The 288,358-nt window shown below is 38.1% G+C and overlaps 3 protein-coding genes, 1 non-coding gene and 1 pseudogene across 8 annotated transcripts in view; 3 read left to right on the forward strand and 2 right to left on the reverse strand.

Moving 5' to 3' along the window:
• The window catches only part of DDX59 (DEAD-box helicase 59), a 19,218-nt gene extending 3,762 nt beyond the window's left edge, over positions 1–15,456 (reverse strand). The window contains exons 1-7 of one of the 2 annotated variants that reach the window (XM_004458084.5): positions 15,103–15,456; positions 12,977–13,791; positions 11,768–11,935; positions 8,933–9,022; positions 2,960–3,211; positions 2,133–2,285; positions 1,306–1,434 (exon numbers count right to left, since the gene is read on the reverse strand). In XM_004458084.5, coding sequence (XP_004458141.1) covers positions 1,306–1,434; positions 2,133–2,285; positions 2,960–3,211; positions 8,933–9,022; positions 11,768–11,935; positions 12,977–13,780 — 1,596 coding nt within the window. In that variant the 5' untranslated portion in view covers positions 13,781–13,791; positions 15,103–15,456. The remainder of the gene's footprint in view (positions 1–1,305; positions 1,435–2,132; positions 2,286–2,959; positions 3,212–8,932; positions 9,023–11,767; positions 11,936–12,976; positions 13,792–15,102) is intronic. The other variant, XM_004458085.5, reaches the window with a different exon arrangement.
• Positions 15,457–116,315: 100,859 nt separating this feature from the next.
• On the forward strand, positions 116,316–240,027 carry CAMSAP2 (calmodulin regulated spectrin associated protein family member 2). 4 transcript variants are annotated; one of them, XM_004478690.4, is made up of 18 exons: positions 116,316–117,446; positions 138,008–138,267; positions 189,253–189,414; positions 199,163–199,246; positions 211,177–211,209; positions 214,148–214,289; positions 214,672–214,811; positions 219,713–219,806; positions 221,550–221,643; positions 225,240–225,319; positions 225,610–225,679; positions 226,023–228,225; positions 231,694–231,830; positions 232,417–232,637; positions 233,566–233,638; positions 234,459–234,574; positions 236,308–236,426; positions 237,063–240,027. In XM_004478690.4, the coding sequence occupies exons 1-18, from the start codon at positions 117,308–117,310 to the stop codon at positions 237,366–237,368; spliced, it is 4,473 nt and encodes a 1,490-aa protein (XP_004478747.2). In that variant the 5' UTR covers positions 116,316–117,307; the 3' UTR covers positions 237,369–240,027. The 4 variants fall into 4 exon arrangements, with proteins under 4 accessions (XP_004478747.2, XP_023440481.2, XP_023440482.2 ...); XM_023584713.2 differs by having other exon boundaries at positions 116,338–117,446; positions 233,539–233,638; XM_023584714.2 differs by lacking the exon at positions 211,177–211,209 and having other exon boundaries at positions 116,338–117,446; positions 233,539–233,638.
• On the reverse strand, positions 213,110–213,208 carry LOC111760586 (U6 spliceosomal RNA; annotated as a pseudogene).
• LOC111760584 (U6 spliceosomal RNA) lies at positions 222,421–222,527 on the forward strand. The gene has a single exon (XR_002794234.1). It is a non-coding gene; the product is annotated as a U6 spliceosomal RNA (small nuclear RNA).
• Positions 240,028–253,575: 13,548 nt separating the features above from the next.
• On the forward strand, positions 253,576–255,675 carry GPR25 (G protein-coupled receptor 25). The gene has a single exon (XM_004478694.2). It carries the CDS (start codon positions 253,701–253,703, stop codon positions 254,838–254,840), a length of 1,140 nt encoding a protein of 379 aa, XP_004478751.1. The 5' UTR covers positions 253,576–253,700; the 3' UTR covers positions 254,841–255,675.
• Positions 255,676–288,358: the final 32,683 nt, after the last annotated feature.

The raw sequence follows: 288,358 nt of genomic DNA on the forward strand, positions 1-288,358 counted from the left end.
TGCCTGCTTCCCATGTACGAGGCCCTAGGTTCAATCCCCGGTACCTCCTTAAAAAAAAACAAACTATAAACAGTTGGTGTGATATGGTTCCATTTATGCAAAAAGTGTAAAAGGATGCAAACATACATGTGTGTATATATATATCTATATGCATTATAGTTTCTGCATAGTTAACTGTAGGAATGACAAGGCAGATGGGAAAAGAAAGACTTTTCATTTTATATCTTTTGTTATTGGTATTATTTGTTATTACACATACATGTACCTCAGTCATTCAAACAAACAAACATACAGACACCCAGCTACAGAGCTAGAAGAGCACAGGGCTGGGGCCGTTCTGGGTATCAACAATCCCTAAGGTCTCTACGGTCGACTGCTCTATGATAGCACAGTACTCTGTGAAGAACTGAGAGCCACAAAGTTGACTGGAGATATCAAGGAAAGGTTAAATCATTATAATCAGTACACTCATTTAAGAAGAGATTCTAAAATATCTTAGAAAGATTTCCATCCAAAATTACTAAAATGAAAGTTTGAAAATAAAATACACTTCAGCTTTTTGAACAATCAACTCCTGTGGAATACCTGATTCCCTGATGTGCAGTAAATGAAGCGATTTTTTTTAAAAAAAGGAACTAAGGTATTATTAAATCTAAGTAAAAATAAAAGCGACTGTGCATTAAAAGCACTAAAAGCATTTCAGTGGGTGATTCAAGGTGATTCTGCGAACATCAGAGAAAGGCTTCACTTGAAGAGTATGTAAGTGATGCCCAAAAAGGAAGACAGGTGGCTGTCAGAGAGATAACACAGGGGCACTAAGAGAAGGCTCCATTTCTGCTGGAAAGAAGAGCTATTGTCATCTTTGGCAGCAGGGGAAAGGAACAAAACTTTTAAAGGTGAAAGACTGGAATAAATAAGGGTATGGAGAGAAGAGAAAGATGAGATTCCTTTAAAAGCAAATATTAAAGGAACAATTTTAATTTGGCCAGATATATCAATTTAAAACAATCTTTTCTAAGTTTATTTTTTTCTGATTATAAATTGTAAAAGCCAGTAATATGCTCACTGAAGAAAATAAGAAAAAAATAAAAATAAAACAAAAATCTACAAACTAAATTTTTAAAAATTAACATTTTAGATTGCTTCCATTTTTCCATATAGTTTAGATATATACATATAGTCTTTAAGAACAGTCTAGTTTACACATTTTAAATGCAAAAATATATAAAGCTTTAGCTCTGCTTTTCTACTCTATATTGACAATGCCTTACCAAAATGGTGGTAACATAAAAAAGCCCTCTTTACCTGATGCACGTACTCATCCATACTTGAAGGCATATCAAAATTGACAACCAGCTTCACACTGATCAAATCTAGGCCTCGTCCCAGGACTCCAGTGCTCACGACAACTTCATAGTCACCTTCGAGTAATCCCTTTCCAAAAAAGGAGCAAAAGTTATTATTGTAGAATTTATTTTATGTAGTTTTATGTAGTTCAGATAGCTTTACCTTTTCTCAGTGCTTACCTCCATATTGTTGCAAGATCTTAGTAGATCTGAAAAATGTATGGAGCTCAAGTTCCCCAACCCCCACTGAATTTATTCTATTAATTTACTCAGGCAAGCCTTTTCCAAAGATGAATTGTTCTGCCCCAGCCAAGCTGACCTGATTTCAGAAATGGTGGATTCAGAATTAGTAATCGATTTACCATACACTCCCCAGAGAGCAAGGCTTATTGCTCTCAAAATACAGAAGATTGAGCAAGTCACAGTCACTGTCAAGTGCTTGCCTGAAGTTCTTAGAGCCATTAAAAAAAGGATCTGCTTTAAAAATCAGCAGGGTGAGCAGATGTAGTGGTTGAATGCCTGCTTCCCACATGAGGGTCCCAGGTTTGAGCCCCGGTGTCTATAAAAAACAAACAAAACCTGACTCTCATTGAGGAGCGGTTGTAGCTCAGTGGCTGAGCACCTGCTTCCCAAGTATGAGGTCCTGGGTTCAATCCCTGGTACCTCCTAACAAAAAAAGAAAGAAAGAATAAAAAAGAAAAAATAGCCAGCAATGTGATGTCTCATGAAAATGGGGCAAAACAGGTTTTCGAGGAAAGGAAGACTAGAGAATGCTCGGTGTCAAACCTTCAATATGTTTTTCCTTTCTATTTGTGATTTCTCCGAATGTATGGACGTGCTTTTTAAACCTGTGATCTTCTGAACTGCATCACTCAACAGATCTGCTCCTAGTTTGCAGTCTACAAATACTAATACTGGAGGCTTGAAGAGTTTCTTATCCTGAAAAGTATAAAACCTATATTTAAAATATTTTATGCAATATGATTTACAATGGAAAGTTTTCTAAAAGCATTAGTACAAGATGGTTATTGATAGTTTTATATATATTATTAAGACATAATCTGTCAAAACAAGCATTTTCTTTAAAATATGCACAAACAGAAGCCAGGCATTCTATTGCCCTTTATTTCATTAGTATTGCAAAAGTAATTCATAAATTTTAAGAGCCATTAGTACAATTTTAAATATTGTTCACAAGTCAGAAAAAAAATCACATTTAACTCCATACAGTACTTTTAAGTAACTATACAGTTCACATATCATTCACTTAACAAACACCTACTTAAGTTACAGTTTAAAAATTCTATTTCCCAAGAAATATTAAACTACTATAAATTTTTGAAGGAAAACTATTATCTAAGAATAATCTTATATTTAAATGTCTTTCTATAATAAGGTAATGAAAAACCAATCCTGCATGTATACAGAATTTTTAAGATTTCACAAATAAAATATATTTGGTCTTCACAGAATTCTGAGGTAAATAAAGCAATTTATTATTAAATAATACCTACATCAAATTTCCTAAAAGTTGTATCTAAAAATCTTTCTCTTAAGAGCTGCAAAAAAATGGAAGAAATCTACAAAATAGGGTTGACTTCTTTACTACTTACATTTAAGATTTCAAATAATTTTTTCTTTTTGGCTGGTTCTTCTACCCACAGAATAATCTGGCGTACATTGGAACAAGGCAGGTTCTTTTCTCCAGTGATAATTCTCACTGGATTATGCAGAAGCTGGCTTGCCAGTTGTTCTATGTTCGTTGGAATTGTGGCTGAAACCAAAATGGTCTGACAGTCGTTAGGAATGTTTTCCAAAATGTCAAGCACTTGTTGTTGAAAGCCCATCTTTAACATGGTGTCAGCCTGAAACACAGCCGTTTTAAAGTAAGTACTACTTGACATTAAAACCCAGAGGTGCCCGAAAAAAGACAATATAATTAAGGATATAAAAAATTAAAAACTTTTACACAGAAAAATAAAATACAATGTTAAAAGAAAAAGAACCAGTTGGGTAAAATGTGTATTTATGCAAAATTATATATTGTCTAACTGTTTATGTTTGTAAAAATACACAAAGATTTTTACTATGGAATGATGATTAGTGAAAAACCATACACATCATCAACAGGGGCTTGATAAATAAGATATGGTCTATCCATACAATGGAACACTATGTTGCCCTTTATTAAGTGATATGGAATGATTGCTACACTCATTGCTGAGAGAAAAAAAAGCAAGGTACAGAACACTTCGTATGGTATTACAAAATGTTATATGTGAATACAGTGAAGAAACTTAGTTGTTACCACTAGGGAGAAAGTCTGAGGCTGCCTTGGGAGAGGCAATTTCTTATTTCATTTTATAGCTGTATTGCAATTTGATTTTTTTTTACCATGAACATCTGCTATATTTATAATAAAATATTAAGTAGGAAACATTTAATGTTGGGAGGGCTGTCACTTCTGAATATACAGCACTTCTGTATTGTTCTGTTTTTAAACAATGAACATGTATTATTACTAAGCAAATAAACTTTTTATTTAAATTAGTGCCGCTTTAAAAAAAAATAAAAGGTTAAGGTTACCTTGATTTTCATGTAAAATCCTGGTGTCTATAGTTTGGAAATGATATCTAAATACTTTAAACTAATAAAGACAGTATATTTTATTTTATTTAAATTATTTATTATTTTTTTAGAAGATTTCGGGGATTGAACTGGGACCTTACATGGGAAGCAGGTGCTCAACCACTGATCTATATCCACTCCCTGAAACAGTGTATTTTAAATGTCCACTGTGTACTCTCATTTAGATTAAAATCTGAACACTTATAATGGTATTCACTCTATGGCATTTAAGACTATAAAATAATCGTGGCTATCTGAGTTTGAATCCTGGCACCATCTATGACCTTGAGCAAGTTAATTAATGGCTCTATGACCATAGTTATTATTTCCCCTTTGTATATGGTACTTTATGGGTTGTTATGAGGATTAATGAGATTAAGTATAAGCTAAATACAACACTTAAGACAGTGCCCACACCTAAGTCTCAGCCAACAGCTCAATTATGAGACACAGAAAACACATACATTCATTGTATCTTCTAAACCTTCCCCGATTTCCTAAAAAGCCCACCATGCCCCCACTCATCTCAGTAAGTGGCCTTACTTCTGGCTAGAAGAAATAAATTTCTTCAATTCCTCTTCTCATCCAGGCTTCCTCAGACAGTAGTCTAGATTTGCTGGCTCCATTCCTCCATTTCTTAGCCTCTGCTCACCCACCAGTCCTCACCTTCTCACCTTAAAGAACTATTCTCCTTCAGGCTGTCAAGGAGTTCCCAACTACCAAATTCAACAGCTATCTTACCTTTTTTAAAAGATATATTTTTCCCCCTAATAAGAGAAGTAATATATACTCAATGTAGAAAACTTGGTAAATACAGGAAAATAAAGAACTAAACTCACCTACTATCTCCCACCGGACATCACCACCCTTACTTTCAGTCTCCTAAACACATCTTCTAAATATGTCTCGGAATCTCTCCCCTCTGTCCTTCCACCACTGCGCTGGCTCAAATCCTCTCCTTCCTCCTGTGAACAAGCCCTCTGGCTTGCAGGCTATTCTGTACATCAGAACATAAATCTAATTATAACACATTTCTTCTAGAAATGCTTTGAAGTTCCTAACTATTCTACAGGGTAAGATACAAATGGTTAAGGCCATTAACAAACTACACCAGGAGAAAAATCTCTGAGAATTATGCTATTATGGTTTTTTCAAGGTGGTAGGAATACTGGGTTTTGTTTTTTTTTCTTTCCTATATTCTAAATTATCTTTAATGTGCATGGATTACTCATATAATTTAGCAATGCAGAATTCAAACAGCAGAATGGGCCATAAATGGCATTAAAATTAGGACAAATGAGATAGAATAAAAATGTATCACACTGAGGAGTGGATGGAGCTCAGTCATTGAGTGCCAGCTTTCCATTTATGAGGTCCTGGGTTCAATCCCCAGTACCTCCTAAAAAAAAATGAGAGACAAGTATGACATGTTACAAGGATAAATATTATAATATCATTTTATGAAACTTTAAAACTTTAAGGTACGAAGCACCTTTCCCAGCACTATACATGTCCTCTTATGATGCCAGTTTTACAGATGAGCAAACTGAGACCTATTCCACAGTTACTAAGTGGTGGAACTGGGACATGGACAATCTGGCCCCAGAATCTGTGGTCGTAAACGACAAGCTACTGCTGTGTGCTAGATCATCAAGACACATGAAGAGACCCTACCTTCAAAGAACTTATGGTCTATTAAGAAAACAGATGGGTAAGCTCAATTTTACAGTATTCATATGCTTAACATACTGTATATAAAATTATACCACATAACATAATTGATCACCACCTCCTTTAAAACCTTATTTTTCTTTCCTGGTATTTTTCTGTCATGATTTTTCTCCTCCCTCACTGGCCGCTTCCTTTTTCTTTTGCTCAAGCGTTGTATGTTGGAGAGCCCCAAGAACTGGGTCCTAGCCCTCTTCTGTTCCTGTCTATATTCTCTTCCCAGCTTAACAGATTCCGTCATTCTGAATATCATGTATATGTCAAAGACCCCCAAAATCTTTTCTCCAGTCACAACTGCATTCCTGAACTCAAATGCTGAATCCAACTGCCAACTTAACATCTCTACTTGGATCTAACAGGCCCTCCTAATTTAACATGCTCAAAACAGAATTTTTTATTCCCCCCCTTCAAACCCACTCCTATTCCAGTACATATCTCAGGAAATGGTACCATCAGAAAACCAGATATCATCCTCATTTCCTCTCCTCATCATCCCACCTCTAATCCATTATCAATTCTGTCAACACTAAGGCCCAAATCCAGCTGGCCGCCACCACCAGCTTACACCTGTGTGACTGCTCCATGCCTCTCACACTACCCTCACCCAACTCCATTCTCAAGCAGCCAGAGAGATCCTACTAGAATGTAAATCAGATCTTGTGACTTGCCTGCTTAAAGTGAACACAAAGTAAAATGCAACTCTTAACCATAGCCTAAAAGGCCTACAAAGTCTCATCCTTGCCCACTTCTGGCTCCCCTCACTCTCCACGACCCTACCAAAGATCCAGTCCCTTAAGCAACTGCCCTTTTTAAAAAATTAAAGGCACAACTATTCTTTAATTTATAAATCAGCTTTACCACCTTCTTCTTCATTTCTCATATCCAATTTTCACAAGACTCATAAATTATTTCGAGTAAGTCTCAGATTTAATCCTTCTCCTTGATGCCTACCATCCCTGCCCTGTCCCTGACCCTCTTCACTTCCTGTCTGGATTCTTTAATTTTTCTTGCACCGAACAGCAGAATAAACTACGACTGGCAACATGTTACACCCCACTCAATAATTTAGAAAGCCCCATTGTCTACCACATCAAATCCAAATTCCTCTGCCTCCTTTCAAGGCCGTCGTCCTCTATAATCTGACTCCACCCTAACCACCTAGCTTTACTTCCCATTGTTTCCCAGGAAGAACTCTTCAGGCTGACTGGTCTCTTTTCTGCCCCCTCCAAAAATACACTCCAACTTGCTGATTCTGCATATGTTAGTCTCTTCACTTACTTGATACATCCTCAGAAGTTTTCTAAATCCTTTCCTATCTTTCAAGGCCTAAGTCAAATCCCATTGCCTCTGAGAAACCATTTTTCACAGTGCTGGGAAATTCACTGCCTTACTTCTCTTTCTGACCTTATTTGTCCTAAACAATTAGCATATCTTATACAGTCCCTACTATTGTACCCATAGCCTACACCAGGTCGGCAAACCATGCTTTTGGGAAAAATTTGAACCTCTACCCAATTTTGTAAATAAAGTTTCATGGAAACACAGCCACACCCACTAATTTACATATTGACTATGGCTGTAATGAGCAGTTGCAAGGGAGACCACATGTCCCTCAAAGCTAAAAATACCTTGTCTTTTATAGGAAGAGTTTGCAAACCCTTGGCTATCTCACACATTTTAGTACTTTATCTCATAAATACGGTAATGTTTTTGCCTTTATTTCAAGATCATGTTCCTTTCTTCTTTAACAAGATTTTAGCAACTTGTAGACTTGAATACTATTTAAAACTTCTCTGTCACTCCATCCAAACTATCTAGAGTTGCTGGATCTGGATCTAAAGAGTTTACTTCACTCTCAGTACATAACCAATTGTCTTGTTTACTGGGTCATTTTCCCTTGAGACCACATGGAAGGAGCTGGGACAGAGGCTGCACACAACATACACTCAAAGCGTCTGCTGAATGAATGCCTCTTTTGAATCATAACACTGAGCACAACACTGAGGTGCTCTATGAAACCCTGTTAATGGAAGAAAATAAGAAAATAAAGATGCTGTGAAGAGAAGTGAGGGTGGACAGAACCTAACTTTAAATTCTATTACAAGAATCATCTGTCAGGCTCCTAGGATGGGGAGAACCTAAGAACATGAGTTTATCAGCAAAAGGAAGCCCAGTCTTACTTTCAGGGTGTCTATAAGTCTGATCATAATCTGACACAATCAGTCCCTCCAAAAGGCCATGTTAAGAAAAAGCTGATTTAGTTTCTTTTTCTGGAGGTACCAGAGATTGAACCCAGGACCTCATACATGAGAAGCAGGTGCTCAACCACTGAACTACACCCACTCCCCACATAATATTATTTTACATTTATATAAGACTTTTCAGTTTATTGGACATTCTCACCATCCTTACTTTATCCTCACTACAGCTCTGGGCGAGTAGACTTGCTGAAGGTCTCACAGTAGGTGGAAGAAAGGTTCTTCACTGTCTTGCAGGTCTTGGGCTTTCCATACTGCCTGGTATCCTAAAGCTATTTACTGGAGCCCAAAGAAGGCAGGCCAGGCTGCCACCATTGGTCAGCAGCAGGTAGCCCACATTTCACTTCTGGGTAACATCAGCCCCTGTTCTGTCACTGCTTATGGGATGGGTATGAAGGCAGACGGGCATTGCAGGCAGGAATGGCACATGCCCAGCCTGGGCTGGCACAGGGTTCCTGTTCTCAAGCTTGTACACGTGGCGGAATATCATGAAAAAAATAACACATTCACTCCATCTTATTAAGCAAACCAAAAGCACAAAAATGGCTATATTAATTCATCAATAGAAAATCTCAACCAAGATGCATATATCACAAAGAAAAAAGAAAAGTCACCCCACCAAGCTTTATTAACTTAGAAATTTTCCGTTGATAAACTCATTTTCCACTAATTCCTTAATTTTTGCAGACAAATGGTGGCAACCATTAAATATTTTTAAAAACTTGAGATGCAGTGTTTGTTGATAGTATGTTTTCTATAAATTGGGAAAAGGGTCAGTGTAGTAGCACTAGCTCTTACCTACAGCATTACACAGGAATCAGTTTAAGATCCCCTACTGCAATTTTTAAAACTTCCTGGATTTCCCCTTCAGGGAGAAAATGCCTGAATACACAATGACATTATATAACTATTACATAACTTTCATAAATGATAGAACACTAGTAACTAATGTTTTAAAAATATCATACTTACTTCATCTACTACTACAATTTTTATACCACAGAGTTCTACAGAGCTCTGTTTTATTATATCCAGAAGTCGCCCAGGGGTTGCTATGATAACCTGAATGAAAGAAAAAAAGAAAAAAAATTTTTTTAAGGTAATATTCATTTATTATATATTAATTGAGTGGCTAATATGTGTCAGTCACTGTGCTAAATACTCAGAACTCAATGATGAATAAGGCAGACATGGTCCCTGCTCTCAGGAAATTCATAAAGGAAGAGACAGATAAAACCAATAAATACTATCAATGTGCCTTCAATTTATGCCAGGGCCTCTTAACCAGGGGTACTGGGGGTCCGTGGAAAGATTTCAGGGGGTCCATGAGCTTGAACTGAAAAAAATCAACTTCTTATCTTTATTTTCTTTGATGGTGAGTGTCATAAAACTATCTGATATTACATTCTGAGAAGGGGTCTGTGGTTTTCATCTGACTGGCAAAGGGCTCAAAAAAAGGTTAAGAACCCCTGATCTGTGCCAATACGTTTCCAGCATTTGCCATGGCCTTGCTAGTACCCATTATGGAGAGACCTATCAAGTTCTATCTAACACTTAGGCAAAAACCCTAAAGGGTTAGTGGGAATAAGCAAGGTGAGGAGTGGTCTAGATCATTCTGAGGCTGGGAGGCCAGGGAAGCTGGCATGTAGAGAGGAGGGCACAGGGTGAGACTTGAGAGCTAAGCAGGCACCAGGCCAATAAGGGCCTGGCAGGCAGCCTGACACTATCTAGCTATTATTTCATTTTTAAGTCAAGAGGTCGAGTACCATGGTTTCTAAGAATTATCTAGGCTCTTAATAGTTTTGTATTATATTCGTTGTAGTAGTTAAATGTAGGGAATTTTGGTCAAACAAACCTGGGTGGGAATAATGGCTCTAGCATTTAATAATGGTGAGAGTCTCTGTCTTCTCATTCGTAATATGGAGATAATTACTGTGAGGATTTAACTGCTGTAAGGATTAAATTAGACAGTGCCTGGCATAAAATACAGTAGAGGTACAAATGATCTAATGAATTCAAATGTATTCCTCTTTCAAATACAAATAAAGAGGACAGCAGCTTCACTAAAAATGATAAAATTTCAGTTTTAAGGATTGGTATCCACAGAACTGTAGGGTACTTCAGAAACACCATAAACATTTAAATCAATTTTAATTATTGTGAATTGAGTTTACCCCTTCTATTCCATTTTTTCCCCCTCTGCTGAATTTGAGAAGTTATAAACTTTTTAATTCTATTAGTGCTTCCCCTTAAATTAAAAAAAAAAAAAAAAAAAGAAAAAAGAACAAAGGATCTCTTCTGTTATATTCCTGACAAAGATACATAACTTTGGGGGACATTTTTCAAAGTGAGCAGAGGTAATCCTCAAAAGCATCAAGATACTGGGGGAAAAAAAAAAAGGAAAGACTGAGTAAGGAACTGGTCCAAATTAAAAAAGATAAGACAACTAAATGCAATACAAGATTCTGCAGGGCCAATGTGTGAAAGGAGTGCCGTACCACGCACGTACCACATAGGGGAGCCCCACGTGCAAGGAGTGCTCCCCATAAGGAGAGTCGCCCAGCGCGAAAGGAAGTTCAGCCTGCCCAAGAATGGCTCCGCACACACGGAGATCTGACACAGCAAGATGATGCAACAAAAAGAAACACAGGGGAAACGGACTTGGCCCAATGGTTAGGGCGTCCGTCTACCACATGGGAGGTTCACAGTTCAAACCCCAGGCCTCCTTGACCCGTGTGGAGCTGGCCATGCGCAGTGCTGATGCGCGCAAGGAGTGCTGTGCCACGCAGGGGTGTCCCGGGCGTAGGGGAGCCCCACGCGCAAGGAGTGCGCCCTGTAAGGAGAGCCGCCCAGCATGAAAGAAAGTGCAGCCTGCCTAGGAATGGTGCTGCACACACTTCCCGTGCTGCTGACGATAACAGAAGCGGACAAAGAAACAAGACGCAGCAAATAGACACAGAGAACAGACAACGGAGGGAGGGGGGGAGTTAAATTAAATAAATAAATCTTTAAAAAAAAAAAAGAAAGAAAGAAACACAGATTCCCGTGCCACTGACAACAGAAGTGGACAAAGAAGTGCATGCAGCAAATGGACACAGAGAATAGACAACTGTGGGGGGAGAGGGGGAAGGGAAGAGAAATAAAAATAAATCTTAAAAAAAAAAAAGATTCTGCACTGGATCCTATTCCTATTTAAAAATAAAAAAGTTGATGGAACAATTAGCAAACCTGAACGAAAGCTGATAAGTAAATGACAGTAATATACCAATATTAATTTCTTGATTTTATAATTATATTATGTTTATGTAGGAGAACATCCTAGATTATAGGATTCACACTCTAAAGTATTTGGGGGAGATGGGACATCATGTCAGCAACATACTTTCAAAAGGCTCAGGAGAAAAAGAAAGCTCTCTATACTATGCTTGGAGCTTTTTTAAAGTTTGAGATTATTTTTAAAAATGTCTGAAAACACTGTATGTGCCACAGAGAGCTGGTGCAGCAAGATGACGCAACAAAGAGAGGTGGAGAGGAGAGACAGTGAAAGAAGGAGCAGCCCCAGAAGATGAAGTGGCGCAAGCAATTGAATGACTCTCTCCCACACCGGAGGTCCTGAGATCCATTCCTGTTACCTCCTAAAGAGAAAGATGAGAAGAAAAAGACAAGCAGACATGGAAGAACAGACGGCAAATGGACACAGAGAGCAGACAGCGAGCACAAAAAGAACAAGGGTGGGGGAGAATATAATAAAATAAAAATTCTAAAAAATATATATATATAAAGGCATTCTATCAAATTAGTGCTCACCTTAACGTGTTGTTGCAAACGATAAAGCTGTGGGGGTAAGGGTAAGCCCCCTACCAGGAGCACTGTTTTCATACGCGGCAGGCCACTCATCAGTTCTTTAGCTTGCCTCTCTATCTGAATGGCTAGTTCTCTTGTTGGGGTAAGAATAAGTGCAGACGGAGTTTTGCTCTGCAAAGACATGAAAAACAAATCTAAAAACACCAGCAGTTAGGTCCTGCTGATCTATAAACTAAATATCTACAGTGATTCCCATTTAATGGCTTCCTATCAGCCCAAATGGATCTGAGACCAGTTCTTACCCCTTCTACTCACTGCAGATTTTTTTCCTCCAAAATCATTGTAAACTGAGCCCATTTCTTACACAGCATAATGAAAGACCAAAATTGGAGCTGGGAGAACCTTTACTGGAAGGCATCCTCATTAACCAAGTGTTTGGAAAACTGAAACTTTGTTTCAAGTTAGTTGGACACAGCAAGGAACCTTGCCTCTTCCCTCTCAGCTCTCTTGTAGATTCACTCCTTTCTCCTTCAAAGAGTTTACTTTCCTATAGATTCCCTGCCCTGCAGCTCCACTTTGGTCCTCCAGTGAGTTTTACCTATATTTTGAACACCAGTGCTTTTATTTTACTTTTCCTCACATTATATTCCACTGCTCTTTAGTTTTCCAGCTTTTCCTCCTTTTCCTTTTTGCCCACAGTTTTCATTTGTTTCCCTCCTTGCCCAATTCATGCTTAACAAGCGCACCAGAGCTTGGCAAACAGTGTAAGTAAGCTAAGGTAGTATTATTTTAAGATGAACCAAGATCACATTTAAGGGTGTATTTTTAAACTCTATACTAGGGTTTCGACTTTGGTATAAATCAGTTTCTTCAAATAAATTGAGACAAAAATTGCACCTTATCTGATCAGCAGGATTTCTACCCCAAAATCAAATGGTGATTTCTTGAAACAAAATTCATATAAAAGAAAATGTCTTGTAAGGAAAGCATTCTTTTCAGACTTTCAATGAAGAGATCTTTGCTTTAATATGATAAAGGAAAAATTCCATAAAATTATGTTTCATACAAACTATCCAAAGCAAAAACTACCGAATGCATTAGTGATTTAAGTTCTGAATATTTAGCTTCAGTTTGCACTTTTAACATAGTTAAGGATGAAACTTAGTAAATGCCATGTTTGTTTCTGAGAATAAAACGTGAACTTTAACTTACCTCAAATAAAGCTCGGATGATAACAGGAAGAAGAAAAGCAGCCGTTTTTCCTGAGCCAGTGTCAGCACTGGCCAGAACGTCCCTGCCCAGAAGCCCAACAGGAATCATCTGCATTTGGATGGGGGTTGGAACTTCATAGCCGGATTTCTTCAAGTTGTCATTTAAGGCCTCAGGAAAGCCACAATGTTCAAAGTCGATAATGGGCCTGGTGACTTCTTGCCCTTGAACTAAAATTCCTAGCTGCCGTTTAAGATTTTCAACCTGGTCTTTTTGAAGATTCATAATAAAGGGGTGCTCTCTATACACATAAAAAGTGTTAAGTGGAGACTCTGGCTTAGAATCAGCTTTTTGTGGATTGCTGAGTTTTAACGTCTCCTCCTTTTCGTTAACTTGTAGCAGATGCTTCGCTTTACACTCCAAGCTACATACATCTTCATCCGTCTTATCACAGATATACTCTCCATAACGACCACACACAACACAGACAGGTTCCCCAGGATCTGCCCAGCGCTGGGTTTTGGAAAATGACTTAACAGGCTCCTCAGAGAGACTGCTGTCCTTCACGCCCTGCTCATGCCCTGTCACATAAGTCTCCGCCAGCTGGTCAGCTGGACTGGGGAAGGGGCATGATTCCGCCCCGTGCCTGTCTGGTGTTGTGGCTTCTTTTTCAACTAAAGCATCAACTAGAACATCTCTGCCTTCGTCCAGCTGCAGGTCTTCTGCTTGTTTCACTTTCTTAGCCACACAATTTTTGCTGTCATCATTAGCATTCCTCTTGATTTTCAGAGATCTTGGAACAAACATTTTTCAATATTCTGTTGAGGAAATAAGGTATTTGATTTATGTAACCCTCAACCAAGTTCACATCTAACATTAAAGTACCACATGGTTATCCTAGAGTCAGCCTAGTGTCCCGGGGCTGTGCCTCAGAGGAAGAGAGATCTTCTGACATACCCACACCAACCTTTTCTTCCATTCACCAATTTCCTCTAATGAAAAGACAGGCGATTTTTCAGACATACCAATGGTGAACCATTGCATACCGCTTATTTAACAGTCCTTTATATCCTCTACTTTCACTTTGAAATATCAGATAGTATAGGAATATGGCATAAATCCTTCAATATACATTTTCACAAGATAGGGGAGATACTTCATAATTAAAATTGTGAATTTTGAAAAAATCAAAACCACAAGTCAGAGAAAAATACGATTTCTGTGGAACTAAAATTTAACAGCGCTTATTAAGACATTCTAAGCACAGTGCTTTACATATATTAATCTAATCCTCCAAACAACCCTATAAAGTTAGTACCTACCCACCTTACATATCTATACACGCATACATATAGATCTTACTACTATGTTATATTATGTATATTACATTATAGATACATCTTACACATGAGGAAACAGAGCCAGAGATTAACTAGTCCAAGATCATATAATTGTTAGAGCGCAATTCAAGCTCTCAAATATAGCCCCAGCTATTCACACCAAAAAGAAGTCTTTTAACTTAATAGGTTCAATAAACTGCACTGAGAATTTTTTAAAGTCTTTGTAAAATGATAGTGGTTGATAAAGAAGGTTCTACCTAATTTTGAGACTATCAAATATACCAAAAAACACTTTTTTTTTCAAGAAAAAAATCTTCGGATAAACAGAGAGATTTCATTTTCCAAAACGATTCTAACAAAAACGCTCCTAAGGGTCTAGGATTACTATCCTCTCTCTGACAATGTCGTGGGGCGGGGAGGGGGGAAGGGGGGAAAGGCTCCACGCGTGCAGGGAAGAGGACTCGGAGTCCTCAAGAGCTGAAACCGAACCCGCACGCAGCTCGGGAGACAGCGGGCGCGGTCTCCAACCCTCTCCTCCGCCCCTCGCGCGCTCCCTCCCTCGGGCGCCCGCCCCAGCCCACCCCGGACCCCCGAGGCGCGTGCACGTCACGGCGCTGCTAGGAGACGGCCCGGCAGGCGGGCGCCGCGCCTAGCTCGGGATTGAGGGCCTAGACGGAGTACGGCGTGGGGGAGGGGTCGCGGTCGCGGCCTAGCGCCCAGGGTCCCGGAGGAGGACGAGCAGTGGGACGGGAAGGAGGCCCGCGCTGCCGGGGCTCGCGGCACGCTCACCCGCGCAGACCTGGGGCGGCGTCCGCTCCCGCTCGAGGCCGACTCCCCCTTCTAGGCTCCGAGCCGGGCTTCCTGCCGACAAGCCCCGTCAGGCCTTCTAGACTGCTGCCTGGGAGGGGCAGAACGGAGCGCGGGATCCACTTCTCCGGGTTTTGCGAGCGGGCCGCATCACGCCCCGTAGGCGGCGGGGGAGGCCGGGTAGAGCTGGGCGCTGGCCGGGGGCGGGGAGGAAGGAGGGCGGGCGGGCCCGGCCAGCCCCGCGTCTCCCGCGCCCTCTTCCCGGACTGTGGCTGAGGGTAAATCTTGGACCTGGGCATTCCGCTTCGTAAAACCCGCTTCTGTGTGCGCCTGGGCAAATTTTGTATTGAGGAGCAGGTTTGGGGCTCCACTTGGAAGATTTTACGTAACCGCGTGGGCGGGAACCTTGGGAAAGCGCCAGACCTCTGGGGCAGACAGCAGGGTGGCGGGGGGGCCTGGCGCAACTGTACGAAGTGGGGAGTTAGGAGGTGAGCGGTGAGGGATGGGCCCATTGGGCCTGGAAACCGTATTCTGCATTTAGCTGGGAGAATAACTCAAAAAGCAAAAATTCCCTTGAGTAAGCTTAATGTAGCATATTTGATAAACAGTCCCTACCACACAGCAACTAACACCAAAAAGAAAATAACGCAGGTCACCTTTCTTGGTGCCGTTTCTGTTTTGCCAGCCTCTGGAACCACCTACCCAAACAGCTTGTAGTTGAGAAGTGATGGGGGTGGTGAGAAAGCAAGGTTGAGAACCTTAAGGAATATTTTCAGGTGTCTTTTTGTTGTTGGATATACAATATTTTAAAGTCTAAATGATCATTTAACAAAAACTGGGACGCCACTGCATTATCAGTGTTTAGCATGTATTTTGCTAGTTTGCTGAGAAAATGTCCAAATCAGGGTATCATGAAGAGGATGTCTTCTGTGATGCTGAACTCCTCTGTCATGTAGCAAGGCACAAGATCTGCTGGACTCTCCATTTTCTTCTGGGTTTCCTTGCTTTCAGCTTTTGGCTTCTGTGGCTTGCTTTCTTCCCTCTCTGAATTCATCCTTTTATAAAGGAATCCAGCAAGAGCATGAGGATCCACTCTGCGCCCTAACTGAAGTAACCTAATCAAATTAACTGAAATAACTTAAAAGGCTCTACTTAAAATAGGCATGTATACCCATAAGAGTGTATTAGCTTTAAGAACATTTTTCTGGGGTAAATAAAAGCTTCAAACTATAACACTTGTCTACCTGAAGTCAGAAAGTTTTTTTTTCCGGATTTTTTTTTTTTTTTTTGAGAAGTTTAAAACTTTTACCCTTCACATTTAGATCAGTAGTTATGAAATTGGTTTTGGCCTGGTAGGAAGTTTCCTTGTTTTCCAAATTGCCAGTCAGTTCAAATACCATTTATTTATTGCATCCTCTCCAGAGATCTACAGCGCCATCTCTGATCATATCAAGGTTCCGTATACTCATTAAGTGTTTCTGGAGTAACTATTCTTTTCCATGTTGTCGGTCCCTCTGCCAGTACCATTCTCCCTTAATTACTAAAGCTTTGTAGTAAGTTTTGCTACCTGGTTGAGCAAGTTCCCCCACTTCAGTTTTCTTCAGGAGTGTATTGACTGTTCTGGGCCTTTGATCTTCCATATGCATTTTAGATTCAGCTTGTCAGTTTCCAAAAGAAAGGCTCTATGTGACTATGATTGGAAATGCATGCATTCGGTCAGTTTGGGGGGACAATTGACACGTTACAGTATTATTTCTATGTATCTTTAGGTTTGCTTTAAAGCTTTAAATATGTTATTCTCATTTTCTCCACATATGCTTACATGTCTGGTTAGATTTATTTCTGAATTTATTACAGTATATTATTATTATAAATTATCTTTTATTGATACATCTTAATAAAGCATACAATTCATCTAGAGCGTACAAACAGTGGTATTTGGTATAATCACATACTTGTGCATTTACCACTTCAATCATAATTATTTTCATTATTTCAATAATAATAAAAAACAAGAAAATACTTCATTTCTCAAGCTCTCTGTGCTTCCCCTGCTGTACATAGCTACTATTTCTGGCTATTCTTGCACAATTATTTATTAAGGAGTTTTACTGAGATGTAGTTACATACCATACAATCTAGCCAAAGTGGATAACCAATAGCTTTTAGTATAATCACAATGTTGTGCATTCATCACCACAAAAAAATTTAAAAACAATTTGATTACTCCAAGAAGGAAAACTCCACATCCCTTAGCTTTCCTTCCCCAGTCCTAAATAACCACTAATATAATTTCATCTTTATAAATTGATTTAAATTTGCATTTTATATAAATGGAATCATACAATATGTCATACTTTGTGTCTGGTTTCTTTTAGTTAGCATAATGGGTTTTTTTTGTTTAATATTAACATTAACATATTTGTTCAGTTCAAAGAAAAACATTCTTATATATGCAATTTTACCCATAGTCATACTTCATGTGTGGTTTTACTGTGCTATACAGTCCCGTGTTACATTTTTTAGCTTTCCTTTTAATAATATATATGCCCTTAGACTTTTCCCTTTAAACCCCTTTCATACCCCATGATAGTACTGCTAATAACAAACATTATGTTGGGCTTTCAACTTTTCATTCCTTTCCAAAGATTAACGTACATCCTTTTTACCAATTCTGCAGAAGTTAACCCTCAGCTTTCCATTCCCTAATCTCAATCTATTCTTGTTGACTCATATTCAAGTTATTAACTCCATGAGATTACAGAATATATTTAGTTCATAGTAGTGCACTCATACAGTATTTGTCCTTTTGTGTCTGGCTTACTTCACTCAACATAATGTCCCCCAGGTTCATCCATGCTGTCATGTGCTTTATGACTTCATTTCTTCCTACAGCTGCATAATTTTCCATCGTGTGAATGAATACACCACAGTTTATCCATTCATTGGTTGATGGACACCTGGGTTGTTTCCAGCTATTGACAATTGTGTATAATGCCACATTGAACACTGGTGTCCAGATGTCTGTTTGTGTCACTGCTCCCATTTCTTCTTGGTTATATACCCAGTAGTATTATCAGGTCATATGGCAAATCTATATTCAGCTTCTTTAGGAACTGCTGAACAGTGCTTCACAGCAGCTGTACGATTCTACATTCCTACCAACAGTGAATAAATGCTCTTATCTCTCCACATCCTCTCCAACACTTGTAGTCCTCTGTCTTTTTAATAGTGGCCAGTCTAATAGGTGTGAAATGATACCTCATTGTAGCTTTGATATACATTTCCATAATTACTAGTGATAGTGAACATTTTTTCTTTGACAAATGGCTATTCAAGTCTTTTGCCCTTTTTAAAATTTTATTTTATTTTTTAGGTATCAGGGCTGGGGATTGAACCCAGGACCTCATATGTGGGAAGCTGGTACCTAACCACTAAGCTACGTCGGCTTCCCTTGCCCATTTTTTAATTGCGTTGTCTTTTTATTGTTAGGTTGTATCATCTCTTTATATATCATGGATGTTAAACTTTTATCGGATATGTGATTTCCAAGTATTTTCTCCCATTGAGTAAACTGCTTTTCACCCTTTTGACAAAGCACTGTAAGGTGCAAAAGTGTTTAAAAAGTCCCATTTATCTATTTTTTTTTCTTTTGTTGCTTGTGCTTTGGGTGTAAGGTCCAAGAACCACCACCTACCACAAAGATCTTGAAGATGTTTCCCCACATTTTCTTCTAGTAGTTTTATGGTCCTGGCTTTTATATTTAGGCCTTTGATCCATTTTGAGTTGGTTCTTGTATAGGGAGTGGGATAGGTGTCCTCTTTCATTCTTTCAGTGGTGGATATCTAGTTCTCCCAGCACCATTTGTTGAAGAGACAATTTTGTCCTGTTAACATGGCTTTGGTAGGTTTGATGAAAACCATTTGACCATAAAAGTAAGGGTTTATTTCTGGACTCTCAATTCTATTCCACTGATCGATATGTCTATCTTTATGCCAGTACCATTCTGTTTGGACCACTGTAGCTTTGTAATATGTTTCAAAGTCTGGCAGTGAAATTCCTCCCACATCACTCTTCTTTTTTAGAATGCTTTTGGGCTATTCAGGTGCACCTTCCCTTCCAAATGAATTGGTAATTGCCTTTTCTAGTTCTATAGAGTAGGCTGCTGGAATTTTTATTGGTTTTGCATTGAATCTGTAAATCAGTTTGGATAGGATTGACATCTTCATGATATTTAGTCTTTCAATTCCCAAATGTGGAATGTCTTTCCATTTATTAAGGTCTTTGTTGATTTTTTTTATCCCTGTTTTGTAATTTTCTGCACATAGATCCTGTACTTCATCAATTAAATTGATTCTTAGGTATTTGAGGGTTTTTTTGTTGCTATTGTAAATGGAATTTTTTTCCTGATTTCCTCCTCTGATTGTTCACTTCTAGAATACAGAAACATTACTGAATTTGTGTGTTGATCTTGTACCCTGCCACTTTGATGAACTCGTTTATTAGCTCAAGTAGCTTTGTTTTAGACCTCTCAGAAATTTCTAAGTGTATGATTATGTCATCTGCAAATAGTGAGAGTTTTACTTCTTCTTTTCCTATTTGGATGACTTTTAAAAAAATTTCTTGTCTAATTGCTCTAGCTAGAACTTCTAGCACAATGTTGAATAACAGTGGTGGCAGTGGGCATCAGGAGTGATCTAAGATCATTCCTGATCTTACAGGGAAAGCTTTTGACCTTTCCCCATTAGTATGAGGTTGGCTCTGGGTTTTTCAAATATGCCTTTTACCATATTGAGGAATTTTCCTATTCTTATCTTTTGAAGTGTTTTCATGAAGAATGGATGCGGGATTAAGTTTGAATGTCTTTTCTGCATTAATCAAGATGATTATGTAGGTTTTTCCTTCAATTGGTTAATATGGCTTATTACAGTAGTTGATTTTTTTATGTTGAACCAGTCTTACATAGTGGGAATAAATCCCACTTGGTCATGATGTATAAATTGTTTGATATGCTGTTGGATTCTATTTGCAAGTATTTTGTTGAGAATTTTTGCATCAATAGTCAGTGGAGAGATTGATGTGTAATTTTCTTTTCATATAGTGTCTTTTTTTAAAAAGATTTATTTATTCCCCCTCCCCCCCCCCCCATTGTTTTTCGCACTCGATATCTGCTCTCTCTGTGCATTCGCAGTGTGTTCTTCTGTCTGCTTGTCTTCTCTTTAGGCAGCACCAGAAACCATCCTGGGATCTTCCAGAGTAGGAGAGAGGCACTCAATCTCTTGCATCACCTCAGCTCCCTGGCCTGCTGAGTCTCTTATTCTCTCTCCTCTGTGTCTTTTTTCGTTGTGTAATCTTGCTGCTCCAGCTCTTTGTGTGGGCCAGCACTCCTTCACAGGCCAGCTCGCCATTTGGGCCAGCTTGCCTTCACCAGGAGGCCCCAGGAATTGAACCCTGAACCTCCTATATAGTAGATGGGAGCCCAATCACTTGAGTCACATCCGCTTCCCTTCTTATAGTGTCTTTATCTGGCTTTGGTATTAGGATGATGTTAGCTTCACCCTAATGTGCTGGGGAATTATCCTTCCTCTTCCATTTTTTGGGATAGTTTAAACAGGATTGGTGTTAATTCATTTGGAAATGCTTGGTAGAATTCACCTGTGAAGCCATCTGGTCCTGGACTTTTCTTTTTTGGGAGATTTTTGATGATGGATTCAGTCTCTTTAAATGTGATTCATTTACCTGTAGCTTCAGTGTAGGTTGTTTGTGCATTCCTAGGAATTTGTCCATTTCAGCTAGGTTGTCTGGTTTGTTGGCATGCAGTTGCTTATAATACACTTTATGATTCTTTTTATTTCTGTGGGGTCAATTGTAACTTCTGCCCTTTCATTTCTTTTTTTTAAATATGTTTTTTTTTTTATTTTTAAAGGTACTTAGATTACATAAAATGTTACATTTAAAAAATAGAAGGGATTCCCATATGCCCCACTCCCGACACCTTCCACTTTCCCCACATTAACAACTTCTTTCATTAGTGTGGTACATTCATTGCAATCAATGGACACGTTTTGGAGCATTGGCACTAAGCATGTATTATTGTTTATGCTCTTTCCCATTCAATTCTTCAGGTTATGGCAGGATCCCCTTTCATTTATTATTTTATTTATTTGAATCTTCTCTCTTTTTTTCCTTTGTTAGTCCAGGTCGGGGCTTGTCAATGTTATCGATCTTCTCAAAGAACCAGCTTTTGGTTTTGTTGATTTTCTCTATAATTTTTTTGTTCTCAATTTCATTTATTTCTGCTCTAATTTTTTATTATTTCTTTCTTTTGTCTTCTTTGGGTGTCATTTGCTGTTTTATTTTCTGGTTTCTCTAGCTAGTTGTTCAGTTAGATCTTTGATTTTAGCTCTTTCTTCTTTTTTAATATAGGCATTTAGAGCTATAAGTTTCCCTCTCAGGGCTGCCTTTGCTATATCCCATAAGTTTTGGTAAATTGTATTCTCATTTTCATTTGTCTTATTATATTTACTAATTTCTCTTACAATTCCTTCTCTGACCCACTGATTATTTGGGAGTGTGTTGTTCAGCCTCCATACATTTGTGAATTTACTTCTTTTCTGTTATTGATTTCCAGTTTCATTCCATTATGATCTGAGAAGGTGCTTTGTAAAATTTCAATCTTTTTATATTTATTGAGACCTATCTTGTCCTCTGATGTGGTCTGTCCTGGAGATGGGTCCGTGAGCACTTGAGAAGAATGTATAACCCACTGAGTTTGGCTGTAATGTTCTGAATAGGTCTGTTGGATCTTGTTTATCATGTTCAACTTCTCTGTTTCCTTGTTGATCTTCTGTCTAGTTGTTCTAAGGATGTGAGTGGTATGTTGAAGTCTTCAGTGATTACTGTAGAGATGTCTATTTCTCCCTTCAATTTTGCCAGAGTTTGCCTCATATATTTTGGGGCACCCTGGTTAGGTGCATAGATATTTATGACTATTATACCTTCCTGTTAATAATTTTTTTTGCATTTAAAGTTTGTTTTGTCTGATTTTAGTATAGCTACCCCCCTTTTTAAATACTTTTTATAAAATTAAAGTTAATAGATCACAAAGAACGTTACATTAAAAAACATAAGAGTTTCCCATATAACCCACTCCCCATCCCCCCACCCCCATCATTTTTGTAAATTGTATTTTTTTGAATATATATACATCTCAAAAAAGGTTACATTAAAAAACATAAGAGGTTCCCGTATAACCCCCACCCCACTCCTCCCACACCAATAACCTCCTCTATCATTGTGGCACACTCATTGCACTCAGTGAACACATTTTGGAGCACTGGTGCATCACATGGATAATAGTTTACCCTGTAGTTCACACTCTCCCCCAGTACATTCAGTGGGTTATGGCAGGATATATAAAACCAGCATCTGACTCTGCAATATCATTTAGGACAACTCAAAGTCCCCAAAATGCCCCCACATCACATCTCTTCTTCCCTCTCCCTGATCTCAGTAACTACTATGGCCACTTTCTCCACCTCAGTGCTACAATTTCTTGTATTACTAGTCAGAATAGTTTTATAGTAGAATATCAGTAAGTCCACTCTAATCCATATTTTATTCCTCCGTACTGTGGGATGGTGATGTCCACTCCACCTGTAGATCAAGAGGAGGCTTAGATCCCACATGGATGATGGATGCAATTATTCTGCTTGTAGTAGTTGGCACTCTTGATTCCCTGATGTGGTGGTTGACCATCTTTACCTCCCTGTTAGCTGACCTGGTTAAGTCCAATGAACCAGAGAGTAAGAGTTGCAACTCTGCTGAGGCTCAGGGCCCAGATGTCACATGGGCAGTCCAGAGATTCAAGTCCCCTGAGTATATACCATCCCTAGCACCAACTACAGGTTCAGTAAAAGTGACAGAGCAGGCATGTGTAGAAAGGTCACATCTGAGTCTAGCTCCATCACATTCAGGAGCACAAATTCCAAAGTACGGCCTTCTGACATGGCACAGAATTCCAGATCCACCTGCCATGACCATAGGAGAACCAGTACCTAGGGTGTATCTACTTTGGCTTTTTCTGGGGTCCTGCTAAGGCGTGCATAAGCACGACCCCTCTAATGACCTCCCAACTCTTTTCTGAAGACTCTTAGCCATATAAACTCATTTGTCATTGCCATTTCCCACTTTTATTCAAGGGCAAAAAGTAGTTTTTAACATGATTCTACATGTAAACTGAGATATTCTGCTGGTCTGAGTTGACCTTTTTATTCAATGTCCCTTTCTAGTTGCATCACTAGCTAGTGATTTAGCTATCCCTTTTCGTTACTGTTTGTGTGGAGTATCTTTTTTCAGCCTTTCACTTTTAGCCAGTTTGTATCCCTGGGTCTAAGGTGAGTCTCTTGTGGGCAGCATATGGAGGGCTTATGGTTTTTTAAAATTTTTTTTATCTATTCTGTCAGCCTGTATCTTTTGATTGGGGAATTTAATCCAATCATATTCAGTGATATTACTGTAAATGTATTATTATTCCCACCATTTTATTCTTTGGTTTTCATATGTTATATCTTATATTCATTTGTCTTTTTACTGTTTTGGTTATCCTTTATGCTATTCTTTCTTCTGTACTCTCCTCCAGTCTCTTCTGTCTTTTTCTTTCAGGGTGTAAGGCTTCCTTTAATTTCCTGTAAAGGTGGGTTCTTTTTTATGAACTCTCTTAGTTTTTGTTTGTTTGTGAATATTGTAAACTCTCCTTCATATTTGAGTGACAGTTTTGCTGGATAAAGAATTCTTGGCTGAGGAATGGTTCCGCACGGAGAGCTGATGCAGCAAGATGACGTAACAAAAAGAGACAGATTCCCATGCCACTGACAACAACAGAAGCAGACAAAAGAACACGCAGCAAATGGACACAGAGAACAGACAACCTGGGCGTGGAGGGGGGTGAGGGGGAAGGGGAGAGAAATAAATAAAATAAAAAATCCAGTATCTATTTAAAAAAAAAGAAAAAGAATTCTCAGCTTGAAGTTCTTCTCTTTCAGTATCCTAATTGTATCATACCACTGTCTTCTCTCCTCCATGATTTCTGATGAGAATTCCTCACTAAGTCTTACCGGGAGTCCTTGTATGTCATAGTTTGCTTTTCCCTTGCTGCTCTCAGAATTTTCCCTTTATCTTTGATATTTGACATTCTGAGTGTTATGTCTTCAAGTAGGTCTATTTGGATTTATTCTGATTGGGGTATGCTGTGCTTCTTGGACATGTAAGTTCATTTCTTTCATGAGAATTGGGACATTTTCAGCTCTTATTTCCTCAAATACTCTTTCTGCCCCTTCCCCCTCCTCTTCTACTTCTGGAACTTCCACAGCACGTATGTTCTGTTTTGTGTTATCATCCAACTCCCTGAGCCCCTATTCAGTTTTTCCCACTCTCTTCTCTCTCTGTTCTTTTCTCCAATTTATGCTATTCTTGCTTCAGTATCACATATTCTTCTATCATTTTAAGTCTGCTGTTGTAAGTCTCCAATATGTTTTTATCTCACTTATCATGTCTTTCATTCCCATGGGCTCTGTTACTTCTCCATTCAGGTTTTCAAATTTTTCTTTTTGCTCACTCAGTGTCTTCTCCCCCTCACCCCCCCCCCACCGAAGATAACGTCTTTAATGCTTACCAATATAATTCTGTATCAAAAGATATTTGAAAAAGCAAAGGGCAACAGTATATATAATAATCTCCTATTTGCATAAAATAAGGAAGCTATATATTTTCTATGTGCAAATGAAATTACAAGGACACGAAATACTTCTAACCATGTTCGTAATGATGAGAAAACGAGACAATCTGGGATGGAAAAGAAAGTTAACTTTTTACTATATACTCTGGTACTGTTTGAATGTTTTTTTATGATGTTCATTTTACATTTTGTCATGTTAAAAAGAGATCTTTGATGCTGATTTATAAAAATTCTTATACTACTACTATAACAGGCTATACAATCTGTTTTTTACTTCAGCACTCAAAGAATTAAGGGTCCAACAATTGCATTTCAAACACAGAACTCCACCTTCCCAGAGTTCATCTGTTTCTTCCTCCAGGTAATGACATGATCCTATATTTAGAAAATTCTGAAATATCTACGACAAAATTACTTGAGCTAATAAAAGAGCTCAGTAAACTGCCAGGATACAAGATCAATCAGTAATGTTTCCAAATACTAGTACTGAAAAATCTGAGGAGGAAATCAGGAAAAAAATTCCATTTACAATAGCAACAAAAAGATGCCAATACCTTTCTATTAAAAAAAAATAAGATTCACATAAATGATTAATTAAAAATTTAATATACTAATTCTATCTTAAATCTAAAGTATACTCTCCAATTATATTTATAGTTGGAATAAACAAAAATGCTTTAATTGTTCTAGAGAGAGGTATTCTAACCCTGTATGTTATTTCCTTGGATTATGGAATTCAAGTGTAGATATTATTATTCAAGTTCTAAAAAGCCTCTAAAAACATCATCCAATTTACTCTCCTATAAATAACCAGTAAAAAATTTTAAGATTCACTGTCTTCTTGTTGTCCTTCACCTCTGTAGCCATATTGTCTTTCAACTCATTAATTTGATTTTGGAAATTTGTGCCGGAAAAACCTCTTATTTTCTTTTAATTTCCTCACATGTACTCCCTTAGTCGGCCAGCAGATGGCGCTCTTTGACAGCCCTCTCAGTTCAATGCCTGGTCAGAGTGTGTTTGCTACAACAGCAGAGTGAATCAGTGTGATAAAGGATCCTGCCTGGAGGCTACAAGCCTTGAAATTCAAACTTTCTCAGAGGCAGTTCTCCAACCTTTGCTGGCAGCCCCCTTCCTTTTCCCAGGTAGAGAATAATTCCACTCCTTCCTACATCTTCAACAAACAGTTCTGGTCAGTAGAGAGGGAGATTGAGAGGGTCGGATCTCTTCAGACCTTTGCCAGTTCCCAAGGGAGTCAACAGTGCAGCCCTACCCAGCCTGGAAGGGCTCCTGGGACACAGCAGACTAAATTTGTGGGTCAAAAACTGTGTCAGCCTTAGATTGTGTTCCCCTCTCCCCCCTTTCCTGGGGAGATGAGTCCCTGGAGCCTCCTTTGTCTGTAGCCATGGGCCCCGAGTACTGCCAGCTGTAGCAGCTGCAGCTTTTAAAACACTCAAAGTTTTGGGGTTGCCATTCTTTCCCTTTACCATTCATTCTTTGGGGCGACGTCCCACCTTTCCATGGTGTCCTAAATCCCAGAAGATTTTTTTCTAGGCTGTTTCTGCCTATTCTCTAGCTATTTTTTTGGGAGAGAAAAGATTCTTTGTCTTTTTTTTTTTTCTTTTTTTCTTTAAGGAAAGGCAACAATCCCCCAAGTGCATTCTTTTTTTTTTTTTTCCTTGTGTCTTTCTAGTTCACCATCTTCCTTAAATGATTTTTTTAAAAAATTCTGTTTTTTAATTGTTTGCAGGTTTGTAAAAATACAATTGATTTTTATATATTGATTTTATAGCCTCCTTGCTTATTGCTCTTGCTATTTTTAATTATTTCTAAATTATTTTTAGTTTTTTATCTAGACTGCCACATCTTAAATAATGACAGTTTTGTTTTTTCCTTTTTTTTTTTCTTATCTTATTATGCTGTCTAGACTTTCCAGTACAGTGCTGAATAAATGTGATGATGGCAGACATTTTTGTCTAGTTCCTGATTCTAAAAGACATTAATTCACATGTTTTCCTGTTAAGAATCATACTTGTTGCACAGATAACTTTTATTAAGAATCATACTTTTTATACAGATAACTTTTATTAAGAAAAGCAATTTCCCTTCCATTCTGAATTTGCTAATAGTTTTATCATGAATGAATATTAGATTTTATAATGTGCTTTTTTCTTTTTCTTCTGTTGAGATTAGCCAAAGCCTTTTTCTCCCTAATCTTTAATATAAAGAATTATGTTTATAGGTTTTTCTAATGTTAAACACCATTGCATTCCTGAGACAAACCCTGCTGGGACATGATATATTATCTTTTGTATATATTATGTTGTATGTTAATATTTTGCTTAGAATTTTAAAATTTAATGGCTTATGATTTTCCTTTCTCCTACTGCCTTTGGTAATACTGGTATCAAAGAATGAGTTAGGGAATTTTTTTTCTATTGTGAAATAATTTGTATAATGTTGAAATGATCTTCTTACTAAAGTTTGGCAGAACTCCCTGTAAAATTATCTGGGCCTAGGGAAGTGGATGTGGCTCAAGCAGTTGGGCACCCCGCTATCACATGGGAGGTCCCCTGTTCACTTCCTGGTGCCTCTTAAGGAAAATGAGCAAGACAGCAAGTGGATGCATTGGGCTGGTGCAGGGAGATGACACAACAAGATGACACAACGAGGAGACACAAAGAGGAAACATAGACACAACAAGTAGGGAGCAGACGTGGCTCAAGTGATTGGGCGCCTCCCTCCCACATGGGAGGGCCCGAGTTTGGTTCCTGGTGCCCCCTAAAAAGAAGACGAGTAGACACAGAGGGCACACAACCAACAGACACAGAGAGCAGACAGCAAGTGCAAACAACAAGGTGGGGCATGGAGAAATAATAAAATAAATTTTTAAAAAATTATCTGAGCCTGAGTTTCCTTTGTGGAAAGATTTTACCTTTAGCTTTATTGTCTTTAATAGTCACAGGACAAGTCAGATTTTCTCAAGAAATTTTTGAGTCAATTGTGCTAAGTTATGTTTTTGTAATGTCCTTTTCCTCTAAGCTTCCATATTAACATAAAGGTGTTTATTTTATCTTTTTTATAATCTCTGTTTTATCTGCAGTTATGCCCATTTTCCCCCCAATATTTATTTCACCCTTCTCTCATTTTTCTTAAATCTTAAATCAGTTTTAATCTCATAAGAAATGTGTCTAATGGGAAAACATTAAGAAATGTGGGGAAACGGACTTTGGCCCAGTGGTTAGGGCGTCCGTCTACCATATGGGAGGTCGGCGGTTCAAACCCCGGCCTCCTTGACCCGTGTGGAGCTGGCCATGCGCAGTGCTGATGCGCGCAAAGGAGTGCTGTGCCACGCAAGGGTGTCCCCCGCGTGGGGGAGCCCCACGCGCAAGGAGTGCGCCCGTGAGGAGAGCCGCCCAGCGCGAAAAGAAAGAGCAGCCTGCCCAGGAATGGCGCCGCCCACACTTCCTGTGCGGCTGACGACAACAGAAGCGGACAAAGAAACAAGACGCAGCAAACAGACACCAAGAACAGACAAAACGGGGGGGGGGAGGGGGGGAAGGAATTAAATAAATAAATAAATCTTTTAAAAAAAAAAAGAAATGTGTATTAGTGTTTTCCAGGAATGAACTTTGGCTTTGTTGATTGTATGTTTTCCATTTCATTGATTTGTTTGTTTTTATCCCTTCTACTTCCTTCAGATTTATTCTTTTGATAAACTCTATTAATTAATGATCTTAGCTTATTAATTTTCAACCTCCCTATTTTTGTAATATAAGCATTTAACGCTATAAGTTTCCCTCAAATAACTATTTTCTCTGCATCCCGTAAGTTTTGATACATAATCTTTTTATTTGTATTCAGTTCTGGTATTCAAATTTTTCCATTATTATTTCTAATTTAAAACATGAGATAAAGTATTTTTTTTTAATTTTTTAATTCATTTTTAAAAAATATTACATTCAAAAAATATGAGGTTCCCTTCAACCCCACCGCCCCCACCCCACCACTCCCCCCACAGCAACACTCTCTCCCATCATCATGACACATCCATTGCATTTGGTAAGGATATCTCTGGGCATCGCTGCACCTCATGGTCAATGGTCTACATCATAGCCCATACTCTCCCACGTTCCATCCAGTGGGCCCTGGGAGGATCTACAATGTCCGGTAATTGTCCCTGAAGCACCACCCAGGACAACTCCAAGTCCCGAAAATGCCTCCGCATCTCATCTCTTCCTCCCATTCCCCGCACCCAGCAGCCACCATGGCCACCTTTCCCACACCAATGCCACATTTTCTCTGTGGACCTTGGATTGGTTGTGTCCATTGCACATCTATGTCAAGAGGAGGCTTAGATTCCACATGGATACTGGATGCAATCCTCCTGCTTTCAGTTGTAGGCACTCTAGGCTCCATGGTGTGGTGGTTGACATTCTTCAACTCCATGTTAGCTCAGTGGGGTAAGTCCAATAAATCAGAGTGTAGGAGTTGAAGTCTGTTGAGGCTCAGGGCCTGGCTATCATATTGTCAGTCCAGAGATTCAAATCCCCTAGATATATCTTAAACCCCAGCACCAACTACAATTCCAGTAAAGTAGCATGAAAGTCTTGTGAAAAGAGATCCCATCTGTGTCCAGCTCCATCACGCAGAAACACCAGCTTCAAAGAAGGGCCAACTGACATGGCAGTGAACCCCATCTGCCATGACCATAGAACCTGTGGGTCTCTTTAGCCCTCAAAAGAACCAATACCTGGGGTTGTATCTACTTTATCTGTCTCTGAGACTTTGCTCAGGTGTGCATAAGGGCAATCCTTCTGACAACCTCCAGACTCTTTTTTAGAGACTCATAGCCATATAAACTCATTTCTCCTTTCCATTTCCCCCTTACATTAGGTCAAACAGTATTTTAAACTCCTGTTATTATATGTAGACAGGGATATTCTGCTGGTCCGCGTTGAACCTTTAATTCAAGGTCATTTTCTAGTTGCATCATCAGCTGGTACTTGGTAGTGATCCCTCAGTGCCAGGGAGGCTCATCCCCAGGTGTCATGTCCCACGCTGGGGGGAAGGCATTGCATTTACATGCTGAGTTTGGCTTCGAGACTGGCCACATTTGAGTAACATGAAGGCTGTCAGGAGGAAACTCCTAGGCACAGTGCTGCTCTAGGCCTTGTTCATATTTCAGGCGTATAGGCTCACAAGCAAGTCATTAGTATCAGGGGTTCACTGTTGGACCCTCATTCCTTCCTGGTCCTTACCGTTGCACCTGGGGGACTGCCGCTGCTCCCCTAGGGACCACGACAGAGCACCCCCGGCCAGGAACCCAGTAGCCCCCCAGCTGTTGTTTTTAATTGTTGCCACTATGAGTATATCCAAACATTACCATGCACCCTGGACATATGCCCTGTATAACTCCCTGTCAACCATATATCACCTGTCATTAACATCCTATACCAGTGTTCCTCCACTGCCATTGTTTTTTTTTTTTTTTTTTAAAGATTTATTTTTATTTATTTAATTCCCCTCCCCTCCCCCGGTTGTCTGTTTTCTGTGTCTTTTTGCTGCATTTTGTTTCTTTGAGCGCTTCTGTTGTCGTCAGCGGCACGGGAAGTGTGGGCTGCACCATTCCTCGGCAGGCTGCACTTTCTTTCACGCTGGGCGGCTCTCCTTACGGGCGCACTCCTTACACGTGGGGCTCCCCTACGCGGGGGACACCCCTGTGTGGCAGGGCACTCCTTGCGCGCATCAGCACTGCGCATGGGCCAGCTCCACACGGGTCAAGGAGGCCCGGGGTTTGAACCGTGGACCTCCCATGTGGTAGACGGATGCCCTAACCACTGGGCCAAAGTCCGTTTCCTCCACTGCTATTGTTGAACCACTCTGTGATCCAAAACTTCCTGAAAAGTGAAGCCCAATATAATGTCAGGATCCCTTACTAGTAAGATGGAATATAGCAATGGGTTTAAAGGTTAGATATAGAATACGTATTGATTTGGAAAAATTCTACATCCTATCATTTTCTTTTCTTTTTTCCTAATTATTGAGCTTCTCTTCACAAGAGCCTTAGATCACAGTAATTCATATATACAATATACAGTACTCCCACACATCCACCATAAAACCTTTTTCCCTTCCACAGCGATATTCTTATAACTTATTCATATCATATTTACTTAAACTGATGTACAAACTCTGAGACAATAGCTTTCAAACAAGGTGACATCTGTGCTTACATTGTGGTCCATACTTTAGGATATACAGTTTTCTAAATTTTTAGTTATCCTATGTTTTACATTATGGTTTACATTATTAGTCTGTCATCCCCTATATGTTTTTGGTGTATTATTACATGTTTTATATCCATCCTTGTGTACTCTCGCGAAACTCCTCTCTTACCCCCACATTTACCTTAGTTCCATCCATTCAACATCCATTTTCCCCTCCCATTGGGGCCCACAGCGACAGCCAATCTCCATTTCCCGAGGAGCCACGTCCAGAGATACTTGCAACAGTGTTCAGGGCCTGACTTGCTCAACTGCCCTAATGCCCTGGGAGCCACCCTTTCTCTCGAGAGATACAGTTCCCTCTTTTTTGATGGCATTAGTCTTCCCCAGGATGTGGGTCCACCCCCACTCTCACTACTTGGGTCTCTACCCAATGGTACAACCCACCCTGGCAAAATGAGCATTCAGACATTCCCCAGGAGTCCATCCCGCGTCAGACCATCCCCTTTGAGCATCCTAAACAGGTAACCCTCTTAATTATATTTTGATACGGTTTTCTCAGCATTTTACTCTCAACCAACAGTTGACACTCTCCTATGTTCGTATGTTGCCCCGCCCTCCCCCAATTTTTTGGGCACTATTACCCATCCGCCCATCCCCAGCCCCCCTCAAACGCGCAAAACCCCACCCAAAGGCAACCCCTTGCCCCCATTTTATCTCTTCTTTGTGCTCATACTTACCGCCAGCTCTTCATAGATTCCACCCCTGCAGACGTTGTCTCACATCTTTCCTCCACCCCCCCCCCCCCGATTTCCTGTAAGCCTATCTTCCAGTCTCTAGCTCTCTGAGGCAGCTTGCTTATTTCATATCATTGAGGTCATGTAGTATTTGTCCTTCAATGCCTGGGTTGCTTCACTCAACATAAGGTTCTCAAGATTCATCCATGTTATCCCATGTGTTTGTAGTGTATTTGTTCTTAAAGCCGAGTAGTATTCCATTGTATGTATATACCACGTTTTATTGATCCACTCATCTGATGGGCATTTGAGTTGATTCCAACTTTTGGCGATAGTGAACAATGCTGCTATGAACATTGGTGTGCATATATCGGTTTGTGTCCTTGTTTTCAGTTCTGCTGGGTATATACTGGTATTGCTGGGTGATATGGCAAATCTATGGTTAGTTTTTTGAGAAACTGCCAAACTGTCCTCCAGAATGGTTGTATCCTTCTGCATTCCCACCAGCAGTGGATGAGTGTTCCCATTTCTTCACATCCTCTCCAGCATTTGTATTCTGTTTTTTTCATAGCTGCCAATCTCATGGGAGTAAGATGGTATCTTGTTGTAGTTTTGATTTGCATTTCCCTGATAGCTAGAGATTTGGAGCATTTTTTCATGTGCTTTTTAGCCATTTGTATTTCTTCTTTGGAGAAGTGTCTGTTTAAATCTTTTTCCCATTTTTTAAATGGGTTGGAGATAAAGTATTTTTAAACTCAAAATGTATTTATCTTTTTGTGTTTTACTTACACATTTATTGCATTGTGACAAGAGAATAGATATGATTGTGATTCTTCAAAGTTTCTTAAGACTTCCTGTATGATCTAGTCCATGGTGAATTTTTATAAACGTTTTATGCCTGAAAAGAATGTTTATTTACTAATAGATAAATGCAGAAATATATGTCAAGCAAATCAAGCTTAATAGCTCACATTTTCTATATCTTTCCTAATGTTCATGTGTCTGATCAATAGGCCTCTATTACCCATGAACAGAACGGCCAGTCTCCCATTATGATGGTGGATTTGTCAAATGTTCCCTATAGTTCTAGCAATCTTCGTTTTATGAATTTGGGGGCCATTTTATTTTAGAAGCAATGTTTGTAAAGCATTTTAAGTATATCATAGAATCTTTAATTTGGGTGCATTCACCAGTGTCCAATTACCACCCATTCAGGAGAATTTGTTTTATATACCCTACTAGATGACCAACTGACTTATTGAACACTTTTAGGGGTAAGGAAATTCCAATCTTATAGGGCAGCCCTTCTCTTCATTGGTGTTCTCTACTTGATTATAATTACCATTTAATTATACCCTCTCTAAGGTCCTGCAGTATGTAAGCATTTGACAGACATCATGTTTAATTCTTACTATATTCTTGAAAAGTAGGTATTTTGTACCAACTGTACTAATGAAAAAAATGGGTTAGGGTAATTAAGCAACTTGCCCAAGGTCACACAGTGGCAGAACAGAAATTTAAGCCCAAGTTTGTCTCCTAAATCCACTAGCCGCACTAACTCCAAGTTCTTTATTTTAGGTATAAAATCATGCCCTTTTAACTTTCAATTAACAGTCCTGTTTCCAGCCACCATGCTCAGTGCTCCTAGCACTTCCCAATCCTTTGGAAATCTCAAAAATAACTCAAGTTAATATGTGTTTCCTAACCTGCCCCAACTCTTCTCCATTTTCTTGTAGAAGCTTTGAATCTTTGCCATATGCTTTCACATTTTCATTGTTACTTTCAGAAAAGTATTCAGTCTTGACATTCAGGATGGCTTGTTCTTCATGTACAGCCTAGTGAATTACAACACATTTCTGCATGAGTTAGGCGTGCTGGAGGAAGCCTAACATTTGACATCAAACACTTCAGCTTTCAGTGTTAGGTCAAACCTTGGAAGTACTCAGGTTTTACCTTTGATTCTACCCAACTATATGCTCTTTAATAAAGAGCTCAGATTTATATTTCCTCTGGAGTCTCCTCAGAGTACAGCCCAATTAATCTAAACTACCATTTTTTTTTTTTTTTACTTCTCATGTATTTATAGTGGTCTTTTAATTGTGGAGCCACAGAAAACTTTGCCTGTAGTAACTCACATGTAAATCACAGATGGTATTACTAATACATTCCTATTTTGCATTATGATTTATGACAGGGAGGGACAGAAAATATCCAGGGGTGACTCAGACAAAGATTGTGGAATGCATACATCCTACATACCCATTCTAAGAGTTTGCCTGAAGCTGTGTCTTAGAACAGGAAATGCAGTAATGTGAGGTGACCTGTATGTTAGTCTCAAGTGCTATGCTGTTGAGACACGTATAGAAATAATAATGCCTCTCATTCATCCCAGGATCCTTAATGTCTCACAACTCTTAGTTTATAGCTACCCCTTACTTTCTTAATCTGTGAGGCTTGGAAGGCCTGTATAAATTTACACCAAGGTAAAGACAGGAAAGTACAGATGGATAGCATTTGATTGATACTGGTATTTTTTCACTTATATCATGACACAGCATCAGACCAGAACTCGGGCCCTACCACTTTCTGCCTTTGGCACCTTTTCCTGATAAATAGCTTGACCAAGATTTCAATTTTATACATTAAATTATTTACTCATTCATAGATTTAGTAGGCATCTACCACGTGCCAGTCCCAGGAATATAAGAATCAGCAAGAAAGACTGTCTCTGCCCTCACTGAACTTACTGTAGAAAAGGGAGACAAACAATTACATAGAAATATTGATTATGTTTGTAAACTGGTCTTTTCCTCTGGGCGTATTAGAGTGTATTGGGTTCAGAGGTTTTACTTTTACTTGATGAAATAATGATTATGGCTTTGATTGGGCCATGTCAGTAGGATGCCCTTGGTGGGTGGGGACTCACAGAGAAACTGCACAGCAGCCAAGAGAGGTTGGAGTTGAGAGCTGCAGCCCAGGAAGTAAGCACACAGAGGAGCGGAGAAGCTGACTCTGGAGAGAATCAAGCCCTGGGAGAGAGACAGAGCTGGTCGCCTGAGAGTCTACAGTTGGCCTTGTGGAGAAAGCAGGACCTCTGAGTCCAGAAAGAAACAAGCCCCCGAAAGAGAGGAACCCAGAAAAAAAAAGCTGAACACTTGCAGATATGCCCGTCACCTTGCTCCATCACGTGGCCAATGACTCTATTAGTCAGCCACAGGGGTCCTGATGCAAAATATCATAAATTGGTTGTTTTTTTATAAAGGGTATTTATTTGGGGTAGGATCCTACAGATACCAGGCCATAAAGCATAAGTTACTTCCCTCACCAGAGTCTGTTTTCACTTGTTGGAGCAAGATGGCTGCCGACGGCTGTGAGGGCTCAGGCTTCCTGGATTCTTCCCTTCCCTTCCAGGATCTTGCTTCTCTCTGGATTCAAGGTTCCTTTCTTCCTGGGGCTGGCTTCTCTTTCCTCTGTGAGCTGACTACCCAGGGCTCCAGCTTAAGTCTTCAGCATCAGACTCCAACATCAGAAAACCCTAAACTCTGTTCTTCACCATGCCTTTTATCTGTGAGTCCCCACCCCTTGGTAGGTGGGAACTCCATGCCCTAATCATAACTCAATCATGCCCAGGTACAGATCAGATTACAAACATAATCCAATATCTATTTTTGGAATTCATAACCATATCAAACTGCTACAATGACTTTGGGTGAGAAAGTACCTCTTATAGTATCTTGTGTTGGACTCTTTAGGGCCTTGTTACTGTAAGCTTCTACCCTAAATAATTGCATCAGCACTTCTTTGACTAACTAATACACCTAGTAATTCCCATTCTAGGGTTTTTTTTTTCTTGTGAAATAAACACTGATATAAATAAAGTGGTGTTCATTACATTATTCAAAAATGTTTTTTCTGGGAGAGCTGGTATAGCTCAGGAGTTGATTGCCTGCTTCTCATGTAAGAGGTCCCAGTTTCGATCACTGGTACCTCCTTAAAAAAATGTATTTTTAAAAAATAGCCTAAATATTCAACAATAGAGGACTAGTTAAACTAATTGTTGGACATCTGTACAAGAGAAAATAATGTAGCCATTAAAAACCATGTTGAATATTTAATGATATTAAGGAAAATTAAGGAAAAAAATCAAGATTAAAAACTATATTTATGGGAGCCAATGTGGCTCAGTGGTTAGAAAGTCAGCTTCCCACATGCAGGTTCAATACCTGGACCCCAGTACCTCAAAAAATAAATAAACTGAGGGAAGCAGATGTGGCTCAAGCAATTGGGCTCCCATCTACCACATGGGAGGTCCCTGTTCGGTTCTTGGTGCCTCCTAAAGAAGACAGCAAACTGGTGCAACAGGCAGGTGCAGCAAGCTGATGCAACAAGACGATGCAAGAAGAGACACAAGAACATGACTGATGCAGCAAAGCAGGGAGCAGAGCTGGCTTAAGCAATTAGGCACCTTCCTCCTACATTGGAGTTCCCAGGTTTGGTTTCCAGAGCCTCCTAAAGAATCAAGGAAGGCAAACAGACATAGTAAGTGCAAATAACAAGGGGTGGGAAGAAATAAGTAAATAAAATAAATCTTTAGATAAAAAAGATGAGCAAGACAGCAAGCTGACACAATGGACTGGCATGGTGAGCTGACACATTGAGATGATGCAATGAGATAACTCAACAAGATGAGGCAATGAGGAGAAGAAATGAAAGACGCAACAAGCAGGAAGCAGGTGTGGCGCAAGTGATTGGATGCTTCCCTCCCACATGAGAGGCCCCAGGTGCAGTTCCCAGTGCCTTTTAAAAAGATGACAAACAGACACAGAGCACACAAAGAATAGACATGGAGAGCAGACAGCAAGCACAAACAATAAGGGGTGGGAGAGAAATAAGTCTTTAAACTATAATACATTTGCTATGAACCAATGGTTTAAGAAAAAAATGTGAATAAATGCAATATTCAGAAAAAAAACGATGATGAAAGAGCCATGACAAATGTTAACAGTAGTTGCATAAGGATAGACATAGATCAGTGGAATAGAATTGAAAGTCCAGAAATGAGCCCTTATATTTATGGTCAACTGATTTTCAACAAGGCTGCTGAGAAAATTTCAATGAAGGAGAGAACAGTTTTTTCAACAAATGTTTCTGAGACAACTGGATAGTCACATGCAAAAGAATGATAATTATACCACATATAAAAATTAACTCAAAATGGGGCATAGACCTAAATGTAAGAGCTAAAATTAGAAAACTCTTAAAAGAAAATACAGGAATAAATCTTCATGACTTTGGGTTAGGTAAGGGCTTCTTATGTATGACACCAAACAGAAAAGAGACAAAAGAAAAAACTAGTAAGTTGCCCTTTATCAAAATCAAAATTTTTTTTCTTCAAATGATACCATCAAGAAAGCTAAAAGCGCAACCCACAGAATGAGCAAAAAGATTTGAAAATTATCTGATAAGGGACTTGTATGCAGAATATAAAAATAACATTTCCACCTCAAAAAGACAAGTAACACAATTAGAAAATGGGTGAAAGATTTGCCCAGACATTTCTCCAAGAAGATACACAAATGGCCTATAAGCACATGAAAAGATACTCAACATCATTAGTCATTAGGGAAATGCAAATAAAAACCACAAAGAGATACTACTTCATGCCCATGAGTAAGTTATAATAAAGAACAGACAATAACTCGTGTTAGTGAGGATTTGGAGTAGTTGGAGTCTCAGACATTGCTGATGGAAATGTAAAATGGTGCAGCCACTTTGGAAAACTGGCAGTTCCTCTAAATGTTAAACACAAAGTAACCATATGATTCAGTAATTCCAACTCTAACTATGTAACAAAGAAAAATGAAAGCATATGTTCATACAAAAACATATACTACAAATGTTCATAGTAGGATTATTCATAATAGCCCCAAAATGGAAACAATCCAAATGTCTATCAAAAAAATGTCATATAACCATACAATGGAATATTATTGGGCAATAAAAAGAAATGAATTACTGATATATGCTACAGCATGGATGAATCTTGAAAACATTATGCTAAGTGAAAGACCGCATACCGTATGAGTCCATTTATATAAAATGTCTCAATGGCGATAAAAAGTAAACTAGTGGTTGCCTATGGCGTGGAGTGTTTGTGTAAGGAGGAATGGAGAGTAATTGCTAATAGACTTCTTTTTGGGGTGATGAAATGTTCTAAAATTAGGTTGTGGTAATGGTTGCATAATTCTGTGATTTCTAAAAACTATTAAGTTTACAGTCTAAATGGATGAAGTATATGGTGTGTGAATTATATCTCAAAATAACTTAAAATGTTACTCAATTACTTTTAAATTTACAGTGATTTTTATTTTTGCTTTTTGTTCACCTATATCTTCTACTGTGAATAGGTCTTATTAGTGTTATAAGAGAAAGAGAAACAAATTTATTGTTTGAAATGTTGTATCTCAATAAGGTAACTTCTTTAAGTATAAGAGCATTCTTAATTTAAATAAATAATTGCCCATTCTCTCATTTCATTTCCCACATCTTCTTATTGTTTTCTACTTTTAAAATAGAGGAAGTTTTTTTTTTCCTTAAATAATGAAATCAGTGGGTGTTTCTTTATTTCATTTTGTACGGTGATTCATTTCAGGCTGAAAGCCTTTCCATTTTTGACATTTTATTGTTTGCTGAATCACAAGAACCTTTTGCACTTTAAAATCTTAATTTGGATGGTAATACATTCAGTGTGCTTATACAAGTTAAGTTTAAATTTTAATCCAATTTAGCAGATTGTATTCCTGTTCTTTTTCCTCACTCCATGACCAGTTATCATTTAGTTACAATCCTTAGTAATGATAAATATAGACAGAAATTAATGCAGGTTGCATAAAAAATCTTAAATTTGACAGTATAATAATCTTTGAGAATTAAAATGATTGTATTAAAAGGGATCATAAACTGACAGATTATATATGTATTGTTTTAAAGATTTTTCTCTTTATTATAACATATGTTGAGAGATTCCTTTATTGCAAGTGGGGGGATCATTCAGTATCAGACTTTAAGGAAACTATCAATTTGTATTTGTTTAAAAGAGATATACTAGTTGCAAGGCAATACTACTTAAACATTAAAATAATCCATGAACATATTATTAAATCAAATTTTCCTCTTAGATATAAACCATGAAATTTAAAATGACTACATTAAAATGGGACAGGACACAGACCACAAAACTAACATAATCGATGGAAAAGCACTTCCAAAAGGTAATAATAAGATATTCTTTTTATAATCATATGAAGCAAAAAGATGATCTGCTCTTAGAGTATGAACAAGGTCTTGCCTATGTAGAACACAAGCAAGAAATTTTCAAGTTAAAGATTTTTAGTTTTGTTTTCATTTTTATCCTTGAAGTCAGTGTTCTTAAAAACTGCAGGGGTTCTACAGAGGTATCCAGGAATGGGTATAGCAGCCTTCAGTCTTATGTCAAGGGGGTGAGTTCATTTAAACACAGGGTTCTGGAGCTATGAAAAAAAAAAAGGAAAGAAAGAGTTTGAAAAATTTTTTCAATGCTATTTTTCAATGACCACTTATATGTATTCTTGAATCCTTTCAGTATTAATTGATCAATTGTGATCTGCATCTAAAGCTAAGGCCAATAAGGAAAACATTTATATGGTGAGGCCGGCAGGCCCACGGTGGGCTGGAAACCTCTCTGAGAAGTGTGTTAGTTTATAAAATAGCCAAAATGTGGGTTAAGAGCCAAGGATACAGTTGTGTTTGCATTCCTTGGAGATTATGCCTAAGCAAAAGGCCAGGGGAAAAAGCCCTTATGGTCAAATACAAGATAGGTTTTCTGTCAGTGTTATGATGATTATTTTGGGGAAAAAATAATCACACAGTGGCTTTATCAGATCTCTTTGCCAAGATCATCTGCTAATTTCCTTGTCTGCCTCACCACTCTACTATAAATTCCTTGAGTACAGAGACCATGGATTTTTTTTAACCTTTATCTCAACTCTGTCTTTTTTTTTTTTTATTATATATATTTTTTATTGACTTTGTAATAATATTACATTAAAAATATATATGTGAGGTCCCATTCAACCCCACCCCCCCACCCCACCTCTCCCCCCCCCCCCCCCAGCAACACTCATTCCCATCATCATGACACATCCACTGGATTTGGTAAGTACATCTTTGGGCACCTCTGCACCTCATAGTCAATGGTCTACATCATGGCCCATACTCTCCTCCATTCCATCCAGTGGGCCCTGTGAGGATTTACAATGTCCGGTGATTGCCTCTGAAGCACCATCCAGGGCAGCTCCATGTTCCAAAGACGCCTCCACCTCTCATCTCTTCCTGCCTTTCCCCATACCCATCAGCCACCATGTCCACTTTTCCCAATCCAATGCCACCTTTTCTATGTGGACATTGGATTGGTTGTGTCCATTGCACCTCTATGTCAAGAGGAGGCTCAGATTCCACATGGATGCTGGATGCAATCCTCCCACTTTCAGTTGTAATCACTCTAGGCTCCATGGTGTGGTGGTTGTCCTTCTTCAACTCCATCTTAGCTGTCAACTCTGTCTTGGTAGTATCTGGGCACATCAAAAATACTTGAATGAATTATAAGGATTTAATAATCTAGTAGGCTAGCAGTGAAATGATAGAAATTTATTTTCCAGTTTAAGGTAACTGATGGTTCTAAGAATAGAGGAAGCTGTCGATAAGTGTCGTTTGTAGACTCTTCTTTGGGTAATAATATAACCAAAGGGAGTGCCTGGCCCCTTTGATATTCTCCCTCTTAAATATTCTTATCCCTATACCCAGAGTTTCTGTACTTTTTATAAAGCTGTACTTTCTATAAAGCTTGCACTGGAACCCTGGATGGAGTGTTTCTCTGAAAGGTGATGGACGCACCATTGACAGTAGTCTTAATAACAGCTCAAAAATACCTTACAAATATTTGTGGATTAGGATTAGATTGTGAGAAATGTGAAGGTGTTGCATTTCCTGAGTCAAATAGAATCTTACTGCATATACGGTTGATATATCTTTGCCTTATTGCTTTCTATATATAGGCAAGTACCAATTTGCATGTCTGCATTTTCTTAATTTTATTTTTTCCATCTTTTTACTTAAAAAATCAGTATTTAGCTTATCTTTCAATTACTTTAAAAAATAACTGTAGTAAGTTAAATGTGTGTTATGCAGTAGAATGTAGAAATTGAAAAATAAGTCTAATAAGTAATTTCACCTAGACTTACTTATGTTCATTTTATGTGTAGGTAAATTTCACAGTGACAAAAAAAAAAAACACAAAACCCTCATGGATCATCTTTGAAGGGTGCTAGGGATTCAACTTATAATTCTAAACACAGATAAATAAAAGAAAAGAATCAAACAATTGCTCTATCTTTCGTGTAAAAATGTACTTTCAGAAAACCAGTTAGTTGATGAGGGTAAGTTTCCCTTTACAGAGTTATTCTAGCTCGTAAGTGAAGAAAGCATAATAGAAGTAGAATATCACAGTGCTGCAACCTCTAATGAAATAAGATGCAAGCAAAGATCATCAGTGGCTGCTTGTTTGGCCACAAAAGGCATGCTCAGGTCCTAAGCCCTGGTCCTATGGGGGTGAGCCCATTTGTAAATAGGACCTTTGAAGATGTTATTAATTAAAGTGTGCCCAAACTGGATGAGGGTATGTTTTAATCCAATATGGCTAAAGTCCTTTATAAGCAAAGTAAAAGTCAGAGGAAAAGAGAAACTATGGAAAGCAGCCAGAAACTAGAAGTCAACAGAACCTGGAGGAGAAAGGAGAACATATCACCATGTCCATTATCATGTGACAGAAATGCCAAGAAACCCCAGCCAGAAGATACTGATCCCAGGAGGAAGTCAGCCTTCTAGTATCTGGAACGGTGAGCCAATAAATTCCTGTTGTTAAGCCAACCATATGGCATTTGTTTTAGCAGATAGGAAACTAAAACTCTTCTAAAAACATTAGGTGAAACACTGGTGGAGAACATTATAGCATATGAATCAGACCGGCAATGCCTGAATCCACTGATCAATCTTTGCATCACAGAAAGGGACAACCAGATATTTTGTACCTCCTGATGTAAGTGCACCAAACCATTTAGATAGTATTCTTGCAGTCTTAGTTTGCCAGATCTGCTATAACAAATACTACAGACAGGTTGGCTTAAACAATCTGAATGTATTGTCTCATAGTTTTGGAGGTTAGAAGTCCAAAGTCTAAGGTGTCAGCAAGATCATGTTTTCTATGAAGTCTGTAGAATTCTAGTGGTGGCTTATTGGCAATTCATCATTCAGCCTCTACCTCCATCCCATGTCCATCCCTCTCTTCTGTCTTCTCCCAACTCCTACTTCTGTGGCCAAATTTCCTCTACTTATAAGGACTCTAGTCATATTGAGTAAGGCCCACTCTGATTCAATTTGGCCTCATCTTAATAGGATCTTAGAAGATCCTACTTACAAATGAGTTCACACCCACAAGACTTGAACGCATCCTTGTGAAGGACATGATTTAATCCACAACACTTGCCAAAACAATCAAACCTAATTCTGATTGAGCCTCTAGATATATCAACTTACAGAAAATAAAAGAGCAGGTGAATCTTTCAAACTCTATCGGTGGGATGTAATCAGAAAAATTCAGACTGTGGGAAACTATACAGGAAAATGATAGATTTCAAGGGAAAAAGAGAGACAGAAACAAAGGAGGAACCCATAGTTTAAAAGAGACCTATGAACTAAACTAAATATAATATGTGAACCTTATTTAGTTCTTGATTTAAACAACCTGATTGTGAAAAAAAAATTCAAATGCTGCCAAAAAGGCCTTTTCCTACAGTGATGGCTAGGTTAATATGTCAGTTTGGCCAGGTAACGGTGCCCAGTGTTTTGGTCAAGCAAACTCTGGGCTAATTGTAATACAAAGTCATTTCATGGACTTCAATTGCATCTGCTCCTCTAAGGAATGATCACAGCAGAATTACCCTAGAAACAAGGGCTAATCACATCTACAATGATTGCCATCATTAATGAGTGACATCTCATCCAGTTGAAGGCCTTAAAAGGAGAAGTGATTTCAGCATTTGGAGAGAGGAATTCCCACCTCTACTTTAGACAGACAGCCTCTCCTGGGAAACTTATCAAGGACATTTCATCAGTCCTGGCTTGCAGCCTGCGTATGGAATTTGGACTTGTGCAGTCCCATGGTTGCATGAGACAATTTTTCAAAATCTCATACTGTTTAGATCTCTCCTGTCAGTTCTGTTCCCTAGAGAACCCTGACTACTATACCTACCAAAAGCAAAAACTAGATCACAAACCCATCTCCCATTGGCTTTTGTTGGCACAAATCCTACAATTAGAGAGTTATACATTTTATTTAAACCTCCTTTTCCTGAACTGAACATTTCAAAACCCCAATACAAGTAATATATATGTGATGGGCATTAGTTGTTGACTGCTTGACATCTATTCCCCCTACTTACAGGAACACTTTCTGTTTTTCATTTGGAGATCCATCCTTCCTCATCTCAGTTCACGTGGTTCTGTGGCGGTACCTCCATTCTTGACTCCAGGGATGACTTGTGACCTAAATTAGCCAATCAGAACACATCCTCTAGGCAAGACTGGTTCAGGGATGGGCACAAGGGCCAAACCAGGTCTATCATGGAGTGCTAAAGCACTCATGTTCCATACTTCATTTTGATTACTGGAAAAGCTCTCTTAACCAATATAATTGAACCTCATTTTAGACTAGAATTCCTGCAGTCATTTTACCTAATAATAAAACCAGTATATTTTTTGAGCCCAGGACCCAGCCATGCTTGGACTTTATCCTACACTTGGGCTTCTTTGGTTCAAGATCCAGTAAATCCTTTCCTCCACTTTTATTTTTCCTTATCCTAGTTTGTGGTAGGTTTTCTGTAATTTGCAATAGAAAGAGTCCTGATTAATATATTTGTGACTCTTTCTAAATCTCCCAAATGTAGAAAGATACAACAAAGAATTAAAGTAATTTTAAACAATTGAGTAAAATAGCTGTTTGACTAGTTCATATGTCTAAATGAATAGGCTATTATAATATAGCAAAGAAATACAAAACATCATTGTTCTACCCTGTACTTCCAGAATTCAAAAGTCTGATCTGACTACAGGCTTCAAAATGTAGTTCAAGAATTCTTTTTCACACATTGCTAAGTACCTAATATTACTGTAGGTTCAAGAACTTAAGATATTTGGCGATTATCAAGAATTCAACCTTAAATTCTTTCTTGAATAAGGTAGGAGTATAAATAAATTTAAATGTTTTCAAGAAATTCTTGCCCACTAATAGCATCTTTTCTAAGTCAAACTCTCCTTTCCAGTAGACTCCATATCCTCATCCCGTGGTTCTAAAAAGGATAACAATGCTCTCTTCTTACCACTTAGAGTGAATAAATTATTCAGAGTAAGAGAATATCAAATGTAACATTGAACAAGCTTTTTCCAAGTCCTCTAAAAATGTATCTTCAAAAAATATTGACAATCTTATGGATCCCTGTATTGTTTCCAATAATTTTGACACAATACGAAACATTCATACTTCATGCTGTCTGGTTTGGAAAAGTCCCATTTGATCAATTTGATGCTATCCATTCAGGAATGGATACGAAGCCTAGACAGTCTGGGCTGTGTGCCAGATAATATACAGGCTGAAGGGAGCCTGGAGGTCTTCTAGCACACCTGCTCCTCTAAGGAATAATCACAGCAGAATTACCCTAAAAACAAGGGGACTTACTTTGCTTTAAAGACTGGCAGAGGAGAAAATTCCATTCCTTTCTTGGTAACCCATTTTCAACAGTTTTATCTAGATCCTTTGGACTAAAAAGTCTTGTTTTCAATAAAAATTTAAAAACTGCTGATTGTGATTAGTATGAGTGCCACTCATACATTTCGAGATGGTAATTAGAAGCTCTTCTTTCTTCTGAATATCGTAACTTCTTTAACCTAGCAGTTCACTAATAGCGGCATTTTTGGTCGTCATAACTGGGGGGCAGTTTCTACTGGTATCTAGTAGGTAGAAGATGCTGCTAAACATCCTAAAATGCACTAAACAGCCCTCTAACTACCCCTCCAACCTACCCCCCAACCCCATCTGCCCAGAACTTCCATTGATAAACTGTTATCTTCCCTCAAGGTCTTATTTTCCATACCTTTAACAATCATTTGAATTTTCTGTGAGTCTCTTCTTGAACTTACAATATCCCACTTAGATTTGGAGCTATGATTACACATGGGCTTGACCTTTACTAAAAACTATGGACAGATTGCTTCCTAATTCCTTCATTCTCTGACGTGTTAAAAATAACCTAAAGTGACATGTCCTGTGTGAACTGGGAGATATTAAGGTCATAGACAAATGTCTATAGGCTTTTGAATAGACTACTAGATTATACCCAAAGTTCTATCCAGATAAGATTATCAAAATATCTGACCTTGATAGAAGAGAGGAGGGTCTGGGGATGAGAAGAAGAAAAAGAGGAACAATCTGACCTCAGTCAGAGAACAAAAGAGTGATAAAAAGTGGGAAAGGGAATTTTCTCAAACCTTGCTCTTACAACCTGCAATGTAAGCAATTGGAGAAAGGGCACTTCCAACTTTTAAAAAATCCCCTGTTTCTCTGTAATGTAGAGCGGTTAAACCCTTAAAATGGAAAGGCTTTTGTGCCTGCTTCAAAAATAGGAGAAACATTCCCTTTTGAAATTAATCTTGGAAAAAAAGGATTCTGGAAGAAAAACTGGAATGGTCATAGCTAGGAAGGAAAGCAATCTGGGGAAGTCCCTGAGCTCTGCAAGAAGAAATTTGGGATGTACAAAAGACTAATGCTGGGGTTGGAAAAAGTGCTTCATGTCTTCAGAGATGGATGCTGAGTTCGGCTTTACATAGTGCCTCACTCATGAGAGGATATAATACAGGGCTTTCTGATTTTGATTAGCATTTTGCTCCTAACTACTGCTCTTAAATTCAAATTATAGCTTTCCAGAGAATAAAGAAGAAGAAGAAATATGCTTGAGGTTTGCAATAGAGATCAAATAACCATTTCATTCTAAAACCATAGAGTCTGTCGTTCCCTGAATTTTTTTTGCCAGGGTTGACATTTCTCGTGCTTATTGTCTACATGTAAATATTCATGCTTGAGTTTGACAAAATTCCTTTGGCTGGTTTGCACTCTGTAAGTAATATATAAAGCGTTCCTTAAATTATAGTTCCAAGTTTGCTTTTGGGTTTAGATGACTCATAAAGATTTTATTTGTGTGTGCATGCTATCCACTTGGCATGAGAGGTGACCAGATAATACGAAGAAATACTTAATTGTAAATGTATGTAAGCAGAAATGGCAGCTTAATATATCACACATTCCCTCTGCTTCTGACCCAACTCTATTAGCTGGGGTTAGTCAGTAGGCAGGAAGGACTGTGGGCTGGACAGGAGCTGGGGGTCAGGGTGGGTGGGCTAGTACAGGTGCAAAGACCTGAAAAAGATGGTTTGGGATAGTTGGACCCCCTAGTGTTCCATACTAGTTGATCTGCCAGCAGGTGGTTGATTTCTGCCCTGGATAAAAGTGGACATTCTCCCTGACTCCAAGGAGCTGGAAGGACCCACTCTAAGGCCAGGAGAACTCGAGAAGATAAGGGAGCAGAGGAGCTTCCCTTCTTCTTGAGTACCTGGCTGCCACTAAACCATCAGACAATCTGAAATCACTGTCCTTCCATCCTCTCGGGACTACTGCACTTAAGTAACTCCTAAGGAGCCCACAGTCAGAACGAGAAAAGAGCAAACCAAATAATGAGAATATATCACTTGTGAGATAGAATTTTTCAAAGAGAAAGATGACAACTTCTACAACAATGCAAAGAAATTAATAATAAGACCTCTCAGGAGATCTAAGTGCAGCATAGAGAGACCCTGGAGATAAATGAAATCATGATTTTCAGACTAAAATTTAATAACAAAACCAAGGCCATTGGTGAGACTCAGATTAGAAGACTGAAAAATCAAATGGAAGAAATATCTCAAATGAAAGAGCAAAAATACAAAGAGATAGAAATCATGACAAAAAAAGATAAGAGATTTGGAAGATAGATCCAGAAGGAAAATAGATCCTATTAGAAGAAAAAGGAGTAGTGAGAGGAGGGGATAATGATAGAAAAAAATATTTTGTGGGTTGAAGAAAGGTCTGAGTCTACAAATTCACAGACTCACTAAGTTCTAGGTACAATTAATGAGAGACACATCTAGGCATATACTGGTAAAATTCTTGAACTTTAAGATAAAGAGAAAATCTTACAAATTTTCAGGAAAGAAAAATGGGTACACTACAAAGTAAAGTACAGACAAGTGTCTATTCTTCAATGTAGGAGGCTGAAATAGTGGACCAATTTCTACAAATAACTGAGAGAAAAGAACTAAAACCCAAGGATTCTATATTAAGGCAAATTAGCAGTTACCTCTCTGTGTGAATGAAAGGTATTTGTGGATGTACAAGTGTTTGCAAAATATCTCATTTACATACCACCAGTTAAGGAAAATACTTAAGAAAGGATGCCAAACAAAAAATGCATCTGAAAAGAGCTTATGTGTGTTGGAGAAGTTATCAATCACTGTGCAACAAATTATCCCAAAGCTTAGTGACATGAAACAACAGAAATGTTTAATATTTCTCACTGTTCTTATGGGTCAGAAATTTGGGAGCAACTTGGCTAGGAGGCTCTGGCTAGGAGTTTTCAGTCAGAGTATCTCACAAAGATACACTCAAGGTGAGGGCCAGGGCTGCCGTCATTTGAAGGCTGTGGCTGAAGGATCTGCTTGCAAGGTGGTCACTCATATGGCTGGCACATTGGTTGGCTGTTAGTGGAAGGCTTCAGTGCCTCTGTACTTGGGGCCTCACCTAGGCCTGTGCGAGTCCCCATGAAATGGTATCTGCTTTCTCCCTCACCCCCTCCCCAAGATAGCTATTCACATGAAAGAGAGTCAGATGGAACCTCTTTTTTATGATGTAGCCTCAGACATCCCATAGCATCATTCTACTTATTAGAAGCAAATCATTAAATCCAGTATACATTCAAGGAGAGGTGAATTAGATTCCATCTTTTGAGGGAAGAAGTGTCAAAAAGCTGTGAACATATTTTATTTTAAAAGATTTATTTTCTTTATCTCCCTCCCCCCATTGTCTGCTCTCTCTGTCCATTTACTGTGTATTTTTCTGTGTATGCTTGTATTCTCATTAGGTGGCTCTGGGAATTGATCCTGGGACCTCCCGGAGTGGGAGAGAGGTGATTACTCTCTTGTGCCACCTCAACTCCCTGTTCTGCTACGTCTTCTTATTTCCTCTCTTCTGTTTCTCTTGTTGTGTCACCTTGCTGCGCCAGCTCTCAGCATTGGCCGGCACTCCTGCTCAGGGCAGCTTTCCTGCACTGGGCGGCATTCCTACACAGGGTGGCACTACTGCTCGGGGTGGCATTCCCGCATGGGTCAGCACTCTGCATGGGCCAGCTTGCCCTCACCAGGAGGCCCTGGGCATTGAACCCTGGACCTCCTATATGGTAGACGGGAGCCCAATTGCTTGAGCCACATTCTTTTCCCTGAACATATTTTAAAACCATTGCATAAATAAAGTAAAAACTAATATAAATGCAAGGAAAACAATACAAATTCAATTATCTTTGGGAATTTCAATATATCTTTTCCAGAATTGGGCAAATAAAGTAGACAAAGAGAAGTAAGGAACTATAGAGGAAATGAATCAATACACTAGATTTCATAAACATACGTAGAAACTGGAGTCTCTCACAGAGAGACTATACATTCTTTAATCCATGAAATAAATAATAAAAAGATGACCAATAGTAAAAACACCTAATAATATATTTGCTAGTATTTTTTGTAGCTCATTCTGTATGTCAGGTATTAAGTACTTTACATGTAATAATTAAATTTTCACAATAATCCTTGAATTAGGGTTATACGACTACATGGAAATGAAGAAACACACAAAGACACTCCTAGATTATCTTTGTTCAAAAAAAGAATAAAAACTGAACTTACAAATACTGGGTTATTTGGCTATACTGGGTTAATGGCTAACATCCATTCTGATCGGTGGGTGCCTGCATTAAATGCTGATTGCCAAAATTTTTGAATATCACCCCAGTATGAATAATCTAAAACATTTTGAAAAGAATGCTTCATAACAAAAGCTAAGGGATACAGCAAAATATGTACTCAGAGAAAAATTAAATGCCTTCACTATGACCAAAAAACAAAACTAAAGGAACATGATGTTTACAGAAATATAATAACAACTAAATAAACCAAAAGAAAGTTTTTTTAAAAATGGAGTTAATATAAAGATAAAAACTAAATTAGTGAAATAAGAAGCAAAAATAATGAAAAGGAAAAATAAATTCAAAAGCTGGTTTTTGAAAAGAAGAATAAAGCAAGTAAGTTCCTCATAGAGCCTTCTCTTTCTCATAGAGAAATGAGAAAGAAAATTTAACTACTGATAGAGAGATTAAAATAAATTTCAGATAACATTATCCAAATTAACCCTAGAAGACACTGAAACCTAGAACATCATAGTTACCATAGCAGATAGGAAATGTATTTTAAAGAACTGAGTTCTATAAATGTTAAACAGATAAATCCCTTATTATTTAAACAATTACAGACAATAAAAAAGATGAAAGTCTTCCCAATTTATTTTATAAAACTGGCATCAATTTAATACCAAACTTGGTGGATATATCGCAGTAAAGAAAACTACAGACCAATTTTTCTTATGAACACAGTGATTTTTGCCCAAGTAATAAGGGTGGTTCAGTTTGAGAAAGCTATCAATATAATTCCTTACATTCACAGCTGAAAGGAGAAAATACATATAACTAGTTGTTGAAAAGGCAGTTGATAAAATACAGCAGCTGTTTCTACTAAAGCTTTACAAATGATAAGACTAGAACAAAATGACTACATATCAAAGACTACCCCAAACTAGTAAATATTATTTAAAGTATGATATACTAAAACCATGTTGATTACAATCACAACCCAGACAGGGATGCCCACTGTTTCTAGTATTATTCAACATTCTTTGAAGTACTAGTCAATAGAAGAATTATTATAAACATTGCAGAAAACAAGGAAAAATATCTGGTGCTGATTTAATTGTAAACCTAAGAAACTCTAGTTTAACAAAAAAACTATTAAATGTAATAAGAGAATTTGGCAAGTTATTTTTAAAAACCAGTAATTTTTTTCAATATTTTCAATGAGTATAAAAAAGTGGAAATAGGGAAAAATTCCCTTCACAATAATTCCCATAAAATAACCAGTAATTAATTTTAAAGAAAGCCATGCCCCCTCTCAGCAACTCATAAAACTACTAGATAAAAAATCAGGAGTATACAGGTGATCTGAACAACACAATCAAGCAACAGGATCTAACATATGTAAAATATTTCACCCAATAACAGCAGAATGCAATTTTTTTTCAAGTACTCATGGAACAGTCCCCAAAATAGAACATATCCTGGACCATAAAACAAACCTTAACCAATTTAAAACAATTGAAAGCGTACAGTTTGTATCTTACCATCATGGAATCAAACTGAAAATCAGTAACAGAAAGACAACAGGAAAGCCTCTAAACATGTGGAAATTAAGCAATTTTTAAATAACCCATGGGATAGAGAGAGAGTCTCAAAGGGAATTTACATAAATATAAAATTGGACAACCAGCAAGATGGAGACAGAATAAGGAGCTCCTAGAGTCAGCTCATGCTACAGTGCAGTTAGTAATCACCCAGAGTATCTAAAGCACCTGGTTGGGGGCTCCAGGAGACCGGAAGAGCATACTGCAACATCCTTAAAAGAATAGAAGGAGGAGACTGCCCATCTGCAGAGAAGATTCATAAGTAGAGCACTCCACAACACAGGGGCCAGTGTCCATTCTCTACTGGCAGGACAATCTGCCTTTGGAGCTGGAATTGGAAACTTCACTTCCCAAAAACGGGTGAGGAAGAGACAGCTGGGCACCAACTTCAGCTACTGACTAGTAAATTTGGCAGACTAAAGTATAATCCTAATAACAGCTAAACTTGAAGCCTGTCCACATCAGAAAGTGGCCGGTAGCTGCCATCTTAACTCCATGCCCAGCACAGGGGAAGCATGGTGGTCTGAAAATCACAGTGCTTGTAGAGACCAGCTTCTTTCCATCCAGATCAGATTGTGGCTCTAGCCTAAGCCCCAGCCCCACCTCTGGCAGAGAGGAAGTCAGAGGTACCTGAGCCAGCCTCTCTGGGAAAATACAGGCCACGCCACAGAGGCCGGTGATCATCCTACTCTGGTGGTGCAAGCCACCCCAGGAGCTATTCTGTGGCTGGAGCTGAAGCTCCATTTCCCAAAAACAGGAGAGGGGAGACAGTTGGTCACCAACTTCAGCTACAGTAAATTCGACTGGCTAAAGTATAACCCTAAGAACAGCTAAACTTTGAACCTATCCAAGTTAGAAAGAGGCCAGTAGCCACTATTTTTACTCTACCCCGGAAATGATGGAAAGCCGGGCTGATTGAAAATCACAGTCATGGTAGGGACCAGCTTCTTTTACCAGATTGGACCGCAGCCCTCGCCTAGGTCTCAGCCCCACATCTATCAGGGATGAGGCAGACCCTGTACTAGCCTCTCTGGGTAACTGCAGGTAAATCTGGTTGGCACAGACAGAATAACTGTAAGTCTGCTGGGACAACTGTGGTCACCTTGGACCTGCACTGCATAGATTACTGCCCACACCTGCAGCTCCATCCCCACCCAAGGCAAGGGAGAATGGGGTGTGAAGCTTCATCAGTCTCTCTGGGCAACTGCAGTCTAGGCCTGCACTACTTGGATTATTGCATACAGCTGTGACTCTGTCCCTACCCCTGGCAAAGGAGAAAGTTGGAAGAAGCTTCATTGGTCCCTGGGGAATGAGGGCAGCTTGAGCCTCTACAGCTACAGCTTATAGTTCCAACTACATCCTTGGCTCCTACTCCACAACCAGCAAGGGAGAAAGGGCAAGAAAGCCCTAAACTAAGGAGAGAAACTGCACCCAGAATAAATATATCTAGTAAGCCAGACGCCAAGACACCAACAAAAATTAGAATTCGCACCAAGAAACAAGAAGATATGGCCCAGTTAAAGGAACAAGATAAGTCTCCAGATGATATAAAGGAGTTGAGACAACTAATCATAGATGTTCAAACAAATCTCCTTAATAAATTCAATGAGATGATAAAGAGTTAAGGATATTAAGAAGACACTGGATGAGCACAAAGAAGAATTTCAAAGCATACATAGAAAAATAGCAAATCTTATAGGAATGAAAGGCATAATAAATGAAATTAAAAATACATGGGGGGAAACGGACTTTGGCCCAGTGGTTAGGGCGTCCTTCTACCACATGGGAGGTCCGCAGTTCAAACCCCGGGCCTCCTTGACCCGTGTGGAGCTGGCCCATGCGCAGTGCTGATGCGCGCAAGGAGTGCCCTGCCACACAGGGGTGTCCCCCGCGTAGGGGAGCCCCACACGCAAGGAGTGCACCTGTAAGAAGAGCCGCCCAGCGCGAAAGAAAGTGCAGCCTGCCGGGGAATGGCGCCGCACACACTTCCCGTGCTGCTGACGACAACAGAAGCGGACAAAGAAACAAGATGCAGCAAAAAGACACAGAAAACAGACAACCGGGGGAGGGGAGGGGAATTAAATAAATAAAAATAAATCTTAAAAAAAAAAAAATACATGGGGGCGGCAGACTTGGCCCAGTAATTAGGGCGTCCATCTACCACATGGGAGGTCCATGGTTTAAACCCCGGGCCTCCTTGACCCATGTGGAGCTGGCCCATGTGCAGTGCTGATGCGTGCAGGGAGTGCCATGACACGTAGGGTGTCCCCCGCATAGGGGAGCCCCACGCGCAAGGAGTGTGCCCTGTAAGGAGAGCTGCCTAGCGTGAAGAAAATGCAGCCTGCCCAGGAATGGCACCGCCCATATGGAGAAGTGACACAACAAGATGATGCAACAAAAAGAAACACATATTCCTGTGCTGCTGACAACAGAAGTGGACAAAGAAGATGCAGCAAATAGACACAGAGAACAGACAACCGGGGTGGGGGGGGGAAGGGGAGAGAAATAAATAAATAAATAAAAATCTTTTTAAAAAAATACATGGGAGGGAAGCAGACTTGGCCCAGTGGTTAGGGTGTCCATCTACCACATGGGAGGTCCGCAGTTCAAACCCCAGGCCTCCTTGACCTGTGTGGAGCTGGCCCATGCGCAGTGCTGATGTGCACAAGGAGTGCCATGCCATGCAGAGGTGTCCCTGCATAGGGGAGCCCCACGCACAAGGAGTGCGCCCCATAAGGAGAGCCGCCCAGTGAGATAGAAAGTGCAGCCTGCCTAAGAATGGAGCCACCCACACGGAGAGCTGACACAACAAGATGATGCAACAAAAAGAAACACAGATTCCCGTGCCGCTGACAACAACAGAAGTGGACAAAGAAGAAGACTCAGCAAAGAGACACAAGAACAGACAACCGGGGCAGGGGGGAAGGGGAGAGAAATAAATAAATAAAATAAATCTTAAAAAAAAAAATACATGGGAATCATATAATAGCAGATTTGAGGAGGCAGAAGAAAGAATTGGTGAACTTAAAGAAATGGCCTCTGAAAGTGAACATACAAAAGAACAAATGAAGAAAAGAATGGGAAAAAATGAACAATGTCTCAGGGAACTAAATGACAGCAAGAGACGTGCAAACATATGTGTCTTGGGTGTCCCAGAAGGAGAAGAGAAGGGAAAAGAGGCAGAAGGAATATTCGAAGAAATGTTAGAAAATTTCCCAACCCTATTGAAGGACATGGATATCCATGTCCAAGAAGCACAATGTACTCCCATCTGAATAAAGCTGAATAGACCAACTCTGAGACACATACTAATCAGAATGTCAAATACCAAAAACAAAGATGGAATTCTGTGAGCAGCAAAAGAAAAGCAATGCATAACATATAAGGGATACCCTATATCAAAAACCATAGAGGCAAGAAAGACAATGGTGTGATATATTTTAAGATACTGCAAGAAAAAAATGCCAGTCAAGATTCTTATATTCAGTAAGATTGTCTTTCAAATGAGGATGAGTTTAGAATATTCACAGATAAACAGAAACTCAAAGACTTGTAACCAAGAGACCAGCTTTGCAGGAAATAGTAAAGGGTGTGCTACAGCCTGAAAAAAAAAAGACAGGAGCAAGAGCATTGGAAGAGAGTCTAGAAATGAAGATTGTATCAGTAAAAGTAACTAAAAGTCTCAAAAGAGTGGTGAAAATAAAATATGGCAGATAAAACCCAAAGGTCAAAATGGGTGAAATAAGAACTGCCTTTAAGTAATAACATTGAATGTTGATGGATTAAACTCCCCAATCAAAAGACACAGACTGGCAGAAAGGATAAGAAAATAAAGCCACCTATATGCTGTTTGCAAGAGACTCACCTTAGACCCAAGAATAGCAATAGTTTGAAAGTGAAAGGCTGGGAAAAGATATTCCATGCATGCAGTAACCAAAAAAAAAAAAAAAAAAAACACAACAAAACAGACTTTAATAGACACTAGTAATGGACAATCTGAGGAGGAAGTTGGGGGGGGGGTGGAATTCCATTTACAATAGCAATTTAAAGAATCAAATATTTAGGAATAAACCTAACCAATGATGTAAAGCACTTGTATTCGGAAAACTACAACTCATTGTTAAAAAGAAATTTAAAAAGACCTAAATAACTGGAAGAACATTCCATGCTCATGGATTGGAAAGCTAAATATTTAACATTAAGATGTCAATTCTACCCAAATTGATACACAAATTCAGTGCAATCCCAATAAAAATTCTACAAGCATTTTTTAAATAAATGGAAAACACAGTTATCAAATTTATTTCGAAGGGTAAGGGGTCCTGAATATCCAGAACCATCTTAAAAAGTAAAGCAAAGTTGGAGGACTCTCACTTCTGGACTTTAAGTCCTATTACCTAACTACAGTGGTAAAAACAGCATGGTTCTGGCATAAAAACAGACACATAGCCCAATGGAACCAAATTGATGGTTCAGAAACAGACCCTCACATCTATGGTCAAGTGAGTCTTGACAAGCCTGTCAAGCCCATCCAGCTTGGGCAGAAGAGTCCATTCAACAAATAGTGCTGAGAGAACTGGCTACCCATAAACAAAGGAAAGAAAGAGGATGCCTATCTCACACCTTACACAAAAATTAATTCAAAATGGATCAAAGACCTAAATATAAAAGAAAGAAACTTAAAGCTTCTAGAAGAAAATGTAGGTCTTGAATCTTCAAGGTTGAATCTGGTAGGTGGCCGATTCTTAGAGGAGATAAGAGGAGGATTGAGGTAGACTACTGATATTTAATATCTGTGGAAATTTTAATTAACTTTATTACAAAAGTGTGGAAATGTATAGAGTTGATGGTAACACATTATAGTTAATAACACTGGTTTATAGATCAAAATGTGGCTGAAAAGGGTAGTCTAGGCATGTAAATGCCAACTGAAAGAAAGCTGGAGAATAATCTAGGGACTGAATAATACAGTAAACGCAGAGGTGAATGAGAACTGTGGTTGATGGTACAGAGGCAAGAGTGTCCTTTGTGAGTTAGAGCAGATGTACATCACTATTGCAGGGTGGTGGGAATGTGGAGAAGCATGGAAAAAATACAACTGGAGTGACCTATGGACTGTGGTTAAGAGTTTTAATGTAATATTTATGCATCTATACCAAAGATGTACTGTGTTTATAATGGGGGAGTATGGAAAAAGTGTGTCAAATGTATACTATGGACCTGGTAATAGTCTGATGATATTATCTCATAATCTGTAACAAATATTCCTCCATGGTGTGGTATGTTAATAGAAGTGTGTTACAAGGGAATTCTGCACACGTGTAGATTGTTTTGTAAGTTTATAACTTCTGTCATAAAAATATATTTAAAAATAATAATAGGGTGGGTCTGGGGGAAAATACACCAAATGTAAGATAAGAGCAATAGTTATAGTAAGATTTTGGTGATATTCTTTCATAATTTGTAACAAATGTCTCACAACAATGCAAGGTGTTGATGGTTGAAGTATGGGACTCTCATATGATGTTATGCATGTTTGCTTTGTAAGTTCACAACTATTACTATATACTTATTATTTACGTAAGTTTATATATGAGTGATATAGTTCAATAATTTTTTAAAGTTAAAAAAATGCCAAATATATATATATACAATTGAAAGAAAATAAAAATACAACATATCAAAATTCATAGGGGAAGCAGACTTGGCCCAGTGGATAGGGCATCTGTCTACCACATGGGAGGTCTGTGGTTCAAACCCCGGGCCTCCACGACCCGTGTGGAGCTGGCCCATGCACAATGCTGATGTGCGCAAGGAGTGCCGTGCCACGCAGGGGTGTCCCCCGAGTAGCGGAGCCCCACATGCAAGGAGTGTGCCCCGTAAGGAGAGCTGCCCAGCGCGAAAGAAAGTGCAGCCTGCCCAAGAATGGCACCGCCCACACGGAGAGCTAATGCAACAAGATGACGCAACAAAAAGAGACACAGATTCCCAGGCTACTGACAACAACAGAAGCGGATGAAAGAACATGTAGCAAATAGACACAGAGAACAGACAACTGGGGCAGGGGTGGGGGGTGGGGAGGAAGGGGAGAGAAAAATAAAAAATAAAAAAAAAATTCATAGGATGTAGCTAATTCAGAGCTGAGAGGAAAATAAATGGTTTAAATGCTTACATTAGAAACAAAGAAAGGTCTTAAATCAGCCACCTAAGTTCCTATCACCAGATAATAGAAAAAGAAGAGCAAAATAAATTTAAACAAGCAGAAAGTAGGATTTTTTAAAAGATAAGAACAAAAACTGAAATTAGGGAAAACAATTGAGAAAATCAATTAAACATACAGCTGCTTCTTCAAAAAATCAATAAAATTGATAAAAAGGCAAAACTGACAGAGAAAACGAGAGAAGATACAAATCAGAATGTCAGGAATGAAACAGGGATACTACCATTGATCCTGAATGGAATACTACAAACAGCTTTAAGCTCAGAAATTTGACAATTTCTGAAGAAATAGATCAATTCGTCAAAAACCGGACCACCAAAACTCAATCACAGTGAAATAGACAACCTAAATAGTTCTATATCCATTAAGGAAATTGAGTTTGTAACTTTAAAGTGCCTGAAAAAGTAGTCCTTGGGCCCAGATGTCTTCACTGGATAATTTTATCTAACATTTTAGAAGAATTAACACCAATTTTACAGTCTCTTTCAGAAAATGGCAGAGGAGGGAATACTTCCCAACGCACATTATGAATCCAGGATAACCTTGAAATTAAAGCCAGGCAAAGACAACAAAACAAAACTACAGACCAATATCTCTTATTAACTTAGACACAAAAAATCCCAATAAAATATTTACAAAATGAATTCAACATTGTATTAGAAGAATTACATGACAAAGTAGAATTTATCCCATGTGTGCAAATTTGGTTCAGAATTTGAAAATCAATCAATGTAATCCATTTTATCAAAAGCTAAAGAAGAAAAATCAAAGGATCATATCAATTGACAAAGAAAAAGCATTTGACAATATCTAACAACTATTCATGATAAAAATTCTCAGGAAGATAAGAATAAAAGATAATCACCTCAACTTGATAAAGAACACCTACAAAAAAATTTAAAACTAACATGATACTTAATTGCTATCACCCTAAGATTGGGAACACCAATATAGTACTGGAAGTTCTAGGCACTGTTAAAGGGCAAGAAAAAGAAATAAAAGGCATAAAGATTGGAAAGAAAGAAATAAAACAGTCCCCATTTGAAGATGACTTAATTGTCTACATAGAATATTCCAAGGAATCTACATTTTAAAATCCCTTAGAACTGGGTGGTGCTGCAGAAAAAATAAAATAAATAAAATAAAATCCCTTAGAAGTAAGTGAGTTCAGCAGGTTGCATTTCTACATATAAAAAATGAACAGGTAGAAAACAAAATAAAAACACAATACCATTCAAAATCACTTCAAAAAATCTTACCAAATGATCTGAAACAAGATATGAACAAATGTATAGATTTACCACGTTCTTGGATGGGAAGACATTATAAGAATGGCAAATCACTCAAAATTAAAATACACATTTAATGCAATTCCAACTAGAATTCTAACCAGTTTTTTTTTTTTGAGGGTGACAATATTTTAAAGCTCATATGAAAGAATAAAGCCTAAGAATGTAAAAAGTATATAAAATAATACCAGTGACAGGGAATTTGCCTTACAATATTTCAGAACACAACCATAAGGCCACTGTAATCAAAGCTCTTTTGCATTGGTCTGAGACCAGATATTTGGGTCCGTGGAACACATCAGAGAGTCCAGAAACAGATCCCAGAACATGTGTGAACTTAATATAAGAAAATAGGATATTTCCATTTGGAAGAAAAGACTAGTTTATTAGCATATGGTGCTGGCATGACTGTTTATCCATCTGGAAAAAAATACAGTCAGGCCCTATGTCATACCATATAAATCATAAAACAACAAAAATTCTTACAGTAATAGCTAGGCAACAACATATGAACTTAGAGCAAAAGAGAACTTCTTAACTGAAATAAGAGATTCAGATGCTAGTTGTTATTTTTTAAGGCCGACTTGGCAATATAAAAATTAAAAACTATTCATTGGCAAACTGTTCTAAATACAAATCCAACAAACAAATGATGGAGTAGGAAAACATATTCGCAATGCTAATGACAAGAAAAGGGCAAATGTTTATAATATACAAAGAACTCTAACAAATTGATAAGAAATATCATTCACAGAAGTACAAATCCAAATGGCCAAGAAAGAAATGCAAAGATTTTCAGACTCACCAATGGTCAGGGAAATGCAAATTAAAAGAATGATGAAATATCCTTTTAATTGCCTATACTCTAAAGGAAGGAACTAGACACATCCATGCAAGACTTACTATGAGGTAGCCAAAATGACCCTTTGATAATCAGTACCGTCACCCTTTTCCCAACCTTTATAAGAAGATGAAATTTATTAACGAGATTCTTGGGTAGTAGAATTTGTGTGAGTAGAAAGCCTTGTAACATGCTTTCCTCTTCTACTTTCTTCTATTGATTGGTGCTACGAGCAAGAGGAGACACTGGTATCTCATTTTCCAACTGGAAGCTGAATGTCTTGCTACTGTAATAGAACCTTAGAAAAAATTGGGGGAGAAACTGTCCCCAGGAAATTGGGCCATACAGGATGAGTTAGAGACTGGTACCTAACTCTCCCCTGGAGGATTCATAGGGTGGGGAACCTAGCTAGATTTGTCCGTGGAGGCAGGGCAAGGAGAGAAGACAGCAGTGGGAGAAGTCTGCCGTTTCATTTGTTTCTAGAGTAAGGATGTTTCATGATTTCTATGGGCCAAGAGAACACTATGGAGAATAACTGGAAAAGAACTGCCTTGAGAGCACCCCACCAAGATACTTGTCTACCAGGTTTAGAAGATCCCAACAGGAAAAGGCTGTGGGTGACACATCAGAGGATGGAGTTAATGAAGACCAGGGAACAGTACTGTCTTTGGGTATCCAGTGGGAGTTCTAAAGATCTCACTAATGTGCTCTCTGAGAGAGCCAGCAAGTGGATGCCTGCCAAGCATTAAGTAGCCAAAAAACAACCACAAACATCAGTAGATGTAAGAAATAGCCTCTGCCCCTTTCTCTCACATCACTTCTCTGCTGCCACCCCCTCACTTAAAAAAGCCAGAGGCAGTGGTGGAGATGAGATGGGGCAAGAATTGACCAGGCTCCTCGCCACTGCTGGTTCCCAAACCATGGGTCTGTCCTGAGGTGAGGGCAAAAAAGAAACTCCAAAGTGGCTGAGGAACTGGAACGTTTATTTGGATTTAGTAAAATAATAATAATAATAACTAAAAACTAAAAATTGCCCTGAAAACAATGATCCCTGATCAAAAAGTTACTCAATGTGTAATAAAAAGAAATCCTATTTAAGGTGTGCTTGAAGGAAGCAATAGTAAATAACGTTATTTCCTAATGAAACTCCACCAAGTTTAGCCCATTCAATAGCCAGGTTATAGCTATGGAGTCCTATCTCCCTAACCAACACTCAGTACCCTCTATGACCCGTCCCTTACATACTCTTCAAATTTATTTCTCAACTACTTATCTCCTCCATTCCAACCAAACATTACATATGACTTCTCACACCCATGTCATCTCCTTCCTTTTGTTGGAAAGCCTTTCTTGCCTCCTTTCTGCTTGTCTGTGCTCCAGTGTTCTCCAAGGCTTTCCCTTCAAGCCCCACCTTCTCCACAAAGCCTAACAAATCAGCCCAGATTCTTAGGAACCATTCCTTCCTCTGAATTCCAATTGCTGATTGGCAATAAAAGAAATATGCCATTCTCATAAGAACCCTCAGGTGACAAAACCCAATTTTTCTTTGAAAAATGTGGTCACCCTTGCTACTTTATGTTATAATTTCCTTTCATGTTTATGCCCTACAGATCTCATTATTAGCTCCTTGAGGGCAATCCTCACCCTTTTTTCTTCTTTATTTTCTCATATTCTCAGGCTTAGCTGTAGTAGCTTCTGGGTAAATGGTTGTTGGTAGTGTTTATGTTGCTGATGATTTGGTGCTTGCCCACCTCCTTTTCTGCAGTCCTTTCCCACTTCCTGGGACAGCACCCAAGTACATTTTGTCCTCCAAGTTATTTTCTGGGCTGCCTGATCCTGGTATATTCCAAAGCTTACCAAAAACAAAGAATCAGTAACGTCACCACCAGAAAGCTAGAAGAGCTAGAATCTATTTTCAATGAAGAAATTTCCACACTGAATGCCGCAAATATTTCAACACAGAAGGAGAACTTGGAAATAGGAAAGAAGGCAGCAGGGCACTCCATGGGAGGTAGAGCAGACCAGCATATACCGTAGTGAACAGGGAATCAAAGAAAATTAGCTCACTTCCTGTTTGCCAATGGTCTGGGGCCAGGTTTCTTGGGGCTTTGTGCCACTTTCTCTATTTTTAAAATGGGAACAATATATTTTCCTCTGCCTAATCAGTGAGCACATTAGCAGAATCAAATGAGATGATGTGAACTGTAAATCTGTTTATCATTAGCCCTTTGCAAGATCATTTCTGCAGAGATACAGAAATAACTGATCTGAAAGGATACTGGCTTCTGAAATAAGGACTTTCTATTTTATACTCTTGTCAATTTAGAAATTGAGATTTCAGTCCTTCAGGAATAAAATAGCTGGGCCATGAATCAACTATGATTCATTTCAAGGATTTAAACAATCTAAAGAAAGTCTTAATTCAAAGGCTCCTTGGACTCTAAAGGTTGAAGATTATATTCTAATTTCTATTTTCTGTCTCTTTCTCAATTAGTCATAAGGACTCTACTGTGCCCTATTTCTGCACAAGGCAATTTAAGAACAAGATTGGTATTTGCTCCCCAAAGAAGCAAATAGTTGTATTTTATCTTGAGAAAGTACTACTATATGAGAAAAGTGAAAGATGATGAGATTGTCTCGTGAGTTAAGATCCTCATGTTAATTATCTAGATGATTTGGAAAAACAAGTCCAGAAGCAGAATATTCTGGATTAGCCATAATCATCTGAATCTAAATTTGCTTATTTCACAGATAAATCAACCAACCATACATTTGCTCCTTGCTTAGTTAGAACTAGTTTGGAGCATTTAGGGTAATGGATCTAAAGTTCAAGTTCTCCTGCTTGGTGGTGGAGGGCTTAGGGCACTGACTTCTGCTGGGTCCTCAAGGAAGCAAAGTCAGGCATTAAGAGTGGGCAGGACTGACTGGGGTGCAGGTGAAGAGCCATGGGGCCCCGAGGTCAGTGACCATGAAGGGGTCAAGAGAAGATCAAGGACACAGTCAAAAAGCATTAACTGGATTCCAAACAAAGGATTTGCAACAGTGCAACCAGGATGGACTGAACTGGTTGTGATTACAGAACCTGTAGTGGCACCTGACATCGTGGTAGGCAGATGGACATTTAACAGGTGCCTTTCGTATAGCATTGTTAGCTACTGTGAGTTAGATGGAGCATCCAAGACCTGCTGTCTTATCACCCAATGCCATACCAAGAGTAACTGAGATTGACTAGTGAACACTAAAGTACCACAGAGAATTCAATTAATAGAATCCTTGCTCTTTCACTCCTTCATTCACCCAACAAATTAATTAAGTCCTCTTATGTACCAGGGCCTGTTCTATGCTATTGGGATGTAGTAGTGAAAAAAATGTATGGAGTTTGGAGTCTAGTGGGGGAAGATAAACTATAAATAAAGCAAATAAATTAACTATATAGTATTTAATAGGGAAGTGGATGTCGCTCAAGTGACTGAGCCCCTGGCTAACACATGGGAGTTCACTAGTTCAATTTCCGATGCTTCCAAAAGAAAACAACAAGCTGGCACAACGGGCAGGTGTGACAAGCTGACACAACAAGAAACACAAGAAGAAAAAAAGCACAATGAGAGACACAACAAAGCAGGGAACGGAGGTGGCTCAAGTAATCAGGCACCTCCCTCCCAAATCAGAGGCCCTGGGTTCGGTTTCCGAGCCTCCTAAAGGAAAAAGGAAGACCAACAGGCACAGCAAGTACAATCAAGGAGGGGGTGGCGAGAAATAAATAAAATAATTCTTAAAATAAAATGAACTATATAGTATTTAATAAGGTGCTAAGTGCTATGGAAAAAGTGCAGTAGGGGATTAAATCATGGCCCCCACAAAAGACCTGTTCAGGTCCCAACCCTTGGTCTTCCCTGGGATTGTGAACCCGTTTGTAAATAGGACCCTTGACGACGGCATTAGTTGAGGGGTGCCCAAGCTGAATGAGGGTAGGCATTAATGCAATGTGACTGAAGGCCCTATAAGCAAAGGAAACTGGATACAGAAAGAGAAGCCACAGGAGAAACAAGAAGCTGGAAGTCAACAGAACCCAGAAAAGAAAGGAGAAGATTGTGATGGAAAAGCCAAGGGCCAAGGTCGCCGGCAGCCAGCCCAGAACAACGCCAGTCTTCAGGGAGAGGCATCGCCTTGCTGACACCGCGACTCCGGACTTCTAGCCTCAAAACCCTGAGCCGACAGATTGCTGCTGTTTAAGCCAACCCGAGACAGGGTTAGTTTTAACAGCTAGGAAACGAATACTTTAGGGTAGGGGGTATAGAGGGTGCCAAGAGAAGAAGGAACATGCCATTTTAAGTAGAGGACTCACTGAGAAGGTAACACTTGAGCCAAGACTTGAGGGAGGGAAAGGAGGTAGCCACGTGGAAGTGTAAGGGTAGAGTGTTCCAGGCAAAGAAAACAACCAGTGCAAAGGCCCTGAGTCAGGGACAGGCCTGGTATGTTGGAAGGACAACAAGGAGGCCAGGGTGACTGGAGGTGAAGGCGAGAGAGGGAGGAGATAAGGAGGAGGGTTGTGGACACGGAGGGTCCTCTGGGCCTTTAGAAAGATTTCGGGTTTTGATCTACATGAAATGGGGCAGAGGAATGATGCGATCAGATTTAGTCATTTTAAAGGATTCATTTGGAAACTGTATTAAGAAGAGACTGCAGGGGGGTGGGGGGGTGGGGTTGAATGGACCTCACATATATATTTTTAATGTAATATTATTACAAAGTCAATAAAAAATAAAAAAATTAAAAAAAAAAAAAAAAAAAAAAAAAGAAGAGACTGCAGGAGAGCAAGGGTGGAAGCAGAGACGGCTTAGGAGGCTGTTGCAGCAATCTGGAGGGAGAGGGATGTTATTAGGACAAGTGAGGAGTGAACTTTGCTCTACTGTCTCTCTGTGAGCAATACATTTGGATATTGTATCTATATTGATTCTTTCTGTTGATATGTTTATGTAACAATTACCATATGCAGGGGACACCCACCGAAATGTCCAAAGGACACAATTGCTTTTCACATGCTTTTGATATACCAGAAACTCTAATGAGACAAGCAGTCCCACAGTTTCTTGCACACAGTGCCATTTCATTCCTCTCTGTTACAGTGATTTGCCAAGTTTATGACTCAATATGTTTTAATGCTTCTGTCTTTGTCATTTCTTTCATATAAATAAATTTAATAAATCAGAAAAAATATTTGTCATAGAAAGTTTTTGATTTGGTATTTTTAAAAATGTGGTCAGAATAGTCACTGGAAAAAGATATGTTTGTTTGTTTGTTTTAATTTCTATGTAACTAACCCCTTTGAGTGAGTCTTCACTTCCTTTTCTAAAGGACTCTCTGCCCATGTTGTGTCCCTGTTCCCAAACCCCATGGAGCTGTGTGATATAATAGAAGCACACAGATGTAGAGTCAGGCCTCCCAGCTTGTCTTTCAGTAACTATGTGGTCTTGGACAAGTCACATCTCCTTTTGTTTTCAGGCAATTAACAATATTCATAGAGATGGGCCCTGGAGATGTGCCAGGTTAAGGATTTAATGGTGAATGGCTATTAGAGAGTTTCATGGGAATCTAAACATTTAACAAAATATTCAGATGAATTAAGAATGTATTTCTAAGTGTCTTATCTGTATTTACTTACATACTTTTGTTGGGGAGTTCCTACTTCTTTCTATTATCATTTTACTAGTAGAGAAGATATATTTTTCTCTGGGGTATTGTATCACTAAATTATTCTGAACCTAAAGTACCCATATAATGGACAGTGTGGCAGTTTGAGATTATTTTATGAATCCCAAAAAGAGAAAGATTATGTTTGTAAACTACTTTAAGTATGATACCCTTTGATTACATTAGATTCAGTTGAGAGGCTCTTGATTAAATTACCTGTTAAAATTAGGGCTTTGATTTGACCACATCTGTGAGGCATGACTCAGATTAAGTCCCTGCCCTTGGTGGGCCTGTATAAATGGACACTCACTCAAGAAGGCATAATGGGAAGAGAGAGAGTTCCATAAATGCCAGAGGAGAGACCTTTGTCATGTGACAGACAGGAGGAGGCTCACACAGCTAAAGCCCCAGGGAGAGATGAGCCACCTGCCTGAGAACCTACGAGGAGAGACGGGGCCGAGATCAGAGACCATCTTGCTTCAACACGTGGCAACTGACTTTGATAAATAAGCAACCTTGAGTTGGACTCTTTATGGCCTTGTAACTATAAGATTTTACCCCAAATAAATACCCTTTATAAAAGCCAACAGATTTCTGGTACTTTGCATCAGCACCCCTTTGGCTGACTAATACATTGGTAAGTCTGGGGCAGAGGTGGTCTTGTGCCTACTGCCTACCTGTATTCCAGGCTTCAGAGCTGCTGAATCCACCCCGGCCAGCTGATTGCAGGATCCATCTGATGGTAGGTGGAAAGCACAAGGCAGGGAAACTCTGAAGTTGGACCCAGACACCAACTGTAGAAAACAGACCACCGTAAATGGTTCCAGGAAGGTACAGATGTGGAGTGATCTGGGCAGCAAGAGCGGTCTGCTCTGAAATGCCAGGGCTGGTGTGAACAGCACATGTGTCTTCTCAGATGTGCTGCTGTAGAATCAACAGTTCCCATGGTGGTAGTGCTGAGGATGATTTATTGTTGGAAGATAGTGAGGGCTCAGTTTCTAATGAAGTGAATGCCAGTGATGAAGAAACTCCTCTGGATACCACTTGTGACAAAGGGTTTTCATCATCTGGAGTCAATGATTTTCTTGGTTTTGAGGATGAAGATTAATATCCTTTATTAATACTTGGATGTTTTTGTGGCTTGTTTTACTACTCGTACTGAAGTACCAGTTTCTGTTGAATTCCATAGTTCCCCTTTTTGCTCGCTATATGCTAATAAACAGTGAACTATCTGTTACATGAATGAACATCACAATGTAGAAGTCTTTTCAAAGGCATTGTGTTTCTCTCTGATTTGTGATTGTTCCTTACCATGACATTCATTAATCTACATGTACTGAGCTCTCTTAATTGTGGTTATTTAGTTTCAAATATCAGAAACTGATTAGGATCCTGAATTTATTGGAAAGTTATTGGAGCTCATGGAATCAACTTTCTCGTTTTAAGCTTAAGACCCAGCTTTGGAACCAGTCAGCTAAAAACGTCAGTTTCTGAGGGCTAGGAGGTGGTTTCACAGTAGGAACTGTCTTATCCTTTAGCAGGGACAGGAATTTGCAGGTTTATGTGGCAATTAAACTGGAAACACCTAACAAACGTAAAATGACAGGCAGCTATTTATCTCACATATGCTTACGATTTCTACATTTAAGTCCTATTTCTGAAATATCCAAGCAGCACTATGTGATCTAAGCAAATTGTCTAAATAAATTCCAAATAATACCTGTGTTAGAGACACCTATTGTTCCCTGACACCAGTGTCTCCCATTTCTGAGCTGCACCTTCCTTCCCACTCCATGTTCATTGCTGATATGATGTGCAGTGAGATTTTTCTCTTTCAGAAATTTGGAACTGTGACACCAGTCAACCTCTGTCAGGCACTTACAATGAAAAGTGATTTAAAGCTAGGGGTAGGGAGGGAATATTTGGCCATGAGTACAGTAAAGCAAAGGAAATTGATCTGTAGAGAGAGAAATGAATCCCGCACACAGAAAAAAGCTGACAGAAGAGGCCATATGTCCCTGAGTGTGAAGTAAAAGGCTGGGTTTCTCATTTCTGTTTTTAATTCTTCAAGTTGCCCCATTTTTGGAGTTTCTTGTGATCCAATTACTTATAATAAATTCCTTTTATAATATATTTTCCTAACTAGCTTGATTAGGTTTCTATTATTCAAAACAAAAGCAGATTTAATTAAGAAAATCTGTCATGTTACTGTATCTGAGTAGTCAGAAGTTGGTTTCAACCAAGAATCATCTTGAAAGGCTTATATTGTAAATATAATATTTGTAGTCTTTATTGTTACTGTACATGCACTCAGGCTTTCTCAAGGTTTTTTGTAGGCAAAGTTGTTGTATCTAAGTACAAATATTAGAAATTGATTAGTAAAAGAATGATTTTAATTTTAGATATCTTATTAGAAACATACAAAACACTTTTTGCAAAATATCTTATGCATTATGCTGTTAATTTTTCCATAGAAATTAATTCCTATGAATATTGAATATGGTAGTTCTTCCAAATTTCCTTTAAAAGACAATCTTAGAAAATAGGTGAAATAATTGCCATTGATATATATATTTTTAACGTGATAGTGACTTCAGGGTTTTTAAATTTAATTTATTGAAATATATCACTCATACATAAACATACATAAACAATAAGTGTATAATAGTTGTGAACTTACAAAACAAACATATATAACATCAAACAAACATATATAACATCTCACCCTACCACCAATTACTTGCTTTATTTTTAAACCTTTTTAATTAATAATTAAAGAGCATTGTCAAAATATTACTACTAAAGTATTTTTCCCCTAACAAATCCTATTATTATCTTTATATCATTTGTATATGAACATACATAAATAACTAAGTGTATATGATAAAATCATATAAGGGTCTCATACATCAACCCTCCACCAACACCTTGCATGTCATGAGACATTTCTTACAAATTATGAAAGAATATTGTCAAAATCTTACTACTAATTATAGTCCTTAGCTTACATTTGGTTTGTTTTTCTCCCAACCAACCCTATTATTTTTTAAATATTTTTTTATGACAGAAGTTGTAAACGTATAAAACAATCATGCACATGTGCAGAATTCCCAAACAACACCCCTCCATCAACACACCACAATGTGGTATGTCATTTGCTACAGATAAAAAAATATCATCTGATTGTTACCATGTCCATAGTGTACATCTGGCTCACAGTTTCCATACTGCCTCAGTATCAACACAGTGTATCTTTCCCATAGATGCAAGAATATTATATTATTACTACTAACCACAGTCGATAGGTCACTCCAGCTGTATTTTTCCCATGCTTCTCCACATTCCCAATACCCTGCAGTGGTGAAATACATTTGTTCTAGCTAACAAAGGACACTCTTGCATCTGTACCATCAACCACAATTCTCATCCACCTCTTGGTTTATTGTGCTATCCACTTCCTAGATTATTCTCTAGCATTCTGTCAATTGGCATTTACATAACTCTACTACCATTTTCAGTCATATCCCCATTTATAAACTAGCTGTTACTCACTGTGTATTACCATCCATTCTATACATTTCCATACCTTTACAGTAAAGCTAATTAAAACTTCTACATATATTAAACATAAGTAGTCCACTCAGTCCTTCTCTTATCTCCTTTAAGAATCCACCATCTACCACCAGGTCTCGAAGATATTTTCCTACAATTTCTTCTAGAAGTTGTATGGTTCTTGCTTTTATTTTCAGTTTTTTTTTTTTTTAATCCATTTTGAGTTAATTTTTGGATAAGGTATGAGATAGGGGTCCTCTTTCCTTCTTTCAGCTATGGATGTCCAATTCTTTCAGCACCTTTGTTGAATGGATTGTTCTGCCCAAGCTGTGTGACTTTGACAGGCTAGTCAAAAATCACTTGACCATACCTCTGAGGGTCTGTTTCTGAACCATAAATTTGGTTCCATTGGTCTATTGAGTCTGTCTTTAAGCTAGTACCATGCTGTTTTGACCACTATAGCTAGGTAATATGATTTAAAGTCTGCAGATGAGGGTTCACTTTTCCTTTTTATGATGTTTCTGGATATTCAGGACTCCTTACCCTTTCAAATAAATTTAATGATCGTGCCTTCAATTTTTTCTTTAATGCTGGTGGAATTTTTATCAGGATTGTATTAAATCTGAATATCAATTTGAGTAGAATTGACATCTTGATGATATTTAGTCTTCCAATCCATGAGCATGGAATGTTCTTCCAGTTATTTAGGGCTTTTTTGATTTGTCTTAACATTGAGTTGTAGTTTTCTGAATACAAGTGATGAATACAATACATCATTGGTTAAGTTTATACCTGACAATTTGAGTTTTATCTGTCATATTTTATTGTCACCACTCTTTTGACACTTTTAGTTACTTTTATGGATATAGTCTTCATTTCTAGACTCTCTTCCAGGCCTCTCTCTCCTGTCTTTTCTTTTTAGCCTCTACCATACCCTTTAGTATTTCCTGAAAATCTGGACTTTTGCTTAGAAATTCTCTCAGTTTCTGTTTATCTGTGAATATTCTAATTTCACCCTCATTTTTGAAAGACAGTCTTGTTGGATATAAGATTTTTGGCTGGAAGTTTTTCTCTTGTAGTATCTTAAATGTATCAGACCACTGTCTTCTTGCCTCCATGTGTTCTGGTGAGAAATCAGCTCTTAATCTTATTGGATATCCCTTATTTGTTATGCATTGCTTTTCTCTTGCCATTCTTAGAATTCTCTTTGTATTTGGCCTTTGACATTCTGATGAGTATGTGTATTGGAGTTGGTCTATTTAGATTTTTTCGGATGGAAGTACATTGTGCTTCTTGGACATGGATATCTATATCCTTCAATAGGGTTGGGAAATTTTCTAACATTATTTCTTCAAATATTCCTTCTGCCCCTTTTCTCTTCTCTTCTCCTTCTGGGACATCCATGACACATATGTTTGCATGCCTTTTGCTGTCATTTAGTTCCCTGAGACCTTGTTCAATTTTTTCCATTCTTCTCTTCATCTGTTCTTTTGTATGTTCACTTTCAGAGGCCATTTCTTCAAGCTCATCAGTCCTTTCTTCTGCCTCCTCAAATCTGTGATTATATGATTCCAATGTTTTTTAAATTTCATTTATTGCACCTTTCATTCCCATAAGGTCTGCTATTTTTCTTTGTTTGCTTTCAAGTTCTTCTCTGCTCATCTAATGTCTTCTTAATATCTTTAATCTCTTTAGCCATCTCATTGAATTTATTAAGGAGATTTGTTTGAACATCTATAATTAGTTGTCTCAACTCCTTTATGTCATCTGGAGGCTTATCTTGTTTCTTTAACTGGGCCATAGTTCTCTGTTTCTTGGTGTGGATTGTAATTTTTGGTTGGTATCTTCGCATCTGCCTTACTAGAGTTTTTATTCTGGGTGCAGTTTTTCTCTTTAGTTTAGGGCTTCCTATCTTTTCTCCCTTGCTGGTTGTGCAGTAGGAGCCAAGCATGTAGAGGGTGCTATAAGCTGTGGAGGCTCAAGCTGCCCTCATTGCACCAGGGAACAATGAAGCTTCTTCCAACTTTCTCCTTTGCCAGGGATAGGGACAGATTCACAGCTATGTGGAATAATTCAAGTGCAGGCCTAGACTGTAGCTGCCCAGAGAGACTGAGGAAGCTTCACATCCCTTTCTCCCCTGCCTGGGGCAGGGATGGAGCTGCAGGTGTGGGCAGCAATCTATGTAGTGCAGGTCCAAGATGACTGCAGTTGCCCTGGTAGACTTCTGATTTTCAGTCTATTCCAGCCAAAATTACCTGCAGTTACCTGCATAGGCTGGTGCAGGGCTTGAAGCCTAGGCTAGGGCTGCAGGCTGATCTGCAAGAAAGAAACTGGTTCCTGACGATACAGAGAGTTTCAGTCAGCCCAGCTTCCCCTCAGGCTGGGGGAGGAGTCAGAATGGCAGCTACTGGCCTCTTTCTGCCTTGGGATGGTTCACACCCCAGCTGTTACCAGGGTTATATCTTAGCCAGCCGAGTCTACCAATCAGTAGCCGAAATCGGCAGCCAATTGTCTCCTCCTCCTTTGTTTCTGGGAGCTTCCAATTCCAGCCACAGAGTAGCTCCTGGGGAGGCTCATGCTGCCAGAGTAGGACAGTCACTGGCCTCCGCGGCTTGGCTGGTAATTTCCTGGAGAGTCTGGCACAGGTCCCTGCAGCTTCATCCCTGCTGGAGGTGGCACTGGGGCCTAGGCTAGAGCTGCAATATCATCTGGATGGAAAGAAGCCGGTCCCCACCAGCAGTGGGATCCTCAGTGTGCCCCGCTTCCCCTCGTGCCGGGCGCCGAGTTAAGATGGCGGCTCCCGGCCTCTTTCTGACTGGGACAGGCTCAAACTTTAGTTGTTCTCAGGATTATACGGTAGCCGCTGAATTTCCTCATCATAGCTGAAATTGGTGCCCAACCATTTCTTCCTCCCCTGTTTTGGGGAAGTGGAGCTTTCGATTCCAGCTGCGGAAGAGCTCCTGTGGCTGCTTGTGCCTCCAGTGGAGGATGGGCACCAACCTCTGGGCTGTAGAACGCTCTTCTTAAGAGTCTTTTCTGCAGATGGGCAGTCTCCTCCTTCCACTCCTTCAAGAACGTTGCAGGGTGCTCTTCTGGTCACGTGGAGCCCCCACACAGGTGCTTCAGCTAGCTCCAGAGAGCTCTGGGTGTTTGCTAACTGCCCGTAGGAGGAGCTGACTCTAGGAACTCCTTATTCCGCCGCCATCTTGCTGGTTCTCCCATTGATATTTAATTTTTAAGAATGAGTCAAAATCTCTACTAGGACAATTTTCCTCCATCTACCTTGTTCCATGCAAAATGAAAACCTTCTTCTGACTAGTACTAGAGTATTGAATGATTAATACTTCATGTAATAGTTCCTTATTACATGTTCAAATTTCCATACCAAACTTAATTGATGTTTAAGTAAATATTTTCTGATAAGTTCTCTAAACTTAAATAAACATGAAGTAATTTATTTACCTTACTTCTAACTGCTTATATTGAAGGGTTTTTTTTTTTCCTCCCCCAGCCCCTTTACAGGTGAGTTATGCATCATGCCTAAGTAAACATGTTTATAAAAACTACCAGGAAATTTTATAAAAGTTTTGCCAATTTCTAGTTATTTCTAATTATGGAAAGTCATGCTGCTCAAGTAGGTAAAGTGAGCACTGGAAGGCAGAATCTTCTCATGTTGACAAAAGTTTAACAGTAATAAGGGTTTGGTATGCCAATATCTAAAAATAGGAATCATTTCAACATACTCCGGATGATAGTGGTGTTTAAAAAAGGGACATCGTTTAACTAGTCAAAATTAATCTTTCTGTTGTTTTAGCTTATTAGAAAATAAATCGGTGAATCTCGTACATTTGCTCTTTTTGTTTCTTTAAATAAAGCATGAATCTGGAAAAGTGTACAAGTTAAATATGCAGTTCAATAAATTTTCACCAGGAAAATTGTCATAGCTATGCGCACATACCTCACAGGCCTCTAATGACACAAACAAGCACATTTGACAAGGACCCCAGCTGGTGTGTTTGAACTGAGACCCTGTTTTTTTCAGGCTTCTCCTAGTCAATGACTGAACACAGCAAAGACACTAAGGCAGGTCCATTCCATGGAGACTCAGGACTCTCTTGGTCCCCAACAGCAAGCCGAATCTTCCTTGGACTGTACAGCAATTCAAGCTGCTTCCACTCAACTTATCTTCCCTCTTTCCTTTACTCGTGGCAGACTTGCATTTCAGTCTGATGACTCTCCCAGTCTTCCGGGTCCCCTTTTCCCCAATTTTCTCTCACAAGCATTTCCATCATAAAATTCTTGTGTTTAATTCTGACTTGGTGTCTGTTACTTAGAGGACCTGCACTGATACATAAACCCAACCTTTGAACTAGCCCCACATCAAGAGCAACTCTTCATATGTTAACTAGTCATCCGAATAGTCTCTTTTCCCATTTATCCATTTATGTTTTCTGCCTTTTCTGATAGATTTGTAGTTCTAGATACAAACCTTTGTCAGATATATACATTGCAAGTAACTTCTCCCGCTCTGTGATTTGCCATTCCTCTGTCTTTATGGTGCCTTTTTATCATAGAAGTTCATGCTTAATTTTAATTTCATTTGTAATTTTTTCCCTTTACTGTCAGCACTTTTTATGTTCTGTTTAAGAAATCATTGTCTACCCACGGTCAAGAACTTTTATTGTTTTATACCTCACATTTAAAGCTATAATCCATCTGGAATTGCTTTTCACATATGGTACTAAGAAGATGTTAAAATTTATACTTTTTCAAGTGAATAAACAATTGCTCCAGTTGTTCAGGATCACCTTCACTGAAATTCAGTGGCATGTATTTGGATCTGTTTTGAACTCTATTTTGTTCCATTGGTCCATCTGTTGCTTGTGCCAATATCACATTGTGTGAATTACCATAGTTTTGTAAGTCTTGATATTCATCCCATGGTTCAAGTCCACCAGAATTGTTCTTTCCCTTCAAGACTGTCTTAATTTGTTTCTGCCCTGTGCATTTCCATATAAATGTTAGAATCAGCTTGTCAAAGTCACCTTAAATATACTGAGATTTTGATTGCATTTAATTTATAGATTGATTTGGAGATAGTTGATATTTTTACACTTTTGCGGTTCCAATCCATGAAGACCATGGCATGTATCAGTTAGCTTTTATTTTTCTGCTGCAGAAAGCTTCATTGTTTATACTTGGTTCATGGTTTGTTAGGGGGCTGCAAGATGGCTGGTTAAAAAGATGCCTCCTGGCTGGAAGAAAGGGCTCAGGAAGAAGCCTGGCTGTCAGGAGAATGCAGAGGGGACCACCTAAGGAGGCCTTGGTCCTGCTGAAGTTGAGAGCTTTGAAGAAATACTCACCCAGTCCGGTCTGTCGGTTAGCCAGGAAGCCACAGAGATGTGACCTGTGTTGGCAGAACCCAGGGCATGCAGATCCAAAAGTATCTGGTGCCCCTTGGGCTCTTCTTCACCACTCATGGAAGAAGCGGTCCACACCCTTCAGGGCCACGTCATTGTCACAGTAGAAATAAAAGCCCAGGGAGAGGTAGGTGTGGCAGGTCTGCAGGTGCAGTTTGACAGATAGTTGATTGAGGCCTCCACTTCGGTGGAAAAATTCTGATGGCTCTGGCAGCTCATAGTTGGTTGACAATGAGGAGCGTATCACAAAAATGGTGTTAGCTGGTCCTGGAAGCAGGGGATGGCTGAGAAGATGGTTCCAGAGGTTGTAACTGGAGAGGAAGTTGGAAGATGGTCCAAGGCTGAGAGAGAATAGACCCTGTGTTCGTCTGTCCAAACACTACTGAAACAAGAGACATATTCGTGGGAACATGAGCATGCTGTGTATCAGCTAGCTTTTGCTGAATAACAAATCACTCCAAGTATTATTGAATTATAACAGCAACCATTTATTTATCTCAAGTTTTTATGGGGCAGTGGGTAGTTCTTCTGATCTTGATCATCTCGGCTGAATTCTGTTGGACTTACCTATCTGTGCTCATCTGGCAGGTGAGCTAGATAATTAAGGATAGCCTCACTCACATGCCTGGCAGTTGACAGGCTATCAGCTGGGATGACAAGAATAAGCGGGATACATGTTTTTCATCAACCAGTGGGCTGGTCCAGACTTACTTACTTGATGGGGTTGCAAGGTTCCCAAGAGTAACAAGAGACAGGAAGTCCAAGTGTCTACTTACATCAGGTTTACTTTGTCCCAGTGGATAAAGCAAGTCACAGGCCAAGCCTAGTGTTAGTGTGGAAGGGAACAACCCAAGGGCATGGAAACAGGATAAACAAATCTGGGGCTGGTACCTTAACTATCTACTACATGATATAGGCTTCCATTTATATATGTCATTAATTTCTTTCATTAATGCTTTGTAGAGGTCCTGTATATCTTTTGTTAAATTTATTCCTAGGCCTTTGGCATTTGAAGCTACTATTAAAGGTATTTTTAAAATGCATTTTCTAACTGTTGCTAGTATATAGAAATACAATTAAGGTTAATATACAATTGATTTTTGCTTAATTCATGTTTAAATTCTAATAGCTTAACTGTGGATTCTTTTGCATTTTCTACCTAGTAAGTACTGTCATGTGCTAATAACAACAGATTTATCTTTTCCTTTCCAATCTTTATACTTTTTCTTTTCTTATTTTACCTTATTGTATTGGCTAGACCCACCATTTAAAAAAAAAAAGAACAGTTTTATAAAAAGGTCATGAGAGCTTTTCTAAAAATCTAAAATTCTACTGTTGAATTTTTTTTAAAAAGTTTGAATATGTTAAAAAATGTTGAATATAGGTGGTGAGAATGGATATCTTTGTCTTATTCCTGATCTCAGAAGGAAAGCCTTCAATAAAGTATGATATTTGCTCTTGGCTTTTTGTAAAATTCCTTTTATTGGACTAAGTAAGTTTTCCTTTGTTCCTAGTTGTCTAAGAGCTTCATCTGAATGAATGATGAATTTTACTAAATGCTATTACTGCATCTTTTGAGAGGATCAAATTACTTTTCTCCATTATTCTGGTACTGTGGTGAATTACATTGATTTCCAAATAGTAAATCAACCTTTTATTTTTTATGTAAACTTCACCTGGTCATGATGTATTATCATATTTTTTTTTTCTAGATTCAACTTCTTAAGATTTTCTGAAGACTTGGAGCTTCTATGTTCATGAGAAAGAGTAGCCTAAGATTTTTCTTTCTTATAATGTCCTTGTCAAGTTTTGGTATGTAAGTTTTCTCAACTTCATGAAATGAGTTAGGATGCACTTCTTCTATTTCTAATCTCTGGAAAGTTTGTATACAAATGGTGGTGTTTTTTTTTTTAAATGTTTAGAGGCATTCACTTAGTAAGCTGCTGGGCCTATTTCCTTGTGGGAATTTTTTTATCATTAAAATGAAATTATTTAAAATTTTTTCTTTATTAGAGAAGTTGTGGGTTTACAGAACAATCATGCATAAAATACAGGATTCCCATATACCACTCTACCACCAACACCTTACACTGGTATGGAATATTTGTTACAATTGATGACAGCACATTTTTATAATTGTACTACTAATTAAAGTCCATAGTTTAATTTAGGTTCACTTTTTATGTAGTGTAATTGATGAATTTTTAAAAAATTTATTTTGTTACCATATATACAATCTAATATTTCTCCTTTTAATCATATTCAGATACAGATTTCAGTGCTGTTAATTGTGTTCACAATGTTGTGCTACTATCACCACCATCTATTATAAAAACATTTCCATCCTTCCAAATAGGAACCTTGTACATTTTAAGCCTTAGCGTTCCCATCGCTAGCCCCACCCTATGCCCTGGTAACCTATATTCTAGATTCTGACTCTATGAGTTTGCTTGTTCAAATTGTTTTAAATCAATGAGATCATACAATATTCATCCTTTTGTGTCTGGCTAATTTCACTCAACATGATGTCTTCAAGATTCATCCATCTTGTCACATGATCAGGACTCAGGTTGTTCCCATCTTTTGGCAATTGTGAATAATGCTGCTATGAACATTGGTGTGCAGATATCTATTTAAGCCCTTTCTTTCAATTCTTTTGGGTATATACCTAGAAGTGGGATTGCTGGGTCATATGGTAGCTCCAATGCTTAGCTTTCTGAAGAACTGTCACACTGTCTTCCACGGCAGCTGCACCATTTTACATTGCCACCAGCAGTGAATGAATGTTCCTATTCCTCTGCATCCTCTCCAACACCCAATGTTTTCCTTTTTTTTAAATGCAGCCGTTATGGGTATGAAATGTTATCTTATTGTGGTTCCCCTCCCCCACCGAGATGGCTCCTTATCTGTTTGTTTGTTGTTTTTGCTCATTGTTTATGCTTGTTGTCTGCTTATTTTTGCTCATTATCTTTCTGCTCATTGTCTTCTTGTTGCCTTTTTTTTTTTAATTGAGGAGGCACCAGGAACGGAACCTGGGACCTCCCATGTGGGAGGCCGACATTCAACTGCTTGAGCCACATCTGCTCCCTGCTCATTTAGTTTTTGCTCATTATCTGCTCATTTTCTGCTTGTTTGTTTGTCTTTTTAGGAGGCATGGGGAACTAAACCTGAGACCTTCCGTGTGGGTGGCATGTGCTCAACTGCTTGAGCCACATCTATTCCCTCTCACTGTGGTTTTGATTTGCAGTTCCTTAACGTCTAATGAAGTTGAGCATCTTTCACATGCTTTCTGACCATTTATATTTCTTTGGAGAGATGTCTGTTTGAGTCTTTTGCCCATTTTTAAATAGGGTTGTTTGTCTTTTTGTGGTTAAATTGAAGACTTTTTAAAAAAATTCTGGGTATTAATCCTTTATCAAATATGTGGTTTCCAAATATTTTCTCCCATTTAAATTACTTTAATGAATATCAAAGTATTCATATTTCTTCTTGGATCAGATTCGCTGCATTGTGTTTTCTAGGAATTTGTGTAAATTGTTGAACTTTCAGTTGGCATAAAGGTATTCACAATATCATCTGTGATCTTTTTAATGTTTGTAGAAGTAGAAATATTATTTCCTTTCTTAATTCCTTTTATGAATAATTTGTGCTTTCTCTCTTTTTTCTTGCTTGGTATATAGCCAAGGGCTTATCAATTTTATTACACTTTCAAAGAACCAGCTTTTGGCTTTGTTGATTTTCTCTGTCATATTTTTGTTTTCTATTTGATTAAGTTCTGATCTTCTTTCTACTATTCCTAACTGCTACTTTCTTTGCATTTAATTTGCTCTTCTCTGACTATTTTATATAAATACTTAAATTATAGATTCTTAGCCTTTCTCCTCTCCTATATAAAAATTTTAGGTTATTAATTTAGTTAGCAAAGCTTTGTTTGCATCTCACAAGTTTTGGAATATTTTAATTTCATTATCATTGAGCTCAAAATATTGCCTAAATTTTCACTTCATTTCTTTTTTTTTTTAAGATTTATTTATTTACGTCTCTCCCCTTCCCCATCCCAGTTGTCTGTTCTTGTGTCTATTTGCTGCGTCTTCTTCTTTGTCTGCTTCTATAGTCAGCAGCACAGGAATCTATGTTCTTTTTGTTGCACCATCTTGTTGTGCCAGCTCTCCATGCAGATGGCGCCATTCTTAGGCAGGCTGCACTTTTTTTCACGCTGGGCGGCTCTCCTTACAGGGCGCACTCCTTGCGCGTGGGCCTCCCCTGCGCAGGGACACCCCTGCGTGGCACAGCACTCCTTGCGCGCATCAGCACTGTGCATGGGTCAGCTCCACATGGGTCAAGGAGGCCACGGGTTTGAACTGCGGACCTCCCATGTGGTAGACGGACGCCCTAACCACTGGGCCAAGTCTGCTTCCCTACTTCATTTCTTATTTGACTCATGAATTATTTAGAAATACACTGTTAAATTTCCAACACAAGTATCTAGTTATCTTTTTCTATTGATTTCTAGTTCAATCCATTATAATCAGAGAATATACTTTGTGTTATTTAAATTCTTTGAAAGTTGAGACTTGCTTCATGGCCCAGTACATAATAAATTTTGGTATCTGTTCCATGGTGTTTTTTAAACGACATTGTACATTGGCAAGGAACTTTCTTATTTCTTCCTCAGTGTATACATCCTTTTTTTTTTTTTCTAATTTTTAAATTTTGTCTTCAAAAAAGTTTTAGATCACAGTAATTCACATACATAATATAGGGGACCCCCATATACCCAACATCAAACCCTTTTCCCCTTTCCCCAGCAATGATCTTTTTACATATTCATGTTATATTTGCTGCAGCTCATGTACAGATTTTGAAACATAGCTATCAAACATGGTTCCATTTTGGTTTACATTATGGTTTATATTTTAGACTGTGCAAATTTCTAAATTTTTAGTTTTCATATGTTTTACATTATGGTTTACATTTTAGCTTATAGACTTTTATATACTTTTGGTGTACGTTAACATGTCCTATATCCATCATTGTATGATCTAGTGGAGCACTTCCATTGCCCCCTAGTTGTCCTGCTTCCATCTATACTATACCTCTCTCCCCCTCCCCTCAGGGCCCACAGTGACAATCAGTCTTCACTACTTGAGGGACCAGATTTACAGATACTTGCAACAATGCTGAGGGCTTGACATATTAGACTGCCCTAACCCACTGGGAGCTATCGATTCTCTTGAGGGACACAATTCTCTCTGTTTGAGAACATCAGGTCTCCCCAGGATGTGGGCACACCTTCACACTCATTGTATGGGTCTCCATCCAATGATATAACACACTATGACAAAATGAGCACTCACACACACCCTAGAAGCTTGTCCTTGTACCAGATGCCCCCTTAAGCACCTTAAACATGTAATCCTTCCTTATTATATTTTCTAGAGTTTTCTCAACATTATAGCTTCAAACATATACCTGTCATTCTCCCATATTCAACAGTTCCCCCAGTCCACCCCACCCCTCAATTCCTTGGGCCATCTACTCATCCTCCCAACCCTAGTGCCCCCTCAAGCCCACAAAGCCCCATCCAAATGTGGAGTTCTGTGCCATGTCAGAAGGCCCTACTTTGGAATTTGTGCCTCTGAGTGTGATGGAGCTGGACTCAGATGTGACCTTCCTACACATGCCTCTTCTGTCACTTTTAGTGAACTTGTGGTTGGTGCTAGGAATGGTGCACACTCAGGGAACTTGAATCTCTGGACTGCCATGTGCCAGCTGGGCCCTGAGCCTCAGCAGAGTTGCAACTCCTACTCTCTTGTTCATTGGACTCAACCAGGTCAGCTAACAGGGAGGTGAAGATGGTCAACCACCACATCAGGGAATCAAGAGTGCCAACTACTACAAGCAGAGGAATTACATCCATCATCCACGTGGAATCTAAGCCCTTCTTGATCTAGAGATGGAGTGGACATCATCACATCCCAGGGTCCACAGAATTGAGGAATAAAATATGGATTAGAGTGGACTTACTGATATTCTACTATAAAACTATTGTGACTAGTAATAGAAGAAATTTTAGCATTGAGGTGGAGAAAGTGGCCACAGTAGTTGCTGAGGGCAGGAAGAGGGAAGAAGAGATGTGATGTGGGGCCATTTTTGGGACTTTGAGTTATCCTAAATGATATTGCAGAGTCAGATGCTGGACTTTATATATCCTGCCATAACCCACTGAATGCACTGGGGAAGAGTGTGAACTACAGGGTACACTATTATCTATGTGGTGCAGCAGTGCTCCAAAATGTGTTCACCAAGTGTGATGAGTGTGCCACAATGATGGAGGAGGTTGTTGGTGTGGGAGGAGTGCGGTGGGGGGATGGGGGGCATACGGGAACCTCTTATATTTTTTAATGTAACCTTTTTTTGGTAATGTATATATCTTCCAAAAAATACAATTTACAAAAATGATGGGGTGGGGGGTGGGGAGTGGGGTATATGGGAGCGTCTTATGTTTTTTAATATAACGTTCTTTGTGATTTATTAAGTTTAATTAAAAAAGTGTAAAAAATTATATTATTAATGTTGGCAATATTATATAAAATTATATTTATTATATATAAAGTCACTATTTTTAATCAGATTGTTCAGATATTTAATAATTTTACTGATTTTTTAAATCTGTTGGTCTATAAGAGTCTCATATGAAGATTGTAGATTTCTCTCTTTATCCTTTTAGTTCTGTTTCATATATTTTGAGGTTATGCTGCTAAGTATATGTGAATTTAAAATGGCTACATCTTTCTGGGAATCTTTTATCATTATGAAATTCTCTGTCTTTGGTATTACATTTGCCTTAAAGGTCTATCTTCTCTGATATTTGAATAATTACAATAACTTTCTTTTGGTTAGTTTTTTTCCTTCTATATCTTTTTTTTTCTCTTCATATTTCAACTTTCAACTTTCTGTGTCCTTATTTTTAAAGTATGTATCTTTTAAGCTCAAAAAGTTGAGTTTTTCAAAATCCAGTTTGACTATCTTTGTCTTTTAATTAGCATATTTAGAAAATTTTCATTTAATGTAATAACTACTGTGCCTGAATATATCTACCAGCTTTCTATTTCTTTTCTGTTTGTCCACTCCTCCCATTCTATTTTCTTTTACTCTGCTTTCTTTTGGATTAATTATTTTTTATTATTCCCTTTCCCTTGCCCATTAGCTTGGCAGTTATTATACATTTATTTACTATTCTTTTAGTGGTTACCCTAGGTGTTATACATGCTCATTGTTTATTGCATTCTAATACAAAGTATTACTTTAACTCTCATCACCTTCCTTTTGCCTTTGTAATATTTTTGTCATGCATTTAATTCCATAAATACAGTTTAACTCCACAAGACATTATGGTATGAATAGTCAATATTCATTTACACTTACATATTTACTCTTTCTGTTGCTTTTCATTCTTTCCTGGATTTCTGGGTTTCTATTTGTGATCATTTCCTGTGACCAATATTTTTCCTTTAGTACATGGCTACTAGCAATATGTTCTCTATTTTTGTTTGTTTGGAAATGTTTTTATTTTGCCTTTACTCTTGAAGGACATTTTCACTCGTATAGAATTCTAAGTTAGCAGTTATGTTGGTGGCTCTTTAACTTTCATCTGCCACCCCATGAGCTCCACATTCCCATTTGGATTGTAGCACTGTAGCACTGTAGATGCTTCCTAGACATCTACATCTAGAGGTCCCTCAAACACCTCAAACTCAATATGCCAAAAACTGATTTAATCTCCTTATCTCCAGTGTTCCAAACCTTCATGTATTTCCATAGCCAAGGGAGAAACATAGAAATTAGGACAGGGTGCTTTTCATTGTCGTTTTAAGAGGGTGTTGTAATGCTCACCAAGCCCAGAAGGATGGTGGGGTGAGACAGGTGGTCTTCAAGTTGTTTTAGTGGTGGAAAAATTCCTTGTAGACTGCATGAGAGATTTTAGCACAAGAAGCATCTTCAAGATAAGTTTTGAGCTATTTAGAGAAAAAGCATATTACAATCTCAGTCATCTCTCCTGCCCCAGAACATGTCAGCTAAAGCTTATTCTCTTCCCTGGACCCGACAGCAGAATCCAGACAGAGGAGAAGCAGTCTCTGACTTAGAGCTGAGGGTAAAGCTCTGCAATTTACTAACACTTGAGGGGACTTGAATTCTGAGAGTGGTGCACCTTCTGGAAAACTGGAAGGAGGTGAAGATATCAGGAGGGGGAAGAGTTAAAAGAGAGAGGGAATGTGGGAAGAAGGGAGCAGGGTAGACATGGGGAAGGTAGGTGTCTTCCATCAGGGACACCTTGATGATCTGAAAAGTGAAGCTCCCATTTCCTGAAAGGGGCTGAATGAAATGGGTCAGGGAAGGAAATAGGCCAGGAGCACAATGCCTGTTTTTCTACACTCGGGCCCTCTATCATTTGGGTTTATTATTGGTGGCTTTGCCTAAAGGATGACTTCAGCATTCTTCAGGGTTCAGCATTTGGCTACTTCAGGAAACAATTTTCCAAAGCAGTATTCGAAATAAGGGAAGGAAATCTCCCCCTTTCTTTTCAGCTAGCAGCAGAGGTGTTTTCCATGAAGCTAATGGAGCTTCGCTTCAGGGATACTCACCTGCATGAACTCTTTCCAAGGCCCTTGGAGAAGCACTGTGTGCACTTCGTCAAATGTTGCTTGTAAAATCGGAATAAAGTATTTTTGTATACTTTTTCAAAGAAGTTTCCCAATCTTTATCCCATACAAAATTGTTTAATTTTCAAACTTCATAAAACCTGATTTGATCCCCCAAACCAACAGACTTTGGAAACACCTGTGTCATGGACTATGGAATGGTGAAGAAATAACAACTCAGCTGGAGAAGCAGTTAAGTTAATCTCTAACAACATTCCCCTTCTGAAGGAATGGCTTACAGGCACATCTCGTTGGGTCAAACACACAGAGACACACCACCACCAACAGAAAATAAAATCCCCCCAAGCCCTCCTTATCATATGATTCACTGATACTGTCTGGTTAATGATACCACCACCTAACCAATCTCCCCATAGGCATTTTTCCTCTCCCCACCCCCATCCAATTGTTGAGTCATCAATTCTACTCTCAAAATTTGTTCCTTCTCCTCCATCTCCAACAGCCCTACAACAGTCAGAGCTAAAATAAGTGCTCGTCAGTTTTACCTGTTTCATTACATTGACCTTTTTTTAAAACGCATCTTTTTGCTTTCAGAATCAATACCTCAGGAGTCTGTGCTCCATACTACCTCTAATATGATATTTTCAGAAGAAATGTCTGATTATATTATCCTCTTGCCTAAATAAGTTCACTGCTCCCGTTACCCTCAGGTCATCCTCATCAGCCGTCTTCCAAAGGGTGCTGTGCTTCGCTCGTAGCAGGGCTTCCCAAGTGTGGGGCATGTAGAGGACATGAGCTATTTCAGTTAGTTGTCACATGGATGAATGATTTCATTTTAATAATCATGTTAGTGTGTTAGGAAAAAAATAAAGTTACCATACAAAACCATGATTTTATGGCTATTATTACAATGAGACAAAAGCAGGCAGCTCCATGGTAACCTGCCATCACAGACATCATAAATTACAGGCTTGGTCCTCAGGCACCAAGCGTTGAAGATTTTACACTAGAGGAAAAGTATGTTCTTACTGTTTTATACACAGAAATGCACTTACTATCCTGCAAGATGTGCGTGACAACTTAAGAGGAGTATATAACGAGGCTGTTCAAACTGTCAGTAACATTAAGAGATAATGGCTGATAAGTGTCACTACTTAATAATGGAATACATGAACCATCAGATTTGAGTATCACAAGGAGTTCAAAGAAGGTTAAATACAAATCTACATAGACACGGGGTAGTGTAATTGCAGCACATCATAGACAAAGAAAAGTTGTTCAAAGCAAGTCAAAGGAAAAGAGAAGCTACTATATACAAGGATAATAACTAGATAAACAGCAAACTTCTCAATAAAAACAGAAGCCATAATGCAAAGGAATAATATTTTTGAGCTGCTCTAAATAATAGTTGACCTAAAATTCTCTGTTAAGGTAACTATTACTTGAGAGTGAGGGGAAAATAAATAATTTTTTTTACCAGGCAAACAAAGACAGAGAGGACTTATCATTTCCAGACAAAGCTTTCCTACGGGATGTCCTTCGGCCAAGGGAAAATAATCCACAAAAGACCTAGGATGCAAGAAAGAATGGTGACTAAATACACTGGTAAACAAGTAGGTAAGTCTAAACAAACTGATTTACAAAAACAACAGCAATAATAAGAATAATAACAAATTTGTTAGAACAAAGCAACATGTAAGATGGGAGAGAATAATCATAGTTAAAAGGTTCTAATGATACCCAAGAGGATACGGGAGATATGGAATACACTTTGACTTTATTAGGTAAAGTCTGTAACTATAACCACTAAAATGAAAGAAATAGAATGTATGCTACAAAATAGTAGAAAAGGAAAAGGAAGTAATGGCAATTTAATAAATTCAAAATATAACATAAAAATAGATATCTATTATAATAAAAAAATGAAAACAAGTTTTAGCAAGGATGTAGAGAAATTGGAACACTTGTGCATTGCTGGTAGGAATATAAAATGTTACAACCACTGTGGAAAACAGTGAGTCCTTAAAAAGTTAAACATAGAATTACCATATGACCCAGCAATTCTACTTCTTAGTATAAGGATACTTGTATACCAATGAGCATAGCAGCATTTTTCACCATAGTCAAAAGGTGGAAACCACCTAAGTGCCCATCAACAGAGGAATGGATAAGCAAATTATGATGTATACAGGAAATGGAATACTATTCATCCACAAAAGGAAATGAAGTTCTGGTACATGCCACAACATGTGAGAACACAATGCCAAGTGAAATAAGCCAGACACAGAAGGATATATATTGTATCATTCCACTTATATGTGGTATCTAGAATAAGTAAATTCGAAGAGACAGAAAATAGAATAGAGGTTCCTGGCCTAGGGGGGCAGAGGAGTGGTGAGTTATTGCTTAGCCAGTACAGTTTTGTTTGGAATGATGGAAAATTTCTGGAAGTAGTGATGGTTTCACAACATTAAATGTACTTAATGCCATTGAATTGCACATTTAATGGTTAAAATGGTAACTTTTACCACAATAAAAATATTTAAATAAAACCAAAAACACAAAAATATGGAAAAAGTATAGAAAAAGCAGAGTACATGTGATGTAGCTAAAAGTACTGTTTATTAAAGAAACAGAGGCAGAGATCAAGCGAGTGTACATGATCTTCCCACCTCTCATCATCCCACAGAGAGATGTGCATAGGTAGAACATCACAAAATGTATCACTTAAAGGGCTCAAAGAGAGGGAAGCCCTCTTTATCATTCTACATATTTCCAGGGACGTTTGGAGGATAGACAGGTAATATCTAGTTGACTATATTATGATGGGAGCTTCTGGACTGAGGAAATGGGCTTTTTAGAAAGGATGGGCTGGCATTACTTAGGCGCTGGTATCAGGCCGTCCTCCCATGGAGCTAGTTCATAACTGTTGAGCTAGCTTCTTGTTAAGCTACCAGATTTGGGGAGGGAGTCATCTTCTAGACCAATCAATCTGTCTCTCATCAATAAGTAAGAAACTTACCATAGAAGTCACAAAATAATTGACCACGCAAGGATATTTGGAATGCTAACAAAAAGAAATCTCCCCCATAAGGCAAAAACATTATTAGGGGTATAAAAGGCAATTATGTAATGATAAAAAGAGACAATTTTCCAGAAAGATATAACAATTCTAAATTTTTATGCATCTAATAACATAGCCTCAGAAAATACAAAGCCAAAATTGTCAAAATTACAAGAAAAAACTGACAAATGAACAAGCATGACAGACATTCTTCTACTCCTTTCTCATTAATGATATATAAAGCAGGCAAAAATTAGATAAAATATGGAAGTTTGAAAAACACTATTAACAAGCTTAATCTAAGAGACATATACTGAACATTGCAACCAATAACTGGAGGAATTCTATTCTTTCCAAGCACATATGGAACATTTACAAAATAGATCATTTAAGAGGTTAAAATAAAAATCTCATCAGATATCAGAGACTTAATATCTAACATTCAGTGCTCTTTGAACATAACGTGATTAAGTTAGACATCATTATTAAAACCCATACATTTGAAAATTTAAAACACACATCTATGAATTTGGAAAATTTTTTATGATTGTCGACTCTGTATTATGGGTAAATGTATATCCATTGCATATGTTTGAAATTTTTTATAATAAAAACACAAAAACAAAACAAAATAAGTAAATATTCTTTTAAAAAACTATAAAGCAAATTAGGCAGTTCTTATAACTGAAAAATAATAAAATACTGTTTATCAAAATTAGTGAGCTGAATCCTATGGAGCTCCTAGAGAGAAATTTATAGCCTTAAATACATTAAAAAGAAGTGAAAAATCAGTGGGGTAGCATTAACTCACCAAGTAATAAAGAGAACAGTATAAACTCAAAGAAAGCAGAAGGAAGGATTAACAATTAGAAAATAAAGACAGAATAGATCAATAAAATAACAGTTTTTTAAAAATTAACGAGAGACAAACTTCTGGCTAAACTAATCAGAAAATAAGAGAAAAGGCACAAAAAAACAATATTGGGAATGAGATGAGAGACTTACACACAGATAAAGCAGAAATGGGAATAACAATGACAGAAAGCTATGAACAAGTCTATGTCAACAAATTTGAAAACATAGATGAAATGGAAAATTTTCCTTGAAAAATGAGTTGATGCAAAGGTTAAAATTCTTTCCACTCAAATACTGTTAAGCCTAGATGGTTTCACAGGCAAGTTTTATCAAGCATTTGATGAAAAGACAATTCTATTTTATATAATCTGTTGCAGATAATAGAAAAAGAGAAAATACTTTCCAATTCAATTTATGAAGCTAGTATAACCTTTATCCCACAATTAGACAAGGAATTGTGGAAATTTAGAGGTAATATCAATTATGAGCATAATCTTAGGATGAAAAATGCAGAGATATATACTGTTGTTCACACTACAATTGATAATATTCATTAATGATTAAAATAAAATAGAGCAAAAAAGCCCAAGACCAAAACAAAAACAAACAAACAACAACAAAAATCCCAAAAAGCTCTTGGAATAGAAGAGACCATCCTAGAAAGTGGCCATGATGGCTGCTGGGGGTAGGGAATGGGAGGAAGAGATGAGATGTGGGGGCTTTTTCGGGACTTGGAGGTGTCCTGGGTGGTGCTGCAGGGACAGTTACTGGACACTGTATGTCCTCCCATGGCCCACTGAGTGGAATGTGGGAGAGTGTGGGCTCTGATGTGGACCATTGACCATGAGGTGCAGCGGTGCTCAGAGATGTATTCACCAAATGCAATGAATGTCTCATGATGATGGAGGAGAATGTTGCTATGGGGGGAGGAGTGGGGTGAGGGGGGTGGGGGGTATATGGGGACCTCATATTTTTTAAATGTAATATTAAAAAAATAAAGACAAGAAAAAAAAAGAGACCGTCCTCAAACTGATAAAGTCTACTTACTAAACCTCTATGCAAACAGCATTCTTAATTGTGAATTATTATACGTTTTATTTTTATTTTTTTAAAAGATTTATTTTTTAAATTTGTTTGCTCTCTGTGTCCATTGTTGTTTGCTCTCTGTGTCCATTCACTGTGTGTTCCTCTGTGTTTGCTTATATTCTTGTCAGTGGCACCAGGAATCTGTATCTCTTTTTGTTGTGTCAGCTCTCCGTGTGTGTGGTTCCACTCCTGGGCAGGCTGCACATTTTTCGTGCTGGGCGGCTTTCCTTACAGGGCACACTCCTTGCGCGTGGGGGTCCCCTACACGCGGGACACCCCTGTGTGGCATGGCACTCCTTGCGCACATCAGCACTGCATGTGGGCCAGCTCATCACACGGGTCAGGAGGCCATGGGTTTGAACCCTGGACCTCCCATGTGGTAGGTGGATGCTCTATCCATTGAGCCAAATCCACTTCCCAGAAGTATTATTTTAAAAGTAAGGAACAAACCTTACATTCATCATTGTGCTGGAAGTTCAAACTGCTGTATAACACATGAAAAACAATAAGAAATGGGTAAATATTGCAAAGAAATTAATGAAACTATTATAATTCACAGATGGCTCATTCTCAGAGAAAATCCAGACTGTAAATAAATGATTAGAACTAACAAGTTTTTTAAAAAAATGAATTACATTTCTACACACCATCAACTTAATAGTAGCAAAAGTCATAAGCTTCTTAAGAATGACTCTAACAAAACAGGGATATTTCAGAAAAAATTTCTGAAACTGATGGAAAGAAATGAAAGGAGAACTAAAAAACACAGAGATATACATTATCAATTAAAAGATTCAATATTGTAAAGATGTATATTCTCCCCCAATTAATCTCTGAACTCACTGTAATTCTAATCAAAATCTCTATAGGATTTTGGCAAGTGAATTCTAAAATTTACATGGAAAGATGCTTTTTAAGAAAAAGAACGAGGAAGCAGATTTGGCTCAACAGATACAGTGTCCACCTACCACATGGGCGGTCCAGGGTTCAAACCCAGGACCTCCTGACCCATGTGATGAGCTGGCCCTCACGCAGTGCTGATGCATGCAAGGAGTGCCGTTCCATGCAGAAGTGTCCCCCGTGTAGGGGAGCCCCACACACAAGGTGTGAACCCTGTAAAGAGAGGCGCCCAGTGTGAAAAAGTGCAGCCTGCCCAGGAGTGGCACCACACACACACAGAGCTGACACAGGAAGATGACGCATCAAAAAGAGACACAGATTCCCGGTGCCACTGACAAGAATATAAGCAGACATGGAAGAACACACAGCGAATGGACACAGAAAGCAGACAACTGTGGTGGGAGGGGGGCGGAGTTGGGGAAGGGGAGAGAAATAAAATAAAAATAAATAAATCTTTAAAAAAAAAGAAAAGGAAGAGGGTAAAGGTATTTGTCCTACCATATAAGAAAGTTAATTGTAAAGTTATGATAAGCAAGACTGTGGTATTGGTATAGGGACAGGAAAATAGCTCAGTAGCACCAAATAAAGACTTGCAAAACAGAGTTATTCATGCATAGAAACTTTATACGGCATTACAAATCAGTGGGGAGAGAATCTACTCTGCAATATTTTGTGACAGAAAAACTGATTAGCCATATCAAAAAATAAAATAAAATTAGATGGTGACCTTACATAATCCACAAAGGAAAATTCTATGCAGAATAAAGACAATTCAAAGCAAAATGAGCAAAGGATATGAACAGGCAAGTTGCAGAAGAAGAAACCCAATTAACATGAATAAAAAAATTACTCAAGCTCTCTTGTCATCAGAGAAATGCAGATTATAATCACAATGAGCTACCATTTCACATTCTATCATATTAGAAAAAATGTGAAAAAGCCTGATGATGTCAAGTGCTGGCATGAATATGGACCAAGAGAAACTCAGACACTTCTGGTGGGAGCTTAAATTGCTACAACCACTTTTGAGAGCGATTTAGAAAGATATAATTAAGTTGAATACGAGTATCTTCATAACTCTCAGCAACTCTCACTCATGTGCCCAAGAAAATATGTACAAGAATATTTACTTTAGTACTGTTTATATTAGTGAACAATTAGAAACCGCCTAAATATCCATTAATAGGAAAATGGATAAATTGTGGTATATTCATAAAAGAACACTATACAGCAATCAAAATGAAATCAATATGGATAAATCTCAAAAACGTAACATTGATTTAAAATGTTATGTAAAATTTAAAAACATATGTCAGTGCAGTATTTTATTAATAATACAGACATATGTAATAAAAGAGTTAAAAAATACAAGGGAAAAAAACCCAACCGAATACAGGACTGAAGGGGCATGTACAGCAGAGGGTGGGGAAGAGAACATAAAAGATTTCAATTGCTTTGGTTGCTTTTTTTAAAATATTGAGACAAATATAGTAAAATACTCACATATGACAAAAAATAGGATATTATTTCCTGTTCCTTTTTGTGAGCTTGAAGTATCTCAAAATTAAAAATTAAAAATAGTAAAGCCGATCCTGCCTGATTTATACCTTTAAATAATTGTATTAGTTGTTTAATATAGTAACCACATATTGCATGATGCCAGAAATATTTTTCCAATAATTTGGAGTAAGGACATATTGTGAAAAATTAATTTAATAAGAGCGTCTTTTACTTATAACACAATAAAAGCAGGAATCATTTAAAATTAAGCTGTGTTTTCTGAAATTGCTTCACTGACAAAGGAGTGAAGACAGCAGTATTCAGTGAAAATGAGGGAATAATGCAGAAAAAGGAGAGAAAGACAAAAGAAGCTAGAAATGGAGCATAGGGATAGGGAAAAAGAAAAGAGCTAAAAAGGATGCATGCACAAGACTCACAATAAAGGCAATAAATTGAAAACTAATGGAGCGGGTAATTCTTTATGCAAATGTAGAAATTACCTTAAACGACTTAGGTGCCTAATGTGGTTTAATTTAACTTAGGTGATAACATTTTAGGCCTTTGTCAACACCCTTATTTCAGAAAGGGGAAACTGAGGCCCAAAGAGGTTAAGTGACTGGCCCTGTGGTCAGTGCAGAGCTGGAAGCAGAGCTCACACCCCCTGGGGGCACCTCGATGGTGTGAATCTTCCACTTCACTGCCCTGCTTCACAGTGCCTGGGTTTCCACAGGCCCGGAGAGAGTGGGGAGGAGAGGGGTTGAGAGGGCAGGGGGAAAAAAAAAGTGACAATAGCGTGACATAAACAGTGAGTTTACCTTTTATGCCTGGGGGGGGTGTCTTCCTCCCGTGTTTTACCTTCAGAAAAAGACTTGTGCCGCATGCTTCTTCAATAGACAGCTGTTTGGGGGAATTAAAGATGGGGAGTTGAAATAAAAAATATTGAGAACTGCTGTTTTAATTGATTTTTATACTATTTTAATTTCTGATTTTCCAGCAGAACATTCTCTGTAACATATTCATTGAAATCCAGCAGAGAAAGAATCAAAGAGGAATCTTCTCTAATTATGCCATAAAATAAATTTGAAACACATAAAGGAGAAGCTGGTCTATAAACAATTCCATTATGATTACTGTGATTTCCCTTAAAACAAATCAAAAAAAAAAGGGAAAAATTTCAAATTGAAACAGCAAATTCTGGTTTTTAATGTTCGTTTGAGTTTTCTAGTTTGGGGGTGGTTATGTGTTTTAAGATAGAATTAAATTAAAGAAAACAAACAATAAACAAATTGGTTGTATTGTAGTTGAACTTAAAGTTTCTTAGTTTTGTTAAATTGTACAGGCATATTATTACTTAATGAAATACATGTGCAAAATAATATTTGGTCTACTAGAAATCCAACCCATAGAAAGATGCCATGTATATTTTTACGTTTCTTTCCATGCCCTTAAGTTTTCCTAATACACTTCTCTAAAAGCTCTAGCAACCTTATGTTTAATTGGTGACAGATTCGGGCATTAAGTAGCTAACTAGACTCATGAATGCATCTTTGTTAGTGCAGAGAAGTTGTGCTATAGAAAGGCCACCGTCCTGCCCAGCACCTGCCACTTAAACCTCCTTTTGCTGAGATTTATAACTTGACTGAAACACTTTATTCATCATGCAGCAGGCTTGAGTCTGAGAAGTACTTTTTGCTAATTCTGAAAACCTACACACAGAGTAAAACTAAACCTAAAATTTTGTAGAGAGACTGACTTTTTCCCTTCACAAGCTGTGCACACTTTTTAATTTTAAAAGTTTGGGGGAAAGGATGCAATTAGGAAAGCAGTATTTTTGATAAAACCTTTGATCAAAAACCAATCAGGGAAGTGGATTTGGCTCAACAGATAGAGCATCCGCCTATCACATGGGAGGTCCAGGGTTCAAACCCAGGGTCTCCTGACCTGTATGGCGAGTTGGGCCATGCACAGTGCTGATGTGCGCAAGGAGTGCCATGCCATGTAGGGGTGTCCCCCACGTAGGGAAGCCCCACGCACAAGGAGTACACCCTGCAAGGAGACCCACCCCATGCGAAAAAAGTGCAGCCAGCCTAGGAGTGGCGCCGCACACATGGAGAGCTGATGCAACAAGATGAAGCAACAACAACAACAAAGAGACACAGATTCCCAGTGCCGCTGACAAGTATCCAAGCAGACACAGAGGGGCAAGTGCAGCGGACAGACACAGAGCGCAGACAACAGAGGGGTAAGGGAGAGAAATAAATTTTTTTTTAAAATCTTAAAAAAAAAACACCAACCATACTCTCTTGGCAAGCACCTGTTACATAATGTAGTTTAATTCCATTTGCAGTCTAGAAAGAACAAAGGCATTCATTTGGAAAAAGTGTGTGGTAATTTGTTTGCTTTTAGAGAATTTCCTCTAAGAAAAAGAATGTGGGATCCTCCTGAATCAGTTAAAAAAAAAGGTACACCATAGTAAAAACCACTTAATGTTGCTCTAATTAATCACAATAATTAATACTTTAAAAAAAGAGTGCAAGATTTTTTTTCATAAAGTTCCATCAAACTATGAGTAACCATTTAAGTGTTGCAGAACTCAAAGGTAGACAAAGCCTCTGAGGTCACTGGTCCATCTTTCTGCAAGACAGAACTGTCCACTTCAGCATTTTCTCCAGTCCACTTGGAATGTCTAAATCAACACAATAAAGTGCTTTGAATTACAATTGTTTTTCATAGCAGTTCATCAACTGGAGCAAGCCTCGGTAGAAATGGTTTTTTTAACTGAACGACACTTCTAATGTTCATTAGGAGATTTAAAAGTAAGGCAGTGATATTTTTTAAAAAATTGTTTGGTGCCTACTACAAAATTTGGAGACTCTTATTTTAAATTTTTGTTATAGTTAGCTATTATGTTTCAGAAGATATAGTGCTGTTTAAAGTTATACAATGATGATGTCCTATTTTAATACAAAATATTTGAGCTTTTATCGCTTTATTACATACATTTATTTCATAAATGAAAAAATTCCATATTTTATAAATATTATGAATTTAGAGACTTATTTGGAAGTGTCTGATGAAAACAGATAATTGAGGGAAAGAAGTTCTCAAGACACAAAGCTTATTATAGATGATGGACCCTAAAGTGTAAAAAATATTTGCCAGGAGATCCTTTTCTTAAAAATTAATTTATTGAAATATATCACCCACACACAAACATACATAAACAATAAGTGTATAGTAATAGTTGTGAACTTACAAAACGAACATACATAACATCATACAGGGCTCTCATAACGCACCCTACCACCAACAGCTTACATTGCTGTTAAGCCTTTTTAACTAATGATTAAAGAGCATTGTCAAAACATTACTAATAAACAAAGTATTTTCCCCCAACCCTCCCTTTTATTATTATCTTTGTCATTTTTATATGAGCATACATAAACAATTAAGTGTATAGTAAAAGTTGTGAACTTACAAAGCAAACATACATAACATCATACAGGGGTCCCATACATCAACCCTCCACCAACACCTTGCATTGTCGTGAGACATTTGTTATAAATTATGGAAGAATATTGTCAAAATCTTATGACTAATTATAGTCCTTAGCTTACATTTGGTGTGTTTTTCCCCCAACCCACCCTATTATTATTTTTTAAAATATATTTTTTGTGACAGAAGTTGTAAACTTATAGAACAATCATGCACATGTGCAGAATTCCCAAGTAACACCCCTCTATCAACACACCACGCTGTGGTGGAACATTTGTTACAGATAAGATAATATCATCTAATTGTTACCATGTCCGTAGTATATATTTGGCTCACATTTTCCATACTGCCCCATTACCAACACAGTGCATCTTTGGCATAGATGCAAGAATATTATGTTATTACTGCTAACCACAGTTCATAGGTCATTCTGGTTCTTTTTTTCCCATGTGTTCCCAACATCCTGCAGTAGTGATATACATCTGCTCTAGCTCACAAAGGACACTCTTGCATCTGTACCATCAACCACAATTCTCACACATCTCTTGGTTTACTGTGCTATTCAGTTACTAGATTATTCTCTAGCATTCTGTCAATTGGCATTTACATCCCTAGACTACCATTTTTAGCCATATCCCCATTTATAAATTAGCTATTACTCACTACTTGTTACCATTCATTCATACATTTCCAAACATTTACAGTAGAGCTAATTATAATTTCTACATACCTTAAACATCAGTAGTCCATCTTAGTCCTTCTCTTATCTCCATTAAGAATCCATCACCTACCACCAGGTCTTGAAGCTATTTTCCTACAATTTCTTCTGGAAGTTTTATAGTTCTTGCTTTTATTTTTAGGTTTTTGATTCATGTGAGTTAATTTTTGGATAAGGTGTGAGATAGAGTCCTTTGTCCTTCTTTTGGCTATAGATATTCAGTTCTTTCAGCACCATTTTGCTGAAAGAATTGTTCTGCCCGAGCTTTGTGGATTTGACAGGCTAGTCAAAAATCACTTGACCATTGGGAAGTGGATTTGGCTCAATGGATAGAGCATCCACCTACCATATGGGAGGTCCAGGGTTCAAACTCAGGGCCTCCTGACCCATGTGGTGAGCTGTCAATGCACAGTGCACGCAAGGAGTGCCATGCCACGGAGGGGTGTCCCCCATGTAGGGGAGCCCCACACACAAGGAGTGCGCCCCATAAGGAGAGCCACCCAGTGCAAAAAAAGCGCAGCCTGCTCAGGAGTGTCGCCACACACATGGAGAGCTGACACAGCAAGATGATGCAACAAAAAGAGACAGATTCCTGGTGCTGCTGACAAGAATACACGTGGACACAGAAGAACACACAGTGAATGGACACAGAGAGCAGACAACTGGGCGGCAGGCAGGGAAGGAGAGAGAAATAAATAAATAAATAAATCTTTTGAAAAAAATCACTTGACCATACATGTGAGGGTTTGTTTCTGAACCATCGATTTGGTTGCATTGGTATATGCATCTGTCTTTATGCTAGTACCATGCTGTTTTTACCACTATAGCTTGGTAGTATGATTTAAAGTCCAGAGATGAGGGTTCTCTTTTCCTTTTACGATGTTTCCGTTTATTCAGGACCCCTTACCCTTCCAAGTAAATTTGATGATTGTGTTTTCAATTTTTTTTAATGCTGATGGAATTTTTATCAGGGTTGCATTGAATCTGTATATCAATTTGAGTAGAATTGACATCTTAATGATATTTAGTCTTCCAATCCATGAACATGGAATGTTCTTCCAGTTATTTAAGCCTTTTTTATTTCTTTCAACATTGAGTTGCAGTTGTCTGAATACAAGGGCTTTCCATTGTTGGTTAAGTTTATTCCTATTTGAGTTTTATCTGTCATATTTTATTTTCACCACTCTTTTGACACTTTTAGTTATTTTTATGGATATAATCTTCATTTCTAGACTCTCTTCCAGACCTCTCTCTCCTGTCTTTTCTTTTCAGGCTCTAGCACGCCTTTTAATATTTCCGAAATTCTGTCTCTTCCTTAGAAATTCTTTCAGTTTCTGTTTATCTGTGAATAGTCTAATCTTGCCCTCGTTTTTGAAAGAGAGTCCTGCTCCATATAAAATTCTTTGCTGGAAGTTTTTCTCTCGTAGTATCTTAAATATATCAGACCACTGTCTTCTTGCCTCCATGGTTTCTGGTGAGAAATCAGCGCTTAATCTTATTGGATATCCCCTATATGTTATGCATTGCTTTTCTCATGCTGTTGTCAGAATTCTCTCTTTGTCTTTGGCATTTGACATTCTGATGAGTTTGTGTCTTGGAGTTGGTCTATTTGGATTTTATTGGATGGGAGTATATTTTGCTTCTTGGACATGCATATCTATGTCCTTCAATAGGGTTGGAAAATTTCTAACATTATTTCTTTAAATATTCCTTCTGCTCCTTTTCCCTTCACTTCTCCTTCTGGGACACCCATGACATGTATGTTTGCACATCTCTGGCTGTCATTTAGTTCCCTGAGACCTTGTTCAATTTTTTCCATTCTTCTCTTCATCTGTTCTTTTGTATGTTCACTTTCAGAGACCATTTTTTTAAGCTTACCAATCCTTTCTTCTGCCTCCTCAAATCTGCTGTTATATGATTCCAATGTTTTTTAAAATTTCATTTATTGCACCTTTCATTCCCATAAGGTCTGCTATTTTTCAATTTGCTTTCAAATTCTTCTTTGTGCTCATCCAGTGTCTTCTATAATACCATTAATCTCTTTAGCCATCTCATTGAATTTATTAAGGAGATTTGTTTGAACATCTATGATTAGTTGTCTCAACTCTTTTATGTCATCTGGAGGCTTATCTTGTTCCTTTAATTGGGCCATGCTTCCTGTTTCTTGGTGTGGATTGTAATTTTTGGTTGGTGTCTTGATATCTGGATTACTAGAGTCTTTATTCTGGGGGCAGTTTTTCTCTTTAGTTTAGGGCTTTCTACCCTTTTTCCCTTGCTGGTTGTGCAGTAGGAGTCAAGGATGTAATTGGTGCTATAAACTGTGGATGCTCAAGCTGCCCCATTGCCCCAGGGACTGATGAAGCTTCTCCCAACTTCTCCTTTCCCATTGAAGGGACAGAGTCACAGTTGTGTGGAATAATCCAAGTCATGCAGGCCTAGAATGTAGTTGCCCAGAGAGCCTGATGAAGCTGCGTGCCCCTTTCTCCCCTGCCTGGGGTGTGGATGGAGCTGCAGGTGTGGGCAGTAATGTATGCAGTTCAGGTCCAATATGATCACCGTTGCCCCAGTAGACTTCCAGCTATTCAGTTTGTGTCAGACAAAGGTACACTCATTTATCTGGATAGACCAGTGCAGAGCTAGCCAGCCTATTCCCTGCCAGAGGTGGGACTGAAGCCTAGGCTAGGGCTGCAGGCTGATCTGGGTGAAAGAAACCGGTTCCTCCCATCACTGTGATATTTGGTCAGCCTGGCTTCCCCTCAGGCTGGGGGTAGAGTCAAAATGGCGGCCACTGGCCTCTTTCTGACTTGGACAAATTCAAACCCCAGCTATTCCTAGGGTTGCTCCTTAGCCATCCGAGTCTACCAATCAGTAGCTGAAATCAGCAGCCATCCATCTTCTCCTCCCCTGTTTTTGGGTAATGGAGCTTCCAATTCCAGTCACACAGTGGCTCCTGGAGCGGCTTGCACCACCAGAGTAGGACAATCACCAACCTCCGTGGTTTGGCCGGCAATCTCAGAGAGGCTGATGCAGGTCCCTGCAGCTTCCTCCCTGTTGGAGGTGGCACTGGGTCTTAGGTTAGACCTGCAATCTGATCTGGATGAAAAGAAGCTGGTCCCCACCAGCACTGTGATTTTCAGTCCACCCCGCTTCCCCTCATGCCAGGCGAGGAGTGAAGATGGTGGCTACCGGCCTCTTTCTGACTTGGACAGGCTCAAACTTTAGCTATTCTCAGGATTTTACTTTAGCCTGCTGAGTTTTACTCATCAGTAGCTGAAGTTGGTGCCCAACTGTCTCTTCCTCCCCCACTTTTGGGGAGTGGAGCTTTCAGTTCCAGCCGCAGAACAGCTCCTGAGATGGTTTGTGCCTCCAGTAGAGGATGGGCATTGGCCTCCGGGGTGTGGAGCCTCCTCCTCTGCAGATGGGCAGCCTCCTTCTTCCCGTTCTTCAAGAATGTTGCAGGATGCTCTTCTGACCTCCTGAAGCCCCCAAACAGGTGCTACAGCTAGCTGAGATAGCTCTGGGTGTCTACTAACTGTCCTGTGGCAAGAGCTGATTCTAGGAGCTCCTTTTACTCTGCCGCCATCTTGCTCCATTTCATCCAAGAGATCCATTTTTAAAAAATAGGAGGCAATTAAAACACTTTATGTGAGTGACAGAAGTAAATAAACCAATTGAAAATCTAGTTATTACATAAATTACAAACAAGTTCCCTATCTTTTATAAATATGCAGGTTCTAAGTTGAATGGCCAATTCTTTAAGCAACTTCACTATGCCAAATCCAACTAAAATTTTGTCTTTTGAAAAGCAGTATAGATACTCTTCTGTATCTTCAAATGTTTATCCCATCTCTGTCAGCAAATTTTCTTCTTGGCAAAAGACATTTAGATCCATTCTTTTTCTTCTGTACATCAATAAAAATCAAGTATCTAATTGGATATTTAAGACAATACCTTTTTAATATAGACACTTTTAAAGTTCTCTGAAATTTGACTATAAAATAGCATTTCCCAAACAGTTCATTTATAATCCTTGTGTGCCCACTCACAATGGTCAAGAAATGAGTAAACCAACCACTAGAAGTTCAAGAGGAAGACTAGGGTATCTGTCTATCAGATGCAAATCTGCACAATGGAAGTGAGTTTTATTTTCGAGTAGTATATAATCATGGAAAGTGTTTTCTTCCTACTAAAAATCCAGATGCTTTATACAGCCCTTCCAATTAGGAGAGGAAAGATAGAGTGGTGAGGGAAGAATGATAAGAATAGGAAGGAAGATAGGTGAGGTGAGAAGGGGTAGATAGCGGGGTAGAGAAGAAATATAGACTGGGGCATTTGCTAGGGCATCACGGATGGGGAGCAAACCACTGCCCAGATGCCATCTCTAGTAAGGCTTTTCTGATCAGCCCCCAACTCACTGTCAGATACCCTTTATCAGGTATATACTGCTGCAAAACATATGAATCCCAAACTATCTCACAGTTTCTGAGGGTAGGAATCCAGGAGCAGTTTAACTGGGTTGTGGATCAGCCTCATGTGAGGCTGTTGGCTGGGCTGCAGTTTTTTGAAGGCTTGACAGGGGCTGGAGGATCAGTTCAAAGATGCCTTGCTCTCTTGGCTATTATCAAGCAGCTTCAGGTCTTCACACCAAGTGGGTGTCTTCAAAGACTGTTTGAGTGTCCTCACAACATGTGAGTGCTCTCAGAAAATGAGTGAGAATGCACCCATAGGCACACAAGCAAGCAGGGGCTGCCAAGCCCTTTATGGCCCAACACCAATGACTAGGTTATGGGCATTGTCCATTACGCTTTTTTCCTAGTCTTCAAATCTGAGTTCCTTAGTTCAGCCATCACTCAAGGAGAGAGGAACCATGTCCCACCCTTTGAAGGGAATGGCTAAGAATTTGTGGATATATTTAAACCACCACACTGCCTACTCTCCCTGGGCTGGCAAAGGGGTCCTGCTCTCACTTCCCTTGTTAATATATTATTTCATTTGCAATATCAGTTTATAAGACTATCAGTTCTTTATCTAAATCATATGAAAATTACCGGTAGAAATAACTGGCACAAAAGTTTAAAAGACGGTAACCCAAAATAACCGGCAAGTAGGTGGTGTAGTAAGGAGCTCCTAGAGTCAGCTCCTGCTACAGGGCAGTTAGCAAACACCCAGAGCTCTCTGGAGCTAGCTGAAGTACCTGTTTGAGGACTCCAGGGGACCAGAAGAGCATCCTGCAACATCCCTGAAGGAAAGCAAAGAGACTGCCCATTGCAGAGAAGATTTGTGAGTAGAGTGCTCCACGCCGTGGAGGCTGCTGCCTATCCTCCACTGGAGGCTCAAGCTGCCTTAGGAGCTGTTCTGTGGCTGGAATTAAAAGCTCCACTTCCTCAAAACGGGGGAGGAAGAGACGGTTGGGCACCAACTTCAGCTATTGATGAGTAAATTCGGTGGACTAAAGCATAATCCTGAGAACAGCTAAAGTTTGAGCCTGTGCAAGTCAGAAAAAGGCTTGTAGCTGCCATCTTAACTCTGCACCTGGCATGAGGGGAAGCAAGGCGGACTGAATATTACAGTGATGTGGAAACCGACTTCTTTCCATCCAGATCATATTGCAGCTCTAGCCTAGGCCCCAGTCCCACTTCTGACAGGGAAGAAGCTGGGGAACCTGCTCCAGCCTTGCTGGGAAATTACTGGCCAAGCCGTCGAGGCCAGTGATTATCCTGCTTTGGCAGTGCAAGCCGCCCCAGGAGCTATTCTGTGGCTGGCATATGAAACTCCATTTCCCAAAAACAGGGGAGAAGGAGACAGATGGTCACTGATTTCAGCTAAGGATTAGTAAATTCAGCTGGCTAAATTATAATCCTAAAAACAGCTAAAGTATGAACCTGTCCAAGTCAGAAAGAGGCCAGTGGCTGCCATTTTGACTCCGCCACCAGCATGAGGGGAAGCTGAGGTGACTGAAAATAATAGTGAAGGTAAGAACCAGTTTCATTCACCCAGATCAGCCTGAAGTCCTAGGCTAGGCTTCAGCCCCACCTCTCACAGGGAAAAGGCTGGTGGGCTCTGCACCAGCCTATCCAGGTAAGTGCAGGTACATCTGGCAGGTGCAGACTGGATAATCAGAAGTCTATCAGGGCAGCTGCGGTCATCTTGGACTCACACTGCATAGATTGTTGCCCACACCTGCGGCTCCATCCCTGCCCCAGGCAGGGGAGAAAGGGCTATGAAGCGTCATCAGTCTCTCTGGGCAACTACAGCCTAGGCCTGCATGACTTGGATTATTCCACACAACTGTGACTCTGTCTTTACCCTGGCAAGGGAGAAAGTTGGAAGAAGCTTCATTGGTCTCTGGGGCATATAGGGCAGCTTGAGCATCTACAGCTTATAGCACCAACTACATCCTTGGTTCCTACTGCACAACCAACAAGGGAGAAATGGCAGGAAGCCCTAAATTAAAGAGAAAAACTGTACCCAGAATAAATACTCTAGTAAACCAGCTATCAAGACACCAACCAAAAATTACAATCCACACCAAGCATCAGGAAGCTATAGCCCAGTTAAAGGAACAAGATAAGCCTCCAGATGACATAAAAGAGTTGAGACAACTAATCATAGATGTTCAAACAAATCTCCTTAAGAAATTCAATGAGATGGCTAAAGAGATTAAGGATCTTAAGAAGACACTGATGAGCACAAAGAAGAATTTGAAAGCATACATAGAAAAATAGCAGATCTTATGGGAATGAAAGGTGCAATAAATGAAATTTAAAAAACATTGGAAGCATGTAATAGCAGATTTGAGGAGGCAGAAGAAAGGATTGATGAACTTGAAGAAATGGCTTCTGAAAGTAAGCATATGAAAAAACAGAAGAAGAAAAGAATGGAAAAAATTGACAAGGTCTCAGGGAACTAAATGACAGCAAAAGACATGCAAACATATGTGTCATGGGTGTTCCAGAAGGAAAAGTGAAGGGAAAAGGGGCAGAAGGAATATTTAAAGAAATAATGTTAGAAAATTTCCCAACCCTATTGAAGGACATAGATATCCATGTCCAAGAAGCACAATGTATACTCCCATCCAAAAAAACCCTAATAGACCAACTCTGAGACACAAACTCATCAGAATGTCAAATGCCAAAGACAAAGAGAGAATTCCGAGAGCAGCAAGAGAAAAGCAATGCATAACATATAAGGGATATCCAATAAGATTAAACGCTGAATTCTCACCAGAAAGCATGAATGCAAGAAAACAGTGGTATGATATATTTAAGACACTACAAGAGAAAAACTTCCAGCCAATAATCTTATATCTGGCGAGATTATCTTTCAAAAACCAGGTGAGTTTAGAATATTCACAGATAAATAGAAACAGAGAATTTCTAAGCAAGAAACCAGATTTTCAGGAAATTCTCAAAGAATTTTAAGAGCCTGAAAAGAAAAGATGAGAGAGAGGCCTAGAAGAGAGTCTAGAAATGAAGACTCTATCAATAAAAGTAACTAACAGTGTTAAGAGTGGTGAAAATAAAATGTGACAGATAAAACTCAAATTGTCAGGAATAAACTTAACCAACAATGTAAAGCACCTGTATTCAGAAAACTGCAACTTAATGTATAAAGAAATTTTAAAAGGCCTAAATAACTGGAAGAACATTCCATGCTCACAGATTGGAAGACTAAATATTAAGATGTCAGTTCTATTCAAATTGATATACAGAGTCAATGCAATCCCAATAAAAATTCCACCAGCATTTTTTAAATTGAAAACATGATTATCAAATTTATTTGGAAATGTAAGGGGTCCTGAATAGTCAGAATCATCTTAAAAAGTAACAGTGAACTCTCATCTCTAGACTTTAAATTATATTATCTAGCAATTGTGGTAAAAACTGCATGATACTGGCATAAAGACAGACACATACCAATGGAACCAAACTGATAATTCAGAAACAGACCCTCACATGTATGGTTGAGTGATTTTTTTACTAGACCATCAAACCCACACAGTTCGGGCAGAACAGTCTATTCAACAAATGGTTCTGAAAGAACTGGATACTCATCGCCAAAAGAAGGAAAGAGGACCCCTGTCTCACACCTTATCCAAAAGTTAAGTCAAAATGGATAAAAAACCTAAAAATAAAGGCAATAACCATAAAGTTTCTAGAAGAAATTGTAGGAAAATAGCTTCAAGACCTGGTGGTGGGTGGTGGATTCTTAAAGGAGATAAGAGGAGGACTGGGACGGACTACTGATGTTTAAGGTATGTAGAAGTTATAATTAGCTTTACTGTAAAAGTGTGGAAATGTATAGAATGAATGGTAACAAGCAGTGAGTAATAGGTAGTTTATAAACGGGGTTGTAGCTAAAAATGGTAGTCTAGGGATGTAAATGCCAATTGACAGAATGCTAGAGAATAATCTAGGAATTGAATACCACAGTAAACCAAGAGATGGATGAGAATTGTGATTGATGGTACAGATACAAGAGTGTTCTTTGTTAGCTAGAGCAAATTTACATTACTATTGCAGGGTATGGGGAAGCATGGAAAAGACACAACCAAATGACTTATGGACTGTGGTTAGCAGTAATAATATCCTACATCTATGCCAAAGATGTACTGTGTTGATAATGGGGCAGTCTGGAAAAGGTGTGCCAAATGTACACTATGGACATGGTAACAATCAGGTGATATTTTATATTTGTAATAAATATTGTACCACAGTGTTGATAGAGGGGAATTCCATGCATGTGCATGATTGTTTTATAAGTTTACAACTTCTGTCATAAAAATATATTTAAAAAATAATAATAGGGTGGCTTGGGGGAAAATACATCAACTGTAATTAAGGACTATAATTAGTTTCTTTCATAATTTTTAACAAATGTCTCATGACAATGCAAGGTGTTGGTGGAGGGTTAATGTATGGTACTCCTGTATGATGTTATGCATGTTTGCTTTGTAAGTTCATAACTTTCACTATACACTTATTGTTTATGTACATTCATATATAAATGATATAAAAATAATAATAATAGGGCGGGTTGGGGGAAAATACTTTGGTTAGTAGTAATATTTTGACTATGCTCTTTAATCATTAGTTTAAAATGCTTAAGAACAATGTAAGGTATTGGTGGTAGGGTGAGGTACAAGAGTTCTGTATGATGCTACCTATGTTTGTTTTGTAAGTTCACAACTATTACTATACACTTATTGTTTATGTATGTTTATGTATGAGTAATATACCTCAATAAATTTTTTTTAAAAAGACAGTCGTCCAAACTGAATATAGTACAGGTTATAATAAGTTAAAGTAGTTGGAGAATCACATCTTTTTAACAAAATCAGAGCTGTAAAAATAAAACTCAGGTAAATTGAACTGGTTAAATGTAATGACCACAAAAAAGACCTTAAAAAGGCAGAAATGGTTGCTGTTAGAATTTGAGATGGATTAAAAAGTAGAAGTTATAATCTTGCTTATAAATTTACATGGAAAAGAACTAAGTCCAATAAAAATAATCTCAATGAAACTAGAAGAGAAAATGAAAAAAAAAAAGGGGGAGAGGGAGTAGTTTAACGTCAGAGTAAGGAAATTGATCAAAGAATTAAATTAGTCTAATGGCGCTCAGAAAACACAATCAACACTGTTGGTATACTTCTGATTAACATGCCTGTGCTAGTACTCAGAGTAAAAATGTTCTTGTGATCAAAACAGTAGTGTCTAAATATCTCTGGGGACACAATGTCTGTAGAGGAAAGTTCTTTGTTTTTTGTTTTGTTTTGTTTTTTTAAAGCTTACAGCTAAGGCAGAAACTCTAAAAGAGAAGATTGATAGACTTGACCACAGAGAAAGACACATACACCCAAAGATGTTATAATTAAAAGTAAAGGAGAAATAATAATCTTGGAAAAATGTCTGTATTTAAGATCAGAGTTAATATCTGTAATATATATTTTAACTCTCACAAATCAATATGAATATATAAATACTTTAAAGGAGAAAATAGGAAACTGGACCTATAAGAGTATAAAATGGCCAATAAAATTATGAAGTGATGTTTGACAAAGCTAGTTAATAATTAAAGAGATACAAATTAAAACAACAATATATACTTTTACACATTGCTAGTGTGTGTGTAAATTGACACAACCTATCTGGTGGACAGTATAGTATATGAATTAAGAGATTTACTAGAGTGACTCAGGATGCACATTTAAGAATTTATCCACATCTAAGGGGTATGCAAAGATGTATGTTCAGGGCATTATTTATAATAACAAAAATATCCTTATACCAAGGGGTGCATGTAATGATGCATTTACTTGAAGACATTATGCTAAGTGAAATAAGCCAGACATAAAAGGAGAAATATTGCATGCTCTCACTAATATGAACCAAATACGAAGAATAAAGGCATGGAGCTAAAACCTAGAATATGGGATATTAGGAGATAAGAGGAGGGCTGAGAAGGACTACTGATGCTTAATGTATGTAGAAATTTTAATTAACTTGACTGTAAAAGTGTGCAAATGAATAGAGTTGATGGTAACACATAATAGTGGATAGCACCTGGAATTATGGCTGAAAAGTATAGTTTAGGGATGTAAATGTCAGTTTATAGGAACCTAGCGCATAATTAGGGACCGAAAAACAGTGAACCCAGAGGTGGATGAGAATTGTGGTTGATGGTACAGATGCAAAAGTGTCCTTCGTGAACTAGAATGGATGTGTGTCACTATTGCAGAGTGGTGGGAATGTAGAGAAACATTGGAAAAAATGCAATTGGTGTGACCCATGGACTGTGGTTAACAGCAATGCTTATATTCTTGCATCAGTGCCAAGGATGTACTGTGTTGATAATGGGGGATATGAAAAAAGTGTGCCAAATATATGCTGTGGACTATTGTTGGAGGTAGTGGTCTGATGATGCTATCTCATAACCTGTAACAAATGTTCCACCACAGTGTGGTGTGTTGGTGGAGGGGCGTGTGTGCATGAGTATTTTGTAAGCTCACAACTTCTGTAATAAAAAATATATATATAAAAAATAATAGAGTGGGTTGGGGGAAAATACACCAAATGTAAGATATGGACTCTAGTTAGTAGTAATATTTTGATGGCATTCTTTTATAACTTGTAACAAATGTTTCACAACAATACAAGGTGTTGGTGGTAGGGTGATGTATGGGACCCCTGTATGATGTTATGCATGTTTGTATTTTAAATTCACAACTTTTACTCCACACTTATTGTTTATGCATGTTCATGTATGACTGATATACTTCAATAAAATTTTTAAAAAAGATGCACCCATATGATGAAATTCTATTATGTATTAAATTGATATTCTTGGTGTATATTTATTGATTTGAAAAGATATTGATAATATTTTTATGTGTAAAAGAGACAAGTTACAAATCAGATGTCCACTGTGATACTATGTGATACTATTTTGGTACAAAATGAGTGGGAAGATATACAAAAGATATCTTTAGGAGGTAGAATTGTAGGCGTTTATAGTTGTTTGCCATGAGAAAAAATTCTAATTTTTAAGTATAAAAAATACTCAATTGTGATTAAAAGGATGTGTTATAAATCTTTTTAAAGAATTTTTTTTAAAGTTCCCCAAGTTATTTATACTGTTTGTCCCTCTCTCCTTGGTAGAGAAAAAGAATCCTTTTTTTTTTTTTTTTTTGAGAAAACAAAAGAGAGCTGGCTAAGATTTGGAAATAGGTTATAGCTATAACCACCATCCACTACACATACCCATACCTCCACTCCCACCCCATTATCACTCTAAAATGTTAACCAGACTAAATCAGTTAAAAATATGTATTGGTGGATGATCTGCCTCACTCAACTCCTCTATGTTAATATTAAGATAGACATACAAGACTTGGAGGGGAGAAAATGGTTTCCTATTTGCACATATCCATGTAGTTCTTAACATTTCCAGTTACATTCCTTAACTTTATTTACAAATGGTTGTGGGTTTTTTTCTGAATTTTGTTCACTAATTTGATGTAACAAAAAATTAAAATAGAAAAATAACTTGAAGCAGAATTTTAAATGGATTAATAAAAACAGTATTTCTGTCATTTTTAAAGAAACCACAGTTACTTTGAAATTGTGAAAGACTATCTCAGCACATTTTTAACCCACTAGGCCTTTTGTTGCTTTTCATTCCTTTCCAATTCTAGCTTTTGTTTTGAATAACCTAAAAGTAAAGAGTTTCTCACATGGCAAAAATACCATTCTCAGTTACCTAGGTTCCACAAAGAATATCATTTTGGATACCACAAGATTTGGCCTTCTCGAATTCTCAACATCAAGCTGTAATTTTCCTTTTCTAGCTTCATCCAGACTTTAAATTAACAACATAAGAAACTAAACAAGAACTTAACATTTTTCTCATCTAGAAAATTAGGAAGATGAGGAACAGATGAGAAAACCAAATCAAGAGAAGGAAGCCACTATATTTTGTTTATGCTAATCAAAATCTTGTACTTTTATAACAAATACCATTGATTGCATGCTTTGGATGAATTGTATGCTTTATTAATATGTATCAATAAAATTGATTTGTTAAAAAAATAAAAAAATAACAACAATAGCAACAACCAAATGTTGTGAGTGGATGTAGCTCAGTCTGCTTCCCACGTTCGAGTTCATGGTTCTGATCACTGGTACCTTCTAAAAAAAAAAAATCTTGTACTCAAAATCTTCCTAGTATCCTGACTAAAAAGATCAAACATTGAAAAAAGTGCAATATGTTTTTCCAGCTGTCTATAGGTCATTAGGAAAAGAATAAAATGAACATTTCCTATGATACACTGATAGTTCAAATCAATTTTAAAAGTAGTCCACAAAAATTTAAGCTTAGCTCCTAACGAGTACTTTTAAGGAAGATTTGATTTTTAAGTTTAAAGACTAAAGAAGGGAAATTTAGCCCATATGCCATGACTTTTTCAAATAACAACTTATTCGAAATATAACAATGACTGGTTTCCAAAGCAAATATGATAAACAAGAAAGATTTTTGCTTTGTTTTTCTGAGTACTATTAGGAGCTGGGTGTTTTTCATTTTAATTTGTTTGTTTTTAAGGAGGTACTGGTGATTGAACCTTCTGCACGGGAAGAAGGCGCTCAACCACTTGAGCTACATCTGCTCCCCTGGAGTTGGTTTTATTTAAGAAGCTAATCAGGACTTAGATCAGTTAATTAGAACAGTGGCTCCCAGAATTTGGGATTTCACAAAGTTGCCAAGATTCCTGAAGGAATGAAGGAATGAAGAAAGAAATGGTGTTTTTTTTTTTGCGGGGGGAGGGATGGGTATTAGTTGACTGGCTGCTGAAACAAATACCATCCAATGAATTGGTTTAATAACAAGAATTTATTGGCTCACGGTTTCAGAGACTAGAAGGCTTGCTTCCTTCTGAGCTTTGTATCTGTAGTCTTTGGGGTTCCTGGCTTTTCAGTCACATGGCAATGTGCATGGCAATATCATCTTCTTCTTGCAGATTCCTTTGACTTCTGGCTTCTGACCTCTCCCCATGGCTTCTGTCTTTTTGTCCAATATCCTTTGCTTACAAGGACTTCAGCCATATTGGATTAAGGTCCACCCTCATTCAGCTTGGGCACACTTTAACTAATAACATCTTCAAAGGTCCCGTTTACAAATGGGTTCACCCACAGAACCTGGTGTTAGGACCTGAACATGCCTTTTGTGGGGGACATGATACAATCCCTTGGGGAGTGTAATAGCATTATCAAATTTTCATTTCACCAACTGCGGATACACAAAAGCTTAACCATCATTTACAATTGCTGTCAATCATTTCATAGGAGAAAGAAAATTTCAATAGGAAAAAAAAAACAGAATGGGAATAATTTCAGAATAAAAATACTCCTTCAGAGGAAAAAGTTTAATTTTATGAAAAACTCACTCTATTTTTTTAGTGGAAATTCTGATAAACAGAAGACTAGTATTTAGGAACCACATAGTATAGTATAAAGGAGATCAACTTCCCATTTTTATTCCCACAGGCTACTTAAGATATATTGCTGTTTTGTGGACCTGAGATGTGTGTAAATGCATTTTTTTCTTTTTGTCACCTATTAATTCACCGATTCATCTATTCAACAAATACTTCCTGTGGTCTATTATATGAAAAGCTTTGCATTAGGCACTGCTGGAGATTATAAAGGTGATAAGATTGTCTCTTCTCTCAAGAAGCACAGAAAGAATTATAATTCAAGGCAAAATATACCATAAGTTAGCACAAATAGATCTAAGAAGCCTATGCTGGGCTGGGAAAGCCTCATGGAAGCAGTTGCATTTGAGGTGGGTTTTGAAAGATGAGAATATTTCAATATTTCATGTTGGGCAGGTGGAGGACATGATAAGGGGAGACTAACAAAATTAGTCCAGCGAATACTCCTTGGAAAGAATTAAATATGTTCAAGGTCCTGAGAGTTTGGCTTGATATGAATAGGAGGGTACTGAGGAAATATGACTATAAAGATAGGCAGAGGCCATTGTATAGGAGTTTTTCAAAGTCAGGGCAAAGGTTTAGACTATGTGGTAAGGAATGCATAGCCACCAAACAGGTGGATGGAAAGATTCCCAAACTTGAAATCAGGAGCCAGGAGTTTGAATGTCAACTCTGCTCTTCCCACCATTAAACCTTGAGGAATTCACTTAATCTCCCTCTGCTTCCATTTTCCATTTGTAAAATGAGGCTGATGCCTATATCACATATGACTTTTATGATTAAATTAAATACATCTATGAAAAGCCTAGTACAATATCTAACACACCATCTAAAATCACTGAAGTTCACTGACTGTGGATATTTGTTGAATCATCACCATTCAGGTTTAGGAAGATTACTGTGTTAATCCATGGTTTCAAAAAGAGAAAAACTGGGTAGGGGTGAGTGAGAGGAAATGAAGACTTTACGGGCATGTTGAAGAGTGAATGGGGGTAAGTGGACTTGGCCCAGTGGTTAGGGCTTCCGTTTACCACATGGGAGGTCCGCGGTTCAAACCCCGGGCCTCCTTGACCCGTGTGGAGCTGGCCCATGTGCAGTGCTGATGCGTGCAAGGAGTGCCCTGCCACGCAGGGTGTCCCCCGCGTAGGGGAGCCCCACGCGCAAGGGTGCGCCCCGTAAGGAGAGCTGTCCGGCGCAAAAGAAAGTGCAGCCTGTCCAGGAATGGTGCCACACACATGGAGAGCTGACACAACAAGATGACGCAACAAAAAGAAACACACATTCCTGTGCCGCTGACAACAACAGAAGCGGACAAAGAACAGACAGCAAATAGACACAGAGAACAGACAACTGGGGCACGGGGGAGAAGAGGAGAGAAATAAATAAATAAATCTTTTAAAAAAAAAGAGTGAATGGGGAGTGGATGTAGCTCAGTGGTTGAGTACATGCTTCCCATGCTACAAGGTCTTGGGTTCAATGCCTGGTACCTCCTAAAAAAATAAATAACTAAAAGATTTACTGTAACTCCTTAAATTATAAGAGCTGTTGAACTTTAAACTGCTTCTTTAAAAAGCATTTCAGTATAGAATATAAACTATTTTGTCAAATATAGAATACAATTTTTTTAGAAAGTGGATCGAAGTGGGAAATATTTGAACTGATTGAATACAGTGGGATGAGAGAGGGGTATACCCAAGATTGACACAATGTAAGCAGAGAATGGTGTCATTAGCAGAATTTGGGACACTGGGACTAGAAATCAAGTGACAGGGAAATCTCATGAGTTCGTTTTGGATCATGTTGATTTTGAAACACTAGGACTCTTTTGGGTGAAGATGTTGTTCAGACTTTTGGAAGTTACTCAGGAGCTGAGATACAGGTTAGGGAATAAGCCATAAAGAGATCATTGTGGGGAAGCAGATTTGGCTCAACAGATAGAATGTCTGCCTACCACATGGGAGGTCCAGGGTTCAAACCCAGGGCCTTCTGACCTGTGTGATGACCTGGCCCACGCACAGTGCTGATGCGTGCAAGGAGTGCTGTGCCATGTGGGAGTGTCCGCATGTAGGGGAGTCCCATGTGCAAGGAGTGCGCCCCATAAGGAGACCCACCCAGCACGAAAAAAGTGCAGCCTGCCCAGGAGTGGCGCCGCAAACACAGAAAGCTGATGCAGCAAGACGACGCAACAAAAAGAGACACAGTTTCCCAGTGTCGCTGATAAGAATACAAGCGGACACGGAAGAACACACAGTGAGTGGACACAGGGAGCAGACAACTGGGGGTGGGGAAGGAAGGGAAGAGAAATAAATAAAAAATAAATCTAAAAAAAAAAAAGAGAGATCATTGCGAAGCCAATTCTTAACCAGGGGTCCACGGAACCCCAAGGGATATGTGGAAAGATTTCAGGGCATCCATGAGCTTGAATTGAAAATTCTAAGAAACATTTTTCTTTTGGGGATATGTTGGTGTGGATATGGTATATTTATTAAATAATACACAGTATAATGTGCACTTAGTATGATTTTTATTTTGATGTAGCATGTTCTGAATGCAGTGGATAATTGCCTGCAAAAAGGCTGCTAAGGATGGCGGAGATGGTTTTATGATGCTTCGGAAAAACTCGAATTTAGAAACGTTTGACGAAAATGACCATTTGAACAGGTGTTGAACTGTGTTAGGTTATCAGGTATTGAAATTATGGGAAAATTGTAAAATGTAATTTTGAATAATCCCAAAATCTAATTTAAAGACATGTGAATGTTGAGCGTCATAAAACTGTTTGCTGCTACATTCTGAGAACGGATTATATAACTGGAAAAGGGGTCTAGTAGAACAAAAAAGATTAAGAACCCCTGGTGTAGAGGAAGGAGAGAACCAGGACTGAGTCTTGAGTAGATCCTCTACTGAGCAGGCAAGCAAACAGAGAGTCAGAAGAGCAGCTGAGAACGGATTTGAAAAATAAGGAAGTACTAGGTCCTTACAGGAGGGCTGTGGAATCTGAAAGAGAAAGAGTTTTACAAACAAAGGAGTTTTCATAAATACCACATGCACAGAGGCCAATGGAACAACAGCAAAAGTGTCATTACAAATAGTTCATTAATGATTTGTGACCACAGTCTCAGTAATGTGGTGGGAGCAGAAGTTACGATGTTTGGGGAGTTTACATTAAGAAGTTGCCAAAAATAATAAAATCTTCCTGGTTGTCTAGATGACTTTTTAGACCTTGTTGACTCAGGTGGTGGGCTACTATATTTATCAACAAACCGCTGTGTCTACTCCTCTCATTCTAGAGTCCCTTTTTTGATCTGATCCTACCTTTGCTGGAAGGTCCCATTTCTGCTCAGTAACCTCTAGCCTTTCTGCATAATCCTATCATAATGCTTTATGGAAATAAAAAAAAAGTGACTCCTGGCTCTGAAGGAGCAACTGACTGATTCAACCTTCAGTTATAATCTGGAAAAGTATATAGATGTCATCTTTCCATTGTAGACTGTCGGTATTGACAGTACATTAGAAGACACCTAGTTACTCCCCTTGGTTTTACAGCAATAGAAACCCAAGAGCAGAGATGTGATATGAATTCCCCCAAAGCACATGGTGGAAAAGAACAGTACTGAAACCCAGAGTCCTTTCTCCCAGCCAAGTGCTCTTTCTTTTACCTCCCAAACCCTGACCTGTCTACAATGGTATTAAAAACCAGGGAGCTTTTTGAGTAGAGAAGAAATAAAGAAACTGTGTCTTAGGGATCTGGGAAAATAAGGTGCTGTACCTGGGAACCTGAGGACCAGGTTTTTATTTTCAATTCAGACTCTGACTCACAGTGCAACTCTGGGAAGTTATCCGGCTTCCCCGTGTTTCATATGCTCCAGCCACACACTTGGCATCACAGCACACAGGCTTCGCTGGAATTGTTGTGAAGGTTGATGAAGTAATCCTTATAAAATTCTCTTAGCTATTTAGATGAAAGCCACGACTGTGTCTAGAAATGATAGAATGGCATGTATATACCACAGACTCATGTAGCCCATATGGGTTTATTAAATGCTGCTATTCTTCAGCCAACTAAACAACTTATCGTCATCAGTTAGCTAAACATTCTTTCCTCTCTCTCTCTCTCTCACTTGCGTGTGTGCACACGTTTTGTCATTCTTAATCTGGTGGATTCGAAGTTAACTTATTCTAGTTCCTTGAGTTTCAAAATAATCTAAGGTCTTCACTACTTACTTAAGTCCTCTATGCTTTGGTTTCTCCACCCACGAAATGAGGATAAGAGGTCCAAATAGCATTAACTGCTATTGGTGTAAGTAATTGAAAATGGATGATGGTATATGTATATTGCTTTATTTAAAAAAATAAGAGGAGGTTTTACTGCACTGCTCAATGGTTTAATGTCTGTTTCTAAGAGCACATGTTGAACATTTCTATTGGTGAATTAACAGAGTTTATAGTCTGTGGAGATACAAATATGATAATGAAGAAAGCTGGGCTGCTCAGACGCTCAAACCTCCAATTTTCTCTCTAAAAATTTGGTTCCTTAGTTACTATGGATTGAATTGTGTATCCCAGTTTAGACATGTTATTGGTCTTGGTTCACAGTCCAGTGGTATAAGATCTCCTCCAGATGTTACTTAAGATGTGGCCCAATTGACTCTAGATTACTGGAGACCTTTGTAAGCAGAGTGGAAGTCAGATGGAGAGGGAAACCATGGGGAGCAGCCAGAAGTTGGAAGTCAACAAAACGCAGAAGACAAAGAGGAGACACCACCATGTGCATTGCCATGTGACAGCAAAACCAAGGACCAAGGAATGGCAGCTGCCAGCCCCATCGTGCTACACTCATTGGGGAGAAAGCATTGCTTTCCTGATGCCTCAGTTTTGGACTTCTAGACTCAAAACCGTGTACATGGTTAAACCAACCCACTGTATGATAATTGTTTAAGCAGCTGGAAAACTCAAATGGTTGTCTTGTTCATCATTGCAGTCTCAGCACCCAGGCGCTTAATCAATATTTGTTGATGAATGCAGGAATAAATAAATAAATAATGAATTTATGAATCTACCCCAACACAGAGAAATGGAGGATAGCCATTAGAAAGGAAGTTTGGCTGGCATTTTGGACTTTCCAGAAGAAAGGAGGGAAATACTTTTAAAATAGAGAGAAGGAGGAGTGTAAAAGTGAGAATAAGTGTAACTGTTGCCTGATTAATTGAGACCCTAGACCTGGATGTAAAAATAGAGGCAGAGCTGTGCAATTGGACAAGCAGGCCCAAAGAATTATTGACTTTTTTGTTTTTATTTTGTTTTGAAGGGAGAGAGTTATCTTAAGGAGGCAGTGGAGAGCATTTCTTTCTTTCCTTCTTTTTTTTTTTTTAAAGATTTACTTATTTATTTCTCTTCCATTGCTGCCCCCGCCCCCCCCCCCTTATTGTCTGTTCTCCGTGTCCATTCACTCTGTATTCTTCTGTGCCCACTTGTATTCTTGTCAGCAGCACCTGGAATCTGTGTCTCTTTTTTGTTGTTGTTGCATGATCTTGCTGCGTCAGCTCTTTGTGTGTGTGGTGCCATTCCTGGGAGGGCTGCACTTTTTTTGTGCTGGGTGGCTCTCCTTATGGGGTGCACTCCTTGTGTGTGGGGCTCCCCTATGTGGGGGACACCCCTGTGTGGCACAGTACTCCTTGTGCACATCAGCATTGTGTGTGGGCCAGCTCATCACATGGGTCAGGAGGCCCTGGGTTTGAACCTTGGACCTCCCATGTGGTAGGTGGATGCCCTATTCATTGGGGCAAATCTGCTTCCCTAGTACTTCTTTTTGACAGTGGTTTTCAGCAGAGATTTCCATTCTGAAGGTGTCACAAAGAACACCCTATTAGAGCATCTATCTCCCTGAAAATGAATCCTTCTTCTTTGTACTCAGCATGTTTCTCTGTTAATAATAGCCTCCTATTATGACCCCAAGTTGTTTCAGAGCCTCCCTGAATGCAAAAGCTACTCATTGTGTAGGCATGTTTTTATTTCCCCATTCCTAAACACACTCCTCCCACTTGGGGTCAACATAATGCCATCTCTATTAAATGCATCACCATTGAATCAAGGGACAAGTCAGAGCAAATGTTTCCTCTTGTCTTCTCCTCATTTATTTAAGTTGAAATAGTTTTCAGTGAAAGTCAACAAGCATTGTGAGCAAAGCGCTGTGCTAGTTGCATGCAACATAAAGATCATTAGGCCTGGTGTCTGGACTTGAGAATCTTGTATTGACTTGCAGATTATTATACTGATGGGCAAAACATTTCAGTATTTCTCTTCAATCTTTCAGGCTACAGATTTTTCTTAATTTGGTTTTGTGTCCTCTAGAATTTAGATGAAGGTTAGTTTGAGCCCATTAGTTTTATTGGAAGTCTCCATTAAACCTTGCTGATACCCCCACCTAGATGTTCTCTGCACTTGACCTGTATGTTTCTTCCAGCACCTAACACTTCTACTTCGTATTATATTTGTTTATGTACATGTCAGCCTCCATAATCTGGGGAGGGAGCCAGCACAGGGAAGGGTACCTTGAGGAGAGGAGCCAGAAGATTGAGACCGGGCTCAGAGATTAATAAGTGACAAAATCTTGACCATGCCACTTACTGTCTTCAATCCTGCATCCAAAATTAGAAGATAATGATGCCTATTTCACAGAATGGATGTGAGAATTAAAGTGGTTATCCTAGGACCTTGTACATGGGAAGCAAGAGATCAAGTGCTAAAGTACATCGGCTCCCCTATCATTGTTCTTATTGAAAAATTAGGTTTGTACAGGGCTAGTCTTGGAGCAGGATTTTAAAGTAGGAGGCCAAAATAATAAAGGGAAAAAATGAAAAATAAATAAATAAATAAAGTGGTTATTCCTACGAACGCGCTTTTGTGAACTGTACCCATATGTTAATTTTATGATCCCCTTTGTGGTCTAGCAAAAGGGTTTGCCCATGAGAAATACTTTATAAATATTCATTAAGTTACTGAAAAAAAATTACATCAACTGTCCTGTGGTACATTAGTCTTCCCACTCACTTTTTTTTTTTCCCCACATTGTTGGCAAGGCTTAGTGGTAGGGACCCCACTAGTTACAGAGAGGAGTGTATGTAGGGATTAAACAGGATCAGAGGCAACTGCTTGTTCATGGAGCTGCCCTTTTAGATAGCAGGGTCCAAAGCTCCTCCATGCTTTGTATGTCTTGTTTCTAACTAAAGGGCTCTAACAATAGGGAGGGCCTAGTAATTCCAAGACTGGCCTTTGGAGTAAGACAGTCCTGGACTCAAATTTTGGCTCTGCTATTTACTAGTTGCATGGCATAGAGAAATTTAAAATTTTTACTGAGACTTAGTTTTCTCATCTATAAAATACGGGTAACACAAGATTTTACAATGATTAAAATTAGATAATGTGTTAAAATAATTTATTAAAATCAGAGGATTAAGTAAGTTAAATAACATCAATAAGCATTAACTACAACAATTGTCATCCTTAGACCCTAAACATTAATTGTACAACTACTACAGACTGTACACTACAAAGTGTATAGGCAGACAGTGGGACAGACAGACAATAATGGACGACTGCCATACAGTGGGACAAGTGCTATGACAGATAAGACCAGGGCACTCTGGAAACTGTGAGAGAGGCACCTGTGTGACAAACCTATCTGGAGATGGTCAGGAGCTGTCTGGGAAGGCTTCCCGCTGGAAAGAGTACTGTGAAGACATGTGAACGTCAGTAAGCCAGGTGGACAGCAAGAACACTGAGCAAGAATGCAGATCTGCGAAAGCTTGCCCCTTTGGAGGAAGAGAAAAGTTTCTGACATATAAGAAGCTACCAAGGTTTGTAGAGGCCAGATTCATGGAGGATGCTGTTTGCTTTGTGAAAAAAAAAATTTTTTTTTTCCCTGAGAACAGGGAGGCATTGATGCACGTGTCCCCCTTGGAGAAAGTTCGAGTGGAGAGCATCGAGTTAAGAAAGTAACTTGATGTAATGGAATTAGTAAAGATTTGGAGCCTCATTCCTGGTTCAGTTCCATGTGTGACGTAAGCAAATCACTTTGCCTCTTTATAGCTTCATGACCAACTTGAGATAATACTCCCCCTTTGTTGGATAACGCAAGCACTAAACGGGATTATACCGTCAAGTTCCCGACACAAAGCGTGTGCCACATAACAAGCATTTTAATAAATATGAGTTCTTTTTGCTTAACAAGCAAAAATATGTGCAACTGACTATGAAGGCTGCTGCTAGGCCTCTCCTCCCTTCCTTCCCTTTCCTCTTTCGGCAGTGTAGGCAGCATCAGTCAGAACTCAAGGACGTGGAGGATGTCCACTCAAGCGAGCACTTCTGAGAGCTAATTAAACAAAAGCCGTAAGGAACCCGGGCCAGAGCCGGGGCAGCGAGGCTGAGCGGCGAGGCTGGGCATGCTCAGTGCGCACGACCGCGGGCGAGGACCTGGGGGGCGGCCTGGAAGCCGGGCGGGGGCGGGGAGGCGGCGGCGGGCCCGAGCCGCGGGAGGGCGCATGCTCAGTCCCCGCATCTGCTCTCTCCATCCAGTGCCGCAGCCGGAAAACCGCAGCGGCGGCGGCGGCTGAGGGGGGGAAGGCCGGCGGGCAACGGGGAAAAAAAACTAACAAGCAGAGGAAAAAGCAAGGGCAAACTGATACCGAGGAACCAAGGGTGTGGGATTCGCGGCCTCTCGCGGGCCACCGCCTTCGCCGTCAGCAGGACGGGGGGAAAACCCGGGAGGCTGCGGCAGCGCCGGCGGCTGGAGGCGGCGGCGACGGAGACGGGAGGGGATCGCTGAGGAGGGACGGCCGGGGAGCCGCAGTGATTTTGACGTTTTCCGCTGCTCCGTGTGCAGCCGCGCTCGGCCCGGCAGCGCCGGGTGGACCTCCCCCGCCCCGCGCGTCGCTGCTCGCCTCGTTCCTCCGCCCGCCCGGGGACCTGAGGGGTCTCGGCTCCGAGGGCAGGGCGGGGAAGGGAAGAGGGAGGCGGGGGCGTGCGGGCATCGCGACGGCGGGGACGTTTTCCACCACTGGATTGTGAAAGGTTCCATTCCCCCTCCCTCAAAATCCCGGGCCCTTCCAGCCTCCACCCTCCCCCAAGCCTGTGTGACTAAACGGAGACAAAGGGGAGGCGGCCTCGCTCACACGCGCGCTCGCGGGGCGGGTGGCTCCGAGGGGCGCCGGCGCGGGGCGGACACTCGTACGCACGGACGGACGGACGGACGGACGCGGCGCCGCCACATTCCTATGCCCGGGAGGAGCGGCCGAGGCTCGGGCGGGAGGCGGCTGCGCTGCTGCGCGCACAGCTGAGCGTCTCGCGGTCGCCGCCCGGGCGGGCCTCGCCCCGGCCCCGATGGTTTGAGCTCGGCTCTCCTCCGCTGACCCCGAGGCGGCGAGGCCACACCATGTGAAGGGTAGGGCCCGAGCGCCCCGAGGAGCCGGCGAAAGATGGGGGATGCTGCGGACCCCAGGGAGACGAGAAGGACCTTCATTGTTCCAGCCATCAAGCCCTTTGACCACTATGATTTCTCCAGGGCCAAAATCGCCTGCAATCTGGCCTGGTTGGTGGCCAAAGCCTTTGGGACAGGTAAGTGGCGTCTTCCCTCCTCCTCCTCGCTAGGTTCCCATCTCGGTTTTTGTTTCCGACCATCGAATCCCGCCCCCCCCCTCCCCTCCATGTCTTCTCTTACAGGTTCAGGGAGATGATGGGAGATTCTAGGAAGAGGAGAAAGAAAGGAGAAATAGAGAAACCAGGCTTGGTTTTAAACGAAGGGCCTTTGAATGGTCAGGTGGGGTTTGCCTGACTTCTTTTGTTGGATAGTCATAGCCTAGCAAGTGTCCTCTTCAGTGAGCAATTTTGACATATTTTTACGCACCACGGTTTTAATTTGCGGTATTTTCCTCATTGCGCTGCATACATTTCCCCTCCAGTCATAATTGTGATCACACCACCCAGAGATCCGAGTTGTCTTCTTTATTATTGGAAGAAAGTGGGTGGTACATAGTAGTATGTTGATTCTGAATTTATGATTATGGCTGCTCTTAAGGACCCATAGAATGTAGGGTGGCCTGTGTCACAGTGTGCAATATCAATTTTTGTTGTCATTCTTTAAGCCTGTATATCTCTTCACATACATTTCAGGCTCTGTTAAACCAGTTGTTTAAAATCAGTATTTAGCTTGTTGATTGTACGGTGCTGTCTTCATTTCAGATAATCAGTGGTGCATATTTCTTTTTCTAAACGTGTTTTGACTTCATAAATTAAGAGGAACAAAGTTCCTACTTTGAAAAAAATATTTAAATAAGAGTTTTTTTTGAGGGTATGTGCTGTTAACACAAATTGTAAAATACAGTTACAATTAAACTCTCCGTGCCCTCCGTTACCCAGCCTTTGCAAAATAACAGGAAAAGGCCCTCCTGTTGTAATTCCTTAGCTGTTACTTTAGGAGCCCATGTTGTGGAACGCTAAAAATTAAAGAGCTGCTTTTCATTTAAAGATGCCTCTGTAAGAAAATTTTGACTGATAACTTTTTAGAGAAATTTTGCACGATGTCTTATCTTCTAGCTAATGAATTTTGAGTATGTAAAATATTTGTTTGAAAGTTCTTAGTATTTACAAACTTTCTTAAGATGTTAAATATGATTTGTTTGTTTTTGGAGGTGGATTGTCTCCAATTTTAGGAGTCTGAGAGTATGTGGGTAAATGGTTTAGTTCAGTCTGGCTTTTAAACTTATGTACAATACAACTGAGCATTTTCAGGGATTGCCCGTTTTAATTAAATAGTCGATAAATTTCAGTTTTTCAGTGTTTGGAAAATTATTTGAATTAGTATTTGGAGACTCACAAGGGCATGTTTTGTTTATGACAGCCTTAGTTTTATTTCAGTTCTCATGCTTTGGTATTTGAAGTAGAAAGATGTTACAGATTTTACAACTGGCATCAGGAATAAATATAATAAAACATGATTTTGAAATTTAATTTAAATTTTAAAGATTTCTTTGGAGCTAAATGTCTAGAGTAGGGGTTCTTAACCTTTTTGTTCCACATACCCCTTTGCCAGTCAGGTAAAAACCATGGACCCCTTACTAAGTCCACACTGTGCTGTGTCTTATTTAATAAATATATCACACCTGCACCAACAAATCACCACAAGAATAATGTTGTTTTTTTTGTTTGTTTATTTAAGTTCAAGCTCATGGATGCCTTGTTAAGAATCCCTGGTCTAGAGTAGCACATAGAAGGCAGCACAAAGTGTTACTGTTTTTTTTTTTTTTTAAATTTCTGGCACCATTGACATAAGCAGTGAGAATAACAGATGCATTTTTGGTTTTAACTTAAGCAGCATACTGAAGCTACTGTACTCATTCAGAGAGGAAATGAAGGCTATTTAATAAAGGCTGTTTAGAAGACATGGAAAGAGGAAAATTTACCTAGTAACCTATGTAGGAAACGAACATGTACAAAATGGAAAGTAGAGAGAATAACAAAAATATTTTCTTTCCTTCTGAAACTGAGAGGATACTTTTAATACAAGATGTCAAAAATTTTCCCTGAATTCATAAAAGCTACTAACCAGAAAGTGGCCTACTTTCTGGATATGTGTCAGTCAAGTTACTAGATTTAGGACCATTTGAACAGATATTGAACACACTTAAAGAAGAAAGGAACTGATAAAAGATAGTATTGATGGGATCTGTGACTCTGTTATGTGCAGGCACTGTGCAGATGCTTTGCATTAAATTGTACATTCAGAATTCTCAATGACTCTGATACAGGTATTGTGTTCCCCATTTGGAAAAAAAAGTGAGGAAGCCATTACACAGAGAGGTTCTACTATCACACTGTTAGTAAGTAGCAGAGATGAGTTTTGATAAGAAGTCCACCGGACTGCAAAGGGTAAGGTATTGGTGGAGGCAGGGCAGGCCTCTTATATATACCCTACACTTTAAGTAAATGACTTAATTTATTCCTGCAGCAACCCTGCAGACAGATAGTACTCTCATTTTGCAAATGAGGGAACGGGCTCAGAGAGATTAGTTTGCTCAAGATTAAACATCTGGCAAGGGGTGGATTCTGCATGAAGTCTTTGCTTTTTACACTGTGCTACTCTGCAGAGTAATCCTTTTATCTGCAAGTGTAAAAAGTGTGCAAATAGTGCACGTTAAAGTCGTTTTCTTTTCTTTAAATAGTGGCAGATACACTTTTCCATGGTGTTGAATATTGTTGATACTTAGTTACATTTGCCTTAGCAGCAGTTGGAATGAATAAAAGACCGTATGAAAAACAAGTTTAGAAGACTAAGAGTGATTTAGTAACAAGAAAGTAATACGTTATTAAGAATGCTGTGTTTGTGTATTTTGTTTATTCTTTATCATCAGTCTTTCAAAGTGTAAATTTATATGGTGTGAATAGAGAAAAAGAGTAAGCGTTCCAATTCTTTTCATGTAAATATTCTTCATTTTCTGCATTGTTATGCAGCGAACATTAATAGGCAATATATTTCAAAGGTATTATCTAATGTTTTTCAGTTAATTATTCAAAAATTAGCCCTACTTTAAGTACAATTTATTAAAATCACTCTTGACAATAACATAGGGTCATAGGGTCTTCAGGCACAGCTTTAGTCTTTTTCTGCCAGAAACTTTTTAACTTGTGACATATTAAAAAGTAGTTGATTTTAGAACTGTATGTTGGAAAAGTCATTTAAAGATAGCTAGAAATCATTTGTGAACACAGGAAGTAGATGGACCATAAAAAATAAATAAAGCATCAACATTTTAAAACCTAGAACGAATTTTTGAGCCATTTTCTTCTGTCTACCCTAAAAATATTCCACACACCCTAAATAGCCCAAATCTCAGTATTTTACTTTCTGGAAGGTTGTGAATATAGTTATATTAAAATAAGAATACATTTGTGTAGATGAATTTGAAACAATACAGATAAATTAATTACTTTCACAAATTATAAAAGAGGAGCAAGTTAAAGGTGTTTGTGCTGTCTCTACTACATTTGAACAGCTTAACCCATTTAAGCAACAGTATTACTTAGTTTGCTTTAAATGTTCTGCTGCCTTAAATCCTTTGTAGAAATGGAGGGTACGAAACCTCTTGTGACACTCTTCCTTACTAAATTCTTGAATTTGGAGTTCTTAATACGGAATTTAAGGCCCACTTCCTAGTCTCAACTTACTTCAACCTTACACTATCATTCTCCTTTTCATCCCATTTAGTTTAGTGATATAAAATCATTTGCTATTATAAATATACCTTGTTGTATTTCTTTGTATATCCCAACATTTTATTGTCAGAATCCTATATATGATTTGATTCTTATGCATATATGAAGATTATGAAAGCAAAGGTAACATTGTGATAAAGAGAGATGTAACAAATCAATTGTGTGATTTGAGGTCAGAGAAAATAAAGATAATAAGTTGATTTGTTAACTTTTTGAAGCTATTTCAAGAGTTCAGGCAAGAGATGATGAAGGCTTGAAATGTGGAAATGATAAAGCTGCTAATAATTTATTGAACACTTACTCCATAATAAGCCTCATAACAGCCCTGTGAGGTAGAAACTATTATCAGTTTTACTGATGAGGAATGTGAGGCCTGGAGGTTTAGGAACTCATCCAGAGCCACCCACTAATGGAGCTGGGATTTGGACCTGGGGAATCTGACTTAAGTCTGTTGTTCTATACCACTGTGCTGTATGGGCGGAAGTCAAAAGAATGGGAAGAAGAAAAAGTTAGAAAAATGTAATCCCTAGTATTTTTAAATGACTGAATTTGGAGTGCATGGGGAGTGGTTTAGATGAAAAGAGAATGCATGAGATACATGAAAATAGATACAGGTAGTGACTGGGAGGATGACCTGTGATGCCATTAACTGAGATAGAGTAGCAAGTTGGAATGGAAAGACAGCTTTGATTTTGGGAACCTTGAACGTGATGTGTTGCCAGATATCTTGTCTGAGAAACAGGCAGCTAGAAATTTAGGTCTGAAGTATGAGAGAGAAGTTGACACTAGAAGTAACAGTTTGGGAATCTTCTGTGCCTAGCAGTGTAGTTGAAATTGGACGTACATGAGATTATAGGGGGAGAGAAGAAATCTGAGACAAAAATCTTATGTCATAAACATTTAGAATGGGAGGAAAGGGCACTGAGGAAAATGAGGCAGAATTAAAGCACTCAGAGAGTTGGGAAGAGAATTAAGAAAGTATGTTATCATTGAAACCTGGGGAAGAGAAACTTAGGGGGTGATCTGATTCGCAGTGTCATTTGCTACAGGTTTGAATAAACAATGCCTTTCTTCTAAGACCAGGGTTCTTAACCAGATTTCAATCTTTCCTGGAAACACTGAAAAAAAAATCAACTTATTATCTTTATTTTCTCTGACCTCTAACTGAAATCTAGCATTTCCTTTATTTAAGAATGCATGCAATAAATAAATTACAGTAGTATGCGTTTCACTTGACTGGCAAAGGGGTGCATGGAACAAAAAAGGTTAAGAACCCCCTGTTCTAAGAGGTAATGATATAACAAATATATATGTACAGTTGAGTTTAGGAAAGAGTATAGTGACTGTGGAGGGAGAGTAGGGTAAGGAGAGGTCACTTTCAGCCTCAGAGATGTGCGAAGGAAAGCATCTATAGTGCAGGTGATATTTAAGCTAGACTCTGAGGGAGTCAGGTTGAATGGAAAAATAGGCATTGTGTATAGGTATGGAGTTGTAAAAGCTCCAGAGTAGTAGTAGTGAAACATACTTTGATGGGAGTAGGTTTATGTAATAATGGGAGCTACAGCTGATTGTAAATTGGGTCCTGATAAGGAATTTGGCATTCATTTAGTAGATAAAAAAAAATTGTGCTAAACACATTGGATAAAAAAACACAAAAACTATTATTACTACTGTACTGAACACCTCTTGAGCTAAATTACTATTCTGAGAATTTTACGTGCTTCCCTCCCACACCAGAACAACCTTATTAAGTAGATATTATTATTGTATTTCCTCTTCTAAGACTTGAAGGTAGGGTTTTTTTGGCTGCAGAACTACTGGCGTTTGGATCAGCTGCCCTGTACATTGGTGGACTTTAGCAGCATCCCTGGTCTCTATGCACTAGGTGCTAGTAGTATTCTACCCCCTTTGAGTTGGGACAGCCAAAAATGTCTCTAGACTGCCAAATGTCATCTGGGGGGCAAAATCACTCCCAGTTGAGAACAACTTGCTGTAATGATTGTAAGGTACAGCACTGATTTTATAAGACTTTCGTATATTAAAAGTACAAATTAATTATAAGATATTCTGATTTCATAGATATTCAATCAGAGAAGGTTTACAAATTTAGAAGATATGCTAGTATATCCTTTTTATAAATGAGGAAGCAGGTTTAGAGGGGTAAAATAGCTTGCCCTTGGTCATCTAGCTGGTAAATGGTGAAACCAAAATTAGAGTTTAAACCTTCATAATACTAAAATTTGTATTTTAACCTCTTGTGTTATACTCATCCTATAATACATTCAATTTTTTTAAAAGATTTGTTTTATTTATTTATCCCCCCCTTTGCTGCTTGCTCACTGTTTTCTGTGTCCTTCTTGTGTTCTTCTGTGTCTGCTTGTCTCCCTTTGTTGCGTCATCTTCCTGCCCAGCTCTCTGTGCTCCCCAGGTGTGGGCTCTCAGCTCTCTGCGGGCACGGGCCAGCTTGCCTTCACAAGGAGGCCCCGGGTTGCGAACGCAGGGCCTCCCATATGGTAGGTAGATGGGAGCCCAATCGATTGAGCCACATGCGCTTCCCAGTACATTCAGTTTTATAGTACAGTACTGAAAGTGAAGGAATAAAGTATGAAAACCTGTTAAATCTAAGTAAAATTTTTTTTTGCAAGATGTGAAAGTTTGTTTAGTTTCTCTTTGACAAACATTTATATTTAGTTAGTGCAGAAATGAGAAATTTGTTCAGCACTGGTCTGTGATGTCAGGATTTCCCCTTCCCCCAGTGAATCTAGTTTTCTATGTGTAGTGGTTTATGAGTCCTTTCTATTAGCAAATGGCAAATAATTGTATTTAAATGAAATATAATGAAATGAATTAATTATAAGCTTGATGCTCAGCTGTGAGAATAATTGTTTCATTTACCACATTTAAACATTGTCTCTTTATTAACAAATCATTTTAGATAAAAGACCATTTCCTAGTTCTCCATTTTACCCCCTTCTTTCCTGGGGCATTTTCTCCTAAAATATTCTTTGCCTAAAAGTTACCCTACTTGCTAAATAATCATGATTATAAATATTTGTGCATCATTTTGAGTTCTTTAGAAGAAAAAATTATGATTGCAAAGTGTTAGAATTTAACAGTCTCACACTTAGGCTATCTTCAGATATCCTACTTTCCATTGTGTAATGGGACTATATTTCATATAATAATTTCAAATTCTTCTATTTATTAAAAATATTTTTTTCATTACAAATGAGGAAAGCTTAAGTAGAGGTGAGACTACAGCAGTAGAGGGGAGCCTAAACTCCTTCTGTAACCCTCAGTGTTAAACTTTGCAGTATTATACCTACTAATTCCCTCTCTTCTTGAGATAGAGAAATGGAAACAGTTAACTGAAATAAATGTTCATCTCTCCACTCCATATTTCACATCCATAGGTTCCTAGGGATATATGTGTATGATCTTAAGTTGTTTTAAAACTGCCATGTTCCCGATTTCCAGACCTCCCTTCCCCAAAACACTATTTTCTATCTCTAAAATGGGAATTGGATGAAAATTTTAAGTACTTTAGGTCCTTGGAATAAGGGACATTTGAAATGTTTGCAACATTTTAAAGACATTTGTCTTCGACAAAGGAAAGTTTTAAAGTAGATGATTTCATTTTTTTCTGATGACATTCTATTAGTTCTCTCAAGATTATCTTTTTATATCACCTCACTCTTCATCTTCTCTTTAATGGCATTCGAATAGTTTGCTGATCATGTAAATTTGTTTTCTAATTTGTATGTTCTGTAGAAATTTGAATGTGACATTAACTACTACCCTCCTTTAATATAGATGGTAGAAGTCTTGATTATGGAATCTTGAAAATTTATTTTTTGACACCTTAAAATATTTTTTGAATAGGTGAAACAGGCACAGAGTTCAAAAAAAGGATAGATTTAGTGAAAAGTCTCCCTTTCATCTGGATTCCCAGCCACTCGGTTTCACCAGCAAGATGACATCATTGGAAATCTGTTTTTCAGATGATCTCTTGAAAACAGTAGGAATGATTTAGAGAGTGCCTAAGAGTTATGAAGGAAGAAACCAACTGGGAAGTTATTATGTCCCAGGTGTTAGATGGATGGCAGTTTGAATTTGTATGGTAGCAGTGGATATGGACATAAGTGGATGAAGGTAAAAATAAGACTTGGTGATTGATTGGATATATGGGAAGAAAGATGAACTTGTGGGAATTGTTAAGATACATTCTATTTAGTGTGAAAAGGAATAGGGAAAGAGGGCCAGGTTGTGTGTGTGTGCGTGTGTGTGTGAGAGAGAGGTTGGGAGAGAATAGTGTTGAGTTTGTGGAACATCTAATTTAGTGATGTGTGCTTTAGGCTATTGGAAAGTCATGCATGGAGCCTGAGACGATCTCAAGGTTGAGAGATACAGGTGGTAATTAAATTCAAGGGAGTGGGTAACTGCTAGTCACTTTAAGGGAGAGTATGGAGAGAGGACCTAAGAGAGCCTGGAAGAACATATTATTAGGCTTGCTGAAGTAATGAAAGTTAGCCAAGGAGCTGAACATAGACTAGTCAGAACTAACCAGTTCTCCACTCTTCTTTTGCTTTTTCTTTCTCCTTAAACGAACAAGCAAACAAAACCATTTGATTATGTAAAATCTGAAATTTATACAATAACAACATACTTATCTTTCACTATCATCAATTCACAGCAATCTTGTTTTGTTTGGCCCCCCACCTCCCCATTATTTGAAGCAAATCTCTTGACAACATATTCCATCTGTAGTAACTTTCAGTCTGTATCTCTAAATGTCAAGGACTCCCTTTTAAAACATACCTGTGGCACTGCCATCATCGCCACACAGCATTGTTGTCTTCATACCACTTCATATCAGTGTTATTGTCAGTGTTAATCAGTTTCTCCGATTATCTCAAAAGTATTTCTGTTTTTGTTTTTTGTTTTACAATTTGTTCTAGTCAGAATCCAAATAAAGGCTCAACTTTGCAATGGGTTGATATGCCTTAAGTTTTTTAAATATATGGGCTCTCTCATATTTCATTTTTCTCCCTTGCTCTTTATTTGTTTAAGAAACCAGAGTATTTGTTCTGTAGTATTTCCCATAGTCTGGATTTCCTTGATATTGTCCCTTGTATTTCTCTTAAATTGGTAGTTAGATTTAAAGGAATTCTTTGATTCAGGATTAATTTTTTTTTTTTGCATACTTTATAGATGGTGTGTACTTCTACCAGGAGCCCCTTAATGTTTAGTTATCTTTCTGTGATGTTAGTTGGCCATTGGTTATCGCTATCTAGATACTGTCTAATTCTATCATGACTTCTTTTTTTTTTTTAAGATTTATTTTTAATTTATTTCTTTCTCCTTCCCCACCCCCCAGTTGTCTGCTCTCTTGTGTCCATTCGCTATGTGTTCTTCTGTGTCTACTTGTATTCTTGTCAGTGGCACCTGGAATCTGTGTCTCGTTTTTGTTGCATCATCTTGCTGTGTCAGCTCTCCGTGTGTGCGGTGTCATTCCTGGGCAGGCTGCGCTTTTTTCGCGCTGGGCGGCTCTCCTTATGGGGTGCACTCCTTGTGCGTGGGGCTCCCCTACGCGGGAGACACCCCTCCGTGGCACAGCACTCCTTGCGCATACCAGCACTGCGTGTGGGCCAGCTCATCACATGGGTTGGGAGGCCCTAGGTTTGAACCTTGGACTTCTCATGTGGTAGGCAGATGCCCTATCTGTTGGGCCAACTCCACTTCCCAATCTATCATGACTTCTTTATTAATTAGAACACTCCTTTAAGAAGAAACTTCTGGGAAGCGGATTTGGCTCAACTGATAGAGCATCTGCCTACCACGTGAGAGGTCCAGGGTTTGATCCCCAGGGCCTCCTGAACCGTGTGGTGAGCTGGCCCAAGTGCAATGCTGATGCGCTCAAGAAGTGCCGTGCCACGTAGGGGTGTCCCCTGTGTAGGGAAGCCCCACGCGCAAGGAGTGCACCCCATGAGGAGAGCTGCCCTGTAGATTCCTGGTGCCACTGACAAGAATACAAGCGGAAACAGAAGAACACACAGCAAATGGACACAGAGAGCAGACAACTGTGGGGGAGAGGGGAAAGAAATAAAAAATAAATCTTTAAAAAAACCTAAAACTTCCCTATATTAAAGTATTTGGTTACCCTGAGTGTCATGTGGGAAGTTACCTTGATGCAATGATAGTACACTTCCAGGCAGTCTTTCCCAGACAGAGGTCATGGGGAAAAAAAGTTCACAGACCAAATTAACATGCTCAAATCACATGGTCTCTTCAATCAGTTTACATTGAGAAACACAGGGAATGAGATGGGATTAACTAAAACAAGATTCGGCTGCAAGTGGGGAGGAAAGACCACACTGCCTGAATCCTGTGTTATACAATGTGTTCATATTGTATATTTCTGCCATATTAACCTTTCCTACTGTGATGGTATGTGGTTATAAGGACCAGGGTTGAGGTTTGAACAAGGAGCCCACACTGGCACACAGTCATAAGGACAAGTATGTCTGCCACAGCTGTAGTTTGCCAATACGCTGATGAACAGCCATGGGTTTTATCTTTATTCTTTGGGCAGAGGACTCATGGGCTAGAATGGGTGTCACCAATGGGTGGCTGAATTTAGGACGCATGAGCATTAAGTGCTCATGCATATTTGGTGCTTATTGCCTGTGTGTTTAATCTTGTGCCTATTTAGTATATCGTGAATATTTAGTCCCTTGTAAATGTGTATCATGTATATTTAGTACCTAGATACCTCAAGAATATTTGTTATCTTTTGTTTTTTTCTGTTTACCTTACATGTAGTAATAACTGCTTATCTTAAAAATTTTTTTTTCTTTATCAGAGAAGTTGTGGGTTTAACAGTCATGCATACAATACTAGTTCCCCATATTACCACCCCATTATTAACACCTTGCATTGGTGTAGAACATTTGCTATAGTTGATGAAAGCACATCTTTATAATTGTACCATTAACTGTAATTCATGGTTCAACTTAGATTTCATTGTTTGTGTAGTCTGCTTATCTTTATGTAACACATTCTTTGAATTCTGTTCTAAAATTTTTTTTGCTTACTAGCTGCTTTTCTATACTTAAAATATTTTCAGAGGCTTCCTGTATTTTACAAACTTATTCATCTTCTTATATTTTATAAACTACAAACTTATTCATCATTGTAAAAGAATTTAATGATCTCTAAAGTAAAAGTATATTACACTGAGGTGACTGGAAGGCAGTTATATTGGTCAAGGTTCTCTAATGTTTTATTCTTTCCCTTTATTGGGAAGAAAATGGACCAAACTAAATGGACCATGGGCCCACGAGAATTTGAAAGGGTGGTAAAGAGAAGGTGAAAAGAACATTCTGGACAGTGTGACCAGAAGGTACAAAGGCTTTGCAGGGAAGAAGAGCATAATATAAGATAAAGTTGGAGATGGGCTGGGACAGCTCATGCCTATCTTGTAGGCCAGGAGAAGGATTTGGGGCTTTAATCTTTAGAGAAAGAGAAGTTCATTAAAAACTCTTAAAGGGAGGTGGTGTGTGTCTGACATGATCACATTTACTTAGGGAAAAGAAGTTCTGGCTACCAGAGAGAACAGTTTGGAGTGGAGTCAAGAGTGGACTGGGTTCCATCATTGATTTTATTTTGGGACTTGAGGGAAAGCGAAGTATTAAGGATGACTCCTCGGTTTCTGGCTTGTGCAACTAGATGGATAGTGGTGTAGTTCATTGATACAGGGAACACTGGAAGATGATCATGTTTGGTGAAAAGATGAGTTTTGGGCATTTTGAGGTTTTATAACTTTCTAAAATATAATTTCAAACATGCAAGAATTTACCCAGATTCATCAATTGTTAATGTTTTGTCCCATTTGTTTTACCATTCTCTCCATCTCTCTACCTTTCTGGCTCTCCCTCTTGTACAGACACATTTGTGTGTGTATGTATAGATATGTATACAATATATTCTATATACATATTTTTTGAATCATTTGAGACATGGTGCCTTTCTTACCTCTAAATACTTTAATGTGCATCTCCTAAAAAAAAAAAAAGACATTCCTCTTATGTAATCCCAGTTAAAATGATAAAAATCAAGAAATTTAACCTTGATATGATACTATTATCTAGTCCCCAGCCTATATTCAATATTGCTAGCTATTTTAATGTCCATTATTGCTATTTTTTCCTCCTTCGAGGAGATAGTTCAGGAGCATGTATTGCATTTATTTGCCATGTCTATTTAGTCTCCTTTAACCTAAAGGCATTCTTCATTCAGTCTTTGTTTTTCATGACATTGACACTTTTGAAGGCTGAGCAAGCCTTTTCTTCATGTACTATCCTTTTCTTTTTTTTAAGATTTATTTTTATTTAATCTCCCCCCCCCATTGTCTGTTTTCTTGTGTCCATTCGCTGTGTGTTCTTCTGTGTCCACTGGCATTCTTGGTGGCACTGGCAATATGTCTCTTTTTTGTTGTGTCATCTTGCTGTGTCAGCTCTTGGTGTGTGTGTCGCCACTCCTGGGCAGGCTGCACTTTTTTTGCGTGGGGCTGCTCTCCTTACGGGGTGCACTCCTTGTGCATGGGGCTCCCCTATGCGGGGGACACCCCTGCATGGCATGGCACTCCTTGTGTGCATCAGCACAGCACGTGGGCCAGCTCACCACATGGGTCAGGAGGCCCTGGGTTTGAACCTTGGACCTCCCATGTGGTAGGTGGATGCTCTGTCGGTTGAACCGAATCTGCTTGCCTGTGTATTATCTTAATTATTCCCAAACTTTATTCACCCTGTGTGCAGGTGCAAACAGCCAGTTTTCTAACCTGCTCTGGAGTGCTGGGCCCACATTCATCAGATGACCTCCACCTTTGGTCTGAATGACTAGGATAGTATTGAGATCTTGGCATGGGTGCTGGCAGTGTCCCAACAGGAATACATAGACAATATGATGAAATACAAAGTGTACAGAGACCTGCTGCCAAATAAGAGTTCATGGTAATTCAAGAACTGGAGACCATTTTCCAACCCCTCCCCCTCCTTCTGTTTCTTACTTCAGGTATCTCATCTTCATTGGCTTACTTCTTTCTTGTCCCATTCCCTTCTACACTCTCTTTTTCCCTTCATTTCACATCTCTCCACTCCTTCTCTTTCTGATCCTCCTCTGTGTCAGCTGAAGTGCTCTTCCCTCCCCAACCTCCTGCCACAGTACCATCCTGGTATTCTACAAGGGACCAGGGCAAGGCTGCTTGAGAAATACCCAGAGACAATCCAACTGGCAGCTACTTCATCCCATAGGAGAGAAATTCCCATTGAGAAAAGTCTTCCTATCCCCCCCTCACCCCTACCATTCCTCCCAAGATCAAAACAACATGATACCCTCTCCCATTCCATTCCTCCATAGTGATGGAAGAGGTGATCAGGGGTCATGAGAAATGTGAAATCCCTCTTTTCAGTAGGCCATTTATTTTAAAGAAGATTCCTCTTTTTGAATTTACTTTGTGTTTGCTCACTATTAGATTGAAGTTATGCAAGTCTGGCAGGGATACCACAAGAGATATATCCTCAATATATAGTATCAACATGTTTATTGTGTTATTAGTGGTGGTGACTTTAATCATTTGGTTTAGGTGGTATCTGCCTGTTTTCTCAACTATATTAAAGTTACTATTTTTCCAGTTTTAATTATTAAGTAATTTTGGGGGAGATAATTTGAAATATCCTGTTCATTAACTTTACCATCTCAGCATTCAATGATGATTGTTGCATGAGTCATTTATTACTATTCCAAAAATTTCCTCCATTTATTAGTTGGCATTGTACTATGAGGAAGACTTTTCCTTTCTTTCTCTTTTACTTATTTATTCATTTATTTATATTAGGATGGAATCATCGATTCTTGTTTTATCCTCTGTTATCGTTATTCTGGTGCTTAGATTGTTCCAGATTTGGCCAATGGGCATTATCCTCTGTTATCGTTATTCTGGTGCTTAGATTGTTCCAGATTTGGCCAATGGGCACCCCTTCCATGCTGGACCCAGTGTCCTTTTGATATGGCCTCATGGTTAGCATTTCCTTTCCATCAGGCACAAAGATGTTCTGAGCTCGTTTTGTATTTTTCATTCTTGCCCCATTGGAAATACAGCCATGGTTCTTCGAGGTTAAGAAACCGGGATCTAGGCACTAAGCTTATTGCTCCTGGGGTGAGCATATAGAGCAAGGAAACACAAACACATGTGTGTGTTCATAATGTATATCTACATCTATTTCCTTGTGGATCTATATAGAGATATATAGGCATATATTTAAAAACTCTGTTCACATCGTTACTTCCAACTGCAATCCAGGAACACAAAGTTCATTCTAGTCTTCCTCTTTTCCATATTGTAATTTCCCATTGACACTGAGAAATCTGGCTCCCGTTTTGAGTTTGAGGTTTCTTTGAGTAATCAAAGTGAAAAGTGGAGTAGGCTGGTGGCTTTCAAGGATCTGGACTCAGATGCTTTGGTCTCGTAGGGTAGTGGGAGGAATGGCATTCATTCATATTTTAAGCTCAAGAATGCTGTACAACACCTCATCTGGTAATGAGGAAGAGGGAAGGATGTAGCTAATTTTTAATAGGTTCCTTCTGTGAAGTCAAGACTGTATTTGTTGAGGTACTTTACATTCTTTTAGTAAATATTTGAATGCCCATTGTGTTCCAGGCACTCTTTCAGGTGCTGGTGACACAAGGTAGAGAAGTATCCTACTTTCATTGAGTTTATGTTCTAGTGGGAGGAAGCAGAAATAAACATGGTTATTGTGAGGAAGTAATAACTGCTATATAGAGAATTAAAATATGATGATGGATTGGGTGGTGAGGGAAGATAGATCTGAGGAGATAAGTGAGGCCTGAATGGAAGCAGCCAGCCATGCAGAGGTTAGGGGGAGAGGAGCATTACAGGCAGAGGGGACAGCTAGTTTACAGGCCAGAAGGCAGGAACTTGGCATTTTCTAGCAACAGAAAGGCTTGGTGCCTGGAGCATCGTGGAAAGGGTGGTGGTAGAAGAAGTTGAGGTCAGATTAGTAGTAGGTCAAGGACTTCTTTGTAATCTGGGGAAATGAGAACTCAGAGAAGTTAATTCTGTGATCAAGATCTTGCATCTAGTAAATGGTAAAATTAGGACATGATCAAGTCTTATTTAATCCAAAGCCTGTACTTTTCCAAAGCCTGAATTTTCTCTACTATATTATGCTGCCTTTTAATGTAGTGAATGCAGGTTGTCTGATATAAGGATTATTTGAGAGAGAATACTATTACAGAAGTGAAGAATAGGCCTAGAACAGGGGTTCTTAACCTTTTTTGTTCCACAGAGCCCTTTGCCAGTCATGTGAAAACACACAGACCCCTTACTAAGTCCACACTATACGTGTATTATTTAATAAATATGTCACACCTGCACCAACACATCCCCACAAAAATTATGTGTTTGTTTTTTTTTTAATTCAAGCTCACAGATCCCTTGTTAAGAACTCCTGACCTAGAAGGAAAAACCTAAAAGTTTTTCAAAGGAGGTATAAGGAGTGAATGATTGTTAATAGCCCAGAATCTGGGAGTTATTGGGGAAAGAGGGAGTTGAGATCTGGGAGTTACTTCAGAACAAGGAATTTTTAAAAAATTGAGTACTTACCATATACCAGGCACTGCATTAGGTACTAGGGATTTATATCATGCTGAGTAACAGACATGGCCCATGATCTCTGGTTATATGTATCAGGGTATCCATTTCAGTACATCAGCAGGGTTTCTAAAAAAAAAATTGCCATTTCGATAGGCAAAATGTACCTTATTCTAGTTTTTTTAAAATTTGATTATTGATAACTGAACTTTTTTCATGTTATTGGCCCATTTTGTTTTTTGGTTAATTTCAAGTTCAAGGTTTGTGGCTTATTTTTGATGGAAGTTTTTGAAACTCAGTGATATTTTAGTAGTTGTTTTAGAAATAATTTTTAGATTTGGTAAATGGGTAATGCTTCTATGATTAGTGTGGTGATATTTCTAAAATGTATTCCCCTACGTATCCCCCTCCCCTTCATTGTTTTAAAGAAATCTGTATCACTTGCTGGAATATGGATACAAATAGTAGCTAACCCAGCTTTATAGAACATTGCCTTGTGCAATACTGTCTCTACTCCCTCTACTGGTACTTCAGGCATTTCAGGTGAATGTTAATTTCAAAACCTAGACCTAGTCCACGTCTATAACAACATGATTAAGGTAAGTTCTGCTTAAGTCCTGGTGCACAAGAAAAACTTGTCTCTTATCCTTTGCAATTCTGGGAGTGGTGTTAACACTCACCCATTCCTTAAGTATTAATTTCTTCCTTCTGTGTTCTGGAGATTAGGGAAGAGAGAGTGAAGCCTTTTATCTTTGAATTTGCCTGCATATTTTCTAGTATGCCGTTTCAGTTCATTTGTTTTATAATGTGATACAACTTCAAACTTTTTTAAAAATGAGACTCTTGTACTATTGGCAAAATGATAAAACATTTTTGAACTCTTCTATGAGGCAGATTTAGTTCTTGAAAACTTGTTTTTAAAGTGACCTGCTTTATAATATTTAATAGGCAGTTTTAGAGATTTTGGGGGTAGAAATTCTGTTTTTTTGTCATATTCTTGAAACAGTCTTTTGACTTGCTCTGGGTCCTTTCCCTTTTCTTTGCATTGAGATCTTTTTAAAATTTTTAGGCTTTCAGAACTTAGGTTTGTGGGTATGTCTTCCATTTTCCAACCTTGGGCAAAACCATTATTATTTTTTTAATCTGATTAGCAAGGTGGTTTAGGGCTCTGCATTTTTCAGCCTAATGCCCTTGGTTAAGCTAACCTTTTTTGTTTTTTACCTATAAAAAGGGGATAAATTGGTTAGGATTAGATAAATAAAATGTCTTAAATGATTGGACAGTGTCACACAGAATATCCTTAATAAATATTAATACATATTCTATTATTTATCTGTATATTACTTGATTTTCCAATTTCACCAAGTTGTTATAAAGATGATGTATGAAAATGGATGTAAGAATAGTAAATAAATGTTAAGTGGTATGTATAGGATATGATAGGGAAGTTTGTAATTCTGATAATGAATAATTAACTTTTCTTTGCACAGCTAGTGTTTAGTTCCAAAGACAACTATAGGAGTCACTTTTTAATTGTTTCGGGAAATAAAAGCCATTATGTACACATTTTATAATAGTTATTTTAAAATTTAACATTGCTGTTTACAGTTATGCTACTACATAATTTCTGTTTAATTCCTTTAATACTAAAATTTAAATAACTATCAGCACTGTTTTCTGCAGTTTACATAAGTTTATGTCCCATGCTGAGAATGCTATATTAAGCTTAAGGCTGGCTCACTACTGGCTAATACAATTAGAAAGAAGGAAAGCACTTTCAATTATTAAATGAGGATAGTATTTTTGTCTGTCACCAAATTCCTAAATTGACATGTCCACGCTTGACTTCTTTCCAGAGCCCTGTATCTTCACCTGCTTATTCAGTATTTTACTTTGATATTTTTGCTGTTGTTTCAAACTCAGCATGTATAAAACAGAGTATATGATCTTGCTTCCAGAATTGGTGCTTCTTCAGAGTTCTTTTTTTTCCTATTAGCAATACCACCATTTTCCTGGTAACCCAGGCTTGATGAGTTTTGATTTCCATCTTGAGCAGCCCCCCTCCCCTTTTTGCCTTATTTCTTGGTACATTTGGATTTGTCTCCAAGTCTCTCCTGTCCTTTACTTCCTGTTGTAATCATTACTTCCCTTCACCTCCATTTCCCTCTATGTAAAATAATCTTCTAATTTTTGCCACCATCAATATTAAACACCAGATTAATTGTCCCAAAACATTCCTCTTAATGTGTTACTCTCCAGAGTCCTTTAAAACTGTCAGAGGTGACTTTTATCTATTCTAAAGGCCTCTTGTTTGAAAGAGATACTACTTCCAGTAATCTTATCACCAACCTTCCATTCCAGCCTTATTCTCTCTATTCTCCTTACATGAACCCTGTTCTTCACCCAGATCGTTCAGTTTGTTATCTTTTGAACACATCTTATAGTTCTTTCTCTCCTTTTTGGGAAGCCTCTTTTTTTTTTTTCCTAAACAAATTCTGCCTATTCTTCCTATTCTTTATTTCTTTTAGATGAATTCATGTCAGCCCATGGTGACACTTCTCTGACCTCACTTAAACTGTTCATTTTTTCATTTGGCACTTAATCATTTACTACTTGGTATTTTAGGTTGGTGCAAAAGGAACTGTGATTTCGGACCATGAATTTTAAATCATCGTAACTAGGCTCAAACACATCTTTATTAATCAAAATAGGGGCCATTACAATCAACAAATTTTGCCAATGAGAAATGTTTATTCCTGTAGTGTAAAAAATGTACTCCGGGATTCAACGAACTCTTGGAAAGCATTTTCTGCATCCTGCTGGTTGTGGAAGCGTTTTCCCTGCAACAGTTGTCGAGATGCTCAAAGAAGTGGTAGTCGGTTGGCGAGAGGTCAGGTGAATACGGCAGATGAGGCAAAACTTCGTAGCCCGATTAGTTCAACTTTTGAAGTGTTGGTTGTGCGACATGTGGTCAGGCGTTGTCATGGAGAACTGGGTCCTTTCTGTTGACCAGTGCCGGCCGCAGGCATTGCAGTTTTCAGGGCATCCATCGATTTGCTGAGCATACTTCTCAGATGTAATGGTTTCGCCAGGAATCAGAAAGTGGTAGTGGATAGACCGGCAGCAGACCACCAAACAGTGACCATGACCTTTTTTTGGTGCAAGTTTGGCTTTAGGAAGTGCTTTGGAGCGTCTTCTCGGTCCAGCCACTAAGCTGGTCATCGCCGGTTGTCGTATAAAATCCACTTTTGACCTCACATCACAGTCTGATTGAGAAATGATTCGTTGTTGTTGCACAGAATGAGAGAAGATGATGTTTAAAAGCGACGCATTATAAAATTTTCAGTCAGCTCATGAGGCACCCACCTACAGAGCTTTTTCACCTTTCCAATTTGCTTCAAATGCTGAACAATCGTAGAATGGTTAACGTTGCGTTCTTCGGCAACTTCTTGTGTAGTTTAAGAGGATCAGCTTCCATGATTGCTCTTAATTGGTCACTGTCAATACTCTGATGGCCGGCCACTATGCTACTCATCTTCAAGGCTCTCATCTCCTTTGCAAAACTTCTTGAATCATCACAGCACCGTGCAATTCATTAGTTCCCGGACAAAAGTGTAGCTGATGTGAGTCATCTGTGCTGCTTTATGGCCCATTTTAAACTCAGAAAAGAAAATCACTCGAATTTGCGTTTTGTCTAACATCATTTCCATAGTCTAAAATAAATATGAAATAAACAGCAAAGTAATAAGTCATTAGCAAAAAAACATAAAACAAGAAATGTACATTAAAATGATGTATAACAAAACCACATTTAAGAATGTATGCCAGTATCAAACAGCAATTTCAGCAATGCAAAACTGCAATTACTTTTGCATCAACCTAATATTTTTAATTTCTGAATTGTTTACTTTACCTGCCTGCCTGCCTAGTCTTTTTGTAGGTTGGCTCCATGAGGGCAGTGATTATTCCTAATTCTTTGGATTCTCCAGAAACATGCTGGTATATAAAATACTCAATAATTACTGTAATATTTTTTGATGAAAATATTTTTCTAGATAATAGGAATTTTTTAAAAACTTTAGGTTGAAAATTGCCAAGGACTGTATTGGTGCTTTGTGAATAAATTTTTTGAAATGCTGGCTTTCATTAGTACCATGATCTTATTGAGCTTATATTAAAGCTGTCTATTCAGGAGACTGTTTAAATCAATGATAGGATGGCTGGCCTCAGGGAACCTCACTTTCCAAAGAGGAGGCAAAGAGGGGATTGGCTTAGTCCCAGGACAGAGCTGTCAGGTTCTCTGATTGCTGCTCCATGTTAACTTCTAACTTACATGTATCTACTCTCCTTCTGGGGCACAGACCTGATTCTTGTCCTGGGAAATACAAGAGGAAGGAAGAAAGAATAAGAGGTACAGGATAGAAAAGGAAGAGCATATAAAACAATGAGATGCTTTTTGTTTGTTTCAGTAATTGTGCTGCTATTTTGCTTTAAGGCAGCCTCTGAAGTTGATTATGGAGTAGACACTGGGAGTATGGGGATTGGTATTCTTCACGGGAGATTACAAGCTGAAGAGATATCTGACAGGAAAACTTTGTTTCCTCCCCACGTCATTTGTAAACTAGCCCCATCTCCATTGAAACTTTCCGTTGGGTGCCCAGGAAGGCTCTTGGGGTAGGATGGTGAGTATGTGAGAATATCTGTGGGAGAAGGTTTACTAGTGTAAGAGACTTTCAAGAGAAGTTCTTTACATGATAGATATAACTTCCCCTCAACTTCTTCGCATCAGCAGGCTAAGCAAGGAGGGAGAGAGACCACGGGCCTGGGAGAAGGGTTCCTGTTCTGCAGCTGACTAGTTGTAAAACTCTGGGCAAATGATTTTATACTTTCAGGTGCAGAGGCCTAGGAATCACCTAAAATAGCTGTTAAAGTACATTTCCTGTTTACTTGAATAAATGGAGGGAACCCGTAGGAGTTATTTTTAGAAATCTTTTAGCTCATTCTCTGGACCTGACTATGCATGTTGGAAAAATTTCTCCAGAGCCACTAAATGCATCCTCTCATTCTAGATTATGTGCCAAGGTTCAATATGATACATATAAATCGTCTTTTCAGTTAAAGGATTACTGCTATTTTTGATGGGAAACTTAAATTCTTCTACATGAATACTAATTAATTAAATTGTATTTGTTTTATTACAAATTTTCTAAGAATAATTTTTTCTTAATCTTTATAGAAAATGTGCCAGAGGAACTTCGAGAGCCATTTTACACGGATCAGTATGACCAGGAACACATCAAACCACCTGTTGTTAATTTGCTTCTATCAGCCGAACTGTACTGTCGTGCTGGGAGTCTTATTCTGAAGAGTGATGCAGCAAAACCCCTTTTGGGCCATGATGCTGTAATCCAGGCTTTAGCACAGAAAGGTCTTTATGTCACTGATCAGGAAAGGTTAGTAACTGAACGAGATCTCCACAAGAAACCCATACAGATGGTAAGTCTTTATATATACTCAAGATTACTTTTATGTTTGAAGTGCATACTTTTGAGTGTGAATTGTACTGTTTTGAAATTGGATTGTCAACTCTGTTTAGAGTTTATTAACCATCTTTTTCTTATAAACCGCTTTTCTAAATGAAGGAAAATTATAACAAAACAGTTTTGGAATGTTTGTTGCCATACAATACTTGGGAGAAACAAATACATAAGCTGCAAGTACTTTAAGGTGATGTTCACTCAGTTTCTTCGATCATAGAGAGCCTAGCTAGAAGACATGGAAAATGCATACTTGACTTTATTCACTAGGAAAGAGATGATTTATAAGTGTTGATTTACATGCTTGAATGACCTCTTGGTAAATTTCTGGATATCATGTTTTATTTTGTTTAATAACCATGAACTCATTCTTATATAAACACACACACAGACTCTAAGCTAGTCTGTACAAGCATGCAGGAATTCTCTCATAGATGTGTCTCTGGAGACTTAAATCCAAATATTTGCATTTGTTTTATCCTTGTTCAATGTATTGCACTGCTTTAGCATAAGTTTCACAAAATGCTGGTTACCATCATGAATGAAAATAGAAGGAAAACCAGTTTTGTATACTTGATGCAATGAGATCATGCTGTCTTAAATGAGAGTAGTCTGGTTTATGGAGGAAGTTGAGGAGTATATATAGAAGAATATATTATCAGTGTTCATGAAATTTAAGAAGGGTGAACAAAAATTAATTTACCAAATCTAGTACAGAGTGAGGGGATTGCCTAGTTTTCTTTTGGCCTATTTCTTTTTTTTTTTTTAAACTATATTATATATCAAATTATAATTATATATCAAGTTATAATAAGCCTAATTAAATACCTTGAAGGAATGGAGAATAATGACCTAAGAATAACAGTTAATGGCTTTTAGTTACAGATTTATAATAGGATTTTTAAGTATAACAAAGAATGTTTATATCTGTTATCAGCTATGAGACTTTCAACTTTTGTTGATGGTTCTGAATTCACATTATGCTTACCCTCTGACTTTTGTGTACCTACTTAATGCTCATGTCATGTATCTGAGCAGTTTGCCAGCACCAGGGACAAGCAGAACTCTGCGTAGGTGTCCTAATTACCCTATGTTCAGCCTGTCTAGAACCACTCGACTACTTCTATGTTCCTGTTATGATTACTTCCACTTCCATTGTTTCAGGGACAAGCTGGTAGTTATAAAAGCACACTGTGATAACTTTGTGAATCAGTATTGCTTAGTATTAATAGAGCTGCTCTTTTAGATACAGATATGGGGTAGGTAACCTAGTTGTCTTTAAAGTAGGTTATTTATTTTATATTCTCTTTAATAAGAGTGCATCAGACTTCATGTTTGCTGCATTTTTTCCTAGTGTTTGTAGGTGTAAAGATACAGTAAGAAGATACTTTTAGAAATAATTTTTAAATAAGGGGTTTGGTCAACTGCTAATTACTTTACTCTTAGGTTTCTTTCATATTGTTTTGATCCTGTTGATAGCTTTGAATGCATGCAAACCTGATTGACGGAAATTATTTTTAAGGTATGTAATTTAAGTGATATGGAATCTCCCTATTTTTCTGGTTTTAACTTCTATCACTGGTTGTTAAAATTTGAGCAGGCTTTATACTTGACCGTATCATCTTAATCCTTTACAGTGTCGTCTTTGCTGACTCAACATGTTAATATATACTTGTGGTTTTTGTCACAGTTTGATTTAAAGTTTTCCAGTTGCTGAGAAACTGTGGTTGATGATATTGAAATATTGTGTTAATATTTTCCTAAAACCTATGTTAAAGATCTTATGTAAATTATCAGTTTCCTTCTTTGTCTTGCTTTTTTTGAAGTATAATGAAAAATAGAGTGTTTAATTGCATAATGAAAAATAGAGTGTTTAATTGCAGTGAATATATTAACACCCCTTTCCTCCTCTAAATTATCTAGTAATTGTGGGATATTTTATTTCTGTGTGCTGCCTCACAGCCTTTAGGGAAAAAAAATATTGTAATGAAAGCAAAAGTGTATTACCTTAATGTTTTTTAAGAAATAAAGTATAGCACTATTTCTCCTTGATTAAAGTCTCAGACAGTATGAATTGTTGTTAGAAGAATATACACCAAACTGTTAACTTTGATTTCTTTGGGGGAATGGGATTAAAATGGAGTTAGGGTGATAAATGGAGACTTTCATTTTTTATTTGATATATTTCTGCACTGTTAACATTTTTTTTTTTAAGATTAATTTATTTATTTCTCTCCCCTTCCTCCCCGCCACCCCGGTTGTCTGTTCTCTCTGTCTATTTTGCTGCATCTTCTTTGTCCGCTTCTGTTGTTGTCAGTGGCGTGGGAATCTGTGTTTCTTTTTGTTGCATCATCTTGTTGTGTCAGCTCTCCGTGTGTGTGGCACCATTCCTGGGCAGGCTGCACTTTCTTTTGCAATGGGCGGCTCTCCTTACGGGGCGCAGTCCTTGCGTGCGGGGCTTCCCTATGCGGGGGACACCCCTGCGTGGCACGGCACTCCTTGCGCGCATCAGCGTTGCACATGGGCCAGCTCATCACATGGGTCAAGGAGGCCCGGGGTTTGAACCACGGACCTCCCATGTGATAGACGGATGCCCTAACCACTGGACCAAGTCCACCACCCTGTTAACATTTTTATATAATTTTATACTATTTCTAAAATTTAAAACAAAAAGAAATTTTACTTCAAATAAAACTGATTATTATCTGAAGTGTAGAGTGCTTTGTGTATATTGTGAATATTTCTGAGAGTTAAACTGTTAGGAGAAATGAGTACTCTGCTGTTAACCTTTAAGCCGATATGGGAAGTAAGAGTAAATAGTGAATTCAGGTATTCCATAAATGGCAATATGAAGCTTTAAGATGACTTTTTTAGAGTTTATTTTAATAATCAGTCTTTAAAAAAAGATATATGACTAAGGCAAGTTTGAGCAGATTGTATTAATTTGGGATTGGGTTTTGAAAAGAATGTCTTTTTTTTTTTTAATGAAAAGATATGTTGGAGAAAAATGCTTTTTATCTGAGAGCTTTTAAAAAAAGATTTTGAGAGAATAGACTTTTAAATGTTCTCTTCTATATTTGTATCACTAGGAAAGTATTTTCAGACACTTTTTAAAATAAAATATTTTTTAAACTATATCATTCAAGCATGAACATACATAAACAAGAAGTATGTAGTAAGAGTTGTGAACTTACAAAACAAACATGCATATCATCATATAGGGCTCCCATACATCTCTCCACCACCAACACCTTGCATTGTTGTTCCATTAAAGTCAATTTCACCACAGAAGCAAAATCTGTAAGATTGCTAGAAGAGATTATAATTGTGATCTGCTTAATGAACATTACAATATGTGAGGAAAGGACAAATGTAAACAATATACCCAGTTACATTGTTAAAGTGCACATAGTTCTGAGAGCTAATGGGGATGTTTGCTTGCATTAACATTAAAGGTAAGACAATGGTGACCGTAGGAGGAGTAATGTACATGAAGATCACAGGGGAACATCAATTAACCAAAAGTGTGTTCTGGCCCAAATCATGTTGTCAGATTATTTATAAAAATGAAAACTGGCATCGGTGATACAGTGCAAATTGTACAGTCCTTGTACCAAAGGAGGCAAATGCTAAAGAAAATAGCTTGAATTCCATGCATATTTTCAACATTATCACATTGGGCTAGGAGATTTGGTCAGTGTCATAAAATCTTAAATTCATAGACTTTTATATTCAAAAAGAACCTTAGAATTCAAATCAAGTGTTTGTAAAATTTCCTGACCATAAGAGTTACCTGGGGAATATAGATTGTCTGAACCTGAATTAGAACTGTTAAATTAGAACCTTTAGGGGAGGGGTTGGGACATGTATTTGTAACAAGTGTTTTAGATGATTTTTATCCTCAAGAATGTATGAGAAATATTGATCTATAATCCTGAGTTACTTTATGTATGTGATACCTAGGGCTTAGAGAGTTAAGTGATATGCCTAAGGCTGCATTGCTATCTAATAAGAAAATTAGAATATGAATGAGCTAGACCAGCAAGTTTGCATGCTTAAGTATTTGAAATCATGTTTACCCAGCTATTATCTAAACTGTAGACTGAGTTATGGATTAAATTTTTGGTTATGAATCAACTTTGCAATCATATTTGCATTTTAGGAAAAAAGTTCACATTTATAAAACTCAATTATTTAAAAGTATTATTTGTATGTAGGTATATATGAAGTGTTTAATATGAAATAATGAGGTTGATTTTCATATGACTTGTAAAATGAGATTTGTTATTTATTCAAATCTTGGTTTGAAACTATCATTATAGAGGCTAACAGTTTATTTTGAAATGCTTTCTTGTAGGGAGTACCAAGAAGAGATAGAATATTCTGTTTACTTAACAGAAGTTAAAGTGAGCAGATATGTTACCACATGAGTAAAGCATAAAATGTTCTCTCATGAACTGTCAGTATTATATATGGATGTTTTGGATATTCAGAAAATATTTTGGAAAGAAAAGGAAAGTCAGCAGGTGTAAGCCAACAAAATGATTATATATCTATGCTACTGGTTTACACTGTTTTGTTATAATGGAAAGGGCAGTGAAGCTGTGGTTAAAACATCGAGAAAGATGATGGAGAAATTTTTTACCTTCAAACAGGATATTCCTAGATGTAAAGAAGTGTTATTTTATGAAATTTTGTCTTCTGTGCATCAGAAGCTGACCATTTGACAGCTCTACTTGAATGATGTTGAACTTAGAATCCAGTGACAACTAATTAATATGAAATAAGTACTTTAGCATTTGGCATTTAAGCATTTGGCTTTGGGAACCTTGAGGTGGATATGATGATTTCTGGGAAGGCATATGATAGAAAGATAAATGGAATTTCAGTAGGTAGGAAAAGGGATGAGTTAAGAATGGCAACCAGATTGACCTAAGGCACAGCACAAAACTAAAGACATGTTAGAGATAGGACTAGAAAGAGGGGTCTGATCACGGAGAAGCTATGAGTCAAAGTTAAGAAGTTTTAAAAACTTTTTTGTGAATTAGAGGATCATGAAATAAGTTTTCATACTATTCTCTGTCCATGTCACCCCCACCCCCAACACACATACCTGTCTTAAACAAATAAAGCATTGCAAAATACTGTGAAACACGTTGTGGACTACTATACTGTCAATTTAGTGTAATTTACTGCAATTTATTAATTAATTCCCAGATGTTCATGATTTGCTCTATCTACTTATTCACCCACCACATTATCTGGTAACTCTTTTTATTTAGTAAACGTTTACTATGTGTCTGGCAGTGAGCTTACGCTTTGTATATTCTGTCTCACATAATTTAATTCTTACAGCAGTCCCAAGAGGATGGTCTCATCCCTGTTCTACTGAGGAGGAAAATGAAGTGAGAACCTAATTAGGGTCACAGAGCAGGCAGGATTCAGTATGTGGTGAAGGCAGGATTCACACCAATGTCTGCTGTAACTGTAAAACCCAAGCTCTTAACCACTACATTAATTTTATATTTTGCCTAGGTAATAAGAAAGGGAGGTGGAGAGATGAAAGTAGAAATGGTGTGCTCTCCTGAAATCTGACTGGGGGTTTGGAATCTTGGGTAATTGGCCTGGTTCAGGCTGCTTTTCAAAGTTAGTTTACCCATTCAGTTTCTGTCTTGAAGGTAATGTTAATTTCATGCACTATGAAAGTAACTGTAGCAGTTAAACTGGAGACTGTTGATAGTGGATGAAGCGGAGTTGTGATAGAGTCTTTGGGTGAGAATGAGTTTCTTCATTTAAGAATGCCAAGGTCGCGGCAGACTTGGCCCAGTGGTTAGGGAGTCCGTCTATCACATGGGAGGTCCGCGGTTCAAACCCCGCGCCCCTTGACCCATGTGGAGCTGGCCCACGTGCAGTGCTGATGGGCGCAAGGAGTGCCGTGCCACACAGGGGTGTCCCCCGCGTAGGGGAGCCCCACGCGCAAGGATTGAGCCCCGTAAGGAGAGCCGCCCATTGTGAAAGAAGGTGCAGCCATTCTCAGGAATGGCACCGCACGCATGGAGGGCTGACACAACAAGGTGACGCAACAAAAAGAAACAGATTCCCGTGCTGCTGACAACAACCAAAGCAGACAAAGAAGATGCAGCAAATAGACACAGAGAACAGACAACTGGGGTGGGGGGAGAAGGGGAGAGAAATAAATAAATAAATAAATCTTAAAAAAAAAAAAAAGAATGTGCAAGGTAATCATTAAATTTTTATTGCCCTTACTAATTGAATGAAAGGTGTTGAGAACAGAGAAGCTGATCTCAGGCATACTGTGGTGTTCCTTTTTTCTTTTTTTCCTTTTTTTTTTGTTAACATATTATCCTTTTTGGCAAGTTTTCTCGTGGATTTCCCTGGTGCCACCATCTTTTGGAACTCAGTGCAATTTATTCATGTAGAGGCTTAAAAAATCTTTTCCTTGCTTTTAAGTAGATTCAAAATTCCACTTTAGAAGAAAAGGATTATATAAAATAGCATTACTGTAGTAGGTGAGGAGGCATTAATTTCTAGTCACCTTTGTGTAATAATGCCTTATAAATTTATGAGCAGAACTTGTCTGTGAAAAATTATAAGTACTGCTCTTTTTGAATGGGTTTTTTTTTTTTCCATACACAGTACCGGGAACTCAGTTTTCTGTTTCCCAATCATCATGTACCTAATTTTGATTCCTTCTAGGTTATATATGTACATATACACACATACTTGTCAGCTACAAATTCACATTTTTTTGAAACCTTATAACAGATGTTTATCATGCTAGAGTCAGTCTTCATTTGTAATAATTTGTTTGGAACTGCAAGTTTACATTCTCACAGAAGTATCTTGATGAATGGTGCTTATTTTACCAGATGATTTCACCAGAACTTTTTACATTTATAATAAAACCAAAGTAAGTCAGGTCATTTATTAATTTATTCAGTTTATTCAGTTTGCTGTCTACTATAATTAAAAAGAGTTCCTGTCCTACTCTTCATCTGAGTTTTGAAGGGTGTGAAGGAGTTTACCAGGTATACAAATGAAGATAGGAAAGGGCATGCTGTAAGGGAGTATATATAGGTGTGAATAAGAGAGTGTTATGAAAGGTGAGAACATGATCCACTCAGGGAAAGCAAGTGGTTTTGTTGTAGCTTTAGCACTAGGGACGTACTAGGAGATGATGAGAAATGAAATTGAAGAGTTAGATTGGGATAGGGCATGAATGATCTTTTATACCATGCCAAGTTTGTACTGTATCCTGTAAGTGATAGGGGGTATCCAGTATAAGGTTTTAAAGCAGAGAGGATATCATCAGATTGGTGTTTTAGAAAGTCATTCTGGTGTTATTGTGGACAAGTTACCTCTTAGGAGGATGTTGAAATAGTCGAGGGCCTGAACTATGGTAGAGGCTGTAGAGACAGAGAAGGGTTGAATCGAAGAGGTATTTTTGAGGTAGAATTGAGATAATTTTTTTTTTAAGATTGATTGATTTCTCCCCCCTCCCTCCCCCCGTTGTCTACTCTCTGTGTCCTTTCGCTGTGTGTTCTTCTGTGTCTGCTTGTATTATCATTAGGCGGCTCTGGGAACCCATCCTGGGACCTTTCAGAGTGGGAGAGAGGTGATCATTCTCTTGCTCCACCTCAGCTCCCTAGTTTGCTGTATCTCATATTGTCTCTTCTGTGTCTCTTTTTTTGTTGTGTCTTGTTGCATCAGCTCTCTGTGTGTGCGGATTCACTCCTGGGTGGTCTGCCCTCCTGTGTGGGGCAGCACTCCTTGTGCAGGGGCCACTCCTTTTTGGGGCGACACTCCTTGCCCATGGCAGCACTCCACATGGGCAAGCTCACCACACGGGTCAGGAGACCCTGGGTATCAAACCCTGGACCTCCTGTATGGTGGGTGGAAGCTCTGTCTGTTGAGCTGTATCTACTTCCCTTGAGATAATTTTTTGACTCACCAGAGTTGGGTGATGAAAGAAAAGAGAGTCTAGAACAGTTCTGGCAAAAAAGGTGTTGTCCCTTATAAATTGATAGTTACTACCAGGAGCTGGGAAAAACCAGCTCCTTTGATGTCATTGTATTTTTCTGGGATCCTTGGGGACTAGATGTTTCCTTCCCCAACCATTTCCTCTCTTGGGGCTTTTGAACTCTAATAATGGTAAAAAAGTATAACTATTAAGGGAACAGTTTTAGAGTTAAAAAATCTTGTGCTTGATACTCTTAAACCTCTTTCCTGTGAAAAGATAAAGAAGGCTCTTCAAGTCTTGCCATAAGTTTCTTTTTTCTACAAAGTACCCATCAAAAAAAATAAGAGTTGTATATTTGTGGAAGTAGGCCTTTGACTGTACAAAGAAATGAAATAAGGCTGAGATTGATAGGGATTTTGGTGGAATGTTCAGTTTTCAGTATATTTAACACATATTTACCTTGAAGACTGAGGCACATTCCTTGTATTTAGTAAATACTTCTTCAGTTCCTTCTGTGTACTCTAAGGCATTGATAAAGTAGATGATTTCTGCCTTGAAGATAATCTTGGAGGACATGAGCTGGATGGTCATGTGGGTTTGAAAGACTGAGATGTGGAAATACGATAGGACTGAAGGTTCAAAACTGTGGGGATAAAATGAGATATGAGAAGAACTGAATGTGCTTTACAAATGTTAATAACTAGTATAATATGTGATATAAGTGGTATAATATTTCAATTTTATAGATGAAGAAACTGACACTCTGAAAGATGTGTTAATATGCCTAAGGCCAAACAGGTAATAAATTATGATGCTAGGATTTGAACTTGTATCTGTTGACTCCAAAGCCCATGCTTTATTATACCATGTGGCCTTCTCAAAAACAAAACATGACAAATAAATAAATACTACTAACAAATAGTAGGGATATTTCTAGCTCTACTGTTTCTATAGTACTTAGTAGCTTATAAAGCATTTATGAATTGTTTATATTTTTTTGTAGCAATCGGAGAGAGTAAATAAAGTGGTTGTTACCATCTCTTTTTGACAGGTACAGAAACTTTATGAATGTATTCATATTATAGGTACTTATTTTAGTTCCTATGGAAAAAGGCGTAGAAAGAGGAAATGAATAGATCATGATCATTTGGCTACCTAGTGACAGAGCAGAGATAGATTCCAGGTCTTCCTAACTCCTACCCCAGTGCTTGTTCTACAAGTATATCGTGCTGCCATTGCTTTTTCTGTCCTTGTGGGTTATAGCCTAGATTGATACTGGGGATACCAGCAGAGAGTATCAGCATGAAATAGGATATCAAACAGTGTAGCAAGGAAGGGGAGAATAGGATGAGAGGGGAGCTGGTGGGAATCCCAATAAAAGGAATGGTAGGAAGAAAGAGAATTGTTTTGGTCACCTGACAAGTCACTCTTTTTTATATAAGAGCTGTCTCTCACTTAGTGATGACTGACATATGAAGATAGGTATTTTCAAAGGTAAATTTAGTGATCTACTTTGCAAATAATTTTTTTATTTTTAAAAAATATTTTACTCTAGTGTTCATTTCACAATATTAGTTAAAAAATATGACTTATATCTAGTATTCAAGAATATATTATATGAAATGAAAACTATCGTGTTCATTGTAATGTTCAATATAATATTCATTATATTGAAAATCTGGTTCAGTACAATTTACATTTTCCTTTTTTTTTAATTGATAACTTATTTTATATTCCTCATATTGCACCGAGTAGTATGCCTGTTACATAAGGGTTCAACAAATGAAATGTTAATTTCTGGTAATTAAGACCAGGGATTTAGGGAAGCTGACTTGGCCCAGTGGTTACGTTGTCCATCTACCACATGGGAGGTCCACGGTTCAAACCTCAGGCCTCCTTGACCCGTGTGGAGCTGGCCCATGTGCAGTGCTGATGCGCGCAAGTAGTGCCATGCCATGCAGGGGTGACCCCGCGTAGGGGAGCCCCACATGCAAGGAGTGCATCCGGTAAATAGAGCTGCCCAGCGCACAAGAAAGTGCAGCCTGCCCAAGAATGGCGCCGCACACATGGAGAGCTGACACAACAAGATGATGCAACCAAAAGAAACACAGATTCACAGAAGCGGACACAGAAGAAGACATAACAAATAGACACAGAGAACAGAGAACAGACAACTGCGGGGGGGAAGGGGAGAGGAAAAAAAAAAAAAAGAATATTAAAAAAAAAAAGATCAGCTGATTTAGACTAATTGGGGTATGTGTGCAGCTCCTGATTTTCTCAGAGACCATGTCTGTGCTTCTTATCTTGCTTCTAACCAGCCATTGCCAGTTGATCTAAGAGTTAAAATACCTGATGTTTGCCAGATCAGTTAGATTCTTTCCTGAAAGTCTGAAAACGTGAATGGAAAAATTACAGCACTGTAATGAATTTGGTATTTGGAACCACCCGGTCTTGTAGAGAGCATGTACACAGGCAATGCCCTAGTTCTCTGTAGGAGTCTGTGAGCTCCTGCTTCTGAAATCCCTGGAGCTGCTTGGTTTCAGTCCATCCTGAGCTTGGTGGTTCATCTCTTCCTTAGATTCTGCCAGATATCTCAGTGTCCCCTCAATAAATCCCATTTTTGTTTAAATTAACAGAATTAATTCAAAGTTGATCCTGGCCCTTGTTATTAAAAGAATTGAAACTAAACATTTAATGAAAAAACCACCCATTGACCTTTCTTTTTTCCCCCAATCAAAGACGATTTAACTTTTAGAAGTGTAGTGTATAGCTAAGAGACCTTAGCAGTCATCTGGTCTAGTGTTGTTTCACATTCTTTTGACCATGACCCACAGTTAGAAGTACGTTTTACTACAAGATCCATACCTGGTTTACCTAGCTTACACATGTATTACAGAAGCAAAAGTACTTATCTGTGTAACTTGGTATTTTCTTTCCTGTTCGGTTTGGAAAAAAAATATGGGTCATGACCAACTAAATTGACTTTATGCATGACCCAGTAATGGATTATAAATAAATCCACATCTAAAAATCATTAACTTTTTTAGAGAAGAGTGATAAAATGCCAGTGTTGATCTTAGAAACTATAGTTTTTGATTACCATACCTATGCTTTTCTTAAAAGTGTATTTTAATACACATTTTACCTACAGCTTTTTTTCTGCTTTAATGAAAAGAACTATGTGGATATAGTTCGTATATGGATTTGCCTTCTCAAGATTTTATTTATTTATTTTTTTAAGATTTATTTATCCCCCTCCCCCCTGTTTTCTGCTCTTTGTGTCCATTCATTGTGTATTCTTCTGTGTCTGCTTGTATTCTCATCGGGCGGCACTGGGGTATTGAAACCTTGGACCCCCCGTATGGTAGGCGGGCGCTCTATCTGTTGAGCCACATGTGCTTCCCAAGATTTATTTTATTTAATCTCTATGGAATACTGCTGCCAGAATAATTTTCCCAAAGTATCACTTTATCTGTTCTTGTTTCCCAATTCAGAACTATTTACTGATTCTGTTATATTTGATTTGAAATGCACTCTGAATAGTTTAGAATGCATATTCCTTCCTTTTTGATATTTTGGAAGTAGAATTAAAGTAGGAGGGAATAAGTTGCTGCATGCTTTGTCTGTGAGATGGATAATCCCTTTTAAATAATGAAATCTTCATATACTTTTTGTGTTCTCATCCTTGAAGCAAATTAGCAAAAGGCTAAGATTCTTATTAAATTGTCTGATATTCTCGACATAACAGTAATTATTTTTGATGATTATTGAAGATGAATTAAGTATTTATTAACTAGGATTTTCATCTATATTTATTTTAAGTTCCTAAACTTAAATAAGTGATATGGAAGGAAATTATTTTATCTCCAGCATCTGGGACCTCTCCTATTCTTGTGTAACAGTGTTCTCCTAGTTTAGATATCTAGCAAATATTTGTAAATAATTGGAGAACAGAGATTGAGATATTTTAGCAGGGTGGTACAGAAATACAGATTTTTCTTATTTGCATAATCACAATCCAGTGCTGTGGAACAGGGGACTGTCACAGCAGTCATCAGTTACCATCCTCACATCCAGTCTGTGTTGAGCAGATTGGTCCCTCCACTCACCCCATGATACTGACCCATTTTTCTAGCTTGGTAAATTACATCACCACTATAGGCCATGCAGTTTAGCAAATTGCTTTTCATTAATTTCGGTGATATGATTTGAAAAAATAAAAGATGATAATTAAAAAAAAAGAACACTTTACAGACTGCTCCATTTGAATGCTTGCCTGTGTTTGACACCTGAAAAAATGAGCTTCTGTATCAGAAAAATGTCTTTACAATGCTCAGATTTCTTCTCTGGTTGAAAGAGCATTGTAATGAGCTATGTTACAAAGTAAGCTATGTTACAAAATCTGTGTCTCCGGCCTTTTCTTTCCAGGAAGTTCTTCTGATAAACTTGCAGGAATGTGAGAATACTGACTGAAGCTAAACTTTTTACTTTGTGGTAAACAGCCTAACAAGTAAATAAAAGAAAAAAGGACAATTTGAGATAGTGGTAAAGACTATGGAAAAAAAAGCAGACTAATGTGGTTGAGTGATCAGAGAGAATTGCATACTATGTTGTTATATTTAGAGTGACAGCCTACACAGGAAAATATATTTGAACAGAGATTTGAAAGATAATAAGGAGCCAGTTGGGTGCATTTATGGGAGAAGATCACCGCTGAAGAGGGAACAATTACAAAGGCTCCAATTTGGTAGATAATTCTCACAATAAATAAACTTTATGTCTGGATGATAAAGTTCCCACTAAGAATTTCCTGGAGGCAACATTTTCAGGAGTTTGAAACTTTAGGATCATATTTACTTACTGTTTAATTTGTATGTTATGAAATGGTAGACTAAGTGAATGCATTTGTTGAGAATTACTGTGATCTAGGCTCTGGCCTAGGCAATGTGATATAGTCATGAGAAGAGAGACCAAGCTCCTGCTTTCATGGAACTAATTAAGCATTAAACAGCTAAGCCAGGGGTTCTTAACCAGGGGTCCATGGAAAGAGTTCAGGGGCTCTGTGAGCTTAAATTGAAAATTCGGAAAACATTATTCTTAGGGGACGTGCTGCTGCAGGTGTGATATATTTATTAAATAATACACAGTACAGTGTGGACTTACTGAGGGGTCCAAGGTTTTCACCTGACTGGCAAAGGGGTCTGTGGAACAAAAAAAAAAGGTTAAGAACCCCTGAGCTAAACAAATTGTAACAATTTCAGGTTCTGGTAAATGCTGTGAAGAAAATAAATCAAGAAAGGAGCTAGGGAGTGGAACATGCTATTTTCATAGAGGGTGATCAGGTAAAGCCTGTCTGGAGAGTTGATAATTGAACTGAGACCTATATATGAAACCATTATATAAGTATCTGGGAAAAGAACATTCCAAGCAGAGGAAGAGCTAGTTTAATGGTCTAAATGTTGAAATGAGTTTCGTATGTTTCAGGAACCAAAGGAATACTACTGAGGCTAATGGTGAGCAGGATTGATAGAATGGAATGAGATGAGGTTATAGAGAAAGAGTGTAGCCAACTCAGGTAGAGCCCTGTACCCATGATTAGAAATTGGGTTATTATTCTGATGTACATGGGAGTCATTAGAGGATTTTAATCAGGTAATGAGTTGATTTGGCTTACTTTAAAAGAGAGCCTTCAAGTTGCTTTGTAGAGAAGGGTGTGTAGGAGTGTTGGGTGGGAAGGGGTTGGAGCGAGGCAGTGTGGAAATAAGGAATTGCATATTGTACATGTTTAATTTGAAATACCTACTAGTAACAGATGTCAAGTAAGCAGTGGGATATAATTCTTGAGGTTTAGAAGTCCCATGTAGGATTTAAATTTGGGAGTTACCAACATTTAAAGTCCATGGGGGGCGGCGGACTTGGCCCAGTGGTTAGGGCGTCTGTCTACCACATGGGAGGTCCACGGTTCAAACCCCGGACCTCCTTGACCCATGTGGAGCTGGCCCATGCGCAGTGCTGATGCGTGCAAGGAGTGCCCTGCCACGCAGGAGTGTCCCCACGTAGGGGAGCCCTACGCGCAAGGAGTGCGCCCTGTAAGGAGAGCCGCCCAGCGCGAAAGAAAGTGCAGCCTGCCCAGGAATGGTGCCGCCCACACGGAGAGCTGACACAACAAGGTGACGCAGCAAAAAGAAATACAGATTCGCATGCTGCTGATAACAACAGAAGCGGACAAAGAAGATGCAGCAAATAGACACAGAGAACAAACAACGGGGGGGGGGAGGGGAGAGAAATAAATAAATGAATCTTTTTAAAAAATAAATAAAATCCATGAGCATATATTCAGTTAGAAAGATAATGTAGTTAGAGAATAATCAAATGCTATTATAGTAATTTTAATATAATAGAAAAGCTCCTTTTTTCATAAATGCCAATATTTTGATATATTAACGTTGTGATAAAACAAAATAGATTGGAAAAATACTAGATGACATGCATACATTTAGTAATCGTATAGTGTGCTATCCCAATATAATACCACTATTTCTTGCATGGAAAGGCATAGAGTTAACATGACTAATAATCCAGGCAAGCGCATATATAAGCCTTTTCTATATATCAAAAAGTTCTGCCAAGTTTATTGTTTTGAAAAAATTAGTTGTCCTAGGTGTTAAAATGCAGTATATTAGGTTGATGCAAAAGTAATTGCAGTTTTGCATTGCTGAAATTTGCTGTTTGATACTGGATACATTTTTATATAAATGTGGTTTTGTTAAACATCATTTTAATGTACATTTCTTGTTTTATGTTTTTTTGCTAATGACTTATTACTTTGCTGTTTATTTCATATTTATTTTAGACTATGGAAATGATATTAGACAAAATGCAAATTTGAGCGATTTTTTAATTTGAGTTTAAAATGGGCCGTAAAGCAGCACAGATGACTCGCAACATCAGCTATGCTTTTGGCCCAGGAACTAGCAAATAGCACAGTGCTGTGATGATGATTCAAGAAGTTTTGCAAAGAAGATGAGAGCCTTGAAGATGAGTAGCATAGTGGCCGGCCATCAGAGTATTGACAGTGACCAATTAAGAGCAATCATGGAAGCTGATCCTCTTAAACTACACAAGAAGTTGCCGAAGAACGCAACGTTAACCATTCTACGATTGTTCAGCATTTGAAGCAAATTGGAAAGGTGAAAAAGCTCTGTAGGTGGGTGCCTCATGAGCTGACTGAAAATTTTATAATGCGTCGCTTTTAAACATCATCTTCTCTCATTCTGTGCAACAACAACGAATCATTTCTCAATCAGACTGTGATGTGAGGTCAAAAGTGGATTTTATACGACAACCGGCGATGACCAGCTTAGTGGCTGGACCGAGAAGACGCTCCAAAGCACTTCCTAAAGCCAAACTTGCACCAAAAAAAGGTCATGGTCACTGTTTGGTGGTCTGCTGCCGGTCTATCCACTACCACTTTCTGATTCCTGGCGAAACCATTACATCTGAGAAGTATGCTCAGCAAATCGATGGATGCCCTGAAAACTGCAATGCCTGCGGCCGGCACTGGTCAACAGAAAGGACCCAGTTCTCCATGACAACGCCTGACCACATGTCGCACAACCAACACTTCAAAAGTTGAACTAATCGGGCTACGAAGTTTTGCCTCATCTGCCGTATTCACCTGACCTCTCGCCAACCGACTACCACTTCTTTGAGCATCTCGACAACTGTTGCAGGGAAAACGCTTCCACAACCAGCAGGATGCAGAAAATGCTTTCCAAGAGTTCGTTGAATCCCGGAGCACATTTTTTACACTACAGGAATAAACATTTCTCATTGGCAAAATTTGTTGATTGTAATGGCTCCTATTTTGATTAATAAAGATGTGTTTGAGCCTAGTTATGATGACTTAAAATTCATGGTCCTTTTGCATCAACCTAATAGGCTTGGGTGCTATTATTATATAGTATTTGGTCAGAAACTCAGGAACATTCAAATTCTTTGACCAGCCTTCAGGTTACTCTATAGATAAATACTTGAGGGAGAACTATGCCCAGGAAATGCAAAGCAAGAGAACAAAACCATTTTAGTGTTAGCTCAGGTTTGGTTCCAATCCCTCATGCAGAATTCTAATAAACTAGACTGGACCAAGTAAAAGGGCTCTTTATGTCCTAAACTAGGTTGGCCTAGCATCAAGTGGACTATGAGATGCTCCTTATTTTCCGATTACAACTAAAGGTGGAAGTTATTATTCGAGTGCAGTCAATGGCAATTTTTGTTGGCAGTAATCATTAGTTATTTGATAAGTGAGTGCTTTAATGTTACCAGATGATAATTATGTCATCAGATCATTCATTCCATCTTAATGGGAGCAGGGACAAAGAAAATAACTCCTTTATAGTGCTAATCCATTCAAGCACACTTCATGGCATATATTCAAACTCCTTTCAAGTATGCATCCATTTTCCTGCCAATCTAATGAGATATCCCACCCCAGATCCATAGCACATCCATAGCTCTTTACTCCTCCTGATGGCTGTAGCTCTCTGGGCTCTGGCTATTACCTTTGTGTAGAGGCCCTGAGGCCATGGCTTAGTAATGTTTGTTCTCTTAGTTCTACCTCTTTGGTATGATAACCAGGGCATTGCTTTCCTGCAGGTATTGGTCTGGAAGGAAATGAGTGACCTCTAGATACCAGATGCTTAGTAGATTAGAGGAAAGGTATTCATACTTTTTACTATACTTTTGAGTTTCTGCCATAGCTGAGTTACAAATATTATTATTCAACTTTAAATTGTCTTTGTAGTGTCTGAAAACCTGGGGATGGGTGGTTGCCAAGGGAGATATCATTACCTTCTTTTTGTTCCTTCTCACACACAGTGCTTGGGAAATTAAGCCTGACTGGGTCATTGAGGCAGATTAGGGTGGCAGTTATGATTGTGTCATGACCTTGTACTGTTTATTTTATTTTTCTTCTGGTAAAGATACTACTACCAGGTGTATTTTTTTACACACACCCAGCTGAAATTTGCTGACAAACTTCCTTTCAGGAAATTTTCTGAGTGTTAACTGGAGGTTTTACTGATGGTTATTTTTATATAAAACAAATTACATTAAATACACTGAAATAGTATTTAATGTAATTTGTTTTAGATTTTGAAATTTGAAGCAAGTTTTTGGCTCAAGATCAAATATGCGTGGAAAACTTTCAGATCTGAAAAATTATAAAACACAAACATACTTTGAACTACATATGTGACTTATTAAAATACACTAGGTATGTCATATTGGTTAGTAAATGAAAGAATGTAACTGTCATTTTACATTGTTGGCATCAAGTAGCAGCAATTTTGTTGAGTGGTGGTGGACAAGCCTGAGCTGCCATATATAAACTATCATAAAAATAAATCTTGCTCAGGTCACTATGGTTAGGACATTTGGAAAATACATATGCTCCATACTTAAATCTTGATTTCGTAGATATAATCATGTACTTCAATGGATTTTTCATAAAATCCATGATTATGGTCTTTGTGGTTATTGTTTTTTTCCTGCTTATATGTCTTTCATGACTTACTGGCACCACCATTGTAAGTATGCCAGACACATGAAGGGTAATATATAAATCTCTTAACCCTAAGTCCTTAAAGTATTAATTAATACAACGTTTGGGGAGAACTTAACAATAAATGAAATTTGAAGATTATCTTTAGGTTTCATTTATTATATAATAAACTATTCTGTAAACTAATCCTGTAGCCATAGAATGACAGATAATCCTTATGTAATGAAAACACTGTAGATCTTTATATCACTTAGAACTTGAATTTAGAGTACTTGGATATACCTCTCATTTGATTCCTTGTGAGGTAAGAATCGAAGTGTTACATTTAACAGATGAAGATGAGGCTCAGTGAAGTTAAGTGACTTCCTAAGGTTGGAGCTTTCTTGCTAAAAATCAACTTCATTGGGGCATAATGTACACAAAATAAAATAAACCCATTAAAGAGTTTGAGTTTTGACAGGTATACATGCTCCTGTAAATAGCACTCTGATCAAGATACAGGCCGTTTTCATCACCGTGCAAAATTCCTCTGTGCATGGGTAGTGGATTTGGCTCAACAGATAGAGCATCTGCCTACCACGTGGGAGGTCCAGTGTTCAAACCCAGGGCCTCCTGACCTGTGTGATGAGCTGGCCCATACGCAGTGCTGATATGCACAAGGAGTGCTGTGCCCTGCAGGGGTGTCCCTGGTGTAGGGGAGCCCCGCACGCAAGGAGCGCACCCTGTAAGGAGAGCCGCCCAGTGCGAAAGAAAGTGTAGCCTGCCCTGGAGTGGTGCTGCACACATGGAGAGCTGACGCAGCAAGATGACGCAACAAAAGAGACACAGATTCCCGCTGCTGCTAACAAGAATACAAGTGGATACAGACGAACACACAGCGAATGGACACAGAGAGCAGACAACTGGGGGGGAGGAGGGGGCAGGGAATGGGTGAGAAATTTTTTTAAAAATTGAAAAAAAAAAATTTCCCTGTGCTATTTGCAGTTAGTTCCCATTCAGCACCCTGTACCCCACTGCAGGTATCCACTGATTTCCTCTCTATAACTGTAGTTTGCCTGTTCTGGAATTTCATTCAAATGAGCCTACTGTCTGGACTCTTTTGATGGCTTTTTTTGCTCATATTTTTGAGCTGCATCCATATATTTTTTTGTGTAGCTTGTTCCTCTTTATTGTGGAGTATTATTCCATTGAATAAATTCACAGCAATTTGTTTATTCATTTACCTCAATGGACAGTAGTTGGTGGATATTTGTTTACAGGTTGGGCCTATAATGAATATTTGTGAACTTTTTTTGTGGATATTTATTTTCATTTTCTTGGGTAGATATCTAGTAGTTAAATTGCTGGGCCGAATGTGAGTATATGCTTAACTTTATGAGAAACTGCCAAACAGTTTTTGAAAGTGATTGTACCTTTTATTTTCCTACCAGCAATGTATGCAAGTTCCAGTTGCTCTGTAACCTTGCTAACACTTTTGGTATTGTCAGTCTTTTAAATTTTAGCCATACCTATGTGAATTAGTATCATGTGGATTTTAATTTGCATTTCCCTTATGATTAATATTATTTAGTATTTTTTTCACATGCTTGTTGGTCATTCATATATCTTTTATGAAGCATCTGTTCAGACAAATTTTTTTTTCTCATTTTCTTGTTGAAATTTTATTTGTAATTGTAAGAATTCTTTACACTTTTTGAATACAAGTATTTGTCAAATACATATATTGCAAATACTTTCTCCTAGCCTGTGATCTTTTCATTTTCTTGATGTCGGTTGAGGATTTTAAAATTTTGACCAAGGTCAGTTCATACATTTTTCTCTTATATTTAGTGCTTCTTTATCCTAAGTAATCTTTGCATATACCACTGACAAAAATTTTTTCCTATATTTTCTTCTAGAAGGTTATAGTTTCAGCTTTTATGTTTAGGTTTATGATTTGTTTTGGATTATTATTATTATTATTTGTATAATGGGAGGTAAAGGTTCAGGTTCATTTCTTTCTCCTCCTCCTCCTCCTTCTTCTATTCTTCCTCTCTTTTTCTTCCAGTTGTTCCATCACTATTTGTTGAAAAGACTTTCTTCATTGACTTACTTTGGCACAAGTGTTAAAAATCAGTCGACCGTGTGTGTAGTCTATTTTTGAACTCTCTAGTCTTTATTTTTTCTGTTGATTTATATGTCTATTAGGCCAATGCCATACTGTCTTGATTATGGTGGTTTTATAGTATGTTTTAAAATTTAGGTAGGGTAAGTCATCCAACTACTGTTACTCTTTATCAAAATCGTTTTAATTATTTTATGTTCTTTGCATTTCCATACAACTTTTAGAATCAACTTGTCAACTTCTACAAAAAGGCCATGTTAATGTTAAGAATTTAATTGGGATTCTGTTGAATCTATAGATCATTTTGGGAATTGGAATTTTAGTAATATTGAGTCTACCAATGGAAGGGAACATGGTATCCCCCTGTATTTAGGTCCTTATTTCAGCTATGTTTTGTAGTTTTCAGTATATGGTCTTGTACATATTTTGTTAAATTTTAATCTGTTTCATATTTTTGATGCTTTTATAATGAAAGTTCTTTTAAAATTTAATTTTCAATTGTTCATTGCTAATATAAGGGAATTAAATGGATTTTTAAAATTATTAATACAATTGATTTTTGAACATTGATTTTGCATCTTGCAGCCTTGCTAAATTTATTTATTCCTAGTTGGATTTTGTATTTTCATTAGGATTCTCTACACATATGATCATTTGTATCTTTGTAGTTTTATTAAGATTCTCTACATGCATAATCATGTCTGTGAAAAAAGGTTTACTTTTTTTCTTTCTAGTATGTATGCCTTTTAGTTTGTTTTTTTGCCTTATTGCACTGAGTAAGACTAACAGAATAAAGTTAACTAAAAGTGGTGAGACCAGGCATTCTTGCCTTATTCCTGATCTTAGGGCTAATGCATTCAGTTTTCACGTTAAGTCTGATTTTATCTGTAGGATTTTCAAAGATGTCCTTTATTAGCCACAGGAGGTTCTCTTCTATTGTTAGTTTGCTGAGACTTGCTTGTTTGTGTGTATGTGTTAAATCATGAATGAGTGCTATATTTTGTCAAATGCTTTTTCTGCCTCTATTAAGCCGATACTTGACTTTTCTCCTTTATCCTGTTAAAAATGTGAATTACATTGATTGATTTTCAAATATTAAACCAATATTGAATTCATGGGATTAAACTCATTTGGCTATGATGCATTATTCTTTTTATATATTGGTGGGTTTAATTTGCTAATATTTTCTTAAGGATATTTGTAGCTAATTTCATGAAAGATGTCATTTTTCTTTTTTTCTAATTTCTTTGTTTGGTTTCAGTATCAGAGTGATAATGGTCTTCTACAGGAGTACTCCTCATCTATCTTCTGAAAAACTTTGTTTAGGATTTATATAATTTCTTCCTTAAATGTTTGCTAGAATTCACCAGTGAAGTCATCAGAGCTTGACATTTCCTTGTAGGAAAGTTTTTAAATTATAAATTCAATTTGTAAAATAGGTTGCAGGTATTAAGATTTTTCTGTTTCTTTTGTAAATTGAGTTTACTTGGTGTCTTTCAAGGAATTTTTCCATTTCATCTAAATTTGTTGAATTTGTTGACATTAAGTTGTTCACAATATTCTCCTCTTATTTTTTAATCTCTATAGAGCCTATAGTGATGTTTCTTCTTTATTTCCTGATATTATTAGTTTGTATAGAGGTTTACTGACTTTATTCATCTAAGAACCAGCTTTTTGTTTCATTGTTTTTCTAATTTTTGTTTGTTTTCTATTTCATCAATTTCTATTCTTTGTTATCTTTATTATTTCCTTCTTTCACCTTACTTTAATTTGCTTCCCTCTTTTTAGCTTCTTAAGGTGGAGTCTCAGATCATTGATTCCAATGCTTGTTTTCTTTTCTCATATAAGCATGTGAAGCCATAAATTGTCCTCGCAGCATTGCTTTAACTGCAGTCTGTAAATTTGACATGGTGTGTTTTCATTACCATTTAGTTAAAAATATTTTCTAAATTCCCTTGTGGTTTCTTTGACCCATGGATTATTAATTAATTAATTAATTAATGTTATATGAACAAGAAGAAATGTCATGTTTAATTTCAAAACAGCTGGCATTTTCCAGGTATCTTTTTTCTTTTTCTTTTTTTTTTTAAAGGAGGTTCCGGAGATTGAACCCAGGACCATGTACATGGGAAGCAGGTACTTAACCACTGAGCTACATCCACTCCCCAGTGAAAGTGGGTTATTTTTCATTTGTTTCTTTGTTTTAGGAGGTACCAGGGATCGAACCCGGGACCTCATATATGGGAATCAGGCACTTACCACTGAGCTACATCTGCTCCCCTCCAGATACCTCTTTTATTATTGATTTCTAGTATCCATCTGCTGTGTCAGATACCATAACTTGTATTTCAATCCTTAAAATATATTGAGACTGTTTCTAGCCCAGCAGTTGGCCTATCTTGATGAATACTCGTGTGTACTTGAAAACAGTGAGTGTATTCTGCATTTATGGGTTTAGTGTTCTATAAATATCAGTTCATTTGCTTGATAATATTTTTCAAGTCTTCCATATCCCTTCTGATAGTCTGTCCCCTTAATTGTTACAATTCCTGAAAGAGGATTCTCCTTTCCTTCCCCCCCCCCTTTTTTTTTGTTTATTTCATGTATTTTGGCTTCTGTATTAGTCATGGTTCTCTAGGGAAACAGAACTGATAGGCGCTCTTGGTAAGTATTAGGAGATTTTTATAAGAAATCAATATATAATACAGGGAAGCAGATTTGGCTCAACTTATAGAGCATCTGTGTACCATATGGGAGGTCCAGGCTTCAAACCCAGGGCCTCCTGACCCGTGTGGTGAGCTGGCCCACGTGCAGTGCTGATGTGCGCAAGTAGTGCCATGTCACGCAGGGGTGTCCCCTGCATAGGGGGAGCCCCGTGCACAAGGAGTGCACCCTGTAAGGAGAGCTGCCCTGTGCGAAAAAAGCACAGCCTGCCCAGGAGTGGCGCCGCACACATGGAGAGCTGACGCAGCAAGATGATGCAACAAAAAGAGACACAGATTCCCAGTGATGCTGACAAGAACGCAAGCAGACACAGAAGAACACACCGCAAATGGACAGAGAGCAGACAATAGCTGGGAGTGGGGGTGGAAGGGGAGAGAAAGAAATAAAAAAGAAATATTAAAAAAAATATATATATATGCAGTTCATACATTCTTCTCTTGCTGTCTTTCAATTAACATTAACCTTCCTAGACTACCCTTTTAGCCACAATCATATTTATTAATCAGCAGTATTAGTTATACTCATTATAAATTTGTTACCATCAACTTTACCAGTCAACCTTATTAAAGATTCTACATAAATTCAGCATCAGCTCCCCCTTCTCAACCCACATTCCGTCACTTGTACTGAATTACACCCTATAGTTTACCTATAGTAAACTCCGTGAATTTACTCATATTTAGTTCATATTAGTGAATATTTGTTCCTTTATGTCTGGCTTAATTCACTCAACATAATATCCTTAAGGTTCAACCATGTCATAAAAATCCCAAGTTCATTTCTTCTTACAGCTGAATAGTTTTCCATTGTATGTATATACCACATTTTGTTTAGCCATTCATCTATTGACTGATTTTTTCCCATCTTTTAGCAATTGTGGATAATGCCTCTATAAACTTCGGTGTGCAAATGTCTGTTTCTTCCTTGCTTTCAGTTCTTCTGAATATATTTCTAGTAGCAGAATTGCTGGATCATATGGCAATTCTATATTTAGCTTCCTGAGAAACTGCCCAACTGTCCTCCAGAGAAGCTGAATTTTACATTCTACCAACAGTGAAGGAGTGTTCCCATTTCTCTACATCCTCTCCAGCACTTGTAGTTTTCTAATAATGGCACTTTTGAAAGGCATGAAATGATACCTCATTATAGTTTCAACCTGCTTTTCCCTAATAACTAGTGATGTTGAGCATCTTTTCATGTGCTTTTTGGCCATTTGTACTTCTTCTTTGGAAAAATTTCTGTTCAAGTTGTTTGCCCATTTTTTAATTGGGTTGCTTGTCTTCTGTCTGTTGAGTTGTATGATCTTTTTATATGACATGGAGATCAAACCCTTATTGGATATGTGGTTTCCGAAAACTTTCTCCCAGTGACTAGGCTGCCTTTTTACCTTCTTAACAAAGTCATTTGAAGCACGGAAGTCCCATTTACCTATTTATTCTTTCATTGCTGGTACTTTGGGTGAAAGGTTTAAGAAACCATCCCCTACCACAATATCTTCTTCTAGAAGTTTTATGTTCTAGTTTTTATATCTAGGTCCTTGATCCATTTTGAGTTAATTTTTGTATAAGCTGTGACATATAGGGGTCTTCTTTCTCTGTTTTCAATATGGACATACACTTTGCTCAGGACCACTTGTTGAATAGACTGTTCTGACCCATCTGGGTCGGTTTGACATCCTTGTCAAAAATCACTTGACCATACATGTGAAGGTCTATTTCTGAACTCTCAATTATGTTCCATTCGCTAATCTATCTTTATTTCGGTACCATGCTGTTTTTACCCCTTTAGGTAAGCAGTATGCTTTAAAGTTGGGAAGGAAGAGTCTTCTAACTTTGTTCTTTTTAAAGATATGTTTGGCTATTCACAGGCCCTTACCCTTCCAGATAAATTCGATAATGGCTTTTACAATTCTGCAAAAAAGGTCTGTTGGAATTTTTATTGGAATTGCATTGAATCTGTAAATCAGTTTAAGTAGAATTGACATCTTGATGTTATTTAGTCTTCAAATCCATGAACATGGAAGGTCCTTTCATTTATTTAGTTTTTTTTTTTTTTAAGAGATTTTTTTGTAGTTTTCTGAATACAGGTCCTTTCTGTACTGGATTAAGTTTATTCCTAGGGAAGCAGATTTGGCCCAATGAATAGGGCTTCCGCCTACCATAAGGGAGGTCCAGGATTCAGGCCCAGGGCCTCCAGACCCATGTGATGAGCTGGCCCACGCATAGTGCTGATGCACGCAAGGAGTGCCCTGTCATGCAGGGGTGTCCCCCGCATAGGGAAGCCCCACGCACAAGGAGTGTGCCCCGTAAGGAGAGCCGCCCAGCATGAAAAAAGTGCAGGCTGCCCAGGAATGGCGCCACATGCAGGGAGAGCTGATGCAGCGAGATGACACAACAGAAAGAGATGCAGATTCCGGGTGCCGCTGACAAGAATACAAGTGGACAGAGAAGAACACACAGTGAATGGACACAGAGAGCAGACAACTGGGGTGGGGGGCAGGAAAGGGGAGAGAAATTTTTTAAAAATTTTAAAGTTTATTCCTAAATATTTGATTCTTTAAGTTGCTTTTGTAAATGGAATTTTTTTCTGACTTCCTCCTCAGTTTACTTATTAGTAGTGTATAGAAATGCTATTGATTTTTGTGTGTTAATCTTGTATCCTGCCACTTTGCTGAACTCATTCATCTATTAGTTCTAGTAACCTTGTGGATTTTTCAGTATCTTCTGGGTATAGATAGGATTGTATCATCTGCAAATAGCGAAAGTTTTCTTTCTTTCCTGTTCAGGTGACTTTCATTTCTTTTTCTTACCTAATTGCTCTAGCTAGAACCTCTAGCGAAATATTGAATAACAGTGGATACATTGGGCATCCTTGTCTTGTTCCCTATCTCAGCAGGAAACCTTTCAGTCTTTCACCATTGACTACAGTGTTAGCTGTGGGTTTTTCATGTATGCACTTTGTTATATTAAGAAAGTTTCCTTCTATTCCTATCTTTTGGAGTGTTATTTTTATTTTATCAAGAAAAGATGTATTTTGTCAAATGCCTTTCTCTGTCTATTGAGGTGGTCATATGATTTTGCTTCTTAATTTATTAATGTGGTGTATTACTCTTGTTGATTTTCTTGTGTTAAACCACCCTTACATACCTGGTATAAAAACCACTTGATCTTGGTGTATACTTCTTTTAATCTGCTTTTGGATTTGATTAGCAAGTATTTTGTTACTTTTTTTCGTCTATATTCATTAGAGAAATTGGTCTATAATTTTCTTTTTTTGTAATATTTTTAATTGACTTCTGTGTTAGGGGAATGTTGGCTTCATAAAATGAGTTTGCTAGCATTCCTTCCTATTCAGTTTTTTGGAAGCGTTTGAGCAAAACTGGTATTAGATCTACTTTAAATGATTGGTAGAATTCACCTGTGAAGCCATCTGATCTTGGGCTTTTCATTTTGGGGAGGTTTTTGATGGCTGATTCAATCTCTTTACCTGTGATTGGCTTGTTGAGGTCTTCTATTTTTTTGTAGGGTCAATGTGGGTTGCTTGTGTGTTTCTAGGAATTTTTCTACTTCATCAGCGTTGTCTAGTTTGTTGATGTACATTTGTTCATAGTTTCCTCTTATGATCTCTTTTATTTCTGTAGGGTAGATGATAATGTTCCCTTCCCATTTTTTATTTTATCTGTTTACATCTTTTCTCTTTTTTTCTTTGTTAGTCTGGCTAAGGGTTTGTCAATTTTGTTGATCTCAGAGAACCAACGTTTGGTTTTGTTGATTCTCTTTGTTTTTTTTAAAATTTCCATTTCATTTGTTTCTGCTCTGATCTTTGTTATTCCTTTCTGCTTGCTTTGGAATTAGTTTGTTGTTCTTTTTCTAGTTCCTCCATGTGTGCTGTTAGGTCTTTGATTTCAGCTTTTCTTTTTTAAATTAAACGTTGAGGGCTATAAATTCCTCAGCACTGCCTTTCCTGTATCCCATTGTTTTTTTTTCCATCTTTATAAATTGAATTATATTTACATTTTATATAAATGGAATCATACAATATGTTACACATATATGTGGTTCATAGTAACACAGTCACACAGTATTTGTTCTTTTGTGTCTGGCTTGCTTCATGCAACGTAACGTCCTCCAGGTTCATCCATGTTGTCACATGCTTTATAACTTCATTTATTCTTACAGCTGCTTAGTATTCCATTGTGTGACTATACCACAGTTAGTTTGTCCATTCATCAGTTGATGGACACCTAGGTTTTTTCCAGCTTTTGGCAATCGTGAATAACACTACTATGAACATCAGTGTGCAGATGTCTATTCATGTCACTGCTCTCAATTCTTCTAGGTATATACCCAGTAGTGGTATTGGAGGGTCACATGGCAAGTCTGTATTCAGCTTCTTTGGGAACTGCCAAACAGACCTCCACAGTGGCTGTACCATTCTGCCTTCCCACCAGCAGTATTAAGTATTCCTAATTCTCCACATTCTCTCCAAAACTTGTAGTTCTGTCTTTTTGAATAGTGGCCATTCTGATAGGTATGAAATGATATCTCATTATAGTTTTGATTTACATTTCCTTAATCATTAGTGATGTTTAACATTTTTTAATTTTTTTTTTTTTTCCATTTGTATTTCTTCTTTGGGAAAATGTCTATTCAAGTCTTTTGCCCATTTTTTAATCAGGTCGTTTGTCTTTTAATTGTTGAGTTGTAACCTCTTTGAATATGTGATTTCCAAATATTTTCTTCCATTGAGTCAGCTGGCTTTTTACCCTTTTGACAGAGTCCTGTGAGGTGAAAATTGTTTAATTTTTAGGAGGTCTCATTTACCTATTTTTTCTTTTGTTGCTTGTGCTTTGGGTATAAGGTCCAAGAAACCAACACCTACCACAAAGTCTTTCAGATGTTTCAGTACGTTTTCTTTTAGTAGTTTTATGGTCCTGCATTTTATATTTCAGTCTTTGATCCATTTTGAGTTGATTCTTGTATAAGGACTGAGATAGGAGGCCTCTTTCGTTCTTTTGGTTATAGATATCCAATTCTTCCAGCACCATTTGTTGAAGAGACTCTTTTATCCCTTTAACATGGACTTGGTAGGTCTGTCAAAAACCACCTAACCTTAGAGGTGAGGGTTTATTTCTGGACGCTTCTTTTTCCATCGATCAATGGGCCTATCTTTATGCCAGTACCATGCTGGGGTTTTTTTGTTTTTTTTTTTTAGTATTTATTTATTTATTTTTAGTATTTATCTCCCCTCCCTGCCCCCACACTGTTTGTGCTTGCTGTCTGCTGTGTTCATTTGTCCTGTGCTCTCTCTGTGTCTGCTCATCTTCTCTTTCGGAGGCATCAGGAACCAAACCTAGGACCTCCCGTTTGGGAGAGAGGTGCTCAGTCACTTGAGCTACCTCAGACACTTGGTTTGTTGTGACTTTCATTGTCTTTCCTCTTTTTGTCTCTTTGTTGCATCATCTTACTGTGTCAGCTCGCTATACCTGCTTGTGATGCCAGCTTGCTGTCTTGCTCATCTTCTCCAGGAGGCACTGGGGACTGAACCTGGGACCTCCTGTGTGGTAGGCAGGAACTCAATTGCTTGAGTCATGTCTGCTTCCCAGTACCATGCTGTTTTGACCATTGTACCTTTGTAATATGTTTCAAGGTCAAGCAGTGAAATTCCTCCGATGCCGCTCTTCTCTTTTAAAATGCTTTTGGCTATTTGGGTGCACTTTCCCTTCCAAATAAATTTGGTAATTGCCTTTTCTATTTCTGTAAAGTAGGCTGTTGGAATTTTGATTGCAATTGCATTGATTCTATGAATCAGTTTGGGTAGGATTTATATCTTCATGACATTTGGTTTTCCAATCCATGAACATGGAATGTCTTTCCATTTGTTTAGGTCTTCATTGATTTCTTTCAGCTTTGTTTGAAATGAATATGGGTCCTGTACATCTTTGGTAAATTGATTCCTAGGTATTTGTGTCTTTTGGTTGTTAATTGTAAATGGAGTTTTTTCCTGATAAGTAAACATTAATTTATGGCCACACTTTTATTTCTAGGGTTTTGTAAAAAGCATTAGTGTTATAAATAATTCAAATTAACATATTTACCTATTTAGTATTAGAAAAATGGTTATTTACATATGGTAAAACAGAATAATATCTAAAAGGAATAAAATTATTTTCACTTTAGATCTTAAAATTTCTTAAGAGTGTTATTGTCCTGCAAAGAAACTTGCCACATTTGGATATTACTAATAGCTGGATGGTATTCTTACCTCAAAATACTGGTCTCTCACTGCTTTCCATAACTGTGGTATCATTAAAAGTAACTTGAATTTGTTTTGGAAACATAGTTGAAGGCATTTTATTTTTAAAGTTATTTTTCTTAATTTTTGTATCTTTTTAGTTTATTGAAACCTTTTCAGTTTCTTTATCTAATTGTAGCAACAAGACTGGCAAATATTGCTTAATAATTACTACATTAAGGCTGTATACTTTATTGTACCCATCTGATGGCTTACATATTGAACAAATAAACCTTTGTAGTGTATTCCTTATGAAGTATGGCTTGGTAATATGGCCACCAACAGTCAACCTAGGAATTAAAAAGGCAAACAGAAATGTAATTTATCATTCTGTGGATGTATTAACAGCTTCTTTCTGAGCCCAGTAGCCCCCAGTGCTTGCTCTGTAATCATTATTTTGTAAGACATGGATATCAATACAAGGTCTATAAATTTATCTTTAGACCTTAGCTGACTTAGCTATAGCATATATAATCATATATGTATAAAAGCACTTGTTTTTTGTAGAAAATTAATATGAACTTTGCTTCTAAATGACGTTTTCTTCTACTTTTAAATTGATAGACTTGCATTGAAGAATAATTTAACATTTTGTGATAATTTGCTTTATCTTCCTCCCTCTCCTCCTCCTCTCTCTCGCTTCACACACACACACACACATACACATAGTAATTTGTAGAACCACGTGAAAGTTATGGATATCACTCCTATATAATTTAGCAGGTATCTTATGAAAACAAGAACATTCTCCTGCATAACCAAAATACCATTATCACACCAAGAAATTAACAGTTACATTAATATTATCTAGCATACATTCCGCATTTGTATTTCCCTAATTACTGTGCGTAAATTTTCTTGATAGTTTTTTTTATTTTCAGATCACTAATCAAAATCACCTACTGCTTTTTGTTGTCATGTCTTCTTATTCTCCTTAAATTAAAACAATTCTCTCTCCTACCTTATTTTATCATCACCATCATTGTTGTTGTTACCTTTTATGACTGCCATTTTTGAGAGCATAAGTAGTTTGATTTATACAGTATACCCTAATTCTTATTCATCTGATCATTTTCTCCTGAGTAGATTCAATTAAAATTTTTGGCAAGAGTACTACATAGATGGTATATATACTTCCTGTTGAATGTCATCAGGAGGCATATAATGTCATTTGGTCCTACTGTTGATGGTAGTAAGTTTGCCCATAGAATTAACGTATATTCCAGCAATCCTACTTCTAAATATATACCTCCAAAGAACTGACAACAGGGACTCGAACAAATATTTGTGCAGTAATGTTCATAGCACCATTTATTATTTACAGCTGCTATACCAAAAGGTGGAAGCCACCTAAGTGACTTCATCAGCAGATGAATCGGTAAAACAAAATGTGGTATATACATTCAGAGGAATATTACTCAGCTATTAATAAGGAATGAAGTTCTGATATATCTCTGCTATAACACAGATAAATGTTGAAGACATCGTGTTGAGTGACATAAGCCAGACATAAAAGTACAGATATTATATGATTCCACTTATATGACATACCTAGAATGTGCAAATTCATTGACAGAAAGTAGATTACAGGTTACTGGGGGCTGGTTGGGGGCTGGAGGGGAAGAGAGGAAAAGGAATTGTTTAATGGGTACAGAGTTTCAGTTTGGGGTGATAAAGTTTTGGTAAAGGATGGTAGTGATGTTAACCCTTCATTGTGAATGTACTTAATAGCACTGAATTGTATGTTTGAATGTGGTTAAAATGGGAAATTTTGAGTTGTGTATGTTGCCATAATAAAAAATAAAGCAGCAGCAATCTGGGGATTGGTACTTTGAGATTGAATGTATATCCTGTTTCCTAGTAACCTTTCAACTAGTAGTTTCATCATCTCTTGATAATTTATGCCCGAATTAATTACTGCATTCTTAGTTGCAAAATAGTGATTTTCTCATTCTTTTATTCTTTTTACGTTTTTTCCCGGCATTTTTCGGTATAGAAGACTTTTCTTTCTGCCCTTCTCCCCTTAATTGTTATCACGATGAACTGTGGATTTTGTTTTTAATTCATTATTGTGTTTGACTTTTTTATGCTTAGGTGGGCCCAGATTTGGCTTGTGGGAAACCCCCTTCAAGTTGACTCTTATAACCTTTTGACATATTTTCATCACCCTTTGAATACAGATATTCCATGCTCACTTTGTACTTTCCATACCTCAACCCAGAAGTCAGTCATTTTAATGTGAAATGTTATTTAGAAACCAAGATCTGGGTATAGATGTGCTTATTACTACTTAGGCGTTATTGTGTCTCTTCCCTTTTTCTTCATTACAGAGCAAGGAAGAAACATGTATAAAATTATGAGTCTTACCGATTCTCCAGTTTAAAACTGCCATCACAGAATTCTTCCATATTTGAATTTTAAAATGAACGTATGCCTCCAGAGCTCCCTCTCAGAGACTTGCATCCTCAGCCTTATGCAGCTCTCGGCTAGGGACAGTTACATTGCCTCCTACGCCCACCTTAATAGTGGCTACTGGCTGCCATTTGCATCTGTGTTAAGTCAGCATCCACCAGCTGTGCTTTAATTTCAGGGCCAGCAGCATTTACACACTGTTGTTTTTGTGCTTTTTCTGTGTATGCTGTGGCAGCCTCCAACCATATCTAGCTACCTGCGTTGGCAGTCCAGGTTATCTTCTGGTTACAAAGTTGAGTATCTTTTGAGTGGCCCAGCCCTAACCCTTTTTTTTGACATAGACATTTTATTCTTAGGGCACAAAATGGCTTTTACTGTTATTATTACCCCCATTTTACAGATAAATTTACTGAAACAGAGAGTAATTACAGAATTTGACCAAGGTCTCATAGTTAGTAGGTGGTGTAGTTAGAATTGAATCTAGGTGGTTGCTTACTTAATTCTTGCCTCTAAGCGCTGCTAGACTGTAAGGTCAGTATAGAGAAGTATTAGAAGATGAGACCTAAAGATACTGATGATTTTAAGATCCTAAAATCTTAAAATTATATGAATTTAGTAATATTAACAATATAATATTAATATAGTTTTGAATAGTCATATCATTTTGACTTATCTGGTAGGCCTTGGAAGTCATTGAAAGCTTTTGATTGTACAGTGATGTGATTGGAGATGTGCTGGAGAAAGATTAATCTCTTGGTGGCTGTAATGGACTGCTGGAGGCAAGATTCCTGTTAGAATGCAGTTTTGGGGCCTCTTTCTAGGGATTGACTGCATCAGAGTTTCTAAGGTTGGCTGCCAGGGACTTAGGGATTTTTTTCTTTGATCACCAGCCAGATTTGGAACCACTGCTGTAAGCTATTTCCTTTATTTATCATATTTATTTGGCGATTGATAATCCAGTTTCTTGTATGTGTCCACCCAGTAGAGCTGCATTTTAACTTACTTAACCTGCTGTTTCAGGTTGAACATGGTTCAGATGAAATTGATGAAACTTATTCAGAGCACATAATATCTTTTCAGCACATATAATATTTATTCTTGGTCTGGGCCTTGGATTTTAATGGACATCTGACTGTACTATTTCTTGTATGTGTTCAGTTTGCAATTAAACTTAGCATCATTTTGGTTCAATATTATCTTTAACACAGTTCTTCACTGGGGAGTGTGATAACTAAATTCACCAAACTTAAATGACAGAATATAAACCAGATCTCGTGACAGTCTTGCTTAAATAGGGTAAAAAGAACTCTCAACTACTTCTTTATATTTGTCATGAAAATTTAGGTAGAATTAAATGGCAACTAATTAAGTATCATGCTGATAGTCACATGCTACTAATTACACTTTTTTTAAACTTTATTTTGTACATTTAATAATTGAAAATATAAAGTTAAAAACTAAAAAAACAGTTGAAAAAAAACATACATTTCTCAATTCAATGTACTGGATACCTATAATTTTTTTTTTTTAATCCTACAATATGTTTCACAATATATCTGGTTCATAGTAAAGCAATCATACAGTATTTGTCCTTTTTATGTCTGGCTTGCTTCGCTCAACATAATGTCCGCCAGGTTCATCCATGTTGTCATATGCTTTATGACTTCCTTTCTTCTTACAGCTGTATAATATTCCATCATGTGAATACACCACAGTTTGTTTCTCTGTTCATCTGTTGATGGACACCTGGGTTGTTTCCAACTTCTGGCAATTGTGAATAATGTTGCTATGAACATCAGTGTGCAGATGTCTATTCATGTAACTGCTCTCAGTTCTTCTGGGTATATACCCAGTAGTGGTATTGCAGGTATTTAGGAACTGCTAAACAGTCCTCCACAGTGGCTGTACCATTCTACGTTCCCACCAACACTGAATATAAGTGTTCTTATCTCTGTACATCCTATCAGACACTTGTAATTCTCTGTCTTTTTAATAGTGGCCATTCGGATAGGTGTGAAATGATATCTCATTGTAGTTTTGATTTGCATTTCCGTAGACATTAGTGATGTTAAGCATTTTTTATGTGTTTTTTTGCCATTTGTATTTCTTCTCTGGATAAATGTCTGTTCAAATCTTTTGCCCATTTTTTAGTTGGTTTGTCTTTTTATTGTTGAGTTGTAACTTTCTTTATATATCCTGGATATTAAACCCTTCTTGAATATATGATTTCCAAATATTTTCACCCTTTTGACAAAGTCCTTTGAGGTGCACAAGTGTTTACTTTTGAAGGTCCCATTAATCCATTTTTTTCTTTTGTTGCATGTGCTCTGAGTGTAAGGGCCAAGAAACCACCACCTACTACAAGGTCCTAAAGATGTTTTGTTATATTTTTTCTAGTAGTTTTATGGTCCTGGCTTTTATATTTAGGTCTTTGATCCATTTTGAGTTGATTCTTATATAGGGAGTGAGATAGGGGTCCTCTTTCATTCTTTTGATTATAGATATCCAGTGGTAATAATCATACTCTTTGACTTGCTCTCTATACTTCTTCATTCACATATCTAGGGAGGTACAAACAACAGAGAAATATCAGTTTTGTGTGGTCAAATGGTGAAGCAAATGTCATAATTACTAAGATTTTAAATCTCAGGTGAAAGACATTTGAATCTCATGGAAATCACTTCCCTTGCCAGGGCTACCAAATTCATCATTCCACATGGATATACAGAGCAACAATGCATCTTTTGGTCTGGACATTTTACACAGATTGGACTATAACATTAGTGTATCAGGAACACTGGTGGCATAATATTCCTATAGGTAACTACCAAAATTTTTCTTGGTCAGTATACATTCCTGACTTCATTTTTAAAGGACAGTGTTTTGCTCCTTGGACCAACCTACTTTATAATTGGGTTATAATTAATTATTACAATTAATTATCACCTTTTGGCTGTTATGAATAATACTGTGAACATTAGTGCGCAAGTTCTTCTGTGAACATGTTTTCATTTTTATTAGGTATAATATCTAGGAGTAGAATTGCTGGGTCAATAATGTTTAACTTTTTGAGGAACTGCCAGACTGTTTCCAAAATAGCTGTATCATTTTACATTCCCATTAGCCGCATACAAGGGTTCACATTTCTCCACATCCTTGCCAACACTTGTTATTATTTGACTGTTATCTGATTATCAGTATCCTAGGCAGTGTACAGTAGTATCTCATGGTTTTGATTGGCATACAAATGTGCTTGTGTTATTTGTATGTATTCTTGGAGAAATGTCTGTCCAAGTTCTTTGTCTACTTTTATTCTCTCTTTTTTTTTAAGATTTATTTATCCCCCCATTGTTTACACTCACCATCTGCCTATCTTCTTTTTAGGCAGCACCAGGAACTGAACCCTGGGCCTCCCCTGTGGAGGAAGGTGCCTAATCACTTGAGCCACCTCCACCCCCTCTTTGTCCACTTTTAAATTAGGTTATTTGTCTTTTTATTACTGAGTTGTGAGAGTTCTTTATGTATTTTAAAACAGGTACCTTACCAAATATATGATTTGCAAATGTTTTCTTCCATTCTTGGGTTGCCATTTTACTTTCTTAATAGTGTCCTTTGAAGTGCAAAACTTTTTTATTTTGATGATGTACTATTTATCTGTTTTTTTCTTTTGTTGTTTGTGCTTTTGGTTTAATACCTAGGAATTTCTTCCCAAATCTAATGTCATGAAGCTTTACCCCTAATTTTCTCTTAAGATATTTATAATCGTCCAACTTTGTTCTTTTCCTGTATAGGTTGTTTTGATGAATAGTGTTCTGGGTCCCTTGAGTTCCCATATGAATTTTAGGAGCAGCTTGTCAATTTCTACGAAGAAGCCAATTGGAATTTTGTTAGGGATTGCATTGAATGAATCTGCACATCAGTTTGGAGGATATTGCCAACTGAACATTAAGATGAAATGTCTCTCCACTTATTTAGATCTTTTAATTTTTTTCAGCAATGTTTTGTAGTTTTCAGAGTGCAAGTATTACACTTTTTGTTAAATTTATTTTTAAGTATTTTATTTTTTTGATGCTATAACAAGTAGAATTTAAAATTTTTAAAAAATAATCTTTATTTCTAAAGAGGTTTTATTTTTTTTTCAAATTCTACTCAATTTATTCATTTTTTAAAAAAACATTACATTCAAAAAATATGAGGTCCCCATTCACCCCCACCCCACCACTCCCCCCACAGTAACACTCTCCCCCATCATCATGACATGTCCATTGCATCTGGTGAGTACATCTTAAAGAGGTTTTAGATTGCAGAAAAGTTATATTGAAAGTATAAGGGATTATCCATATACACCAACCCTTCTCTCACATCTTCCCCTATTAATAATACCTTAACAATTATGTGGAACATTTGTTACAATTGATGAATAAATATTGAAGCATTGCTCCTAACCAAGGTGTGGCAGTTTGATATTTATAAATTATAAAAAAAGAAATATCGATTGTGTTTGTAAACTGGTCTGTTTCTCTGGATGTGATACCCCTTTGATTATATTATATTCAGAGGTTTCACTTTTACTTAATTAAATCAAGATTAGGGCTTTGATTTGACCATGTCCTTAGGGGTGCAGGGTTGAGTCCCGGCCCCCTTGGGCTAGATAAATGGACACTCAGTCAAGGACACAGAAGTAAATACACAGAGAAGAACAACACAGAGGAAAAGAGACAGCTCAGTAGACGCAGCAGAAGCACAGGGTAGAGTGATGAGCCTGATAGTCTACTGCTGACCTTGTGAAGAGACCAGAGCAGCTAAGCCTGGAAAGAAACGAGCCCTGGGAAGAGAGATGAGCCTTTTACCAGCCTACACCTTAGATCAGAAGAAGCTGGACCCATGGAGCCTTAAGATGGAAGAGGAAAGCTGAGCCCTTGCAGACTTCACCCACCATCTTGCATCAACATGTGGCAATGACTTTGGGTGAGAAGGTACCTCTTATGGTACCTTGAGTTGGACTCTTTAGGAACTTGTGACTGTAAGCTTCTACCCCAAATAAATACCCTTTATAATATTTTCTTCCATTGATTAGGCTGCCTTTTCACTTTTTGACAAACTCCTTTGCAGTACAAATGTTTTTAGTTTTGAGGAGATCCCATTTATCTGGGTTTTTTCCTTGCTCATACTTTGGTTGTAAAGTTTATGATCTACAAGATCTCATAGATGCTTCTCTACTTTATCTTTTAGGAGCTTTATGGTCTTGGCTCTTATATTTAGGTCTTTGATCCATCTTGTGTTAATTTTTGTGTAGGGCATGAGGTGGAATTCCTCTCTCATTCTTTTGAATATGGATATCCAGTTCCCCAAGCACCATTTGTTGAAGAAGCTATTCTGTCCCAGCTAAGTGTGCTTGGTGGCATTGTCAAATATCAGTTGGCTGTATATGCATGGGTCTGTATCAGAATGGTCAGTGTCTGTCCATGTGCCAGTACCTTACAGTTTTGACCACTGCGGCTTTGTAGTATGATTTAAAGCCAGATAGTCAGGTAGCATGATTCCTCTAATTTCTTACTTCTTTTTCAGTATGTTTTAGGCTATTTGGGGCTCCTTGCTTTTCAAATAAATTTCATAATTGGCATATCCTGTTCAGTAAAAAATGTTGTAATTTTCATTGGGATTGCATTATATCTTTAAATCCATTTTTGTAGGATAGACATCTTATTGATAGTCATTCAGTCTATGAACATGGAATATTCTTCCATTTATTTAGGTCTTCTTAGATTTCCTTTAACAATGTTGTATAATTTTCTATGTACAAGTCCTTTACATGCTTACTTCAGTTTATTCCTGGGTATTTGATTCTTTTAGTTGCTATTGTCAATGGAATTTTTTTCTTGATTTCTTTATCAGATTGCTCATAATTAGTGTACAGAAATGCTACTGGTTTTTGCATGTTGATCTTATATCCCACTACTTTGTTGAACTTGTTTATCAGTTCTAGTTTTTTGTAAATTTTTGGGGACTTTCTCTGTTTTAGGATCATATCATCTGCAAGTAGTCAGTTTCTTCTTTCTTTCCAATTTGGATTCCTTTTTTCCCCCCTTGCCTAAGTGCTTGAACAAGTATTTCTAATACAGTGTTAAACAAGAGCAGTGACAGTGGGCATCCTTGACTTGTTCCAGATCTTAGAGGGAAGGTCTTTAGCATTTCACCATTGAGTGTGATGTTAGCTGTGGGTTTTTCATTTATACCCTTTATCATGTTGAGGAAATTTCCTTCTATTCCTATCTTTTGAAATTTTTTATCAAGAAAGGATGCTGGGGAAGAACAGACTAGTGTGTCAAGCTGTCAGTGTTGTGGCAAGTATCTACGAATCTTGTCCTTTAAGCAGTGAAGCCTGGTGGTCGCTGTGGGCACTGAGGCAGGGGAAGGGGACGATAGGATAGATGGAAGAGGGGGTAGTTAGGGGGCATTGGAAGTGTTCTGCATGATCTGCATGCAATGATAGATACAGGCCATGTTAAATTTCACCAAAAATTAATAAAAGTGGATGGTCTAAAATGTAAACTGTAATATAAACTGCTGACCTGGTTAGTAGCTATGTTTCAGAATTTGTACATCAGTTGTAACAAATATACCATCCAAGTGTAAAAAGATCATTAATAGGGAAGGGGGAAAAGGGGGAAGATGTTGGGTACATGGGAGTACCCTATATTCTGTATGTGACTTTACTGTGACCTAAAGTTTCTCTGTAGAGTACAATGAAGAGCTCTTAAGTGTGCAGTTAACTGAGTTTTGACAAATGCATTTATCCCATAATCCATCAAGATATAAGTTTTTTTATTATTATTATTTTTAAACCAGGAGGCCCCAGGGATCAAATCTGGGTCCTCCCATATGGTAGGCGGAAGCCCAATCACTTGAGCTACATCCACTTCCCTAAAACTTCTTTGAAGACACAATAAAAAAAAAAAAGTAAGAAATTGCCACTGTATATACAGGACAACAGTTATTACAGTGATAAAAGGCAAAACATCAAAAAATTTTAAAAATATTTTTCATATTTTTAGTACTCCAATTTTAGTTCTAAATTATTACATATTTTATTATGTTTAAGCCTATCGTTACTATCTCATTTTCCTATTAATTGAATTTGGCAATATATTTGGCTTTGTTTTTTGAAGAAGTTTTGGATCACCGAGGGGTTCAACTCTGGCAGGGGAGGAGCATTGGTGTGGAGTGTCATTGATGGGGGATACATGAGAGGGAGTTCACCTGGGCATGCATATAGGGTGTATAGATATGTTCAGATGTTTATTGGTATTGCCACAGTGGACAGAGATTCACACAACAACTGAGGGAGTGGTAAATTCCTATCCTGGGGAGCTCTGTCACATTCTCTAATGGAACACATTCTCTAATGGAATAGCAACAATCTTCCAACTGCAGGGGCAATGACCATTGAAGGATGGTCCATTGATGGGCCCTTGATTCTGACAACTATGCTTTTGAGCCTTTTGCACTTGAAATTTCAACTTAGCCTAGCATTGCAGGGTGCCTAAGAGTTACCTGTTGAGAGCTTCCATGTTGTTCAAATGTGGCCACTCTTTAAGCCAAACTCAGCATATAAATGCATTACCTTCCCCCCACTGTGGAACATGACTCCCAGGGATGAGCCTCCCTGGCATCAAGGGATTGCTACCTAGCACTCACTGGTGATGCTACTGGAAAAAGACTGAAAAAAAGGGGGGATGGTAAAGACAAATGAGTTTATATGGCTGAGAGACTTCAAAATGAGTTGCGAGGTCATCAGAGGGGTGACACTTATGCACATCTCAGCAGGATCTCATAGACAGCCAAAGTAGATGCTACCCCAAATAGTGTGAGTCCTGGGAGCTACAGAGACATCCAGGTCCTATGGTCTTGGAAGATGGCTCTGGAGTTTGGTGCCTTGCCAGTGGGCCCTACTTTGGAGTTTGTGCTCCTGAGTGTGATGGAGTTGGGCTCAGACATTACTTCTCTACACCTGCCTCTTCTGTCCCTTTTATTGAACCAATGGCTGGCACTGGGGTTGGTGGATGTATGTCCAGGAGATGTGAATCTCTGGACTGTCTGTGTGCTAGTTGGGCCCTGAGCTTCAGCGGAGTTGTAACACCTACTCTCCTGTTTGTTGGGCTCACCCAGACAGCTAACAAGGAGGTGAGGATGGACAACCACCTCACCAAGAGTCTACACCTGCAAGCAGGAGAGTCCCTTCCATCAGCCATGTGGGATTGAAGCCCCCTCTCAATTAAGAGGTGGAGTTGACATCATCATCCCAGATTGGGGAATAAAATATGGACTAGAGTGGACTTACTGGTATTCTACTATAGACTTATTGTGATTCTAGCAATGGAAGAAATTATGTCATTGATGTGGAGACAGTGGCCACTAGAGCTACTGAAGGCAGGAAGAGGGAAAAAGAGATATTATATGGGGGCATTTTTGGGACTTGGAGTTGTCCTGAATGACATTGCAGGGGCAGATGCAGGACATTATATATCCTGCCATAACCTACCAAATGGACTGGGAGAGAGTGTAAACTACAATGTAAACTGTAATCCATATTGTGTAGCAGTGCTCCAGAATATGTTCATCAATTGCAATGAATGTACCACACTAATGAAAGTTGTTGATGTGGGAAAAATGGGGAGTGTGGGGTATGGGGCATATATGAATACCCTATTTTTTTTTAATGAAACGTTTTGTGTGTTCTGTGTATCTTTTAAAAATAAAAAATATATATATTTTAAAAAGGGTGCTGTTATCTTATCAAATGATTTTTCTGTATCAATAGAGATGATCAGTGATTTCTTTTCTTTTGATCTGTTAATGTGGTGTATTACATTGGTAGATTTTCTTAGTCAAACCATCCTTGCATACCTGGGATAAAACCCACTTGATCATTGTGTATAATTAATTTGATGAGTTATTGAATACAGTTAGCAAGTATTTTGTTGAGGATTTTAGCATCTAAGATAGATTGATCTATAGTTTTCTTGTGGTGTCTTCAGGTGGCATGTGGCTTTAGTATTAGGGTGATGTTGGCATCGTAGAATGAGTTAGGTAATGTTCCCTTTCCTTCTATTTTTTGGAAGAATTTAAGTAGGACTGGTGTTAGTTCTTTCTGGAATGATAGGTAGAATTCACCCATGAAGCCATCTGATCCTGGGCTTTTCTTGGCTTGAAGGTTTTTGAAGACTAATTCAGTCTCACTACTTGTGATTGGTATGTTGTTTTTCTCTTTCTTTTTTTGTCAATGTTTGTTGCTTGTGTGTTTCTAAAAATTTGTCCATTTCATCTAAGTTATCTATTTTGTTGGCATATAGTTTTTCAAAATATCCTGTTATGATACTGTATTTCTGTGGGACCAGGGTGTTATCCCCTTTCATTTTTAATTTTATTTTTTTGCATCTTATCTCTTTTTTTCTTTGTCGATCTAGCTAAGGTTTTGTCAGTTTTATTAATCTTCTTAAGGAACCAGCTTTTGGTTTTGTTAATTTTTTCTAGTGCTTTTTAATTCTCAATTTTGTTTAGTTCTGTTCTAATCGTTATTTCCTTCCTTCTCCTTGCTTTGGTATTAGTTTGTTGCTCTTTTTTCTAGTTCCTCTAGGAATGTAGTTAGGTCTTTGATTTCAGCTCTTCTTTTTTTTAATATAGGCATTTATGGCTTTAAATTTCCCTCTCAGCACTGCCTAAGCTTTATCCCGTAAGTTTTAATATGTTGTGGTCTCATTTTTATTTGTTTCAGTGTAGTTACTGATTCCTTTTGCAATTTCCTCCTTGACCCACTGATTGTGCTGTTTAACTTCCATATATTTGTGGCTATTCTGGTTCTCTGCCCCTTATTTATTTCCAACTTCATTCCATTGTGGTCAGAGAAATTGCTTTGTATAATTTCTGTCTTTCTAATATTTGATGAGACTTGTTTTGTGACCTAGCATGTTGTCTGTCCTGGAGAATGATCCATGTGCGTGTGAGAAGAATGTTTATCCTGCTGTATTTTGGTGTAAAGTTCTGTATATGTCTATTAGATCTAGTTCTGCTAACATATTATTTAAGGTCTTTCTTTTTATTAACACTTTGTGGAGATGTTCTGTCTAATGGTGATAATGGTGTATTAAATTCCCCCACTGTGATTGTAGAGGCATCTATTTCCCCCCTTAGTTTCGCCATTGTTTGCCTCATGTGTTTTGGGGAACCCTGGTAGATGCATTAATATTTATGATTGTTCTTTCTTCTTGACAGATTACACCTTTTATTAATATATAATATCCTTCTTTGACTCTTAAAGTAGTTTTGTATATAAAGTCTTTTTGGTTATTGTTTGTGTGTAAAATCATTTTCCAACCTTTCAAATTCAACCTCCTTGTATTCCTGGGTCTAAGGTGAGTTTCTTGTAGATAGCATTATAGATAAGTCATATTTCCTTATCCATTCTGCCAATCTGCATCTTTTGATTGGAGAGTTCAATCCATTAACATTCAGTGTTACTACTGTCAAGGCAGTACTTACTTCCATTAGTCATTTTTTCTTTAGTTTTGTGTGTCATATTTTGTTTCTATTTCTTTTTATGTTTTTAGTTACTCTTACTAATAATCATTCTATCTACACTCTCTCCTGTTTTTTTGTTTAAACCTGCAGAACTCCCTTTAGTATTTCTTCAAGGGCAGGACTCTTATTGACAAACTATCTCAATTTCTGTTTATCTGTGAATATTTTTCACCCTCGTTTTTGAATGCCAGCTTTGCTGGGTACAGAATTTTTGGCTGGCAGTTTTTTCCTTTTAGCAGCTTAACTATGGCTTGTCACTGCCTTCTCACCTCCATGGTTTCAGCAGTTAATCTTATCACACTTCCATGTGGTGGATCTTTTCTCTCTTGCTGCTTTCAGAATTCTCTATTTGTCATGAGGGTTTGCCAATCTAATGAATGTATGTCTTGGAGTAGGCCTGTTAGGATTTATACTATTTGGAGTGTGCTGTACTCCCTGGATATGTATCATCCATATCCCTCATGAGAGTTGGGAAGTTTTTGGCCATTATTTCCTCCAACACTCCTCTTCCCCTTTTCTCTTCTTCCTCTGGTATGCCTATAATGCATTTGTTTGTGCATTTCTTGTTGTCATTCTGTTCCCTGAGTCCCTGCTGATTTTTTAAATCTATTTGTTCTACTATCTGTGTGATCTCACATGTTCTATCATCAATGTCACTATTTCTTTCCTCTGCCTGCTCAAATCTCTGTTATAAGCTTCCAGAATATATTTTTTCTCCCCTGCTGTTTTGCTGTCTCTGTCCATTCACTGTGTGATCTTCTGTATCTTTTTCTTTTTGTTTTATAATTTTCTCTTCTAGGCTTCACTGGGGTCAATCCTGGGGACCTCCAGTGTTGGAGAGAGTGTCCATGTGTTTGTGCCACCTCAGTTCCTGGTTTCTGTTGCGTCTTGCCTTCACTCTCCTCTGTCTCCTTTGCATCTCTCTTTTGTTGCATCTTCATCTTGCTGTGTCACTTGCTGTGCAGGCCTCACTCACTGTGCAGGCACGCCTTTACCAGGAGGCCTCAGGGATCAAACTCGGTCCTCTTATATGGTAGATGGAAGCCCAGTCACTTGAGCTGCATCCGCTTCCCTCCAGCATATTTTTAATTTCTTGTGGTGTGCCTTTCATCACCATCAGATGTTATCTTTTTATTTATGTTTATAATTTCTTCTATATGTTTCCCCAGTGTCTTCTTAATATCCTTTACCTCTTCCTTTACTTCATTAAGTTGATTCATGATATTTATTTGGACATCCTTGATTAATTGTAACATATTCTGCATCTCCTGCTTTTTAATTTGTTCATTAGAATGGGTCATGTCTTCCTGTTTCTTAGTATGGCTTGTAATTTTTTGCTGGTGTCTAGACATCTTTTTATCTTGATGGGCTTGTTCAGTTGGTTAGCTTCTCTTTCTAGTCTAAGGTTTCGTTTCATTTTGTTTTGTGTTATGGGTCCTCTTTGACACTTGGTTCCACTTGGTCTGTATCCTTATAGCTCTCTCTGTTCCCCTGAAAAAATAATAAGTCCTTAAAAAGGAAAGAAAGAAGAAGAGAAAAACAATAAGAGAAAGAAAAAGCTTGGAAAAAGAACTGTAAGACAGCCAGGAGAAAAGAAAGAAGTTAAAGTGAAAATCACAAAAAACAAATTATAAGAATAGTAAAGGTGAAAGAAGAAAAAAAAAAAAAAAAAACAGGGACATTAAAATTAGAAGACCTGAAAGATCAGAAGAAAGAAAATGACAACCAAACAAAAGAACATGGAATGAAAGAAAAGTAATGGAAGAGGGAAAAATGAAAGAGAGAAAATAAGGAGAAAAAAACAGAAGCAAAGGGAAAAAACAGGCGTCCCTCTCAGGCCACTAGCAACTGTCTCAGGCTGCCAGTGCTCACAAATCAATCACCCTGCGGCCCACTCTCTACAGGTAAGGTACTCCAATGTAGAGGGGAAAAAAAAGAATTAAAAGAAAAGTTATAAAACCTGAAAAAAAAAAAAAGAGATCCCTGTCCTGAGTCTAATTGTCATTGTCCCATATCTCCCCTTCCCCTAGGGAGCCAGCTGGGTGCCTGACAACCCACTGGATCACTCTCTGGCTCTCTTCTCTTCCAGGCCAGTTGGGTGCCTGACAGCCCACCAGCTGCCCCTCCCTGGAGCTATTTCAGTGCCGATGGTGTCTCTTCATTTCCCAGGTTCCAGCTGAGATCCAGTCCACCTGTCCTATCTCCCCTTCCCCCCTACTTTTCTTGTCCACTGAGCCAGCTGAGTGCTGGTCCCCATACTTGTGTGCCCCATAGCTCCCCCACCTTTATAAGCCTGCTGGGCACTGGGACACAGCCCTGGTCACCCAGTGGCTTTTCTTACTCTTGGAGCTAGGTGAGTGCTGGTCTTCCAGCCAAGTCACTTCTGGCTTTCCTATCCCCCTCTGGCCCGGCTGGTTGCTGGCTTGACTACCCTACCTCCCATGACTCCCACTTCCCTGGCCAACGAGTCTCCCCTCTCTAACTGCCCTTGCTGATTTCCCCTGCAGTTCCCCAGCTTCTGTCAGGTAAACCTGCCCACCTTCCTGCAGTTTTGGAGGAGTGAAGCCTGCTGTTCCCTACGCTACCATCTTGGATCTCCCTACATTTTAAAAAAATTGCATTTGTGTATTTTTCCCTGCAAGTGTATAGAAATACAATTAATTTTTGTGAATTGATCTTGTATCCTGCAGTCATGCTGAACTAGTTTATTGGTTTTTATTTTTTTAGTGGATTCCTTAGAATTTTCTGTTTACAGGATGTCAGCCTGATGCAAAATACCAGAAATCTGCTGGCTGTTATAAAGGGTATTTATTTGGGGTAGGAATTTACAGATAGCAGGCTGTAAAGCATAAGTTACTTCCCTCACCAATGTTGGAGCAAGATGACTGCCAGTGTCTGCAAGGGTTCAGGCTTCCTGGGTTCCTCTCTTCCCAGGGCTTGCTTCTTCCTGGGCTCAGGTTTCCTCTCTTTCTGGGGCCTGCTTCTCTTTCCTCTGTATGCTTACTTCCCGGGGCTCCAGCTTAAGGCTTCAGCATCAAACTCCAACATCAAAAACCCTTCAACTCTGTCTTTTGCCATGCCTTTATCTGTGAGTCCCCACCCACCAAGGGGCAGGGAGTCAACATCCTACTGACACAAGAGGTTTTCTTGATTACTTAATCAAGATTATACTGAAACCAGTATAATCTCATATGCCCAGAGGAAAAGACCAGTGTACAAACATAATCCAACATTTCTTTTTGGAATTCATCAGTAATATCAAACAGCTACACAAGATCATATCATCTCTGAATAGAGGTAGTTTACTTCTTCCTTTCCAATCTGGATGCCTTGTCTGATATTTCATCTTAATAAAATTTTTTTATTACTTTAACATGATCCTTATTATTTTTATCAGAAAATGATTTCCTCCCACTGTGTGGTTTTATAAAGGTTTCTTGCTTCTTTGGGTCTTTTGTTGGCATATATTCAGTCTTGATATAACACAGCATAGGTGTTCCAAAAAATCATTGCTTTATGCAGAACCATGCAATAAAAGTCACAGGTCTTATTAGAAAGGTTGGGTTAAGAGCACAACACTAAAAAACCTCTTAAGGGACACATTGAAAAAAAAGTTAGGAACTTAATATAAATGGTAGCCCAGTTTTATACATATAGTATTTATATATTTCCTAAGCATTTAACATGTGAAGACTGTACTCCAAATCCTTTATCTTTTCTGAAATGCCAAGGAGCCCTCCTTTTTCTTTAATTACCAGTCTTTAGACTGCTGGTCTTCATCATCATTTTCTGCCCTGCCACCTGGTGGCCTCAGTGTACAGCTGTTGCTTCTGTCACTACCACTGCAATACTGAGCATAAAAGTAGAGCATTGGGGTGAAGTCTGTAGGTTTGGTATTACATTGTATGGACTCTGGAAGCAGACTTCCTAGGTTTGACTCCCTCTATCACCACCTCTTACTGGGTAACCTTTTAGCAGGTTACAGTTTTTTCATGTGCAAAATAAGTATGGTTATAGTACTTATCGCACAAGACAGTTGTAGTAAATGAGTTTATTAATTCATATAAAATGCTAGAAACAGTACATGGCGCAAAACATTGTATTAGCTGCTACTATTCTGATTTTAATAAGAAATTAAGGATGTGTATTTTATTTGGAGCCATGATTATTTGATTGATTTTTTTTTTGAGATTTATTTTTTAAAATTTATTTCTCTCCCCTTCACCGCTAACCCCCCCCCCCCCCCCAGTTGTCTGCTCTGTGTCCATTAGCTGTGTGTTCTTCTGTGTTGGCTTGTATTCTTGTCTGTGGCATCAGAAATCTGTGTCTCTCTGTTGCGTCATTTTGCTGAGTCAGCTCTCCATGTGTGCAGCGCTATTCCTGGGCAGGCTGCACTTTTTTCATGCTGGGCGGCTCTCCTTATGGGGCACACTCCTTGCGCGTGGGGCTCCCCTACACGGGGACACCCCTACATGGCACGGCACTCCCTGCGCGCATTAGCACTGCGCATGGGCCAGCTCCATGTGGGTCAGGAGGCCCTGGGTTTGAACCTTGGACCTCCCATGTGGTAGGCAGATGCCCTATCCGTTGGGCCAAATCTGCTTCCCTGATTTTTAATTTATCAGAACTTCATATGGCAAAGTTAAAGAATAAAAAAATCATACTAAAATGTGAAAATTCTTAATTTAAAAGTGGGTATCACATGGAAATAATTTTAAGCACAATAGAATTTTTTAAAATTACTTTTCTATTTAGTAAGTTATCAGTAGAATGAGCTTTGTTCTGAACATGTATTACCAATTACATTTAATGTTTACTATCTCAATTTTTGAAGTTAACTATAGATTTTATATATATTTTTGCATATAACAAAGTAGGTTATAAGTAATTTTACTTTTATTCATTCCTTTTCCCTTTTTTATATATATATTTACGTTTATAGCATGATCATTATTATAGTTCAGTATTCTGCTTCTTTTACTAAATATTGTATTGTACACGTTTCCCATATTGTTAAATACTTCAAGGTGTCATAAATTGCTCTTTATGGTTTGATATTTGTGTTCTTTTCTTTTTTGTTATATATAAATACAATAATGGTCATTTTCATATAGTTCTTTTACTCTTGGAACTATGTCTGTAGAACAAAAAATTTTGATTACAAGTTCCATTTGTGGTTTTATGGGTCTTGAAATGGTTTTCCACATTTTTGTCCAAAAGAGTTGGACTTTTTCATGCTATCAGCTAATAAATTTACTAAGAGTATTCATCATAAATCATTTGCTAGGAATAAAAATGAAAAAGATAGGATGCCTCTTCTCTAAGACTAGAGTTTATTAGGACACATACAGATAAATGCCATGAGTAAAAAGATATGCTTACAATTGCAAGCAGAAATGCATCCATCATCCATGTTGAATCTAAGCCCTCTCTTGAGCTAGAGGTGGAGTGAACGTCACCATCCCAGGGTCCACAGAATTGAGGAATAAAATATATATGGATTAGAGTGGACTTACTGATATTCTACTATAAAACTATTGTGACTAGTAATAGAAGAAATTGTAGCATTGAGGTGGAGAAAGTGGCCACAGTAGTTGCTGAGGGCAGGAAGAGGGAAGAAGAGATGTGATGTGGGGGCATTTATGGAACTTTGAGTTGTCCTAAATGATATTGCAGGGTCAGATGCTGGACTTTATATATCCTGCCATAACCCACTGAATGTACTGGGGGAGAGTGTGAACTACAGGGAAAACTATTATCCATGTGGTGCAGCAGTGCTCCAAAATGTGTTCACCAAGTGCGATGAGTGTGCCACAATAATGGGGGAAGTTGTTGGTGTGGGAGGAGTGGGATGGGGAGGTGGGGGGTATATGGGACCCTCTTATAATTTTTAATGTAACATTTTTTGAGATGTATACATCTTCAAGAAAATACAGTTTACAAAAGATGGGGGTGGGGGGCAGGAAGTGGGTTATATGGGAACCTCTTATGTTTTTAATTTAATTTAATTTAATTTCTAAAAATTTTTTTAAAAGATTTATTTTTATTTATTTCTCTCCCCTACCCGCCCCCCTCCAATTGTCTGCTCTCTGTGTCCATTCGCTGTGTGTTCTACTGTGACCACTTCTATCCTTATCATTGGTACCGGGAATCTGTGTTTCATTTTGTTGTGTTATCTTGCTGGGTCACCTTTCTGTGTGTGCAGCGCATTCTTGGGCAGGCTGGGTGGCTCTCCTTACAGGGCGCACTCCTTGTGCATGGGGCTCCCCTACGGGGGAGACACCCCTGCGTGGCAGGGCACTCCTTGTGTACATCAGCACTGTGCGTGGGACAGCTCCAAATGGGTCAAGGAGGCCTGGGGGAACTGCAGACCTCCCATGTGGTAGGCAGACACCCTATCCATTGGGCCAAGTCCGCTTCCCATCTTATGTTTTTTAATTAATGTTCTTTGTGATTTATTAACTTTTTAATAAAAAGAAATGTAATTGGTGGAAGGGCAAAAAAAAAAAAAAGCTCTAAGCTGGAATGGACTTTCCTCTTTCCTAGAGAAATGTTATATATACGTAGTGAGTGAGAGTAAGTCGACAACTAGTATTTAACTCACATTTTAACTCATAATAATATATCTGAAATAAGTGCCTACGTTATGAAAAATAAATTTCTGAGGCTTTTTCTCGGAAAAAAAAAAGGATATGCTATAATTAATGCAGTGCACTGCTAGTAGTAGGGAGGAAGAACTGGGGTTTCTGTACTGGTAGAAGTCTGGAAAAGGCTTCTTGGAAGTGGTAGAATATGAAAATAATGATTTAAATTTTAAATAATTTATGATGCTTATTTTTCTTCCTCACACATTATGTCTATTTATCATTTCCAAACATAGTTCTTACCTTTGTGACTCAATGACTTAATTCCTGCCAAAGTGTATAATACAATGGAAAAAGCACATAGGTTTAAACCAAGTACTTAATTGTCTAAACCTCAATTTTTTCACATATAAAATGTAAATAACACTTCCTTCAGAGGGTTGTTAGGATTATAGAAGGTTTATTTTTTATCCCCAGTCTTATTTCAGAAAAGATTTGAAATGGGAGCACTAATATATGAATGAAGTGTACTTAGCACAGTATCTGGCACATAAATTGGACTTAATGAGTCACCATTAGTTCCATTATTATTCAATCTGCCTTCCTGTAAATACTGCTAAATTTTCTAGAGGCTGGACCCACCACTTGCTAATATGGTCAAAATCCACTTCTCAACATCCAATGTAAAGCCATTTCTTCACTCCCCAGTCTTTATAGTGACTAAAGGAGTCTAACTTATTTCCTTCCTTTTTTCACTTCTTCAGGCCCTAATAGTTGCCAGGCACCATGTTAGATGCAGGGGTATGAAGATAACTAAGATAATGCCCTTGCCCTCAAGGGTCTTATGGTATAATTAGGGAGACAGTTGTGTACAGGTGACTGTACTACAGTGAGCTGTCTGCTTCTCAACCCTGGCTGCTCATTAGCATTTAATGCAAGTATAAACATTATTCTCTAGGAACCTGGGAGGCATGAGTCATTTTGACTGGAAAGGGAATTGGCAAAGGCTTCACAGGGAGTGACATTCAAACCAATGATAGGACTTAGTCTATATCCTAAGGAGGGGCAGCAACAAGCAAGGGTGCAGAGGCGTGAAAATTGGTGACGGATTTGGGAAATGGCAAATAATCTTGTGTAACTATTTTGAATGGAGGATAATTTGGGAAAAGAAAATTATAAGTTATAAAGCTAGACTGATAGGTAGGGACTAGTTGAAAAAGAGCCTTCTGTTAAGAAGTTTAGATTTTACTATTAGAAAATGAGGTAGAACTATATGAGAGAAAATGATGAAATTTCTTAAGTTATACAAATAACTAGTCCCTAGTTTATACCAACTTTGAAAGTAATTTCCAGATGGATATAAAGTAATAGGGAAAAAAAGCAGAATATTTCTGTAGTCTTGGTGGGGAGTACTTTGTAAATATAGGGTAAATTTCAAAGTCATAAAGAAGATCATTGAGATTGACATATTTTACCAGGTAAATATTTAAAACTTCTCTGCAGCAGATAATTCTCCAAATAGAATTGAAAATCCAAAGACAAAATAGTAAAAAGCACTTGCTACCTGAACAACAGAGGAATAATGTATCTAATATATTATAAACTCTTACAAATCAATAAAGGTGAACATCCCACAGAAAAAAAATAGGCCAAAGATATGAGCAGGCAGTTTTGCAAAGAAGTAATACTAACAGTTGTTACATATCTAAGATGTTCAGCTTCATTAATAGTCAGAGAAATGCATAGTCAAACAAGAGTGAGGTTTTTTAGCCTTTCAGACTGATACAGTTTTTTTTTTCAAGTGAGTGATATCTAATGTTGCCAAAAATATAGGGAAACGAGTGTGCTGATATTATTCTTGGTGGGAGATAAAGCTGATGCAGCCTTTTTAGAGTAGTTTAAGTTGTGGTTGCTCTTGGATCTAGTTGCTCCACAACTAAGAATTATCTCTAGAGAAATACAAGGCCATAGTATTGTTTGTAATAGCAAAAGAATAGGAAACAACATAATTTTTGACCTTGGATGTGCATTCAATTTTTTGATAAAGAGTACACATCAAACTGTAGCTATTGCTGGGGGAGTAGAAAGGGGAGGATCACTTTATACTTTATATACTTATGTAATGTTTGGAATTTTTTTACAGCAATCATATAACACTTTTACAAGCTAGATAAATTGGAAGAGGAAGTAACTGGATGCAAAAAAAATCAAAGTAGTTTTTCCTCTTGCTCAGGTGTAAGAAATATTGATGGGTATGAACTGGAACTCTGGCAATCAGAATGAGAAAACATAGTTTTGAGAGAGATTTTAGAAGAAGAATCTATAAATTTCTACTATGCAAATGTGAGCAACGAGGAAAGAGTGATATTTAAAGATGAGGAAATCTGGTGTTTGTAAATTGTGTTGCCAAGTAAATGATTATGCCATTATGGTAAATAGGAAAATCAGAAAAAGGAGCATCCTTTGAGTAGCAGATAATGAATGCCTCAAACATAGATCCTCAATAGCTATTTGAATGATAAATTAGTTTCGTTCAGTAAGCTAATTTTTAGCATGTACAATTCATGCTTTCTCATTAAGACTAATCTTCTAGATTTTGTTTCTACTACTGCTTGTTAGGAGATGTTATTAATATTTTGAAATATATAAACAGCACTTTCTTTGTATATTTTTAAAGTAATTTATTCCTGTTTTATATTTTTCAGAGTGCGCATTTGGCCATGATAGACACCTTAATGATGGCTTATACTGTAGAAATGGTCAGTATAGAGAAAGTAATTGCGTGTGCCCAACAGTATTCAGCTTTTTTCCAAGCCACGGATCTGCCCTATGATATTGAGGATGCTGTCATGTACTGGATAAATAAGGTAGGATTATACTTACTTGAGTGAAAAATGGGTCCCCTAACCAGAAAAAGTGAAATCATAAAATGTATATTGCCACTCTTAGTATTAAATCAAACTAAAAGCTAAAGTTGTGCAACTTTACTTAAAATTTCCCATTTGCTTTTGACCTTTGACTGTGTAAAATTAACTGCTAAAATGGTGAAAATAGATCTCTACATATTCAGCAATATCTACATTCACATTTAATAATGATAATCTGTTTCATATTACAAAATTAAGAACACAGTTGGAAACTACATACAGTGGGTATTGGTAAATATTTGTTAAATCCAAAAATGAACTAATTTTCTCACATTTGCAATTAGAGGATTCTTACATTTGCTCAACTAACTTGTACAAGATCATATTGATTGTGGATTCCTCTTAGAAATTTTTATGGAGCTGTGATGAGTTTTTTGTTCTCTGAAGATGCTTAAATTGTACCAATTTGAGTATTACTTACTCACTACCTATTTCGTTTACAATTTTCAACCCAGAAAAAATTAAGCCTCATCTGGAGAGCAAGGTAGACATAGAACAGATTTAAAAGATATCCTTCTTGGAATGCTTGTGTGAAGCTTGTAGGAAGAAGCTAAATGTAAAAACCATTCCCCATCTATCATTGTTCATATCAATATGTGTTAAATATCCATTTAATACTTTATTCCTATAGTTCCTGTATTTCTTCATCTTTTTCTCCACTCCTTCTATCTGTAGAGAATCATGGTCACATCCTAGACCTATTCACCATCAGTAGCTATGCAACTTTCACATCCCGTTGGAAGTTCCCATTCTTGAACATTTACTTCCACCTATCCTTCCAATTCACTTGCTCTGATACTCCCTCCTTTTGAATTTTTCAACTTCATCATGACTTCCAATCCACTGAGCCTGTTAATTCCTCATAATTTTACATTTCTTCTTTTTGAACTTAGCTTATTTTCAAATGTCAGTTCTTCTGCCTCCTTCTCCCTCCCTTGTATTTGTCTTTAAAACCTTGTGTAATGGTTAATTTCATATGACAACTTGGCTAGGTTATGGTGTCCAGTTGTTTGGTCAAGCACTGGCCTGCTTGTTACTGTAAGGGTCTATATATTTTTTTGCTTCTTTTTCTCTGGAGAACTCTGTTTAATACTCCCTGGTTGAGCTCAATATCCCACCTTATCTCTGCCTGCCCTATGGAGGTAAATTTGCTGGAGAAATTAAAAATTCACACAAGGAAGCTGGCTGGTTTTGTTTTAAATTCATAAGCCAAACTTTAAGTGGACACTCAACACTCACTCCAGCCCAGTAGTGTGTCCCTGATAAATTTGCTTTCCTGCACTTCAAGATGACTATTTCATACCTTCTCCTGTAGTCCACAGACCTTTCATGCCCCTTCCCCTATCATTATCAGCTAAGGGCCTTGTCTCATACTTATTTTGAGGCTATAGATGGGGAACCATCAGGTAGGAATTACCTCATCTCACCATCATATCTGTAAATGTTAACATTGTCTCCTTCTTTCCTACTGTTAAAATGGAGAAAATATCACCATTCCTGTCAAAGACAAGCTACTTATTGCTCTAGAACTCTTCTTTCTTCCCTTTCTCATCATCTTTGGTCCTCAGGCTCCATTCTTCTCACATTTTAATATGCAGAAGAATTGTGAGGAAACTTGTTAAAATGCGGAATCTGACTGATTAAAATGCAGGTCTGGCAGGGAGAAAGTGGCCACAGTAATTGCTGAGGGCCGGGAGTGGGAAGAAGAGATGTGTTGAGGGGGCATTTTTGGGACTTTGAGTTGTCCTAAATGATACTGCAGGGACAGATGATGGACATTATATATCCTGCTATAGCCCACTGTATGTACTGGGGGAGAGTGTGAACTACAGAGCAAACTATTATCCACGTGGTGCAGCAGTGCTCCAAAATGTGTTGGCTGAGTGCAATGAGTGTGCCACGATGATGGGGGAGGTTGTTGGTGTGGGAGGAGTGGGGTGAGGGGATGGGGGTATACAGGAACCTCTTATGTTTTTTATAATGTAACCTTTTTTGTGAAGTATCTTTAAAAAAATATAATTTATAAAAATGATAGGGGTGGGGGGAGTGGGAAGTGGGTTATATGGGAACCTCATGTTTTTTTTAATGTAACGTTCTATGTGATCTATTAACTTTAATAAAAATTAAAAAATTTAAAAAGATACACAGATGAAAAAAAAAATGCAGGTGTGGAGGAAGCCCCACAGTCTGTATTTCTAACAGGCGCCAGCCATTGCTATTAGTCTGGGAACCATACTGTGAGTAGCAAAGCTCTAGTTATTTCCTCAGTCTACTGCATCAATTTCTGCCACTCTATTGGATCATTCTCATCAGATTATAAACTTGCTCTAGTGTCTTCCATCCTAATAAGCAGAACTTACCCATCCAGATTCAACCCCATTTTCCCTACAACAAAACCTCTCCACAGAATTGTCTATTTGTTCTTTACACTTTTCTGCCATAGCTTCCATTCCCATTCCTGTGCTGAAATTAATCCTAAATTGGTCAACAAAGACTTCCATGTTCACAAATCCAGTGAATTTTTTTTTGTCCTTAAGTTCGTTCATTACTTCTAAAGACACACAAGTGATCCTTCCAGAGTTTCAATGGAAAACCCAAGATGTTTACCAAGCCTCTCTACCTTGGTAGAAATTGAATGCCAAATTCTGTCTCCCCTCAGCGGCGGGCAGCTTTTTTGGCCTCCCAGTGGTTGTTTTCTCCCTGGGCTCTTGGAGTTTTTCCTATGCATACAGAATTCAGGGTTCAGCTAAGGATTTCAGGGCAGATTGTGGGTCTTTCCCTTCAGTGGTTCTCTCCTTTCTAAGATATCCCTTCTCTATTATACAGCCACTCTGACAGTCCCAAATTTTCACTTCACTCCTCAAGTCAACAAGACTGCAGTTCACTGCTTGTGTTCTAGCTATCTGCATTGTATGGATTGAGGAGAAAGCCATATGAACATAATTTCATCTAGTATATCCATTTCTTTCAAAGGTTGAATCTTTCCTCTTTCTCCCTCTTCTGACCTACTGTCCAGTACCTTCAACAATTACTTTTTATCTTTTGTCCAGAGTTTATAATTATTGTCTCTGGCAAGGTTAGCAAACCACATCCTACTCTACTAGAACCAGAATTCTGAGAGTATCTTTTTACAATGCTACTTGGATCATGTCATTCCTTTGCTTAAAACTTTCCAGTGGCTTCACTTTACACTTAAGATAAAATATAATATTTACCATGGCCTACAGAATACCATCTAATCTGACCCCTGTGTATGTCTCCATCCTAAATTTGTGGTCATTTTTCCTCTTTATCACGTCTCTAGCTTTATTCCAGCTGTATGGTCTTTCTCCCCTCCAGACTCTTGATCTTTTTCTGTTCTTGGACAGCTCATCTTCCAACTTTTTACATGCCTCAGTGTTGCTGCTCCATTTGTTCTTAGCTTGTATGATGGCGCTTTTTCCTCACAAGCCTGTATAAAGTAGACAGCCACCCCCAACCCTTATTTTCTACTGTATCACTATTTATTTCCTTCATACCATTTCTCAGAGTTTGTGATTACTTTGCTTAATCATTTCTTATATATATATATATATATATATATTTTTTTTTTAAGATTTATTTATTTAATTTCCCCCCCCTCCCCTGGTTGTCTGTTCTTGGTGTCTATTTGCTGCGTCTTGTTTCTTTGTCCGCTTCTGTTGTCGTTAGCGGCACGGGAAGCGTGGGCGGCGCCATTCCTGGGCAGGCTGCTCTTTCTTTTCACGCTGGGCGGCTTTCCTCACGGGCGCACTCCTTGCGCGTGGGGCTCCCTCACGCGGGGGACACCCTTGCGTGGCACGGCACTCCTTGTGCCCATCAGCGCTGCGCATGGCCAGCTCCACACAGGTCAAGGAGGCCCGGGGTTTGAACCGCGGACCTCCCATATGGTAGACGGACGCCCTAACCACTGGGCCAAAGTCCGTTTCCCCTATTTTTATATTAATATTACCTATTTCCCTATTAGAATAATCTATGTAAGGATAGGTACTATGCCCATCTTTCTTCTTTTTAGTTCTAGTGTGTAGACTACACAATATTTGGTGAATAGATGATGTCTAATATTAAATTAATATGTAAGAGGTAGTTTAAGCTACAGAATTAAGCTATACAAATTAGAACTTTGTAAATCTACATAAATATAAGGAAATCGCTTATTGAGAATGTCAAGCACCTTTATTGTAGCCACACCCTCCCCATTCAGTTTTCAGCTTGGTTAACTCCAGTTGATTCAGCCTTTTTTCCTTGTTTCATTCTATCAGCACCAGCTTCATTATTTATTCTCTAATTATGGCTTCCTCCTTGCCTCAGATTTAGTATATATTTTCTCCTGGCTTTTACTTTTGCTCATCCTAACTTGATTGCCTTTTTTGGGGAAATATACCCAAATATATTTATATATTATATATATAATATATACGGTATAAAATAAATATACCGTAGGAAAATGGGAGCATTACTAAAATAGTTATCAGCATTATTGGCTGAAAATGAATTTAAATGTAAAAATAAAAAAGCAAAGTCACAGAGGACAAACATTAAATTATTAAATCATTCAGGAGTACAAACAAATTATGAATACATGAACCTTGTACCATTTGTCCTTACCTTTCTTTTGAGGCTCATTTTAAAAACTCTCTCCTTATGTTTCAACCATATTGTTCTTTTAGTTCCTCAAGCATATCAAGCTTTTTCCTGCCATGGGGCCTTTGCTTGTACTTTTTGTTCTCTGTCTGGAATAATACTTCCTCTTTTTTTTTATTTTTAATAATTTACTTAGCTGAAATTCACATAATGTAAAATTAACCAATTTAAAGTGAACAGTTCAGTGACATTTAGTACATTCACATTGTTGTGCAACTACCACTCTATTTCTGAAATATTTCCATCACTCCAAAGTAAACTCCGTTATCCATTAAACAGTGTCTCTCCATTCTTCCCTCTCAAGCCCAACCCCTGGCATTCACCAGTTTTTGTAGTCTATCTCTATGGATTTTTATATTCTGAATATTTCCTATAAATGGAATCATACGAGCTGTGACATTTTGCGTATGGCTTCTGTTACTTAGCATAGTTGTAGTATGTTATCAGTACTCATTCCTTTTTGTAACTAAGTAATTTCCCATTGTGTGTGTGTAAAAACAATTTGTTTATCCATCATCTCCAGGTTTACTTTCAGGCTCTTTCCACCTTTTGGCTATTGTGAATAGTGTTGCTGTGAACATACATGTGTATTTACTTGTTTGAACGCCTGTTTTCAATTCTTTGACTTTCCTCTGTTTTTATCATGGCTAGCTATTCATCTTTAGTTCTCAGCTGATTTTGACAACTTCAGATTAAAACTATAACCCTTTCTGCTACCAAAACATGTAAATACATGATAAAATATAATTAGAAAAGTTTATACCACAGAGTTTAAAGAAAGACAGAATTCTCAGGTGCCAGAAACAGAATGGGAACTGAAAGTTTTGGTGGCCCTTTCAGTGGGATATTGAGTCTACAGTGGATTTTTAAAGTCACTTGGGGGTATAAGACAAGACCTTAGTTTTGCTTTTATGAGAAGTTGGAACTGTGACCTCTGTTTAGAGTTAAGACCCACAAAGAGTTGTACCCTCAATAAAAAGGGAGAGTTTTAGCTATGATGTCTTTGGTTTTAAGTACCAGCAGACCCGTTTAAAAGTAGTCTGAGGGACTACAGTCTAGGATTGGGTTTCATTTCTTTATGTAAACCACCCTTTTGGCAGGAAGAATGAGACTATTGTGAGTGTCTTAGACTAATGTGATTTACCCCCTAGGTCTGGAAGAGAGGGCACCTTGACTGAACATATGGGAAGGTGAGACTCAAACAAAACTGTGAAAGCAAGAAAGAAAAGAGAAAAAGCAAGAAAACAGTAAGACCAGTGCCAAGCCAGTGAAATCTTCTGGCACATGGCAGAGAAACAAATATAAAAATGCTCTGGAGGTTCACTTCCACACACAAAAGCCATAAAAGACTTAGAGCCAGTGGTGGTAAAGGACTCTCCATTGCAGATGCGAAAGCACTCAAAAAATTATGAAATTCATGAAGAAATAATCTAGTGCATATTGGAGTCAGTAGACATACAAGGATTATACTCTTGAGTACAATATATAGTATAAGTAAGTTAATATAAAAAAGACTATAATAAGTTTTAAATTTCTGAAAATAAGAGACAGAATAAAAACCATAGGAAAGAACAAGACACCATGGGGGACATATTTAAAAAAGAATCAAATATAACTTGAAATCAAGTCATAAAAATCAGAAGTTGACATCATTGAAGAAGGCAGTAGTTACCTGAGAGGAAATTATCCAGATTGAAACCTAGAGAAATGGTATGGAATATATGAAATCGAAGTTGTTAGGTGGAGTGTTATATATATATATGTCCATTAGGTGTAATTGATGAGTGTTGTTCAAGTCCACTATTTACTTATTGATCTTCTGCTTAGTTAGTGTGGCAGCTTGAAATTATTTTAAGAGTCCCAAAAAGAGAAATATTACGTTTGTAAACTCATCTATTCCTCTGTGTGTAATACCCTTTGAGTCATTAAATTCACTTGAGGGGCCTTTGATTAGATTACTTGTTAGGATCACTTTAGGACTTTTGATTGGATTATGTCGTTGAGTTGTGACTTAGGTTGAGTCTCTACCCCCTTACTGGGTTTGATATAAGCAGAAACACAGAGAGAGACTCACTCAGGAAAAGGAAGCCACCATATTTGATCCTGCCGTGTAAGAGAAAGGACTACAGCATCTCTTAAACACAAAGTCCCAAAAGGCTGGACCTGCAGAACAGCTCAAGAAGAGAAATGAGCCAGAAAGGGAAGGCTGAAACCTCAGCAGAGGTCTGCAGCCATCTTGCTTCACCATGTGGCAACACAACAGGATCAGCAGTAGCTGACTTTGGTGAGAAAGCATCTATGATGGTGCCTCAGTTTAGACTTTTCACAGCCTTGGAGCTGTAAGCTTTTACCCCAAATAAATCCCCTTTATAAAAGCTATCCCATTTCTGATACTTTGCACCAGCACCCCTTTGGCAAAGTAAAACAGATTTTCTGTCAATTATTGAAAGTAGTATATTGAAACCCTCATTTATTGTAAAACTATTTCTCTCTTCAGTTCAATAAGTTTTGTTCCTTATTATCTGGGGCTTTGTTGTGGGTTGCATGTATGTTTATAATTATTGTATCTTCTTGCTGAATTGAATGTTTTATCAATATATAATATCCTTCTTTGTGTCTTACAATCTTTTTTGACTTAAACTCTGTTTTGTTTGACAATAATATAGCCGCTCCAGCTCGTTTCTGATTACTGTTTGCATGAAGTATCTTTTTACACATTTTTTCTTTCAACCTCTTTGTGTCTTTGTACCCATAGTGAGTCTCTTGTAGACAGCCTATAGATGAATCATGATTTTTCATCCAGTCTGCCAATCTCTGCCTTTTAATAGGGTAGTTTAATCCATGGACGTTTAAGGTAATAACTGAAAAAAGGATTTACTTCCACCATTTGGACATTTGTTTTCTCTATGTCTTAGGTGGTTTTTTTTGTTCTTAAATTACTCCATTACTGCCCTTTCATGTTTTATTTTTTTGGTATTGTACAATTTTTATTCCCTCCTTCTTTCCTTTTCTCTATTTTTTTTTTTTTAGTTATTTTCTAACTGGTTACTTTTGTAATTTCAATTAATAACACACACTAGTTCCATTAGTACTAACCTAGCGTCAGTACTACACAAAGTTTGTATACATATGTATCTCTGGCCCTCCACCTTTATATGGTTGTTGTCTCAGATTAGGTCTTTATACATTGTATGCCCTCTCTTATAGATTTTAAACGTTATTTTACACATTTGCTTGTTAAATCATGTAGAAGGGACAAAGCAGTTATAAACCAAAAGTAAAATAATACAGGATTTTATATTTACCTATGTAGTCACCTTTACCACATTTTTTCATTTTTTCTTATATCTTTAAGTTACTGTCTAGTGTCCTTTTATTTCAGCCTGAAGGACTTACTTCCTTTAGCATTTCTTTTAGGATAGGTTTTTTTTGTAATGAACGGGTTTTTTTGTGTGTGTTTTTATCCATAAATATCTTAATTTCTCCTTTATTTTTGAAAGATAATTTTGGTAGATATAGTTTTTTCTTTAAGGACTTTAAATATACTATCCCATTATCTCTAGCCTCCATTCTGATGGAAAATCTATTTTTACCTTCTCGAGGCATTTCTTGTATGTGACAAATCACTTCATTCATGTTGCTTTCAAAATCCTGTCTTTGCCTTTGGATTTTGACAGTTTTATTCTAATTAATTTCAAAATATCTTTCTGGTCTTTCTTTTATTTAAGTAGGGGGTTTGTTAAATCCCTTTCAGATGCTTAGCTATCTGATATTACTTGAGGAGCACAGTTTTTATATGTAATAACTGTTTTTATTATTGAGTACCTGCTTTGTACCATGCATGTTTCTTGGTAAAGTAAACCTGTATGAGTTATCTTCTGCTGCGTAGTAATTACCAAAACCTACTACTTAAAATAACACATTTTATTGTGTCATAGTTTCTGTGGCTCAGGTATCCAGGTATGGTTTAGCTGCATGCTTTGGTTCAGGGTCTTTCACAAAACTGCAGTCTCTCACAAGACTGCAGTCAGCCAGGACAGGAGTCTTGTGTGAAAGCCTGACTAGGAAAGCATCCAATTTTGTGCTTACATGGTTGTTAGCAGGTTTTATTTCAGTATTGGACTGAGGACCTTAGTTGTTCACTGGCTATGATATAGGTTTTATTCAAACCAGTAACCATCTAAGAGAGAAATTAAGAGATCTTGGATACAGTGCTGCAAAATAAACCCATTGGTTGATTAAATCACAACACTGAGTATACTTGGTAAATGAGCAGATTAAATTGAATAGAGCAGACTCTCAATAGCTGATTTTAAAGAGTTGTTGATTAAATTTATCAAGAATTTAAATTTTCCAATGATTTTTCTAAGCCACTGAACAGAATTTTAGGCAGTAGAAGAGTTTGTAAAATTATTATTTTTGTTTAGAGTTTTGTTGGCTGACAATGGCATTAATATCCTCAGACCTTTGGAGTGCCATTTTTAATAAATTTTAACTTTCATTTTTAATATAGTATTCTTAAAATCATTAACTCAGAATATTAAATTCTTAAACTGCTTTCAAGCAATATTTTATTCACTAAAATAGTCTTTTTGGATTATGGACCATTTGAACAGTCTAACAGGAGAAAAAATAGGCTTCCTCCCAAGAAAATTCCTATATGCCCAACATTTTGCATGTGATTTAACAATTCTGACCTTATCACCACCCCAAAACCCACCCATGGTCCATGGACATGTTTCTAAAATCACAGCATAAGAACCTGATTCTCTATTGATGAGAAAACATTTCTTTACTGTCAGGGAAAATAATTTTCCTAGCATATAGTAGATGCTCAAGTATTTGTTAAATTAAGTAATTACAAATAAAGCATTCATAAAATATTTCTTCTGGTTGGGAAAATGAAGTTTTCTTCGAGAGGTATTAAATTTTACATCAGGGATATCTGAAATAGACATTTTCAAGTGCATGCTGTTTTGTTGTTATATTTGAATATCAATTCAAATTAATGTTTTTATATTTTAAGGTAAATGAACATTTGAAGGACATAATGGAACAAGAACAGAAGTTGAAAGAACACCACACTGTTGAAGCTCCAGGAGGTCAAAAGGTATATATTTCCAAGGAAAAAGGTGCCTTATGGGACTCTACGTATGTTCACATATATGTATTATTTAGGGAAACATAAAATTTTTATTTTTTTTTTACTGACAGCCATGCCATAAACACCAAGTAAAGAGAAGTAAAAATATGAAAGTTAATTGAATGATTTCATTTATGAAAAATGGCTAATGACTAATGCTCCGTTTCTTTGGTTCTTTTGGCAGAAATAAGGGTTTTGCCCTGACTTGGTAAAAAGTATGAAACAATAAGAATCAATTTTAAATGTATCATAGCAACCTTTAATTGCATTAAGAACAGCTTTTAGAAAAATCTTATAGGAATTGTATGTTGTATATGTGCTTATTCTGTGAAAAAAACAAACATTGCCATGGAATTAATCTTCAAACATTCTTTAACAGGCTTGTAGAGTTTTCTTCTTTGAAAATTTAGTTGTGTGTTTGTCATATACTAAGACCAAAAGTATTAAGTTAGTGCAAAAGGAGCTGCGGTTTCAGACTGTGAATTTTAAATCATTATAACTAGACTCAAACACATCTTTATTAATTAAAATAGGAACCATTGCAATCAACACATTATTGCCAACGAGAAATAGGTTTGTGTATTCCTGTAGCATAAAAATCTGTGCTTCAGGATTTGATGGACTCTTAGAAAGCATTTTCTGCATCCTGCTGGTTGTGGAAGCATTTTCCCTACAAAAAATTGTCAAGATGCTTGAAGAAGTGGTAGTTGGTTGGCAAAAGGTGAGGTGAATCTGGCAGATGAGGCAAAACTTCGTAGCCCAATTCATTCAACTTTTGAAGCATTGGTTGTGAGACGTGCTGTTGGGCATTGTCGTGTAGAAGAATTGGACTCTTTCTATTGACTAATGCCGGCTGCAGGCATTGCAGTTTTTGGTGCATCGCATTGATTTGCTGACCATGCTTCTTAGATGTAATGGTTTCACCAGAATTCAGAACGCTGTAGGGATCAGACCAGCAGCAGACCACCAAACAGTGACCATGACCTTTTTTGGTGCAAGTTTGGCTTTGGGAAGTGCTTTGGAGCTTCTTTCGGTCCATCCACTCAGCTGAGAGTCACCGGTTGTGTAGAAAATCCACTTTTCGGGAAACGGACTTTGGCCCAGTGGTTAGGGCGTCCGTCTACCATATGGGAGGTCCGCGGTACAAACCCCGGGCCTCCTTGACCCGTGTGGAGCTGGCCACGCGCAGTGCTGATGCGCGCAAGGAGTGCCGCGCCACGCAAGGGTGTCCCCCGGGTAGGGGAGCCCCACGCGCAAGGAGTGCACCCGTGGGGAGAGCCGCCCAGCGTGAAAAGAAAGAGCAGCCTGCCCAGGAATGGCGCCCCCACACTTCCCGCGCCGCTGACGACAACAGAAGCGGACAAAGAAACAAGACGCAGCAAATAGACACCAAGAACAGACAACTGGGGGAGGGGGGGAAATTAAATAAATAAATAAATCTTTAAAAAAAAAAGAAAAGAAAAGAAAATCCACTTTTCGTTGCACATCACAATCCGATCGAGAAATGGTTCCATGTTGTTGTATAGAGTAAGAGAAGATGACACTTAAAAACAACAATTTTTTTTGCTCTCAGCTCATGAGGCACCCACTTAACGAGCCTTTTCACCTTTCCACTTTGCTTCAAATGCCAAACGACTATAGAATGGACGGTGTTGAGTTCTTCGGCAACTTGTTGTATAGCTTAAGACGATCAACTTCTATGATTGCTCTCAATTTGTCATTGTCAACTTCCAGTGGCCGGCTACTACGCTTTTCATCTTCAAGGCTCTCATCTCCTTTGCAAAACTTTTTGAACCACCACTGCATTGTACATTTGTTAGCAGTTCCTGGGCCAAATGCGTTGTTGATGTTACAAGTCCTCTCCACTACTTTGCAACCCATTTTGAACACAAATAAGAAAATCACTCGAATTTGCTTTTTGTCTAACATATTTCCATAGCCTAAAATAAATATAAAATAAACAGTAAGAAATGTCATTAGGAAAAAAATATAAAGTGAGAAATACACATTAAAATAATGTATAACATAACCACACTTATTTAAGAATGTATGCTGATATCAAATGGCAAATTTCAACAATGCAAAACCTCAATTACTTTTGCACCAACCAAATATACTTTCTACAATATGGTGTAGCTTACAATCTTTGAAAATCTTATCATAATCTAAGCCCTTTAAAAAAGTTATCTAACATTAGAATTGAGGTATAAGAAATTATAATTATTCAGACCTTATTTTCTGTTTGGATTATCCTAAGTCTCTTCATTTTTATACAGTACTTTTATTCCTTTTGGGCAAATGCTACTAGTCATTGATATCTCCATATGAAGAGAAAGAGAAAAGAGGGAGAAAGCAAAAAGCTATTTTGTATATTATCAACACCAATAGAAAAGTTTTATGGAGGGCCACCTAAGATTTCATCTAAATTTGGTGTTTTGAGATTAAAATGATTTCCCCCCATCTTGTTTACTTCCTACCTGCTGAAAATACTATATATGCTTAGGCCTCCATCTTAACTTTGTTGAGATCTTTTCCTCTACAGGTAAATCAGAAAGTCGTCTATTTTCCCATCACCACAGATTAATAGTCCATTTCCCTTTCTTCGGTCACTATCTCTTCTTTTCACTTCCCCTAGTCCTGCTTTGTTAGTTTCTTACCCTATCTTCCTCATATCATAGGAGTTGAAACCTTTGCCTTGAATATATATGTAATCCTGCTCACCAATTTTGTGCCTGGTTCTTATCAGGATTGAGGTTACATTGCCATCATCCTAAATCACAATAACACTGATGAAATTTTTTCATAGAAATCTTGTTCATTAAATATCATGATTATATTATGTATCATTATTAAATTATTTGGTATTGTATATGCACTGTGAACTAAGTAGGGATTTTATGAGCTGACATAGGATCCTATAAACATTACTTCTACGGGGAAAAATGCCATTCATATTCAAACAACTAAATTAAGTGACCTTTAAGGAAAAAACCCTGGAATCTAGACACTGCTTATATTACACCACTTTAATACTTCTCAGACCCTAGTCCCATGCAATCGCACATATTGCACAGCCAGTATTTATTGAATGTATGATTCAGTAAATGAATAAATGTGTGATTCATTCATAAATATTTTGATTAGTATACTTTTTGAATATAGCACATGCATAGCATTTACACTTTATTTTCAAAGGAATTTTATCCTTTTTTCATTGGAGTCTTTATGAAAATAAGTGTTAATTTCACATAGTTATATTGCAAGTACAGTTATCACACAGTCACAGAATAACTAAGGAAAGAAATCTTTCTTTGCTACCAAGGATTTTGGGTATTTGGAATACCTGATTTGGCTGTATTTCTTGATTTGTTTTCTTGATTTTTAATCTTGTAAAAGCAAAATTCTTGGTCCCTTTTTTCCATATAGGAATGACAGAATTATTTGCTCATTCTCATTATTATGCTTTGGTGAGAAGTTGCCACTCCTTCTACCTATTTCAGCTAGCTCACCTAGTGAGGCACACCCAAACGCCTGGCCCTGTTACTTATCCAGCTTTAGACAGAACCCATGACATTGGATAACATATCTTACTTTTGCCCTTGCACACCTACCCACAACTTAGATGTTTAGGAATCAATGGAAAAATAGAATTTATGAAATTTCTTTTTGTAACCTTTCCTTAGTAAATATATATGTATGTTGAGGGATTCTTGTACTATATATTAATAGTTTTAGACCAAGAAACTAAAATTTCAAAGGTATTTCTTTAGGATATTAGATCCTCCAATGATGTATTTCTGATTGTTGTATTGGTTGGTATTCTAAGAGGAACAAATAAGTACAGAGCAAAATCTTATCTCAATGATATCTCTTCCTTGAGGAAGAATGTGTATATATTTGGGTCTGTGTGCTCATACATATATTATAAACAATGTATATTTAGCTATTTCTTATGATAGTGTCATGTACTAGGAAAATGTTTTGACAGTTAATATTGATGCTATTTTCTCGCTTTTTTCAAGTTCTTTTTGCTTCTGATCATCCTTTTGACTCTAAAGTAGGGTTGCCAGATAAAATACAGGATACCCAGTCAAATTTAGTTTTATTGCAGATAATAAACAGTTTTCTTTGTGTTAGTATATCTAAATAATGCACATGCATCTTGCATTTTATTTACTAAATCTGGCAGTCCTACTTTAAAGATCTCTAAAGTGTATAGTCAATATACCATTAAGTCCAACATTCATTCTCTTAAAGGGTATGTACCAGTATGGTATGGCAAAAAGAGCACTGGACTTAAAGTCAGGATAGTTCTGCCACTAACTAGCTTCATGACCTTTACAAGGCATTTGACCTCTCTGGGCCTCATTTTCTTTATCTCTAAAGAGTAAATGGTTGGATTAAATGGTTCCTAAATTCTGTAATTGTAAAGGTTCTTAATTTTTCCCTTCTATACATTAGATACAAAAGTACTCAAAACAAAAGTTAAGTGAAAATAGATAATAGTTGGTTATCATAAGCTTTTGGGTTTATGAAATATCTAAATATGCCCTCTAGAAGATGTGGGACTTTAACAGAACAGGGCCATAGTAATTTTATGGTATTTGGAAAGGAGGGCTCTAGGTTATAGGGAATAACATGAACAGAGATACTAAAGTTGCAAATATAAAAAACATATTTGGGTATTAGTGAATAGACCAAATTATCAGGAGAATTTTTGAAAGAGCTATGCATTGATGGGTTCGTGAACAGAGAAATATTGGTGAGGTATTTTTACAGGGGAGGGATTGGATGAAGGAATTACCTTTGGAGAAAAGACAATTCCTTGGCTCTAATTGCTTTTCACTTGAAGGTATAGCCTCAAATAGATCACACTTTCCTCAGTGATAGGCTGGGTAAGTTTTTATACATCTTTGTTTGATTACTTTAGCCAATGTGAATTTCTCCCTTGGCCAAAGTTCATTAGTAATTAAAAACTGTATCTTTTTTTTTTCCAAATTCCATTTCTCTGGGCACTAGTACATTAAGGTTATGTATAAAATCATTCTGAAGTCAAATACATTTGGCCTAATCTGTGCCCCTTTAAGAATGTTAGAACTCATTTTAGTATATTAAAGGCCCAGCCTGGCTAGTTGTTTCATTCATTTCTTAAATTATTTGATCTTTGAACTGTTTTATGAATAACATCTACTAACATCCCATAAAATTAGTGTTCTTTCTAACATACTTTGGAAAATACTGATTTGTAGCCTATAACTTTGTGCTTCATTAAGTTGTCTATTTCATACATATTTAAATATATAAAACAAATGTTCTAATCTAGTACACCGTTTTAAGATACATCATTTGGTTTGACTCTTAGATTTAACTTGATTTTCTTATTTCAATTAAAAAATGTGAAGGCTTGAGAGCAGATGTGGCTCAAGTGATTGAGTGCCTTCCTCCCACAGGGGAGGTTTTGGGTTCAGTTCCTGGTGCCTCCTGAAAAAACAAAACAAACAACAAGCAAAACAAATGAGAAAACCTACTCTGGGACTTTGATGTGGCCACTTGTTGAATGCCTCCTTTCCACAAAATGAGGTCCTGGGTTCAATCCAGGTCCCCCATACCTTAAAAAAAAAAAAAAAAATTGAAGGCTCAACCTGCTTTAAATTACATAATTTTTGCTTAGAATCTGACCCCTAAGTGTCTGTTCTATATCTTCAAATCTGTCCTTTTGTAAACTGCAATGGTCAATGCTATTTCAGTTATCATGGATATTTAGATTCAAGACCTTACCTAGACTTGGACTGGTATATACCTAATATAACCTTTTAAAAATATTTTATTTTGAAATAATTACAAACTCAGGAATATTGCAAGAATAGCAAAAAGAACAGTAAAAAGAACCCTCATATACTCTTTATCCAGATTCGTCAATTTTTAAATATTTTGTCACATTTGCTTTGTCATTTTCTCTGTCTACACACACGTGTACATTTTTTCTGAAACATTTGTAAGATTACATACATCATATCCCTTTCCTACATAATACTTCAATATATATCTCCTAAGAACAGATGATTCACTTACATATATATAGCACAGGTAATTTAATATCAATATAATACTTTGATCTAATTTACAGTCCATATTCCAATTTTGTCAGTTATCCCATTTGTTTTTGTTTTTTTTTTAAGATTTATTTATTTCTTTCTCTCCCCTTCCGCCCCACCCCGGTTGACTGTTCTCTGTGTCTATTTGCTGTGTCTTCTTTGTCCACTTCTGTTGTCAGCAGCATGGGAATCTGTGTTTCTTTTTGTTGCGTCACCTTGTTTCTGTGTTTCTTTTTATTGCATCATCTTGTTGTGTCAGCTCTCCATGTGTGCGGCACCATTCCTGGGCAGGCTGCACTTTCTTTCGCGCTGGGCGGCTCTCCTTACGGGGCGCACTCCTTGCTCATGGGGCTCCCCTGCGCATGGGGCTCCCCTATGCAGGGGACACCCCTGTGTGGCACAGGCATTCCTTGCGCACATCAGCTCTGCTCATGGGCCAGCTCCACACCGGGTCAAGGAGGCCCAGGGTTTGAACCACGGACCTCCCATGTGGTAGACGGACGCCCTAACCACTGGACCAAGTCCACCGCCCCCATTTGTTCTTTTTAATACCTTTTTTTCTAATACTGGAACCAGTCTAAAATTGTGTGTTTAGTTGACATGTTTCTAGTCTTCTTTAAACTGGAACAGTTCTGTAGCTTTTCTTTTTCATTCATGACCTTGACATTTTTTAAGAATATAGGTCAGAATGTCCCTCAGGTTTGGTATGTCTGACATCTCTTCATGATTAGATTAAAGTTGTGATTTTTAGGCTGAAATACTTTGTAAATTGTGTCCTTTTCACCATGTTATAGCCAGAGGCACATGATATACATTTGCCCTTACTGGAAGATGTTAAATTTGATCAGTTGGTTTAGCTGTTCCTTTCATTTTTATACCAGTAAGCAATTTGAGAAGAGATAATTGGAGAATATGTAAATATTCTGTCCCTCTTTAAAGTTTCCCCTCACATTAGATTGAGCATCTATTGATGATACCTACCTGAGTATGATGATTGCAACCTGGTGATTTTCTAACTCTATTGTTTCTTCTTTATTTATTAGTTGGTATTTACTATAAGAAATAGTTTTTCCTTCTCATCCATCCATTGTCTCTTTATTATTTGTATGAAACTCATGGTTTCTTATTTTATTTAATGGATTATAATCTCTTTCTGTCCATATTTATTTTCTAAATAAATTTTTATTTTGGAATAATTTTAGATTTAAAGAAAAGTTTCAAAGATAGCATAGCTTCACCCACTTCCCCTAGTGTTAATATCTTACATAATCGTGGCCCATTTGTCAACACCAGGAAAGTAACATTAGTACATTATCATTGGCTAAACTACAAACTTTATTCAGATTACACCAGTTTTTCCCTAATGACCTTTTTGAGTATTGGATGGGTGTTTTGTATAAAGTCCCTCAATTTCGGTTTGTCTGATGTTTTTCTTTTGATTAGATTGGAGTTACAGGTTTGGGTGGTGGATGCCACAGAGGTGAAGTATACTCGTCATTATCAGGAAATACATGATATCAACATGATTTATCACTGGTGATGTTAACCTTGATCACTTGATTAGGGTGATGTTTGTCAGGTTTCTTTAGCATAAAGTTACTTTTTTTCCCTTTCCATACTTTCTCATTTTTGGGAAGTGGGTTGCAAAATCCAGCCCATATCCAGAGAGAGGGAAATTGAACCCAATTCTGGAAGGGAGGTGTATCTACATATACTATTTGGACTTCTTTTCTGTAAGGAAGATTTGTATTTTCTCCCCATTTATTCATATAATTAATCATTTATTGATATCAGTATGGACTCATGAACATACTTTTATACTTTGGGTTATAATCCAGTACTATGTTATTTATTTTGTTGCTCAGATTTTTCCAGCTTTGGCCATTGGGAGCTCTTTCAGATTGACTCATGTCCTTGGATATGTCTCTGTCCTTTTGTTTTTTGAGCACTTCCTTTGTCCTCACACTACAGGATGCTCCAGGCCCAACTTGTTTTTTTCCCTTGCGCCAGAGCTAGATTCACCTATTTATTTTGATTTGTTTACTTTTATTAATTTGTCTCACATTTGGCTAGTGGGACTGACTCCTGTGTTCTTTTGATATGCTCTGGTCATCTGTCCATCCATCTTTCTATTTTTTTTAGCCTTTTTTATATTCTGGCTCAACAGAATGTTTTAGGCTTATTTCTGCAAGAAGTCCTTTTGTTGAGGAATAGTATTTAGAAACTAAAATTCTGGGAACTAAGTAGCTCATGTCCACTGAAGTGTCATTGCTTCTAGGTCATTTTTCAGTAGACATAGGTCAGATATTAAGTATGTATATATCAATCATCATGAATTCCTACTTAAACTTCTAATTCCAGTCCATTTCTACCAGGCTCTTCCATTGTTTTCCCTATTCCATCTGCATCTCTTTTCCATAATGAGAACTCAGGTTTTCACATCACCATATCTTTTTAATACTACAATATGTATAAAATATATCAGAATCGCTATATTTATACCAGTATGATAACTGATGAAGAGTTTAAGATTTGTTCGCAATTCTTTTTTTTCTTTTTCTTTCTTTCTTGACATTGATAATATGTAGTAAAAATACTGTGTTAAAGTTACTTTGGTTTGTTTTTGTATTTTCCGCTTTCATTGTGGTTATTTCTTTTAAATATATTTGGGTTAATTGGATTCTGTTTTCTTTCAGTTTTAGTGGTCTTTTTTACCCCATCCTTGTTGATTTAAATTTATTTTTTAATATGTAGAACATGAACATAATTCCAAAAGTCTTCCATTCTTACCTCATTTACCTCTTCCCCACCCTTCACTTCTCATCAACTCTTGTGGGTAACCAATTTTATTAGTTTCTGTTTATCCTTCCTTTGTTTCTTTTTGCAAAAGTAAGCAGATATATGCACATTTCCCTCTTTTCCTTTCTAACACAAAATATATTTACTCACCTGTACTTTGTTGTATTCATTAATAGTATATCCTGGAAATCACTCCATCTAGTCCCTAGGGATCTTCATTATTCTTTTTTATACATTATAATACTCCATTGTATCCGTGTACCATAATTTCCTTAACTACTTTCCTATGTTTGGACATTAAAAGTCATTTCTAGTATCTTGGAATTACAAATAATGCTGCAAAGAATAATCTTATACTGTATGTACGTTTGTATTTCTGGAGATGTATTTTCAGATTAAATTCCCTAGAAGTTGGATTGCTAGGATGAAGAGTGATTGCATATGCAGTTTTGTTAGATATTGCCAAAATTTCCATAGGAGTTGGTACTATTTTATATCCTGCCAGCAATTCATTGCAACTTTTGGACTCAGAACAACTAAGAAATTCTTAAGTATATCAAGGTCATGACATTACAAGTCACAGATATGAGTAATCCCTGAGAGATCCCAACTTCTTGAGGTCTCCTATGGCCAAACCAGTTTCCTCCTGGAATGGTCAGAGAATCTGGAAGAAGTTCAGGAATTATCCCCTCCTAGAGTGATAGTTGGGTACCCAGAGGAAGACAGAATTATTTGGGGAGTATTAATGGTGGGTCCTGAAACAACTAAGAAAAAATTAGGGTGAGCCAAACTCATATTATAAAAACAATGTGGAAAAGAATATTTGAAATTAGAACTATTCCAGAATATCTAGATTGCCCAAGTTAGTCCCTGCTATTAGTGGAAGTAGAGAATTTAAGAAAAATTTTCTTACTTATTGTCCATGTTCTTTGATAAACCCTTTCCTCTCATTATTACTTACATTTTGAAAACAGGATTTAGGGTTGCAGTTTGATGACTTATTCCCTGAAAACCAAAAGGGGAGGGAGGGAGCAATTGCTGATCACTTCAGAATACAATTATACTTTGTTAAACCCTGCTTCAATTTATTTTAACTTCTTAAGTCCTGTGAATTTAATCGTGCATCGTCTAAAATGTTTATTTGTTCTTTTAGTACATTTACTTAGGTTTTCTTTTAATTAGAGAAGTTGTAGGGTTATAGAAAAATCATGTAGAAAACACGAGTTCCCATTACCTCCCTCAAAGATACAGTTTTCCCTATTACTAACACTTTGCCTTAGTGTATTGCATTTGTTGTATTGATGAAACAATATATTATAATTATACTATTAACTGTTGTCCATAGTTTGTTTACATTAGGGTTCACTGTGTTATAGAAGCCTACGTTTTATTTTACTTTATTTTATTCTAGTAACACGTATACAATCTAAAATCCCCCCTTTAGTCACATTCAAATATATAATTCAGTGGTCTTAATTACATTCCCAATGTTATACTATCATCACTGCCATCCATTACCAAAACTTTTCCAAAGCTTAATTGGTACTGAGTTTCTGTTTGGGGTGATAGAAAAGTACTTTTTAGGTCATGCTTCCTTCAAATATCCCATCTACACAATTTTAACCTTTTTTCCTTTAATAAGATTGCTATTGCTAATTTAGGCCAATGGAGAGGCAGGAGGAAGACCAGAGCAGTCTGAATTAGTAAAAAGATCCAATTACTGAATATTTTATAAGAAGTGTAGAGTAACTTAAAACCACTAAAGACTCCTTTGCACATCTCCTGTTGTAAGAATCCAAAAATGATTTCTGCTTTTCATCTTTTTATGTGTAGTGATTTTTCTGGTCTAGAGAACAAGAAAACCCGTTTTTGAAATTTCCCATATTTTTAGTGATTTCCTGCTCTTTGGTCTTGCTCTTGTACTTTTTATTGCTGTTGTAACTGCAGCTGCCAAAAGCTTCTTATTAAATGGGAGATTAAAATACATGTGAAAAATTAATGGGGTTTTTCTTCGTGATCCCGTTAGAAAATTTATTGTAAATCTATCTATATTTGTAGGGAGCTGTTGTATTTCTGAGTCTTGAGATATTTTTATGATTCTTGAAGTTCTTGAAAATACTTTCCATATACTATTTTCCAAATAATCTCATTTTTACTATCGTTTTATATAGGAAAAACTACGTAAGAATTGAATATGAACTTTAATTCAGACCCAATTTGGTTCACTTCATATTCAGGGCTGCCAGCAATTGTACTAAGAAATACAAAGATAAACAATCACTAGTTATCAATTCATATTATCTGAAATTAGGGGCTTATTGAATTCTTCTTTTTAAAGAAGAAAAATTATATTCTTTGGGACATCCCTAAATAGTAAAATGAATAACATTTGTATTATTTTCTACTCATGTAGGTAATTACTTTAGAGATTTTTTGATAGATTCATGACTTTATAAAAATCGTAACTGGTAAGAATTTCTAATATTTCTTATATTATTAATAAATTATATAGTTAGAAGAAATGGGTGTCTTGGTATAGTCTACTACATTATTAATTGCTTTATAATTGTACTTATTGAAATGCTTTCTTCCTTTCCCTTTGAGAAGAATATTGCCTTGTCAGACCTGGTCTATGAATGTCTGAGAATAATAATGATTGCAGATTTAGCCTCAGAATCTTTCTACCTCCCTTTTGTGATAAATATATGTATTTTTAATATGACATATGATTCTAAAACTCAGATATAAAATTCTTTGCTGCCAAAGTTATACAGCCTATCCCAAATGTCCTAAACTAAATTTCTTTGTGGGAGAGGAGAATGGGGTGGAGAGGTGGTGGTTTTTATCATCAGGAACTTACATATTTTTTAACAAAATTATAGAGAACTATAAATTTGAAACTCCACTATCAGAAGCTTACTACCATTTGTTAATTGAAAATAATTCTGATGGATTTTCCCTTTACCTTTTGCTTTCCCTTTTTGTCTGCTGCTTCCTCTGAAGTCTCCTTCCAAATGGTTTTGGAAACTGGTTCCAGTAAGTTTGCCCAGCTACTTCAACTTGCTCTCCAGAATTATAATTGTAGAATGGTATTGTTTATGTCTTACTGGTATAATGATTTCATATAATTATGTCAGTCACTGCACAAAGATTGGATTTTAAAGTATTTGAGTATAAAATGGAAATCTCAAAATACTAATCAAAGTTTGGATTGGAAATGACTTATAGACTAATTTAAAGGGTAAGCATCCTTTTGCTAATTTTGTCATTCTTCACAAACCATTAGTAAGTAGTTAAATAAAAACTTATAAATATAGGTTCTTATTAATTTGTAACAATTTTAGTAAGAGTGATTTGAATTGCATATATAAATTATTGATATTTTTAAAATATTCTTTTAGATAAAATAATTTCCTCCTCAGCCAGAACCGTAGGGGATAATTTCTGTGGGATAAAAAAGTGACAGGTTCTCTATGTCCTCACCACTTTTGCACCTATATTAATATCAGATTCTTTATCGACTTGAAGGGTTGACCTTTCAGAAATAAACCTGCCTGGTTAGACTACTTACTAAGAAATTTTCATCCACAGGAATAGAAATATAACATAGAACTACACCCAAATGTTGAAATACAGAAAATATGCCCTCTTTAAATTTTGAATTTCCATCTATGTGGAAGAACAGGAAATGTTTCCATGCAGTTAATTTATAATGCAAGTAGGATGTTCAAATATAAAGGGCTCTATAAATGTAGATGAACTTTTCTGGGGGTTGCATATAACCTCAAGATTTAAATTTGGTTTATCTTTCATATCATCTAGGATACAATTTTAAGGAAAATGTTTTGGCATGCTACTTACAGTTCTCTGATTGTCTCTCTAAACCATAGGTGTATATTGCTAAAAGCATTATAATGCTCTGTGTGTGTGTGGTGTGCGTGCGCGCGTGCCTTGTACAGAACTACTTGGCAGAACCAGTAGAACAAATCACACAGACTATTCAGTCCGTTGTTCTTTGATCCTGAGTGTTCACCTCAGTCCAACTCAGATTGTAGACTGAAAGACTGAAAACAAGCTATTCATGTAGGATGTCTGGGAGACTGGGGCTGAGTCTGGCTCAGCTTAAAGGATTTCCATAAGCAGACTATTTTGTTTCTAGATAGCCAAAAAAAAAGAGTATTAAGGATCTGGAACATTGCTAACCAAGTAAGTGTGAGAAAGGAAACAGGCCAGAAGATGGTACTGGCTGATTTCTTTTTTTTCTTTCTTTCTTTTTTCCTTTCTTAAAACTGGTTGATTTTTAAACTATCTCCTATCAGCAAACCAAGAAAGTTCTAAGGATTGTTTTTCAAAACCAATATTCAATTAAAGTGTCTATATTATATGTAAGTAATTAATTTGTCTCTGAATGTAAATATCCTGTGAGTTGGAAATATTCCATTAAATACAGATATCTAGACCTCACTGATAAATAGGAAAATCTTCAAGAATTCATGTTCCGTGAGTCTTGTCTGTGGTAGCCAGTGAAAAAGTAGTAGGACTAAATCATCTCCTTCAATAAATACATCTGCTTTACTGAGGAATCCCATTTAAAAGAAATCTAACTCAAATCACCAAGTGTTAAATGTTTCTCTTTCAGTAAATTTTCATGTTTCTACTTTTATTCTCATAGAAGTATTTTATCTCATAATTTTAATTATAAAACATAGAGATAACTGCATTATATTGAGTTAAAAGGAAATTAGTTTTGATTACTTTTTAAAAAGGAATTCTATTTAAATATGATTAACCTATGTAATCATAAATTTTGCTAATAAATACTTCAGTATTCACTGTCACTACATCTTTGGCATTTTTCTTGGCTTCAGGAGAACTAAAGCCAACAAGAGCTAATATTTCATAATTGTTTATGTGCCCAGCATTTTTTTAAATGATTAAAAATATGGAACACTTCATGAATGGCATGTCATTCTTGTGTAGGAGCCAAGCTAATCTCTGTATCATTCCAATTTTAGTTTGTGCTGCCGAAGCAAGCACTGCATAGCACTTTATATCCATCATCTCATTTAATCCTCCAGTGATCCTTTGAAGTAGGTACTATTATTATCTCCATTTTATAGATGAGGAAACTGAGAAATGAGAGTTTAATTGACTTGCCCATGATCACAGAGCTAATAAGTGGCAGAACAAAGATTTGAACCCAGATAATCTGATTCTCTTAACTACTGTGTTTTATAGCGTGTCTCATTAAAATTTTAGAGTACCATCTTTAAAAGTTTGCATCCAGCCACATCCAAGCAGTCTTCTGTTTTCTGAGCTAGAGCAGAAATTCTTAAATTTGCTCTGTTATTGGTTACTGTAAACCTAAATTGGGAAGGTTTTTTCATTTCCAAAATTGTACTTTATTTGCGTTATCCCAACACTAGAATGATAAACCAGAATATTTTGGTGAGCTTATCTCAGTTCCTAAAAGTGATGTTATTATTGCCAAATTTCCTTTAGAATGAAATTACATTCTTCCACCCATCCCCTGATTTTGATAACTCTAGTAAGTCTTTCTGTGTCCATAGTACTCTTGCTCTTTCCATGTAAGAATATTAAGTCTAAATTAAGTCTTAACATTAAAGTAAATGGGTTTTATTATGTACTAAAGAGCGAACTGGTGACTTTGTATACAATACTCTGTTTTGTGATACTTCTTATAGTTAAGCAAGCTAAACGTCACTTCATGTAAATTAGCAATATAACGTTAATATTAAGTATTTAGCGTAAAAAATATAGTGTTGTTGCTATATGTCTAACTTTGGTGAAGTATAATATCTAGTGTTATCCAAAAAAGAAGGATGTTGGTGAGTAGTTCTCATTTCTTTCAATATATATTTTATTACTGATATATTAGAACCTGCCATACTGTTTTTCCCCTATATATTGCTCAATACTTATTTCATCTCATTTTTTCTTATATGTATTGTAGGCTCGTTATAGGAAAGAGCAAACATTGCTTAAGCAACTGCCTTGCATTCCATTGGTAGAAAATTTGTTGAAGGATGGTACAGATGGCTGTGCTTTAGCTGCCCTTATTCACTTTTACTGTCCTGATGTTGTCAGATTAGAGGGTAAGTGTTTCAATGAAATACTTATGTATCATATATTGTAACAAATATTTTAGACAACCATATTTAATAAGTAATGAAGGCTTTATTAAAAAGTATTTATGTATAACTTATGGAAACATTTATGTATATATTATACATAATCCTCAACCCTTAAACCTCATAATCCTTCCTTAGGGAATATGTATAATCCTTGAGGAAGACAGATGAAAAAAGTAGTCCTTATTTTCAAATCTTTGGATATAATACCCATTAAATTTTTATATGTATATGTGTTAAGCATGTTTGTGTATTTGTACTAAAGCATTAATAATACAGAGTGGATATGAAGTAATGTATTATCAAAATAACCCAAAGTCTTCACCTTGCATTTTCTTATTTGAAGATATTTGTTTGAAAGAAGCTATGTCTTTGGCTGATAGCCTATATAATCTACAGCTGATTCAAGAATTTTGCCAAGAATATTTGAACCAATGTTGCCATTTCACCCTTGAAGATATGCTGTATGCAGCTTCATCCATAAAGGTAAAACAAATTATTCTGCTTTCCTTGCTTGGTTAAAGTTTATTGAAAAAACATAGAGCTAGATATATAAATGGACTAGCCACCTAAAGTTTACAAACTGACTGTAATATTAGTCAAAAGAGCTTTTGAAGGAAGTGGATTTGGTTCAACTGATAGAGCATCCAACTACCACATGGAAGGTCCAGAGTTCAAACCCAGGGCCTCCTGATCTGTGTGATGAGCTGGCCCAGCACAGTGCTGATGCCCGCAAGGAATGCCGTGCCACGCAGGGGTATCCTCCGCATAGGGGAGCCCCACAAGCAAGGAGTATGCCCTGTAAGAAGAGCTGCCCTGCACAAAAAAAGTGCAGCCTGCCCAGGAGTGGTGCCGCATACACGGAGAGCTGACACAGCAAGGTGACACAACAAAAAAGAGACACAGGTTCCCAGTGCCACCAACAAGAATACAAGCAGACACAGAAGAACACACAGTGAATGGACACACAGAGCAGACAGCTGGGGGGCGGGGAGAGATAAATTTTTAAAACATAGTAAAATAGTCTTTTAAAAAAACACTTTTGCGCAGTGCTGATGCGCGCAAGGAGTGCCCTGCCACACAGGGGTGTCCCCCGCGTAGGGGAGCCCCACGCGCAAGGAGTGCACCCATAGGGAGAGCCGCCCAGCGCGAAGGAGGGAGCAGCCTGCCGAGGAATGGCGCCGCCCATGCTTCCCGTGCCGCTGACGACAACAGAAGCGGACAAAGAAACAAGACGCAGCAAAAAGACACAGAAAACAGACAACTGGGGGAGGGGAGGGGAATTAAATAAATAAAAATAAATCTTAAAAAAAAAAAAAAAAACACTTTTGAAAAAATTTTCATTTGCTTTTTCTGCTTATTTTATATTTTAATATATTACTAGTTATAAGTTTCTTTTATAGTACTAAATGAAAATTAAAGTCATAGGATAAAATTTGTCCATTGTCCTAATTTTAGCAAAATAGGGAGTAAACCATTAAGTGTTTTGCACAAATTCTTCTTTATAATTAAGACCTCTTTTCCTTGAAGATTTTTAAAATTTTTAATAAAGGATTAACTTAATTGAAAAGTAACTTTACTATTTAATGTGATGCTTAAATATGTATTATATAGTTATAAATATAAAACGATGTGACATCCTTGCACATTTTTCTTCATATACTGAATCATTGAGCATGAAACAGAAACCTAGTTTGTTTATTCCACTATGTTGTGCATAATTGTTCTTTAGTTACGAGGTAATTTGTCACCTTTTTGTGCTTTGACTATTTATTGACCAGTATTTGCTTTCAGATTTTGTTCAAAGAATAATTAAAATTTCACATGGGTAGTATCATTTCCTTAACTGTATACGTGAAATATATTTTATTTACATTGTCAGTAAATGTCAAATCACAAATGGATTTTTAAAAATTAGGTTGTGTTGTTAATGCTATATTTTTTTTAACACTTTAAGTATTATTTCTTACCCTTAAAAGATTATTTTAGTAATATTGGTATTAATATTAAATGAATTATTTTTGTTTGTTTCTTTTTTTTATTTATTGTCTTTTTTTTAAAGATAGATCACACAAAATAAAGTGAATTTAGAAACCAAAATGTTTCATGATTTAGTCATTTAGATCATTTTATAAAATCTTTTAACTACAACGTAACTGAAGTATAATTTACAGATATTAAAGACTTCAGGAGCTTTTTTTTAAAATTCCTAAAGGGGGCACAGTTTAAAATATTAAATAATTGGGGAGCGGGTATAGCTCAGTGGTTTGAGTGCCTGTTTCCCATGTACAAGGTCCTAGGTTCAGTCCCTGGTACCTCCTAAAATATATATATATTAAATAATTTGATGTTCAAGATTTATTATTTAGATAGATGGCGAGACCCCTCCTGCTTTATTTTTATTTTGTTTTGTTTTTAGGAGGTACCAGGGATTGAACCTGGGACTTCATACATGTGAAGCAGGCACTCAACCACTGAACTACACTCACTCAGCCAAGCACAATAGTTACATCATTAGGACCCTTACCTTCCCAAGGTCAAAGGTATTCCTTCATTTCCTGTCAACAGACAATTATTGATCAATGTGTTTTTCCAAAAGATATAGTCAGCTTTCAGGTAAGTTTACTAAGAGAGTAGAACCCAGCATGGATACTTTAAAAATAGTTTTGTTCTTTGGCTTTAGAATGTAAAGTATAAAGATAAGTATAAAGAAAAAATACAGACCACTAGCATTCTTATTACCCAGAGATATTCCCTATCAGTGTGTTGAGGCTTTTGCCTACTGGACTTTTTTGTTATGTATATATTCATTCATTTAGTCATTCATTCAGTAAATTTTGATTGAGCATCAGGCACTGTTTCAAACACTTAGGATATAATGATGAGCAGAGTCTGTCCTAATGCAATTTACAGGCCTTTAGGTAAGATGGGGAACCAAGGATAATGTAGTGTTAGATGAGGCTGGAAAGATTAAAAAAGGGGCTGGATCAGGTACCCTCTTGTTGGCCATAGTAAGTTTCTTGTTTATTCTTAGGGAAAAATGGAAGGGAGTTGGTTTATAAGCCAGAGAAAAAAGCTATTGTGTTCCAAACAAAAGATTGAAACAGTTTGAACCAAAATAGTTACGATAAAGATGGAAAGAAGTGGGGGGATTCCAGAGAGATTTAGGATGCAAACTCTGTAGGGTTTGGCAATGAATTGCATATAGGCAGGGAGAAGAAGTAGGTGTCAAGGAAGACTTCTAGGTTTCTGGTTTGCACGCTGGGTGGGATAATGGTGCCTTTCAGAGAGACAGGACCAGACTTGTGGGGAAGATCACTAGTTCAATTTTTTACTTAATGCGTTTGCGATATCCTTGAGGTATCTTAAGAGCACATGCTCTATAGACCATTGAATATATAAGTACAGTGAGTAAATTCAGAAGTTGTTTGGTAGCTGATGGGAATGAATGGCAGTGTTTCAAAGAAGGAAGAGGTCAGGAGTAGGAGATTCTGCTGATGAAGACACAAAAATGTTTGATTTAGCACCTTACATAAGTTATTGGTGAATTCAGCAGATGCTTTTGGAGAAAGGCCAGGCTGGAGTGGATTAGGAAGTAAAAAGGGAAGAAATAGATATTAGTAGTATAGGCTTTCTCTTTGGAGAAGTTTGCGAAGCAGTATGGAGGTAGGGATGGGGAGAACCTGGAGAATAGTGGGTTATGAGTGAATGTTTTGTCTTGTTTTTAATGAGAGAGACATGTACACATTTAAAAGCCTAGTAGGAAGGATTCAGTTGTGAGGGCAGGATAAATATATAGGAGAGAAAAATATAATTAAGGTTGTAAAATTTCTGGGAAGGCAAGTCAGGATGGGACTCAAAGCTCAGAATGCTTTCTCATATTGTTAAAAAGAAAAAAAAACCCACAGATTTTAATAACTGCTTAAAATTGTATGTATTTGTATATAGATGTTTGATTCTTCTGGCAATATATATTTAAAAGTAAATACTAAAAGTAAAGTAGGAAACCTTCCAGATTTTGTTCACCACTGTGCCCTGTTCTCTAAGACACTCCAGACTCTTAAACTCAACCACCTATGTGACACATCCACTTAAATGGCCAGTGAGCTTATCAAAGTTAGTAACTCATGATTCCTTCCACTACTTCTGGAAGTCTGTTTTTACCCATCTTCTCTAAGATTTACTATCAGTTGCTCTAGACAAAACCTAGGAGTCACCCTTGATTTTTCTTTTCCTCATTTCCAACACATACTATATAGTTTTCTGGAACTACCATACAAGAGAAAAATACTTGAAAATCACGAGCTTAAATATGAGAATCATACCTAAGTAGTAGATGAATTCTTCAAGGAAAATTGTATAGAGCCTTAAGGATTATTCATAATTATTATAGCATGTAGGAGGAGGGCAAGCCTTTGGAAAATAGCCATTTAATTCCAATGACAATTTTGAAAACTGAAATTTAATAAGAAATAAGATTTCACTTATCAAATATAATAAATTTGATGTTAACAATTTTGTAAATGCCATATACCTAAAATGGAAAAGGCATGATATTATTTTAAAAATTGTGAAAACAGATTTTGTGTAGTAATATTTTTTTTTTAAACTTACCAGATGTCTAAAATTAAAATAATTCTTCATGTTCATAGCTTTTTTTGATGTATGCATTTTTAATTATAGGTTTTTGGGGACCTCTTAGACCTTCCTTTTACTTTTAAGTCATTTAAAAAATTGCTTACATTTTAAAATAAAATTAATAAAAAGTAAATTATATTGTTGACTTATCCTTATTAATAACTATTCAAAATTAAGCAGATATATTAAATAGTATAAATATTTTATGCATTTCAAAATTATTCAGAATTAGTCAAAATAATCTATACTTTCTTGTGTTTAAATTATTTAGAGTCTGGATTACTACTGAGTTTAATATTATTGAGAATATAGATGTATTTAAACAATATACCTAGTTATTTTTTGGAGATCTAAGTAGAACTTATTTTTTTTAAATGATAACTACTCTTCAGAGTGTTAAATGCTTGGATAACTATTTAAATAGTTGATATTTACTCTGGGAGAAAAATACCTTATCCATGATCTCAAATTATCACACATTAGAGGCGTTAATGCATGCCAGATAAATTAGATCAACCTTCTAGAACTATACAGCACGTCAGCAAAGAGGTTGTGAATGGGTGTTAAAATTTTTACCTACAGGCTCTAATATTCTGTCCCATGTTTAATAATGCTCCAGTGATGAATGAATGAATGTGATTTAAACCTACATTTTATTAGGTAGAGCAGAATAAAATTATATTTATCATTAATTTGTGTCATGTTTTGCCTAATTTAGGTTTTCTTTTCATTTTAACTTTCTTATATAGAGTAATTATTTGGTGTTCATGGCAGAGCTCTTCTGGTGGTTTGAAGTTGTGAAGCCATCATTTGTACAACCTCGTGTCGTTTGCCCGCAAGGAGGTAATCAGTTTTAAAAATCTTAAATGCTTGTATAAACATACAAAATGGAAAGTTTATGTAAAGTTTATATAACCTCACCTGGGTATTCTTTTAGAGAGATGTTTTGATGGATTCTGAGTATTTTAATATTAAGAACACTGAATTTTCTGTGTAAGAAAATAAAGATGGTTAGGACAGAAGAAAAAAGAAAATGGAAAGAATGCTCTGAATCTCAGTCCTTGTGTAGAACTTTATTTTTCTTTATCAGTAGCTTTAACGGTTTGTCTACTTTCTTCACTTTGCATCTTTTATCCCATTCTAGCTTTTATTCCCTATCAGATTCTGAATTTTTAACAGAGTTACTCAAATATGCCTTGGTTCTTAAGCTATGACTTATATTTGCCATTAAGCCGTAGAAAGTTTCATATACACTTTTTTAACCCTATTAGGTTTGTGTGTACGATATCAGGACCTACTGATAGCACTTAACATAAGAATAAAACTAATATGAAATAGAGGAATTACTACAAAGATCTCTAGATATAAAGAACAAAAATATTTCTTAATATTTTTCTAAGAAAAATTCACATAGCATAACAAATATTCCACTGGCTTCCATTATAAAACAGATGTTATTTCTATAGGAGAAAAAAATCCTAAATTATAAGTTTAGCCTCACCAAAGAATGTTCTTCCAACAAAACTTATGGGACGTTTTTCTGTTGCCAACGACCATTCCACCCAACATAAAATATGATTGTTGTGCATCCCACTTATTTAGCTGCTCTAAATTTTGCTACTCTTCTAATCCTTACTCTCACTCCTCCCCCCTACCACCTCCCCCCCCAAAATCAAATAGAAAGAAAACAAAGACATCAGGAGGGAGGAAATAATACTTAGCGAAGGGGGAGACATATTGCTCTAGTGAGTAGTTTGAGCTTACTTCAGGCAGCCTACTATATCTCAGGCAAAATTCTGTGAAATAATGTGATAATAAGTAATTAATCTGTTCTGATATCTCTAAGCTGCTTAAGGCAGATTCCAAATATTGAGTTATTATATAACAAAGGATACATATAAAGAAGTTTGGGTCCTTTCCTAAGATCATTAAGTAAAGTTTGATGTTTTTTAGTAATTATCATACCCAATATTTGTACAACATTTTACAATTAACATAGGAATTTCACATACATTGATTTCTATGATTTCCTCTATGAGCCCACTATTCAAAATACTCAATAGCTATTGTACTAGATATCAAAGGTAAAAAGTAAATTTTGTCTTCCCCAGAGTTATTTACCAAAAAATGTAAACTTATAGCAGTGGGCTTAATTATTCTCCCATGAAGTACTTTCTGTTTAAAAGGAAGAACTCTTTCTTTAGCTGACTACAAAATACCAGTTATTACATAAAGAAGTAAAGATGACAGTAAGTAATAGAAGTTCTTGAAAGTTTTAGTTTTAGCAAAATGAAACACTCAAATTTTTTTTAAAATACCTGTATTCATTTTATATTAGTTTTTCTTCTCCATTAGTCTTAAGTAGATTTTTTTTACAAAGCCAGAATACTTTAGGAAGAATTTAAAGAAAATTTGACTGTTTAAAAAGTAATTAAGAGGAAAATATTAGATATGCTATGATTTCTTTATAATTAGTATGGGAAATGGAGATTTAACTTTAAACATTTATTTATGGTCCAGAATTCTTGAAATAATGTTGAAAACTATGCTAACCGTGTAATTTTGAGATTTCATCTTTTACTCTAGCTGAACCTGTGAAAGATATGCCTTCAATTCCTGTCTTGAATGCTGCCAAAAGAAATGTCTTGGATAGCTCATGTAGTTCAGACTTCACTGCAAGGTAGATTCCAGAATGTACTTCATTTTCACTATTTCCATTCTATTCACTAAAAACCAAAATAAAATTTTATTACATTAAATAAGAGTGTTTTCAAATTTTCAGTTGGACTTTAAATAAGTTTTAATATGGAGGCCTGTCTTAAATGTAACTGGAATTAATACTGAGATGAATGTTTTATAAACATTTATGAACCATAGTGAAAAGTGGGGAACATGTTTGGAGGTCCAAATAACCAACCTAAAACCAAAACTTTTGCTGCATACCTTGTTTACAATTGAGAGCTACTTGAATGATAGATAGGTCTTAGGCCTCATGGGAAACTTTTTTGGCAGGCGGTTTATAATTTTTTAATGATTTTTTTAAAAATCTTTGAGGCATTTTCTCTTCCTGGTTTGTTTGCAGGTTTTTATAGCTCTTGAGAGTCAAAGCAGAATATTTATTATAATATTGTATTTTCATCTAATGCTTTAGTTCTTAATATCAGGAACTGAATTGGAAGCATAATAAAAGTCCTGTAATTTAATATCAGGATAATCCTGACTTCTGACTCAAGTATATGATAAGGGTAGTAGTTTGTTTAAAAATGTTTATCATCAGATTATACAAGCAGCTGTTCCTGTATTTATTAGTATTTACTAGACCCTAAAATTTATTCTGACTTCGAACTCCATGATTTATCTTATTTCTTAAGTTTAAGATTGATGTATTTTGTGGATTTTTAGAAATTCAAATAGATCCATTAAAAATGCATTTTAAATTATAGGTGTAAGAAATTCAGTGCTCACTTGGACAGCACACATACTAAAATTGAAATGATACAGAAAAGATTGGCATGGCTCTTGTGCAAGAATGACATGCAAATTCATGAAGCATTAAAAAAATTTTCAAAAGTACTTTCTGTATGAATTCTTGGCTTGTGATAAAAATATGAACTTGTCCTGAAGCATTCATCCATTCTTCACATTTAAGAATTTGCTCTCTCAAGTAAATGCTAATGAATGGAAAGCCTAAGCCTTGACAAAACCTTTATAATACTCTTATTATCTTTTATCTTTATAGGTCTTTTTACCTGTATGAATTTTCTGATGTGGCCAAAACATTTCCTAAAAATTAAGAAAGCATTTTTCTTCCTTTATCCTGTTTACTAGTATGAATTTTCTTACCACTAAGTTTCTGTTTGGTAACTGTCCTTGAGATTTACTACAAAGAGGGTAGGTTAGAATATTGCTGTACTAGGAGCTTCTCTATATTTTTCCCTTGGGATATTTTTTTCTACATATTATTATTTCCTCAATGCTTTCCTGGGTTACATAGAGATATTTCTTTCTTTGAAAATTTAGAAAACACTTAAGAATTCTAGGTCATCATTCTTGCAGTGCTTAATCTTTTAAATCTTTGAAGCTTACTACTGGAAGAGTAGATTGTTCCATAGTTATTTCTAGAAATCTGAGTAGACAGTCTTCCACAATTCTGACACTGGAAAATGTCTTAATGTTAGGCCCCATGGAGGATTCACATTGCAGTCCTGTATGTCTCTCAGACATCTGAGTGGCTACTTTTGCCCATTTTCACTAGCAGGAAAACTTTTTATCCCAAATGGATGTCTAAATTATTTTCCTTGAAGAGTCTTTGTATCATTAGAGGCTCCAAATGACCTTCTTATTTCTGTAATTCTCCCCCATGGCCCTCAGTCAATGGGAAGAATTTTGAGGGAAGGATTCAAGAATTTCTATTCTTCCTGATAATCATGCAGTCACATCTTCAAATGTTATTGGCATCTAAATAATGATCTTACAAGAAAGAAAAGAGGCAAAGCAAAAGACATTTCCACACACTTGGATAACAACCTATTCAAGAGTTGTGTTAGTTCAAATCCTCTCTGTAAATGTGAAAGTGAGGCAACTGATAGTAATTCATAACACTTTAACCATTATTGGGGGAAGAAATTTCTGATAATTTGGTTTTTTTGCATTACCCTCCTATCATAATCTAGGAGAGAGTAGAAACTATGACTGTGGTTTTCGAAGGAGGGATAATAGAAACAAGATGGGAACAGTATGAGTATGAGTATTATCTGATAGTGCTAACAAGATTACAAACAAAACTGAGGGAAAATGTGATGGGCAGTTTAGGGGGGAAAGCTTTTTTGTTTGTTTAAAATAAAGTTCTAGATTGACAAACAAATCATATAGAAAATGCAGAGTTCATATATATCTCCCCTATTATTAACACCTTGCATTAGTGTTGTACATTTGTTACAAATAATGAAAGAATATTACTATAATTGTACTATTAACTATAGTCCTTGGTTTACATTAGGGTACCTGTTTGTACTGTTATAGTCCTATGTTTTGTTTTGTTTTTAAATTTTTATTCTAGTGACATATATACAACCTAAATTTACCTCTTCATTCAAATATATAATTCAATGCTATTAATTATGTTCACAATGTTGTATTACCATCACCACCATCCATTACCAAAGCTTTTCCATCACCCCAGATAGAAGCTCTGTACAATTTAAGCCTCTCCAGATAAGCATTTACTTTGGACAGAGCAAGGTTATGCAAGTTCTTCAGGTATTGTTGCTTTTGGAAAAGCTCATTAATTAAACTTTCATTAAATAGTAAGAATGTAGCATTACTATTTACATTTGAATTTTTTTGGTTTACTTATTCTTACCAGTTTATGTTAGCCAAAAAGATAACATGGTTTGAGGGAACTGCAGAAGTCTCTACTTCATATTCCCCAATTTATTCCCAACCAATGAGGTGTGTGTGGGGGGGTAGGGGGGAACCTTAATTTCATCATGTAGCTACAGAATGGGAGATGGCCAGACTTAGAACTTAAAAAGAGAAAAATAAAAGGTTTGCTTGGTTCAGGCCAAATGTCATTATAATTTACAAAATAGTCTAACTCCCTGCATTAATTGAAATAGCCGGGAATTAAACAAAAACAAATAACTGAAAGCTTCATTATCTTTGTAGCCATTGAGATTTTCAAAGTGCAGCTCTCTATATTAACTTCGATGAAACTCTTGGAGATGTACAAATACAAGTCTGTGAGCAGGGACACCCTTGGAAGGCTATCAGGATCTTCTACAAGGATTTATTATACCTACATTTTTTCAGAGGTTTAGATTAGATCAAGATACTTCAAATTTGCATCTAAATTTCTTCAAGATTATGATAGGCAAACCAGCAACCCTCGAGAAGCTTTAAGTCCTTGTCCAAGTACTCTAAGTACCAAGTCTCAACCAAGTAGCAGTGCTTCTTCTAGTTCTATTTCAAATTGATGAGCTTCATATAACTTTTTCTCAGTTTTTCTGTTTGCAAAATGAAAATAACATGTCAGATATTATCTCATAAGGATATTGTGATGTATATGACAGTACTTAAGATCTTTGGCCAAAAATGTAGGTACATAAAATCACAGTCATTCTTTGGTTCAAACAATATATTATGGTTCCTTCATCTTTATTTTATTTAAGATGGAGAATCAGAGGTGATAGTCTTGTTTGTGACTTCAACCACTCTATATAAAAGCTATATTAAAGGACTAAATAAGATTATAAAATTTTACATTTTACATTTCAGTGGGGAAGGAGCTACATTTACACAGTTGCATCATTTGCCTTGTAGACAGTCTCGTCCCCAAGCTCATTCTTCAGCCTCAGGTAATATATTTGAAAAAGTCTAGGGAAATGCTATCTTAAATAGATTAACTTGGAAATGATTGAAAATAAATGTAAACAAAAATATTCAGTTTTTTTCCTGAAAAGTGTTTGTTATATACACACTAATAAGTTGTTCTGTTTTTCAGTGCTTGCTTTTCTTAATATCCTTCATATCTTTTTACTTTTTAGTGCTATCAGTTACTTCTTGAATTTATATGAAATCTGTTAAATTTCTGTAAGTTAAATTTTTTTCCAAAATTTCAGTGACTTTTTTTTTTTTGCACTTGAAGGAGGAATTAGAAGGTCTTCATCTATGTCTTATGTTGATGGCTTCATTGGCACATGGCCCAAAGAGAAAAGGTAAACAAAGAGCATTATTTTTAGAATATTGACTTTATCAAGAAATGTTTACATTATTTCTCTCTCTCTCTATCTCATTTGTTGTTAACCAAATTGCTAAATCTAAACTTTAAATTAGTGCCTAAATATGAAAAGGACTACATGGGGGAAGAAAATTACGAGCTCAGAGGGGCCAAATTTAAAAGATAGCTAGATAGCCCTAACCTACTATGCCTTAGGACTATATCATTAGAAATGCAGAAAGAAAGGAAATATTTTAAATAATTGTTGTCATTAAATGATTTTTTAAGATTATTTCTTTAATGGAATGATTTAAGGATTTTCTCTTTAAATTTCTTTTTAGATCATCAGTACATGGAGTTTCATTTGATATTTCTTTTGATAAAGAAAATAGTGCACCAAGGTCTACTCCAAACAGAGGGATTATTCGTTCTATTAGTAATGAAGGACTTAGTCTGAACAATAATCATATGTCTAAACATATTAAGAAAAATTTGTCCTTCAAGCCAGTAAATGGAGAAGAGGAGTCAGAAAGCATTGAAGAAGAACTTAATATAGACTCTCACAGCAACCTCAAATCTTATTTGCCCTTTGATACAAATGAATTAAACTCTAATGAGAATATTCATTACAAGCTTCCAAATGGAGCTTTGCAAAATAGAATGCTTCTCGATGAGTTTGGCAATCAGATAGAGACACCAAGTATTGAAGAAGCATTACAAATAATTCATGACACTGAAAAATCTCCCCATACACCTCAGCCAGACCAAATTGCTAATGGCTTCTTTCTTCATAGCCAGGAAATGAGTATCCTAAATTCAAATATAAAGCTAAATCAATCTAGTCCTGATATCATAGCTGATACAAAAGGTGCCTTGAGTCCCATAACTGACAATACTGAAGTAGACACTGGAATTCATGTCCCTTCAGAAGATATTCCTGAGACTATGGATGAAGATTCTTCTTTAAGAGATTATACAGTAAGCTTGGACTCTGATATGGATGATGCATCTAAATTTCTTCAAGATTATGATATGCGAACCAGCAACCCTCGAGAAGCTTTAAGTCCTTGTCCAAGTACTATAAGTACCAAGTCTCAACCAGGTAGCAGTGCTTCTTCTAGTTCTGGAGTTAAAATGACCAGTTTTGCTGAACAGAAATTCAGGAAACTGAATCATACTGATGGAAAAAGTAGTGGAAGCAGCTCTCAAAAAACTACACCAGAGGGCTCTGAACTTAATATTCCTCATGTAGTTGCTTGGGCACAAATTCCAGAAGAAACAGGACTTCCGCAAGGACGGGACACTACCCAGCTGCTGGCTTCTGAAATGGTACATCTTAGGATGAAATTAGAAGAAAAGAGGCGTGCTATAGAAGCCCAGAAGAAGAAAATGGAAGCTGCTTTTACTAAACAGAGGCAGAAAATGGGAAGGACGGCATTCCTTACTGTAGTAAAAAAGAAAGGGGATGGGATTTCCCCTCTTCGAGAGGAAGCAGCTGGTGCAGAAGATGAAAAAGTATATACTGACCGGTCAAAAGAAAAGGAAGCACAAAAAGCTGATGGACAGAGGAGCAAGTCTTTGGCAGATATAAAAGAAAGCATGGAGAATTCTCAAGCCAAATGGCCCAAGTCCCCAACCACACCTGTTGATCCTGAGAAGCAGTGGAACCTGGCAAGCCCCTCAGAAGAAACTTTAAATGAAGGAGAGATTTTAGAATATACAAAATCCATTGAAAAGTTAAATTCATCTTTGCATTTTCTACAACAGGAAATGCAACGCTTGTCCCTTCAGCAGGAGATGTTAATGCAGATGAGAGAACAACAATCTTGGGTGATTTCACCTCCACAACCCTCTCCACAGAAACAGATTAGAGATTTTAAATCTTCTAGGCAGACAGGCCTATCATCTCCCATTGCGCCATTCTCCTCTGACTCCCCTCGTCCTACTCATCCATCTCCACAATCTTCAAACAGGAAAAATACATCTTTTTCTATTAAAAATCAAAGGACTCCTAGGCCAAATGAATTAAAAATAACACCTTTGAATCGAACATTGACACCCCCTCGGTCTGTGGATAGTCTTCCTAGATTGAGGAGATTTTCACCAAGTCAGGTTCCTATTCAGACTAGGTCATTTGTATGTTTTGGAGATGATGGAGAACCTCAGTTAAAGGACCCCAAACCTAGGGAGGGAGTTAAAAAGGAAGAATTAGAATCCAAAAGCACTTCGGAACAGCACATACATAATCCAGAAGAAAAGGAGATCAAACCTTTGGAGTCAACAGTTTCAGAAGTACTGTCACAGCCTATTACAGAAACTGTATGTTTAACACCAAATGAGGACCCACTAAATCAACACATAGAACCACCTCTTAAACCTGTTTTCCCACCAACAGCTCCTAAAAATGTTAATCTAATTGAAGTTTCCCTCTCAGATTTGAAACCCCCTGAAAAGGCTGATGTATCTGTTGAAAAATATGACGGAGAAAGTGATAAAGAACAATTTGATGATGACCAGAAAGTATGCTGTGGATTCTTTTTTAAGGTATAATTAATTTGCATAATTTGGGGCATCTTCATGAAAAGGTTTTTTGGTTGTGTTTTTGTTTTTTCTTGTGGTCTTTTTTGAAGTGATACATTTGCTTCTTTTGGTAACAATTTTTTTTGTTGCAAGTCTGCCATTCTAAAATATATCTTGGTACATTGTTGGACTGTAGTAACAGCCAAGCAAACTGATTTCTAGAATAGTCTTTCAGAATGGGTTTGGACCTGTAATAAATCCTTTTATTGTCAAAGTCTTGTACCTCTTTCTCACATTCACAAAAATTCTAAAAATTAAGGCCATTTACATCTCGAGTGATTCCATTACCAATTTGTCAAAAGCTCATAATTTAGCATTGTATGTAAATATAGCTGACTTTTTTTTTATCTTGTTTCCTTACATGTTTTGTCTTTTCAAATTTTTTTTAAAAACTAAACATTATCTTACAAGGTAAAACATTTTAGGAGGCATATGTAGTTTGATCAGTTGTCACTGACAACTGGAATGGCTCCTTTAAAAGGACTGGATAAAGGTCTAGCACATGACCCTTAATCTCAATATTGGTATTGGATACAACATGAACAGCACTGTAGCTAACTAACTCAAATATTTAGCATCACCTCATTTTTTTTTTAAAGATTTATTTTTTATTTATATCTCTCCCCTTCCCCCCCCCCCCCCCCGCCCAGTTGTCTGCCCTGTGTCCATTCACTGTGTGTTCTTCTGTGTCTGCTTATATTCTTGTCAGCAGCACCAGGAATCTGTCTCTTTTTGTTGCGTCATCTTACTGCGTCAGCTCTCTGTTTGTGGCGCCACTTCTGGGCAGGCTGTGCTTTTTTCATGCTGGGCAGCTATCCTTACAGGGTGCACTCCTTGCGCATGGGGCTCCTCTATGCGGGGGACGCCCCTGCATGGCATGGCACTCCTTGTGCGCATTAGCACTGCGCGTGGGCCAGCTCACCACATGGGTCAGGAGGCCCTGGGTTTGAACCCTGGACCTCCCATGTGGTAGGCGGATGCTCTGTCCGATGAGCCAAATCCACTTCCCAGCATCACCTCTTGATGGTGAAGATCAGGAGATAATATATTTTTAATAATTGAGATAATATCTTTTCTCCTAGAGTGTAATCTATGTTTTTCATCTTCCTATTTTTCTATATTTTACAAATTTCCTATAGGGAATATTTTCCAATAATCATAAACATATATATGTTATTCATACCTCTTTTTTTAATTAGGGGACTAAAGTAGATCACCTCTGATCCTTTACAGTTCCACAATTTGAAGTATAGATAGGAAAGACAACTCACAACAGCATCAGTTGATAATTTAAGATTTTAAATTGAAGCACACAAAAATCCTACTGGGAGAAAATAACCCAAAAAATATTAAAGCGATTAAAATTCCTAGTTTTACTTTCGGTCATTTAATATTGGAAATTTGTAATTTATTTTAAAATTGATCTCACGGCTCCTTTTAGTGTTTAGAAATTTGGATGTGAGTCATGTTTTAGCTCATAATCTTATAAAACAACCTTTTTTTTTTTTAATAGAATGCCAGTATAACACTAATAGATATTAAAGGTTTCTGTCTAATTTGAGAGAACCAACCTTGCTACCTCTGTTCCTTAGAAAGGAAGACAGCAGGAAAAAAATTGCCAACTTATAGTGTAAAACAGTCAGTACATCTGTACCTTCATTTCTACTCTTACCTTCACTGTCCCAGTATTTATCCCTTGGACTATGGTTGTAATTTTTCATCTCGTCTCCCTACCTCTAATCATTCCATTCTTTTCTTCATACTGTTACCAGAGATAACTGTTGCAAGAGCATAGCTCCATTTAAGTCTCTTTCCATTTACAGATCTTGTTGAATAAAGTTTAACCCCTTAGCACAGAATTTAGGGACTTCTTAGACTAACCAAAAAATGTCCAGCCTCTCTCCCACAGCTTCCTTAGGCTTCCATAATTCCTCAGGTGATGTTAAATACTTCCCCTTTGAGTCTCTCTTGTATCCTAAACCTAATTATACTGTAGTACCCATGATCCAAATTGTTCAAATATTTCTTTACTTTCTTTTTCCCTTAGTCTGTGAGCTCCTAGAGGTACTATACCTTTTATCTCCAAAGCATAGTAAAATGCCTGGCAAATTGCAAGGTATATATAATTGGTTAGACATATGAGTGTTTGACTTGCTTAGCTGAATGCTGTATTCTGAGTTTCTTGTTTCAGATTTAAACTTTATCTGGGTTCCTAAACAAAGTACCTTGTTTTTACCTCTTCCCCATGGGATTTGTTACCTAGGAAGTATTTGTTGAATTAGGCATTAAAAGTACTCATTAATGACATGACTTCTACAGCTTGTTATTGTCCTGAATACTGAAGCATTTTGGAAACCCTGTGAGAACCAGGGCTTTCTGTCCCTAAGAATTCAAGGTGGAAACTGAGGCTTGCCCAGGTGGTGCAGATTATGAACTAGCTTTCAGACAGAAAGAACTTCAGGAGAGAAGCATAATTATGCTTATCTTCTTTTCAGAGAAAAACCTTCAGAATAGTTCAGAACTGTTCGAACCTCAACTTTAAAAAGAAATCATTCAGCAGTAGTTTACATTTATGTGCTTTAACTTTGGGTGGCTAATATTTTGGTGCTTTTACCTGAGTTTTCTTTATTGAGCATGTACTTTAAATGCAGTCCTTAAAATTGGGAGAAAATGTCTCTCATTTTGTTATTTATTAGTGTCAAAAACAATAAACTTTGATTTTTTTTCTTTCCATAGTTCTTTCTAAATTTCTTAAGTTTTGAATTTAGAAATCTTTCTAAATTTCTTAGGTTTTGAATTTAGAATGAATGGAATTTAGTGGAATTAAATTAGTTTACATGGGAAATGGACTTGGCCCAGTGGTTAGGGCATCCATCTACCACATGGGAGGTCCGGGGTTCAAACCCCGGGCAACCTTGACCTGTGTGGAGCTGGCCCATGCGCAGTGCTGATGAGCGCAAGGAGTGCCCTGCCGCATAGGGGAGCCCCACACACAAGGAGTGCGCCCCGTAAGGAGAGCCACCCAGCGCGAAAGAAAGTGCAGCCTGCCCAGGAGTGGCACCGCCTACACTTCCCTTGCCGCTGACAACAACAGAAGCGGACAAAGAAACAAGATGCAGCAAATAGACACAGAGAACAGACAACGGGGGGGGGGGGGGGGGAGTGGGGGGGGTGGGAATTAAATAAATAAATAAATCTTTAAAAAAAAAATTAGTTTACATATCCTCTATTACTTGATAGAACTGTTACCACTTTAGGTTCTTTCTTAATTTCTAAAACATGTTCATGATTTTAGTGATGTTGGAATAAGTTTTAATGTATAGTTTAGATTTTCAGTTATAAAAGTAACCATTAAAAGTTTCCCTAACAGTTGAAAATGAGTATATTGGTACCTAAAATATTTCATCTTTTTTCAATTAAATTGTTTCTTAGGATGATCAAAAAGCAGAAAATGATATGGCAATGAAACGGGCAGCTTTGTTGGAGAAAAGATTAAGAAGGGAAAAAGAGACTCAGCTTCGGAAACAACAGCTGGAAGCAGAAATGGAGCACAAGAAAGAAGAAACAAGGTAAAGGAAATTACTCTGCCAGTTCTAAACCTGAGCATTAAAGGGCGTATTTAGAAAAATTTGCTGAGTATCTGTTGTGAGATGATATCTCATTGATATTTATATGAACAGATTTTTTTCAGACTTTTGCTCTATATAAAGACAAATTAGTGTTGATTTTTGGTACTTTTTAGAAGTTAACTTTTATTGCCTGATTATATATTTTTATCCTAAGCTCGAGGTTTTTAAAAGTAAAGTTCTCCAAAAATATTAGTTTTTAAATTACTTCATGCGGAACAGATGTAGCTCAGTGGTTGAGTGCCTGCTTCCCATGTACAAGGTCCTGGGTTCAATCCCCAGTACCTCCTAAAGAAACAAAAACAAAAAAACTTCATTTGGTTTTGTATTTTCTTTTATAAATAACCAAAATTTTCTCCATAAGGTTATCTCAAAAATAACCTAAATTATCTCAATTTTAGGTGACACTTTCTTTTCTCAAGGTTAGAATATAATTCTCCCTTCTCGCATCAAATACATACTCCTCCCAATACCTATTGTTTTTGTCCTTGGTATGCAAAATAAGAAATTTGACTATTTGATTTCTTAGGCGTAAAACTGAAGAAGAACGTCAGAAGAAAGAAGATGAGAGAGCACGCAGAGAATTTATTAGGCAAGAATATATGAGGCGAAAACAACTGAAACTAATGGAAGATATGGACACAGTAATTAAACCTCGTCCTCAAGTAGCAAAACAAAAAAAACAGCGCCCAAAATCTATTCATAGAGATCATATTGAATCCCCTAAAACACCAATAAAAGGTCCTCCAGGTAACACAGCTTATTATGAAGAGTCTGTTCATAAAAAACACCAGCTTGGTATGTCATACTAACTTGATTGTGCTTTGATATACGAAATTGGATGCACAGATTTTAGAATATGCATGCTCCTTATTTGGAAAACCAAAAATGAGCAAATGAAGATTATGATTTTGAATTATGTTTGCATGCATATATTCAGTAGAATAAATGTGAATGGTAAAAATCCAGTTTAGATACTGACCCATTAGGGAACTCTGCCCTCAGATATAATCTTTCTGAATTGCTGACTACCCCTTGCACACTTGTAAATTTAAGGATACATTTTATGTGCATGAATTGTACAAGAAACATGCCAGTGTAATAAGGTTATAAAATCAAAAGTTTGAGTTCCTCCTTTATTAAAATAGAGATGGTCAGAATTCCAAATTTATAATTTCTACAGTTGAGAGTATACATTTTTTAAAATTCACTATACAATATCGATTGATTGAAAAGAACTCTGCCTTTTCCAGTCAATGAAACATTTTGATACCCAATACTGGACTGGACTGAATTAGATATTCCCAAACATATTTTATTCTTTTTGTTAATACTGTCTTAATTTTTTTTTTTAATTTCCTTTTTAACAACTTTTTTTTTTTTGAATGACAGTATTGTGTCTTGAAATAGCCCTTTCCTTTTGGAATAAATCCTAAAAACAAGTTTGTTTTTTCATTGTTTATTTAAAGTTGATTTCTTGCTACTTTTAAATAAATTATGCATATATGCATGCAAGCATATTATGTGTTTAGATTAAGAGTGAAGAAAAAGGGAAAAACTACAGAAGCTCAGTTTTCATATGCTGGTGTTATCTAATGAACAGGCTCTTTGCTTGTTGCTCTTTTAAATTTCTAATTTTGTTTTTATTCAGGATCACGAATTTATCGTGTTTTTTCAGTCTCTAGCCTTTCTTTGGCATCACTGAACACAGGCGATAATGAAAGTGTTCATTCAGGCAAGAGGACACCAAGGTAAATCCATAATATATATACATTTTTAACAGAAAAGAATATGGTACCAGCAGTTATACACAATTCTAAGTAAAAATCATTTAGCTATCTTATTTTATATTTTATAATGACTGACTTTTATACGTTTTGTTAATTAGGATTGTTTAAGGTTTCTGTTAAAATAAATTATACAAAGAAGAACACTAGTATGGTTTATTCATCTTTCAATGTTTTTATATTTTATAATTATTGATATTAAAAGATACTTTTTTATAGCTGTGAAACATTAACAGTAATTGCCAATGTGATTGTGATGAACTCTTGGCCTATAAAAATGGAAAGTATACAATCTGTATATTGCCAGCCTCTAGCTTATTCCCCACAGAATGTAAAGAGATCCCCCCCAGTAGAATAATTCTAAAGTACATTGCCTATGACTTAGGAAAGATCTCTTTTGTACTCTTTCCCTAATGTGTAGGTTAGAAGTGAAAAGTCAGTATTTCACTATCTTATACTATAATACCCAGATGAAAGAAAACGTTTCCAGTGGCAGTCATCAACTTTGAGTTCTAATCTTTATATGACCATCCTACTCCATTAACTGTCCATTTTCATATGGAAATACATTCATTCCTCATCACCAAATATTCCTGGAGTACCAACTTTGCTGTAGGCACTGTTCTAGGGACTTGGATGCATGGCTGTGAATAAGACAAATGAATTTGTCACTATCTTTTTATTTTTAAGCTTTTAGGTTGATTTTGTTTGATAGTCATATCTGCCCTTCTGGCCACCAAATGTTCATTCTTGAATTATAGAAAATATTCTTTGTACTATTTAGATCAGAGTCTGTAGAAGGCTTCTTATCTCCAAGTCGTTGTGGCAGTCGAAATGGAGAAAAAGACTGGGAAAATGCATCAACAACATCTTCAGTGGCTTCTGGAACAGAATATACAGGTTAGTGTCTGTAAATTCTCAGGGTGACAGTTGAGAATAGTTATAGGCTATTTTAAAGAATATTTCATTAGCTCATCTCTTGATGTACACATGGGAGTCTGATGAGAAACAATGAATGCAGGTGGTAACTTAACATGTAGGTCAATTTCAGTGACATACCTCCATTTAGGAAGGTATGATTTATCCCAGATTGTTGAAACAGGTTTCTAAACAAAATTAGTGATGCCACTTAGACCTCATCCCTCTACTTCTATCTTTAAAATGCTCGCTATTTTTGCATTGTAGTTTGGGTCTCAAGAAGGTTTTAGAGAGGTTCTATCTGAAATACATAGTTCTGAGTACTGCAAAAAGATTAGAATCCCCAAAGTCCTATCCCTAACTTTGAGATTTCAGTCATCTAGAATTGTGTACCTCCAATAAATATTAAGAAGCTTTAAAAGATAAGAAAAATGTTTTGGATCTAACATGGTATTAAGTCTAACAGGTCCTCTTTTAGCCTCTGGTAAGACATTTTTGAAATAAAAGGAAGTTGACAAAAAGAATATGGGTAAAGATGCTACTAAAAAAATTGAAACAAGGGAACAGATGAGAAGAGATGTGAACATGTTGAGAGGTAAAATGATAAGGCACAGGGGAAGAACATATGTGTGAGAAGAGTAGAGGATGAAGGAGATGGCCTCTGTCCAGTCTTGACCCAGTGGACCCAGTGGAAGTGGGTCACTATAAAAATAGGCCTAAGGAAAAAATAAAAGAGGCCTAAAGAGGTTAGAACTTGGAGATTTTCCACACATACTTCTCCAGTCTGACAGCCTTCAAGACCTGGGATTACACACAACATTTCCATTTTATTCCCTCAGCTCCTTCTAGTTACTTTAGTTTAACAGTCATTTCTGGTCCCCATATCTTTCAGGCACTGTTCTAAATAATGGACTTGCAGAGTTGCAGTGGTGTGCTGGAGCTGCTCATACTGGCTCTCAAACTGATTGTTAAATTTTCAGGAATTTTTCAAGATGATTAATTAGTGGTAGCTTGAAATCAACCATGGTGGGAGTATTTACACTGTAGAAATCAGCTCCTCTCTCTCCCCAAGATCCAGTTTATCAGCACAGTACTAAGGGGTAAGGCAAAGGTCTTGCCTTGCAGGATAGAGTTTAATAAGTATGAAGTAGAAGGAAGATTGTACTATGGTCTACTCTTCATAAGTAGGAACATTCCAGGAAAATGGCAACAAGTGCTTCTTTGCTTTCACTGACCAAGGAGAATACCATTGATTTTAAAACACACATACACATACAAAAAAAAAAATACAAAAAAAAAAACCTAGGTGTGGAAGAAGAGAAAAAGGCTTTTTCTTATCATTTTAATAGCTTAAATTACTCATGGACCCATTCTTCTTCAAGTTCACCAATAACCTTACCAGACTTGAGAAAAAATATTAAACGGACAGTAGCAATTGTAGTGATAGCTGATTTCCAGAATTGCTATCACAGGCAAACTTTAGAAGGCCTTAGAAACATCCTCAAGATTTCCCTGTGTAGATAAATAACTTCTGATTTGGAGTACAATCCATCAAAGGCTTTCAAATTAGAATTTGGCTATTAGTGTTTCATCAGTGTAGGAATAATTACATCATTATTTAATGTCATTTAAATATAGTAAATATCATTATTTAAGTATAGTAGTATTTCTGATTTAGGAATATTATTTTTGTTATCATTTAATCTTTACCATAGGACCAAAGCTCTATAAAGAACCCAGTGCAAAATCCAATAAACACATAATACAAAATGCTTTAGCTCATTGCTGTTTGGCTGGAAAAGTAAATGAAGGTCAGAAGAAAAGAATATTGGAGGTAAGCATGCTTTCATGGAAATTAAATCTGACATAGTAAAACTGCAGGAGTCTTCTCTATCAATTGAAAAGAAAATACTCCTTGTAGACCTCTTAGAATTTCAACAGCATTTCAAAGATCTGTAACTATACATTTTAGTTTTGTGATTGAGTTATTTCACTTACAGTCTAAAAGCTTGTAGATTTTAAGAAAAGACTTAGATGATAATATAAAATGTAATTTCTTGCCCCAAACCACTCATGTTTCATAAATGTAGATAACATAACTTTCCTTTTAAAATGAAACTGTATTGGCAAAGGAGATAATTCGTGCCTGACTGTTAGTGGTAAAGACAGTTTGGCTAAGATCAAGACTGAGCATATTCTTTACATCTTTAAAAGATGTTCCTACAGGATTATAATATCTACACAGAGCTGATAGAACCTCAATGGTAAGATGTTTGTGTATATTTTTTAATTAAAGCTTGATTTGCTTTTATAATATGTATCTTATTTTAGCTATTCAAAATTGATATTTTAAATTAAATGTCATAAAATTTGACTAAGAAATGCAACACAATTATGTAAACTTCATTCAGCTAAATGTTTGAGGATTTTCATTGCTGTTATTTGTTTTGTTTTGTTTTTTATTCTAAAGGAAATGGAGAAGTCAGATGCCAACAACTTCTTAATCTTGTTTCGGGACTCAGGCTGCCAGTTCAGGTCATTGTATACTTATTGCCCAGAAACTGAAGAAATCAATAAACTGACTGGGATAGGCCCTAAATCTATCACTAAAAAAATGATTGAGGGACTTTACAAGTATAACTCTGACAGGAAACAGTTTAGCCACATACCTGCTAAAACTTTATCTGCCAGTGTTGATGCTATTACCATACATAGCCATTTATGGCAGACCAAGAGACCAGTAACACCCAAAAAACTTTTACCCACTAAGGCATAGGAGTTGGGAGATATTTGCTTCAGAACATTCGTGATAAATTTGCACTTCATCTTTCCTGCCTATAGAAAATTTCTAATTGCCAACAAGACTTTTATTAATTAAATCTGGACTTTTAAGCTCTATTGTCATGAACAACTGGAATGTAAACCACAGTATTTTGGAGTGCAGAAGATTCTCAGTTTAGATGATAAGTCCAGCTGATGAAGGAAATGTTTCGATTCACAAGTGGAGACGTATATGTATTATTAGCAAGTTCGCCTGCTTGATGGCAGTTATGTTGAAGCACTGAATTTTCATCTACACTAGTTGGACTTATGGTTTGAAATATGGCTAAGATTACAAATTATGTGTTTTATTTGTTGCTTCTTGTTTTTTAACCTTTTAATGTTCATGCTTGTCTTCAAATGGTTTATTTTGCTATTTTTTCTCTCCCTGGGGTTTATTATAACTAAGATACCTTTTTATTTTGTTTCATGCAGAGATCATGAGAGTAGGAAACACACCTTCAGAGGAAACTTACACCTTTCTTACTGTAAGAGAAACACTAGCGTTTATTTTTACAGCTCATGTTTTAATGGTGTTAAAACTTTTACAAAAATCATTCTGCCAAGTATTTACAATTCTGTATTTATTATTTACTGAAGTATTAACTTTTCTCTACTAAAGAAGAGGTGGTATAAAGAGCTGCTGGTAGGTTCAATTTAAACATGTAAGTTTTAACCGAGAACATGTTATAAGAAGTTGCTGATTAAATCAGTGCTGTTTTTCCATCACTTCTGGCCAACTCACAGTAACTTAGATTGTTCTTTTAACAAAGAAAAGCTTTCCCTCTTTTTTAAAGTAAGTCACTTTATAACTGGCAGAAGTGAATGACACTTTGAGAGTAGTCTTTCAATCTAACAATGTTAGATTTCCTGCCACAAGTTCTCAAGAGGTCTTTACATTATATTTATATAATGATATAAAATCTGATACATAATGATATAACTGATACAAAGATTATATTTAGAATTTTGATCATGTACAAAGGGCTACATTTAATTTTAAGATAGCTTCACATTATTTTACTTATATTGAGTTTTTCTTCTTTTTAATCCTTTTCAAGTGGAACATGTTAGGTTAAATACACACTTGAAATTTCTACATGATCTTTGTTCCTTTAGTGATATATACAAGAGGGTTAGTTGGGGAAAAACTTCATTCTCAGGAAAAGACTTGAATGATTGTGACCTTGTTATGTTTCAGTGTTGTGACAATTGTGTAAACTTAGGGGGAAACAATGGTATTGTGTCATAAATGAGATGCATAGTTTGTTTTCTTTCATGGGAAGTAGAATCTAAAATATATACATTTCTCTAATTGAGTTGTTTAGAGAGAGAACTAATGGCTCACATGATGTATTTACTTATTTCAAAAAAGAATAGGAATGAGATGTCCCTGAACTGTACTTTTCTATTATTATAAGGCCTTTAGGCATCAGTGCATCTGGGCTATCAACATTTCTCAAAAGCTGTCAATATTTTACTGTAATTTATGTTCTTATATTTATGTATATTTGTTAAAACTGTAAAAAAAAATTTTACAGATTTTTTTCCAATACCTGTGCAAGATATATGTGTAGCTCAAAACTATTTGTGATCTCCTGTTTGCATGTAAGAGATTGGGATATGTAACTCTTATATTTTAAGTGTATACATAATGTGTATATAATATATGAATATTAAAAATGGGGAATTGCACATTTTACCTTTAAGACAATAGTTTCTATCATACTTAGAAGGAAATGATTGCCAAATACATGTTTAGATTTTTAAAAGCTAATAAGCAAATCTTATAAAAATACGGTGAATAATAGTCAAATGGAGAATTAAGCATTTTACATTGTTAAATTTGTTCTTCTCAGTTACTTAAATTTCCCTTATCAAAGCAACCTTCTTTGTGATATTACTTGGCCATTAAAAGAAAAATTGAATGCAAGAAATAGAGGAACTATTTAAAACTAAAACAGAACTACCATTTACTCTTAAATTTATATGAGTCGAACAATTGAATCAAATTTTATAATGTCTAAAGGTAGAATGTGAATATTGCCATGGAAGTCCATTGCTATCAGTATAAGATTTTTCTTTATAAATGCAGAAGAAATATGGATATAGTTCTTTAAGTCTGCCAATTTATTATGGTGCAGCTTTCATTGGAATTATGTTTTTTAAATTATACGAACAAAAATTATGCCATTTCACAAAGTCTAGGGGTTTTCATCAACCTTCCAGAAACACTGGTGCATTCATCATCGGAGGTCAAATTATCATGATGATAATTACTCAATTAAATTTGCCAAACACCATGATTACCAAGGCAGACTCTCAAATTCTGCTATTTGACACTGCTTTGGAAAGTTTTTTTCTCAGTTTTTCATTTTTGCTTTAGAATGTTACAATTTTTATTTGGCTGTTTAAAGCCAAATTCAGCAATTTAATTGTTTCATGGGCCCTGTTGAGCAGTGTACAGTGTATGGTGTGCTAACCTGTCCACTCTAGAGCATTGCTTATTACAGTTTTTTTTTAAGATGCTGTGCTGTAAAATACTGTCATATTTGCTATTTCCTGTTACCGTGTAGTTTTTCCTGCTATCATTTGAATAAAAGCATGGCACCAAATGACTCCTTTTCTGTGTCTCTTAAATAATACATATTTCTTTTGTAAAATTATCTGTACTTGGGAGAATCATAGTTTTCCCGTCTCTTAGTCTATGTTTAATACTTGAATATTCATATTTATAAGAAACAAGTTTTACTAATATTAGATATTGTTTGAATGCTGACTTACAGAAATGTTTAAAAAAGCTGTTACTTTCTGTGCTTAGCTCAATCTATATAATATAGTGTATAAATGTTTATACTCCTCTTACATTAATCTTAACTAATTCATTATCTTTTGATGAGTTAATAATTAACTTGTCCCAGAGTAACATTATGCCTTTGAAATTGAGGCTGGCAAAACCCACTGCTCTACAGTAGCATCCGTAGTGGGAAAGCCAGTTCTTAACCTTGGTTCCATGTCACTTTGATTCTACGACTCTTTGTTCAGATTAGCACAATTAAGAGAAAAAATATTTCTAATAATAAAACAAAACAAAAACCTAAAATTACATGCCTGAAGAAGTCTGGTTGCTGGGCACGGATGTGGTTCTCTACCCTGGGATCCTTCGATAAGATACTGAGGTTCAGAATACAGCTATCATTCCATGATAGTTTCTAGTCCTTTAATCTTCAAAAATAAGAAGAACCATAAAACCCAGGCAGTATTAGAGAAATACACACACTTTAAGAGTGTATTCTATGATCCAGCTCCTTGATAGTTCTTAACTTGAGCAGAGGAAAATATTCTGTAATGAACAGGAACAGATATCTTTATTTTGTAACCCGTCTACACAGATAATATAGAATAACACCCAACAAAGGAAACTTAGCTGTAATGCCGTGATCTAAGTAAGAATCAAGAACTGGAAAAGCCACATCTATAAAATGACTATAAAATCCCTCAGAAGTATATAGATCCTTAAATAACAGACCTATATATTTTTAAGTGCCCGTCTGCTTTTAAAAAGAAACAAATGAGAAATTTTTTGTATAACTTGATAGGGAGGGCAGATTTGCACAGGTTGGTATGTCAGAACTGCTTTTCAAATAAGGAGATCTAGAATGTACTTTCAGTCACTTGATTTTGCATATGTGGGTGTACAGGTCTCCTAGCATCTTGATAATCCCAGTCCACGTGCTTACACAAGAATGAGTTTTGGGCAGGTTTTTCATCTCTCTGGTGCATAAAGTAACCGCCATCCACAGTGGCTTATATTTATTCTGGGGGAAAAAAAAATATTTTCTTTTCCTTTCCATTGAAGACGATAAAAGCAAATGAGTTTTTAAAAAGTGTTTCATAGGATTTTTATTTATTTTACACATTGAGGAAATCCAATGTAGTACCTAGGCTACTGGTGTATTTTATTATTAACCCTAGTCGGTTATTTTAGGTGGCTGAGTCTGCTTCCCTCAGTAGCACCTTTTGGTGTAGAGTCACTGAAGGACAGGGCTAAAGGTGGAGTTACTGCTCCTCTAGTTTACAAGGACATTCAGCAGCAGTGATTCCTGAACCCAAAGAAAAGTAATGACAGAACTGCATACTGCACATCACAGGGACCCTAATGTAAACTACAGATTGAAAGCTAATAGTGTAATTATAATATTGTTTCACCAATTGAAACAAAGGCACCACACTAATGCAAAGTGTTAATAATAGGAAAACTGTGTGTGTATAAGGGGGAATATATGGGAACTCTTTCTGCATAATTTTTCTGTAAACCTACAACTTCTCTAATTAAAAAAAAAAGTGACTGTCCAAGGGACACAAAGCTATTAAGTGGCAGAATCACAACCAGAATCTAAATCTTCTGATTTTAAGTCCCCTCCCTCTGCCACACAATGCAAATTTTTCCACTGAATTGCAGATGTTGTGGAATAAAAACACTTAATGGCTCACAGCTGTATTAATTAGTAATGTCTTCACTATGAATGGAAAGCTGAGAACTTGAGGTTAAGTAGATTTTGTTCTCTTGTCTGATACTCTCATCAGCATCAACATAACCACATTAGCTGCAATTAGACTGCTACACTCCCATACTCTTGAATATCTTGTTCATAAATCCAGGAGAAAGGAGAAATCACGAAAGGGGTAGAAATGAACAAGTACTGATAACACGATTAAATTTATTCAGCAATCAGCTATTAGGTGCGAGGGGCTAGGTCTCAAAGATAGGGTCTCTTCCATTAAGGGACTCGGGATGAGATTAGACCTTCACAAACAAACGATACACTCTGTGCTATAATAGAGGTGCAGACCAGAAGGGCAGACAGGCACTTTTCTTGTTAACATTAAGATGTTCATTGAACAAGTTCATGTACTGGGTTGTCTTACTAAAACTGACTTTATGCTTTTCCCACATTCACATGGGAGGGCTGGACTGTGGGCCTCTCCTTATGGCAGTGGTGAAGCAGTACAAGCTATAGCAACTGGAGCCCAGGGCAGGACAGGCATGTAGAAAGTTTCTTTCCCTCTCTGATCAGTATTGGTATGAAGAACTGCAGCCAAAGCTATTAGCAAAGGAGGCCTTACACTTCCAGAAAAATCTTATGGAAAAATTTTGCAAGGAACAGTAGTAGCTGTTGGTGGCGGACTTGGCCCAGTAGTTAGGACGTCTCTTCTACCACATCGGAGGTCCACGGTTCAAACCCTGGGCCTCCTTGACCCATGTGGAGCCGGCCTATGCGCAGTGCTGATGTGCACAAGGAGTGCCCTGCCACGCAGGGGTGTCCCCCGCGCAAGGAGTGCGCCCCGTAAGGAGAGCCACCCAGCATGAAAGAAAGTGCAGCCTGCCCAGGAATGGTGGTGCCGCACACACAGAGAGCTGACACAACAAGATGACGCAACAAAAAGAAACACAGATTCCCATGCCGCTGACAACAACAGAAGCGGACAAAGAAGACGTAGCAAATAGACACAAAGAACAGACAACCGGGGTTGGGCGGGGAGGGGAGAAAAATAAATAAATAAATCTCTGAAATTCAAAGAAACATTCTTGTGGGGACATGTTGATGCGCATGTGATGTATTTATTAAATAATACTATAGTGTGGACTTGGTAAGGGGTCTGTGGTTTTCACCCGACTGTCAAAGGGGTCCATGGAACAAAAAAAGTTAAGAACCTCTGACCTAAAGGAAAGAGTAGAATGATTCAACCAGTTAAGGACTTTATCATGAAAGTAAAACAACCTATACCATAGAAAAAAATATTTGAAAACCACATATCCAATAAAGGTCTAAGACCAGAATATATAAAGAAATCCTTTAACTTAACACAAAGATAACCCAATTTTTAAAAATGGGTAAAAGAAAAAAAATGGGTCAAAAACTTAGATATCTCTCCAAGGAGATACACAAATGGCTGAAAAGCATATAAAGAGATGTTCCACATCATTAGCCATCAGAGAAGTGCAAATCACAACCACAATGAGATACCATTTCATACCCACCAGAATGGCTACTATTAATTTTAAAATTACAAATGTTGGAGAGGATATAGAGAAATAGGAACATTCATTCATTACTGGTAGCAATTGTAAAATGGCGCAGCTGCTATGGAAAACAGTGGGCAGTTTCTCAGAAAGTTAAGTATAGAACTACCACATGACTCAGCAGTCCCACTGCTAGGTATGTAGAATTGAAAGCAGGGACTCAAACAGGTATTTGCACACTGATCTTCATAGCAGCATTATTCACAACTGCCAAAAGATGGAAGCAACCCAAATGTTCGTCAATAGATGAATGGATAAAATTAAACAAAATACAGTATATGCATACAATGGAATATTATTCAGGCATAAAAAGGAATCAAGTACAGATATATGACAACATGGATGAATCTTGAAGCCATCTTGTTAAGTGAAGTAAGCCAGATACAAAAGGACAAATATTGTATGATCTCACTAATAGGAAATAATTAGAATGTGCAAACTCAGAGAGTCTAGAATATAGATTATCAGGGAACAGGATGGGGATAGGGAATGGGGCTTAAGTCTTAAAATGTACAGAGTACCTATTTGGAATGGGAAATGTTTTGGTAATAGTGATGCACAATATTGTGAATGTAAGTAACAGCACTGAAATATATATCTGTGGTTAAAAGGGCAAATGTTAAGTTGTACATACAGTAATTAAAAATTCCATGGAACAGTGCTACACAAACAATGAACCCTAAATAAACCATGAACCATAATTAATAGTACAATTATAAAAATGTGCTTTCATCAGTAACAAATATACCACACCAATGCATAGTGTTAATAATAGAGTGGTATATGGGAATCTTGCATTTTATGAATGATTGTTTGGTGAGCCCACAACTTCACTAATAAAAATAAAGAAAACCCATAGGACTGACTATACAATACAAACAGTAAACCACAAGGTGAACCCTGGACTATAGTTAGTAGTACAATTACTAAAATAATATTTCAATTGCAACAAATGTACTACACTAATGCAAGATGGTAATAATAGGATGGTATATGAGAACTCTATGTAATGCATGATTGTTCTGTAAACCTACAACTTCTCTAATTTAAAAAATGCAAAAAAAAAACTTTATAGAGAATATAAGGCTATCGTACATTGTCAGCCAATAGGATGCCACCTCCTAGTTTTCTTCAGAGTATTAACATTTGAATTGTAGGGAAGCGGATGTGGCTCAATCGGATGGGCTCCTGTCTACCAAGTGAAGGCAGGCTGGCCTGTGCCTGCAGAGAGCTGACGGCCCATGCACCTGCGGAGAGCTGATGGCCAGTGCCCTCTGGGAGCTGGTGCAGCAAGATGACACAACAAAAGGGAGACAAGCAGACACAGAAGAACGTGCAGCAAATGTACACACAGAGCAGGCAGCAAGCAAGCAGCAAGAGGGCGGATAAATAAAAAATTAAAAAATAAATATTTGAATTGTAGAGACATCAGATCTAGGGCCTTAAGGGTAACTTACTTTATGATCATAAACATTCCATACAGCTTGCTTTTAGTAAACTGCCTCCTCTCCTTTCTTAGCCAGAGGCAGCTGTATTGCACTGTTTTTCTTCCTCTGTCGTCTCCTACCAGCTTTAAAAGCAGCAGGGAATGCCTTCTCACCAGTGCCGACCCTGAACACTCTATTTGAAAACATTAGGAAGTGTGTTTGTGCTTGGAATTTTTTTTTCCTTACAACCAGTGCCTAAATACAATAGATATTCAATAAATATTTGCCAAATGAATGAAAAGAGGACTGCCCAATTCTGGTCCAATATTCAAAATCTGGTCTGATTTCTCTGTTCAGGCACCCTGAATTTCCTACTGCAGATATTTTTGCCCCCAAAATATAAACCCCAAGTTGGCTTTGGTGGTCAGGCTCCCTCAGTTCACACTAATAATTTCATAGGGTTCTAGCGCAGCTGGAAAATCCTAACTATTAGTCACTATGACACAGTGATGTTCTGATCCCCCTCTTACCTTCTCTAACTCGTCAGTGCTCTTTCCCCTCCCAGTTATGGGCCAGGCTCCACACTCAGTTCTCCGTGCCTGCTCTTCCCCTACCCTCCTTCCGAGAAGGCTTTCAGTGTCAGCTCGACTGACGCCGCCACCCTCAGTCTCCATCAGCAGCCCTGAAAGCTCCCCCTGCCCCATCCGTGCATCCATCTGCCAACTCAACGTTTTACACTGTCAACGAAGTTACACTGTCACCCTCAGCTCAGCCTGTTTAAAAACCAAACGTCAACTTTCTAGTAAAATCAATTCTCCTTCCTGTCTTGTATCTAGCCCACCAAGGCTGAAACTCTTCAGGTCTTCTTTTCCTCCTTTTTCTCTGTCCCCACCAACCCTGAAGGCAACTCATACCTAGCTGGCCACCAAATCCTGTCAAATGCTCCTACTTTAGTCGGCCCCTCACCTTCACTGCCCTCGGCCTTGTGTCCAGGCACCTTTAGCTCAAACTTAAACTCTGTAAGAGCCTCCAAATGTTTTTTCCCCAATTCTACTTCTTTCTCCAAACTGCCCTGCAAATTGTTACTCAATTCATTTTCCTAAAGTTTTTATTTCATCATGTCATTCCCTCCCTAGCATGAAACTCTAGAGTGCCCCAATTTAGCTTTTTAGCAATGCTAGAATACCTGATAGGGAAATACTGAATCGGTACCCCCAAACCGAGAAAACTGATATTTCAAAACAACGCATCGAAGTTCTCATGAAAAAAAATCAAAATGTAGGGACTTTCTTTTGCTTATTTTACAATTCGGCATTACTTTTGTTTTGAATTAGGTAAGGTCGGAGTGTTGAGGTGATTGGAATCTTAATTCTGTTTTTCATACTGCACTTATACAAAAGCCTCTTCTTCACTAAGACTCATCTGCGTCAGCCTTAATATAAAACAGGATATCACAAAATTATTTCAAGTAATAAATAACTACATTATAGCTCATCTTCTCCAATAATGGGTAAGCTTCTTGAGAGGAAGCACCACATCCTTGTGTCTATTACAGTACCTGGTAACTGCTTGCCCCATGGTAGGAAAGGACTGTTGACATAGCCTGAATCGAAGGTGACTTGGGAATTGAGGTTTCATTGATCTAGTAGAAGGATCACAGCACTGTGAGGGGATCCCCAACAAGTGCAGAGGGAACAGTGTCCTGCTGCAAATAACTAGAGATTTACACTAACTTTCTGTGAAATCACTGAAAAGTAATGGCAAGGCCTCGTCTAAAAGCTTGTGTGGGCAGAATGGTTACTACAAAGAGAAATGTTACTTCCTTTCCAAACAAATTTTGGGGCCATTTTTATATCGAGGGACTTCCCTCTTGTTTTTCTTTTGAACTTTCTGACGAGTGGGTCGTTTACCTTTAAACGATCCCTTGCGCTACAGGAACCTGCAAGGGAGGAAAGATAGGAGTCCGGCTTTCCTTGAAAGCTCTCCCACCAAACCCTCCGTCCCATCCCTGATCCCTTCCCCCAGGTCCCGGATGATGCCTGGGGTAGATCTGGTCCTGAGACAATTAGGCAGCTGCAGGCCACAAGGCTTTCGCTCTGAGTCACCCACTCCAGGGTGTGGGCTGAAGCCTGAATGCGCATGTGTCACTCGGCTGCTGTCCTTTCCCAGCCACCCCATATTTAGGACCTGAAAGTGTCTGAAATAATTCAATATCTGAACACCCTCTAGCATCCAGGGTGGGGCCCCTTGCATGGTGTGTACCAGCCGTCCTTTAGGTGGTGAGGCTGCAGGGCAGGGGCTCTCAGGCATGTGGCCTGTGGGAAACCCCATCCTGGTAGCCAGGAGTAATAGTGAATAAAATAGAGGACTCCCATTCTCAGCCCGATATTTATCAAGGGAAAGTGTGGAAACAAGGAGATTTGCCTTTGCAAGGTTTTCCTCATACTCAAGATTCAAGTGACTGTTGATGTCCCCGACAACTGCAACTGAATTGACATAATGTGGTCTGCCTGCTTCAACCCCGTCAGCAATTTCCCTGCAGCATCTCTTCTGTCACCTTGTGGAATTCACCAGTGTGGTGGGCAGGTCTCGAAGGGTACGGCATTATCTTTTTGTAGATTCTCACAGCAATTCCAGAAACATTTGCTTACTGTCCAAGAAAGTACTTTGTCCTGGAGAATAGTCACTTAAGCAGCCCTGAGTCTGTTAGCAAACAACGGAAACAGAATTCCTGCATGATGCAACTGACAAAGAGGAACATGGGCTCCGAGCCTGTGGGGAAGGAAAGTAACATCTCTTGTACCCCTGCTATGACACTGCCTGGGATTGGGGGCTTCCACAGGGTTATCTAATTTTGAGTCTCAGAGCACCCCTAGTAGGTGGATATTATTGTACTCATTTTAAGATGTGGAAACTGGAACTCGGGACCACACACATATCAAGGAGTAAGGTGATATTTAAGGCAGGCATGCACCGATATTAATTTGATCTGTCCTGTTACTGACGGATACAGTGTTATAGTAACAGACACAATGACAACAATTTACGTAATAAACATTGTAACACAAAAGAGATTTTTTTAATATAATAAAAAACTGGATAGAAATCTGAAAAAAATTTATTCACTAGGTAGCTCTAAAAAGACAATACAGGAGGACCTCATTTCACATGAACCAATAGGTTCTAAGACCTTTTGCATAATATGAAAATCGTGTGTAAGAGCAAACTCCATTACTTAATAAGTATTTCTTATATGAAAATACCTATCACAGTTTTTAATAAATGAAGCAAATAAACACTCTCATAACAACATAAACAAAATTACAGGAAAAAACTTTTTCAATTTCAATTCTCTGCCTTTATTTTTTTCAGTTGCTAATTACATACACCTGAATTTGCATGTGCTGTGTTTGTGTAAAACAAGGACCTACTGGTTTAGAAAATTGTTGGTTTTGTTTTTTTTTTTTCAGGAAGTACTGGGGATTGAACCTGGGACCTCATACATGTGAAGCACACACTCAACCACTGAGCTACACCTGTCCCATGAAAATTATTTTTTGAGCAAGAAAAGATTGGAATGTTTTTAGATCGTCAATGAGAAAGTGACATTCTAAACTCTTAAGTCACTAAGATCAACAAATTTGACATAAAATATAAAATTAAAAACAATACAAAATAGCTAAGAAAAAAGTCTGGAAAAATATTTGAATCAAATGGGACAATGATTGATCCCAAATAAGTATTTCATACAAATTAATAATAAACACACAAGGTTTTAATAGATATAATAAACACACAAGGTTTTAATAGATAGATACATGAAAGACATGATTAAACAGTTCACATAAGAGGGAACACATATGGAAAGATTTTCCATCTTCCTTGTAATCAAAGAAATGCACATTAAAAGGAGATAACATTTTACTTCAGGACCTATGTGTTAGCTTCCTCGAGCTGCAAGAGCAAGTTAACGCCAACTGTGGGGCTTAAGCAGACAGAAGCGTGTTCTCTCAGCTCAAGAATCTAGAAGTCAAAAGCCGAGGTGCCTGCAGCTGGTTCCTTCTGGGGCTCAAAAGGAGAACCGTCCCTGCCTCTCCTGCCTCGGTGGTTGCCAAGCAGCCTTGGCATTCCTTGCCTTGTAAACGCATCGCCCCATCTCTGCCTCCACGTCCACAGCGCCTTTCTCTCTGAGTCTCTGTGCATCCTTTCCTGTCTTTCATAAGGAAACTGGTAGGATTTAGAGCCCGCCCGGAGGTCCAGTATGATCGCATCTTGATTCTTATCTGAGTTACATGTGTCAAAGCCCTATTTCCAAATAAGGCTCCAGGTGTACCTGAAATTTGGAGAGCGACAATTCAACCCACTACAATCTATTAAAGTAGGAAAATTAATTTTTACTTACAAATTTCTCTAACAAGGTTGTGTTGTTCATACAATCCTGGTGATACTTTAAATCACAAAGTAAGGCAAGCATTTGTACCAAAAGCCACAAGAATTTTCATAGACTTTGACCTATATGACTACAGACTATGATAATACTATTAAAAAAAAAAGTCATAGGTTCGGTTATTTATTACAAATTTCTATAATAGCAGAAATACAGGAACAACCTAAATATCCAAAATTAGGGGATTAGAAAAGTAAGCAACACAGAAAAACGTGAATACAGCATTGACAAAAATAGACTTATAAAAGTGTGTACACTCTAATTACAACTATGACTGCGAAACAGTTGTATAAAAAAAAAGGTGTGTGGGGAATACATGAAATGTAGAAAAATAGAAAATTCAGTAATAGTGGGTTTACAAGTGAATTCTTTCTTTACTTTTGACAATGTCCTTCACTGGCTATAAATAAATTCACCAAAATGTTACGTATGGTTGTGTGTTAGGCAGGGTACCAGAACCAGGATGACTGTTTTTCTTCTCTTTTCTATAAAGTGATTATATGGCTTTTTGATGGAAAAGGAAAATATAATTTTCAAAATTTTTCCTAACGGGTAAAAAAATAGTGTATTTATACAAAATAAAAAATTAATATGGAGGCAGGGTAAGGTGTAAGAGCTGAACAATAGCCCACAAAGGAGCAGAAATAATATAAGCCTACTCCTGAAAGTAATTTAGTTCAATAGATTGGGTATTTATTTTTAAGTATCTCCTGTTTCCAGGCTTGTGCCACAAACTCTAGTGGACAGAGAGATGGTCCCTCAGCCTGAAGAGTTTAAAATCCCTTGGGTAAGGCAAGGCTGATCCACATATCGCGATCGGAGAACAGCACAATCTATAATCAGCCCTGAAAGGGGTGGCTCCAGCCCTGCCCAGAAAGGAAGGCTCGGCAGTGAGCGGGTCAGAGAAGGCTCCGGGGGGCTGAGCTGGCTTTGACCCGCGTGGAGAGGTAAGGGGACGAGGGAAGGCCGCAGCTGCTCGTCACAGCTGTCCGAGAGTGGCCTGGATTCTCAGTCCAGGACGAGTGTTTCTATTAGCTGATGTTTCTGCCCACTTCCTGGGCGAAGAGGAGGAAGCAGTGTCCGTGGTTCCTGCGGCAGGCTGGCAGCCCTGGACGCCAGGCCGTTGGGGCTCGAGCCTGGGCTGCTCTGTCCCGTCCAAACAAGTTCAGGGGGGGCCCCCGCGCCCCGCCGAGCGCTCTGGGCCACAGACTTCCTCGGGCACAAGACCACGGCCCCAGGAAGCAAGAATCTCTGTTTTCAATCAACAACCTACTTCTACTTCCTCTCACCCCCCTGCCTAGATGCCCCTCTCGGTCTGCTCGCCCCTTTCTTCTTTTCCACCTGGCGGTTTCCGCCCTGCTCATCTCTAGCTTTCAGGATCACTCATGCTCCCTGGGCCCCAGAACTGAGGTGTGCCCGAGGGCAGGTGAAGCCCAGCACCTCCAGGCCTGTCAAGCAGATACTGCCCCTGCCAGCCTTCTAGGGAAGGAGACGGCAGCCCCCAGGCCACCCGGGACGTGGGCACAGCTCACGCAACCAGGGAGCAGATACTAGAGAAGCGGCTTGGTCTCTCCAGCAGCGCCGCGGGCTCCGGCCCCTTGCGTCTGGGCTGGAGGGAGCCTGGGGGCTGGAAGGCCCGGGAGACCCACAAAGCCCGCCTGCCCCGCCGCTGCGGGCCCGCCTTCGCGCGCCTTGCAGTTGGCCCAGGGGAAAAATTCTCGACCGGAACGGCCTGGACCTGTGCGTGCGCAGCTCTCCTTGAGCTCTGGAACTATTTGCCTCCCACCTGCTAGGGCTCTCCATGTACCAGAGGGACCTGGAGCTAGCGTGACCTTACGTCCCAGTTTGCCCAGAACAGCCCCAGTTTATGCTGAATGGTCCAGGTTAATTATGATAGTGCCTCTTTCACTCTCAAAAAGAATTCTGATTTGGACCATAAAGTATTTTCTCACCCTACCTTAAATTTATGTTTAAATTTCAAATCAACCTATCAAAACTGAAGACACAGGAGCAGATGTGGCTCAAGCGGTTGAGCACCTGCTTCCCATATGGGAGGTCCAGGGTCCGGTTCCCAGTGCCCCCTAAAAACAAAAATAAAAATAAACAACAAGGAAAATGACTGAAAAAAACAACTCAGAGGAGCCGATGTGGCTCAGAGGGTGAGCACCAGCTTCCCACATATGAGGTCCTAGATTCAAGCCCCAGCTCCAGTACCTCAAAACAGCAACAACAAATACCTGTATACACATCATCTTCTCCTACCCCACACTCCTCTGTGTCCCCTACCTCAATGAACAAGATAGCATCCAGACAGCCACCAAACAGAGAAATTTTAGACCCATCTTTGACTCAGTGACCCCATCATGCCATCTCTTAAATAGATCCTCTCCTTTCTGTCCCCTGCCAATAATCTATTTCAGAACCCCCCACCCCCATCCCCAAAGCACATAATTACAATGGTCTGCGACGGGGTCTCCCCTATTTGGCCCCTCCCCTTTCCAACCCACAGTTCTGTCAGTGATCCTTTCAAACACAGATTTAGATTGTGCCCCTAAATTGTCCAGTACCTAAAGAATGAAATCCAAACCCCTTTGTGATCTGGTCTTAAACTATCTTTTCTGCTTCATTTCCTGCCACCCTCCACCCTGGTTCTGGCTGCACTGGGCAACTGCTTCTGGACCCATTAAAAGTTCTTGTTTCTACTTGTTCCTTCGACGGACCCTTTCCCCTCTTTCTGCTGCTCCTATTCTCCCTTCAACTCCTTCCTGGAATTGACGTCACATGTTACTTCTTGGAAAGCTTTTCTGATTCTCTCCCACTTGAGAAGTAATTGCTCCCTCCTCTAAGCTCTAAGAGGACGTGGTTACAACATTTATTACATTTGACTTCGGCCATGCAGTCTGTTGCATAGATGACATATGCATCTCTCCCTGCTGGTGAAACCATGAACCTCTGAGGTCAAGAACGGCACTCTTGAAATGTCCGAAACCATGCCTGCTGTGTGGAGGAGCTCACGGTAATGGACTGAACCAGAGTTGATAGTCCACCTCAAGTCTTCCACAGCGGGTGCTCCCCAGACCAGTCACTCATTCCTAGTGACAGCGGGATGGACTCTGGGAGGGCGCACAGACTGTCACATCAGGTCTAACAAAGCATCTCATGGGAGGGAGGTCTGCTAAGAATTCAGACACAACTGGAGACACCCAGAATCCCTTTTGCACCCCACTTTCAGAGGCAAGGGTGAGAGTTCCCTCCCCTTCCTATTCTCTCCAGTGCCCAGCTCCCTCTTCGTTCTCACCCCATCTCCATGGACCCTGCCCTCATTCCCTCTGCTTGCTAGGGAGCTCGCCCTGCTCCAAGGCCCTGGCTCCTAACTTTGGACAGCTAATCCAGTCTTTAATCAGGCACCGCCCCGTGTCACCCTCTGCCCTGAGTTCCCGTGTCTTTTGCTGTACAGGCAGCTGTTGTGGAATGGGGGAAGGTGAGAGCAATGAACTGGCAGTCAACTGGCAGGAATTTGAACCCCAGCTGCTCCTTTCCAACTGGGTAAGCTGACCATTCTGCTCCCATTCTGACTTAAAAACCCTTCCACCAGGGCCCATGAGCACCTGATTTCGGCTCAGACGTTTAGCGGGACAGCTCAGGAGGCTCAGCAATGGCTTGAGAGCTCTTGCGGGCCTGTTCCTCCTCAGGAGCTAGACGGCAGGGGAAGCCTCCCCATCCCGCCCCCACCCCAACCGCTTGTGCGCCAGATAAAAAGAGAGGAACACCAGGCCTGCCAAGGCAGACCCCCACCCCTGATAAAAGCTTCATCTTGGGTTCTGTCTCTTTACCTCTAAAACCAGAGATGCATGGGAGGTGGGGGAGGCGGGCACTGAGAACAGAGAGGGCTCTCGGGCACCCACCATTTCTTGCCAACTGACATCAGACCGCTGGGATAGCAAGGCAAGTAGCCCCCGTTTCATGAGCCAAAAAATGTTGCGACCAACAGAGGAAGAAACGGGCCGGCCTCACTGGGAGGCAGGGAGGCACCCAGAATCCGGGTCTCCCGGCCCTGGCAGCTTTCCCTCACAGCACCCAGTGGTGAAGGCGCCGCTCGTCTGTCTCTGTCCCTGCCCTTCCGCTTGGGCCAGTTCCTAACCGGAGGCCACCATCTCTCTACCACAGCGCCTGCCCCTCCCGCCTCACACCCTCCTCTCCTCCGCCACCTTCCTGCCCACCCATTCGTCTCGGTCTAGGGTGGCAGGAAGGGAGGTGCTGGGCACAGGCCGTGAAGAGCAATCTCCTCTCTCGCCGCCTGCGCCGAGCGCCCAGTCCGGCCTGGCGGTCATGGCCCGCCCCGAGACCTGGAGCCCCAGCCCGCGCACGGCGGCCGCCGACTACTCGGGGGAGTACTCGGGGTTCGACCCCCTGGAGGAGCTGGAGCTGTGTCCGACCCCGGACCTGCCCTACAGCTACGCCTACGTCCCCGCGCTCTACCTGGCGGCCTTCGCGGTGGGCCTGCTGGGCAACGCCTTCGTGGTGTGGCTGCTGGCCCGGCGGCGCGGCGCGCGGCGGCTGGTGGACACCTTCGTGCTGCACCTGGCCGCCGCCGACCTGGGCTTCGTGCTCACGCTGCCGCTGTGGGCGGCGGCGGCGGCGCGCGGCGGCCGCTGGCCCTTCGGCGAGGCGCTGTGCAAGCTCAGCAGCTTCGCGCTGGCCGCCACGCGCTGCGCGGGCGCGCTGCTGCTGGCGGGCATGAGCGTGGACCGCTACCTGGCCGTGGTGAAGCTGCTCGACGCGCGCCCGCTGCGCACCCCGCGCTGCGCGCTGGCCGCGTGCTGCGGCGTCTGGGCGCTGGCGCTCCTGGCCGGCCTGCCCTCCCTGGCCTACCGCGGGCTGCAGCCCCTGCCCGGGGGCCAGGGCAGCCAGTGCGGGGAGGAGCCCGACGACGCCTTCCAGGGCCTCGGCCTGCTGCTGCTGCTGCTGACCTTCGCGCTGCCGCTGGGCGTCACCCTCTTCTGCTACCTCCGCATCTCGCGCCGCCTGCGCAGGCCGCCGCACCTGGGCCGGGCGCGCACCAGCTCGCTGCGCATCATCTTCGCCATCGAGAGCGCGTTCGTGGGCTCCTGGCTGCCCTTCAGCGCCCTGCGGGCCGTCTTCCATCTGGCGCGTTTGGGGGCGCTGCCGCTGCCCTGTCCCCTGGTGCTGGGGCTGCGCTGGGGCCTCACCATCGCCACCTGCCTGGCGTTCGTCAACAGCTGCGCCAACCCGGTCATCTACCTCCTGCTGGACCGCTCCTTCCGCTCGCGGGCGCGGCTCCGGCCCTGCGGGGGCGCGGGCCGCGCGGCGCGCAGGATCAGCTCGGCCTCCTCGCTCTCTGGGGACTACAGCTCCGTGTTCGGGAGCACGTCCTGCAGCTGGGGCCGGGCCCAGCAGGCGCACCCCATCCCTGGCCGCCGTGTAGCTGCCCCAGACCGGTGGGGGTAGGGGGCAGCCGAGCCGCGACAGGAAGGAGGAATAGGGGAGGGGAGCTGATTGCCCCCGACACGCCAGTGCTGGTGGCAGCAAGCAACGCCGAACGCCGCTGCCCCCTCCTTTGACTCTCAGGGTCCCTTTCTTCAGCTTTCCCAGAACCTCGGAACTATTTGCACTCCCCCAAATCGGGCTGCCAAGACTACCTGTTCTCTCAGTCGGTTGAGCACCTTGGCTAATTTTCTCCAGTCCAGGAAAAGATCCTAAGAGCTGGAGCAGACAGCAAGAACCTGGCACCCACAGGCTCACCAAGTGGACGGAGTAGAGGGAAGAGAAGTGGGTTTCCTTCCATGCTCCGTCTGGGATGGCACTGGCCAGAATATCAAACCCAGACTCCCAGAGGCCACTCTTGGCTCCAGCTCTACTTTCTCTGGTCCCCTACAATAGCTTTGGCTTTCTGAGAAATACCTTCTCCAAGTCATACCCTCTGGCCTTCCAAATAAAACCCTTTTGTGCTCAATCCCCTTTGCTGCTGCATTTGCTGTATCATTAGTCACCATCATTTTTAAAGCTCCTGAAAGCCATGGGAACCAGCCACAGTGCAGGCAGTCCAGCTAATTCCTCCCCACGGCTCTCCAGAAGTGGCAAGCCTGCCCTGCGTTTGTATCCTGTGACCCTTCTCCCCACCGTGGCTGCACCCCTCAGAGCTGAAGGACTCACCCTGCAAGTTGCCACCAGGACACGTTTTCAGTTCTGCACGCAGGGCTGTGCCGCCTCACACCGGCCGTTCAGCCAGGCACCCCAGAATTCTCCATGTGGGCTCAGGCTGTGCAATAAACGCTTTTACTAACGCCAGACTAATGATTATGTCTTTCCTCGGGCAGCAGGGGTGAAATGAGTGTCAGGAGGCAGGTGGCACACTGGGTCAGACAAAACTCAACCCAGTAGTTGAGGTTGACCTCAGGATGAAGGGGCTTTGTTGTGAGGTCGGTAGGCTGAGTTTTCTGCACCGCTGTGGGTATGATAGTCCCACAGGAGGAGAGCAAATGGTTTATTCTTATTGTTTCAAAAGAAAACATTTTTTACAGAGATAAAAAACCAAAAAGAGTTAAGGGCACCTGCCAGCGAGGTATCACTTCAAAGAGATGTGTTGATTTCATTTTCAAATATATGCCAAGCCATTTTTCTTGCTCGCTTTCAGAGTTTCCTGTAGAAATGTTTGGAATTGTCTGTTTTCTGACTGTGTGATTATGAAGTTATGAAGTTGCAGGCTCTGGAGGCAGTGCCCACTCACATCAGCCTGAGTCACAGACGCTTTCACACACACCCGCGTAATGCCACACATTTATTCTCAGCACTCGGGGCTGCTGGATTGGAATAGGTTGGCCAGCACACCTCACCCTGACCCCACCCATCTACTTCCCCCTCCCCAAGAAGTCATCCTTGGATAGCACACCCATGTAGTTTCCACCCACGCCCCCCAGGAGAGGCAAGCCTTGCAGTCTGTGGGGTTCCCAGTGCCAGGGGGACATACATCAGACAGATGAACATTTGAGAGCTCAGGAAGCTCATGTCCATCTTCACTACTGTGCTCCAAAGCAAGAAATTTTTCATAGGACTGAGGGCCCCGGGCCAGGGAAGGTGAATCTCATCCGGGTTTGTATGTGGCACTGTTTTTAAAGACTTAAACCGGAAAGGGCGCAAACTAAATGTCCAACAATCATGCAATGTCTTCATTAGTATGGAGTATAATGTGAAGTTTAAAATGTTGTTTAAAGAGAGCTTGGAAAATGTTCAGGGTAAGTGAAAGGGGAAAAAAGGTAACAAAATTGCTTATATTAAACACACCCACATATTTCAACTATAAAAAAGACCTGGAGGGAAGGGATTTGGCTCAATGGATAGAGCATCCGCCTACCCCATGGGAGGTCCAGGATTGAAACCCAGGGCCTCCTGACCATGTGGTGAGCTGGCCCACGCTTAGTGCTGATGCCTGCAAGAAGTGCCATGCCATACAGGGTGTCCCTGCATAGGGGAGCCCCACGGCAAGGAGTGCGCCCTGTAGGGAGAGTCACCCCGTATGAAAAAAGTGCAGCCTGCCCAGGAGTGGTGCTGCACACACGGAGAGTTGACACTGCAAGATGATGCAACAAAAAGAGACACAGATTCCTGGTGCCACTGACAAGAATGTAAGCACACACAGAAGAGCAGATAGGGAATGGACACAGAGAGTAGACAACTGCCGGGGGTGGGGGGGCGGTGTTTGTGGAGAAGGGGAGGAGAGAAATACATTTTAAAAATAAATCTTAAAAAAAAAAAAAGGCTGGAGGCTGTGAAATTGTTAGCATTGGTTTCATTGAAGCAAAACATTATATGCCTCACAGCCCTTTTGATAAGAATTCTCTTTTGCTCATTTCTTTTCTATAGCACACATTTTCAGTTCATTGGTGTATCTGTTTTCTCTTCATGTTAACTAAGAGGATGGCATTGTTTATTTATTGCCTGTTTCCCCCAGTCAAAATATGAGCTCCATGAGCACAGAGAGTTTCATCTGTTTTATTCAATTCTATGTCCCCAGGACCTGGAAAATTGCCCAGCTTGTAGCGGGCACCACCACTGTTGAATGACTGATCGCCAGGACTATGTTGTAATATGAAGTAATAGGATGTGTGAAGAGCAAAGGGAGAGATATGCATTTCATATAGGATAAAACAACTGTTTATAAAAGGGCACAAACGAGAGAAAGACTAGCAGGAAATACAGCACATGCTAACAGCGATTGTGTCAGATAGTTAGGACTACGGCTTCTTTTATTCCATTTCTTTATTTTAGAAATTTCCTATATGCTTTTTTTTTTAAAAGAGCAGTCCACAAATAGCAGGGACTGTGGCAACCCTGGAGCTAAAATCAGCCGTGGGATCTGGCCCCTGCCCATCGCTGGCTGTGCCTCTCGGCCTCCTGGAGCCCTGCGTACTTCATCTGAAGAGTGGAGAAGGTCAGACCTGCTCTGGCCTCACGGATCCAAGGAAATCACGGGCCCGAAAGTATTTTGTTCGCTGTGGCATTTTAAACAAAGAGACCGCAGGCCTGGACCACCTCCTTCCCTATCGCCACAGCCTCGCGGAGGAGCTGGGATGCAGCTGCTCCGAGCTGCAGAAAGGCTGGCGCCCGGGCAACGGCCGGGCACACGGCTGTGTCATTTCTGATTTGCTTCTTGTGACTCATTCTGGGCTTTCTGCTCACCCCCCCTCAACCCCGTGGGTCCTTTCCCAGGGCACAGTGTGGGAACCCCGTGCCTGGAGGTGATGAGTGATCTGGGGAGTTCAGAAGAATGGCACAGTGGCACTTTGTGATATGACTCAGCCCCCGTGTCATCCTGGGGGCAGAGTGAGGGCTCGGCACTGTCAGGGCATCTCCCTTGCTAGGGACCCCCCGGGCTAAGCCCCTGTCCTACCTCGGCAGAGTGGCCTCAGGAAGCTACTTATCCCCACCTCTCTGGACTTCGGTCAAATGGGGCAAAGGATGAAAAGACCCACGGCCAAAAGACTGGGGAAATGCTTGAACAGCAAGAGAGGAGAAAGCAGAGAGATGAAAGCTCTTCCTCTTTATCATCAAAATAGAAAAGCCCGTGTTAAGTGTGTAGTACATCTTCCAGGAAAGGAGGCACTGCGCGGGCTTCGTATTCACGTACCTCGCAGGACTTAGAGCTGGACCAGCGCTGGGAAATCGCTTGCTGACAGTAATGAGAACAACCACTTAGCTCTGTGGCAAGCAGGAACGAGAGCTTCCTTTTAGGGCTGGAGAAACTGAGGCTCAGAAGTAAAATATGCAGCTCCCTCCCTCCTGCCTGCTCTTGCTCCTCTTCCCCCCTCCCCAGCCCTGCCCTCCAGTAACTCCTGGCGCTTTCCTCCTATCTCCTGAGCCTCGTACCATCTCCAGCTGTCCCTCCTCCCAGGCGTGGGCTGCCAGCCTGGGCTCAGGCACGCTCTCCACTCAGAACCCGGCTCACTGGGCTACCCTCGACCCCGGCTCTCTCCTGAGGTTTCTAAGAGGTTCCGACTCCCAGTTATTAAAGGAATACCAGTTCTTTGTTTTAAAAAAATGTGGAGATAGAAAAATGAAAACTATAGAAAAATGTAAAGAAGAAAATGAAACACACCCGTTAGATCCTCCCAAGAGATCCTCTACCTTAGAGTATTTATCTATGTATATAAAAATACACATAGCACATTTTTTTCCTAGCTAAATTGAAGTCAAAAGGCCATGTCTATTGTGTCCCCAACCGTGAATCCAGTGACTGGCACAGAATTGGGACTCAGTAACTATTTGTTGAATGGATATTATATATGTTATTTTGTAGCCTACTTTCTTCACTTTAGTAACATTTAGTGCATTTAGTAACATTTAGTGCATTTTATCAAGTCATTAAATATTATTTTAAAACATGCCTTTAAGTTTACATTACATCATTATGTGAATGAACACAGTATATTCAACCAAGCCCCTAATCTTTGTTTGTATTTTTTCCTTTATTAGAGAAGTTGTGGGTTTACAGAACAATCATGTATAAAATATATACTACCCCACCACCAACACCTTTCATTGGTGTGAAACATTGGTTATAATGGATGATAGCACTTTTATCATTGTACTTCATTAAAATCCTTCGTTTAACTTAGGTTTCACTGCTTGTGTAGTGTAGTTCCATGGATTTTAAAAACACTTAAAATTTTGTTGCCATATATGCAACCTAACATTTCACTCTTTAATCATATTAAGATATATGTTTCAGTGCTGTTAATTGCATTCACAATGTGAACCACCATCCATTACCTAAACATTTGCATTATTCCAAATAGGAACCCTGTACATTTTAAACCTCAACTTCCCATACCCTATCCCCACCCCATCCCCCATCCCTTGCTAACCTATAGTCTAGATTCTGACTCTATGAGTTTACTTATTCTAATTGTTCCAAATCAGTGAGATTGTACCCTATTTGTCCTTTTGTCTGGCTTATTTCACTCCGCATGATGCCTTCATGGTTCATCCATGTGGTTGCATACATCAGGATTCATTGTTTTTATGACTGAATAATATTCCATCCTATGTATATACAACATCTTGTTTAACCATTCATTGGTTGGTGGACACTTGGGTTGTTTCCACCTTTGGGCAATTGTGAATAATGCTGCTTTGAACATCAATATGCAACTATCTGTTTGAGTGCCTGCTTTCAACTCTTGTGGGTAGATGCCTAGTAAGGCAACTCTGGGTCATATGGTAGCTTTCTATACTTGGGTTTCTGAGGAACCAACAAACAGTCCTCCACAGTGTCTACACCATTTTGCATGGCACCAGCAATGAATGAGTGTTCCTATTCTCCACATTCTCTCCAACACTTGTTATTTTCCACTTCTTAAATAGCAGCCATTCTAATGGGTGTGAAATGTATCTCATCGTAGTTTTTTTTTCATCTTTATAAATTGATTTAAATTACATTTTATATAAATGGAATCATACAATATGTAGTACTTTGTGTCTGGTTTCTTTCACTTAGCATAATCGTTTTTTTTTGGTCTGATATTAACATCTTTTAACATTAACATATATTTGTTCAGTTTCAACGAAAAATAATCTTATATATGTAATATTACCCATATTCATATTTCACATGAGGTTTTACTATGCTATATAGTCCCACTTTACATTTTTTAGTTTTCCTTTTAGTAATATACATGACCCTATCTCATCGTGGTTTTGAATTGCGTGTCCCTGATGGCAAATGGTGTTGAGCATATCTTCATGTGCTTTCTGGCCATTTGCATATCTTCTTTGGATAGATGTCTATTTAAGTCTTTCACCCATTTTTAAATTGGGTTATTTGTCCCTTTGTTGTTATGTTGAAGGATTTCTTTATATAATCTGGATATTAATCCCTTATCAAATATGTGTTTTCCAAATAATTTTTTCCATGGTATAGGTTGTCATTTTACTTTCATGATAAAATCCTTTGTGGAACAAAAGTTTGTAATTTTAATGAGGTCCTTTTTATTTTTCTTTTGTTGCTTGTGTTTAGTTGTAAACTCTAAGAAACCATTACCTAACCAAACGTTCTGAAGATGCTTCCCTATGTTTTCTTCTAAGAGTTTAAAGAAACTGGCTCTTACATTAAGGTCTTTGATCCATATTGAGTTGATTTTTTATATGGTATGAGGGAGGGGACCCTCCTTTTCTTTGTGTGTGCAAATGGAGGTCCAGTTTTCCCAGAACTATTTGTTGAAGAGATTAATTTTTCCCAATCAAATGGTCTTTGCCCACTTGTCAAAAATCAGTTGGCGATAAATGTGCAGGTTGATATCTGAGCTCTCAATTCAATTCCATTGCTCTATATGTCTGTCCTTGTATTGGTACCATACTGTTTTGATTACTGTGGCTTCGTAATAATTTTTAAGATTGGTAAGTATGAGTCCTACACACTGCATTCTTGTTTTTCAAGATGTCTTTAGCTATTCAGGGCCCCTTACCCTTCTGTATACATTTGATGATTGGCTTTTCCATTTCTGCAAAGAAGGTTCATGGAATTTTGATTAGAATTGCATTGAACCTATAAATTGCTTTGGGTAGTATTGACATATTAATGACATTTAGTGTTCCAATCCATGAATATGGAACATGCTTCTATATTTAGTTCTTCTTTACTTTCTTTTGGCAATGTTTTGTAGTTTTCTCTGTACAAGTCCTTTACATCCTTGGTTAGATATATATTTAGCCATTTGATTCTTTTAGTTGCTATTATGAATGGAATATTTTTTCTTGATTTCTTCTTCTGATTGTTCATTGTTGGAACATAGAAGCACTACTGATTTTGGGGTGTTAATTTTGTACCTCACTACTTTGCTGAATTCATTTACTAGCTCTAGGAGCTTTGATGTGGACTTTTCAGAATTTTCTGCATATAGAATCATATCATTTGCAAATATGGAAAGTTTTACTTCTTCCTTTCCAATTTGGATGCCTTTTCTTTCTTTTTCTTGCCTAATTGCTTTGACAAGAACATTTAGTACAATGGCAAATAACAGTGGTGACAGTGGGCACCTTAGATGGAATGTTTTTCATCATTAAGTAGGATATTAGCTGTGTGTTTTCATATATGCCCTTTATCATACTGAGGAAGTTTCCTTCTATTCCAAGTGTCCTAAGTGTTTTTATCAAGAAAGCATGCTGTGTTTTATCAAATGCCTTTTCTACATCAATTGAGATGATCATGTGTTTTTGTTTATTTTCCCCTTCATTCTGTTAATGTGGTTTATTACATTAATTGATTTTCTTACGTTGAACCAATCTTGTATACCAGGGATAAATCACTCTTGATCATGGTGTATAATTCATTCAATATGCTGCTGAATTCAGTTTGCTTGTATTCTGTTGAGGATTTTTGCATCTACATTCTTAAGAAACATTGGTCCGCCATTTTCTTTTCTTGTGGTATCTTTGTCCGACTTTGGTATGAGGGTGATGTTGACCTCATAGAACACATTAGGGAGTGTTCCCTGCTCTCCAGTATTTTAGAAGCGCTTGAGCAGAACTGGCGATGAGTCTTCCTGGAATGTTTGGTTAGAATTCCCATGTGGAGCCACTTGGTCCCGGGCTTTTCTTTCTTGGGAGGTTTTTGATTACTGATTCAATCTCTTTATTAGTAATTGGTTTGTTGAGATCTTCTCTTTCTTCTTGAGTCAATGTTGGTAGCTTTTGTGTTTCTAAGAATTTGCCCATTTTATCTAGGTTATCTAATTTATTGGCATACAGTTGTTCATAGTATCTCCTCTTATCGTCCTTTTCATTTCAGCAGGGTTGGTAGTCATGCCACTTTTTCATTTCTGATTTTTGTTATTTGTATCCTCTCTCTTTCTTCTTTGTCAGTCTAGCTAAAAGTTTGTGGCTTTTATTGATCTTTTCCAAGAACCACCTTTTGATTTTTATGAATCTCTCTATTGTTTTTGTTTTGTTTTGTTTTCTATTTATCTTCACTCTAATCTTTATTATTTCCTTCCTTCTGCTCACTTTGGGTTTCATTTCTACTTCTTTTTCTACTTCTTCCAGTTTTGGGGTTAGGGCTCTGATGTGAAGTTATTCTTCTTTTTTAATGTAAGTATTTACAGCTATAAATTTCCCTCTCAGCATTGCCTCCACTGCATTCCATAAATTTTGGTATGTTGTATTTTCATTTGCCTCGAGATATTTCCTAATTGTGCTTCTGATCTCCTCTTAACCCACTGACTGTTTAAGATTATTTTGTTTAACTTCCACATATTTGTGAATTTTCCCTTTCTTCCTCTAATATTGATTTCTAGCTTCATTCCATTGTGTCTGGAGAAGATACATTGTATGATTCGATATATTTTTTTAATTTATTGAGAGTTGTTTTGTGACCTAACATATGGTTTATTGGAGAAATATCCACGTGTACTTGAGAAGAATGTATATTCTGTTTTTCTTGGGTGCAGTGTTCTATATATGTCTGCTAGGTTTCGTTGGTTTAGCATATCATTCAAGTCCTTTACTTCCTTATTGATCTTCTGACTAGATGCTTTATCCATTATTGACAATGGTGTATTAAAGGCTCCTACTATTAATATAGAATGATCAATTTCTCCCTTCAAATTTGTCAGTATTTGCTTCATATATTTTGGGGATTCATGTATATTTATAATTGTTACATCTTCCTTGTTGAATTGTCCCTTTATCAGTATGGAATGACTATCTTTGTCCTTCATAACTGTTTTTTACTTAAAATCTATTTTATCCAGTATTAATATAGTCACCCCAGTTCTCTTTTGGTTACTACTTGAATGATGTATTTTCCCCCATCCTTTCACCCTCAACCTACTTATGTCTTTGGCTTTAAGCCAACTTATAGTTGGGTTATGCTTTTTTATCCATTTCTGCCAGTCTCTGCCTTTTGACTGGAGAGTTTAAATCCATTTATATTTAAAAGCTCTAGTGATAATGAGGGACTTTTTTCTGCCATTTTACTATTAAGCCTTTATAAGTCTTATTCTGGGTTTTTCTCCCCTCACTTCTGTTAAAGCCTATTTTATATTTATTTGCTTTTTTGTATTGTACCATATTGAGTGCCTTCTCATTTCTATCTGGATATATTTTTCATCTATTTTCCTTGTGGTTATCATGGGGTTAAAATTTAACTGCCTATATATAACAATCATATTTGGTTTGATATCAACTTAACTTCAGTAGAATGCACATATACCTTTCCTATACCCCTCTGCACCCCCACCATTTGTACTTGTTACCACTTAAATCTTTGTATACTGTATGTCCAAAAACTTGGGCTTTTCATTTCTTTTTATGCATTTGCATTTTAACACCTGTAGGGAGTAAGAAGTGGAATTTCATATCAAACAACACCCAATACCCACACGGTTACCTTTACTATAGCTCTTTATTTCTTTATGCTGCTTTGAACCACTGTCTAGTGTCCTTCCTTTCAGTCTGAAGAGCTCCCTTTAGCATTGCTTGTAGGGCAGGTTTAGTGGTGGTGCACTCCCTCAGCTTTTGCTTATCTGAGACTGTCTTAATCTTCCCTTCATTTAAATTTTTTTTCATTTTTTATTATCTTTTTTAAAAGATACATAGATCACACAAAATGTTGCATTAAAAAATATAATAGTTTCCCATATACCCCACTTCCCACACCTCCCACTCTTTCCACATCAACAACTTCTTTCATTAGTGTTTTTCATTTTTTTAAAAAGATACTTAGATTATATAAAATGTTACGCAAAAAAAATATAAGGGATTCCCATATGTTCCACTCCCCACACCTCCCACCCTTCCCCACATTAGCAACTTCTTTCATTAGTGAGGTACATTCACTGCAATTGATGAGCACATTTGGAGCATTGCCAGTAAGCATGGATGATAGTTTACACTGTAGTTTATACACTCCTGCTCAACTCTGTAGGGTATGACAGGGTATATAATGGCCTGTATCTGTCACTGCAATGACATTCAGGACAGTTCCAAGTCCCGAAAATGCCCCCATATTATACCTCTTTTTCTGTCTCCCTGCCTTCAGCATCTCCAGTGGTCGCTGTCTCCAGATCAATGATAGAATTTCTCCCATTGCTAAAATCACAATAAGTCTATAGTAGAGTACCAGTAAGTCCACTCTAGTCCATATTTTATTCCCCAATCCTGAGGATTCTAGGATGGTGATGCCTACTCCACCTCTACTTGGTCGGGGTCCTCGATCCCATAGAGTTGATGGATGGGACTTCCTTGCTTGCAGTTTTAGACTCTGTCCAGTTCCTTGGTATGGTCGTTGTCCATCCTCGCCTCCTTGTTAGTTGTCCTGGGTGAGTACAATGAACTGGAGAGTAGGTATTGCAACTCTGCTGAGGTTCAGCGTCCAGTTGGCACATGGACAGCCCAAAGATTCAAGTCTCTTGGACGTACACCTACTAATTCCAACACCAACTATAGGTTCAAACAGAAGGGAAAGAAGAGGCACATGTAAAGAAGTCACTACTGAGTCCAGCTCTGTCACAATGGGGTCACTAGCTCCAAAGTAGGGCCCACTGGCAAGGCATCAGACCCCAGAGCTATCTGCCATGGACCTGGATGTCTCCAGAGCCCTCAGGAACCCCACTATTTTGGGTATCTTTCCTTCATTTTTTAAAGAGTCTCACTGGATATAAAATTATTGGTCGGCAGTTGTTTTCCTCCAGCACTTTCAATATGTCAACCCACTGTCTTCTTGCATCCATGGTTTCTGATGAGAAATTGGCACACAATCTTATTGGGACTCCCTTGTATGAAACATATAGCTTTTCTCATGCAGCTTTCAGAACTCTCTCCTTATTCTTTGCATTTGATAGTGTAATCAACATACACCGGGAATCTGTGTTTCCTTTTGTTGCATCATCTTCTTGTGTCAGCTCTACATGAGTGCGGCGCCATTCCTGGGCAGGCTGCACTTTCTTTCATGCTGGGTGGCTCTCCTTATGGGGCACACTCCTTGCACGTGGGGCTCCCCTACATAGGGACACCCCTATGCAGGGACACCCCTGCATGGCACGGCACTCCTTGCGCGCATCAGCACTGCACATGGGCCAGCTCCACACAGGTCAAGGAGTCCTGGGGTTTGAACTGTGGACCTCCCATGTGGTAGGCGGACACCCTATCCATTGGGCCAGGTTTGCTTCATAGTTCTTTTAGGCTGTTTTTTTGCTTTTAATTTTTTTTGCCTTTCAGCCCCTCAACCTGACTTATTTCAAGTTCACTGATTCTTTTTCTGCCAGCTTCAATCTACTTTTGAAACCTTCCTGAGCATTTTTCATTTCAGTTGTTGTGGTCTTAAACACCAGTAGTTATGTTTGGTTCATTTTAAAAATTTCTGTCTTTACTTAGACTCTCACATTGTTCATTCACTGTATTCCTGATATCCTTTAGTTCTTTCTCTGTACTTTCCTCCATCTCCTTGAGCATTTTTAAGATTATTTTTTAAAGGCTTTTTTTGGTATGCCCACATTCTCATCTTCTCCATTCATATTTTCTGTCTGTTTATCCTCTTCTTTGGATGGGCTATCATTTCCTGTTTCTTTATTTGTCTTGTACTCTTTTGCTGCACACTGTACATTTTAATATTTTAAAATATTAACTCTGGGATTTGCTCCCTGGGATGTGTGCTTCTTGGTTTTGTAACCAGCCAGTTGATGAGACAGAGATGTTCTTGAGCCTCAGCCCCCCTGTCAGGAAGGTCTGCCCAAGGTGGATGTGGTGTGCAGGGTTTCCCTGTCTTTCTGGGCCTTTGTCTTGTTCTGGGCCTTTTCTTATTAGTTGTTGCGGAGTTCCCCTGTTTGCAAGAGTTTGGTTGCCCCCTGTTTCCCAGAAGACAGACCTCCCTCTCTCGAGCAGACTTTTTCCCAGACTATCTGCCTCTGTAGTTTTTTATACCTCTTTTATTGTATCATGCCATTTTTGCTTAGAAGGCAAACTTGCATAGTGGCTAACCCCAAGAAAGACTTTCCCAAGTCAGTCTTTCCCAACCAAAACAGGGCCAGGAACCCACGGAGAGGGTGCAGCCCTCACTGGCTCCCCAAAGCCGAGCTTTCCTGGCCTGCCTAGCAAATGCAGTCCTTCAGCTAACTGCCCCCAGGTCTGAGGAAGCACTGCATCTTTAAATCTCCACCACTGCCTCTGTCTAAGACGGGTTGGCCCTCAGAGCCGAGACCCAGCTACCCGAATGTGCTGTTCACAAGCTGTGACCAGTGATCAGCTGTGCCCACCCCTGTCCTTGGGGAGGAGGATTTTAATGTTCCTTTCTGTCACCAGCCACGATCAGGGAGTAGACCCCACGATGACCTGCCACAAGAGTGGGGGATAGGTATTGGTAGCCACTGCAAGAAGAAAGCAATTTACAGTTCTTTAGCAAACTTTGTCAGCCTCTTCCTCCTGCCCTTCCTGGGGCGCTGTACAGTGTTCTTAGGGCCTCTGGAGTTTCAAAATAGTTGTTTCAGAAAGTTGCTGCCTGCTTAATAGTCTTTTTGGTAGAATGCTCTGCCATTTTCCCCGAAAATCTCTTTCAAATCCTTTTATTTTTCTTGTTTTACAATGTTTACACTTATAAATAATCCTGCAATGAATGTCTTTTGCAGGTATAAAAATCTTTATATCCATCATTAATTTTGGCTTTTTGTGTAATTCCTAAAATCAAATTATTAATCAAAGAGTATGAACAATTTAAGGCTTTTGATACATTGTACCAGACTGAAGAATTTTTGTTTTCTAGAGGTGTATGACAGTCCCCAGTCACCACACCCTTGACAAACAACACTGGGCATTATCATTTTTAAAAACATTTGTCAACTTGAGATCTTCCCAACTTAAAAAGAATAATATTGTACCATCTTATTATGTGATTCAAAGGCCTTTTATATATAATATCTCTTTCCAACATCCTACTCAAATAGGTACTAATATGAGAGGCACTGAGCCAAAGGCTGTATTATTTTATTCATCCTCACAACTTTATGGACTACATATTATTGTACCTGTTATACAGAAAAAAAATTGAGTCTGGTGAGTTTACATAATTTTCTCTAAGTATCTTGTATTATTATCCCCATTTTACACATAAGGGAACTATACTCTTAGAGCTTTGTTGACTTACCAGGGTTACACACACAGGGCTGGAATTAAAACCCAAGCCTTCTGATCCACAGCTCAACCCATCCTTCATTTCCTGCTAGTTTACTAGCACTTGATCACCCACTGACCTCTAATTGGCACTAAACTATATGATACACGGGAACCACAGCCACCATTACTGGCCTTGCCTGGCAACACCCTGCTTCTGTTCCCGAAAGAGCAGGACCCGCTTGCAAGGGAGATGGACGGTAGGTCATTTGGGCATCAGACTGGGAGAATGAATGGGGTTCTTCCCACAGGTGCTGAGGCTGGGGCTGGGGGAAACAGTGCTTAAGCCTCTCTAACCCAAGGGAGCAGGGAGTGAGAGAGCCGGGGAAGGAGGAGCTGGGCTGCCATGGGCAACAGAGCATGTAGACCCAAGGCAACGGCTGCCAGTGGCCGGGTAGAGATTGTGGTTTACCCCAGAGAGATGTGCTAGACAAGGGTGATGAATTGAGCACACTCTGTTCTGAAAATGACTATGCCTGAGACACATGAGAACCACTGTCCCTCGAATCCAGTTTGTCTATTCAGCACCTTTGCCCCCAAACAACTGAAGACGAGTAGGTTATGGCTTGGACCTTGGATTCTGGACCCTGTGAAGACAAGGTAACAGGATCACAGGAGAGTGTTGGCCACACAGCTTGCCGAATGCATTCTTTTATTAATGAAGTCTTGTGTTTTTTGTTAGATTTTTATATAACCTCTTTCCACAGCTTTCAATTTCTAAAATTATTTTCCAAATTATTATTAAAAAAAGAGAGAATAAATGAGGATCAGAGTGCAATAACTCAAAATCCGCCACCCTAATGGCAATCATTTTCATCTTTGTCTTTCTCTCTCCAACTCCTCTCTATCTTGGTCACATATTACAACGCCATACTTATAAGCTGTTCTGCTTTTATCACCGAACATATTATAAACACTGTCTGTTCCACTATATGGGTTTAATAATTGTATTTTGATAGTTGCATGCAAGTTCATTGGATGGGTAAACCAAAATGTAACCAACCATTTTTCTGCTATTAGGCATTTAAGTGGTTCAGAAGTTTTTCCTTTAGAAATATGCTACAATGAACATCTTTTCCATCTAGTTCAGGACTGCTTTTGAGTGTCTATTCCAAAAGGAACAAAACCTCCTGCCTCCTGCCCCTTCATTAAACCCTTCTCTGTTGCTGTCCCATGTGATTATCATCTCTTACAGTTTATCTTCTTCAAGAGAGTAAAGCTTCTCTAACAGCAGTAGTTGTAGATTTGTGGAAAATACATTTGAAAGCACTTTAAATGTAGCACACCACAATAATGAAATTAAGTGCTTATTAGTAAATGTGCGTTATTATTCTAGACTCCAATACAATGACTGAGAGACAGTACAGAATAGGAGTCAAGTGCACAGACTCTGGTGCAAGCTACTTGGCTCAAGGCCAGGGCTGCTTCGCACTGTCTTTGTGACCTCAGGTAAACTCCTCTCTCTCTCTCAGAATGCTCATCTATAGAATGGCAATGATACTTCTTATCACATAGAGATATGTGAGAGGGCCAAATGTTATATCAAGTGTTAATATATGTCAAGGGTTTAGAACTGACACATATTAAACATTATGTGTTTGCTGTAATGATAGGGGAAAAAATGGTTAAAATGATTTGCAAATCAAGAATATTTGTTAAATGGAATCGAACTTTATCATGGTTTTGAGTTTCTCTTTCCTAATTCATTGAGTTGACAAACCTTAATTTTGAATTTATCGTATGCCAGGCAACGTCAAAGCCTTGAGGCCACATAATTTTAAAAAAAGATTTCCAGTTCTACAGAACAGCCACTGAGAACCTGAATGCTGATAAACTATGCCTTTTGTCATTCTACATCCTTCAAAAAAAGGGTTGTAAAATGTGTGTTTAATGGCACAAAAGATAGAAATAAAAGCCCTGTGAACCTTTAAATTTGTGGTAAAACATTGTTTTCCTTTTCTTGTTTCTTTTTCCAAAAATTAAAAATCATACAATGAAATCCTTGCTATGAATTAGTCACTTATTTCTAGAGAATTGGTCTGCACAGTGAGTCTGTGAATAGACTCTTGTCTTTGAGCTGGAAATTTCCTGCAGAGTCCAGAACATTCCCTGAAATGAGTGGGACCGAGTGCCTTAACCACAGAAACAGACCTACTGAATTGCTGAGTCCAAAGCTGGGTGTTGGAGCAGCTGCAGATAAGATCCCAGCACTGAGTGGGGAGTTAGGTGAAGAGACCTCTCTGGTCCCTTCCAGTCCAAAGATTTCACAGTTCCATGATTGTGGGGCCAGCCTATTCTCCAGATGCTTCTCTAGTTTGTTGGTTTTTAACAGTAAAAAGAAAATCACATTTTTGTGGCATCTCATGAAATATTTGATTTAGGCAGCAATCATCAGTGGCTGCTAAAACCAGCAGGTGAGAAGCCAGTGGGGAGCTGGATTGTTGCATGATGCCAAGTGGTTGTCCCTAGCTTATTACACAGTGATAAGGGGGAAACACAACATGGCAATGGAGGGATTGGGCTGTCACCCCCTGAACTGACTGATCCATCTTAGCATCGCTCCAAGAGAAATGAGCAGATATTAGGTGCTTTGGATGAAGAATGGTATGGAGCTCCCAGCACCACCTGAATCATTTTGGCAAAGTATACTAGCCAAAAATGATAAACCTGAATCTATTTAAGCCTTTAGCACTAACAACAAGGTCACAGAAAATAAAAGGGATGTGAACAAGTTGAATAACAAGGTAAGGATGCAAGCAGATAAAATACAGAATGTAGGCCATTTCATAAAGCAACTGACATGAATTTGTCAACCAGTCAGTGGTACAATTAAAAAAAAAAAGGGGGTGAGAGAAGGGATTTCCAGGAAGATGGTGGATTAGAAAGACACTGGACTGTCTCCTCTTCCAGAAAAATAGCTAAAGGACAGGAAGAAATGGCCTGGCAAAAAAATGTTCTAGGGTATAGGACACCAGGGGGAAGGCTGGAGACTGCCCAAAAGAGAGAAGGACATAGGAGAAGAATCTCAATGGAAATACTGTGAGTGGAAGCTGCAGCTGCAACCTCCAGCACCCCTCCTCCACCCCACGAGCAGAAAGCTTTGAATTCCTCAGTCTTGGGTTGGGGACTACAGACAAAAGGGGTCTCAAGGATCCAGCTTTTGGCCCATAAATCTGGTCTGCTGTGACCATGAGTACTTCCAGGCTGGGTGGGGCCACATGATTGTTTGCCCTGGGACTTTTGTACAGGACTAAAGAGACCCAACCCTCTCAATCACATGCCTACTGACCTGGACTGGTTGTTGAGAACACAGAGGGAGCAGAACTATTTCCTACCCAGGAAAAGGGAGGGGGCTGCCAGCAAAGGTTGGAGAATAGCCTCTGAATAAGTTTGGATTGTGAGGCTCTGAGCCTGCAGGCTGGATGCTCTATCACAATGATCCAGTCTGTGTGGCAGTGAACACAGTCTGACCAGGCTTTGAACTACGAGGCCTGCTGAAGAACACCATCTGCTGACCAACCAGGGAAGTGCATGTGAGGGAATTAAAAGTAAACAGGTTAAGAGAGGCTTTTTCTGGCCTTTAAAGCCTCCCTCCCCAAGGCTTTGGAAGCAGGTCTGCAACCCATTACTGGGTCCAGGTCACAGACCTGAGCAACTAACAGGGACAATCCTAAAGACCCAGGACAGGATGAACCAAGAATCACACAGCCTCCTGCCACTAAATCCTTTCAAAACAAAGAGAAATTGAGCATCAGAGTAAACCATCAGATGCTTAGAAATAAGCAAAAAATTACAAGCCATACTAAGAAAATAGAAGAAATGGCCCAAGCAAAGGAATACATCAAAGCCCCAGATGAGACATAGGACTTGAGACAACTAATCAATAAGAGTCATACAAATTTACAAAATCAAATTAATGAATTGAAAGACAATATAGCTAAATATATAAAGGACATCAACAAGACAATGAGTATGCACAAAGAAAAATTTGAAAATCTGAGTAGAAAAATAGCAGAGCTTATGGGATTGAAAGATATGATTGGTGAGATAAAAAACACATTAGAGGGAAGCAGATGTGGTTCAACTGATAGAGCATCTACCTACCATATGGAGGGTCCAGGGTTTGGTACCCAGGGCCTCCTGACCCATGTGGTGAGCTGGCCTCATGCAAGGAGTGCTGTGCGACACAGGGGTGCCCCTGTGTAGGGGTGTCCCATGTGCAAGAAGTGCACCCTGCAAGGAGAGCCACCCCATGTAAAAAAAGCACAGCCCACCCAGGAGTGGCATGACACACACAAGATTACGCAACAACAACAAAAAAAGATGCAGTTTCCTGGTGCCTCCTGACAATGCAAGTGGACGCAGAAGAACACACAGCGAATAGACACAGAGTGCAGACAATGGGGGGAAAGGGGAGAAAAATAAATAAAATAAATCTATTAAAAAAAAACACATTAGGGAAGCAGACTTGGCCCAGTGGTTAGAGCATCGTCTACCAAGGTCAGCGGTTCAAACCCCAGGCCTCCTTGACCCATGTGGAGCCGGCCCACACGCAGTGCTGATGCGCGCAAGGAGTGCTGTGCCACACAGCAGTGTCCCCTGCGTAGGGGAGCCCCACGTGCAAGGAGTGTGCTCCGTAAGGAGAGCTGCCCAGCGCAAAAGAAAGTGCAGCCTGCCTAAGAATGGCACCGCCCAGATGGAGAGCTGGCACAACAAGATGACGCAACAAAAAGGAACACAGATTCCCATGCTGCTGACAACAACAGAAGTGGACAAAGAAGATGCAGCAAATAGACACAGAGAAGAGACAACCAGGGCGGGGGGGGGGGGAGGGGAGAGAAATAAATAAATAAATAAATCATTTTAAAAGAACAAAAAAAAACACATTAGAGGAAGTATACGACAGCTGAATTTAAATAATAAAAAATAGGGAAGCAGATTTGGCCCAACAGATAGGGTATCCACCTCCACATGGGAGGTCTAAGGTTTAAACCCAGGACCTCCTGACCCATGTGATGAGCTGGCCCACACGCAGTGCTGATGTATGCAGGGAGTGCCGTGCCACACAGGGATGTCCCCCACATAGGGGAGCCCCATGTGCAAGGAGTGTGCCCCGTAAGGAGAGCTGCTCAGTACGAAAAAAGTGCCACCTGTCCAGGAATGGCACCGCACACATAGAGAGCTGACACAGCAAGATGACGCAACAAAAAGAGACACATCCCAGGGTGCTGCTGACAAGAATACAAGAGGCTACAGAAGAAAACACAGCAAATGGACACAGAGAGCAGACAACTGGGGTAGGGGAGCGGGGAAAGGAAGAGAAATAAAAATAGAAAAAAGAAAAAAGAAAAGAAAAATTAAGTGATACAGAAGACAGAACAGCTGAAATTGAAGAAAAAAAGAACACAGAAAGAAAAGAATGGAAAACAATTACAGTGGCTCGGGGAGTTGAAAGACAAAGTGCAACAACATATGTGTCATTGGACTTCCAGAAGGAGAAGAGAAGGAAAGGAGGCAGAAAAAGTATTTGAGGAAATAATGGCTGAAAATTTCCCAACTCTTATGAAAGAAATGAAATTATGTGTCCAAGAAGTACAGCTTACTTCAATCAGAATAAATCCAAATAGACCTACTCCAAGACACACACAACTCAGAATGACAAATGTCAAAGATAAAGAGAAAATTCTGAAAGCAGCAAGGGAGAAGCAAACCATCACATATATGGGATACCCAGAAAGACTTAATGTGAATTTCTCATCAGAAACCACAGAGGAGAGAAGACAATGGTATGATATAATTAGGATACTGAAAGAGAAAAATTGGCAGCTGAGAATTCTTTATCCAGCAAAATTGTTGTTCAAATATGAAGGTGAGTTAAAAATATTTACAAACAAACAGAAGCTAAGAGTTCATAAAAAAGAATCTACCTTTGTAGGAAGTATTAAAGGGAGCCCTACGCCTGAAAGAAAAAGATAGGAGAGAGGCTTGGAGGAGAGTGTAGAAGGCAAGAACAGCAGAAAGGGTAATCAAAAGAGTAAAAAGAGTAAAAAATAAGATATGACATGTTGCAGTTTGATATTATTTATGAATTCCAAAAAAAATATTGATTATGTTTGTAAACCGGTCTGTTTCTCTGAATGTGATATCCTTTGATTGTAATAGATTCAGCTGAGATGTCTGATTAAATTATGTTAAGATTAGGGCTTTAATTCAACCACATCATTAGAGTATGACTCAGTGTAGAGTCCCAGCCCCCTTGGGTTGATAAAACAGACTCTCACATGGAAGTAGACACACAGAAGTAGATATGCAGGAAGAGAGAGTGCTCCATAGACATGGCCCTGGGAAGAGAGATGAGCCTGATAATCTACAACTGATCATGTGAAGAAAACAGTGTAGTTGAGCCAAGAAAGAAACAAGCCCTGGAGGGAAAGATGAGCCTTATGCCAACCTACAGCTGAGATTGGAAAAAGCTTGGACCACTGAGCCTTAAGAGGAAGGAGGAAGTCTGAACCCTTCCAGACATCACCTGCCATCGTGCATCAACACATGGCAATAGATTTTATGTGAGTAGGTACCTCTTATGGTACTTTGAGTTGGACACTTTAGGGCCTGGTAACTGTAAGCTTCTACTCCGAATAAATACCCTTTATAGGGAAGCGGATTTGGCTCAACGGATAGAGCATCTGCCTACCACATGGACCTCCTCACCCGTGTGGAGCTGGCCCACACACAGTGCTGATATGTGCAAGGAGTGCCATCCTATGCAGGGGTGTCCCCTACATAGGGGAGCCCCACACACAAGGAGTGCGCCCCATGAGGAGAGCCACCCAGCGTGAAAAAAGTGCCGCCTGCCCAGGAGTGGTGCTGCACACATGGAGAGCTGACACAGCAAGATGACACAACAAAAAGAGACAGATTCCCTGTGCTGCTGACAAGAAAACAAATGGACACAAAAGAACACGTAGTGAATGGGCACAGAGAGCAGACAACTGGGGGACGGGGGTAGGGAAGGGGAGAGAAATAAATAAAAAATAAATCTAAAAAAAAAATGCCCTTTATAAAAGCCAACAGAGTTCTGGTACTTTATATCAGCACCCCTTTGGCTAAATAATACAACATATGAAAACCAAAGAATAAAATGGTGAAAGTAAATAATGCATTTACAGTAATAGCATTGAATGTGAGTGGGTAAAATTGCCCAAACAAAAGATACAGGCTGATAGGGAAGCAGATGTGGCTAAAGTGATTGGGTTCCTATCTACCATATGGGAGGCCCTAGGTTCAGTTCCCTAGGTGAACTGAAGGCAAGATGGCCCACACTGCAGAGAGCTGACAGCCACACTGAGAAGACCTGAGAGCCTGCACCTTGGAGAGCTGATGGCGCATGCTATGGAGAGCTGACAGTCCATGATGCAGAGAGCTGGCACAGCTAGATGATACAACAAAGGGAGACACAGAGGAGAGACAGTGAGAGACACAACGGGCCAGGATGCTGAGGTGGCTTAAGTGATTAAGTGTCTTTCTCCCACATCAGAGGTCCCAGGATCAGTTCCCAGTGCCTCCTAAAAAGAAAAGAAGAGAAACAAGCAGACACAGAAGAATGCACAGCAAATGGGCACAGAGAACAGATCGTGGGGACAGGTGGAAAGAGGGAGGGATAAATAAAATAAAACAAATCTTTAAAAAACTGTTTAAAAAAAGATACACCCTGACAGAATGGACAAAAAAACATAAGCCATCCATATGCTGCCTAAAAGAGACTCACCTTAAACCCAAGGATACAAACTGGCTGAAAGTTGAAAGGTTGGATAAAGATAGTCCATGCAAACAACAACCAAAAGAGAGCAGGGGTAGCTATACTAATACCAGACAAAACAGACTTTAAGTGCAAAAAAAAAAAAAAAGTTTTAAGAGCTACAGAAGGCCATTATATATTAATAAAAGGTACAATCCACAAGGAAGAATTAACATTCATAGCCACAAATATCTATTCACCTAACCATAGTGTCCCAAAATACATGAGACAAACTCTGGCAAAACTTAAGGGAGAAATAGACATCTCTACAATAACTGTTGAAGACTTCAACACACCAGTCACATCATTAAATAGAAAGAAGTAACAAAGATTAGAGCAGAAAAAAATGAAATTGAGAACAAAAATATGATCAACAAGATCATATTTATGATCTCTATGAGCTTTATGGTCAATAAGACCAAAAGCTCGTTCTTTGAAAACATTAATAAAATAGACAAACCCTTAGCTAGAATAATGAAGAAAAAAGAGAGAAGATGCAAATAAATAAAATCAGAAATGAAAGAGGGGAGATTATGACTGATACCACAGAAATAAAAAGCATCATAAGAGGATATTATGAAAAGCTGTATGCCAAAAAAATTAGACGAAATAGACAAAATGGGCAAGTTCCTAGAAATGCACAAACAACTTACAGTGACTCCACAAAAAATACAAGAACTTAACAAACCAATCACATTTAAAGAGATTGAATCAGTCATCGAAAATCTCCCAACAAAGAAAAGTCTAGGACCAGATGGCTTCACAGGTGAATTCTACCAAGCATTTCAAGAAGAATTAACACGAATGCTGTTTAAATTCTTCCAAAAAATTGAAGAGGAAGGAAAATTACCTAGCACATTTTATGAAGCCAACTCACCCTAATACCAAAGCCAGATAAAGACACTACAAGAAAAGAAAATTATAGACTAATATCTCTAAAGACTGTAGATGCAAAAATTCTCAACAAAATACTTGCAAATAGATTCCAACAGCATATCAAAAGAATTGTACATGATGACCAGGAAAGGATTTATTCCTGGTATGCAAGAGTGGTTCAACATAAGAAAATCAATTCATGCAATACACCACATTAACATATTGAAGGAAAAAAACCACACAATCATCTCAATAAATACAAAAAAGCGTTCACCTTAATCCAGTATCTTTTCTTGATAAAATAACTTCAAAATATAAGAATAGAGGATTATTTCTCAATATGATAAAGGGCATATATGAAAAACCCACAGCCAACATAGTACTCAACAGGGAAAGATTGGAAACAGTCCGTCTAAGATCAGGAATGAGAGAATGACATATGAGCCATCTATATGTTGTCTATAAGAGACTCACCTCAAATGTAAGGACACAACCAGGTTAAAAGTGAAAGGTTGGAAAAAGATATTCCATGCAAACAGTAACCAAAAAAGAGCTGGAGTAGCAATACTAATATTGGACAAAACACACTTTAAATAGAAAATGTTTATAAGGGATGGAGAAAGTCATTAAATATTAATAAAAGGGGCAAATAGACAAGAAGAAATAACTATTCTAAATATTTATGCACCTAACCTCAGCATCCCAAGATACACGAGGCACATACTGGCAAAGCTGAAGGGAAAAATAGATGTCTCTACAATAATAATTGGAGACTTCAATACACCACTTCCAGTATTGGATAGAACATCTGGACAAAGGCTAAATAAAGAAATAGAGAGCTGGAATAACGTGACAAATGAACTAGACCTAACAGATATCTACAGAGCATTGCACCCCAAAACAGCAGGATATACATTATTTTCAAGTGCTCAAGGATCCTTCTCCAAGTTGGACTATATGTTGGGTCACAAAACAATCTCAATAAATTTTAAAAGACTGAAATTATACAAAACACTTCCTCTGATCATAATGGAATAAAGCCAGAAATCAATAATGGATGGAAAAAGGGAAAATTCATAGATATATGGAGATTAAACAACACACTCTTAAACAATCAGTGGTTCAAAGAAGAAATTGCAAGAGAATTCAGGAAATATCTTGAGGTCAATGAAAATGAGAACAAAACATATCAAGGCAAGAGTGGGAGGAAATGCAAGAGCGGGAGCCACTGGCAGGCAGTTAGTGCCTGTCCTTAGGGCCAGCGAGGGGACTTCATGGTTTATTGTGAGCCAGTCTGCTAGGAGCAGGGATACACCACTCTGCAGTCCCTCTGCAGTCCCAGGAGTGAGAGTGCGAGCTGGACGCAGGGCCCACCAAGGTCTTCCCAGCTGACTAAAAAGCATCCACACAGCTCTTCATGAAAGACCCACATTGACCCCAGGACAGGCTGAGTGGTGACGCAATCCTGTTGGAGTGGGCTGTTTCAGGAACCAACAAAGCAGGAGGTGTCTGGATGTCGATCTGGAGAGACTGCGACAAAATTAGTGCTTCCTCAAAGGAACTTAGCCAACAACAAGGAAATAGAACAAGAAGAACAAAGTGACAGAGGGGAGACTTAACATGCACACAAAAACAACAACTAATTAAACCCCGACAGGAAAAAATTAATCAACTGAATAAACCCATCAGGATAAAATGATGACAAGACAGCAACAAAAAACTACAAACCATACCGATAATCAGGAAGACATGATCCAATCCAATGAACAAACTAAAAACCAGGCAGAGGAGTGGAACACCAAACAACTAATTAAAGCTTTCAAAACATGTATCTTGGACCAATTTAATGAAATGAAGAAAGAGATTAAGAATATTAAGAAAACACTTAGGGAGCATGCAGAAGAAATTGTAGTCATGCACAAAAAGATAACAGATATGATGGGGATCGATAGCACAATCCAAGAAATAAAAAATACACTCTCAGAAAATAATAGCAGATTTGAAGAGGCAGAGGAAAGAATTAGTGATGTGGAAGACAGTACATCTGAAATCAAACAGATAGTAGAATTGATTGATAAAAAGATAGAAAAATCCAAAAATGCAACACCCTTTCTTGATAAAAATACTGCAAAAGATAGGAATAGAAGGAAACTTTCTGAACATGATAAAGGGTATATCTGAAAAACCCACAGCTAATATCATTTACAATGGTGAAATTCTAAAAATTTTCCCTCTAAGATAAGGAACAAGGCAAGGATGCCCACTATCACCCCTTCTATTTAACATTATGTTAGAAGTACTTGCTTGAGCTCTGAGGCAAGAACCAGATATAAAAGGGATCCAAATAGGAAAGAAAGAAGTTAAAATTTCACTATTTGCAGATGACATGATCCTATACATAGAAAGCCCTGAGAAACTTACAACAAAGCTTCCAGAACTTATAAATGAGTTCAGTAAAGTTGCAGGTTACAAGATCAATGCACAAAAATCAGGAGCATTTCTGTACACTGATGATAAGCAATCTGAGGAGGAAATCAAGAAACAAATACCATTTACAATAGTAAATTAGAAAATCAAATACCTGGGAATAAATTTAACTAAAGATGTAAAAGACTAATACACAGAAAACAACACAACATTGTTCAAGGAAATCAAAGAAGATCTAAATAAGTGGAAGAATATTCCCTGTTCATGGATAGGAAGACTAAATATTATTAAGATATCTATCCTTAGCAGCGGACTTGGCCCAGTGGTTAGGGTCTCCATCTACCACATGGGAGGTCCGCAGTTCAAACCCCGGGCCTCCTTGACCTGTGTGGAGCTGGTCCATGTGCAGTGCTGATGCCTGCAAGGAGTGCCATGCCATGCAGGGGAGCCCCATGTGCAAGGAGTGCACCCCGTAAGGAGAGCCACCCAGCGTGAAAGAAAGTGCAGCCTGCCCAGGAATGGTGCCACACACATGGACAGCTGACACAACAAGATGATGCAACAAAAAGAAACATAAATTCCCGTGCCGCTGACAACAGCAGAAGTGGACAAAGAAGACGCAGCAAATAGACACAAAAAACAGACAACCAGGGTTGGGGGAGACGGGGAGAGAAATAAATAAACAAATAAATCTTTTAAAAAAAAAAAGATATCTATCCTACCAAAACTGATCCATAGATTCAATGCAATTCCAATAAAAACCACCACAACATTTTTTAATGAACTAGAAAATCTATGAAATTTATTTGGGAGGGAAAGAGGCCCCAAAGAGCCAAATACATATTCAAAAAGAAAAATGAAATCAGAGGAATCACACTACCTGACTTCAAAACATATTACAAAGCTGCAGTAGTGAAAGTGGCATGGTATTGGCACAAGAATAGACACACTGACCAATGGAACCAAATTGAGAGTTCTGATGTAGATCCTCAGATATACAGTCATCTAATATCAGACAAGGCCATCAAACCCACTCAACTGGGAAAGAATGGCCTCTTCAACGAATGGTGCCTAGAGAATTGGATATCCATATGCAAAAGAAGGAAAGAGGATTAACATCTCCCACCTTACACAAAAATCAATTCAAGATGACTGAAAGACCTAAATATAAGAGCCAAGACCATAAAGACCTTAGAAAATAATGTAGGGAAGCATCTACAGGACCTTGTAATAGGAAATGGCTTCATGGACTTCACACCAAACCACGAGCACAAGAACAAATAGATAAATGGGACTTCCTCAAAATTAAAGCCTTTTACACCTCAAAGGAATTAGTCAAGAAAATGAAAAGAGAGCCTACCCAATGGCAGAAAAAATTTGATAACCATATATCTGATAGGAGAATTATATCCTGCATATATAAAGAACTCCTATATCTCGAAAATAAAAAGACAGACAACCCATTTAAAAAATGGGCAAAAGACCTGAACAGACACTTCCAAAGAAGAAATACAAATGGCTAAAAAGCACATGAAAAAATGCTCAAAATCACTAGCTATTAGGGAAATGCAAATCAAAACTACAATGAGATACCATCTTACTCCCATAAGACTGGCAGCTATGAAAAAAACAGAAGACTACAAGTGCTGGAGAGGATTTGGAGGAATGGGAACACTCGTCCATTGCTGGTGGGAATGCAGAAGGATCCAGCCATTCTGGAGGACAGTTTGGCAGTTTCTCAAAAAGTTACCTAGAGATGTGCCATATGACCCAGCAATTCCACTGCTGGGTAGATACCCAGAAGAACTGAAAATAAGGACAGAAACTGATATATGCACACCAATGATCATAGCAGCATTATTCGCTATTGCCAAAAGTTGGAGTCAACCCAAATGCCCATCAACAGATGAATGGATAAATAAAATGTGGTGTATATATATATAGATACACACACACACACAATGGAATACTACTCATCTGTAAGAAGGAATACAGTACAAACACATGTGATAACCTGGATGAATCTTGAGGACCTTATGTTGAGTGAAGCAAACCAGGAATTGAAGGACAAATACTGCAAGGCCTCTCTGATATGAAACAAGCAAACCAAGCTGTCTCAGAGAACTAGAGACTGGATGATAGGCTTAAGGGAATTTGGAGCAGAGAGGAAGGTTGTGAGCTAACGCCTACATGTGTGAAGTCTATGATAAGCTGGAGGTAAGTATTTGTACAAGTTATCCCTATAACTTTGGGTGGAGCTTTGCAGGCTTGAGGGGGCTAGGGTTGGGAGGATGGGTCAGATAGCCCAAGAAATTGGGGGGAGGGCTGGGGAGAACTGTTGAATATGGGAGACTGTCAGGTATATGGCTGAAACTATAAGGTTGAGAAAACTCTTTAGAAAATATAATAAGGAAGGATTACATGTTTAAGGTGCTTAAGGGGTGGCATCTGGCACAGGGGCAGGCTGCTAGGGAGTGTGTGAGTGCTCATTTTGTCATAGTGTGTTAAATCATTGGGCAGAGACCATACAATGAGTGTGAAGGTGTACCTACATCCTGAGGAGACCTGATGTTCTCAAACAGAGAGAACTGTGTCCCTCGAGAGAATCAGCTCCCAGTGGTTTAGGGCAATCTAATATGTCAAGTCCTCAGCATTGTTGCAAGTATCTGTAAATCTGGTCCCTCAAATAGTGAAGACTGATTGTCACTGTGGGCCCAGAGGGGAGGGGGAGAGAGGAATAGAATAAATGGAAGCAGGGCAACTGGGGGGCAATGGAAGTGCTCCACTAAATCATGCAATGATGGATATAGGACATGTTAATGTACACCAAAAATGTATATAAGTTTATAGGCCAAAATGTAAACCATAATGTAAAACATAAGAAAACTAAAAATTTAGAAATTTGTACAGACTAAAAAGGAAACCAGGGAGGCAGACTTGGCTCAGTGGTTAGGGCGTCCATCTACCACATGGGAGGTACACGGTTCAAACCCCGGGCCTCCTTGACCCGTGTGGAGCTGGCCCATGTGCAGTGCTGATGCGTGCAAGGAGTGCCCTGCCACGCAGGGGTGTCCCCTGCATAGGAGAGCCCCACATGCAAGGAGTGCACCCCATAAGGAGAGCTGCCCAGTGAGAAAGAAAGTGCAGCCTGCCCAGGAATGGTGCTGCCCACACAGAGAGATGACACAAGATGATGCAACCAAAAGAAACACAGATTCCCGTGCTGCTGATAACAACAGAAGCGGACAAAGAAGACACAGCAAATAGACACAGAGAACAGACAACGGGGGGAAGGGGGGTGTGGGGGGAAGGGGAGAGAAATAAATAAATAAATTCTTTAAAAAAAAGGAAACCATAATGTAAACCCAATGGAACCATGTTTGAATGCTATGTTTCAAAATCTGTACATCATCTGCAGCAAATGTAACATGAAAATGTGAAAAGATCACTGCTGGGGAAGGGGAAAAGGGCTTGATATTGGATATATGGGAGTCCCCTATATTGTATAGGTGAATTACTGTGATCTAAAACTTTTTTGACGGCAAAATTAAAAATCAGGAAAAAAAATTTAAAAAAAAGAAAGGATGTAGACACTGAAGATGAAATGAAAGAAAGTGCCTTCACACTGTACATACAGGGCAACACCTATTACAGTGATGAAAGACAAAACGTTAAAAACAAAGCTTTAAAATAGTTTTCATTTTTATTAATACACCAATTTATTTTTACTTAAAAAAAAAAACAAAAACCTATCGGACACCACAAAGGCAGTTCTGAGAGGGAAACTTATAGACCTCCATGCTTACATTAAAAAAGAAGATGGAAGTGGATGTGGCTCAAGCAATGAGGCCCCCGTCTACCATATAGGAGGTCCAGGGTTCGATACTCAGGGCCTCCTGATGAAGGCAAGCTGGCCTGTGTGGTGAGCTGGCCCACACAGAGTGCTGCCCTGCACAGGAGTGCTGCCCCATGCAGGAGACAAAGAGACAAAGAGGAGAGATAATAAGAGACATAGCAGACCAGGGAGCTGAGGTGGCACAAGAGAATGATCGCCTCTCTCCCATCCCACAAGGCCCCAGGATTGGTTCCCAGAGCTGCCTAATGAGAACACAAGCAGACACAGAAGAACACACAGTGAATGGACACAGAATTCAGACAATGGAGGGAGGCGAAATAAATAAATAAATCTTTTAAAAAAATAAAAAAGAAGAAAGAGCTAAAATTGATGATTTAACTGCACATCTGGAAGAATGAGAAAAAGAATAGCACACTAATCCTAAAAAGCTGAAGGAAAGAAATAGTAAAGATCAGAGCAGAAATAAATGAAATCAAGAACAAAAAAAACAATAAAGAGAATCAACAAAACCAAAAGTTGGTTCTTTGAGATTAACAAAATTGACAAACCCTAGCTAGACTGACAAAGGAAAAAAGAGAGAAGATACAAATGAATAAAATCAGAAATGAGAGGGGGAACATTACCACTGACCCCATAGAAAAAAGAGACATCATAAGAGGATACTATGTCAAATATATGCCAAAAAACTAAGAAATGTGGATGCGATAGACAAATTCCTAGAAGCACATGAACCACCTACACTGATTTTAGAAGAAATAGAAGACCTCAACAAACCCATCACAAGTGAAGAGATTGAAACAATCATCAAAAACCTCCCAAAGAGGAAACGCCCGGGACCAAATGACTTCCTGGGTGAATTCTATCAATCATTTGAAAATAAACTGATACTGATGTTGCTCAAGCTCTTTCAAAAGAATTGAAGAGGAAAGAAGCTACCAAATTCATTCTATAAAGCCAGTATGACCCTAATGCCAAAACCAGATAAAGATACTATGAAAAAAGAAAATTACAGACCAATATCAGTTAGTATAATATACCACGTTGATGAATTGAAGAAGAAAAATCACATGATTTTCTCCACTGATGCAGAAAAGGTATCTGACAAAATACAGCACCCTTTCTTTATATAAACACTCCAAAAGATAGGAATAGAAGGAAGCTTTCTCCATATGGTAAAGTGCATATATGAAAAACCTACAGCTAGTATAGTACTCAATGGTGAAAGACTGAAAGCTTTCCTACTGAGATCTGGCACAAGAAAGGATGCCTACTGTCAGCATCATTATTCAATATTGTCCTAGAAGTTCTAGCTAGAGCAATTAGGCTAGACAAAGAAATAAAAGGCACCCAAATAGGAAAGATGTTAAACTTTCACTATTCACTGATAACATGATCTTATATCTAGAAAATACCAAAATATCCACAACGAAGCTACTAGAATTAATAGACAAGTTCATCAAAGTGCCAGGATGCAAGGTTAATACCCAAAAATCAATAGCATTTCTATACACTACTGATGTGCAATCTGAGGAGGAAATCAGAAAAAAATTCTAATTATAATAGCAACTAAAACAATCAAATACTTAGGAATAAGCTTAACCAAGGGCATAAAGGACCTGAATTTAGAACATTTTAAAACATTGCTAAAAGAAACCAAAGAAGTCTTAAATATGTGGAAGGATATTCTGTGTTCATGAATTGGAAGGCTAAATATCATTAAGACATCAATTCTACCCAAACCAATTTACAGATTCACTGCAATCACAATAAAAATCCCAACAGTCTTTTTTGCAGAAATGGAAAAGCCAATAATCAAATTTATTTGGAAGGGTAAAGGGCTCTGAATAACAAAAAATATCTTTTAAAAAAGAACAAAATTGGAAGACTCTGACTTCCAGACTTCAAAGCATATTACTTAGGTACAGCAGTAAAAAACAAACAAACAAACAACAGCATGATACTGGCATAAAGACAGACAGATTGACCAATGGAACCAAATCAAGAACTCAGAAATTGACCTTCACATCTACAGTCAAGCAGTTTTTGACAAGGCTGTTAAGCCCACCTATGTGGACCAGAGCAGTCTATTCAACAAATGGTGCTGGGAGACCTGGATAACCATATCCAAAAGAAAGAAAGAGGACCCCTATCTCATATCTAATACAAAAATTAACTCAAAATGGAACAAGGACTTAAATATAAAAACAACCGCCATAAAACTCCTAGGAAAATATCTTCAAGGTCTTGTGGCAGGCGGTAGTTTCTAAACTTTACACACAAAGCATGAGCAACAAAGAGAAAAATAGATAAATGGGACCTCCTAAAAATTTAACACTTTTGTACCTCAAAGGATTTTGTTAAAAGGGTGAAAAGGCAGTTGGCTCAATGGGAGAAAATATTTGGCAATCACATATCTGATAAGGGTTTAATATCCATGATATAAAAGAAATGCTACAACTCAACAACAAAGAGACAAACAACCCAATTAAAAATGGGCAAAAGACTTGAAAAGACATTTGTCCAAAGAAGAAACATAAATGGCAAAAAGTCACGTGAAAAGATGTTCAACATCACTGGCAATTAGAGAAATGCAAATCAGTTACAATGAGATATTATTTCATACCTATTAGAATGGCTGCTATCAAAAAAACATAAAACTACAAGTATTGGAGAGGATATGGAGAGATAGGAATACTTATTTACTGTTGGTGTATTAGTTCAGCCACTGTGAAAGATTGTTAGGCAGTACACCTAAAGAAATTGAATACAGATTTTCCATGTGACCGAGCAATCCACTACTGAGTGTATACCCAGAAGAACAGAAAGCAGTGATATGAATAGACGTCTGCATACCAATGTTCATAGTGGTGTTATTCATGATTGCCAAAAGATGAAAATCAGCCTACAAATGGATAAACAAACTGTGGTATATATATACTTTGGAATATTATGCAACTGGAAGAAGAACTGAAGTTGTGAAGCATATGACAACATGGATGAACATGGAAGACATTGTATTGAATGAAGCAAGTCAGACACAAAAGGATAAATACTGTATGATTGTGCTATTATGAATTAAATATATTATGTAAACTCATGGAGTTAATAACTAGAATATGGGTCACCAGAAAATAGAATGAGGTTAGAGAATGGAAAGCTGAGGGTTAAAGCAGAATTGGTATAAAGGTTGTGTGTTAATTTTTGGAAATGAATAGAAAAGGTTAAATTACAACATAATGTTTGTAACTAGCTATTATGACAGTGGTTGAAAGGGAAAGTCTAAGTCATGTATATTAAAAAATGTAACATGGGGTTGTATAGCATAGTAAAACTTCATGTGAAAGATGAATATAGGTAATGTTGCAAATATAAGACTTTTTATTTGAAACTGAGAAAATGTTATCTATGTTAATATTTCAAGATGTTAATATCAGGTGAAAAACAGCAACAACAAAACAACTCATTATGCTAAGTGAAAGAAACCAGACACAAAGTACTACATATTGTATGATTCTGTTTATATAAAATGTAAATGCAAATCAATTTATAAAGATGGAATTAGATGAATGATTATATAGAGTGAGAGAAGAAAAGAGGGATTGAAAGTAACTGCTAAGGGGTATGGAGTTTTCCTGTTTGGAATAATGAAATTGTTCTAAAATTTTTTGTGGTGACAAATGCACAGCATTGTGATTATACTAAAAGCCATTGATTGTAAAAAAAAAAATTTAAAAAAGAGCCATTGATTGTATACCTTGGATAGATTGTCTGATATGTGAATATCTCTCAATAAACTGCTTTTTTAAAAAAAACGGATGGGGAGGAAAGGAAGTTTGTACAAGATTAAAAGATCCAAATGCAATGTGTAAACTTTACTTGGGTCTAGATACAAACAAACCATCTTTAAAAGACATTATTGAGACAATTGGAGAATTAGGTCATATTAAAATGTTTTGAAAATGGCAATGTTTTTGTATAAGAAAAATGTTCAAATTTTCAGAGATACATTCAGAAACATTTAAGAGTGATATATCATCATGCCTGGGTTTAAAAAAATTTCACCAAAGATAAAATACACTAAGGACTCAGACATCCAAAACCAACTTTAAAAGAGAACAATGTTGAAGGACACATGCTTCCTGATTTCAGAACATTACTACAAAGATACAGTAATCAAAACAGTGTGGTTCTGGCACATGGACAGACATTTAAGCCAATGGAATAGAATGGAGAGTCCAAAAATAAGCCCATACATACATGGCCAGTTAATTTTTGGTAGAGTGCCAAGACCAGTAAATGGGGAAAGAACAGTCTCTTCAACAAATGGTTCTGGGACAACTGAATATCTTCATGCAAAAGAATGAAATTGGATACCTACCTCACACCATATATAAAAATTAACTAAAAATGGGTAAACAATCTAAACATAAGGGCTAAAACCATAAAATCCTTAGAAGGAAAGAGGAGTAAATCTTCATTACCTTGGATTTGGCAGTGGATTCTTACCTATGACACCAAAAGCACAAGTAACAAAAGATAAAATAGATAAATGGGACTTTATCAAAATTAAAAACCTTAAATTTTGTTTTATTTGCCAAAAGACATTATTAAGAAAGTAAAAAGGGGAAGTGGATTTGGCCCAAAGAATAGAGTGCCCGCCTACCACATGAGAAGTCCAAGGTTCAAACCCAGGGCCTCAGGAAGCGGACTTGGCCCAGTGGTTAGGGCGTCCGTCTACCACATGGGAGGTCCGCAGTTCAAACCCTGGGCCTCCTTGACCCGTGTGGAGCTGGCCCATGCGCAGTGCTGATGCACGCAGGGAGTGCCGTGCCATGCCGAGGTGTCCCCCACGTAGGGGAGCCCCACGTGCAAGGAGTGCACCCCGTAAGGAGAGCCGCCCAGCACGAAAAAAGTGCAGCCTTCTCAGGAATGGCACTGCACACACGGAGAGCTGACGCAGCAAGATGACACACCAAAAAGAAACAGATTCCCAGGGCTGCTGACAAGAATACAGGTGGACACAGAAGAACAGGCAGCAAATGGACACAGAGAGCAGACAACTGGGGGGAGGGGAGAGAAATAAATTTTTTTTTAAATCTAAAAAAAAAAAGTGAAAAGGAAACCTACAGAATGGGACATGATATTTGCAAATCAAATATCTGATGAGGGTTTAATATTCATTAAAGAACTCCTGGAACTCAACAACAAAAAGACAAACAACTAAAAATAAGAAGAAAAGAGAAAAAGACAAATGACTCAATTTTTAAAAGGGCAAAGACCTTGAATAGATATTTCTTTTCAAAGAAGAGATACAAATGGCCGATAAGCATGTGAAAAGATGCTCAACATCTTGGG

This window comes from Dasypus novemcinctus, chromosome 13, assembly GCF_030445035.2.
Source record: "Dasypus novemcinctus isolate mDasNov1 chromosome 13, mDasNov1.1.hap2, whole genome shotgun sequence".
Lineage (NCBI taxonomy): Eukaryota > Metazoa > Chordata > Mammalia > Cingulata > Dasypodidae > Dasypus > Dasypus novemcinctus.

Bases quoted from the DNA above. Each gene is read 5' to 3' on its own strand.
- CAMSAP2 (XM_023584713.2), top strand. From the start codon at position 117,308: ATGGGGGATGCTGCGGACCCCAGGGAGACGAGAAGGACCTTCATTGTT. The intron at 117,447-138,007 runs GTAAGTGGCGTC...TAATCTTTATAG, and splicing joins GGCCAAAGCCTTTGGGACAG to AAAATGTGCCAGAGGAACTT. The intron at 199,247-211,176 runs GTATATATTTCC...CTTCCTCTGAAG, and splicing joins AAGCTCCAGGAGGTCAAAAG to TCTCCTTCCAAATGGTTTTG.
- GPR25 (XM_004478694.2), top strand. From the start codon at position 253,701: ATGGCCCGCCCCGAGACCTGGAGCCCCAGCCCGCGCACGGCGGCCGCC.